At 41.3% G+C, this 238,231-nt stretch overlaps 3 protein-coding genes across 10 annotated transcripts; 2 read left to right on the forward strand and 1 right to left on the reverse strand.

Moving 5' to 3' along the window:
• Nucleotides 1-25,120: 25,120 nt before the first annotated feature.
• Nucleotides 25,121-94,728, forward strand: HIPK3 (homeodomain interacting protein kinase 3). Of its 8 annotated transcripts, XM_085579633.1 has the most exons (18): nt 26,207-26,474; nt 39,187-39,304; nt 42,046-42,215; nt 42,313-43,141; nt 73,497-73,620; nt 76,673-76,792; nt 78,463-78,549; nt 79,410-79,594; nt 80,367-80,526; nt 80,937-81,060; nt 83,306-83,427; nt 83,587-83,714; nt 83,820-83,981; nt 84,924-85,208; nt 86,894-87,034; nt 88,468-88,703; nt 88,972-89,096; nt 90,743-94,728. In XM_085579633.1, exons 4-18 carry the CDS (start codon nt 42,465-42,467, stop codon nt 91,199-91,201), a joined length of 3,135 nt encoding a protein of 1,044 aa, XP_085435759.1. In that variant the 5' UTR covers nt 26,207-26,474; nt 39,187-39,304; nt 42,046-42,215; nt 42,313-42,464; the 3' UTR covers nt 91,202-94,728. The 8 variants fall into 8 exon arrangements, with proteins under 8 accessions (XP_085435755.1, XP_085435754.1, XP_085435759.1 ...); XM_085579628.1 differs by having other exon boundaries at nt 26,206-26,474; nt 42,046-43,141; XM_021527592.4 differs by having other exon boundaries at nt 42,046-43,141; nt 83,590-83,714.
• A 4,191-nt stretch (nt 94,729-98,919) lies between these two features.
• On the forward strand, nt 98,920-228,568 carry KIAA1549L (KIAA1549 like). The gene is made up of 21 exons (XM_085582356.1): nt 98,920-99,097; nt 156,480-156,812; nt 159,576-160,193; nt 161,499-161,611; nt 164,063-164,282; nt 166,238-166,371; nt 168,603-168,765; nt 171,520-171,579; nt 173,090-173,241; nt 174,613-174,784; nt 177,943-178,106; nt 183,692-183,882; nt 188,021-188,148; nt 196,662-196,840; nt 198,401-198,618; nt 203,147-203,276; nt 209,117-209,464; nt 216,932-217,029; nt 217,804-217,949; nt 221,706-221,854; nt 224,928-228,568. The coding sequence occupies exons 1-21, from the start codon at nt 98,920-98,922 to the stop codon at nt 225,207-225,209; spliced, it is 4,176 nt and encodes a 1,391-aa protein (XP_085438482.1). The 3' UTR covers nt 225,210-228,568.
• Nucleotides 228,569-235,725: 7,157 nt separating this feature from the next.
• C5H11orf91 (chromosome 5 C11orf91 homolog) lies at nt 235,726-237,502 on the reverse strand. The gene is made up of 2 exons (XM_031505079.3): nt 237,154-237,502; nt 235,726-235,934 (listed from the first exon to the last, which is right to left on the reverse strand). The coding sequence occupies exons 1-2, from the start codon at nt 237,500-237,502 to the stop codon at nt 235,867-235,869; spliced, it is 417 nt and encodes a 138-aa protein (XP_031360939.1). The 3' UTR covers nt 235,726-235,866.
• Nucleotides 237,503-238,231: the final 729 nt, after the last annotated feature.

The following is a 238,231-nucleotide window of genomic DNA, read 5'->3' on the forward strand; positions in this document are numbered from 1 at the left end:
GAGACTGGGGACAATTAAGCAGCAGTTGTTCTCACAGAGTGGGAGAAACAAGACTCTGGGATGCTGAAAGGATCAGGGCACTCTCTATGGAAAGCTCTGGACCCACCGTGGCTCTGGCTCCCAGGTGTGCTCCCATTCCTGGGGAGCAGAACGGGGGCAGTCCGTGGGCTGTGCCAGTGCACTCTGACAAAGTTGCTGCTGATGCTTTTGTGCAGTTTCTGAAACTCCTGTTGCTGTCTCCTCTCAGAAATGCTGCGTGTCTAAAGCGTGTCTCCCTTCTAATTACAGAGAACATCCGTTTCTATGTGACAACTTTGCCACTAGTAAGAAATTCTTTTCAGGACCTTCCTTTATTTCCTGATCCCCGAGATGAATAAAGAAGTTATTCCTTAATTTCTTGAGGGTGCACTCAAGAAAGAACCGTCTGCTAGAGTCTCATGTGAGCAGGAATTCTTGGAATACAGAGGTGGGCTGCTGTTGGTGTGTGTGCTGGTGAGATCGGGGCCATGGCAGCAGCGTGGAAAGCAGCACCAATAGTGTGGTGTTATCGAGGGATGTTCGAGTGGTGGTGAAAAACGGGCTATTTACTCCTTGGTTCACATCATGAAGACAATGTATGATAAGTGAGAGGATGACTGGGCTTATGTGATAGACTGAAAGATAGAATCTTTCCAACCATTCCATATCTATACATAAAACCACACAACAATTACAAAAAAAAAAAAAATACCAAACTCAAAATGAAAAAAAATTTAAATAATCTGTTTAGTTAACTAAACCTTACACCATTATAAAAAAAAAAAAAAAACTTTAAAAAATAAACCATAATTATCATAATATTTTTACCTTATCTACTTCAATTTACTGCTTGGTTGAGATAATGAAGACAACGTTAAGGCAGTATGATAAGTGAGCTGAGGACTGTGCGTGTGTGTGATAGACTGGAGGATGGCACTGTGGCAGTGTCTTGTGAGTTATTTGCTCATCAAAGGATGCAATTGTGTTTAGAAACGGAAAGGCAGCAGGTTTGGCTGGTTGTGTGCAGTACTTACAGGACTGAGTGCATTGTGTGAGTTATCTAGCTTAATGTGCTTTTCTCAAGCCATATCTCTGTCCTCTCTCTGCCTTTTGTTTCAGCCTTTGCTGTGTGACTCATCTTCATAATACGCATTTGTTACAATTATCTGCTGGGTTTCGTAATGAATCCCACTCCTTCCTTTTGCTGCTTTTCTTTTCAGGCTTGCTTTGAGAATTCATCTTTATAAACTCATGAGCTTTTTTTGTTTTGTTTTGTTTTTTTTATTATTTTTCTCACAGGAGGTACTAGTTACCAGCGTTGAAGAACCACGCCTAAACTATGTGCAAAATCATGGCATAGCTTATTTTCTGAACAAATTCAAGTCTGTAAGGAAAAGCACTGCTGTATGCACCAGAAAAGAGAGAACACTGTGAGAAATGTTAATACTGAACAATAATGAAGAAAAATGCTGCTGTTTAAAATACAGTGCTAAATGACCCTTACAACTATGATAAATTTCCAACCCATATCTGCTCACATTTTCAAAGGCTTCAGAAGAATACTGTGGATTAAAAACTCTTAATGATTGCTTTATCCCTCTCTTTTGTACTTAAAAACAGGAGCAGCTGTCACCAGCACTCACACAGAACCACTGCTATCTGAAAGAATTAACTGCTTAGATGCTTAGACATTTAAAGTGTCTCTACAGATTTTCAAAATGCCTATGTCTGTGTGCATATATTAAATTGAGTAAACAATTTCTCTTTCCCAGCTGAATTTCATTTGCTCTGAGTTTTGCCTTTAACTCCTCTTAAAAAGGAGGAGACCCAGCACATGATGGTAACAGCATGGACAAAGGCATTTATAAACCCCAGACATAAGGTGTCTGTGTGGAAAGGAAATTTCAGCTTTGCATCTGGAAGTTCTAATTTTTTTCTTCTAAATAAATTTAAAATATTTCATATTATTAAAATACATTTTAGCTAAGAATGGCCTTAGGAGCTAATTTTTTTTGGTGTTCTTTCTTCTGTATACTCAGGGTATTGCTTGTACAATTTTCTCATATCTTGTGTGCTTGGCATAGGGTTCTAGAACATGAACTGAATTGTTAACAAATATGGGCAAAAAACTACATTTGGGGTGATAGAGTCTGAGAGCCATCTGACAGAGCTTTCTGGTAGCACTGCCATTTATTTCAGTAAAACATCCCAGTGACAGAACAACAAATGACTGAGAAACTCCAGCATTGTAAGAAAGGGGAATGAAAAACAAGAGACTATCTTGAGACAAACTACTTTTATTTTTGTGGATTCAGAAAAAAATGTTATTCCTAATTATTATCAGAATATATAGGATTAAATGCAATTAATTTGTTTCATATTTTAGATATATTTTGAATAAATAGAGTTTCCCATTGTAGGCTGAGAATAAAAGGGCAAGTAAATACTTTAGGCACTTGCAAAATAACAAAATTCAGAGAAGCATTTGTGTTACTATTTTGTGATCATGTTTGAAACAATATTTAGAATGCAGTGTCAAAATATATAAGAATTAAGCCTGTCATGGCCTAAAACAGATACTCAGAGCTGGAGTGGGATAGACTAAGAGAAATGTAGTAGCCCTTTGCTTTCTCTTCAGCCAATTTTGTAAACAAAAAATTGTAAGATACAAAGCTAAAATCTTCAGTGTGCCAAAGCCTATAAAATTTATCTCTTTCAAATCCTAGGCACCCTTGAATCAGCAGTGAAATTTACTGTCAAGTGCATCTCCAAGGAGTAATAAATGCTTAATATTGGAGTGCATTTTGAAAAATACTATAAAAATAAACAAAAAAAGACCTGGTTTCATCATTACTAAAGGAAGAACAAGACCAAACATGCTGTCTGAAGAGTTTGTACTTTCCACATGACTATCCTGGATCTTTATTTCTTCACTTTAGATTGTCCTTGTCTTTGGATTAAATTCTGATCCTAGAGAAGTTAGTTGTAAAACTCATAAAGATCTTACTATCTTACTCTAAAGAATCATCACTTGTTGGAATTTGCAAAGCTTCAGCTCAAAATGGGGTTACAGCATATTTGAGGTGGCCATCTCTTTTCCAAGTGCAATGCTGTTTTCTGCACATCAGCTGTGTCAGATCCTGTAGGCTGTTGCATTTGTCCCCTAATTGCAAGAATAATGTCTTGTCCCTAGCAATTACTATAAAAATGTGAAGAGGTGCTGTAGTTCCAGAGCAAATAGTTTCCTTGACACCTATTGACCCTTCAAATCCTTTTAGGAACTGGCTATCTTTGAAAAAAACAAAATCACAAAAATCCTATTGAATTTGCCCTCTGGCCTCTGTCTTTGCTCTCTGCCTGTTTCCTGACCAGAAAAGCAAAAAGGTATTTAAAAAAAAAAGGCATTAAAAAGAGGGGAGTTCCCTCTGGACTGGTCTGGCAGCTCTAGGCTCTTTGAGTAGGGGAAAAGTAAACAGCTCTTATAAGAAAGATTGCAATTGCAAAGAGTAAAAAGGTAAAGCCAGAAGAAGACATATTAGCTTTATTTGCTCACCTCTTAAACTTTCCCTACCATCTTTTGAGAATCCTGTCACATCCAGCTTGCTATTCATAAAGCATCTCTGCTGCTTTTTTCATTGCAGTTTCTGTTACCAATGGTGTGCTCTCAGCTCATCAGTTCTCCTTTACTATAGGCTAGCTCCCCTACAAAGGCAGCATGTGAAATCCAGAACAGGGTTTGGGTACTGTAAAACATCACTAATCTAGTGGGCTCTGAGCTGGAATGTTTTCCTTACAGGATCCAGGATCTTCCCTATTCCACCTCAAGGCCAACACTGGGTTGGGTTTTTTTCCCTTTCATTTAATTTTTTGTCTCTTCTTTCTTACAGAATATTAGACTTAGTAAATTGCATTCAGACAGGGTTTTGAAAAAGGTAGAAGACATTTAAGAGAAGGCTGCAAACCCAATATATTTTGGTCATTTCTCTGGAATAATTTGTGCCAGTAACTGTGTCACATCACTCTGTACAGCACTGGGATTTGTCCATGTGTCATGGATGACACAGTCTACTTCAAATTCTCTTTGAAAATGGGAAGGTGAGGAACAAACAGGCTCCTCCCAGACAGCGCTGAAGTAGCTTTAGGACTGCAGAGTACATGCCATGGAACTCATTAAGTTGTGCCCTGTTTTCCTCAAGTGTCCCAGTGTAGGAGTTGTTACTGAGGCAACACAGGGACTGCTGTGCAACTCCTGTGAAAACAAGTCACTGGGGCGTGCCAGGCATCTACATGTACATACACAGGGCTCTGCATTAACATTTACCTGCTTTTTCTTTTTTTTTTTTTTTAATTTAAGCAACTGAGAAAAGCAAATGGGCATGGAAATTGTAATTTAAACAGAATACTAGGAGGATCTTCCAATACCTTTATTTTATTTTACTTTTCTGTGTTCAGCTTTGGGTAGGAGAGAACAGAAATGCTGCTTGTTAGCTGACCTCAGTCTTCATGAGACAGATGGGTGGGTGGCTTTACCAAATGGCAGTCATCTTCTCTGTCGAGTCTGATACTGAAGGTTGAGCAGAATCATTCCAGGTTGGACTGGGGAAGAGTAATTTCTCCATTTGATATGGAGAACTTTCTCCATGGGGTGTTTTGTCCACCGTGGCCACACAAAGGTGCAGACTAACCCAGTGAAGGATATGATTGTGGTGGTTGGAGTGCTGTGCTGCAGTCACAGCTTTTCCATTGGGCTGGAAATAGAAGGGAAGCAGTAACCTGTCCACTAAGCTCCAAATGGAAGAACAGACCCTAGAGCCAGGCAGCAGACACAGTTCTCTCACATTAAGTCACAAGTTGTATATAGTCATTTGTCTAACCTTTTTGGCCTTTTGTGTCTGTAGAGCAGATGTTAATGCACCTGAAAATAACAAGTCTGAAATTTATTTATTCATCCTGATTTCCTCTTTGAAAGCTCATGTGTATATTTATATAGGTATGTATAAAAATATGTATACAAATACATCTGATAGGAGCCTTTCATGGTAATCCCATGATTTGCATCATGCATAGCTGGCTCCCACAGATCTGCTGTGCTCTCCAGAGCCCATCCAGCACAGGAGCATCCACACTGCTTTTGCTGTTAGGGTGAACACAGACTGTTACTGCAATTACAAGGCACTGACAGGCTTCCTGCATATGCCATCCCTTGGAATAAAACCCCTGTTTATTCCCTTCCTCCCCTGAAGCAGAATATGTATAGATACTGGTCTCCGGTGGCCCTTTGAAAATCCTTTGAAAATCTTTGTTGAAGTATAAAAGGCAGGCAAGCCTTCCAAGTGGTTGCCTAATACAGGTGTAGCTCCAGATGTGTTTTCTGCTCAAATCCTGCATTCTAGGGCATCTTTTTCTTTATAATAATAATGAGGAGAATCTCAGACAGGTAGTGTGAGAATGTCATGTAGTGGTGCTTGTTGGGTTAGCTAATTTCAAAATTGCTTGCTTTGGCAAGCTGCTCGATGTTGCCTAACTCCTGTTCCACAGCTGCCACAAACAGATCCCAGAAATGAAAGATTCCTTTGAAATGCACCCAGGGTTTTGTTAGGAGTTAGAGGAATTTTGGAGTAGCTCAGTTTGTTGTAGTGATGAAGTATAAGGGCATCTCTGAATTTAAGACTGGCTTGACAGACCTGGGAGGAAGCATGTTTTAATAAGTGCTTTATAGGCCCATCCTGGGTGACTTTTCCACCTGCTGCTGGATTTCCTTGATGGTTTAGTCAGGCAATTCATTTCACACATGTAGCCAGATGATAGGATGGCATATAGAAACTGTGATTGTAAACCATGAATACGTTTTTTTTTAAAAGGGGGTGAAGTGCTAGAAAGTGCTAGAAGGAGAAATCACTCTAAAGGCTGAACTACTGATGGTCTTAAGATTAATTAGGCTGAAAATTACTTTCATGATCCTAAATGCTTAAAATACTGAGACCAAAAGAGTGTCAGGATATTGACACATGTTGGCAGCATCCATGTGTTTGGAAAGGTTAGGCAGAAACAAAATGTACTCTACTCAGGGGAAAAGGAGTACAAATTAGGGCCTTATCTTAGTGGGGTGTTCAAGGTAAGTCTCTGCATCTGCTGAATTTTTCTGCATGGGTTGCCACATCCATTGATTTCTATGCACAGGTTTTATTGTACCAGCATGGAGGTACTGGGGAAAGAGTAGCTCTGAAAAGAAAGTTTTAAAATAATTGCTTTAGAGCAATTTTGAAACATGTTTTTTATTTTCTTCAACCATGAAATGGAAGTGTCCTGCTGATGGCTCCAGCATATTTTTTAATTGAATAATTAGCATGGATAATAGGCATTCAACAGCGTTTTTGTTGATAATCACTGGATTTACTAATCTCCCAGAAGGTGGGATGATTCAGAATCTTTTAATGCCCCAAAATAGAAGATAATTAAAACCCTACACACACAACTTGAAATAGAAATGAGTACAAATGGTGAAGAGAAATTAGAAAATGAGCTTGAGGGAAAAGGATGGTGGTGGTGGGGATAAGAGTCCTAAGAATAGTCAGGACACTTATGAATTGACACTTTTAGTACTTAGAGTTTTCCTTGCTGTGCCACACTTTGCTCTCACCTACTCTGGGTGGGGCTCAGCGGGGGCTCAGTGGTCACACGTTCACAGGAGTGGGTGTTTGTCTTGGTTTGAAAAGACAGGTGTCTGCTAAGGAAGGCAGGAGCCTCCCCTGAAATGGAAAATGTAAACCCCTTCTCTCTGAGTCATTATAATTTTGAAATTAGGGGACTCTCAGGCAAAGATATGGGAATAGTTCTTTACTAGGAAAATGAAAATTAAAAATAGAAATGCAATAGTACAAAAAAGAAAACAAACCAGTGCCAGAGTCAGAGCAGGCCCTGTCCCCTGTGGGTCAGGGAGGTGGCTCAGTCCCATCCCAGGGTGGCTCAGCCCTCCTGCAGTGCCAGCTGTGCTTCTGCTGGAGCAGGATCCTGCACAAGGGGGGAGTTTTCCTTGGAGCTCCAGGGCTGGGAGAGATGGGCCTGGGCTCCTCTGGGAATGCAGGGGGAAGAAAGCTGCTCCTCTGGGAATGCAGGGGGAAGAAAGCTGCTCCTCTGGGAATGCAGTGGGCAAAGGCTGCTGTGCTGTTCCCAGGTCAGATTGGATCCAGGTAGGAATGTTTGGCTCCTCCCCTGGGCAGAGCATCTCCCCATGGGATGATGGAATTTTCTCAGTCACGCAGGGACACTCACTGGCCATGAACAGAAGATAATTAATAATTAATGGTCCATGAACAGCAGAGATCTCTGGGAGGGGGATTGGCTGTGGGAGAGATAAAGAAAACTGTGCCATGATCAGCAGAGAACTGCCCCAGCTCTGACATGGTGATAGAACACACATTCCAGCCTAAGACAGTGTTGTGCCAGTCAGCTGCTGAAAATTGCATGTGCAGAATCTCTGGTGAGCTGGCCAGGGTGAGAGGAATCTGCAAGGGTTTTGTGGGGAGGGTTAGCTCAAATAATCACTGATACATCATTCCCAAAGAAAGTCCAGTGGGGAAGTGCCTGCCCTGCCTGGACTGTGTCGTGCCTCTGTGGGTGGGGGTCAGAGCTGGAGCCCCAGAGGTGCAGAGTGAACATGCAGAGTTGCAGGTTTAGGTTCAGCTTGGTGTAACACATTTCCTTGCACTAACACTGCTGTGGGTGTAGCCCACTGCTCCTGTTCCATGTATCACTTACCACTTATCACTTACAGTCACTTGACAACAGAGGGGCTGCTGTGTGCTCTTTGAATTAATTCTCACAGGAACGAAGAATTGACACAAAGTGGACCACTTCTTCTCTTGCATGTGCAAAAGGTATTAATTTGAGATTAACTTTTCCTCTTCTGGAAGAGGTGGAAAAAACCCTGCAGTCACAAATCTGCTATTTTACTTGAGTGGATGGAGACAGTCATGCTGTGGGCATGGGATGGAATCCAAATAGAATAAGCAGTTACTAATCTTATTTCCAGTGTCCATAAAACAAGGCTATTAATTAACCTCTTTAATAAGTACTGTTTTTACAGAGGCACAATGGATACTTGAGACTTCACTATTCTCTTTAAAGAACGAGTGATCAAGTTCATGTTGGCACAAGCAGGGCAGGGCTGGATTTCTCTCCATTGTGCTTCTCTGCCAAATTCTGCCTATTAAAATACATGAGTGTGTGTTTGAAACATCAATTTCCAGCTTTGGAAAAAAGATGCCGTTCAAAGGCAAACATTTTTTTCTAATTTGGAGACTCCCTTTGGTTTGTGGCAAACATCTGTCATGAAATCTCTAGAGGGGTCTGGCCTGCTCCATTCAAAAATTTCTGCTCCAGAAATTTTTACAGTCCAAAAGACTGACACATGGGTGGAAGAGAGAAAAGAGCACAGCAGTGGGCAGGGCATTCCAGTGTAACCTTAAATTGCTCTGACTCTTCCCAGGCCGTGACTCCTTCCCAGTTAAGACTCAGACAATTGTTGCTCCAGGAGCAGTGAAAACTGAAGTATCCTCCTGCCACTAACCAGTTCCACATTAGATAAGACAATGGATTTAATGGAGTAACCCTGGTGCAATAGAAGGATGTTTACATTATTGTGCAGTGTGGCAAAGCAGCCTGCATGGGAGCTGTTTTGGTCACAAACCCACATCACTGTACCAGGATAATCTGGCAGCCTTTCTGTGAGTCAGTAGTGCTGTGCATTGGCAGAACTTGGAGGAAAAATCAGGCTGTGTCCTTGGAATCCTGCTTTCCTCTAGCAAATAGCATTGTTTTCTGTCGTGTACCAGGACCCTGCTGCAGACAGATGAACACCAAAATAAAGCAGATTTGGAGCATTGCTTTCGATGAAAGGGCAGACTCTGCCTGGGTTTTGTGCATCAGGCAGTGTAAGAGCTACCGAGAGCGTTGTGTACCCTTCACACAGCAAGTAAGCAAGAAAAAATGTGCTAATTTCTCCAGCTAGGTATGTCCACCTGGGGACAAATGGTGCCAGGAAGGGAATAGCCAAGAGAACCAAGATGATTTAATTCCCCATTAAATCTCTACAAGACACAGAAGGGAGGAGCTGCAATGCCTTCTATTCAAGTGGCAGGTCTTAGGAGTCTCTCCTCATTTCAGTGTTGCTGGTTTGGTTTTTGTTTTGGTTTTTCTCTAAAGTCTGTCTGGTCTTGAAAAATAAGTTCAGTTAATATAGATTTTCTTGAGCAATTGTTTTAGAAAACAAAAACAAAGTAGTGAGCTTTAAAAACACAAAGACTGGAATTTAAATTTACCCAGTATTTATTGTTATTTTGAGGTCTTTAAGATGTCTGACTTTAGTTTATAGGTCTATATCATGCTTTTACACACATTATTGTACCAACTCTCTCTGGGAGTGCAGATCATTGTAGAAGCACAACTTTTGCCCCAAAACCCCATGGGGTAGTATAGTACTTTAGCACTGCAATGCCAAGGGGGTCTGGGTTGGCATTTTCTTGAGTACAGTATTCATTAAATACTTAAGAAAGCTTTGCTACTGCAAACTTAATCCCAGAAGATTATGTGGGGAATTATTAGGCAGTGATTATTCACATAACTAACAATTGTTCATGTAAAAACATTTTTTACAGTAATAAAATCATGCAGCCTAAATGTTGTAAGTTATTTGACAGTTATTTGTTGTTCTGAATTAAAACTGGGCTTTGTTGATAGAATACAGTTATAATCGCTGCTGAGCCTTCCTACAATGTCATTTATAAATTTCCCCCTCCTGTCTTTTCCTTCTTTCAAAAGCCAAAATCCTGGAATAGATGGTTTTGAAACTGAATTTTAAATTTCAGGTTTGTATTAACTAAGTGGTAGAGCCTTTAAACATTTGGGTTGTTCGGTGCTCCAAAATTTCATTCATTTACTATTTTGAAGTACAACTGGGATGAGAGAACACATTGTCAATGTCAATGAAATCAAGAGACCTCAGCATTATCCATCCAGTTTTGAAATAGAGAAGGGCTGGTGCCTGTATTACTTCACATGATCAAAAGAATAGTCAATGATTAGTAATTAAAATTTCCATTCAGTATATACAAAACAATGGAAATGTCAAACATTTCCAAGATGCTTGTAATATACTTATTGTTTGTCCGTGTGCTGGTAGAATTTTTGGGAATTCAAATCTGTGCTGGTGTACTAGAGTTCACTTTTTGTTGTAATCACAAGACATTTTTTTATGGATGACAATCTTTGCAATATTTTTTTAGCTAGGTATTAATGTTTTGAGCAGCTTGGGATTTAAGAAAACATTTTGTTTAATGTACATTGAATCTGTTTTGATTTTCAGAAGGCTGCTTGTCCCTTGCATGGCTTACTATAGTCTTGATTGATTGAATGACATTGAATTGTCATCTGCTGTCTGAGCTGGCCTTACTACTCCAATAGCTCACCACTTAAGCCTCCTGAAATTTGGAGTGAAGGTTTCATTAAAAGACAATGCAGTCCTCTCATTTGCATATGCCAAACATGCTGCTTAATTTCTCTCTGTGTTCATCCCAAGAGAGAGCATGGCCCAGTCTGTGAGGAAGGGAAAGGAGGTTGTGCCTTGCATTGTCCCATCTTCCAGCTCCTCTGGCAAAGTGAAAGAAGGAAGGTGGTGGGAATTTTCCTCTTCTCTTGTCCTGTGATTGGAGGAAAATGTAGATTAACCTTTAAATTTCTTTGGGAAGTAGTGTGCTAAGCAGCATTTCCCTGTGGTTTGTTAAAGAGTTCCTGATTTTAAAGAGAGGGAACGTGGTGGGGACCTGACTCTAACCCTCCCTGTTACCATTGCTGGGAACTTTGTAGTGATGCTGCTTATTTTTTTTACTTTTTTTTTTTTTTTTCTTTATGAATTATTGCTTTGGTCAATATGCATTATTTTGTGCTACTGGCCAGTACTGGTAAAAATAATTAGCATATAAGAATAATAAATAACTTATGCACATCAGGTACAACTTAAATTGCCTATATTATCCAAAGAAAAGTGTGAGTACAAGACTTTGCTTGCTGATAACTTTAAGTATCTCCTTCCACTTTCAAATATTACAATTCAGGCTAAGAAAACCAGTATTAAAGGTTTCCTTTTGTTTAGTTGCCCTGGTTAGTTTTGTGTTTTTCTGTAAGTTGTATATAAAGAAAAATCTATTTTAAAAGCTTTTTGAGAAGTCTTTGTCTTCCATCTGGCATGAAGAGCATTTCTGGAGGGGAGGGGAAAGAAACAGAGTACTGTCTGAGGTAAATTTGATAGTAGAAGATGAGATAAAACAAGAAGCACTTAGACTAATTTAATTAATGCCACGGTGGACTTAAGAATATGCTGTTCTCTACAGGCATAAACATAGATCAGTAGCTGAATTAAGGAAGCAGTATTAGACTGCACCTGTTGGGTTTCAAACTGAATTCAGACCTTGTTTCAGGATTGCAGTTGGGACTGGCAGTTGCTGAAGGGATTAAATTATTTAAAGCCTTCAGCTGGCTAGTGTAGGCTAGCAGTAGCTTATAAAACACTTAATCTATTTTTTTAATCTCTTCATATGTTTGCTTTACTTAGACAGTAAAACTATACATGACACACACCTGCCACATTCTGAAGCGTCTCTGTCTGACATTTTACATTTATCAATTGGAGCAGCCTTGGAACTGTAGCCATTTGGGTTTCACTGACAATACTCTTCTTGTTAGCCTGCACATTTTCTTCGTTGAACTCAAACCCAAACATGAAGTATGCAGACATAAAGTCCTTTTTCCACAATTTCTTCTAAAAAAGATGTTCCCTTCTAAAGGCAAATGCTGCTCTCCAAATAACTAATGCTTACTGTTACCTTTGCCATTTAAAAAAGAAACAAACAGTTTGGAGCTCTGGAACTATTTTTGCAGTGCATTAGTTAACTGCTTACAGGGTAGTACAGTAAAGCAGTTCAAAAATAGGTGATGCTGTTTAGCTTGTTATGTGATATGTCTCTTGTTTCTAGAAAGCCAAGAGTAAGTAATGAATAGCAACAATATGGATTGGACAGAAAAGCCATTCGGATAGCTGTGCAACACAGGATTAATTAGGCAAATCCTCTTAGGTTTGATAAGCCATTGCTTAGATCTACAGTTTATTCTGTCATTGGTTGCTCCTATTAATGTCTTCTTTCTGTCAGAGTTTATTACTCTGATTTCAGTTTTGAATCACCTTTTTGTATCAAAGTGAAGTGTCACTTCCAACCTTGTAAGTGCAACTTACAACCTTACAAACAATAAAAAAAGCCTGGAGTCAATTCAAATTGACATCCTGGCATCCTCTTAAGAGTCTTTTAAATGATGAACTTTTTATGTGGATAATTTCTGTTCAGCAACTGGTGTATGACATCTTTTTAATTTGGCCTTCAATGTTAAGCTACAGGACAAGCAGGCATAGGAGTCTGTTAATGAGGATGAGCAAATGCTAATTCATGGAGACGAGATGGTTTCTGCGGTATGCTCTTCATAAAAAGCATATGTTTTTGATATTTCTGGGCAACCTTTTAATTTTTTTTTCTACTTTATGGCATTGCAAAGCCATAATTTTATTTCTGTAAAAGAGGTTTTTTCTAGTACCATCATTACAGAATTACTTTGTTGCTTGATCTCCACTAGGTTGGGTTTTTTTTTTTTTTGATAATGTGTAAAATATACTTGAAAAATATAAAGTACATATGTTGAAGTCATTTTACTAATTAGTGTTCACACTCTGTCTCAAACTTTTTTTTTTTTAACTAGAGAATGCGCCATTTTTTCAGAAATAAGAAAAGAAAAAAAACAGAGGAGAAATAAAAAAATAAAAAGTCTTAACCCCCTGCTCAAGAGACAGAGACTAATAAGCAGACACCTCGGGACTGCAGCAGCATGGCTGAGCCAGCTGGGTTGGGGGGAAATATGCAAAAAGGCACGGGAAGAATTGGGCATTTCCGTGGGTGGTAATCGGAGTTTCATCAGCACTGGGATTTCATTTTGTGAGACAACGCTTTGTACGTGTCAGGGCTCGCGGCTGCCGTGTGCACAGAGCACAAAATGTGGGAGAACACTGTTCCCAGCACTCCTTGTTAGTCAGAATTTTATTGCAAGTCTTTGTTCAGCAGTCACCTGAGTACTGTTTTTTGTTTTTTTTTTTTTCTGTAAGAGGGTATTACATCTGAAATTCTGTTTCACCTTGAATGACCTGGGAAACTTCTCATGTATGATTCATCTGACGTGATCTGTCAATTGGGTTAACCTCTGTCATGTCCCCAGACCAAACCAAAATAAATCTGAATTACAGCAGAAATTCAGCTGTGAGAATACAATGCCCTGTAATAGAAAATCAATTGAATATCACAGCTGCTTGTAAAACCTGCAGGAAAAGACAAAGCAGAACGCTGGCTGAAAGAGAATAGTGGGGAATGCACAGGACTGAGTGGTACCTTTGGGTTGTGTCTGTGAAAGATGAGAACAGGATAAAAAATTTACTGAAAACAGTGAAATTTAATAATATTAAATTTATGTAATGTTTGTAACATTTAATACCATCTCATTCAAAGAAAATTAACGCCTTGCTGACACGACAGCTGATTTTGTACTTCTCACAAACCACTACAGAGCACTACGATTTCCCTCAGCGGGAAAGCCAATTTCCTGGAAAGTTTTGTGATGGCAAAAGAAGCATAATCTGATTTTAGCACCGTTTCTCTTTGATTCTTTGGCTGGATTTCAGTCCTGTCTCGTGTCCCTGGGCCCATCAGGGGCATGAAGTGACACCACGGATGCTGTGGACACATCCATGGGTGGTTTAGCTCTGGATCAGGGAGAGGAAATCCTGTAGGGATGTCCCAGGGCCTCAGGAGACAAACTCATCTCAAGAACTTTAAAAATAAGGAAGTGATGATCAGTGGAAGAGGAGACAGCTTAGCAACTTAAAAAATATTTTTTTTTTAAAGCAAACAACACAATTTGCAATTGTATATTCCCAGTGCCAGGATGGGATTATATTTGTAAGGTTTTCTTAAAAACCAAAATATTCAGCGAATTTTCTTTGAATTAATATCTAGATTAAGTTCAGCAATTTCGCAGTGTTAACCATTCTTTCCTGGGAAATACTGATTAAACCTGGAGCTCTACTGAGAAAGACTGATTCGACTCAATTGGAAGATTTCATGAAAGTGTAATGATTTTGTAGATACCTTGTAATTTTGTACATTATTTTGTAGATATCTGTAATAAATAATGTCAACGTTGCAATGTAATCAAACTGTTGAATTTAAATCATGATTTTCTTCCAATGTACTTCAGCTCAATTCCTTCTGTGGGTTGTCTTGGTGTGAACCTTTCTACATGTGTCAAGGCAAACATTTTAGGGGATGTGTTATCCATCTTATTTTACATACTCATTAGGACCAATTAAGCAAGAATAGTATACAGAGAAGGATTATGAAGAGACAAAAGTATTTTAAGGTGTCTGGGCAAAAAAACCCATGTATTTCTCATTCTGATTTGTGGAAATGAATTATTTTTAGGCAGCATTAGTAATATTCCCTGCAAAAGGTTACTTTTAATGGTATAATATATTCTCTCTGGCTCAGACAGAATAATCTTCTGAGCTAATATTGATTTAGGATTAGAGTGAAAAATAGATCTCACTTTCCCATGTTAAACTAATTCCAAATTAAGATTTGAATTAAAAGGTTAGAAAGAGGTCTCAAAAATAAATCACTTTGGAAGCCTCGCAACTCCATTATTGTTTGTCTAATAAACATCAAGCTTTAAAAATTATACTCTGAATAGAAACTAAATGAAAATTATGATTCAGAAAAGGGCTTTGCCAAAGATGTTTTAATGAGGAAGTTTGATTCCACAGACACTTAGTGAGTGTAATAAGGTACAAAAGGCAATGTAAAGTTGCTGTAAATAACATAAATGCAAATGCTATTAGAAATAACAGAACTGAGTCTGCTGGAGCAGAAGGCTTTTTGGAGGCTACTGTGGAAAATAAGAGATAACACTCACTTGAAATGAAAGGAGGAAAGGATAAATGCCCAGGTTGTCGCTATCAAAATACTCCCCCACTGATCAGAAATAAAGCCAGGAGATGCACTTTTTTCTTAGGTATAAAGTTTAATTTAAGGAACATGAGTTAACCAGCTCATTTTTAGGTATGACTTAGTGCAAAAGCTAGAGACAGTGATTAAATTAATTTTAAGTGCCTTACACTAAGAAGTACATTGTTAAAGAACAAGATAACTAGGCAATTTCCTATTGTGTTTTTAATTAAAGGTAATGTTTTGTGCTTGGAAATGAAACACAGGGAAGTTAATTATTGAATTAAACTAGAGCTTTTCAGTATTGTCTGCAGAGTGGAATGTTATTCTGCCTTAAAAGCCTCATATAAAGCAGCTAAAGCAATCTTTCACACATGTAACAGATACAAATATTTAAAAAAAATGAATGAGAATCTACTCATACCCTGCTGTGAAATAGTTATTAGTTTTTGCTATAATACATGAATTTGCTTCTCCTGAAGAAATGCATTTAAATGGCAAAGAACAGTTGATGTCTGATTGTTACATTTCATGTGTTAAACCAAAAATATTTATGCTGCTTTTAAGTTCGGGAGTCAAATAGCAGTCATCATGCTGGGCTATAAAAAGCTGATTTCCATGTCTTTATGATGGAATGTAATGATGAGTGGAACCACACTAACAATCCAGGTTTGTTTGGGGTTTTTTTAATACTTCTTCTCATTCAATTGTCATCTCCAAAGGCTCACTTTTGAGGGGAGATGAATACATGTCTAAACAGTACTTGAAAAAATTGAAAATAGCTGAGAGAAATCTTCATCCCACCCATGCTACTGGTGTACTTTTTGAAGATTTCAGTGGGACTTGCATTATATTTTTTGGGCTTTACACGACACACACGTTTTTGTCTTTCGGGAGGAAAAAAAGTGTTGGCAGTCCTACAATAATGAATAAAAACTGGCACTGGCAAAATTCCTTCCTTCAGGAAATAAGGACTCCTGAGGCAGGTGGGCAGCTGGTGCACTGATATGATTCTCCCTAGAGTGCTGGCCAAGGTTGTCTCCTCTTCCCTTGCACACTCCTCTTTTTCTCTCTGAATCCATCTGTCATCTCTTGTCTGATACTTGGATAGCAAGCTCTGGAAGATTTCATTTGGAAGCCATCTTTGTGCTTTATATTTATTATATTACGGACTCCCGACCATGAAATTCTGGTCCATAATTTAGGCTACTTTGTTGCTACTGCTGTCTCTATATCTATTAACATTAATACTGATATTCTGGGCATTTTCCCTAAATGCTCATTAGTGGTTTAATATAAGCATTGTGAGATTTTGATTGGTTTTGATGGAGTAGTTACAACACATGAAGCATCAGGAGATATTTCAATAAAAATGGAACTTCTACTATTATTCCAGCGTTGATTTTATACATAAGAAAATAAATAAAATACTCAGTGTGCAAATTTTCTTCTTGAGTATTCAGTAATTTCCTCCTGGGTTTCTCCAAGGAATGACACCACTCCCACATTCTGGGATGCTGCTTCCTATGCACGTCCTTTCCCTGTTCTGTAATCTCTGCTGAAGCATAAGTCATAAACAAGCAAATAAGAAGAGTTATAAAACTGCTGCACCTATGTACACAAAGTAGTGCTCAAAAATAAACACCTTAAAACACAATCAGTGTTGTAAAAGAAATGATGTAGCTTCTCCTCTGCACACAGGCTGCTTGAAAAGCCCATCCTCCTTGATTAAGTAATGCTTTTTCTTTCCTTAATTTTGAGGTGTTTCAGCCTGTGCCCTAACACTTGCCCATTTAGCCATTACCTTCAACTGCTTCTTGGTATTTTTGTGAAATATTTTTGTGAAGTATTTTTCAGTGACAGGTGATATATTTCCTCACAGGACGCACTTCTATCACATTTTGAGGATTATCCAGAATAAGAACTATTGATTACAGTCTCCCACATGTATGTAATTAAATAATAAATAAAATTTATTAATAAAGCATATTTTTAATGAAAATGCGTGTACTCTCAGATTTATATTTTTTGTTTTAAAATTATTTTATTGCATGCATATAGAAAAATAATTAAGTCTATACAGATGCTTTTTAACAGATGCTCAGCCCTTCCTATTGAGGTAGGAAAAGGATAAAGTAATTTGGACATATTAAATTGTTTTTGTCAGGAATAGGTGTACAAATTTCCTTTATAAGATATGGCACAAGAGGTATGGATGGAAGTGCTTCAATCTCTGACAAATGTACTGTTTATCTAACATGTACCACTTCATTATCTTATTCTGAGATCTGCAGTTTGTATTTAAAAAAGAAAAATAAAAGTGAAAATGACCTGGAGGTTCAGTGCATATATAAGAACTGTGGAAACTGTGTTTTTTAAGTCACAAGTAGCATTGACAAAAAGAAATTAGTTCTAGAGGGATCTCCAGTTTTCTTGAGACCTTCAGTTGAAGTGGCATCTGAGACTGGAGCCATGGGCCCTCCCTTGTGCCTCTGTGTCCTGATGGCAATTCACCCATTCCTTGTGCTCCTCTCCAAGGGAAAATCCAGCAAAATCCTGGCAGTGCGGCTGCCAAACTCTGAGTGTGCCGTGGGGATCTTTGCATCGGGTTCACACACCGAGTTCAGTCTCCCCACGCTCGGTCCTCTCGGGGTATTGGCAGCATTTTGTGCTCTGCAGTTTCTGTCCTTTCATTTTCTCACCTGTTGGATCTCATTGCTGCTCATTGTGGTGTTGAGCATGACACGATGTTTATGACCATTTTTAAATTGATGATCATGTATTTTATTTTAGTATTTATCCCATTTTTTTCAACATCAGATCACAAATGTATAAGGCTGTATACCCTGCTTCAGTAGCAGAGAGTGGTAATTGTATCAAAATATGAGAAAGTCATAAAACCCAGCTGATTTCCTGTCTACCTTCCCACAAAATCGAATTAAAATGTCACATGAGTAGATGTGATATTTTTTGTGTATTGACACTAAAACATTTTAAAATTAAATTTGTTTAATCAAAACGGTCTGTAAGTCAGAAAACAACATGAGCTTTACGTCTAACTAGCAAGGAGGTGGTTAAAAAGTGAATAAAAATATTTATAAATATAAAAATTAAATAGTAAAGAAATAGAAAATAGAAATATATATAAAATGTAAAACTATATAAAATATAAAATACCTATATACATATACACATGTACATATATATATATATATATATATATATATATATATATATATATATATATACTTACTATAAAAATGCACATAAACTGAAAATGCTACCAGTTAAAGCACCACCTCCAGTACCAAGTGCTCATGCAGTTAGCTCAGAAGTGTTACCTGATCTTCCCCTGCATTGTCTGGGGAGAGACTGCTCAGAGGTGATGGGGCTTTGTGGCCCTGGTGACAGCCTGCTGCCATTGTTTCTGCCATGTGACACTTTCTGCCGAGTGTCTCATTACCAGGAGGGGACACGGTGTATTTCACTGGGTCAGAACAATTCATTAAACGACTGCCGAGCATCATCTTTTCCTTTGGAACGGATTTGGGCTGTTACTGGTTTGGAACGAAAAAATAAAATAATAAGCACGAGTTTTGTAACTTTTGTAAGAATTCTATAAGAATGTTTGCACCTCTGAATAAACACATTTATAGGAAAATATGTTCTTTACTAAAGAAGAAAATGTTTTTTTTTCTTTATAATGGTTTGATCTGCTTTCATAACTTAGGTAATGAATGTGCTTTTTCTGTTGTTCTTTTCTTTTTTCTTTATAATGGTTTGATCTGCCTTCATAACTCATGTAATTAATGTGACTTTTCTGTTGATTCTAGGAGGAGAGTCTCTAATCTGGTAATTTAAACCTTTAGAAGATATTCTTAACTGTTTTTTCATTAAGGGTGTCTCATGGGGGAGGGGAAAAAGAAGGATATCTGCTTTTAAAAGGTAGGAGAACCCATGGAGAAGTTGCTGATGTATTAAACTGTTAAAGGAAGGGTGCAGGTGAACATTTTCAAGCCACGTGCACATGGGCTCGGGTAAAACTGCTTCTCAGGAGGGATTTGTGCCGCTGACAGATTAGTGACAGGGCCTTACACCAGCGCCACAAAAGGGGCTTTTTGTGCACTTTGGGTTTTGTTTTTAGCTGCTGATAGCAAAGCCTTGGCTCAGACCTCAAGTGCTTTCACAGTGAGGTTGGAGAGATGCAGGTAACGAGGTCATCTTCCATTTCATTCCGAACCAGGCTTGGCTGTGGTGCAGTGCCTGCCAGAGGTACAGCAGGCTCCACTCGTGCAGGAGGCAACACATCCTGCAGGAAGATAAAACTTCTCTTTGCCACGGGAAAACATCAGCCTGGACCAGCAGCCAGCTGATCAGACTATTTACTTTGGAATACGCTGCAAAAGCACAGCCCCAGAAACCTTTATTTTCTGCCAGTGTTTTCCCTGCAGTCAGTAGGCATTGCTGCTAATAAGCACCAACTCACTGGAGTAATGCAGGATTATGTTTTAATTCTGTAATTCGACTGCCTGTTGGTGTTTAGTGACATTTATTTGAAGGAATGATGTGTTTTGGAAAGTGAGGTCAGCTGGAACATTTGTTGTGCTCTTCATCTGTCTGCAGCCCTTGATCTTGCAATGGATCAGTCAGAAGTCATTATTTACCTGTAAAAATGAAATTATTGTAGCATTAGTGGATGGTACCCTATGGATATTCTTAAATGTCAGGTGCTTATTGATGCTTATTTCAAAATAAAATGGCAATATTTGCTACCAAAGATTTTTAAAATTAGCCCAATGTCATTGGAATTTAAATTTTAAATATGCTTTTTATTTTAAAAGGTAATTTTTCTCCTCCATAGAAAAAGGGTTTCAGTGTTTTTTCAACTTTTATGTAAACATTTTTCCAATGTTTGGCTATCATTAAATTTGGATTGGATTATATCACTTTTTGCTGATTGCCCTGAATATTATCATTCTCGGTTTATATCAGATTCTCTCTATTTTATGTTGTAATAGTCAGATATTGCAAAATATATTTGTCCTTGCCAAACAACTCAAAAATAGAAACATACTGTATTTTTGTACACATTTAACATTCGTTAACCCTAACAATCACTTTCAATTCTTTTCCTGCTAGAGAGAGTGAGCATAAAAAGGTAATTATTAAATACACTTATGTGAAAGACACCCAGACACCACAAAGGTGAATGGCTACATGAAAATAGTAAAGAAAATGCAAGAAAATTGACAGTGTCAGACTAGAAATGTACATTATTGTGACACATTTCCTGAAGACAGACCCTTTCCTTGTGGATCTCCTAAGGAACATGAATGAGGAATGATCTACTTCCATGGCTCTAGCAGAAAGGAAAATCGGACTGAAAATGAAAATACAGTCTGAAAAATATTATGATACCTTAGCATGATACCTTAGCATTTACATGATCCAGTAAAGATATTTCAACCACCCCACAAAATATTGCATTTCTTTAACTCTTTGTTAAAGAAAATATGTTAATATGAACAAGATCTTTGCACAGTTTAAAACACAGCAATGAAGCATCTGTCAAATCTACACCTACTGATGTAATAGGAACACAAGCAGAGAAATAAATATCTCACAGTGTCCCTGAACAAAATCATCTGTGACAATTAGCAGGGTGCCGTATTTTTAAATTATAGTTGTCCCAGTTAGTTCTTTCAACAACTATGGCACTGAAAAGGACAAGAAGATTGAAAAGAAACAAGGAAAAAAAAAAAAAGAGAGAGAGAGAGAAAAGTTCTGTAAAACCTAAATTGAACTAGTAGGTATTTATGTAATTTTAAGAGAAATTAATTGTATTTTTCTACTTACATTTTTTTCCTTTTGCCTTGTACATAAATATCACTCTTCTATTAAAGTTTGGCTTGATAATCTTGGAAGTCTTTTCCAATCTTAATGATTCTACAGTGCAGTTATTCTGCCTTTTTGTGATGTGAAAAATTAGGGGATTAGTGTTTTAGTTTGGATGAGGAGTGCATTTCATCTCAAGTTAGCCGCCTTTTATCCACATGATAACCAAAAAGATTTTAGATTCCTTCTCGCATTTTCTAAAAATTACCATTTTAGCCACCCTGCCTTCTACATTTTCTAAGAATTACCATTTTAGTCACCTTTAGATACCAGGAAAATTTATTTCCTAAGAGCAAATTCTACCATTACCTGGCAGAATTTGAAATAGCAATGTCAGGATGGTGCAGGAGGTTTCTTGGAACTGAGTTTTAAAGGCTGAGGAAGGAACAAGTAGAAAGACAGGCAATCTGAAGAATGCTTTAATCTGATTTTCTTCTTTGGAAGAGCCCCAGTGGATGGATGGCTCCTCATGCATCCCTTGGGGGATGCACAGGGACCTGTGCAATGTGAATTTCTGAAATGAACATTGGCACAAGCAGGCACAAAGCCCCAGAAACCACCATGAGCCCACAGAAAGCATTTTCTGTCCCTAGCAGCTTTTAAATCTTTCCAGAGGAGCCAGAACGTTGAATTTGTAAGTTAAACAACAAACAATAAACAAAGACTTTCACCAACCTCCACCCCATCTATTTTTTTTCTTCCTAGTCCTGCATTAAATCTGCAAAAAAATGAAGTGGAAGGTGAAATTTGTGCTTATTTTTGCAAATGTCTCAGTGGAAAATGCATAGAGAAATCCGTGTGTTTTTAGTTGAGAAAACACAGTGCTTCTCAACTGACCTTCTAGTTGTTGCAAAAGGAACAAAGTGCATGTTTGCTTTAAATTTGGAAGTAATTTTCCATTTACACCCAGCAAAGTTGGATTTTGGATGTATCTAGCAAACATGTCTATGGGGAGGGGAAATGGGGAACTTTGAACTATGATTATCTGAATATGATAGTTATCAGTGGGAAGTGTACATTTAAATTTTTATATTTTAAAAGAGCACATTTTATCAGTTTAACTCTGACCCCTTTACAAGTTTCCACAGGAATTTGGATCTTGAAACATTTTGATCCAAATGCAGAATATTGAATGCTTGTTTCTCATAATGCAAGTCATACTTAGTTGACAGTAGCACCAGTTAAAAACTGCTTTAGACAAGAAATTGTGAGGAAAAAACAATACTTAATTTTGTCCAGTCATATCTGATTGGGAAGGATAAATACGTAAGCATAAAATATTTCAGCCAATGTGAAAACCAGTAAATACTGTCATTTCAAATCCTATAATTTGAATCCCTGAATTAATTCCCTGCTTAATGAATTACTAAATACTATAGGAAAGACTAAAGACGGTGGCCTGCAAGTTTTAGAAAAAGGAAAATTTAAGTGGAATCTTTGCTTGTTCCACCCATGAAGGGCCGGACACCTGCAGGGGTCACAACAACACATTGCCAAGCAGCTTGTGGGTTGTTTGGATTTCATAATTTCTGCCGAGGAAACTCAGCTCTCCCATCCAGGTGCCAAGGAAAAACTCTGCCTTCCTCTTTGTGTCAGCTCTGACAGTCCCTGAGTGTTTTCCTGAGCCAAAGAGAGCCTTTTCTGCCGGGTGAGCTGAATCTGCTGAACAGGATGCTCAGTGCCAGCAGTGGAGAGGCATCACTGGGAAAATTTCACTGCTCAGGAGAATTGTGAGAGGCCAGTTCTGTCCCTTTGCACTGGGACTGTGCCTCGCTGTTCCATGCAATTGCATCTATGTTATTGGTGTAATTCTGAGCCTTCTGGATGGAATTACAGCCCTGTGGTCTTGCCTTCTCCTGTCCTTACCTCTGATGGCAGAGTCTCATTCAGGTCTCAAGCTTGTTCCAAAATTAAGAGTCTAGCTGATACGGGCAACTACTAAGTTGATATGAACAACTCACACTGGCTGTAAAAAGTGTTCTGATGATATAGGTTATAGCAGTTTGAGGAGTGAAACAAATTGTTCTAGCCAAAGCATTTTCAGTCTGCATCTACACTTGGGATTTTGGTAACAAAAACAGCACAAAGTGTCATTAGTAGGTGTTCTGCCAAAAGCTTCTAGCCTGTGTTTGTCCTCAGATTATTTCTTTCTGCTGTATAATAGATTACATCTGTTGGAACTATCTTCTTCTTCTAACTTCTGGGTTTTATTTTCCACTCAGAGCATTCACACCTAACTAGTGCTTATCCTCTGCAAAGGCTTGGAGACGAGGAGGAACAGGAGCCCACGGGGTGGGTGTGTTTCAGTGCTGAACTTCATAAATGAATCTAAATGACACGGGGCCTCCTTCCACTGAGTTACTTAAGAACTTTGAAACAAAACCCTCCCCTCCAAAAGGTATCGGGAGCCCACAGCACTTACAGGTGTAACAGGAGTTTCCACATGCTTACCAGCACAAACGGACCCACCAAGAGAAAATTAGGACAGGGAAGTGTTTGCTGTTTCCAAGGTGACAAAAAAAAAGTTATGTGAGGGCTTCTCAGACACAGTCACATTTAACCTGTGATAAAAAAGGCTCATTTGAGTGTTTGAAGCTTGCTGATACATCTAATGTTGTGTTACTGCGCTTTGTGGGCACTTCAAGACTATTTTGTGGCCAAAGTAATCCCTAGGAGTCACTGACAGAGGAGGTTCATCACTCCAGCTCACAGTGGCTCTGGCCAGCCCCCAATCCCAAGGATGAGGAAACGTGCAGTGGATGAGGAAACCTTTAATTGAAACAGCTCCCAAAGAAGGGAGCTGCTTGAGGGAGCTTGTAAGGAAACAAGGACAAACAATGGACCTGCAGAGGGGTGCTGTGCTCCACAAAAGCAACCGAAGGAGTTTCAAAGAGATTTGAGAGTTTGATTACACGCTGGTGATACTCCTGTTGCAAGGTGAGTGGAAGTGTAGCTTGATCTAATTAGCAAAAACTGGAACATGAGGACAGAACTGACAGTGCCAGGATGTTTCAGGAAGTGCTGTCATTTAGCAAGCGTGACCAGCCCAAAACTCCAGTGAGAGAACAGTATGATAAGAGAGGTTAATGAGCCCAAAGTCACCCCCTTCTTTTCTAAATCCAAATTAAAATCTATTTCTGAAAGTTGGTGAATATTGTGCATATGTATCTGTGGAGCACTGGATTCATCATTTTGTCTGTTAGCAGAGTATTAGTATAATTCAAATTTACAACGGTATTTGGATTGTTTTGGTTATCAAACTGTAAGAAGGTGCAGGGTGAAACATGAGAAATTTGCTAGAAACAGATTCTAAAAAGCAACTGGAAAAATTATGTTGAGACTCATCAGTGGATCACAATTTGGGGTGATATACACCAATTTAAGTTTGCAGATGAAGTATGGATTGAATCAGCAGACCGGGCTGATATTTATTAATTAATTAAATATTTTATATTTAATGTGCTTTTTAAAAAGCCATTTTAGACTTTGTATGGTTAAGTAATCAACAAGAATGTTTATCAACATTTACTGTCTATTTATATGGTAATAAAAAGTGTAGAAATAACTCTGTAGGATGTTATTTTTTAGGAGCTTGATTAATATTTATAAAATTAGTAAGCAATAGATGCTATGAGCAGCTCTTGAGTGCTATAATTTACTACCATTGACACCCACCTATTTCTTCCCCAGCCCTAAATTATATGGCTCATTACTTACAAGAAAATTGGTGGTGTTGTGGTAGTAAATCCAATGTTAGGTTTCAGCACTTCCCTACAATGCCTGGCTTCTCCAATTAATTAATTCAAATTCTGACTTCACATCCTAACAATCTTTATTACAAGGATTAGTCCTAAATAAAGGTTAAAATCAAGCAGACACGTGTTGAAAATACTGGAACAAGTAGTGAGAAAAAAATAGCAGAGTATGTGTAGTTGTGCAAGTAAATAAAGAAATTCTTTGTTATTTTTGGCAAGAGGTGGAGAAGCATGTGATGTCCAGTTGTAGCTGTAGCCAAGGATTTATCTTGGGGCTAAATACTTTATAGGCCAACAGCAATTCCTTTTTCACCCCACATCAGCTGAACACTATTTCGGGTCAAGAATGCTGTTTGCAGAAGCTGACCAGTCCTACAAACCACTAATATTTAAGTGATGTGCAATATTAGGGACATGTTGTTACTGGGGGTGTATCCTGTTGTTTTGTGAAGAGTTGAGCAAGGCAAAATGCTGGACTGTAATGCAGGATGAAAACTGGTCAATACATTTGCTCTGTCCTGTTACCTCTTATAGCTGCTGGTGTGTCTGATGGGCTCGGGCTAGCGTGGCAAGGACTGCTCGCCAGGGAAGGATGCCAGACCAGATCTGGAAGGTTGGTGCTTCACAGTTGTTTTCAGGGCTGGCTGGGGAAGTCTCTTTGTCTTACAAGGCCACAACACTCATTTAAATGAATTGGGAGATCACATGTTCATTCTCACCTTGTCATCTTCTAAGCTCCAGGTCCTGAGAGAGTCAGGCCTTTGTCCTGGCACCGGTTTGCTCATGGTTATGCACGCTCTGTGTCTGGGAATGAGTGTTTCTGTGTCTGGGAATGAGTGTTACGGGAGCTGGCAGCTAAGAGGTGGGAGGGAGAGCTCATCGCTTGGGCTGTGCTGACTGGGACGGCCAGCACCGGAGGATTGATTATTGGGGGTTTTACAGGTGCTCCTCGGAGATCCCCGACAAAGCACGAGTTTGCTTTCCCTAGGTAGTGACAGACCGGGGCGGGCAGAGAGTTCGCGGTAGGAGCATCTCCAGGACTTCCCGGGGGGACGGTCAGCTGGCGTTGAGCAGGGGAAAGGAGCGCAGGGGATGGGAGGCAGGGGGAGAGGAGCGCAGGGGGAGAGGAGCAGAGGAGAGGGAGCGCGGAGCGGGGCGGGCGCGGAGCGCGCTCCGAGCGCCGCGGGCGGGCGCGGGGCGGCGGCGGCTGCGCTGCGCGGCGGGGCCGGGCGGGGGCGCTGCCGCCGGGCCGGGCGGAGCGGGCGGGCGGCGGGAGCGCCCCGCAGGCTGCGCCCCGCGGGCTGGGCGGGGGCCGGGGCGCGCCGGAGCGGGGCTCGGCCGGCGCCCCCTCCGCAGCGCTCGGCGGGGCCGCGGCCCGCCGCTCGGGGCGATGGGCGGTGGCGGACGCCGCTAGGCCGCCGCGGGCAGGGCGGAGGCGGGAGGAGGCGGAGGCGGAGGAGGCGGCGGCCGGGGGCGGGTTGGGTCCCTCCCCGGGAAGATGAGGCGGAGGCCCGGTCTGTCGAGCGGGCTGAGCTGGGGCTCTTCCCTCGCAGCCGCCAGGACAAGATGGCAGCGGCCGAGGCGGCGGCGGCAGCAGCGGCGGGGCTGAGCGGCTGAGCCCGGCCGGAGCGGCGCTTCCCGGAGCGCTCCCGGACATGCCCAGGGCGGCGGCGGCAGCTCCAGCGCGGACGCCAGCGCGGCCCGACCCGTGAAGGTGAGCGGCGGGCGGCGAGCGGGGCCGGCCCCGGCGGGCGGAGCGCGGCGCCGCCTGTGCCTCCGCCGGCGGCGTTCCGCCCCGCCCGCGCCGGGCTCCGCGGCACAGCCGAGCCCCCTGCCCGGGCAGCGCCGCCGGCCTGGCCGAGCGCGGCGGCGGGGAGCGGGCAGCGCCGCTTCCCCTTCCCCCTGCCCCGCCGCGTCCCCGAAGTTTCCCGTTCCCCGGCGGGGCGCCCGCCCCGAGCCGCCCGGCTGCCGGGCGAGGCCGCCGCCGCCCGGCGGGGAGGTGTGGCCGCCCCTCGCCCGCGGCCGGCGGCAGCGCTGGCGCTGCCCCGCTCCCCTCCGGGCGCGCCGCCTCCTCCTGCGCCTTGTAGGGCGCGCCGGGGGGCCCGGGGCGGCGCCCGGGCGCGGCCGCGGCTCCTCCCGCTCCGCGTCCTGCTCGGCCGCCGCCGCGGGCGCTCCTGCAGTCCCGGCGGGACGCGACCCTCGCCCCTGACCCCCGAGCCGAGAGCCGCGCTGGGGGGAAGCCCGGGCGGCAAATGGTGCCCAGGGCCGGTATCACTAACAGCAACTGGGAAGGAAGTGGACGCTTTAAAATTTGGTCAGTTCCCAAGAGCGAGCTCTGTGAAAACAGAGGGGTTGGTTTGCCGGAGGCTTTGCCGTAATGGTTGCGGCAGGGATTGTGCGGGGTTTGTTCTGGATTAGTCGTGGTATCAATTGTAAAGCTGGCAGGTGCCTTTACGTGTGTTTAACGCTGTAGGAAATAGTGATGAGTTTGTAAAAATTATTTTTATTTAGATCAAGCCCTCAATCGTCAGTGCTATGTGCTTACACGTATATAATGAAGAGCTTTCTTTTGAGGCTATTCTTTTGTTACTAACTGTTGCATCTGACTTAAAATGTCAGAAACTGCGATTGTTTCCTTCTTTGTTAACATAGTTTTTGGGACTCCAGGGCTATAGTTCCCAGAAATTAAGTGGCGCCCTGATGTTTTTGCATCTTCCTGCTTGTGTATTTCTCGTCTTCTTACTTGTGTATCTTCTCGTTTGTTTCAGTTATTTTAGTGTCTTTAAATTGTGGGAAAGTATGTTACTATGAGAGATGATTACATTAGGTAGAGCTGTAGTTGTTGATATCAATGCATGTTTCTGTGGTTATTTATTTTCTGCCCAGCATTACCTCCTATGCCATCGTTTGCAAAAAGTTCTGATTGATGTATTAAGTAGGAAAGCTGGGATGGACTGCGAGGTCCTACTTTCTGACATAATAATTCCGTAACAGACCTAATTTGCTAGAGCTTTCTATAAACTAAGTTTAAAATACGCCCAGCAGCTCTCTAACAAGCGTGGCAGCCAGCAGAGAGATTAATTAAGCACCTGGAAAATAGGTCAATACTGTATTACGAAGCGGCGTGGTGAGATGGCAAATAAATAGAGCAAAGTGTTAACGCGGACTTAGCGGGGAAAACTGATCCGGCGGAGCGGCGGGGACGGCTTTATCTGCGCTGCCGCGGACCTTTTATGGTAGCGCATGTGGAGAGCCCTTGGACTTCTCGCTCCCTCCACTTATTCCTGGGGGCTTCTCTTGGAGTTGCTCTCTCAGGGTGTGGCACCGCTCGTGCTTGTGCATTAATTTTTTTCATGGATAAATTTGGCTGTGTGTTCCAATTCCCGGTGCGCTGGTGGTGCGTGGCTCTCCGGGCTTGGGGGCGGTTTGGAATTGGACGGATGCCATGAGCTGGAATAAAGTTTCATTGAAAAATTGCTCGGGGAGCTGCCCGTGCCCTGGGGTCTCTGCGGCACTTGTGATTTTTCTTTGTTTCAGGGTTTTTTTTTGTTTGCGCGTTTCCTCCCTCCTCTCTTTCAAACAACTACCTATGGAAACAGGGAAATGAGACCGGCTCCTGCATAACGAGATAGCAGAGACAAAGACAGGGTGTGGGGAGGAAGACTGAGCTTGCAACTCATCTTTCAGAACTAACTGATAGAAATGCTGGAATTTGCATGTGCTGCTTTTCTCCTTGTGCCCTCCAGTTTGCAGCAGTTGCTTCAAAACAAACGCTGTTTTGGAGGTGATTTTTCCAAAAGCATCTGCGGGATTGATGGCATCTGTTAAAGAGGATAGGGAGGCTGAGCAGCACTTTCAGGGGCAGAGGGTTGGTTAGCTCACCAGCCCCTGGGTGGAACAGAATTAACTCCACTAAATTCTTGTGAAAGCCCCAATCCAAAGGTGTAGGAATGTCAGGCTGTGTTTTTCCAAGCTCACGTGTTGAGGTGTAGAGACCCCTCTTTGAAAGCATTGTACACTTCCTGTTTTTGGAGTAGTTTTCTTTTTACCTCTATAGGATCTCTTTCCTGTATTTTCCCTTTTGCCAGTGTGCTGATCGTGGCAACAAAGGCCCTTTTGACAAAGCGGCACGTTTTGAAACGGGAATTTTGTAGTTGGCTTTCTTGTATGTGAGGGGGGAGAAAAGCAGCGTTGGTAACAGGAGCAGCACTGTCATTTGAGGTTGAATATGTATTTTGGAGGAATGTTAAATGCAGAAGGAGAAACTGCTTTTAGTGCAGCTAAATTTCGCTGTTGCAGCGTGGGGTGTCGTGGCACATGAGTGCAGTGCACCTACAGAACAGTTTCTGCAGGCAGTGTTTCTTTCTGCCCAGAATTTTGGGGAGTAAAGCAGAGGACAGAGAGGCCTTCTTACATTGTTTTGTTAGATCAGCCTCGACTTTTCTGAATATATAAAATGATTTCATGTGATATGTAGAAGCATTACAGGTGAATTAAACTGCTGTGACTGACAGAAGTACAAGTTGGGTAGAGCAGGCCTGATAAACACCTGGTGATCCTTGATTTGAGGGAAGAAGAAATGTGAAATTGTCACAGTGGTGCTACCAACATTCCTCTGTCACAGGAGTTTGCTGTTGAATTTTGTGGAATAGTATCCACCTTTCAGACTTCAGAAAAGCTTGTTTGTACCATTTTGTGTTTCCCAAGTTCCTAAGTCACTGAAATATTCTATTTCTTGAGATCCCTTCACTGACAATCAGAGGTGGAGTAGAAAATAATGAATTACCTTTAGCAGATCTTGAAAGAAAAGCTCGTTATTTTGGGTAGGTATAGGATAGGACTTCAGGTGTCTGAAACTGTATTTCAGAACTGTGGCTGAGCTGAGCACAACCCCAAACATGGGGAGAGGAGCGAGGATGAGCACTGAGCATGTTCCAGACACTGCTGTGTGTGCAGTGCACCTGAAGTGACCACGTAACTCTATTTAAAGCAGCCTAAAATAACTGATGCTGTGATATGGGTTAGTAATGGGTTACCTTTTCTGACTTCTGTAGGCAGTGAGCACGCTCTGCTTAACCTGAAATAACCTATAATGAAGGATAAAGCCTGGAAAATCCTGTTACCTGGTCTTGGCTTCCCCCGCCCCCCTTTAGAGACTGTTTTAGTTAAGAGCCTCTACCTCTTTCACAGAATTTTAGAGAAATTGTGACTTTGCTTTTCTTCAGAGTCACTGAGCTTTGAGTGACAGGTGAGCAGGGGAACAGCATGTAATTGTGAAAATGGATTTTAGTTGGTGACTTTATTTGATAATGTAGTATTTCCTTCAGGCTAGGTTCTTCCCCCCAGTTCTTCAGTTGTTTAATTTCAATATAGTGAATGTTGAAAAAGATGGCAGGAGTTGTTTTGAGTCTTGGTTTTAGGTGCAGTTTGGGGATAATCTTTGTAAAGTTTTGTAGTATTTTTTCCATGGTATGTCACTTTTTTTTCCATAGAGCATTTTAACACTCCTTTTTTAATAGTGGGTAACTTTCTGACAAAAGGGAGTTAATCTCTGGTGTAGCAATTGGGCTTGGAAAAGGAAGAAGAGCCAAATAACTGAACTGTTTTTTAAACAAGTAGACTCAAGTAGTTTAGTTCTGGTTTTTTCCCTTATGCTGAGACTTGGAGTCAGTGTAATTCCAAAATTCCTTTCCCAATTTTAACATTACGTATTTATTAGTTCCAGCATTATGTAAACTTTTTGTGCAGTATGTTATGCTTTTAGAAGAAGGTTAGGAAATTATCAATTTTTGTAAGTAAGGAATATAGTTCTTTTTTCCCTCCTTTTATTCAGCTCTTTTAAGCTCTACAGTATTTGGGTGTAACAGGAGAATGCTAAGTTCAAGTTCCAAAACAGAGCAATGAAAGAAGATGCAGTCAAACATCCAAAGACAAAATAGACATAAGAAATATTTTCCTATCTTTTAGGACGATCAAAGCTACAACAACTCCCAATATTAAAAAAGTAATTGGCTTCTTACATACAGAGAACTTTTTTTGCATGTTAGGAGGGGCACTTCCATCAAAAAAGCAATCTTTAAAATCAGTAATCTTAAACTTATGCTTTCCATTCTTGCTGAAATAATGTAACAGTTCCAGAAATCTTTTTAGTGCTTTTTAAAGCACATTACAAATGAAGTACAAATAACATTTCTAATGTAAAAAATCGGTTATTGCCAAATGGATATTTGTTTTTATTTGTATGAGCATCGCTTGCTGGATACATATGGTGCTGTGGTAACCACCCATTTAGAATGTGCTGGAAAACTTATGGGCAAGAAAACCCAGGTCCTGATACTGAGTCTCATAAACACCCTGAAAAGAGGAGCTTTTGGAGATGACTGGAGATGCCCATGGCCACTTCTCCAGGCCTGTTGGGTTTCATAATCCACTGGTCTGAGTGTCTTGTGCTCTGTTCTGTTCTGGAGGCTGAGCTGCTCTGGGTCGTCTCGCTCCACTGTCCTGCAGCTGCTCTTTGTGTCACCAGGACACCAAACTTCCAAGGAACTTAATTTACTGGGTGAGGCAAGATTTTTATCACAGAGTTTGGCTTGTCTAGCAGCTTGCCTTGGGGCAAGCAGCCACCAGTACCTGAGAAAACCTGCTTTGGGTTATTTTAGGAGTTTTCTTTTGTTTTACTTGAACTGTGAGATGGAAGTTGGTCTCCTTGCCTTGTGCTGACCTCATCTTGCAGTGGCTGAAGTGAGATGGCAAAACTGGTGCCTGGGCAGGAAAAAGTGCCAGGAGAGCAACTTCAGCTGGGATTGCAATAAGCACAGCTGGTGCAGCTGTGCTTTGTGTGGGGCTGGGGTGTTCTCATTGCTGAGATGGTTGCTGCTTTTATAGCGTGACCAGGTCCCTGCAGGCCTGCTCCCTGGGTCTCTGGGTGTCAGCTGCCACCTGAACCTCTCCCTGTTCCTGCTGGAATGGACTGAAACAAGTGCCTGCCTGCGCTGGATGGGACCTAGTGCAAGCTCAGGGGCTGCATGAAGAAACTCGCCTATAAAGGCAAAAATGCAGAGGGAAAATTACTTCATTACCAATAATCATTAGAAAGTTTGTAAGGGAGGAAAAGAAGTTTTTCTTACTGATATGGGTAACCACTAGTATCGGGTATCCATAAAAAGTATTTATATACCCATTTTTTTCTAAAGCTTTATTAATTTACTTTTGCAAAAGTAGTTTACTTTTTCATATGTAGATAGACTAAACATTTCATCTCTTGTGTTTCCACAGTCTCAACATGTCTGCAGCTTTGTTTTGGTCCTTTGTATGCATTTAAAAAAAATGCTATTTTAACTTTTACCAAATTCCACTAGTTTAAGTAAAATATATTGATTTTTTTCTCCCCTTTCCTATGGTGCAGTTTTTTTCTGTGTTGGCACAATTGATGGAACTAAACAATTTCCAGGAAGATTTTTAGTAGTTTCTTGTAAGATGCCTTTCTGCCTTTTTGAATGAAGCTGTTCATGTGCATCATTATTTTGTCAACAACTTCATTGAGTTTTTCCTAGAAACTTTGGTCATCTGCTACTTCTTACCCCTTTCCTTTCAATTCTCCCTTTTTTTTTTTTTTTTTTTTTTTTTTTGTTTTTTGTTTTTTGTTTTTTTTTTGGTTTTGTTTGAACTATTGGACTTGGTTGCTTGTCTACAGTCTGTTTGTTCCAGTTGAGAAGTTTTTTCCACAGCTTCTTTTTGAAGATTTCTAGGGATTGTATGTGGGTAGAAGAGGTACTCAGATAAACTTTGTTTTTCAGCATTTGAATCTGTTAAGTGTGGGAATTTGAGATGTTGTGAAGCCCTTCAGAAGGAACCAGATTTATTCCTAAGAGGAGAAAAAAGCTCTTTGTCTCCTTTTTCCTTTTAATGCCAACTTATTTTGTGATTCACAGAAATAGTTTGTATTCACCCTAATAGGAGTGGATTGCTTTCTTGAGATGCTAAAGATTGATTTTAATAACTTTTCTTTATGGCTTTTGTAATGATGTTGTGGGCTGGCTTCTTCCTTTGGACTGTGTCAGCTCTTAGCCCAGCAAGAGGACATGGTGGGGAATTTTCCCAAGAAATGCTTTGGAAGCTCTTTGTGGCAAATAATGTTTGAGACTAGATGTGTTTTTAAAACTATGTCACAGCGGTGTCTAAACATTTTTCTGAAGATTAAAACAAGATTGGCTGTTACAAGTTTATTTATGCTACAAGTGGAAAGATTATTAAACATGAAGGAAATACAATAGAGACAAAATGTATGCACATTAATCAGTATTATTATAGCCCCCAGGTAGTGGGTTATATGCTGCATATAATCTTTCTTTTCACATGCTTTCTGTGTAGTTAAATTGAAAAGTTTCTTTGCATAGGGGAGGGGGGGGGACATTTCTTGCCCTAGTGGCTTTGGGAAGCATTATAATACGGGTTATTACAGTTATTGATTTGGTAGGAGACAGAAGGCTGATCCTTCTGTGAGAGAGAATGGATTTCTAATGGACTGATACTTACCTGCAGGAAATACTGCTTCTCTACATCCTTGGAAAGCTGAAAGAAGTGGTAAAAACCTTTTCCCTCTATTTTTTCTTTACTGTTGTACAGTAAATGCCATGCCCAATTATACAGCTGTTTTCAGCAAGCAACCAATGCTATTTTCATGATGGTGTTGCTTCCAAGGAAAGAAAAACCTGTTATGTAATAGCAGAATATTCAAACCACTTTTAAATAATGGATTTTTATGATGGAAAAAATACTGGGGCTTCACAGAGGTTTTTTTCTGTGTATGTGTAAAAATGCCTTCCAAACATGTGCTTACTCTGTGTGTGTTACCTCAGTCTGTATATGTTTGAAAGTTGTTACTGGATGTAGCTGGGGCAACTGGCCTGAAAACTGCAGCAGAAAAAGATCAATCAAGATAAGTGTAAGGGATTAGATGCCTTAATTATTTTACAGTTAAGTCAGTTTTAAAACAAATAAAGGCTAACGTTCCTATTTACTCTGACATTTTTGTTGCAGAGGAAGTTGAATAGGTGTGCTGTCTTGACAACTCATTAACCACTTGATAATGACATTCTGGTTGGTCTTCTTGGAAGAGGGCCTGATTTTTCTATGTATTTGGGCAAAGTTTGAACTCAAATATTGCTTACTACCAGGTGGTTCTCAATGTGTAGGAAAGTTTTATTCACCTCCTTGGTACAGGAGAGCCTGATTTGCAAATTTTTGCATTGCAGGTCAGACTCAATGAACTCAACAGGTTTTTTGTGTGTGTGCTGCTGGCAGACTTAATGTGCAGGTCCTGTAGGGAAGACAGGAATTTTGTGTTGTGGTTGGGTTTTTTTCATTTGTTTGGTTTTTGTTTGTTTTGGTTTTAATTGCTTGTTGGTTTGCTTTGTCCAGGTGAAAATGTTTTTTAGTGAGAGGGAGGAAGATAATTTTGGATGAGTTTCCTCCTCATATTGAGTAGTTGAGAGGACTTGTTGGACTCTATGTAAGTAGGATCCCTTCATGTGCATGCAGATGTTCTGCCTTACATTCTGTGAAGAGGAAACAAACATCTAGATGTATATTCTTACAGGAGCTGCTTTTGGTATTGTCTAGAGCTATTCTAAAATGAAATTTCAAAGTAAGTTGCTTGGATGGGTTGATCTATTTCTAGTTGTAACAAAAGCCCAGCATTCTAAAAAATACAAAATTAAGCAATTGCATAAAAAGAAAATTACTGGAAATAAGAAAGGACTAAGAAGGATTTTTTTTAAATGCAGTGGATTTTGAACATGTGATATACCAACAGGCAGTTTGGGCTAATCCCCTCTATCAAATTTTAGTTCTGCTTTAGGGAAGGTGGCAAAATATTCTGGAAATACTTAGGGCAATGGAAAAAGTGCCCTGCCTCTCTGCTTGCCTTGGTCCCTCCTGCTGCATTGAAGGGTGGCAGACAGTAGGAGTGAATTGAATGGATCCTTCAGCACTTCTGTCCTGCAGAAGGTGTGGGCTCTCCTAAACTCCACTGTTAGAGACTTTTATTTGAGAGTGCCTGCTGTTCCCAGGTTCAAAAAGAATTAGTCTTTAAAAGAAGAGATTAGGCTGGTGAAGCCCTGGCTTGTGGAAATGTGCTGTTTATGTTGATGGTGGCACATTCTGATTTGGAGGGCATGTTCTCACTGGGGGCTGCTGGCTTGCTTTCCAGCTTGCCCAGAAGGAAAAGAAATGCTTTGAGTACTGTTTCATTTATCTTTTTAGCTATGATTGCAGTCATATTGGTATCACAAGATTGAGCTTTTGATATTCGTGGAAAATGTGAATAAAGCAATTGTGTTCTTGAGTACTGCTGCTGGTGCTATGGCAGCGTTGAGTCACAGCAGTTCACTCTGATATTTTATGTAAAATATGTTTGTGCTCAGTGTATGGCGTCAGTTCTGTTTCCAAGGATCGAGACAATGGTGCAATTGAGACTGGTTTGTATCACACTTAAACCAACTGATATTTTCAAATTCTGCTATCAGAGCAACATTGGTGGTGTCTGATTAAAAATATCTCCACTGTTGCACTGACCTAAACCAGTCTGTAACATCTTTTATTTTTGGGGGGTTTAGTAACTATGTTCTGCAAGGACAGAATTGGATCATTGTATCCTTTGCTTCCCACAAACTCTCTCAAACTTGGAGCTGATCTTTGGCCTTTCAGCCTGGACCTGTGCAGGACTGAGGTTTCATGTTGGGCAAAGGCTGTGTTAGCTCAGCTGAATTCTCCTGGTGAATGATGGGCCAAAATCCCTGAGCTCTGAAACATGAGTTTTAGTCAAGAATGGTAATGATTCTTTTTGTCATTAAACTGCATCTCTGGTTGCTGCCCCAGAACTGGGTGCTGGTTTTTGGTGAGGTATCATCAGCTGCTCCTGCATCTCCTGGCTCTCTGTGTGTGCCGGTGCAGTTTGTGTCCAGAATTGCCTCTGTCCTTGTGTGAGGAAACCATTTATAGAGCACAAGTTACCTGGAACACCTCGGTGCTTTCTCCTTTGCTCTGCTCTCTCCCTTCTGTGGGTCACAAGTCTTCTCAGAGCTGGTTTTGAGGTGGCCAGAGGGAGGGAATCCCTGGTTTGTATTTGTGGGCACTTCACACTCTCTGTGGATATGTTTTCCTTTATAAATTGCATGAAACCCCAATTGCCAGTGCTTTGTTTTTAATTGTCCAGCTGGCGTGAGGGAATTCCTCAGGGTGAACAGGCCATGGGGGTATGAAAGTACTTGCATCAGTACAGCTTGTTCAGCTACTCATTCAAAATAAACAATAACGTAGAGGTGCTGCTACTGCTGGTAATGAACTGCTGGTAATGCTGGTAATCTGTGTGGAAAGAGAGGGCAACTAATTCAGCTTTGTATTTGCTGAATAACTTGAGAAGTTGGGTGGCACTTAAGATGAAAAGAACAATTGTTTTACCTGGAAAAATAATAGTTAGCATCCTTATAGCGTTTCCAAAGTGATGCATAATGTAAACAAAACATTCCATAAGTGCCACTGCTCAAGTTGTGCATTTGCTGGAAGTTACTGGGTGTTTAGAAAGCCTCCCTGGATGCCCAGCTGTACTGCGAGGGGGTTCTGAGAGCTCTGGAGGTGGCTTTTGAAAGCAGTTGGAAAACAAGTTTTCTTGGATTACAGTTTAACTCTGTTATGAGGTGGCTGCCTGTGGCTGGGAATTCACTACAGCAGGAGCAGCAGGGTGACTGCGCTGCTGGGGCAGGGAGAAGGAGCTGTGCGTCCTGCAGACAAATTAAGGGAGCAGTGTGGCAATTTCCCCCGAGCTCCCCTGCAGTGGCCTTATTAACCAGTTACATTGCCACGCACCCCCCACTCAGTCATGTGGAAATGTCCCTGTACAGTTAATTATTAATGGTGCTCAGGCCCGGGGCAGCCTGTGCTGCTGCAGGTTGTCACAGTCTGCCAAGTCGGTGGTGTTGCTGAGTTTGCCTAGCCCGAGAAGGCTGGAGATGTAATTTTGAGAAGTAGAGAGCATTGTTCCACTTAGTTGTTGTAACTCAAAATGTCTCTCAGACATTTTTAGAGGTTCCAGGCCTTGGTCAGAAGCATTTTAGACCCTGACAGGCAGCTGGAAACAGCTGTGATTTTGAGTTTGAGCCATGGAATGAGTTACCAACTTTGGAGGTGGAACAAGCAGTCACAAAGGGTTAGATAGTATAGTAAAAGTAGTTACAAAACAGAGGGGAGATTTTTTTTGTATTGTACAGGGGGGTTTTAGCACTTGTACGGGGGGTTTTTACTTTGTACATGGGGGTCAGAAGTTTTAAGATGGAGGAAAGTGGGCTGATCCTGTTCTTCCTCCTTCTTCTTCCTTGCCTCCATGTTCTTGGTGATGTTGGCACTCACAGATTGGTTTAGAGTAGAAAAGCACTTTGTAACATAGGTAGTAGGTATTGGGGGAAAACTATAAACATGTAATACGTAATATATCAGCCCTGGGTGGGTAGAGAGAAGAAGAAGACACCAGACAGAGAGGATGTCTGGGTGTGTGTGTGCCTCTGCCCGGGCCGCTGACCAAGCAGCTCGAGAAGAAAATCTTTTCGATAACTCACAATAAACTGCCTTGAGACTGAACAGCAAGAGCCTGCGCAGTTTTTCTTTGGAAGCATGGGTTGGAGGAGGAATTTCACCACCACATGGGACCCCAGAGTAAGGCTGGGGTTCCCACAACTTAGGTGAACGTTAGCAAGGTATTAACCAGAGGTGCCTCATTTTGCTGAGACACATCCATGTGGTTCCCTGCTCAGTTTCTCTAGAGGGAACCTTGGCTATGGGGCAACAAACTGAAGTGCCTCCTGTCCACTGACATTGCTTTTTGAAAAGATATTAGTTAATTTATTTAAAGGAATAAACAATGAATTTACTCAGTTGAAATATGTTTGCTTCGCTACTTTGTTCATACTTTTTTCAGGAGTTCAGAACTCACAGCCTTAACTCGGCTCAGAAGTCACATGTTTTGTATGGTTTCATGTTTAATAAGCCAAGTTTTCCCAGTTCTCTCTTGATTCAAACCAAGCAGACTGGTTCTTTCAAAGAAAGCCTTTCTAGAGGTGCTAACAGTAGGTGTTTTGGGACAGCCTTTCTTGTGCACATTCCCTGCAGCATTCACTGGCAGTGAGGTGGGATGCAGCGACCTCCAACTGGAGAATACAAGCTGGGGAACTCCAGAGCCAAATTCAGCTTGTGTGTACCACTACCCAGGAGCATGTGCTGTGCTGGAGTGAGGTTGCCACAAATGTGGGGCAACTTCTCTGAGGCCAAAACTGAAGTAGGAAGATACTCCGAGACTGCCTGTAGTACAGTCACCTGGAAATTGCACTTTTCAGTCTTGCTTACTGTGCTTTGCTTTGCATCCTGGAGGGCTCTTGTAGTGCATACATTTATTTTATTTTTTTATTTGAAATTAAATTTTATTTTATTTTAAAATTATTTTTATTATTTTATAATATAAAATAATATTTCTTTATTATTTTATTATTATTTTATTATTATTTTATCATTAATTAATTAATTTATAAATTAAATTTATCTGGAAAATGTGTTCAGGGTCAACTAACCTCCCTGAAATGAGCACAGAAGATTTTTTCTTTCCTGTAGCACTGGTTGTTTGGCTGTACACATCCCTCTCTTGGGTCTGCTGCTGTGTCTGTTAATGTGGCTGTAGTCTGACCAGCTTCAGTTTGTATGAGGAAGCAGGAGCAGTCTCATTACAAGTATGAAGAAGGATGTATGAACTCAGTGAAATGTTTTGTGACAGGGGAAAATAAAGATCCACTCTCTGCTAGGTGAAAATTCTTTTGCTTGAAGTCCTGGTTTAAAAAAAATGGGCAACAAAAAAGCTGCAACACAATAACTCTATTCTTTCAGGTGTAGCTATCCATAGGATTGTATTGTAATCCAAATACCTGAAAATACTTTAAAAAAAAAGCTTCCAAACCCCACAAAAAAATCCATCCAGTAAGAAAAACAGAACCAAAATCCAAACCATCCCCAACCACAAAAATACCCACAGCCCCAAATCACCAAAAAACCCTTTACAACACAGCAGTGCTGTTACATTAGAGGTTTGTGGTATTTTCTCTTTTTCTTCAAGGTTTTTTGTGAAGCTCTGCTGTGTGGGGGGGTTTGTTTTCATCTGGGTGGGGAGAAATAAGTTCTGTTTATCAACTCAGGTTGTCAAAGCAAAGGCCTCCAACAGCTGGATGTATTGGATAGTTCCATGCTGTTCAGATGAATTTCATTGCATAGATGTTGGATAGAGTGTGCTTCTGTCTGAAATGCCTTCTGAGCACTGTGAATGTGTGGCAGAGGTCTTTAAGCAACCTCAGGTGTAAGATGCTGCAGGGTTTTATGTGCCTGTTTCACAGGATTCACTGGTTACGTGAAGATACTGTGGCTACTCCAAGTGACATTGGCATCTAGAAGTGTATTTTTAGAAAAAGACAAACAAAATCATGGGAGTGATGAAGAAGTGTTTAGGGGAAGGTAAGAAACTAGGTGATTATACAAGTCTATTTTTATTTGTGGGGAGTAAAATTTTATTTTATTAGTTCAGTCTGTAATGATTGTATCAAAGGTTGTTCTTCCAGCGTATGTTATCTCTTCTATTTAATGGTCAATTTTCTTTTTTTTTAAGTTTTTTTTTTTTTTAGTTGCTAAAATGTTCTTGTAATACCTCAGTAAACACTTCTTATCTGCAAACAGAGCTGTTACTTTGGTCGGAGTTCAGTGTTGTGGAGTTAGGCCTGTAAGAAACACACTAACCCTAAAAGGGGCTAGTCTAGTTTTTCTTATCCAGCTGAAATTAATGTTGAAGAGGAAGCTTGGGACTGTGTTCCTCTAGACCTTCTGGACTAGTTTGAACAGCATGAGCTCTAGAAAATTTACACATTTTTGAATGCCAGTGGTCCTTATGGGCTCAGGTGAGGATTTGAGCGGGCCTCTGGTCCCTCTGGCTCTCCTCATGCTGGACTGTCCTGTCTTCCAAAAACATCCTTAATTTCAGTGTATTTTTTTCAAAATAGTTATCACCATCATCTAGTGCCCTCAGCTTTGAAGAGACAAGCTTACACAGGGAAATATCTTCTCTAGAAGTTCAAGGGAGCAGGAGTTTTGCTATTAGGTCATGGGAGATCCAGGGCAAATGGACCTGCTGGGGATGCTGCAGCTTGGCCAGATTGTCACCTGTGGGGCCAGGTGTCCCCACTCCCTCCTGCCTGGAGGTGCATGGGACCTCTTCCTGCCCAGGGGTTTCATGGGGTGCCTGTGAGTCAGGAAAGTGATTCTGGTCATCTGAACCCCCCTGTCAGCAAACTGGGATAACACACTAGTGTGTCCTTGAGAAGTTTCTTTGCTTTTCAAGTGTACATGCTTTTTGAGTTTGAATATCTTACTTGTTTCATGCAGGTGTGTCAGAAAGTGAGGGGATTGTGATGAACAAGCAAGCAGAGTATTTTTTAGTAGGAACCTCAGAAAGATTTCAAGAAGAAAACACTCAAACATTATTTTGATATTTTAGTGTCTTTGGCAGATGTGGTATTTGAGACATCCCAGAACTGGAGGAATAGTAAGGTGCTGATAGGTTTGGCTCAGCCTGCACTCTGCAGGTGCCACTGGAAGCTCCAGGGGGGCTTGGATGTATGTGTTCTCTGAGGCAGTCAGTGAGGGCTGATTTTTGCATATCTAACTAATATAATCAGGATAAGTAATTTATTTAAATATAGTTACAATAGAAAAGGCAGTAAGATCTCTTAGTCAATAATAATGCTTATATACCTTGTAATGGGGTGGGTTATTTAGGGGAGAAGTCAAGAGCTTGGGGAATTTTTTCCTGTGTTTTGAGCTTAGTAATTAATGTTAAATCCTTGGTGTGGAACAGGAGGCCAGTGGCAGTCCCATCATGTTTGGTGGCAGGAGAGCCCAGCTGTTTCCTGGCTGTCCCCAGCTTTTTACATCTTTTGGTTCTGAGAAAACAGCTTTGGAAAGGAGAGGGCTTTGAAGTTTTCTTCTGCAGCTGGGACAAAACCCACTAGGGGATTCTAAACTGAGTTGTTGGTATGATTATTTTAATTGCTCTTAAGATATCTAAATGTTCATTTGCATAAATGAAATCACAGCTTCAGAATAATTATGCTGTGCTTTTGGTTAGTTTTCATTTGATCAGAATCACTGCAATGTCTAGCTCAAGTTTTATGTGACTCATCTGTAATTTAAATACCTATTACCAGAATTTTCATGTGCTTGGTATGATTAAGTGATCTAATTAAGGTATTGTATTGAATTTGTCTTTGGGAGCTGATCAGACTGGTATAAACCATAACTTCCCTGAAACTTTGTAGTTACACTTTGGTCCATGCAGAGCCTTTTTCTTAGTATTTAGCTTAACTATGTGACAGACGAGTTGAAGGCTGCTGTTGGACAGGTCTGGAAGGGGACACTGGGTCAGTGCATAGAGGACACCTGGAAGGTAAAGTCAGTGTCTCTACCCCCATGGCTCTGTCACTGACACACGAATTTCTGCAGTGGGGTGGAACAGAACTCGGGGAAAGCACCTGCCTTCCGTGGCTGGATTAGGTTACTGTACATCGTAGGTTACTGGAACCTTGTCGTTGTTTATGTGTACATACCCATGCCCCCTGAGTTATTTTGGGCCCCATCACATGGCTTGATCACTTTCATTTTCATCCCAGTGAGATTCTTTGATCTGTGGCAGTTGTGACGTTCGTCTGTTCTCGGCAGGCTGCTGGTGTTTACAGTGAATAGGTTGGATACCTTGTGTAACAGGTAGCATTGACTCACAATTAAGAACTTCTGAATTATTGCTAAACATTCGAATTGAGTTTTCAGTTGTGTTACTGAACACTGTGCTACTTTTGTGTGTAGAAATGGTGGGAGGTTTTAAATGAAAGTTGAGTTCAGTAGCACAAAGGTAGGACCCCATTTGAAAAATGCCATGTAGTGCTCTGCTGCAGCCTGTCTCAGTCCTGTGCAACCAGCTGAAGCACTTAACTGCAGTAACCTGCTGCTGCTAAAGTCCTACTGTGGGCACTGGTAAAGCATGAGGGCTTTGTTCTGCCACAAGAAAGGAAGTATAAAACAACTTTAGACCAGCTCATTTGGAGAACATAATTGTGTCGTGATTTTTCTTTTAGAAGTAGCAGCTGCTTGGAAAGCTTGGGAAAGTGCACAATTTTCACTTGTTTTTTCTTTTCCTCTCCCCCTTGTAGGTATGGCCTCACAAGTCTTGGTCTATCCACCATATGTTTATCAAACCCAGTCAAGTGCCTTTTGTAGTGTGAAGAAACTCAAACTAGAACCAAGCAGTTGCGTGTACCACGAAAGAACCTACCCGCAAATCTATGTGAATGGTAAAAACTTTGGAATTTCTCCCCACAGGGTTAGTACTTTCTTTCAGACTAAAAACCCACTTGATAGACCTCGAGGACAGAGCTTTTGGTTGCAGTCAAATGCTGTTGCTTTAAAAAATACTGCAGGTGCTACAAAAGCGTTGGCGGTGTGGGCGCAGCAGCCTCAGCTGGAGGCCCCTCGGGCCGGGACGCAGGGAAGCTGGTCGGATATCCTGGAAGGAGCCCGGCGATGCGGATTGAAGCGTAAGAGCGAGGAGCTGGAGAGGCAGAGCAGCGCGATGCAGATCGTTGACGAGCTGTCCATCCTGCCTGCAATGCTGCAGGGCGGCGTGGCCAACCCGGTGACGGTGGTGGCCACGGCCGCGGCGTCCAAGCAGGGAGGTGCCGGCGGGGACGGGGATTACCAGCTGGTGCAGCACGAGGTGCTGTGCTCGGTGAAAAACACCTACGAGGTTCTTGATTTCCTGGGACGAGGGACCTTTGGACAAGTAGTCAAGTGCTGGAAAAGGGGGACGAATGAGATTGTGGCGATCAAAATCTTGAAGAATCATCCTTCGTACGTGCGCCAAGGGCAGATAGAAGTGAGCATCCTAGCGAGGCTAAGCACTGAAAACGCTGATGAATTTAACTTTGTGAGAGCCTATGAATGCTTTCAGCATCGCAACCATACTTGTCTGGTTTTTGAGATGTTGGAACAGAATTTGTATGACTTCCTGAAACAAAACAAGTTCAGCCCTCTGCAACTGAAAGTAATAAGGCCTATTCTGCAACAGGTGGCCACTGCACTGAAAAAACTAAAAAGTCTGGGTTTAATCCATGCTGACCTCAAACCAGAGAACATTATGTTGGTGGATCCTGTTCGGCAGCCTTACCGGGTCAAAGTCATAGACTTTGGGTCTGCCAGCCACGTATCAAAGACTATTTGTTCAACTTATTTACAATCTCGGTATTACAGGTAGGTGTCTTTTACTTTGGTTTTCTTACCTGTTACAGAACAAGGTTTTAGCATTTCTTAATGGCTTAAATAATTGCTCCTCCAGGTAACTAGTAAGAATAATTTGGAAAGGATAAAGCCATCTAGGAATGTGAAAATTCTGTAGTCGGTTGCCATTTTGAATGTGAATACTTCTTTTGAATGTTTTTATAGTGTTGTCTTTTTCCTGGCGGTATATTTTGTGTTGCTCTCTGAAGTCATCACTTACTGTTATTTTGAGACCTCTGACACTGTTCAAAAGGAAAAGGAAAAAAACTATCTTTCAGTTGCTTGTTTAGGATGTCTTTCCAGCCTTCCTAACATGATGGATTTTTTTTTCCTGTAAGCAGCTGGACAGTGTCCTAGAAGTGCCATGTTTCTATATCCTGTTGCCAAAGATTATGTAAATGCCTCTGTTTTTCTCCAGCACTTGTAAATATTTTCCCTAGTTCTTAGAAACTCCATTCTGACTGAGTGCCTTCAGCAGCTGTGGAGTTCAGTAAACTTCTGGAGCTAGGGAGTGATAGGATGCTTAAATGTTCAGGGTGATACCAGAAGGATGTTTAAAGTGATTTTGGTATATGGTTACATTCTACTTTTGCCTGAAAATGGATATATGTTTTTGATAGTTTTGTCTTTTTTTTTTTTTTTAACTTTCTTTGAATAGTTACCCAATCTGCCTAACATTAAAAAATTATCAATATTTAGTCCTTTTGTTTTCTTATAAACTAAACTTGTCTTGATTGAAGATCTTTTTCAGTTCTGCTTTGCACCATTGGCACTAGTATGTGCTGTGTATTGCCTGTCTGCTGATTGAGTAAGAATCTAGTAAACTAGGACAATGAGTACTTGGAAGAAGAAAATTTTAAATATTTTACAGCTATTCATGCTGGAAATGAAAACTTGTGCCCTGCAATTCTAGGCTTGATGAAATTAGTGACTGGAGTTCATGCCAGAGGAATCTATTTTTTGCCTGTAGCTTGTAAACAAGAATGCTTCATGTACAGTGCTCACATAAAATATTCTGATTCATCACCTGAATTCTCTATTACTTAATTGCAAACTGCAGCAGAGGATTTAAAAACTTCATGAAATTCATCAACAGAAAACTAAATTGGGAAACATTATGGATTGATGCGTGTTCACATTATACAAAAATATATATGAGCGGGAATAAAAAGTAAAGTACCTTGGGAGTTCATTTTGGTGTAAAAGCTGTACACCACTTAGTTCACTGTGGTTTTGGGCCTCTCAGGACAAATCAGGCTTGCAAAGGTGGCAGGAGTTTGAGAGGCTATAGACCAGTGTTTTACCTTAAGCTGGTTTGTGTAGAATTATAATCCAGCAGATACTTGAGGTGCATGGTCTGAGAATGTTTCCCTACCTATTTTGGCTTTTTTATTTATTGAGGCAGTTATAGATGATTGTGAACTATTGCCATTTTTCACTCTTTCTCCCCAAGAACTGACAGAGGGAAGGCTGTGGACAGCGAGGCTGGGTAGTCCTATTGTAGTACTTTAGCCTCAGATAACTGCTTCCAGCATTTTTTTCCTGTTTCAGATGACTCAATAGACAAGATACTGTTCTTTTTTAGTTGCCTACATAAAAGTACAGTAGCTGTAGTTGTGTTTTACTTGCCTTGATGTTGCTTTGCAGCTCTCAATAGAATTCTGGCATGCTTATGGGTTTGGGCAGGTCCATTGCTGGCAGAATCAGTGTGCAACTCCTTGGCATTTACATGCTTGTATTGCACTCAGATGTGAGTAAGTGGGGTTCCCTGAGGGTGTTTATTCAAAATAAATAGCATCCCCCAAGAATAAGATAAGATTCGTAGGTGCATGTCCTTGTCTTGTCTCAATGATGTTGAATGATATGGACTCATGGCATCTGCACCTAAAATTTCCTAGTTAGTAAGTTATGCTTAAGTGCTTTGTAAATTTTCAGGTTTCAGTAGATGATAGTCTTTGTTTTATATAATAATACATAATATTGTATATTAATATCACATAAAATTTGTGTAATAATAGGATTTGTTTTGTATTAATATTAAAGTAGCATCTAAGTCAGAAATGTTTGAAAATAAAAAGGCAAAAAAAGAAAAATGGTTAGGGTCCATCTGCTTAAATTTTTTTTTAATATATTACGTATTAGTTGAGATAATTTTGAAGAAAAAACCCTAACAACTATACTTCAAAATTACTTTCAACAGAAGCTTTTACTTCTGAACTGGTTTTCAGCATGCTGGATTTCATCACGGATGCATAGTGCTCTACCAGTTGTGTGATTAAAACTAACTTTGTGTAGACTGTCAATTCCTCAACATTTCTTTTTGTTCCATTGAAAGCACCAGACTTGTGTAAATAATAGCAGAAAAGAGGGATTTGATTGAAAAGGTTTTAAAATAGATGATGCTGGGGAAATTTGAAGGGAAAAGTTTTACAGAAGAATGAGAAGGGCCTTCAGAGAGTATCTTGTGTTAAGATGGCATTTATTTTAAGAGAGATGGTCCTTTTGGTCAGTCAAATAAGGAGCAGTTATATATAAAATATAACTGTACTTAAATGTTTTTATGTATTTGAAGAGCCTGGGAGTGGTAGTGCAGGTTTGACCTGTTTGACTATGACATGTTGAAACAAGTTTTATAAAACTGAATAAAGAGAAAAGGTTGTTTGTTGGTGATGGTTTTTGGTTTTGTTTTGCTATTTTTTTTTCCTCCAGTCTGATCATTGCTTCTTTTATTTTATTCCATAGGGAACTGATGATCATGATAATGGAGAATGCTCTGAAGTCTGGTGTTAGGGTGTTTATTTTGAATTCTAGTGTCACTATTTTGATTCTGTAAGAGGATGTGAGTAATGAGTTGGAAAAATGAGTAATAAGAGGATTAGGACTTAAGGAGAGGAACATTATTTAGCCAGGTGAATGGATAATGGGCTGGCTTACCTTGGCCTATAGCAGGAGGAGAGGTGACCTGATGATGACTGTTGGAGATATTGGGGCACTTTTGTATGAGGAGAGGTCCTAAACAAATGAAACTAACTGAATTTTAAAAGGGCATAAGCAAGTAGAGAAATGGGGATAGGCTGTATGGAGTGATAATGATTTGATGTTTTCCTGTTTCTGTTTCAGCTTTGTCAAGCAAAGAGAAAATAAGAAACTGGTTAAAAGAAGTGTGAAAAATAGATTTTGACATTTTGTTGCCTTTTAGAAGATCCTGCTTGTTACATTGTTAGAAATTGTTGAGTATGGCTGTGAATAAATACTAGCTACTATATGCTGTCTGAAGTCAGAGATGATTTTTTTATTTGTTTTAAAGATCAGATGTTATTCTCAACACTCTTTCCCTGAAAGGCAGTGTCTGTGCTTACATGCTCTTTTTATGCTGGTCTGGATTTTAATAGCTGTGGACTAGAGAGATCTGGTATTTGAAGCCCTTTTCTGCTTCTGGCCTCACACGTTAAGACTGCTGACCTTTTATGAGTGATCTAAGTAGGTAAATAACGAAGCAGTGTGTACATTTTCAAAAGAAAATACCCTTACGTACAGCGTAGGTGATGAAGCTTTTGTCATTTATGGAAATGGTATGAGAAGCGTGTTGCTGTCCTTTTGGTCAACTGTGCCCCAAATCATGAGAAGGGGAGTGTTGCATCCCAAATGGAAAATGCAGTGCAGGCTGTGGAGGAGGAGAATCAAAACATCTCTTTCTAAGCCTGGTCTCTTGTGCTCATCTGGCAAGGCAGAAAGTTTTCCCAGGGCATGGTGTTCCTCTCTCTGGAAGTCATTTTCTTTTGTTTTGCCTCTTTCCTGAGGTGAGATGCATTTGGGAAAGCAGGTGTGAGAAGAGAGGTTCAGGATGGCTGCCTGCAATTAGCAGTAGCTTCCAGGAGTGCAGTGGGCAGGGTGGTGCTGCCCATCTGCCTCAGGGAGCCAGGTTACCTTCCTTTCTGTTGCCATGGGAAGCAGTGCCCTTCTCAGTGCATGGCACTCAGAGGTGACTCTTCAGGGAATTACTGCTCAGTTGTTTTTTTCCAAGGGGAATCACCTTCATATTGATTTAATTTGGGTTGTCTTCCTGAGGGGATTTTGAGAATGAATCTTCAGTAAAGCTTACCAAACTCATCATTCATAAAATCCCTGTAAATACTGTGGATCTGCCAGGAGCCATTGCAGGCGTAGGAGTGAGTGTGCTGCTTCACTGCAGGCTCCTGCAGCACAGCCCCCAAAGGGGGTTCAACAGTGGCTCATCATCAGCCCCTGTAGCTGCCTCCATGGTTATTTCACCTTCTGTCTCCAAGGAAAACATCATCACCCTTGTGCTGTGTCAGATTATATTGCTGGTAGAATGCAGCTGGAAGCTTGACTGAAAATGTGTTTTGAGGATAAGTGATGCCTTCTGAAGCTGAGCTTGAACAGAGGCTAGACAGAGCTAAAGAATAAAGTAGGTATTTATTAGGATTTCTCCATGGATCCACCTTGGGCAGTATAAGAACCCAGCCAGGCCTACACCCCAGGTGAACCCAAAATGGTCACAGAATGTCTGTCCGATCATGAGATCTCACTTTTTTTAAGTTTTGGTCCATTTGTATATTGGAGTTCATTGTCCCATTCCAGCTTTAGCCCATGCAGTCCCATCCTGCTTGTTTTTCCCTCTTCAGCCCACATTGTTTGTGCTCTTGGGCCTGAGATTTGGGTCATTTGTCCTTGGTCTCCAGCTGGAGAAGGAATTGTTTTGTCTCCCTGCTCTGTGCAGAGCTCACCATCCCCTAATGTGAGGCCCAGACCCACCCACTAAAGCAGCACAGAATGTGAGAAATAGGAAAGCTAAAACCTGAGGCATCATAAGCCCTTGGTTTCCCATCCAAAGGATGTTTCTTTTGGCATTCAGGGATCTGCAGGCAAACTGTTATTTAGCAAAGCCAGATTCATTGGGAAATAAAAGGGAGTGGGAAGCAATATAAGTGATTCCAGATTAAACTGGGCACCAGCTGGACCACATAGGCTGTTGGGCAGCTGCAGTGGTGTGGCAGAGTGGAAGGTGTCTGGTTAGTAAGAGATGCTCGTAGCTCAGAAATGTTCTTCTGTTCCACTGGTGACAGCAGTAAAATACGATCCTGGGTATTCAGCAGTGCACTCATAAGGAAAAGCAAGTGATGTGAGTAGATGCACTCAGTGCAGTCACCCCATTCCAGAGCTGGACAGTGATATTCTCCCTCCAGCCTTCCAACTAAGGGTAGTGGCTAATCAACAGACTCGTTCCAGACAAAATGCCAAATGTCAATAGTGTTGCAACGGAGCTCAGAGAGATGGAAAAAATTGCTGTTGGATGTGTTCCTGGTGGCTGAGAGCAGGCTTTTCCTCCTCTTCTTCTCTTACCCTCCTCTCCCATGGAGATCAGAGGGGACAGAGGAAAAGTGATAATTGTGTTCTGTGGTCACAACACTGTTTTCACTTGCCCAGTCAGTTCTGCTGCAACTCAAAGAGCGATTTGGTCTGATATGGGCTCTTCTGTTTTAAAGGGCTTTGGAAGGAGAATAAAGTAGTTGAGCTGTGTGGTTTAATTACTACCCCTGAGCTGGGCTCAGTGAGGGCTCTGTGTGTGCTCTGATGCTGTTGCAGCAGGACAGCTTTTTATTTATGACTTTTGCAGATTCATGCTTAGTTTCAGAATAAACTATCATCAGCTTATGCTGGTTTCCTCCCCCCTCAAATTTATGCAATTTACTTCACCCCTTGTTCTCCTTTCTTACATGCATTCTTTCAGAATTAGAAAAAAAACATTCTCATGGCCATGAATTCCCAGACAGGCTTGTTTTCTCCCGGGCCTTTGTAACTTGGTTAGACATGGTCCTTGTCACTCCAGGGACTCGTGAGAACAGTGACAGTGACTTTCCCTGAAGTGGCTTTTGGGAATTGAATGTTTTCTCTCTGCAGGTTGGGCTTGTCAGCAGGATGGGTTGTTATGACTCAGTTTGCATCCGAGTAGACGATTCTCTTCCCCTAATACCAGATCAGCACACAGCTTCTGTATGTTTCAGATAGCAGTTAAAAACCAGTATGCAAATAAACATCTCCCTTAAAGCAGCTTTTCTTTAAAGTAGTGGGCAAGGGGAGAAGTTGTACAAACCTGACATCTCGGGAAGCAGCTGCCTTTTCAAGTTCACCCATTGCTGTGGCATACTTGAAGCTTCTAAATCAGCTTTATCTAGAGTGGGGTCTCTTGGGTTTTTTTCTCCTTTCACAATACCTAAAATTCTTGCTCAGTGTTTATTAAATTTGGGCTTGATATGTTTAAATGAGAAGCAAAGCTCTGTTAATCAATTGATTTTTTTTTGTCAGTTTGGGAAATGTGGTGCGAGAACAAGCTAAAAGCGCCTCTGTAAACAACTTCCACTTCAACATGCTAGCAGATGTTATTCTATCACTTTGAACTGTGCATCACTGAAGTGTATTGGGATATCTTAAAATAGTCAGGGGTGGTGGCCAGGAACGGTAGACTTCTATAGATGGTGAGGCTGTTTCGCCGCTGCAGTGAAATAAGCCAGAAGTACATGCTGCTGAGGTCGTTGGCTTGCTCAAGGTCAGCCTGTTCAAAGTCAGCTGCTCTGCTGTGAGCATGGTTACTGTCAGGGGTATATATAGGAGAGTCCTGATAATGTAAGGAATTGCTGTTACAAGTGAATTGGGACACTTCACCATTTTTTTTCCCCTCTTTAAAGTCGCAGAGCCGCGGCTGCTGGTTTATTTCCTTATCGGAGCAAACGGAACTTAATGTCAAGATAAACCTTTGTGGCTTGTGTCTGTGAACAAATTGTTTTATTGATTTGGCAAGACTTTGTTTGTACTTTTTGCATACTGTTCATTAATTGTTTTATTGAATTCCCCCTTTAAACTTCTGTTTCTTCTATGATTAATAGGGCAGAACAAAAACCATTACGAGTATCATCCAGGAGTGGCAATCTTAGCTCATCATGACCTCATGGTTATGAAGCTATTTGATAACAAATGTATTTTCAATTCTCTCATTATTTTCTAGTCAACATAACGTGGTCTTTAATAGCTTATTATTCTCTGTTCATAGAAGCAGAAAACAAGAGCAGATTTTTTAATGGTTTGGGATTTTGGTTTCATGATTGGGATTTTTTTTTAAATTCTGTAGAAAACAGTGTCAAGGTTACTGTAATTTTGCAAGTTTTTGTTTGTTTTTTTAAAATCATTTCTGAAGAACCACAGGAGAATCATGGGGATGGGAATGGATGAAATGTCATCCTGCCTTCATGTTGGGTTTTTTCCTGAGCTAGAGATTTTCTGAGTAACCTGGGATAACACATGAAGCATTTGAAGGTGTCATGTACCTGCTGGAGATTCTAGTAATGCCAGCCCAGATTTCAAGTTAATCATGATGGCTGGAGCAACAATGTAAATCAGAGTTCAGATGAGGGTTCTCTTAGTCTTTAGGTTGCTTCAGTTTAACAGAAAGGAAATTCTTTCATGATTTTCAAGGCAAAAGAGCTCTTGGTTCTTGCAAATTTCATTTTTGCTGAGGTTGAATGATAGACCTGTTTGCCATGGCTGAAGTTTTGGGAAACAGCTTTTATTTTTCACACATTGAAATAGATCTACTGAAATGTGATCCTTTTTTTTTTTTTTTTTCACTGCACTGATATTTAAGTCGCGAAGATCTGTTCCTCGTACATCTGTGAGTACATGAGCATGGCTGTATCAGATATCTCACTCACAGAAAATATCAGTGGTAGCTGCAGTGCTACCATTTGTAAATGATAATATTTGTAAATATTGTGACAAATTGATCCCACTGGGCCTCTTGTGAGAATATGGCTTTCCTGGTGGAAGAGCAGGTAGTACAAGATGTGAATCGAGGTGGTGGAAAGCCAAGCCCCTACGCCAGTCCATCTCTTCCACCTGGTGTCCTTGGCTTCAGGGGAGAGGTGTTCTGTGGGTGAAGGCTCCTTCTGCATCCTTCTGCATCCTTCTGCATCCTTCTGCATCCTTCTGCATCCTTCTGCATCCTTCTGCATCCTTCTGCATCCATGGCTTCCACCAGGAGCGAAGAGGATGGAGCAGCCATGTTGGAAGTCTGTTGGCTGGAAAGTCAAGCAGGTTGAGCAAGTGCAGATGGATATGTGAGTGTGTTTAGGGCACTAAACACTCACCTGGAGTCAGACCAAAACCAGCAATAAAATACTAGGGAATTAAAAAACAAAACACTGTCAAGAGAAGAAACCTCTTGTGAATTCGGGCATTGATTGGAAAGTTGTATTGGTGTCCAGGATAAAAATAACTGTTCGGGATGTAATCAAATAGAATTCAAGTTTATATGACTATAAATTACCTGAAATGTCTGGGCTGTTAAATTTTATACTGTATATTTGAAGGTCCTTGGTCCTATGGTGCTAGCTAATGTTTTGAAGTGTTTTTTTTTTTTTTTTTTTTTTTTTTTTTTTTTTTTACTGTAAATAAAACAGCTTCTAGCAAGTGAAATGGGATTAGAGGGCTGGGATAAACAAGCCAAAAGCCAAAAGCATTTCACAGATAAGATGTTCAAGCAGTTGCATTTTGAGACTATGATGTTACCTTAAGAATATTTCCCCCTTTGTAAATACCAAGGATATTTCAGTTGTCTCAGGACAGTGCAGCAGTCTCTTGCAAAATATCATCTCTTTAGGTGGTTACCTTTTTTCAGAATTACACTCTTGAATTTTCATTAGTATTTTGAATGCCTTCCTGGATTTTTTTGAGAATGATGGGGTCTTGCCCTTGTAGTGATTCTATAAGTATTCAAAATGTTTAAACCACCTAATACTTCACGACAAATTTTTTCACAAGAGTGCACTTCATTGTTTCAAGTGTAGTGCACAAAAGCTTTTTTAATGTTGAAGATTCAAAATTAATGTGAATTTAAAATGTATTTTAATTGCTGCAAATGGATTCTAGGGATTTAAATGAAATAGATTTTATCATTGTTTTTGTTACTTTCTCTCAATAAAACTTAATTCCCTGATAACTTTCAAACATGTGCATTTCATGGCTTCTTTGAAAAACAGTAGGCATCCCCTCACTCGTGTACAGGGCTCTTGTATAAATATAACACTATATGAAGCGTTTAAACTGCATATTACTGTTGTTTTATCAGCTGAAAAACTGTTAGGGTGTGCTGTAGGTCATAGATCAGTACTAGCACTTGATACTTGCCAAAAAGATATGTTGGCAAAAGCCATGTTCACACTAATAGTAATTGGACATTATTCTTCGTGCCTTTTTTTCAAACCCCAGTTAATATTTAAATTTTTGAGCTCCTGATTTTCTCATTTTTTTCACTGCTTGCCATCCAGTCAAGATCTATTTTTAAAATATAAATTAAGCTGTCTGTCTACACATGTTTTGTTGAGTGTTTTTAATATCTTGACATATTCTTCAAGAATACGAAGAATACAATGTCTCTCTCCCCTGAACCTCTTCTCCAGGCCAAACACCCCCAGGCTCTCTCAGCTGCTCCTCACAGGATTTATGTTCCAGGTCCTTCACCAGCTTTGCTGCCTTTCTCTGGACACACTCCATTGCCATGCTGGCTCAGCACTGTATGGAGATGCAGCTGGTTTTGGACACTTCACCTCCCTGGAAAATTAGCTAGAAGTAGAGCAGAGGGCCTCAGCATTTTTGGTAACAAGAGCTGGAAAGCAGAACAGGAGGATGTAATTTGTAGATTATATGGTATGGCTGCTGACTGCTTTGGTTTTCATATAGCCTTGAATTATTTCAACAATTTCCAGTAAGAAAGTATTCTTAAATTGAAAGTTTTCCTGTGCACACAGAGTAGCTGGGACAGCTGTGTAGTTATGTCTGTCTTACTGTGCTGTGTAACTTCTGCAGAGAGAGGCACTAAAAATCAAGGAGTGTTTCACTGATTCCCAAGTTTATTTCTGCTGGTTTTTAACTGGTCTCTTGGCCCTGCCATGACCTGTGAGTCTGCTCTTACTGAGTTGACAGTGACCTGTTTTTTTTCTGACCAACACCACTTGCGTCCCTAGTGTTTTTTTGCTTTATGTAATTTTCCTATTTGATGTAGCGTTTAATATAGACAGCAGTTGTTAAGCTGCTAAAAGCCTACCAAAAAAAAGTTTAGGAAACTAACTGATATTTAACAAGGGAAAAACCCTGCAACCCTGCAGGGTATTACATAGCAGGATAATTAGGAATTAGCTTGTGTCATTAGTGCCCCAGTACTCCACCCTGCCTATAGAATGACTGTCCCACAGGGCTGGTTGCTTGTGGAATGGTGCCATGTGTCATTTGGGATATTCAATTTGTAGTAGTTGCCTTCCTGAAAGAGCTACTTCGGGATTGCCTAAGACAAATTAGCACTAATTTTGTTCCACTTAATCTCTCTACACGTCACTTCTTCTGAGGTTAGGATTATTAAGCATCTACATAATAGAAAACACCTTTTCTCCTTCATGTGTCTGTTCATAGAATCATTATTAGACTTTGTACAAATATCATCAAATGACTCCCCGCTGACTCTGTTCTAACATAGAGGTATCTGCTATAAAATTAAAGGAGAAATGTTGGAATCTGAAATGCAAGGAATTCTTAGAACTTTGAGCTTGTAAAACAAAGCTTAGAATTAAACACAGGATTTTATTTGAGACCTTGGAAAAGGCTTCTAAACGTAGTTGTTAGAAGCCAGAATGCAAATTTATAGTTTGAAGTAGAGATATATGTTGTTAAATGGGGGAAAGTTTAGAGTTTTAGAGTTTAAAATAAAAGTAGTTACAAAGGTAAACAAGGAGTTTAGAATGCAGCACTGTGAGTTTGTGTGCCATAACACAATTGGCTAAGAGAGCTTATATTGTACTATGGGTCTGTAAGGTGAAATATTGAAGGATTGGGTCAAAACCATAAATATCCTTGTTGGCAGTGTTTTATTAGTCAATAAATCCTTAAAATGTCTTGTAACTAGGGGTCTTGTGACTTTCTGAACCATGTATGAGATGTGAGCCAAACTCACCCTTCCTGCCTGTGTAGAAGATAAGAAAATAAACCCCATCATCTAAAAACTCAGAGGTCCCATCTCTAACTCATTCAAAACTTTCAAAAATCCCCATAGAGAAACCCCCGAACTTAGTCTGATATTTAATTTACTAGGTTGGATGGGGGTCATGCTCATACGTGGTTTCCTGTTCTAATAGTATTTATTAACACTTCAGCATTTTCATTCTGTGTATCCAGAGGACTGAGCTTTTGTGAGAGCACTGACTCTCTCCTGCAGGCTTGTCTGAAATAATGCCAGTGAAATACCCCTTCAACCACTTCCTTAACCAATGTGTGTAGGTCACACTCCCCCAGGATACAGAATCTGCATCAATGTCACCATTTCAAAGAAGGTGGTGTTACATGAATGTGGAATGCCAAATGCATAACAGCAACCTCAGCCCTTCCCTCTCCTTTACTGACAGAACAAAAATTCTAATAGAAGTCGATCACTTCATAATTAGTGCTCTTCTCTCTCCAGACACAGGAGACCTGCAATTTCCTAGTTTCAACATGGTTTTTGTTTTGGGTTTCCATGTGTTTCTGATGGTGAGGGCCAGGCTGAGGGTGCTCAGGGGAGCCAGAGACTGTGTGACAAAATGTGTACCTCTTGGAAATCTGTGTTCATTTGTGGCTGCTGAAGTATGGCAGAAAGCTGCTTTACATGGTGGTGGTTTATTTGTACATCCCACCGCTGAGTATTGCACACATGCATGCTCTCTGTCCTTCTTGGTCATGAGTTGCATGGCTTTTGTATTTTAAATGTGCATGAAATTGGATGTAACAACTCGTTTTTCTGTGCTGTTGTGCTTTGATTTTAGCTGTGCTTTCTAAGGTTAGAAAGATATTGTCAAACATTTTTCCCTTTTTGTTTTTTTTTTTTTTAAGCTTGTGGCTGTGCCTTAAGAGACGGCTCTTTCCTTTGTGAGACAAACTTAACATTTTGTCAAGCATGTGATTTACATGCTTTGAGGTGAAAGGCAGTACACAGGTCAGTGTGTTTTAGCAAATCAAAAGTGTGAGTGGTTTAATGGCAGTCATTGGAGTGGATTCATTCTGCAATTTTTAAGTTACAGTGATGTAGCTGAATTTTTCTTCCGCATGAGACAGTGTCCATTTAGATCCTCTTAAAGATTCCTCAAATGTTTTGAGCTTTTCATGAGAGAATAGTGAGAGATAAATTTCTGAAATTTCTCTGTGTGTTGCACCTCTAACTTTCCAGTGGTTGACCTGTGGGGATGGGCAGGAACACCTGTTTTGAAAATGGGCTGTGATCAGCTTGTTGGAGGGGGCTCTCGGTGACCTGCACTTGCACTTCTGAAATGGGAAGTGCAAGAAACTCCTGCAGTAAGAAATCTGATGTTTGCTGGATGGGTATAATCTAGTGGGGATTTTTGGAAAAACTTGAGAGCTGACCTCTGAGCTTTTTTTGTCTGACTGATTAACGTGCATAAAGTGTGCCTTTGTCCCAGTACCACTGAACCTTGGAGTACTTCAGCCCAAATCTGACAGGAGATGAAAATCCCCAAGGTGGCAGTGCCAGAGGTAGGAACAGCAGCTGCAGAGTAGAGACAGGATTCAAAGTGACTCCTGGAGGGTGAAAAGGAAGGAGATGGTAGGTAGTTGTCCTTGCTGTTTTGCAGTAGCTATTTGGCAAGTCAGTGTGTGCATAGCTCTGGACTAACTCAATAACACTTGTGTTGCCTTTGTATGCTATAGAAAACAAAACAGAGACTGAGGGTTGTTCATTGTTGTCTGGGAAGAGCAGTAGTGCAAATTTGAAGAAACAGCCACAGCGAATCTAATTAAGTCCAGTGGTTGTTGATAGGTTTGTTTACATTTGAGTGGCATGACAGCAGAATGTGGCACAAGTGCGAAAAGCTTCCTGACTTCTGGAGTGGAAATAGTTTCCTGATGTTGACTAAGAGCCTGTGTTCTTAGTTCTCTCTCCAGCTCATTGCTCAACGCTTGCTTCTCATGGCACTGCCACTGCAAGAGGAACAAAAAACCCTGCAGACAGGTCAGGGAACTTTATTGAAAAAAACAAGACAAAGCAGCCATATCCTTGCAAATGCAAACAAAAAACCCTCCACCCAGCAACCAAACCAACCAAGAAAAAAGCCACAACCCCCCAAAAGCAAAAGATATCCCCACCCAAAAAATGTATTGGGGAATGGGAAGGGAGTGCATGCTCAGAGATAACTGTAGCTGTATATACCTGTACTTAAAGGATTGCCTTCTCAGAGCAGTGTGCTGCTGTGTTTAATTTTTATTCTGTTTAGATCCTTTGGTTGGGTTTTTAATCATCCCCTGCAGAAACAAATACTTTATAATGTGTTGCTTGCTTTAACTAGTATGTAGAATCTTGTGCCAAACTTCTGTAGGTCTGAGCCTATGAGTAAATAGCTGAAAAATTAAAATAAGCCCAGATTGTTCTGAAATACGCTTCAATGCTTAACATCTGAAATAATGTAATGTGGGATTCTTCACGTATTTCTCCTAAGCACTGTCCTGTAGCTTGAGCAGGAAGGAAAAGTGCTTTCTGACTGTAAATTAACTTCAGTGGGAGTCACATTTACCTTGTTGATGTAGCACGATTAGTTCTGTGCTTGGGGGGTTGTTCCATCACTTGGAATGCTGTGGCTCTAGCAGGAGTGGAGGTCAGTCCTGTTCTGCCTCCTGCTAAACACCCAGGGGTCAGCATCTCCCAGCTCGGCCCCTGGGGCAGGGAATGCACCTGGAGAGGGTTTGCTGGAACAGCTCCCTGCTCCCAGCTCGGCAGCGCTGGGGCTGCAGTGGCTGCCTAATCTGTGCAATTATTTTGAGTATTTAAGTATCTGCAGTTAAGCAGCCAGGCTTTGCTGCCTTAATAACATCTTATGCAATGGGACCCTTCCCACGCTCCTGGGCACGCTGGAATTTTGGTGTGCAGGAGGGGTGGGAGTCACTGGAAAGGGGCTGTGTGCAATTAACAGTATTTTCTTTTACAAGTTAATATATATATATTTTTCTCTTCAATCTCTTGTACAAGTTATTCTTTTTTTTTTTTTAATATACATTGAATTAACTGTTATATGTTACTAGAGGAGTGGTAGCTGAAAGGGATTAATACCCTAGGTGTTAATTTATGATGTGGTTTAACACAGCTTTTTAAATTTTTTTGTCGAACTTAGCTTTTAATTTAAACTGGATTTTAAGGGAAATATTTTAAGTTTTGTACTTTCCATTTAAAATCAGACTAAGTTTCCAATTTGTTTTTTTAAAATTTTTAAAATTTTTTATTAGCTATGGTCTTTTTTGCTTTATTGGACTCAGGTGTGGTTTGTCTAAGAAAACTGCAAAAAATTTGTCGTGCTTTGAAACCTGATTTGTATAATTTGCATGTGACAACACATGCTTTGGTTTGTAATGGGTAATGTTTTAGATACATTTAAAAATAATAGAAATAAGTACCTGATGCACATTTCTATGATCAACAAATTTATCTCAAGTAGACCTAGATGTTGTTACAATATGGTTTCCTTTGTAAAGGGGGAATTTTCCTATGCTCAGTCTCATTATTTCTCCTGCATCAAACATAACCCATTCAGGAAAAGATGGGATGAGGCAGAGGGCTGTCTCTAATAACTTAGTGAAGAATGTAAACTCAAAGATGCAGTCAGTGTCCAGTCTCCGTAGCACATTAAAGGTAGCTTTTTTTTATTTTTAAATTTTTTTTAATTAATGACATACTGCACTTCTGGCCAGTCCAGTTCAGTTTTATGGAATAGGCTCTGTGTTTGTTGTGTGAAAAGGTCCTGATGAGGCGCTGCTGTGTGGTGCAACAGGCAATTTTATTGCATGAGTGACCAGTGCTTTGAAATGTGACCGGTGGCTGCTGACGTTGCTGAGCTGGACAAGAGCCCAGGAGAAAAGGAAAATGGTGTTGGAAGGATGGGTGACATTTTCCAAGCAGCCTCGTGTCACTGCGGTGGGGTGGCCCTTCCTGCCAGTGCAGAATGAGGAGACTGTAAGCTGCTTTCCCAGTCCTCCGTGCAGGCAGCACCACGTAACAAACATGTTTTCTTTGGATTGTGTTCCCTGTGTTCTTTGACCTTTTTGGTTATTCCTCTTTGGCCCTGCCAGGGGTGTTTTGGGGCCCTTCATTAGGAAGGCTGTGCTGTCTCCCACCCGGCATTATCAACATCAGGAAACAGCGTTGTTGGGAGACGAGGAAGGAAGTTAGACTCCAAAATTCCCCAGTTTGCAACCAGTTAGGTTTTTTTATCGTTTTTGTTCCTGTTGCTGAGCCCAACTTTAAAAGAAATTCCCTTTATGTGAAGTACAGTAGCAACAAACGATGACGCCACTTTCAGGGATTTTTTTCGGTTTCTTTTTGATTTTGGTTAGATGCTGCAAATGGAAAAGAGATTTTAAAAAATGAGGATTCTACTTGTGCTGACATGGTTCTTGACGATTCCATGAAAGCAGAGAGGTCAGAAGTTGCTTTTCCTTGTTTACCTCTGTGTTAGCATCCCACAGAAATGTGAGGGTGAGGGCTCTACACAGGATGGGGCACATTTTCCAGTGGCATTACCCTGATTGCAACTTCGTGCAGGAAAGGTTATCTTGAAGAAGGTTAATTCTGTTCTTTCCTATCTCACATCTCTGTGTAAAACCTGTGTATTGTGTGTGCTAAGAAATGGGTGGAGAAAGTGAGTGCACATATTTGTGGGTTGCTTTTGATAAGAAAAATGTAAACATTTTCATGAGAAGTATTTGCTGAGAATGCAGAGCTGGATTTGCTTTCCCTTGAAAACATCTGAGAGGTGAGTTCCAGGCAATAGTCAATTTTCACAGCATCAAAATGGAACAGTCTTTAAACTAAAAAAAAACCAAAACAACAAAAAACCAAAAAAAGTTTAAAATCAGTTGTTAGGCTCTTGGTTGGCTGCTAAACTTATTTAGCCTTCCAACCTGTGACTGATGTGTGGTCTAATTTCATTAGAACAGGTAATCCTGTGTCATGCATCTCTTGAATGTTCTTTGCAGCAGTTTTTTTTTAGAGCACTTTGGGAACAAATTCATGATGAGCTTGGTGTAATAGTTGCACACAGGATAAAGAAAATAGCTTATGGGTTTGTTCTGGAAATGATGACTTGACAGTAGCCTCTGGCAGTGGAATTTAGCTATCAATAGTGTGTTAATCCAGTTAAGTAGAGAGCCTTTCATAGGGAAATAAGTCATGTGTTCTAGCTAAATAATTATCTTTAAAGTAATCATGCAACTTGTAAACATTGCCTTGATATTTTTGTGATTTCTTTTTTTGACACAGTTATGACACAGCAATAACTTCTTATTGAAGCAGTGGCACATGCAGTAGCTTTGGATGCTGTTTATTTCAGAACATTCTTATCTAAAGCCGTGTTGATATGTGTGGGCACTGACTTCATCAGCTCGTTTTTGTCTGTTCCTGTTTGCTGTTTAGAAAATACCAAGCGTGTGACAATTGTAATGAAGCTTGTGTTTATAAAACAGTTCTAAATCATAGCAAGCTTGCATGGAGACACACTGATGATTTGGAGGAGCTCATGAAGCCTGCTTTACCTGGTTAGTAGGTGTTCCCAGGGGTCAGTTTTCACCCTAGAGATCCCCCTGGATCCTCTTCCTCCTCAGGAGGTTGGGTGATGAAATCGCCTAGGAGGAAGAAGAGCCAGTTAAATGCATGATGACTCCCTTCAGTTAACTCCTGGTGGAACTTTAATCTCTCAATTAACAGATTTTTAACATATTTTTCTTTTCTGTGCTGAACAGTGAAACAAAAACCACTATGATTTCACTTGTCTCTCATTTCAGTGGGTATACTGGCACCAGTGGGGCATAAGAAATACACAGCACAGTGAGGTATGTGCTTATTCTGTAGAACAAAACCTGTTTTTGGTAGTCCTCTTCAATTTGGTAGGCTTGTTTTTGTTTTCTTTTTCTGCTGATGAAACTGTGATCACTGAATATTGAACAGCCTTTCCCCCTGCCCTTGGCAGATAAAGTCTGGTGATGCTTGTTGGGTTGGTTGGTTGGTGTTCCTGGTAGTTTACCATGCTGCTTTGAGATTGGAAAGGTGATGGAATCTAGTGAGTGGCAACCTGTCATCTGTATCCTGTCATCCACAGTTCATATGAACATAAAATGATATCGGGGATATGCATTTGAGTCTGCTTTCATCGGGTTTAAAATCATAAAATTGATTTAGAAACAGGTCTGGCATCTTTGAGAAACCTTCACACCTAATCAGTCGACCTGTTTACATCAGGTTTAACTGCTACAGCTGCATGAATATGTTATGTAGTTATGGTTTTAAATTGCAAAAATGATCATTCCTTATTCTTGGAGCTGTAACCACCTTGGGGAAAGCACTTAGTAATCATAATGCGCTTTATTGCTGCATGGTAGTTAATAAGCCTTAAAGTGAACCATGTAATATTACATTGGCCATCCTTAGAGGATCTGAAAAGATAGCAGAATGTAATCTCTATTTTGTAACAGGGCCATCTTGCCTTTTATTGTTTCAGGTCGCCCAGGTAAAGGCCTATTTTCTTGCCACCTCACCAAAGCAGCTTTCTGTCTTTAGGTACTTACAGTACCCTACAAGGCCTGATAAGTCAGTGACATATTTTTTGTACAGTCTAGTGATTTCCATCTTTGGATGAAAATTTATTTCAAAAATGCATCTTTGGGGATTTTTAGGATGTCTGCTGGATTTTATCTCTTTCTCAGTTGGTTATTTTTATTTATGTTGTAAAATTCTGTAATCTTAAATCATAGTACAAGCTGATTTGCCCTAAGGCCATTTCCAGCATCAGAGGCAGAAAATAATAATAAGAATAAAGAGTTTGGCTAGTTCTGAAATGACTAAAATACCTGCATTTATCATTATGCTCTAATGGACTCTTCCTCATAAGGTTATGTTACCAGGCTCTGATTCTCTTCTATTTTGATTTTGATGTAGATCTGATACTGTTCTTGTTTCCAGCTATTTATTCTCAAGAGGCTATTTCTGTAGAAGGCTTCAAGTATTCCAGCATCTCCACAATTGTCTGATAATGGATAATTTTGCTGCTCCTTTCCCAGCAGCATCATTCATGTATATGTTGTTTACAGAGCCATGGCAAGGCTGGGTGACAGCACTTCTTCCTGGGTAATTGTAAACAAATTTGTAAGCCTGTCTTGGCAGTAGGATTACTGCCAAGGATTTATTTAGTATATTGGCCTGCTTGTGGTGGTTTGTGCTACCCTATTAATGGATAATAGAAGTTCTTATATGGTCAATACTCTTTACTGATGACAATCTTAAAATTGCCATTTTGTGAGGAAGACATTCAGGAAAACTGATTATGGGGCAAATCATGTTACACAAAAGTCCCATTGAGCTGATACAGCAATCCTGTCAGATTTCACCTATAAACTTTGGTCACTGTCAGGGACTCAAAAGAACTATAGCACCTTGATGAATCTAGAAGAAAACCACCAAGATTTCCCCTACCAATTGAAGTGTGTGTAGGGACTGCTCAGACTGCAAGCAGCAAAGTAGGACATTGCTGAAATGGAGCTGGAGGTGGCTGCTTTTGGGGGTTGTTTTTTCTTTTAATAAGACTTTTTTTTTTCCCCTCCCAATTTTAGCATCTGCAGGTTACACTTATTTTTGTAAGTTGACTTCTTCCTAAATGTGAAAAGCACAATGTAAAACTGTCAGAAAACTTTATGAACTTGACTCCAAAGGAAATGTCTCTTAGCAAAGACACAAAGACCAGTGTTAGGAACTTTACTAAAAAGCAATGGCATAATTCAGGCCTGGCCTTTGACAGTTTGTCCTATCAATTTGTGGTGTGACAACATAACCTAAAAATAGTTTCTGGCACTAAGGAAAAGTAGCGCATTGATTTGAGGATTTGTTTTTCCCCATGGAAAACTCGTATATGCTGGAAACAAACCAATGTGGAATTTTACACATATCCAATGAAATCACAAATACCTTTTTAGTGGAGATTTGTTAACTGGACTTCAGTTTTCATCTTTTCAAGGAGCAGGAGTTCCTGGTAAATACTCCCACTGTGCAGGCTCTCATAATCCCATAGCCTTTAGGGCAGTGTTCAGGGTTTGCCCATCACATGCAACATAGTCTAACTTCACAATTATTTTATTTTTGCAATTTTTGTTAGTTATTAATGCTTTGAATAAATTTTTAGTTGGCATTGTCTTGGTTTTGTATTTTTGTACAAGTCATTTGAAAGCTGAACCCAGAATATCTTCCTGGCCTAGTATGGTACTTAGATGGATTATGGGCTTTATGTAGTGTGTATTTTTATTCTCTATTGAGGACATATTTGAGATACTTGACATATTGATATTATCTTAATACATGTGTAATAGTTCAAATGAAATGACAGTTGTGTTCTTGAAATAACTATTGCTGTTACTTTTTAAAGTCCAGGAAATGTTTATTGCTCCTCACACTTTTCCAACAGAACCTTGTGGGGGCCTTGTGAAATTCTGTATAATTCTTTCTCTGCACTCTGTGAAGAGCAGGCAGTGAAGATAACTTCCCTTTCATTTTCCTCTTGGAGACAAAAGTTTTTCAGCCCCAGCTCATGGCACTGAGCAGTCCGTGTGCTTCAGTCCAGTTTGAGCAGTAGCCCTTCTGTAAATGAGGGGAAAGTTCCCTGTCTATTTGATCCTTGTTGCTTCTGTTATTATTGTCAACAAGTGTGCCTTTTCCTAGCATGAGTGTCTGGCTATACTGGGAACAGAATGAAGTTTTTAACCATAACTAATGAGCTACTTGCAATTATTAGTGTCCTGGACCAGTCTCAAAGGGTTCACTCAGATGAAAGGCTCCCATTATTATCTAGTTATTATCTAGATCTCAGTTTTTTTTTTTTTTTTTTTTTTTTTTTTTTAATTTAAATTGCACTACCTGTTTTTAACTTCTGTTTGCTCACAGCAGCATTTTAACATTCAGCATGATTGAAAAGAATTCCCATCTGGTTACTCTGATTTTTTTCCTCTAGTGTGGCAGTAGAGGACTGGGGTTTAGTATTAGATATCAGGCTTTAAAAATATCACCATTTATGTAGTGAGAAGAAATGGAAAAAAAGTCCCTACCCGATGTTTTAATGTTTGGGTAGATGCATTTTTGAATGTGAGTTTACTTCAAAAATCTTTTGCAAAGCAGGGCTTGCAGAAATGCTGGGGCTCTTGGCTGTAGTCGCGTTCCTGTTGTAGCACGTTGTCAGGTCTGATGTGACATCAGTTCTGAATGTAATAGATACATAGTTAAGCAGTTTATTTTAGGATCCAAAACTCTTCTAAGAATAGACAGGCTCTCCTTTCAACGGGAAAGGACAAATAAACTAACGTGGAATAATAGGGAAGGAAGAATAGGGAAAAAAGCAGAGAGGAAAAAGCATATGAAGAGAACAATAAAAGAGGGTTCTATTGGGGTTCAAGCCTGGGGTGAAACATCTGGAGGGACCATTGCATCTGGATTCTTTCAGCAGACTGTGGTGTGATGGGATGGGCTGGAAGGCTGAGGTCTTAACAGTCTAACCTACCAAAATAGACTTGTGTAGATTTCCTATTAGCAGTCCATAGGTTAAATTCATCAGGTAGGGAAAAAAAAACAAAACTCTAAATCTTCTAAAATAATTTCTTAGCTCTGCCAGAACATTAGCAGGTGGTTTTCTGTTGTGCCCCAAAGCTGAGGTGCTGCTGTGTTTCCCCATGGATGTGTCAGTGGGATTGCTAAGCCATGGGTAAGGATGAGACTTGTTCTGGTGGTGTCATATTTACACCACGGGTCTAATCATAGAAATTTGTATGGGAAAAACTCGCCAAGTCAGACAGTCAGTTCACTTGCCAGAGCATAAATAACTGCAGCAGTATTCAAATGAGAATGAAGGTTGTTATGTGTTGGTATGTACTCAGTGTTGGGTGTGTTTTTCTGCAGTGCTCTGTGGAAGTTACAGATTCCCACAGGACATTGAGCCAGACATGTATGGGTAATAATCTAACAGAATATTTAGTAACTAGAAACATTTAAAAATATTTCTATTCACCGAAAGGTCTCTACTAGTGTAACCTTGAGAAAGCTGATTTAATTTCATGTGTGTTAATTCATCTGCCCCAGTTGTTGCTCTGTAAGTTTTCTGTAATAACTTTCTTTTTTCTCACTGTTCTTTCTAATTCTTTGTGTTTCACTTTACAGCTGGCATAGGTACTAAGTGTCTAGATAACACTTTGTGTAGGGGAGTATTCAAAGTGAAATGGATTCTGGTGTTCCATTTATTTAGTGAACAGGACATGAATCTCCAGTGTAGCATCAATACATGACATTTTGCAAGACACTACTGTTTAAACTTTATCTGCTTTGAATATTTGAATTCTAAGTGATCATGTTGTTAATAGACACTTCTAAAAAAATACTAGATTCTCCTACAAGTCTGTTGCTTGTTTGTCTTTCAAAATTAAACAGCTTTAACAAACCTACTGTTTCTTTTTATTCTGATGTCATGTTGTCAGTGTTGAATCTTGATTTGACAATGTTTTTATAATCTAGTGTCACTACATAAATTATCTGTAATCTGTAATGAAAAAATATGGATTTTTTTTTTTTTCCAAGATTACAAACTTGTAAAGTTTTTTTTTTCTCTTATTTTTTGGTGAGCTTTCTATAATTCAAGCAATGTCATTTGAAGTCGAAATTTATCAGTCTGAGTTGCAAAATTTCACAAGAACATGACTTTGCATCACCCAGATGGGCAGGTATCAGCAGTTTAAAAAATCCTTTTTACAATGGATGAGGGTGTGAGCAGATTTTGTTACTCTCTGCAGTATTTGTGGGGCATGTTCATCTCCAGTGCAGAATTGCAACATAAAGCAACAGCTTTATGCTGGAAAATTATTTCAAATACTTCAGAAGTTTCATGGTTTCTTGAACTCTTGGGCTGAGCTGCCGACCTGCAGCAGGCAGGTGTCTTGTTGCCCTGTGTTGGAGGGCAAAGTTTTTTTACAAGTTTTGCTGAAGAATCAAATAAACTTTCCTTTGTGTTTTCAGCTTAGATTTTTCTTTGGTATTGGGGATATTTTTGTGTGTAAGGTTTTTTTTTGTTTGTTGGTTTGGTTTGTTTTTTTAAGTAGTTGGTTAAAATACAGCAGCATGTTACATGATACACTTGACTTCTTGACATAACAGCAACATCCTTATATATTCTTTTTTTACATGAACTATGCCAGTAACAGAGGCCCTCATGCTAATCAGTCATATTAAAAAATTATTTCTTTCCACTGCCTTGTGTCTGCTGGGTTTTTTTACAGTAGGATCTGTCTGCTTATTTCTTTGGCACCACCATACCTTTGTACCCTGAGCCCAGTTGTAGGACTGTTGTCATCAAGGGTTAAAACACAAAAAGCCTTTGCAGAAAACTCATTTACAAGGCATTGGCATTCTTGATAAGGATGCTAAAAGCAAATAGTGCTGTGCTTTTTACTCTTTTTGTAGAAACTCTATCTGTTCTTCAGCTGAAGTGTTTGGGCTCTGCAAATCCATGTAGACCCTTGTAGAGTTGGAAATTGTTATTCCCACAGAATCAACCATAACAAAGTAAAGCAGGGAGGGAATTAAGTTCTGATGTGTCTGAGCTGTGAGGCCTTGAAACATCCCACGCTGTGCTCTTCTCCTGTCCTCCTCCAGAGCTGGAAATGAGTGTTTGATCCTCTCCTTGGGTGGAGGTCAGCTCATGGTTGCCAGCAGCCCCACTGCCTGCCCTTCCACAGTGCTTGCCTGTTCCAAGCAAAATCATTTCAAGTCTGGTTTTCTTCAGAAATAATCTGGACAATTCAGCAGCTCATCTCAAGGGTTTGTTTTGTACCAAACCTCTGTATGAGATTTTGGATGTTCTCCTTTTCTGGGCAGAGGCAATGTCTGTGTGACCATCTCTTGCAGCCTTCGGCCAGGGAAGGATAAAGCACTGCAGGGTGGTCCCACAGTTAGAGTAAATCCTAAAGCACACAAAGGGTATTGTCCAAATTCAGTTATTGGTAAGTAACCTCGTTTGACACTTAAAAATATCAACATTTTGCTATCCAAAATGTAAATGTATTAAATAGCAGGCTTTATTTATCAATAAAACATCTGAAGAGTTTATATGACACCATTTTGTTCATTCTGTTGCTGCATAAGTATCAACTTTGCTTAATTTTCATGTAATTCAAAAACTGCTTAACCTATCAAGTGTATAAATAAATCACTCTGTAAGTCTTTTCAAGGAAAATCAAAATCATGTAAAGGCAGAAGCATAAACATCTGGTTTTAATAAAATCAACTTCTCCTTTCATGAGAGATAGTGGATAATTAGAAAAGAGTCTGCTGAAATATCTTGTTTTATTAGTTTCATCTGAATAAATGAAAGAGGAATAACTAAATTATTATCTTCAATATTTTTGGTAAATGGTTAGAGAAAATATATTAGCTTAAAATTTGTGCTCATGCTTTCCAAACAGAATTGTTTTTCAGTATCAGGAAAAAGATCTAGGATAACTTGTGATTTTTTATTATTTTTTTATTATTTGAGGAAATTACCTAGGATTTAATTTTTTGTCTCATTTAATTTCTTGGTGAATTTTCCCCATTCAGTTATGAGCTATAAGTTCTAAAGTATTTTTTGCAGTGATTGCTTCTTTTTTAAGTAGTCACGTATGTGGGCCACATTCTATATAAGATTTTTAAATCCTTCTCTAGGGCAGATCAGGGTTCAAAGTTAAACTGGCAGCTGCATGTCAGTCTTGTATGTTATATATATATCTATCACTGGGAGGCTCTGAGAGGAATTAGGTCTTTTCTAGCTGTTGAGTGTGCATAGTCCTATGAAAATGTTTTATTAGGCAAAAATGAGGTTTCAATTTTGTAAAAAAAAACATCCTGTGGCCATAGGATTTTACAGGAGATACAGAGACTGATTTCCCTGTGTCTTCACTACCACTTCCCATGCACCAAACTCCTTCAGAGGAGGAATGAGACTAGGAATGAGGGGGTAACTTCCTATATCAACTTGAACATAAGTATTCTCACTATATTTTAAGGTAGATGGTGACATAGCCTTGAATTGCAGAGAGTGGTGGAATTGAGTCTTTCCTGCTACCTCAAAGATGCCCCTATCCAGCTTAGCTAATATTTACTGAGTCTGTGTCTGAGCACTTATATTTTTGATTTCCAAGTCCTCTTACATTCTTAGAGTTTAAAGAAATACCACCCATCAGAATCTGCTGCTTGCGTACTTCCCAATGCCTAATCATGAAAGAGTTAAAAGAACCCTAGAAAACTACAAAAGCCAGGAGTATGAATGTAAATCTAGAATTCAGTTTTTCGTTATTGATTTGCAGCAGTGTTCCTTCCAAAGAATAGGGAGGAAGGCTTGTTGTCTGGCATTGTGTATCATACTTGCATTTCTGAGATCAAATGTATGTTATCACATGACACTGCCAGTCTGCCTCTGACATCTCAATGCACTTAAAAGCAAGAGACAATAAATTCAGCTGTAAAAGTGTTCTTAGGAAGTGCAATTGAGTGATTTTTTTTTAATATGTAACCCAACTATTTTAAAGACACCTATAAATTTTCTCGATAGAATTCTTATTTGAACAAAATGACATTACAAGTAACAATTACTCTGACCATGAGGAAGACTGTAGAGATTAGAAGATTGTACAGAAGGTTGTAGTTTGTGTCAAGGGATTTTCTTGGATAACTCGTATATTTGTGCAAGAATAGTGATTTTAATACATAGGAAATAAGATACGTGTATGTTCTCAGATCAGCAGTCTATGTATCCTGGTCTTTTGTTGCTGCAGAAAATTTACTGTTGCACGAGGTTGCACCTCAGTGTCTTCTGATGGAATTTTCTTACAGCTCTACACAATTGATGGCTGTTTTTGTTCTACATGGATTCAACCCTTACTTGTGGATATTTTCCTGTCTATCCATTCTTAAATACTCCTAATACTTTTTATCTCAACAGTGACTTGTGATTCTGAGAGTAATTGTAATTCTGGCTTTAAAAATCCACTTTTATGTTTACATCAGTCTTTATCTCAAAGTGGGTGGGGGATTCCTTGGTCTTCTAGTGTGAGGCAGGGCATTAGAAACACCTATCTGCTTCTCTTCCCTTATTTATTATATAATTTGAATAATGTTACTGATCATTCATTCTTTCCTGAAGCTTTATAGTTCTAACAAGGGTTTCTTCTTGTACCCGAATCTCTTCAAGTCTTTAATTTGTATTGTTCTTTTCTGCGTCTTTTCTATTTGATGTATCCTTTTTCAGATGGGGGTGACCAAAACTGAACACAGAATTCAAAAGTGAACACACACTATTCAAGGTGAGGGAATATCACTAGTTTTATATAAGGCATAATATTTTTTACATGTCTTTGTCCTTTAAAAATAAATACTGATGTCCTGATTATTTTTGCTCCCAATTGTAAAATATTTTTCTTGAGTAATCTGTAAAATTGTCTAGATTTTTCATTGAAAAGTTGGTTAATTTATAACATAATTTTCTTCTGGATAATTAATTAATGAATATGGTACATTAATTTTCAATATGGTTTACTAATACACCATGTATGCTCTACTTCCTGTTGTTGTGTTGGTTTAATTGCATTTTTGAAATTCCTTCTGAAGACCATCATGAATCCACTACAGAGCCAACTGATCTTTATATCCTTCATCATTTCCAGGTTTTGTCATTACATGGTTCCTTCCCATTTCATCCTTCAGATTACTGAAGTGTACTTGCCTGGGAGTTTTTTTCTGGGTGCTGCCAGCTTGATTTTGATCCCTCCAGCCAAGAGTCTTTCCCGTGTTCTTGCAGATCTTGAAGAAAGGTTTGCATTCCTTCATGTGTGGTAAAGACTGGTAGTTGAAGAGAATTAATTGTTCATGAGACAACTCATCAGAATACCCATTGCCATCTCATTAACTTACTGCATCTGCTTCTTCTTTTAGGCCTCGTTTCTTTAGGAGAAGAATTATGCATCTCACAACCCATGTGTGGTTATTCCTCAGCCTTTGCAGGGGCAAAGACTGGTTTTACTCAGGCTGGTAATCTGGTTTGACTTTAACTCACACAAAGTGGATTCATTTACATGAGTGGTCCGTACCAGGGCTTTCAACAGGTCATTAATAAAAAAAAATAAACATCCTACCCTTTTGATGGCTTCCTTGTATTAGTATTTCTTATCATGGTGGCATTGTGTTGTATCCAGAGTAGGTAATCAATAGGCATTGTCAGCACAGTGGTAAATAGAGGTAGTAAAGTTTGAGGGGAAGAAAACTATTTCTAAACTCCCCAGTCTGGAGAGCAGCAGGTAAATAAAGCAGTGCTGTGATACACTGGCAGGGAAATTGAAATAAAAATGGCTCAATCTTTAGCCTCACTTCCTTGATCTGTGAGGGGGTATGTGTAGTGTGACTGTGGGACCTTCAATGGGAACATATTTGAGAAATTATTCCTGCATTCAACTGATTTTTTCATGAAAGTACAGTTCTGGGAAGCTGCTGTTCTTATTGTTTTGTGCTGTTCTTCAGTTGTTACTTTGTACAACGACTGTTGGGTTTTAGCTTTTTCATGTAACTTCTGTTCTAAATTGGACTTCTGACCAATGGTTTCTAGGTAGTAATCATCTGAAATGGTTTGACTTCTTAAGAATTTTTTTTATGACTTATTTTTGTAGTATGGGTAATTCTTGCTCTTTATTCTCTGTTCCCCCAGTGTAAGGTTTGGAAGTAGTTTTCTGTTACTATGCTGCAGTTTTGATTTTTTTTTTTTTTTTTAAGATTTTGCTTGAGGTTTGGCTTTTTGTTATTTTTTTTAATCTTCCATCAAGGACTGATCTAATTTTTCTGTAAATTTGTTTGTTTTGTTGCTTTATTTCAAGCTGGCTAACATGCTGAAGCTAAACTATTTTATGAAATATTTTGGTCTTTGAACAACTTAATGGAACAAATTGTGTAATTTCTTTTCTCATAAGCTTACAGAAAGTTATAGGATAGGATATGTATTTGTGGTCTGTGATGTAATAAATAGAAATGTGACTATCCAAACAAGCAGCTGAAACAAGTATTCATTTGTGTCTTTCATTTTTTTAGACCTTTCTAAGTATAAAGTCTAAGCTGTGCTGTTTTATGATAATGTTTTAAATTAATGTTGAATTAACACTAATGAGAATGAATAGATGCTTTCTCTCTAAAACCTTGCTTTTAATTTAAGTACATTTAAGTAATATTCAGTGACCTTAAGAAATTTGGAAAATTCTGGTGTTCTCCTTGTTGATGTCTTGGTATGGGATAACAGGTTGCTGTTTGCTGAAGTTTGCAGAAGACTGTGATATCTTCTGGTGCACTGCACATCTCGTGATCTGCAGTAAAAACCAAGCAGGAGTCTCTGTGTGTGTGCGTGGTGCTGTTTTGAGAGAGAGAAATACGAAGTTACGCTGTTTTTTGAGTAATCTGATGTTAAAGTGACTGTTGGGACATCTGCAGTTCCTACTACTCTCCTGTCTATGCTGTGTAGTTAGGAAAAGAGTATCATCCTTTTGAGGTGCATGTTGAAATATTCCTTATAGGAGAAAACAGCTGTGGGTCATCTTAAAAACAAAAATTGAAGAATGATTCTGTCCGCTTCAACACTTTTCTCTCCAGCTCTCCAGACAGATTTTTAATGAGAGCTTTAAAAGAAGGAGAAACAGAAGCAGGTGTTTTTGAGCATGACATTAACAAACTTTCATTTAACAAAAATATTTGAGCTGGTTAAGGCCACTCCAAACATAATCAAACTCAGTTACAGTTCTCCTGCAACTTAAAGTGCCGTGAGAAAGTTGCCCCATTTTAAGGACTGACATGAGACGTGGTGGGTGACGTTGGCCCTGAAAGAGCAGCAGTTTTTCATGTTCCTCTCTTCAAGCTGGCCTGAAAATATGTTTTGTTCCCTGTGCTGTGGAATGGTGCAGGTAGCTGTGCTCAGGAGCACATTTATTTCCTCTTCTTTCTGGATGGCAGGTCTGGTGTTGGCAAGCGAGGAACACTTCACCTCTCCTGAAACACCTCTCTTTTCCTTCAACTTACTTATTAGTGCTTTTCTTTGTGGGGAAACTACCAGATTACTGTATTTTGAAACACAGCAAGCATTCTCTCTTTTTTTTTTTTTTTGGCATTTGTATCTACCCTCATCCTTCTCTCCTTTGGGATCCTGTCTCTCCACAGGGACAGACAGACCGACGGACTGCGGCTATTTTTGCACTGCACACATATTAACCATCGAGTAAACCTAAGAGGTTTTACAGAGCTTATTTTAGCAGAAGCATTTGCTAAAGCCCCTGTATCCATAGGCTGTGTATATTCATTAACTATTCAGGGCTGTAACATAATGCAACAAAAGGAAGTGTATTTTAACAGAGATCTGTAACAACCATAGGCAGACTGGCACCCAGCCAGCGGGGAAAGGCAGACGCTTCTCACTGCTATTTCTGTCTTGTGGCATCCAGAGATGTTGCATTGATTTCTTGGATAACAAAACTAGCTAAGACTTACTGCAGTGTCAGGATCCTGCCTTGTAAAAGTATGTATGTTTGATCCTCAGAAGTTTAGTGCAGTCAAATCTTTGGAGGCAGTGGAAAACTGAGCCTCTCCAGTTTCACTGCCAGTGTGACAAGATTTAGCCTTCATATAATCACATCCAAAATGGTTTGTAGCAAGGATGGGGAGAACTGAAGTACCAGCATGAATGGAAAGTACATAATTAACAGCATATCCTGTCCTATAGATTTTTTCATCTGAAAGGTGTTGGGTTTTCCCTGTGGCAACAGCCCGAATGGCTTCACTGGTCGGAGATGGGGCAGAGAATTGGGAGTCCTTTCCCTGGTGGTGAGCGTGTATCCCTGGAGCTTGAAATATGTCTATGTAGAGCTTCTGCCAACTTCCCCTTGTGAAAAGGGATGGGGATGCTTGAGCTCCTGGGCTGCTCTACAGCTACAAGATAGCTTCTTTGTCCCAACGTAGCATAAAAATAGGAATTTGTTCCTAATCCAGCACATGTCAGTAATTTAAAGACTATTTTGATAAAGGTAGATGTCAGAGGAGAACGAGATATGTAGGTATTTACTATGATCAGAGCCTGTTTTGTGTGTGGAATGTCAATAGACTACTCCAGGATATGCTGAAGTGTAATATTTGTGAGCTTTTCCCCAGGTGAGAGATCCCACGTTTCCTGGTCAGTTGGATGCTCCCATTCTGCCCAGCTGCATTGGGATTACCGTCTTTGTTTTAACCCCCTTCCTGCTGTTCTGTGGCATGCTAAGCAAACAAAAGATTGTCTGCTTTAAAAGTGGATCCCTTCATAGTGTGATGCTTGAAATAATATTTTACATCTCCAGCCGTCTTTCCGTGTTAGAATGCAGACACAAATTAATTCTTTTTCCTTTTGTTAATAACTTGAATGAGCTGGGAGGGAAGGTTTTAAAAGGACAAATACAATGAAAATGGATACTTGTGAAATACTTGAGTTCCATTCCACGTGAACAGAGGTGTTAAAAGCCCCTTTAGCAGCTGTGTCAATACCAATTTTTCTGGTTCTTGAGTGCAGACATAAATTCAGATGGTGTTGGTTAAATAATTCACATTTGTTTTAGGTGAAAAATAACACCTGTTCTGTTTAGCGAATGCAGTGCTTTCATTTAAGCGATTTAAAAATTGATCACATTCAGCCTTTGATTGGAGTACATTAATTTGCAGTTACATAATTAAATTGATATTTTAAATAGCTTTAACTGTACTGTACAGTTGAGAAGTGTGTAAGTGGATTTTCAGATAAAACTTCTAGTTGGGTGCTTTTTTTTGAGATAAAAGACTGTTGTGTTTGGAATATAGTTACAGATATATGATATTGAGTAGACAACTCATTTGAGACATACTGGAGGAAAGGCAAAAGTTCTGAATCAGGGACATTCTGTTTTCCAGGCATATTAGTTATTTTCATGTGCATAGCAAACTGGTACTTGTAGTAAAAAAGCATCTTGGAGCTGCAATATATTGGCACAGGCTACTTGGAAAAATAAAAATGCAATTTCTGATGCTGTGATTTTATTGAAATAATTATCAAGAAACAGATTTTGGTTTCTTATTTTTTGTTTGTCATGTTGGATTGTTGAATGACCTTTCTTCCCCAAGGAAAAAACTTCAGTAACCGTGTTTGATTTGCAGAGCACCAGAGATCATACTGGGATTGCCGTTTTGTGAAGCCATAGACATGTGGTCGTTAGGGTGTGTGATTGCAGAGCTGTTTCTTGGATGGCCACTGTACCCAGGAGCACTGGAATATGACCAGGTAGTAGAATAAATTTCACAAGCATATCTGCACTTTCTGCAACTTAAGACTTTCAGATCATTAAATCCAGACTTTTAAATGCTAATAATTTCCCCTATTATGTAGTGTTTATTCAAGTCTGTTCAATGTTTTTAGTTTAGCCTTATTGATTGTCCTGGGAACATAAATCCTGGTTCTGACCCAGACTGTATATTGTGCTGCTTTTTTTTGAATTAAGTTTCCATTTGTCCTCCCCACTCCATCTTATGAAATGGATGTTGGTATTAAAGCTGCTGTTTCTGATGGAAAGCAAAGTTTGCAGCTACCATCACTGCATTATAATCTCTCTTTCATTTGCCATGAACAGGGTTGACTCTGGAATGTCTATTCAGATGTCAGGATTAATTGTGCTCTGAATACTTTCTGCTGCTTTCTGGAAATCCAGCAAAGTTCAAGGATTCGAGAGCCTGTACTTCACGAGGAACAAGAATGAGCTGTCACAATCATACTGTAGCTAGGCAGGGGTAAAGCTTGGAGCTCTTCAAGCTCTGCCCTTGCTTTGTTGGAGTTTTCAGTACTGACACCGTCAGCACTAGTGAGCAAACTTAATAAAACCCTGCATTGTTTCTAATGAAAGATGTAGAACATTTTTATTTTCAACACTTAGAAAATAATGTGGAATTTAGGAGGAATATAATCAGCATTCTGAGTGTGCCCACCTGGTTTTGAACTTGGCAAGTGAAGCAATCTCTTGAAAACCCCACAAGAGCAGCACTGGCTTCTTGCTAAGTTCTGATCTTTGATTTAGCATTTAGTTCAGAGGATGCTCTTTAGGTTATTCAAGTCCTGCTCATGGAGTGGGCTTTTGGCTTTCTGCACTGACAGATCAGACCTACTTCTCTGAAAATTTGTTTGCTAGAACTATTTTCAGGAGATATATTAATTTTGTGTTGATGTTGGTAGTGTTTTGTATTTCAGTTTCCTTCATTTACACAAAATGCAGTGTTTCACATGGGGAAGTGAGCTATGAATGGAATGTGGGTTGATGCTATGATGCACTTAGACATTTCTGCAGACTTGCTGTTAAAATGGAAAATAAAAGAGGAAACATCTCACAAACCATATAATTCACTGTCCTTTTTAAGCATAAAGGGAAGGTTTTTTTTTTTTTTTTTGAAAGAATCTATAATGCTCTCTCAAAAATTTCCAAGAATGCAGCAAATTTATTGACCTTTTAGATATCAGTCAAGTTTGCTGGAAGCCTCATCTAGCAACTTGCCTGATCCTCATGTTGGAGAAGTTGTGGTGGAAGAGGGCCTGCAACCTCCTCTGCACCAGGAGCAGGAATTATCTTGCTTTAACCAGGCTTGTAACTGTGCACCAACAGCTCTGCAAAACTTGCTTTGGAGAAATTAGATTCAGGGCTTTTCTCAGTATCCAGAAGTTCAGCAGGAGCAGGAGAAGGCTTCCAAGGGAATTCCCATCCTCCTGCTATGTGGTGTGTGTCACTGAGTAAACAAACAGGCTTTGTGCTGCATTTCCCCCCTGTCCCCCTGGTTGTGGCAGCCAGCGCACTGGCCCTTGAAAGGGAGCTCTTAGTTCTTACATCCATTTGTGGTTAGAAGCAGTAACAGCTGTATTTCTCAGTGGAAAACAGCCCTGTCTTCTGAGCTTTAATACTCATTAGAAACGGGCACAGGTGCTTAACTGCTGAATTTTTCAATTAATGCACTGGCTTTTCCCCTCTACTTTTTAAGACTCTTTGTTTTCTGGACATTATAAATGATCTGGAAACATTCCTGGTCAGAGTAGGATTCTCCTTTCTCCCTGAGGCAGGAAATTATGGAGAATACTAAACCCCAGAAGTGGGCAGCATTGTGTTTAATTCCTCCCCACCTGGAACTGTCACTTACTTTTCAGCAGAAGCCTCTCATGTTCCTTGTACTCTCTACTGCCCATCAGTTTTTCTCCTCTCAGGTACTCTCAGCTCTGAAGTCCTCTCTCTTTCATTGACTTTGTCTTCTCATCTCTCAATTTCTGATTTGGTGCATTTGGCCACTCTCTCCTTTTGATTTTTCCCTTTCTTCTCTCTTATTCCCTGGCTGCTCCTCCTTTTCCAGCCCTTCTGTGGCGTGGGACCCTGGCCCTTAGCAGTTCAGCCCTGGCTGCTGGAATCTGTACCCTCTCCATCCCAACCTGCAACAAACTTGGTTTTCAATTATTGCCGATTATAGTTCCAATTCCAAAGTGGTTTTTAATTTTTGAAAGCAATACTGCCTCTGGGATGACTCCCCCCTTGTAGAGTGAGTTGACATTGCATGCACAGTAGTTAAAACACGTCATGTTTCAACAGATTTCTGTTGAAGCCTTGAAACTTAACTTTTCTAGGTAATCCACTGATCACCAACTATGATACGTAATGCAGAATGCATAGTAAATCATCTAAAATAAATGCATCTTGATCATTTTAGAGCAAAGTTTCTTTCAGGCATAAAGCAAATCCATTCCCACCACACTCAGCAGCAGAGTTTTCTTGCACAACAACACTACCTTTTGCTGCCTGGAGCTTGTACAGGCACTCCCTTTCCACATGGAATGTTTCCTTGAAATGCAGGTGTGTCAGATGTGTAAAGACTGATACACTGGAAACAGCAAATGGGAAGGATTTTAATCAAGTTACATAATGAGAACAGGCCAAAAAAAAAAAAAAGAATCATCCAAGTTCTTTAAGCAAACAGAGTACTCCTACCAATTTTCCTGTTTAGAATAAAAAAAATACATTTAGGATTTGAGTGGGTTGAGGGGGTAATGACAGCCACTCTTCCCAGCTCCTTGTTCCTGTGAACCAACCTAAAAATCCTGCTTATATAGGTCACTTGAGAGGTTTGTTTGTGTGGCTTTCTCTAGAGATGGAGAGAGCACTGCTCCCTTCTGTAAGATGTAGCTGTCGAACTCTGAGCTCCGTTCATTTTGTCATTTTTCAAATGAAATTAAAAGTTTTTAACTGTGTGGGGATCACGTTTTGAAAACAAGAGGTAACTTACTTACTTTCCCTGTTGTGTTTTTTCCTCAGATTCGTTACATTTCACAGACTCAAGGTTTGCCAGGAGAGCAGTTGTTAAGCATGGGAACGAAAACTGCAAGATTTTTCTGTAGAGAAACGGATGCACCATATTCTAGTTGGAGATTAAAGGTAAACAGGAGAATGTAGTAGAAAACAGCACAATATGCTATGAGCAGAGAAGCCAAGATTCACTCCAAGACCATTATGTCCCTGGTGCATCTCCTGTGGTTTTTACCAGCTCCTGCTCTTTATCCCTTCCATTTTTTCTGGTCCCCAAGGTGCAGCTGCCAGGCTGTGCTGTGGCCACTTTGTGGCTGCCAGGTGGGGAATTCAAATTAAGCCTTGTATCTCCAGAGGTGCTAAATGAATATGTTTGTTTTGTTCTCTTTTTTGCTTGGTTACTGCTTTTTGCTTCATGTGAGAAATTTGTCTCTGTGGCCCACTGCTGCTCTGACAACATTTGTCCAGAACTGGCTGCAGAAGTTCCTAGGAGAAAAGGGAGATTAAGAAATAACGTGGCTGTGTACAGCTCATTTCTTTTAGATCTCTTGCTAAAACAACCTTTGTTGGCTGAAAGGTGCAATACAGTGAATGCAGTCAAAGTTAAAATGTACTTTAATGTTCTGCACACCTTGCTTCTCTCTAAGCAGCATTATTGAACTCTGGCCATGAGCAGAGCTTTTGCTTCCTACCCAAATAATTTACTTTTTTAAAAATTGTGTTGCTTCATGGCCCAACTTCCCTGGGTTTACAGAGGGCTCAGGCAGCACTTGGGGCTGACAGGGATCTCTGCAGTAATAAACAGCTGCCAGCTCCCAGCAGGGGTTGCATAAGTCCCCCCAGCAAGTTGGTAAATCCGGGGCTGCACTGGGGTTATGTAACATTTCTGCAATTACACCCACACCTGGTTAATCCCTCCCTCTGCTTTCTCAAGCACTTGGGCTTTAGGTGGCACTTTACATCTGGCTTCTCCGTGTCAGAGCCCGTTCTTGGTGCAGACAGCCCTCCCCAGTTCCAGGAGCTCTTTGTTACCTTGCAGAGATTAATTAGGAGTTTTGATATGGGCTGTTGCTCATTACTTGTAATTTTTGTCCAAGTTCATTTTGGAAGCTTTTCTGCAATCTGTGTGTTAAAAGTTTTTCTCTGAAGTCCCACCTTGCCTCTTGCACCACCAGCCTACTGGTGCTGTCTGTGTTGAAGAAGGAAAATGGTAACAGGAGGTACTATACCAACTCATAAACCATCCATTTTCGAGGATGTTTTTGTTTCATACTGAAGTATTTAAAATATTTGCACCACTTGTGTATGTGGAGGAATAAAAGTATCATAATAAAGAGAAAGAAAAGAGAAAACAAGTTGAACAGATACCACCTGTTTTTTTGTTTATTTCTTTTACAGTGATGTGATATTGCTGCTGCTTGGGGTTTTAGGTCTTGAGTTTGAGAAAATTGGTAAAATACAATAATAGAAAAGCTGTGATATATAAAAATATAAGAGTTTCATTAAACTGCTCTTTGCTAGGCTTTCAGCACTTCCTGTGTGATTCATAAACTATCTGTTGTAATCCAGTATTGTGATTTGTCAGATGGAAAACATTGTAGTTAGTGTCTTTTGATTTAGAAAATGAAATTAGCCAGTTAAACAGCATACGAATATATAACTGATACAGTAATTATTTGGGAAAAAAATAGTGTTTTCTAGTGTTTTCTTTATGTCAATAAATACATAAAGTTACTTTGTAGTTATAGGTGACCTTTTTTGACAGATTTTAAACTCAGCTTTCCTTTTCTTTTGTTGAGACATTGGAAGAACATGAGGCAGAAACAGGTATGAAGTCTAAAGAGGCCAGAAAGTATATTTTCAACAGTTTGGATGATATAGTGCACGTGAGTATTAGTCTCCTTCCTTTGCAAAGGAATATGTGAGAATGACTGGTGATTTTAAAACATTTTACTGGTTTGGAAAGAAATGCCTCTTAGAATATTATTTCTTGTGTCTCAGTCATATTCATTCTTCTCTACTGCTCCGAGAAAAATGTCTAGCTGTGTCAGCCCTTTGAGGTTTTAATAAAGATCTTTCTTTTCCATTGCTTGTGTTAAACAGTGGAACTTGTCCTTGTGGTGGGGGAACCCTTGAGTTTTGTGTAAAATGTATATTTTCCCTTCTACCTTATCTGCCACTGTGGCAAAGAATACATATGGAACCTGCTTTGTTTATTGTTTGATTTCCAGTATAATTCTATTACTGTAACAATGTAATTCTAAGTGTAGTTTTTTAAATTTTGCTTTAAAAAACATAACTATTTCCTCACTTTTCTTTAGCCTTATACCTTTCTAGTCAATAAGAAAAGGCAATTTTTTGTTGTCTTTCACATCCTGAAAAAAGGATCAAATCTTGTTGCAAGGTTAGCATTAATATGTGCTTGAAATTGTTTTTTTGAGGATCAACTCTGTAGTTTGAATTAGACCATAAAAAGATCTTTATTTGAAATCTTACTTCTTAAATTCCAAGTCCCAGACTGGAATAAAGCCTTCAGCAATTTTTAACAGGGGAGGTTGCAAGGGGGAGTAGTGTGCATGCCTAAAAAAAGTCACAAACTCCAAGCCAGCTGTTTTGGGTTAAGACAAATCCACCATGCCCCATGTGATAAAAGTGCTGAATATTAGTATTTTATAGCAGAAAACAATACCAGAAAGAGTTAAACTAATGTGCATATCTTCTATCTGACTGTTTTGTTTGGTGCCAGGTGAACATGGTGATGGATTTGGAAGGAAGTGACCTGTTGGCAGAGAAGGCAGATAGGAGGGAATTTGTCAGTCTGTTGAAGAAAATGTTGCTTATCGATGCTGATTTAAGAATCACTCCAGCTGAGACCCTGAACCATTCTTTTGTTACCATGAAGCACCTTCTCGATTTTCCTCATAGCAACCAGTATGTAGCATAGAAATCTCTGTTGTTGCAATTCATTTGTATAAAAGTGTTGTTTCTTCTGGTATCAGAGAGAAAAAAAAAACTTTCATCATTTTTGCAGTGTCTTAGAAAATTCTTTCAAGTGCTTGCAGTATTAGATACATCTATTGGGTCAAGGAAACTGCTTGAATAATTATGTTTTTCTCTGAAAGTAACAGAGCAATAGATTTCTAAGTTGTTTTTATGCATGATTGTTAAAATTCCAACAGTGCAGAAACTTGGGTGTGATTTTTGGAAGTAATGAGGAGCCCTAGTTCCTGTCAGTCATTGAGGGCTAGAGTAGGCATTTCCTCTTGAGGTTAACATCTCAGATACTTCCTTTCATGTATTGATTAATGTGGAATATATTGAAAGTTTTCTTGCAGTTCTGGAGTTGTATATTTCACCGTGGATTTCCTAAAGTTGCAAGCATTTCACTGAAAGAGCAAGCTTTTTCCATCTATTTAATTTCCTTCTTTTCTGTTTGTACACAGCTGTTAGAAAATGGTGTCACATGGAAAGAGAAAGAGACAGCAGTATTTTTCTTGAATTTAAAATACGCATCAGAGAGGCTTGATGTGGCCATAGTAACAGCAGTGTTTTTGTTTTTCTACCTGTGTGCATGATCCCATTCTGTGAAACTGGGAAACGTGGGGTCTGAACTAATTTTTTTTCCCTTATTTTGGGGAATTGTTTTTTTACCTTTAATGACATGAAATAGTGATTAAAGCAACTTATTTTCTGGTTCTGATAGAGTGAAGTCCTGCTTTCATATAATGGATATTTGCAAATGCCGATCAAACCTGTATGACTTAAGCAATTGCAATAAATCATCACTTATGAGATCAGTTGCCTCAGGCAGTGCTGCCAACCTGACTGCAAGCTTTGCCAAGATTGGTCCAGTAAGAAGTCAGGTAAAAACAATGGTTCATGTTTTTCTTGGTTTGGCTTGGTTTTGTTTTATTTTGTTTTGTTTTTACTGTGAGTTCAGCTAATGTTGTTTTTCTGAGTTATTTAATAATTGAAAAAATTGCATCTGTTAAATGGCAAAATCTTGTGTCTTGTACTCTCATTTTTTCCCTAATGTTTTCTTAAACGAGTCATTTTGAATAAGTTTCAAATTAAGTTACAAGCTGGGGTTGCCAGTGCTGTATTCTGGTGCCCTCCAGTGGCCCAGTGTGATGGCTTCCTGTGCAATGGCTTTGAAATGTTCATTTTTATAATTTGTTTTCGTTATTTACTATATAAAGTGGTGGAACAAGTGTGTGAGAGATGTAGATTCCCAGTTACTATAACCTTGCCTGTGTTGAATTTGTTCCCTTAGGCATTAACTGCATCTGCCCACTCAGTTCTGCACCAAGGAATTCCACTGCAGGCAGGAACTGCTCAGTTTGGTTGCAGTGATGTTTTCCAGCAAGCATTGATTATATGTCCTCCAGCTATTCAAGGTATATTTATCTGTAATTGTCACAGTTCTTAAAATAGGAGTGTTACTGCCTGGCTGTTAGCAATATTTGAGTTTTCTGTTATATCCACTTAAGGTCTATATTTAAGCCAACTTAATTATGTCATTAAAAATCAGCGTGTGAGTCAGATGCAGATACACTGCACCTTTCTGAATGAAACAGCAAATCAGCACCTGCAGAAAATGATTTAAGCAATGCAGAGCCCATCTTCATATACTACACACACAGAGATAAATTTATGTCTTGGATAAAATAGGAGAAAAAAATGTGAAAGGAGAAGCAATGAGGATGTTCTGAAATAAAATTGGAGAGGAAACAGGATAGATGGAATATTAGTGTCTTATTTATGCAATTATGGAATTATGGAAATGGGAAGGCAGTTTATGTTGTTTACTTATTAACTTAGCTTGATTATAGTCTTTGTTCCAAAGATGTAGTTTATTTATCTTGGTGATGTTCAGCTTTGTGTTGAGATCAGGTCTCGAAGTTACAGAATTTATAGGGAGTAGGTTTTTTTAAGAATGGCCTCAGTTTTCCCTCTGCATTTTAAAGTTTTGGAATTCACACTAGATGGCACTCTGAAATGAAACAAACCAGAAATATTCAACCTAAACTTAAAGCCTAGGAAGTCTTAATCTCTGTAGATAAAGATAGATACAGCAGACTTTATCAGTAATATTATTTGTAGCAGCTGCATCTACCTTAGGTTCCAGAAATTCAAGAAAGGTCTGACTATTCACAGGCTGCTTCACAGAGATTTCCTTCTGAACAGTTAATTATTTAAATGATGTATGTTCTTTACACAATGGCATACTCCAAAATGACTATTGTTTTCATTATTCCCAGATGAATAAGGTGATTTATAGAAAAGGAAACAGCACAGGCAGACACTTTATCTGTGATTTTTATACTGTATTCTTAATATGATGATAACTTTCCAAATTTAATTTTTGCTACAGCTGAAGTGGAGGGGATATATTGTTTTCATCACATAGGTGACGAGTTGCTGGCACAGATGAAAAGGGATATTAATGGCATCTGGCACTGCTTCAAAGTTTCCCAGCTTGGCTGCTCTGTGGAGTATCTGAAGTGCTAAAACTCTCTACTTCTGTCAGACTTAAGATGCTGCTCTTCTAGATGGCTGTGGGGAAAAAAATCAGTCAAGTGCATTTCAAAATTAAAAGCTTTGAAGTGCGTGGTTCTAACTTAGTATTGTGTTATGACATGAGAGAATCACATCAGATGAAAACTTTGTTTCATTCTGTACTGTAAAGATTAAAAAAAAACTCAGCCAGAGCACTTATAAACTTCAGTGTAGTAATTCTTTAGTGGTTACCTGTGAACACTCATGTTTAATCTTTGATTAAAGCACAAGGCATGAAGTGCAGTTAGAAAATGAGATCAGGGATATCTTTTCCTAGCCAGTATTTTCTTCAAGCATGGCTGTTCTGTTGCAATGTCTGTTTAGAAAAATTCCTCTTTCATTATAGTTTTATGTAAATTATGTAAAAATTGTTATTGCAGTAAGCATTGCAGTATTGCTGTACGTGTGTTAGTTTCCTGTGACAATAATGAAATCTATACAAGGCATGAGATGCATCTTTTTTGTATTATACTCTGGTGAGCAGTGCTGTAGTTTGCATTATTTTGAGGAAGACAGGAATGGGGTTATGGATTTACTGCAGGTATTTGATGAAGTAAAAGGTTTTACATTGTTTCCCACCAAAGAGATGGTAACAAAGAGGGACATTATACATGTGGCACTGCCAGCTATAAAAGCTGAGAGAAATGTGTTTCAGCCTGCTGGAAATACAGAGCATGAGGTGTGCAGGAGTCCATTCTGAGAAGCTTTGACGTTCAGTTCTGCTTACTTTTGCCTGCTTCCTTTCAAATTCTTTTAATGTAGTTTGTGATAAAGAGTAAATGCTTAGCTCTGCAGAACTTTCTGCCAAAGTCATTCCTCTTTCTAGTAGTCTGTTTCCAACTAGTAGCTATTGGCAGTTCTTTCTGGAAACCACAGCTCAAATATTTGTGCAGATAAGTTACAGCACAAAAATCTTTTAGGTGTTAATTTGTTTGGCTTGAAAGTCTAAATTATGGAATTAGATCATAAACACATTTTAAAAAATGGTGAAATGTTTTAAAATTTTTCTCTGTGTTTGCTCAGAAAATACATGCAAGACTGCTGTTTGCCTAAAGCTTGGGTGTGTGTTTTTTTCCCTTCAAGGAATTCCTACAAGCCACAGCAAACCCACCAGTTTCTCCCTGAGGGTGGATAATGCAGTTCCACTGGTGACCCAAGCCCATGCAATTCAGCCACTACAGATTCGAGCAGGAATCCTTTCTCAGGTTGGTCTACTTGAAAGCAAAACTCTTACTTATTTAAGTAGTGAATGTTTTGAAATGCAGAGTTCTGTCGCAGTCCCTGTCCTGGTCTGTGCTGAACTCCAAGCAGTGAGTGTAACTCCAGGGAATTGCCTTTGCCATAAAACCTCCTGTGCTTCCCAGCAGGCGTGGTCCAACCAGACACAGCAGATCCTGGTTCCTGCATGGCAGCAGGTAGCACCAGTGGCAGCTCCAGCCACATCTCTGGCCTCTGATCCTGTGGCTGGCCCACAGAGGCTTGGAGACTGGGGGTGAGTCCTGCTTTTGTGCCACACCTCAGGGGCTGTGATTTCACAAGGGCTGGGGGTGCTGCAGAGAGCGACCTGCAGTATAAACCTGCCTTTCCTTTTCCTCAGGAAGATGATTACCCAGGGCACCCACTACAGCTCAATGATACCACAGCCTCTTTTAACACATCAGATAACCTTGTCTGCCCCTCAGCCAATTAGTGTGGGCATTGCACACGTTGTCTGGCCTCAGCCTGCAGCTACCAAGAGGAACAAACTGTGCCAGAACAGGTGGGTAGAATATTTCTGAGACGGAACACTCAAAGACAGCATAGCTGTTATTGTTGTTTTGTGGGCAAGGAAACAACTTGCAGAAGTGACATCTTTGTTGGACACAATTCCTCTCAGACATTCTTTTAGAAGAATGTGTCCTTTCTCTTTAGGTTTTCAATGTTATTTTGATAGTAGACTAGATGGAGCAATACTTGCAATACTAACTAGTTTTAATTCTTTTTTTATTAGTCTGCGCCTGTCATGGCAGAATGTTGTCTTTACAGGCTTTGAAAGGTATAAGAATGTCCTGAGGTAGCTTTAATGAGATATTCCTAAGTTTATGTGAGGGAGGATATATCAGGTTTAGACAACTGAAAATAAAGAGAGGCTGTATAACAGGGTTGCTGTGTGCCTTGCAGTCATCTTTCACTGATAGCCAAAAATACTTCAGCTGCTTGCTGAAGAAAATATGCCCCAGTGCCATGCAAAGTAGTGGCAAAGGTGTGGGATGCTCCTTAAGGGGGAAAGTATGGGTTGTGTGGGCAGTGTCATCAGTCTTATATTAAGCAAGGGTTCATCTGGAGGCTACCAACTTTTGTTTTAAAGAAGAATATTTGCAGGAAATCTGTCTGGATTTTGTTTGCTTGTTTTTCACCAAAATGGGATTTTCATTTGTTTTTACCTTTATGAGAACATGGGATTTTCAGTATACTGTATTTGATGTTGATGTCTTTGATATTACATACTTGGTATCTTTTTTTTCTGAAACTATCCATGCCAAGTATTTTTGCTTGTGTTTACTGTACTGTGTTTTTCTAAATTGGTGGCTTAGCCTACATTGCCTGCTTGTTTTCTAAATTGGTGGTTTAGGCTACATTGCTTGCTTTGGTTTTGTTGAAAACACCACAGTTTTCACAGGTGGAGATTCACTAAACTCCGAACGATGCGTTTCCTCCACAGGAGCAACATGCTACAAAACACCAATATCCAAAATTCAGCCTTTATCTCTCCAAAGATCCTCAACCTGAAGGCTGTCAAGAGAATAAGCTGTATAGAAGCACAGGACAATCTCAACTCGGAGGGGCGGGAGGGCGGCTGCTGCGAGGCCTCGGTCAGGCTGGCCCCTGGCCCCGGCAGCCCCCGGGCGCTGCTCCTGGCCGGCTCCCCCAGCCCCGCCGTCAGCGTCATCACCATCAGCAGTGACACCGACGAGGACGACGTGGCACGGACACACTCGCTGAGGGAGTGAGCATCTGCCTTGGTTCTTGTTGGGCTGTGCTTAAATACAGCTGGCTTAGCCATGCCTCAGGTTTAGCTTTTCTGCTTTTCGCATTCTGTGCTGCTTTAGTGGGTGGGTCTGGCGTCACATGAGGGGATGCTGAGCTCCCTGCACAGAGCAGGGACACAAAACAATTCCTGCTCCAGCTGGAGACCAAGGACAAATGATCCAAATCTCAGCCCAGGAGCACAAACACCGTGGGCTGGAGAGAGAAAAACAAGCAGGATGGGGCTGCCTGGGCTGAAGCTGGAATGGGACAATGAACTCCAAGGTGCCAATGGAGCAGAACTGATCCCAGGGAGAGCCCCGGGAGCGCTCGTGCATTTTGGGACATTTTGGGTCATTTGGGTGCAGCCCTGGCTGGGCTCTGGTGCTGCCCAAGGTGGATCCATGGAGGAGATCCTTTGAATAAATCCCTGCTTTATTCCTTAGCTCTGTCCAGCCTCTGCTCTAGCTCAGCCTTCACAAGGCATCATGAGCACCCATGCCTTCAGGTTTGGATTTCATAGTTTCCAGATTTGGTAACTCTGAACTTCATATGGAGTGTTAGCGAGTTCTCTTCACAGTCTGGTCAGACAGAACAATCCTTTCCAACCCAAGGACACCATTGCAGCTTCAGGCCCAAAAAGTGTAAACAGCAGTGAATTGAGGAGAGCAGATTGAGAGGATTGGACTTCATAACCTGAAGCAGTAATTGGAGAATTAACCCCAGTATGGAAATTGACCAAAACTTACAAAAATGTGAAAACTCCTGACCAGTCATCCATCCTGGGTCCATATTGGGTGTAGCCCTGGCTGGGCTCTTGTGCTGCCCAAGGTGGATCCTGTGAAGGCCTTTCAATAGATCCCTACTTTATTCTTTAACTCTGTCTAGCCTCTGTTCCAGGTAGCCTCTGTAGGCATCAGCACAGTTAATGAATCTGAGTTTAAAAACGACAAACATTGTGCTCCTAATCAAATTTTAGCAGGAAGTTAACTCTGTACCACTGTTATTGAAAGGGAACAGCACTGTCAAAAATCTACCTCATCAATCTGTGTGTGTGTTATGCCTTTTAAAACCATAGGTTTTTTAGGGTTTTTAAAATAATGTCATGCCCTTTTTATTTGTTGAAGAACAATATTCTTGCTGTATTTACTCAATGTTACCATTCTAGCAGTAGCATCCAGTAGATGCTATTACATACCTGTGGGTAGAAAATACTTCCCTAACAGTGTGAAAAGGTGAACCTTTGGGTGCAAAAGCAGGTGCTGGGTGTTGTCCCCCATTGGAGTTTTCTTTCACAGAGCCATCACTGATGCATGCAAGGCTTAAAAGTTTAATGTTTGGACTTCATTTTTACTTGTAATAGTTCTGAGCTGGAGTAGCATGTATTTTAAATCTAAGCTTTGTCAAAAGTTTCAGGGCTCTGAACTGCTGTAGTAGAACACTTTAATCTACTTGTTTTAGTATTGATTCAGTAAAAAAAAATCCATTTAGTAGGTTTCAAAAAAGAACACCATAAAGGTTTAAAACCTGATGTAAAAGAAGCAAGGAATTGGATGTTAATTTACATTTAAGGGGCCTTTTGTAATAAGGGACCCTTTTTTATCCCACAGTTGCACCTAGATGAGTGGTGAATGGTGTGTTTGCTGACTGTGTTTTTGTGTGCAGGTGTAAAGGGAGCTTGGAGTGTGAGGCCTGCCAGAACACCCTGAACATTGACCGTGTGTGCTCCCTGAGCAGCCCCGACAGCACGCTCAGCACCAGCTCCTCGGAGCAGTCCAGCCCCTCTCCTTGCAAGAGATCCAGCAGGTGAAAACTCAGGCTCTTGCAGCAAAAAGAAAGATATTAGTATACAGCAGGCCCCATTGATACTAAAAAATGCACAAGTTTTGTTACGTTGCCAGCTGGTGAGGGTAAATGATCTGTTTAAAAATTGATTTACTGGCCTACAGTTGCACAGCACAGGCTGCTCTGTTCTCATTCCTAACAGATCTGTCTTGCTGCAGTGGAAGCTTTCAGAATACTGAATGAATGGTGCTCACACAGAAAATATAAGCACGTTGCATGCAGCTTCTTTGGAATAAAAATCTCGAGTTGCAAGATTAAATAAGCCTAAGTAGTATGTGGCAGATTTGGTTACCACATATTTTTTAATGTTTTCAGCCTTTGGTTTTCCCATTGTGTATCTTATAATCGTTAATGATATTGATGCCTTTTTTCTTCTATTAAATGTAAGGCTCACTTAGGTGAACAGTGTTGCTTTGAACAGATTTTAAATATTTTTATCTTTACTGTCGCATGTCTGGCTTGAGCTGTCAGCAGTTTCATTGTGCAAAATGAATTCTAATTAAGGTCATAACGGAAAAAAATATTTGTTTAAAATAATTAAAGATTCTATCAGAGCATATATTGGCAAGGAGGTGGAACATTGGGTCTGCACCAGACTTGTCAGTCTGCATCAGTCTTACTGGTTGGTAGTTAACATTGTCAGTCCTTTGATATTCTGTAATATCAAAACACTCAAAAATTCAGATAAGTTTTTATAAAGACCTACTTGATTTTATATTTTCTTTGAATTGTAAGCAGCTGACCTGTAGTTTGATTCCTGTTGGTAATTCAACTTTGTCAATAGCAGAGGAGTGTGTTGGATTCTGGTTTCAGTAGCATTCTACTTATATTAAGTCAATATAATTAGCAACTTGAATCAAAAGTTAATAATACAGAAGTACAATTAATTGCTCAGGAGATGTCACATTATCACTGTTTGTTACTTGAAAAACCTACTCGTAATTACCCAATTCTGTTGGTTAAATCTGCAGACTTTTGTGCTGGCCCTCCTAATGTCAAAGTACTTTTCACAAAAAAGTTAATTTTCTTAAGTAGTTTTATTTGTATTGTCCTATTTTAAACAACATGCAATAAGGACATGTTACGTGAGCTGTAAAAATCACTAAAGGACTTGACCATATCTTCAGGCATTAGTAAACTCACTGCTGTTTCTTGTATGCTTTAAGTTAAGCATGTATTCCATCAATTTTAAATATTAAGAAGCTATCTCTTTTCTTTGAGCCTTGCAATTTATGGGTAGGATGAATTTGAATATATGTGCTTATCTAATTACAATCATTTTTATCCACATTTGAGTAATTTCACTTCTATAAATTTAATGTGTTCATTTAATAAAATATACCTCTATCATAAAAATCTCTTTGCTTCATTGCAATACTTTTATTTTGTGACAGTATGTCAGATGAAGAGCAGGAAAGTGGATGTGATACGGTGGATGGTTCCCCAAGCTCAGACTCCTCAGGACACGACAGCCCCTTTGTGGAAAATGGCTTTGTAGACAATAACAATAAAAATAAGGAAGCAAGAGCCTCAGTTAACCCTGAAACCAAATCAACTGTTTGCACAGTAGTGGTACCACCCATTAGACTTGAAAACAGGTTACATCTTGAGGAACAGATGGTGAATACAGGTAAGTTAGTTCAGGTGTTTTTCTGTGCCAGTAGATGAGAACAGAAGTTTCAGTATTTATTCAATATATATGCATGAAGATTTTGACCTACCCATACAACTGCTGATCTGTAGTAACCACTCCTAAACAGTGCTAGGGTTTGACTTTAATTGGTGTATTGTATTATTATTTCTCCCTGCATGCTTAAGCAAATGAAGCCTTGTCTAACTTTTGCCAGAAGAGAATTGTGACAACAGAAGCATAACATTGTTTGTTTTTTTCTTGGAAGATGCTCCGTGCCAGCCACTGAGAAAGGGTCGGTCTGTCCTGGGGAGAATAAACCAGTCTGTGGTGGGGAGCCGTCAGCAGAAACTGACATCAGCATTCCATCAGCACCATGGAAACTTCAGTCAGGTACGTGCACTCACCTCCAACGAGCTCCAAATGCGGAGTTGGAGAAGTTGAGTTCCAAACTGAATGCTCACAGTCTCAGTTGCAGTCTGTGGCAGCTGCAGGTTTTCAGCAGCTTGATTAAAGAAGTGTTCAAATATTGAAAAACAGATTTCGACTTACGAAGTCGTAAGTGTCTTTCATTTTGGGTCATTTTTGTAAAACAGCTGACTCTATTTTAAAAAAATAACAGAAAAGCCACACTGGGAAAATTGTCAATGCATGCACAATATCAAAATGCGAGACAAAAAGAAAAATATGTTAGCATTTATTATTCCTACATCCAAATGCTAAACTACTCATAGTGTGCAGTTAAAATCTGCAGCTGTATCTCAGTGTTGTTCTGTCAGTAGTGTGCATGAAAATCTTTTAGTTTGAGTAGCCAGAGGTGAGATAGAGCTCAGCGAATCCAACTATTTCATCTGTTTCTTACATTTACTGCCAGGTAATGAAGCTAGAGGGGAGATGAGACTGTGATTGTAGTTCCATCCAATGTTAGAAGATACCTAAAGCTAATTTAAAAGCTACTTTTATCATTGCCCAACAACACAGCAAATGTGTCTGCTGTGGCTGAGGACTGAAGTGGACACATGACATCAAGCTTAAGCCCCTTTTAATTAATTAATCTTGGAGCTGTAGCTGCAATGAGCTTTTGGTTAGATAGCTGGAGGTGCATTAATGTTACAGCAGTACCTGTTTGTCTAAGTCTTACGGAGAGACTGTGAATATTGTCAGTTAAATGCTAAATGAAAGCATGCTATATGTAGATAAGAGGATTTAGCAATAATGAGTTGAATAGTTTAGATTGAAAGAAACATTTGGGTGGGTGACACGGTCTCCCTTTCTGCATGATTATGCAAAAGGATTGGTTTAATTAATTCTAAGCAAACCTTAATGTGATCAGCATGGTATTAATTTTTAATCTCTTCAGTGTCTGCAGCTCCTCAGCCTCTTGGCAGAAAGTGTAGAATGTTATTTTCATTACAAAAATTTATGCTGATCATTCCTTCCTTGGTAGATGCCCTGTGTAGTTTGAAGTCTGCATCATTTAATGGGAGTAATTGATTTTTAGTCTTTGCTCTTTATAACTGTTAATGATTGCCACATCTTCCTGTGATCATAGACCTAGACTTCTGTTTGCCTAGTTGTCTCAGATATTTTTCAATCCGTTTATTATTTTTTCTGCTCTCCTCTAAAATTTCTCTCCTATTTGTCCTCTTTGTGCCTCATTATGGTGCCCAAACTGAATGCAGCACTTCCAATTGATGCCAAGCCAGTGCTGAGTAGAGTGGAATAAGCACCTTGCTCATGTGATACATGGTATTTCTGTTAAAACAGCCCAGCATGGCATTTTATCCTTTTTTTTTCCCCCCCCTTTGCAAGAACATTAAAATAACTTGTGTTCCGTTTTCCATCTCTTATTGTCTGTGCTGCTACCTAAATAGCTAATGTATCTCTTTTTTTGTTCTGTCGAAGCATTTAACAGTCCCTGTCTCTATATTCCTCCCGATTTTAAGTTGACTAGTTTTAGTGCATTCTCCTCCATTTTTCCCACTCTCTTTGCTCGGGGGATCGCTAAGCCCTGCCCGTTTCTGTGTGTGTGTGGCCAGGTCCAGCACTTGGAGTGGAACGGGAACTTCGCCCCGCGCAGGCAGCAGCATCAGCAGCATCAGCATCAGCATCAGCAGCAGCAGCAGCCTTTCCTCGCGGGCCCCGCGTTCTCCCTGCCGCAGGGCAGCCCCAGCCACCTGCCGGGGGGCTCGCAGCTGGGCGGGCAGCCCGCCATCCTGCCCTTCGCCTCGCCGGCGCCGCCCGTGCCGCACCTGCTGGCCTCGCCCTGCGCCTCCAGAGCTCTGCTGCAGCGCCCGGCCTTCGGCCTGGGCCCCGCCGGCGGCGTGGTGCGCCAGCTGCCCGTGGGCATCGACCCCCGCCTGCTGCCCTCCCCCTGCGTGCACCAGACTCAGTACAAAGCCCTCTTCCCGCCCCACTCGTACGTCGCCGCCTCGCCCGCCGCCTACGCGGGCTTCCCGCTGAGCCCCAGCAAACTCAGCCAGTTCCCCTTCATGTGAGAGCGCGCCGCGCACGGCGCGGGGGCTCGCTCCCAGGGGAAACGTGGCGTTGGTTGCGTATTAGCCATGGCACAACAGGAAAATTATTTTTTTGAATCGTGTAGACTTGGGTGCAATTTAAACAACTCTGAGCTTTAAAAAAAAAAAAAACAAACTCACTTTTAATGTGTTTTGCACATTTGGTATAACTTGTCTTTGGTCATGTTATCTTCTTATATAGTAACTTTAGACAGGTGACTATGGGAGCAGAAATCTGGTTTTGCTCCTGCTATTTTTTATAAAATTGCCTTCTAACTAGTGCAAGACACGTCTACATTTGGGAAGCCATTCAGTGTACAGAACTAGAGCAACAGATGCACATGTGTCAGCAGTATGGTGTAGGAGTAACTCGTTTGTGTTGCGTATCTCGGTGTTTAAATGTTGAGTCACTTATCTAAGAGTTGAGCTGTTGTTCTTCACATTGCATGTGTCTTTTGCATGGGCAAAGAAAAGGCCTAAACATTGCTCTTAAATGTTGTTGTCCTAATAATCTCAGCTGCATTGTAAACTGTTCCCACACATAGTGCCTTAAATATTTGAGGTTGTTAATGTTATTACTTATATATAAATGTTGAGGACTGCAGCACTTAAAAATTCAGATCTGCTGATTTTTTGATAGTGTAATGCTCATTTTGGGTTTTGTGTGGTATTATTTTAGTATTTGGGTGTATTTTCCTGATTGAGAAGGCAGCATGTTTTGCTGTAGCTGAATTTTGCTGTCTTTTTTTTTCCCCCCCAGAATGACCTAGCTTCAAGACAGGACTTTAGTAGTACTTAAGGAAAGTTGATTCAGTAGCTATTGAGTAGTGACACGCGAGACAGTATTTCATACTGGCAAATGGAACTGCAATACGACCTAAGTAGTTTATTTAAAAGTGTTTGTCTAATTGGATATAATAAAATGTTTAGAGGTGAGGTAGGCATGACTGACTAGCTAATGAAAGGAGAAGCCAAGTGCTCATTGATCCATGATATGGTTTAATCTTAGCTTGAGCAAACCATGCAGTATTTAATAACTAGTAGCAGAATATTTACTGTTGAAGCTTGAAAAAGATGTGAGTTCTTTGTGTGCAATCTTTCATTTATGCATGGGAGAGATTTTAGTCTTTTTACATGAATAGTATTTGTTTTAGCCTGTTGTGGGTGTTTGCTTATTTAATACATTCCGTCAGGGACGTAAATTACATGCTTTTTGCATTTTTTTTTTTTTTCTCCTTAGGAAGTGTGTCTTTTCGTTTTTTGTTTTGTTCAAATGAAGTTGCTTTTGCAGCACCAAAGACTTAATCATCCATTTCCTATAAAAGGTAGCTACTTTTTCATAGACCTCAAGTATACTGTAGTGTAGAGATGGGATTTATGGAAGGTATTAAGCTGAGGCTGTGTTTTAGCTTATGGGCAAGTAATAAATTGTATCATTTATCTTGAATGTATCATAGATAAGCTGCTATATAATGATTGCCACTTCAGATAGCTGTGAAATTAGGTGATTAACTAGTTCTTTCTTAGCCTTCTAATTTCTGTACAAGTCTAATTACATGAAATAGAAGCTGGGTTTTGGGTTTGGTTTTTTTTTTAATTTTTATTTTGTTTTCATGTTTGAAGTGTTGTAACTACTATACTGTAAATGATGGAAGATGATTGCATATGTTTTTTTGGGGTGTGTTATTTGCATCAGTATTTTATCTCCATTAACTTTGAGCTCATCACTGCATATAAGTGGATGTATTAATGTAACTTAATTTTTTTATGTTTTCATATTGGCATTGTGTAGACACTTAAGAAGCTGCATCTTGCGGGCTTGACTTAACTTTTTTAAAAACAAAATCTGGAATACAATCCTTGCAATGTTGACTGGAATAAGAGTGCAAAGCATTTGAGTTTTAACTCTGTCAATAAGCTAATAACTGGTAATCTTTTTCTTTACTCCACTAACACAAGCAGTGTTTTATTTAATGAATGTCTGAATGAAATAAATGTGCCTGCATTTGATTTATTTTTTAAGTAATAACTAATATACAACAGTATTAGAACATAAAAAAAAATACCAGCAGTACATTTTTAATCACACTGAAAATGAAGAAACCTAACTTTTCCCAAAAGTTTCAATGTTTTTAGTAATCTATGCATTTTGTACAAATGTGTGTGTATATAAAGTATACATTAGCAACTAGGAGTATCCTGATGAATTTGAAATCTTACCAACACGCTTGTAAAGCCTAAACATGGGGAGTCAAATTGGATGTCCACCTTTACCACTTCAAACTCATGCTGTTTTCTGTCCCTTTTTTGGTGCTCACTCCATTGCAGGCAATGGACACACCAAGAACCACCAATGCAAACGGAGCACATCGACTTTTGTATTGTGGCAACAACAACAATAACAACCAAAAAAACAAAAACCTGCTTTTTTTTTTTCCTTTTTTTTTCTTTTTTTTTTCTTTTTCTCCTGGGGCCATGGGGATCATCATGGGTCTGATGTATTTTCTGTAATTTCTTTTTCCTGTGCTTAAGGTTTGGAGCTGACGTGCTTGTTCAATTGGCATGGTTCTCTGTGTATCACCACAGTACCCTGCCCTATGCAGGGAAGGGTTGCTGGAAATGTGCCCCAAATTAGATCTGCTGCTCTTTCTTTTGTATTGTAATCTTAGAAATGTCTGCATTTCAAAGAATGAAATATTTGGGATCCTGTCACAGCTTAAATTCAACACACCAGGTGACTTTTCCCCCTCCTCCTGCAATATACTCAGAGAGAACAGACTCTTGTCCCTGCAAGTGTCTGGGGCCCATCTGCAGAAGAAAAAGCTTTCAGGGTGAGGGCCTTTTCTGTGAAAAAAGTCATCCTCTGATAAGCATTTTTACACAATACCGTTTTAATGCCTTTTTTAAATAAAACACTGCATGACTACGGAATTGCATATCTGCATATTACTTTAATTTGCAAGGTTTTATATGAATTTCTTGTGTTCAGTTTTTAACTTCAGGGTGTTTTATTGGTCAAATATGCTACTGTATTAACTCCTGTTTTTGTTTTGTTTTAATTTTTAAATTTTCTGTTTTTACTGCTAATTAACGTGGTTTGTGTTAAGTAAAAGTTAAATCACACTGCAAGCTGTAGGAAGACTTGTTCTAGAAACACCCAGTGATAGAGACTTGATGAATAAGGTTGAACTGTTACTGTTTAACAATTTGTAGACTTGTGGCTTTTTTTTTGCTTTGGATTTCTCTGCTACACTAGTTCGCCATGTAGCAATTGCACTGTGCAATATTACAATATGAGGACTGGGAAAATTTTTTATGGATGTAATGTCTCTTACAGTTTGCGATAGTATTTCTTTCTAGTTCTCAGTGATTTAAATGTGACCAAGCCTTCTGTACTTTGTCACAAAAAGCGGGTTTTCCAGGTGACTATTTTGGTGAGTGTCAAAATAAGAATTTATGGTGTATTACTGTCAAGATTCACTTTGAATTAAAATATATATTGCAGCAGATGATTTCTGGTGGCTTTTATTTTTTGCTGTGTTACATGAAGGCAAAGATGGTGAAAATTCACTGAGCGGGCTCTAAATTCTGATGTAATCATTCAACTGAGCTTCTTTCTGAAATTTTAAATTTTGCTAGCTTTCAAGGCTTGCTTCAGAGGGTCTTGAGAAGCTATCTTTAGTGCAGCCACAGCTCGAAGGCTCTTTGTTCTGGATGTCCCACTTTTACAACCTCAGAGGAAGGTGATCTGGCCCAGACAGCAGCAGACACCTCGCTGCTGCTGAGCTTTGTGCCAAGCTGGTGGCAACTGCAGCCTGGCCAGCAGGAAGGTGCTGCTGCTGCTGCCACAGATGGCCCCACATGGTCAGTGGCACCAGATGGCCACCTGCTATGGACCAAGCATCCATGGAAGGCACATTTGGCCGTGCTTTTGTCAGCCAAATGTGCTCACTCTGCCATGGGTTTGCAGTGCTGACTAAACCTGGTGGTTGGGTGCACGCAGGTGTTTGTGGGGGGGATGGTTTCTGTGCCTAGCTCTGCGTTTTAGGGTCAGTCTGAAAAGAAATCTAAAAGGCTGACAGGACAGTGCAGTAAATTTTTGATACCACAATATTTCCGAGTTGACAGAAAGCTTTAAATTGCTAAATGGAAGGATCAGATCCTGGTAAAGTCTGATAAGGATCAGATCTGTCGCTGTGCTTGCTCTGCAGTGCAATTGGTCACAGTGTCTGCAAAGCTTTTCCTGCAGCTCTGTGCCTCAGGTGATGTGTAAACACCTCTGTCCAAATTCTGCAGACACCTGTGGCTTCGAAAGCTCCTTCCTTTCCCTTCTTTATGGCTAGCTTTGTGTATTGTTGACTTTTAAATGCATATTGGTATCTAGATCCCATTTTTCCCATAGCAAATAGGGCCACTGGCTCGGTGCATTTCACACTCTCACTTTGGCAACATCTAACAAACAAGGAAAGGCAGCCTGAGCCTTTCCAAGTGAATACTCTGCCTGTGAAGTATTTTCTGTTCTTGCTTTCTGTTAGTAATGCTGTACAACTGTCCCCTATGTTTTTTCCCATCCTCTGGACAGGCAGATACTTGTAAGTCATCTTGCTCTTTTATTGTCTTTAGGATGACAAACAGTGGTTTAAAATTTGGTATTTTCCCTGTCACTAAATGCAAAGTACAGGTTGGTACTGCAATTAAGGTGGCAAATTCATTCAAGGAAAGGCTTCCAGAATCAATGGGGCTGTCACATGCTGCAGATCTGCAGCAGGACAAAGGGGCTCAGGGTGAAGCTGTGTTGTCTCAGGGAATTAGCCTGGGTTTTCAGCTGGACAGATGATCAGTCTCTGGGAGGCAATGGAGAAGCTGCTGTTTGGTACAGCTCACAAAGCAGTGCTGGTGATGGTGGTGGAGTCGCACTCATCCCTGCAGCTCATGCACACTGAGCCCAGCTCCTGCCGGGGACAGAGGCAGCACTTTTGGGTGGGACTTTTGGGAGGGCTGTGGGCAGTGCTGCTCCCCACTAGAGAGCTGCAGCTTCCCTGCAGGCCCTTGGTGTTCAGCAGGTGCTGTCTGGAGCAGTGCAGGGCTCTGGAAGCACCCGGGAAAGGCTGCAGCCCCTCCTGCCTCTCCCCACACTGTGACTGTGACTGTCCTGCTGTGCAGGAAGGCTTATTAAGTCACGGGTAAGGTTTGACGGTGATTAATGTTAATTATATCTTCCTGCCTTCCACCTGTAGGAAGGAAGTTGCATTTTCTCTCTCAGGAGGGGTGGGTTTCTGTTCTAAGCGAGTTCAGATAATTCTACCTGCCCTTGTCCTGGGGAACAGCACTGAGTATTCTTCGTTAGAGTGATGAAGCTCTGTGCTGATGAAGCTTTATGCAAATACGCATTTGGATGTATTCTTCTCCTTAGACCCTGAAATGGCAGGTTGGGAGCACCTACAGCCTGGTGGCAGAGGTGCCTGGTGGCTGGACTCCATTCTGTGGTTGTGTTTGGGGAGTGAGATTTTCATGAAAATGAGAAACACCAACTGTTCTGCTGCAAAGAAGTACCATGACTTGTCACCAGCTTCACACAGAAGTCACTGCCTGGCCACAGTCACTTCTCATCCATGAATTAAATCCTCATCTTATGGGTTCCCTCATAAAAAGAAGACTCGGGGTAGGTCTACTGCAAGCAAAGCAGTTTTGGATCTGGTAAAAAAAGAAACAAACAACCCAACCCAAACAGGACTAGAAAAGCTAAGTTTAGGACGTAGCTAACTACAGTTGTTTGGTAAGACCCCAGTGATTTTTCACTAGCTGTAAAAGATCCAATCCTCATTCTGGAAAATACACGTTTTTAAAATCCTTTGAAATAACAAGTCAATCTGCTCATTGTATTTTCTACATAATACATGCATACACACTGTAATGGAAAATTAAGAGAAAACCATAATGCTTAAGAGCTAGACTGAAAAAAGTGCTGTCCAGATTAACTTATTGATGGCTGTATTACAAAGTCGAGTTATGTCAAAACCCAGAAAAATAGGAAAACGATGAAATGAGGTTTGTGCGGGGCTCCCTGAAGGTGCCAGCAGAGGGCCCCGCACTAAACGTGCTGGCCCTGGATTAAGCAGAGTGATAAGCAAGCTCCATTTCGCTATAATAATAATCATAAACTGCCATCTTTGCTCTGGCTAATCGCTAGCACTCATCAAGGGGAAGCTAATTTTGCACGGAATGAATTAGTGATTTGGGAGAAAAGTAAAACGGTGGAAATGGGACAGCGTAATTGCGTTGGTGACACCAGGAGCGTGCTGAAGCAGTCGGATAAATGTGTAATTATGGGTTGTCAGGGCTCTGGATGCTGCCAGCAGCTGAGTACCAGGGTGTCAGGCTGTGGCTGGCCCATGCTGAGGCTTGCTCCACCTCAAACCTGACTTCTAAGAATTTCTCAGCACGACAACTTTCATCAGAGCAGAATTTCTGGGAGGCTGGCACAGCTTTCCCGCATGTAAGCAACGCTGCAGCCTTTCAGGATCAGCTCTCGGGGTCCTGGAGCGTGTTGTGCTCCAAAGCCACCTTTGCACCGCTCCTCCTCCCAGCATCACTGCCTGTTGCCCGCAGGCATGGTCTGGGACTGAAAGAATTCATGGATGCAGTTCAGGAAAGAGACGATACCAGAATAAAGAATTCGCGCTGCTTCTGATGCAGATAGGACATGGAGAAAACACTAAATGGACTGCCCCAGTGCTGGGTGTGACCGTGACCCAGGCAGCAGCTGGGGCTGACCCCTCTGCTGTCCAGAACACATCTCGTGCGCTGCGTGTTGATCTCCCGCTGTACCTTAAAGCAAAACAGAGAGGATCCTCTGTCTTGGAGCTTCCCTTTGAGTCTGGATGTCTGAGCCCCATCCCAGCCAGGGAGGGAGTGATGGAGCGAGCACAGGAGAGGGGTGACCAGAGAAAACCTCTGCTGTGTTGGCACAGCGGGTGGCTGAGGACACGGCTGCCGCTTTGGTCACCTCCTGCGGTACACTCGAGCTCCTTTATTCTCAGAGCTGCTTCTGCGCTTGCAGAAATGCTGCCGGCGGTGCTTGGCGCTGTGGTAGGGCTCGGGCTGCTTTGCCGGGAGGAGGTGCTGGCTGGTCCCTGGGATAACGAGGGACATCTTTGGAGATGTCCCGGCTCGGCGGCTCCCAGCTCGGAGCACAGAGAGGGACTTCCAGCCTCGCCGCGTCGCAGCGCCGCTGCGAGCGGACGCACCTCCGCTTACGCCCCGAGGTGGTGCCGGGCTCCGGAGCACGGGGCGGTGACACATCCCCAGAGCCGCTGTCCCGGCGGGCGGGGGCCGAGCCCGGCGCCCCCGCGGCCGCTCCCGCCCGGCCCCGCGGAGCGCGGGGGGCGGCGGAGGGGTCCCCGCGGCCCCGGCGGCGCCGCCCCCGCTCCCGCCTCCCCGCGCTCGGAGGGCGGGGAGCGGGGCCGGCGCGGGTGGCGCCCAGAGCCCTTTGTGGGTGCAGCCGCGTTCGGCGGCGCCGGAGCCCGAGGGGCCGAGCAGCCGCGGCCCCGCGTCCCGCGGCGTGCGGGCAGAGCCGCGGGCGGCATGCGGGGCCCCCGCTCCGCCCCCTCCGCCGCCGCCCGCCTGCGGAGCCGCCGCTCCAGAGCCCGGCCGGCGATGGGCAGCGCTGCCCGCTGAGCGCGGCCGTGCGAGGCGCGGGGATGCGGCGGGCGGCGGGCGGGCGGAGCGGGGCGCGCCCCGCGGGGCCCGAGGCAGCGCCCGGCCCCGCGGCCCCGCGCCGCGCCCGGCCCGCGGGCGGCGCAGCGGGCCCGGCCGCGGCCGCCCTGCTGCTGCTGGCCCTCATCGCGGCCGTCCTGCCCAGCGCCCGCGCCGAGCCGGGTAAGCAGCGCCGCGGGAGTTGCGCGGGGCCGTCGCCGCCCTGGCCGCGGAGCCCCGCGGGGCGCGCCCCGCGCCGAGCAGCCTCAGCCGCCGCGGCCGCGCTGCGCTCCGCGGGGACGCGGCGAGGAGGGGAAGCGTGCCCGGTGCCCGGCGCCGCCGGGAGCGGGGGGCGCCGGGCGCTTCTCTTTGTCTGCCGCATCCCTTTTAGCGCTCGCGGAACGGAGGCTTCGCTGTGCGCAGGGGATGCTCGGGTTTTGTGCCTTTCGCCGAGCAGCCAGCGCTGCCGCCGCCCGCGGGCTGCCTGCCTGGCACATCTCCTGTGGGACGGGATAGTTGGGTTAGGTCTTGTTCCTTGCAGAGAAAGGGACGGGCAGAGGCTTTTGTTAAACCGGAGGATCGATTCTAGGGATTCTGTGTGTGTGTATGTTGTGGGGAGGAGGGGGAGATAAGGAGGGGTTAGGAGAGGGCAAGCTCTGCTGAGATCTGAGCTAAAATCTCAAATGCCGCCGAAAGCTCCGACGATTTCTGGGTTATATTTTTCCCATTCTCCTGGACTTTTTGAGTCGGGCAGCGTCCTGTGCTCTCCAGACTTCTCACAGCAGTGGAGATGCTCGGTGACCTCGATGCAGAAACGGTTACTGTTGCTGGCAGTTATTGTATGTGCCAGATAGAGATGCCAAATATAATTCCGAGGCTATGCTAAAAGAGGCTAAAATTGATATAGAGCTAGATAATTCCTCTGGATTTAAGAAAGGACCAGGGATGTGAGTCCGCATTTTGAAGCTGTTAACATATATGTTCAGTGATTGTATACAATTGCTGTCAGTTTTACAGCCATAACATAATAAGGTTTGTCGTCTGCAGGTTGTAGGTTGGTGGAACAGTGCCTCTTACTGCATTACTTGTGCTGGGCATGTAAATACCACAGCCTGATTTACCTCTGTAACACAAATGGACCCATGATCAGAGGAATAGCTAATTTTTTAGCCATTTGCTTGTGAAGTCAGTCTGGATGTCCCAGGTGCTCTCTCACCACACCGAATTATGCGTTCCTTCACTTGGAGGTAGCCAGGCTCTCAGAGCTCAGCTGCCAAAGCTGAGGTATTTCTGACAATGCAACAAGACACCTCTTCACGCTCCGGGATGAGATTCAAGAGCAGGATGAAAAGTGTTAAAATTCTGTTTCTTCCTTTGTGGTCTGCAAGCATTTATGGCACAGCCATGATCTCATTTGTTAAGTGAAGAAATCCAATAGAGTTCAAAAACTCTATATTTGTAGGTATCTCATAGCCAACAGCTTGGAAAAGATAAAAAGAGGTGAGAAGCAACAACAGCACCAAGCCAAAGTACATAATCACAGTGTACACTGCCCACACAGTGGAAAATACTGTCGCTGATAGGCTTGGTCTGGGAATTCTGGATTATTGGGTAGTTACGTTAAGATGCTAAACATAATTTGTTGTACTTGATAGCTTTGAGCTTTCCAGCTGAAATTGCAAATAAAACTTTACTACTCCTGTGCCGTGTTGATCGCTAGATATGATTGCTGAGGTGCATAAATTGGATGTCAATTAACCTTGAAAGCTCTGCCTTCCAGAGGCGTAGAGCACATGCAGTGCTGCCTCCCATTGAAGTCAGGAGCAAAACGTGGTAAGGCCAAATTTTCAGTCAAGAACATAGTTTGTGTCTAAGAATGTTTATAAAGAGCAGTCTAGGCCTGGGTTTCTTTTAAGCAAAGGTGCTTTTACTTATTTTGGTGATTACTATAGGGATGTGTGTGATTAATAGAGCTGATCTACTGCCATGGAGTCCAAGTGGTGATGCAGGATGCAGTAAACACTGAGAACAGCACTTGTCATGCACCATTTTTACTACAGCTTTCTCCACTGGGCAATATTTGCCTCTTTGGGTAAATTATATGTGTACAGATGCACACACTCATGGATAAGTGCTCCAGTCTTCTTTTGGATTTCTGTGCAGCACGTGGCATCCCAGTGTGTGAAGTCAAAGCAGGGAACCAGGAGCATGGAGGGAAAAACTTTTTACTCTCGTTTTACTCTGGTGCTGCTGCTTCAGAAGATAACTCATATTTTTCCTGATCCCTGAGATCAACCATATTCCCTTAGACTTCCACAGAAATTCAACACAAAGGGCAACAATCTCCTTGAAGAGAGATCCTGGCAGGGTGAGCATTTGGTTTCTAGCTGTTGGTCTCAGAGGGATTGGTTATCTCTGTGTGAGGGGCTCAGAGCCAGACCTAGGTGCTGGTCAGTGCCCTGGGACACTTTCACCATGGACTACAGAGTGATCAGGTTTCAAACATCAGATGAGAAGTTTCATTTGTAGTTTTACAGGTATTTTATGCTCCTTTAGCTGGGTGCAGACGATACTGCCCAGTGACAACCAGAGTTAATAATTAATTTCCACAGTATGTCACCCCCAGGACCACTCCTTGAAAACAAGGTTACATTGCCCACATAATCAGGATTACAGAATGGCCAGTGGAAAAATTAGGTCAAACTGAACATATCTGTGAAGAAAGAAAAAAGTAAAGCACCAGAAATCAAAGGAGGGAATCTGAGGGCTTGGGTTGACTCCTACCATGCTCCAACCAGGCAGAGCCCCCTTGTGACGCAGAAGTGTGAGCTGTGGGCAACCGTTTCCCCTGGGAGAAGAAGGAGGACCCAGGTTTGAAAGGCAGCTGTTGAAAGCTGATCTGGTGCTGGTGGAGCATCTCTCAGCCTGTCAATACCTGTGTCACCATGGTTTGGGTAAGACAGAGGGAAAGGCACATTGATCACGGTTGTGTTGCTCATGAGATTAAACAGCTAATCAGAGGGACTGCAGTGGAGGGCCTCTGGAAATAAAATACACCTATTCAGAAACAATAAAATACACCTTTTACGTTTTGAACCATCCTTTATGCCTTGCTCATGGAGGCTGTTTGAAGGATAAACTTGTCAGGGAAAGGTCCATTTCTCCCTGTGTTGGCTGAGCACCAGCACAGTGAGCTCTCACCTTAATTAACAATGATTTCACAAACAATAAGGACACCTCCAGCGCCGTGGCTGCTTCTCACAGCTGGAGCTTTGGTTGAACAACTCGGAGAGCGCTCCGTGCCAGCTGCTAAATTGCCAGTGCCACCTCCCATGGACCGTGCCTCCCGATGGATGGCAGCTTCCTGAGCCCTGACTCGGTGCCTCCCAGCTCCTGAAACTCCCCAAAAAAGTACCAGAATTGGTGCACCTGGAAGTGTATGGGTTGGTGTTCTCACTGCCAAAGGAGCTGCTGCAGGGGGGAGGGTTCTGAACACATGGGGCACGAGTCCTTCCCTGGATCCATCACTATGGAAAGGGATGAAGACATAGGAAAAGGCACCCTCCGTCTCCTGTGGTTGCTCTCCACAATTCCCAGCCCAGCATTTTGGAAGATCAGTAGTTACAGATTGATCATGTTGCTCTTTCAATGTTCTGATCACCCCAACAGAGCAAAAGGCGTGCAGACACCTCAGGTACCCTGTGAAAGAGCAGTGAAAAGTTCCAGTTCTGCCTCATTTTAGTCAAATCATGACTACAGCAGGGAGCCACAGCGAGGGCTGAAAGAATGGGCTAGCAGGGGCACTCAGGAAGGTGCTTCTTTGGCAGGATTCGAGGTTTTCATGGACATGCTTGGCACAAATCCTCCAGCCGTGTGTTACCTTCTCCCACTGCATTCCCAGAGCTGAGCTGATAATAAATAATTAGCCAACACTAAATAAGTTGGGTTTAGTATCCATATAGATAGAGAATGCTATAAATTCATATTTACTGAAACCATTCTGATGAAGCTGTTCTCTGTAGATTAAGACAACCAAGTAGCTCAGAGTAGATTGAGGGGTATCCATCTTTTTTCTGCAGGGAATGCTGACTGGCTGTTTAAGGCCCATAGTAAAGGAACTTTTAATTCTTATTTTCTGACATGTTCACTCACCCAATAGTGTATTTCATCCTCCTAGTATTTGCTGGGCTGATTTTTTAAAGTATTTCACACTTGCTTGAGGTCAGGCCGATGAACAAGGGGAAGGGGACTCTGAGTAATTTTCTGTTTATGGTATTAGTCATGTGGGAAAGGTTGTTTCTGCTGCAGTAAATACTGATAATGTTTGCAGATGAATTTAGGCTTCAATGTCCAAACATGTCAACATTTCATTAAAAAAGAAATAAGCATTTTGCTGGTTATTTACTGTTATCACTCCCTTCTGCTGGGTCCAGTGGAAGAACTACTGGACTTCCTGAACTGACCTGCCTTTTACTGCTAAACCAGCAAGGTGGGATAGCACTGAGGGGCTTTGGACAGGGCATTTCTCAGCTCAAAGAGCACACAGAAAAACTCCCAGTGAGAGTAATTAATGAAAAGTTAATAGCTATTAATCTAGGATATATTATTAATTGCACACAATATATTGTTTTATATTATTATGTAACATTATATAGCATATAATGAATATGAATAATATATTTAAATAATAATTACTTTTAAGATGTATATACAGCATGTATAGCAAAATGTAACACACATATTTCTACTTGATCTGGAGGTTGAGTCAGAAGAAACACCTTTCTGCATTCTGGGAGCAGGAGGAAAGAAGGAAAAATGAAAAAACCTTCAAAGATGAAAACGATTAAAAACCCAGACTCATAAGACAGTGCCCTTTCCATATTTTCCCCACCGTGCATTGCTGTAGATAAGAAACTTTCTATAGCACTTTATCTGTCATTTTATCACCTGTTAGCAACCTTTTTAGGGAAATTCTCCAGCTGATTCCTACTGGCTTTGAATGGGAGGAGTAGGTGGGAGAAATTAAAGCAAAATCTGTGTAAGGCTGAAAACATACAGCTCAAGTCTGGGCCTCTCATTTTCAGGTATTATCATCAGGTTTGGTGCGTCAGCAGGGGAGCAGCTGTAGCTCTTCTTTTGAAATTTCTCCTGAATTGCCCTCATGTGTCTGCATTTTCCTCATTATGGCTGGAAAGCCTCTGTGTTGACTGCAGAGATTTTGGCTGCTCTCTAGGAAAGCCTTTGTGCCTGAGATACCCACTGGGGTGTGCTTTCCTCAGTGCTCCTGCAGATGGGTGGTGATAAAAACCTTCCTGGAGGGAGCTGATATAAATTGCAATCCATCTGTATGCCAGGTAATAAAAAAACAGCAGAACTCTCCTGCAGCACTTTGCTGCTCGGTGCTGTGATGATCTCACTGCAGTGTCTTCAGCTGAAAACATGGGAAAGGTCTTTAAGCAAATTGGTGCCCTGCGTTCGAGAGGTATGGATTTTGTAAATTAAACCTGCTGTAATTCCTAGCTAGGCTAACACAAGATTGGTCCATAAATGCACATCATTCACAAGGCTAAGAGACTGATTTTTACCTGTTACCAAGACAAGAAAAAGGCTAAGCATTTAAATGCACAGATATTAAAATGTCAAAAAAAACCCCAGATTCCAAAGGAATGGGAAACAAAGATGTGTTGGTTTTCTGTGCTGTTTCTTAAACAGTGAAATGACTGACACCAGCAAAATATTTTGGCAACTGATGTGAAAATGGTAAGAAAAGAGGTGAAATATCTTTTCTTACCAGATAGTTGTTCCTTTGTTTTGAAACTAATGAAAATGATTTTGCTTATGTGATGTTCTTTGTCACTCAAGTTCTGAAAAACTGATTCAAAAGAAACCATTACAGACTTGACAAGTTCTTCCTTTGTGTAGTTTTCCTTTAATCTGATGAATGTGTCAGTAGTGAAAATTTGGATTTTTATGGGGTCATGACTAATCAGGGCAGTTTTCTGTCATTGTCTTCAATGAGAGGTCTCGAAGCTGAAATTTTTAGGGGAAGTTTTAAAAAATTCTTAAAACTGATGGTTTTGGTTTTATTTAGCATATTCTGGTCTGGCTTTCTATGATACTGTAACTTTAAGAGTATTTCTGTGATCTTGTGGTCTTGGCTGAATGTTTTTAAGACTGCTGCAGGCTTGGTTGTTGTAGCTGTCCAGTCTTCTCTGACAGGTTTGTCTGAATTTCCTGGTGCTCACCAGTTCTGAAAATCTCTGATGTGTGCTTTTCTTTGTTTATTTGGTTGGTTTTGTTGGGGTTTCTTTTAAATTTTTTTTTTCTGTTTATTTTTTTCACTGAGTGTAGCTGCTGAATTAGATATGCATAAAAGCAGATTTGAAAAAAACCTGTGTGCTGTTGGCTGTCAGTCCAGAAACAGACAAGAGCTGTCATAGTGGACATTACAGGGATGCTTTCAAAGCTGCAGCCTCCTGAATTTATCAGTGTATTTCCCTGTGCAAGATTTGGTATCTCATATTTGGTATATGTTGCTATTTAAAAACAAATGTTTGACTTTATTGGACTAATAGTGCTTGACCTCTAAATTGTCTACAGGCAGTGATCTCTTGCTAAGTAAGTGGGAGTGTTGATTAGACATTTTATGAGGTGTTCTTTGTGGCTCTCCTGCTATTAAAAAAAAGCACTCTTTTCTATGTGTACCTTTCTTTAGGCCATTGAAACACCACAAAAAGATTATGAGCTCCTGTCATGTAATTAACATGAAGTTATTTGGTTATTTTCAAAAGGAATTTCACCAGATTATCACCTACCAAGAGGTCTTTGTGTTGTACTGCGTGAAATAAAATCTTTGTTTTACTGAGAATACAAAAATATTGTTGATCAGCTGGGGTTACTCCTGAGCACATGGAGCTTTTCCTCCAGGATTCCCACATCCAAAAGAATAAAGAAGTGCACGCTGGGGAAGGTACTGGTTGTCCATAAGAAGGAGTACAGAACATGGGAAAACATTTTCTGGTAGAACATTTCCAGGCATTTAAGTCACAAAGGGGCCACTGGGGTCAAATTTGCCTTCTGAATCATGTGAGCCACAAGTTTTCTCTTTGTTTTTGTGACTGATGTGGCACAGCTGCTTTGGCACTGTGACCAAGCCATGCCTGTTGCCTTGAGTTCTCAGAGGGTTCCATCAAAGGTGTGTTTCCCACACCTTCCATCATTCTGGTGACTCCTCTTGGAGGTGTTTTCAGTCTGGGGTCCCTCTGAAACCTCCAAGGTCTGCTGTTCCTGCTTTGTCAGCAGTGGGCATCAGCAGCAGCATCAGATGTAACTCAAGCTTTTGTTGTAGTGCTGATCTTCTCAAATATAAAAGTTGAATTAAGGTTACTTCTGTAGTGGTGCCCATTGATGGTGGTTATTCATCTCTGCTCTCTGCTTCCAAGACTTGCTTTTTTTTTTTTTTTTGGAACTAGTCTACTCTGCAGGCTTTGGTGTAATTGAGAGAAGCAAGATTAATGACCCTGCAGCTCAAAAGTGCTTCTCCTTCTCCACAGCCCTCCATCACAGCTGCCCTCACAGACACTCTTACCCCGTAAAATTGGTCTCCAGTCCTTGTTTCCAGATGTGTGGTCAGGTGCTTGACTGCATCTGCTGAACTCTACTATTCCTCACCCCCCCATTTGTCATCTGAGAGCTTTTATCAGATAGTTTTGACTTCCTCCTCACAAGAATGTTGGCTGCAAGGCTGTGAATCAGTCCCCACGTGAGTCTATTAAAAGCACTGCTGCTCAATTTAATCATTTAAAGTCTATTGCATAGGCACAGTATCAATTTTATGTTTTATTAATCGAAATGAGAGATATAAAGTCAAATGCCTCGCTGAAATTTAAGAATACTAGATCAAAAATTTAGTTTGAGAGAAATATAACATGAATTCAAAGTGGCTCGTCCATAAAAATTCAGTCTTGGGCATTAATTATTCCATCTTCTTTTTGTTCCATCATCAGTCAAATCCTTTCTCTGATAATCCAGTCTATCATCACCATCAATATCAAAATTTCTGACAGTTTGCACTTAGCCTGTTTAAATGTCACAATATTAGAGAACAAAGATAAATACTGTTCTTTGTTTGCTTTGTCTCCTAGCACTAGCAGTAAGGAGACAATCAACAATTGAGGAAAAAACCCAACAAACCCTTGTTCCAAACCAGTCAGTGATGCTTCACTCTCCCTCTGGCTGTAGGACTCTTCCTTTTGTGATAGATTTTTTTTTTTTTCTCTGTTTTGCAGCATGGGCCTTGGTGCCCTGGGTAGGAGACCAATGGCATTTGGAAATTAATCTCCTTTTTGTCCTCCAGAAGGCCCCAAGTCAGCCTCTGCAATTAATGAGACCTTGGAATGCTGGAAGGGAAGCACGTCTAATGCTTATCTAAAATTACACTCCAGTCCTCCAACGTGCTGCAGAACACTCATCCCTGCTGGATGGGCTCTGTGGATTCTCTAAAAAATCAGTGGTGAATCAAAAGTAACAGATAATGGGAACAGAACTGAGATAATAGTGTGTGGAATATTCCAGGTTTATCAGGTATTTCAATGTAGCCAATATTTTCAGTTTAATGCAGATAATTAAAGTCACCCCAAAGAGATAATCTTACAGGAGTGTGTTCTCAGAATTCACTGTGTTATCAACAATATTAACTCGAGGCTACAATAATGTAGCATATTGTGCAGAGTCTGTGTAGGAGAGATTTCTGCAGCTGTTATTGCAACTGTCCAATCAAAGAAATCTCTCTGTATAATTTCTACAATTATTTGACTGCTAATTTGGTTCTAAAATTGTCTTTCTAGGCAATTATTGCTGAAATCAATGCCATCTACTCATGCACACAGAGCAAAATTCTTAACATAGTAGCCAGCCTAGATTCTCTGAATTGATGTTGAATTGCTTAAGGTACTTGGGTGTTTAATGACTAATTAGGTCTAACCAGGGGTGTCTTGACTGTGGTGTCTGGGCTGGCCAGGGAAGGGATGGGAGGAATCCTGGGGACATCAGTGGGTGGGGAACCGAGTCTCTGAGCAGTGGGCTGGCTCTGAATTATGGGCTGTTCCTCCTGGGATGTGCCACTAGGTTTGTAGGGATCCAGCTAGGAGAGGTTTTCAGAGGTGTTCAAGATTTTTCTTGTTTGTTCTGCAATAATGATGAAGGAAAAAGGTGGAACTGGTGTGGAGAGCATCAAGTGTAGAAGATGACACTGATGCTCTCCTGAAGTGCAGGCTGGAACAAACTGAAGTGGGCATTTTGAGGTGCCCAGCAAGTTGTACTGCTTATCTCTTGAGCCCTTCAGTCTTGAGGCAATGTAAATAAACACAGTGAAGATTTATCTGGGAAATAAATAGCTGCAGTGTGGTATTTGAGTTATCCGTGCCTTCTTAAAATTTGTTTTCCCCCTTCAATAAAGGGCAGGTCTTTTCAGTAGATACAATTGTTATCCAGACAACAGAGTGTGAACTTACCTGCCTTAGTTAAACTGGTGTAGTGCTGAGACACCTCTGCCTCTGCTCTGTGTGTGTGACATTTTCAGGAATGCTGTGAACTTTATTCCAGTCCAGAGTGGTGCACAGTTGTTGTTTGGATACTGTTGATTTCTCTTTCCAGAAAGAAGAAAGAAATGCAATGATTTGTGTATAAGTCTTCTCACTCATTTTTTTTGTTGTTGTTTTTACATCCAAATACATTTTGGTTGAGAGTAAAGACAAGTATATTGATTCATCCTTCCCTTTTTCTAAAAGGTTTGGTCCCCTTTTTTTCCTTTGCTTTTGTAGAATCTAATTTGGGAGTAATTAACTTGAAAAGTACATAGTTCTTACATCACCCACCAGTAAACTACCTGTTAAAGAGTAAGTCAAATTGTGTGCTTGAAAGCTGCTGAGAGCAGCAAATTCCACCTTTTCAGTATCTTTGTTTATATCTGGGTGTTTCAGCACATCTTGATAGAAATAACATGGTTTTGCCTCTTAAGCACTCATTGTGTGCCTCTGCAAAGATTTATTATTTACAGAGCACCTTCCTCTTTCTGTGGAGTTTTTCATGTCAGAATAATGTAATTGCTTCTCTTCAATACTATCTAAACATGTGAAAAGTCATTAAAAAGTGATAGCAATTACATAATAAAAAGTTAGGTCTTTTATTTCTATATTTCTGTATGAAGTAAGCCCTGCCTGAGTAACACTTAGAATTCTTTTGCTGTATCAGTACTTTTCCCAGTGATAATATTGGCATTTGTTCTTGTAAATAACTGAAGGATTGCTAGTTTAGCTGATGCCACTGTCTCCTTAGGGAAACAACTTTTTATGACTATTAACACTGTGCCTTTGATTTTCATGTCTAAAAGGGGAACTTAATCTCAACTTGGATCACAGGAAGGCTTTCTGTTTAATACCAGCGGGTTCGTATGATTGAAGTGGCAGTATGATTTGGGAAACTTAAATAAATGGAGTTTTATGCAAGTAGTAATATTTTTATTCCTAAAATGTATACTGACAGTGTTGATAGAGTGGCATTTAGATGGAGTTTCTGGTGTATACTTTTGCCAGTGGGGTGCAATAGGGATTATTTCTAAATGCTTGCCAACCTGTACATATCCCATTGTGTGCTAAAAATTGTTCCTAGGAGTATTTTTAGGCTCACTGGGTAGGCTGTCTTTGCTGGATGCAGTATTCAGGAGGAGAGAGATAGTGAAGTCACTTGAGGAAATGTCTCCTGTGGGTGCCCTAGCACTTGTGAGGAGTTTGTGTTCCTGTTTTGTGTTCCCTCAGCTGGAAAACCAGGGGAAGTTCTTCATCTGCTGGAGGAATCGGGGTTCACACCCTGCAGCCTGCAGCGAGCCGGTCCCCAGCAGGCAGTGCCTGTGGTGCAGGGATCCTTGGCTTCATCTGGAGATTTTCTCTGGGGTTTCCATGCTGGAAATTGTGCTCTGTGTGCTGTGCTTTTAGTTTTGTGGGGCTTCTTGTGATGCCTTGTGCAGGCTGAGCTAGAGCAGAGGCTGGACAGAGGTAAAGAATAAAGCAGGGATTGATTCAAAGGATCTCCTCCATGGATCCACCTTGGGCAGCACCAGAGCCCAGCCAGGGCTGCACCCAAATGACCCAAAATGGTCCCAAAATGCACGAGCGCTCCCGGGGGCTCTCCCTGGGATCAGTTCTGCTCCATTGGCACCTTGGAGTTCATTGTCCCATTCCAGCTTCAGCCCAGGCAGCCCCATCCTGCTTGTTTTTCTCTCTCCAGCCCACGGTGTTTGTGCTCCTGGGCTGAGATTTGGATCATTTGTCCTTGGTCTCCAGCTGGAGCAGGAATTGTTTTGTGTCCCTGCTCTATGCAGAGAGCTCAGCATCCCCTGATGGGAAACTCAGGAGTGCACACTAAAGCAGCACAGAATGTGAAAAATAGAAAAGCTAAACCTGAGGCATCATGGCAGCAGGAACTTCCTGCACTGACCCAAGCTCGCTGTTCCTCGAGGCCAGCGTGGGCATGAGTGCAACACCTCTGCTCCTCCCTGAGGTGTGCAGGTGTCTGAAGGGCTTTGGTGAAGCTCTGCCCGGGCCTGGCTGCACGGCTCCTGCTGGCAGAGATGACATTATGTACATTTTGTACACTTGTGCATCCCTGTGCTCGCCCCGCCAACAGCAGTATTTGCATCCAGTGGGCTCAGGCTTCTGCAATCCACACTATTGCACATTTTGCTTCCAAAATGTCACCAATTGCAGGAGCATCACCAATGCAGAGTCACTGACACGCTCATGGATCTTGCTGTATTAAACCCCATGGCTTTATGTATTTCTTGGGAAACTGTTGCAGAATTTCTGAGAGAGGGAGAGTTGGCATGATTTGTGTCTGGAGTGAGAATTGAGCTACCCCTCAGACCGGGCCCCTGATAAGTGGCTTTGATGGGGCCTAGGAGCCTTTGACACAGTAAGAAATTAGTTGTGGGGCAGTTAGAAATTATGTTAAGGTAACATAATGTTAAGGTAACATTATGTTAAGTAATGAGCTATCTGAGTGTTAATTAGGGTAAAGCTGCAGTATGAAAAGCCTGACCACCTTAAGGCAAAGGTAAACAATGTTAGCTTGCCAATGAGAGTGCCTTTGTAAACTGTGAACTATATAGAAGTGTATGTAAGCTGCTATCTTCTCTCTATTAAATGGAGAACGTAGCATTAACCATTGGTTGGATGTGTGTTCTGTCCTGTCCAGCTTTCCCGTTTTCTGAGGTCCCTGGTTGCAGGAAACAGTGGTCACGGCCAATAGTTCCTCTCTCTAAATCCAGAGGAGAGGGAGGGCCCCAATCCATTTTACTGGGATGTATTTCCTTACCTGTGGTTGCTTTTGCTGAGTTAATCTCAGCATAAACCGTCAAATTTTCGTCTTCACTTTTTTCTGTTGGCTTGGGTTGACTCAGATCAGACAATCTGCCTGGTCCCAGTGCTGTATCCCTGCTCCAAGTTTACAGTGTTTGCCATCCCAGTGTGGCAGTGCTCTTTTGGGAGGATTTGCAGCAAAGAGGCAATATAGATCTGTATGTATTTCTCCTCAGAGCCACCTGCCAGCCCTGATGCTCCCTGAAGGCAGCAGGCCACCAGCATGGTGGTGTCAAACACCTCCATAACACCCCGAGAGGCTGCTCCTTTCCTGGCATCACAGGCCTCCATTTTATCTTTGTGTTTGTTCTTTGGCTCAGGCAGAAACCTGCTGTGCATTTCTAAATTGATGTTTTTATCTAATTGTTTTTAATGGCTGTTTCTTTCAGGCCAGAGGATTCGTACACTTTCCTGAGCATTTAATTTGGTTTCTACATTAATTCCATATCAGGGAGTAATTAGAATAGACAAAGAAAGAATAAGTAGGACCGAAGTTATGAAACGAAACTGCCATGTGAATTTATTGCCTGTGGTTCTTCGGGACCCAGTCATCTGCTACAACTTCTTTTAATAGCTCCTTCTGACTTTAATGTGATCAAAACAAATGTAGCATTTTGTTCTTGAGTTACATTTGGATTCTGCTGCTTAGTGGTTGGCACAGAACCCGGGGAAAGGGTGGGAGCACTGACCCTGAAGCTTGGAATACCCAAAGCACGGGGATGTAGTGCAGAGCCTGCCTGGAGCCCTGGGGTACACACTTCTCCTCTCTCAGGCAGCTCCCTGCCTGATGGTGCTGGCAGAAACCTTTTGCAAAAACGTTTGACTTCTCTGGGATTTTGCAAACACATTGATTATTCAGTACAGTTTGATAGTGCAAGAAGTACGAGGTTACATTTTGAAATATTTTGGTTGCTTTCCTAGGGAAACAAAACTTAAGCCATGGATTTTACCTTTCTCTTCCCAGTCCATTAGAACGATTGACAAAGTACAACCTTTCTCAGTAACTTTTTAATCCTTTGGCCAGTTTCCATCACGTTTGTCAGAGATAGAGTTGTCTGCTGTCTCACTTTCCTCCCGCTTTCATATAATTCCGTGCCTGCAGAGATGGAGGAGGGCTGATAACAAATGCTGGGCTGTTATCTGCCATTTCCTGGTGCTCCCAAGCAGCACAAGCTGTGATGGAGCTGTGATGTCTCTGTGTCAGACAGAGAGCCTGGGATGCAGTGTGGGGATGCTGGCATGGGGGGGACACAGGCAAGAAGAGGGGAAGGGGCTTTGGAGGGTGAGGGTGAGCTGGGTTCCTCTGCTGGGGATGAATTCCCCATCAATTCCTGATTTATTGTGGCAGAGGGGCACTGGCCTGTGCCTGACCCTGGCAAACAAACTCAAATTTGGCCACAATGCTGCGTGGGGTGCCAGGAGCCACTTCTGGGTGTAGGGACAGAGAAGGATGACAAGCATCCAAATATCACCTCGTGCTTCTTGCATTATCAAATTGCATCCAAAATCAATGTATTTGCAAAACCCCAGAGAAATCAGAAATGTTGTGGTAAAAGATTTCTTTGTCCTCACTTCCCAAGAATCAACCACCACGAGTGCAGCTGCAAAGACATTACTGGCACAGTTGTTTCGTTCCTCCAGCACATGGTACCAAGAAATACAAATTATCTCTTAAAAGGTCTGACCTATTTCTCCAGGCTTTTCTTATTTGAAACAACACTCCTGTCAGCACTTGGTCCTGTTTACACAAACACATGTACATGTGCAATAGTCCTCTTTTATTCCATGAGCATCATCCTGCTGAGTGTTCCTTTGCAGCTCTGGGTCCTGCATTTATCACTGTGGCAGAAATTTAAACTTTTCAGCAGTTTTCCACAGCGCAATTATCAAAAACCCGCCAAAAACCAACCAACCACCCCAAACTCCCTCAGTGCACATTTCAAAGATACAAAATTAGATTTTGTCTTCCAAGTTATCTTGCATTTAAATTATCAAGTGTCAGACACTCAACAACTTTATCAAAATAAGCTTTTCTTTTCCTCTGAGAGATCATTCAAAAATTGTTAACTAAATGGTATTGAGTTTTTGGGTAATTCCGTGAAGAGGTGATGCAAATTTCTTTGGGGAGAGGAAATAAGGAGGACATGCTGCAGTGGGGAGTTTTCAGATCAGTGATTTACATTATCACAAAGTGTGATTTAAGCTTTTATGGTAAAACAAGATGAAATTAACATAAACTTTGGTGCAAAAATAGCAGTATGTTCCAGTTGGAGCTTTCAGAAAATGCTTAGAAGTAAATAGCAACTTGGGCTCTTGGAAGCTTCTCTTTTCCCTGCTCATCCTTGGAATGAGACTAAAACCTTCTCATCACTCCTGGCTAGCTGGGTCAGGGCTTGTCAAGGTGCTCCCATGGTTACAGGAGTAAAAAGGGAGGATCCCAGTAGGAAGTCATCCCTATTTTGAGTTTGCTGAACTCTGCCTGTAATTCTCTGGATGTGACAACCTACTGCAGCATCCCGTATGGCTCCTCCCTGGCTCCTGATATTCAGTGTTTTAGCTGTTGGAGCGCTACTCCTCATTAGTGGCTGCAACATTACAGCCAAGATTTACATCAAGGCTTTAGTGAGCCACAAGCCGAGCTTTTACCATATCCTATTTCTTGTTATTTTTGCCCTTTTGTCAAAGGAAATAGAAACCATTCTAAGTGGTCGGGGGTTTCTAAAGGCTCAGTTTTCAGCACCATGGGTAGTTCGGGCAGCAGGGCGCAGTAATTTTCAGTGAGTCAGTAGTACCAGAGCTGCTGAGAGTTACAGAGGCGTTTGGGTGCCTGCAAGATCACTGGAGGAATTGAGGAATTGCACTGCCTCTTCAAGGGGCTGGTGGCTTCTCAAGTGAGTAGGTGTTAGCTGGCAGCTCCTCCAAGTCTTACGAGGCCCTTACATGCCTCATTTGTAAATCTGCCCCTGAGGCATCTGTGAGGAATTGTTCCAAGCTCTGTATTGGTTTCGTGTGTGTTTTGCCATCCGTGCCGGCTCTGGTTTGTTTGCAAGGTTACGTATTGCAGGTCATTCTTTCAGCAGCTTTCACTCGGCTCCAAGTCTCTTTACTTGCCTTTGGTGTTAAACATAAAACACCAGCCCTTCGTGTTGCTAGTACTTAAGGAATTAAAAATAGCTGGCACACAGCAGCGTTAATTTAGCAGCAGTTAAGCAGAGTTGATGCAAGGTGCTTGGGCTGTTCAGTGCTGCCTGTGATCTGACTGCTGCTTACTTCTGGCTCTGACTTATGGCTCTCAAGAGGCACGAATGCCCTCTTAAAGGTGAAAGAATCTTTGCCCTGTGCATGTGTTTCATGCTCTTTTATATGACAAGGAACGTTTTGGTGGCTGTGCTAGACTGGAATATTAAGTACATGTATTTGTATGTGAATGTATGGCTTGTGTGGAAGTGTATGTGCTTTCCCCCTTGTTTCTGTGAGGCCAGCATCTGTTTATCTGAAGGTGATATCTTTAGAGTTGCTGTTTTCATGAATATTTGATCTGATATAGGGTGCCCAGCTCTATGATTTATGTTAATGAATCGACAATCGCTGCAATTTCAGAATATATGAAAGAAATGGAAACTAGCTCTCTCCCTATATTTATTTCCTCAAATTTGTATTCACTCCTGATTTGCATTTGACTCGAGAGCCACCCACACTGCTTCACACAGGTTGGTGTAGCTGGGGAGGCTCTGCAGCAGAGCAGCCTCCTCCTCACTCTGGGGGTGCACAGCTGCCTTCCCCCTGCACTGGGGTGCAAGGCTGTGCCCAGCTGGGCCAGGGCATGCCACAAGGGTTGCACCCAACAGGCTGCAGGATTTTTTCATGTTTTTGGGACGTTTAACCTCCCACTGCTTCTTTGCCTTTGCACACTTTGTCTTCCTTCCATTCTACCCTTCTGCTCCTCCACACACAGCTGCATCAGGCAGCTGCCCAGTGAGAAGTGGGCAGAATGCTGGAAATAATCACACCAGAGAGCCCTTTCACAAAATTGTCATGAGAGCTGGGAAGAATTGAGCAAGCCTTCCAGCCTCTGCTCCCTGCAGCACACGTTGCATGCCCAGAGCTGCTGGAATAAGCAGCAGCACTGCAGCTGCTGCAGCATTTCCCACCAAAGGTGCCACACGCACTCTGCACGTGTGCTTTGAGCTGTGCCATGGCCACAGAAGGGATGTACACATTTCCAGGGTGGTTCCTGTGCCTCCTATCACTGCTCTCCTTGCTGCTCAGCAGGGGAATTAATGTGACAGGAACATGGGAAGGGTGACATGTTTGTTAGAGGAGATGGACGAACATTTCTGTTTATGCTGTCTGCCCAGCTTGCTGCGTGTCTCCATCACTGCCATCTTTGGCCTTTGCTTCATGAGGATGGAGCATAATAAAATTCCGCGGCCTAAAACAGATGGAGATTTTTGCAATCATGAATTACCGTTCATGGAAGTGATCAAAGCAGTGAATAGAGACTCACTGCTGGCTCTTTTCATTTATTTGTATTTATTTGCTACATATCTCTGTGAACCTGGGCTTCTTGCCACTAACTGCTGTACAAAAGGCAGGCTCAAAAGTTACCTTCCCCCAGCAGCTCCTAATGCTTCTGTGTCCTGTTCAGCCCACTGCTGATGGGCAAAGCCTTCTGTACTGCTCTGGAGTAGTTTTCCTCTTCCATTCAACTTCCCAAATTACTCTGTGTGTGTTTTGTCCCATACAGACAACACAGTTCCTAGATCAGGTGCTCAGGAAAGCAACGTGAACATCTTCTGGCACCGCAAAACTGGATTTTACTCCCTTTCCCAGACGTGCATTCTTTGCTGATGAAAGCATTTTCAAGTGAGAAAATGTCTGTCTTCCACTGTTCCTAGCTGAAAGTACAGCCAATTTACTTCAGGGAGCTACATGGGGCATTTTTTAATTAATCCTTTCCGTGAATGTTGACATTGCATTACATGATTGGGATAATGGGTACTAAACTCAGTGGCTCAGGGTTGTTTTCCAATTATCATTTTGCAAAGATAAAGGAGAGGGAGTGCAGTGAGGTTCTCCGAAAAATACCTTCTATTATGCCAAGGTAATATTTTTCAATCAAACCTCTCCCATAAACCTTCTTCCATTACCTTCTTTTCTGGCATTTCTGATTCTTGGGAAACTATTGAATTCTACACGGTTATTGTAAAACATGACATTAAGGCAGGCTGCTACAGATGCTTAAATCTGCTGGATTAGGGTTTGTGGGGCTTTCAAACTATATGAAGATAGTTTAAATCTGGATAGTGAACAAGGTGCACTGAGGAGAGTGGCTCTGTCAGCAGCGAAGTGGAGTCAGCATTTTATTACATAGAGCACTGAAAGTAATTCAATGGAATTAACAGGAAAAACCAATTATATCAAATTGCTATGGCAGATATTTGGACTGAAAGTGCAGCGTAATAAACTCATATTCATATCAAAATGGCAAATCATATGCAGTGTAGGGCTAATCATTATTTTTTTTGCATGTTTAATAAGCTCATTTTTAAATGAATGCAGTGATTTCATGTCAGTGTTGATTTTCCTCACCTGCAGTGCACTCACTGAGTTATTAATGTCATTTATGAGCAGTATTGCACTAATGCCTCAAGGTGTACACTGGCTGTGTTCCTGTTATTAATGGTTTAGTGCATCAGAAAGCCTGGCATTGATACACACCTGGTAATTTTTTGTCACAACACAGGATACCTGTATTTGTACTCTCATCTTTGAACCTCTCATCTAATTTCTCCTCTGAAGGGGCTCAGTGTGTGGAGGTAGGATGTGGAATGAGGCACCTGAAGCATCTCCATGCAACTTCTCTTCAGCTAGAGTTTGCTCATGATGGGGAGTTTCTGCATTGCAAGCAGAATTCATTTGCTGTTAATTTATTGAAAATGGCTGAATATTGCTGAACAGGGTAGGAGAAGCCTCCATGTGACTGTTTTTGTTCAGTTGTTGTTGACAGCACTCCAGTGGTGCATCATGATTTACTAGCATTTATAGATTTACCTTTCCATATTTGGCAGAATTCCCTCTTACAGCAATTAAATAAGTGAACTATTATTGAGCCATATATGTTGATAATTAAGTGATGAGGTGACTGGATTTCAAGTTGCAAGTTTAACCAGCACGATTTACAGCTCACACTAAACCTCACTAGTTATAGCCAAGGAGTTTTTAATAGTTGCTTGGATAAATAATATTTTTTTCTTGCTTGGGCAGTATTGCCAAACAGCATTTCAGATTGTGGAGTGAAATAATTTAATGACCAGCCTCTTTATGGTCATATACTTGGAAAGAATCTTGCCTTAATGAGCAGTACTCAGACCTGGGAACCATTTGGAGGTGAGGAGAAGCTGGTGTTGCTGTTGGTTTTTATTAGTGTTTAACCAGAGTGAATGCACTGACACAGCAATGATGCTGCAAGGAGGGTGCAGAAGTCTGGAAACGGAAATACTGCTTTTGAATACTTACAGAAAAGTCTTTAATTTCATAGTCTCTTTTCTTATCTATTTTTTAAAGCCCTTGAAAGTTTTTATCTGTTTCAGTAAATAATGGATCAAAACCTGGGAATGAACCAGGGCTGTGAAGCAAGGGCTGTTATCAGTGACAACTCAGTCTCAGCTGTAGGATTTGGAAGATGATTTTTGCTGTGGGGAACAAATGCAGAAAGGGAAAGGTCTTGTGGGACAAGGCAGCTGCCATGGGCTTGGTGCTTTTGAATGCAAAGAGCAAGCACAAGAGGGCTTGTTCACAGTGCTAATGCAAAATGTTTCAAATCAAATTTGAGTTTACCCTTTTTCTGAGTATCTTGTTTGAGAAATCTAGGGCCTGATTTAGAATGTGTTGAGAAGAGAGAGTTTTGACAATGCTGCCAAATTCTAGCAGGTCTTTAGAATGAGTGAATTGTCATTTTTCAGAAGCTCGTAATGAGTAGATTTGGCTGGATAATGGTAGGGACAGTGAATGACACATTTCTGTATTTCACACTCCTGCTCAGAAGAATTTGTATGCTTGTATTTCTCAAAAAAATAGCTGCAGGAACTTCTGTGAGGACAGAACAGCAAATTTCATCCTGAATTTTCTTTTCTTAACCCCCCCTCCCCCCTGGCCCCGTAATCTGTTCTATTGAAAACTCACATCCCTTTATTTCCAGGGTGTGATTTTATGATCATCTCTGTACAAAGCCTCCTCTTGAATATTGCAGTTTAGGAGACAGAAGGAAGTGGAAATAGGGCCTTATGGAAGGAATTCAGCAGGCTCAGCTGCAGGAGTCCCTGTCACATGGAGAGTGCCACGACCAAAGCTGCAGATGAGATCTGGGAACTGAACTCAAGTGTTGGAGCCCTGGCTGCTGAGAATTGCAGACTTTCTGTGCTCCCAGGCACTGATCCCCAGGAGAACTCTGCATTGACCTGAGGCTGTGGAGAAGCTTCCAAAATGGAATGACAGAACTGGGATTGTGGGTGTGGAGTTTGGATAGAAGTGTGTAACATCACTGGGTGGAAAACTCAGAGTTTAAAGGTTTAGAATATAGTAATAGATATAAAGCAAGATGGAGGCATTAGGGCAGTGGCTGGTCCTTCTTCTTCACCTTCTTCTCCATGGGTTTGGGTAGTTTTGTGTAATTGGATAAAAAAGTCCACATTGCAGGGCACGGGTGGTTGGTTATTGGGTTAAAATTAAAAATAATTCAGGTGTCATTTCTTAATTGACAGTTTATCCTTAAAAGGCCTTGCAGAGAGGGAGCTACGGCTCCATTTTGTAGCTTGATGAAGTACTGTAGAACTCAGGGTTTGTGAGACTGTAGAATAAGAACTAATAAACACCTGAATCTGAAAAAGAAATACTGGTTCACCCATTTAATCCCGACCTTGGCAGAAAAAAGAAGTAAAGAATCTGCACAGTGGTGATCCTGTGTTTGGAAGGAGGCCTGTCAGGGTCGGGACCTCCCTGAAGAAACAGAGAATAATGAAAGCAGCTAGAAGCTGGAAAAATCCCTGGGGGAAGAAGGAAGAAGAATCTATGCTCAAATGTACCAGTCCAGTACATCAGCACAGAGGGATTTCTTGACTTCCCTTCTTTTGAAGTCTTCAGTGGGTTGTGATTCATGATGCTTTATTTAGAGGGTTTCACAGCATCAGCTCTGGTTTCAGAGGAAAATGCTCATTCCTCTCTAAAGGAACTTCCAAGACAGGTACCTGGTGGGATTCAGCGTGGCAAAAGCACTTCAGTCTAGAAATTATAATAAATATTTACAGCTATTTCTCCAGAGCTCCTTAGTATTGATAAAATGAACAAGTCTAATTAAGGAATGTTTGTTGAGGCTGTGATGACTCAGCCACTGGTGCAATAAGCAGAGGAACAGACACATTTTCCTTCCCTGCTTGGAAGATGCTCCTGCTGTGGTTTTGTGGCATTAGTGACTGGAGTTGGCACCATTTGGGCTGCCCCTCACCTATGGACCTCCTGTTGCATCAAAAGCTTGAATCAGCCCTTTCTGAATGTCCATTAACCTGCACCCAGAGTTAAGTGGCAATTACTTTGGTGGCTATTTTGAAAATGTCTAGTTCGTAGTGAACAATGCTCCAGTAGCAGTTTGCTGTGCTTACATTAGATCATTTTGGTTTGTTGTTGTTGAAAGCAAAACGTGACAGTCACCTGCAGTGCTTGCAGGGGTAGCACTAGCAAGGCATCTGCCCAACTGCAGAATGTGCTGTGCAGTCCCAGCCTGTTGGTCTGAGTTTGGAGTGAGTGGTACCTGAACATTGCTCCTGACCTGGATTTCTGGGATAACAAACCCCATGAGAATAGGCCTATAGCATTTTAGGTGGGTGTAACTGGTGGGTTTTATAGAAATGAGACATCTATAAAAATCTCTACAGCTCAGCAGAGAGCAATCTGTGAATTCCTGTAGGGCAATTCATGAGTTGCACAGAAATTTGTTGAATTTTGTAGTATTTAACCATAAAAAAAAAATAGTTTATAACCTCAGCTTACTCATTGTGCCATTCTCATTGGCAGAAAAACCTCTTTTACTGTGAGGTTGGTCAAATACATACAATAATATAAAACTCTGTGCTGGGACATTGCACAGAGGCTGAGGTGATTATTCACAAAGCCCCTTCAGGAAGGAGAAATTTTATCATGCAAACAGGGGTGCTCTCAGCCATGAGCACCCTACATGGTGCCAGGATCTCAGCCACAACAACGTGACTTCTGCTGCCTTGCTTGGAAGAAAGCAATAATGAAGAAACAGCTCCAAAATTATAAAGGAGAGGGAGTGCAGTGAAGTTCTCAAAAAATACCTTCTGTTACACTAAGGCAGTATTTTTTCAATCAAACCTCTCCCATAAACCTTCTTCCATTACCTTCTTTTCTGGCATTTCTAATTCTTGGGAAACTACATGGTTATTGTAAAACATGACATTAAGGCAGGCTGCTACAGATGGTCAAATCTGCTGTTTCAGGGCTTGTGGGGTTTTCAAACTGTATGAAGATAGTTTAAATCTGGATAGTGAACAAAGTGCACTGAGGAGAGTGGGTCTGTCATGAGTGGAGTCAGCATTTTATTATGTAGAGCACTGAAAGTAATTCAATGGAATTAACAGAAAGAAACGGATTATATCAAATTGCTATGGCAGATATTTGGACTGAAAGTGCAAGAAAAAACTAGGTAGCAGGAGGTAGGGGTAGCAGAGGTAGTTAGCCCATGGAGAACACAAGTTTTTGTCCAAGATGGTGAAAGGTTGCATCTGCCAGCAAGGGAGAACTGAGCTAATTTTCAGAAACTTGGACCACCTGCTCATTTTTCCTTGTCCTGCCAGGGGCTTGTCCCAGTGTGGCACAGGTGAACATTGTGCCTTCTCCAGTTGATGCACTGGCCACCACAGGTGCTGCTCTGCAGCAGAACCAAGTCCACCTTTCTGTGAAGACCTGAGATTACCAAATACATTTTTCCCCAAAAAAGATTTTCCAGGAAGATATGAGTCAAATACAAAAAGCAAGGTTTCCACTAAATGGATATACCTGTGGGAAATAGGCTTTGAAGGTGTGGCCAGATTGTGCAGGATTTTTTATAAACAGCGTTATAAATTACAATTTGAGTTTAGGTGCCTCTGTTGTAGCTGTGAGAAATCAGGAGCCTTTGGCAGAAAAAAAATCCTGAAGCACTAGATTGTTCCATTAAACTCTTTGGGCATCCTAAATTAGGCAGGTCAGCTCATTTCAGACTTAAATTTATATCAACACACCTGAAAGCTTTTGCAGGTTTGGAGGTCACCCACAAAACAAAATAACACAGAGTGTGGAAGTTAAAAATCACAGAACCAGTACAGAAGCTAAACTTGAAAACCAGGGTACCATGACAGGTATTTTGAATGTGGAGCAGGTTGGAAGGTGTGTTTTTAGAACTGCTAAAGCAAAACAGATCTGAAACGGGGCATATCTGATTTTATTGTTATGGGCTCAGCTTTTATCTGTGGTTAGACCAGACAAAGGTAGGGTTTTATAGTAAGCTCCAAACATAATCAGTGTTTGCATTCAAATTAATCCCTTCAACACCTCTCCTAATGGTTTAATTCAACTCACCTTGTGTCCTATGCAGTTCCATGGAGGTAAAATTTGGCCTTGCAGCTTCATTTTCACCATCCATGCACATATAGGAATTATTCCACAGAGTTTCTTATTTACACTGGAAGTATCCCTGTGTGGTTCAGCTAAGACCATTACAAAGAAAGGTAGTGAAAATTAAGTCTGAAATGAGCTGACCTGCTTAACTCTGAAATGTTATATTTATGATCTCTGACAATGGAACAGTTAAATAAGACACAGTTTATTGTGTCAGTCATTAATGAGCTGTTTCCTGATGACTTCAACATGGGTCATTACATAGGGTGATCCCATAAAAAAATATAAAAACTATCATCAGCAAAACTGAGCGGGGAGGGAAGTAGATGTTACTGGTGCCTTGCAGCAAAACACTTTGCAGCAAATTGGCTCTGCTCAGCACAGGCACTTTGTCATGCTGCTCACAGGATTCTGCCCACAGCTCCTTCCAGCCTGCTCTGGAAGGGCTCCAAAGGTCCTGTTTAAGGTACAGTGTGGAAATGTAACAGATTTATTGGCAGGTAAAGCACCTGTTTTTAATTTTTTTTTTGTTTTGTTTTACAGTGTCCTGAAGCCACTATTTCCAGTGGCAGTGTGACCTTACATGGTTTTTCAGTGCCACAGACTCTGTCCTGCTCTGGGTGCTCTCCACACAGCTGTGGTCTGCTTAATCAAAACCTAATCTTTACTTGTTGGAGCCTTGGTTACTGAGAATTTCAGACTTTCTGTGCTGACAGGCACTGACCCCCAGGAGAACTCTGCATTGACCTGAGGCTGTGGCAGAACTGGGATTGTGGGTGTGGAGTTTGGATAGAAGTGTGTGACATCACAGGGTGGAAAATTTAAAGTTTAAGATATAGAATTTAATATATATAAAGCAAGATGGAGCGTTTAGGGCAGTGGCTGGTCCTTCTTCACCTTCTTCTCCATAGGTTTGGGTGGTTTTGTGTAATTGGATAAAAAAGTCCTTATTGCAGACATGGGTGGTTGGATATTGGGTTAAAAGTAAAAATAATTCAGGTGTCATTTCTTAATTGGACAGCTTATCCTTAAAAAGCCTTGTAGAGAGGGAGCTACAGTTCAATTTTGTAGCTTGATAAAGTACTGTAGAACTTGGGGTTTGTGTGACTGTAACATAGATAAGAACTAATAAACATCTGAGTCCCAAGAAGAAATAAATACCGTCTTACACATTTTATCCCCACCTTGGGAGAAAAGAAGCAAAGAATGGACACTTACTGATCCAGCACACTTGGCCTGGTTGTAGGTCTGCATTTTCATTGTCCTTTTTCTTGGCTTCCATTCCTCTCTCTGTCCTGTTGCTGTCCTTTAGGATGTCAAGTGGTATCAGGGATTTTGCACCCTGCAGGCTCCAGGGGCACTGAAGGAACCTCCCTCTGGTATCTTCCTTCTTGGTTTGACTTTCCTCAAGAAGCAAATGCTTTTTAACAAGATCAAATATGTCAGCTGCAATTCTTAAATCATCTGAAACATTGAATGAGTTGGTATTCAGGAGCAAAATTACACAAATGGGCAGAAGAGCTGCAGCAGATGACAGATAGAACCCGAGATAATGTTGACCATCACATGCAATCCTGCAGCCTGATCAGAATGCCCTTTTCAAGCTGCACCAAGAACTTACCCAGCTAGACTTATTTTGAAAAGGCCTCATAATTGTGTGATGGATAAGGCAACATAGTACCTAAGAGTCATCAGGGTTTTTCGTTGTGTACACCTGAAAGGTTGCAATTCATTAGAAATAAAACTTAGCTGCTTGCCAGTGAGAGGTGATGCCATCAGTACTGGCCAGGAGTGATTACCCTGCAGCCAGGCACAGTGTGGATGTCTTGCCACAGCCTTGTCCCTCTCTATCTCTCGCAAACACATCCCTCTGCTGCCACAGCCCTGCTGTGAGTCAGACCTGGCTCTGCTGATAAATATCCCTCGGACTCCCAGCCTGAGACCATCACCATAAACTCTCCTTTTTCCCATTTTTTCCCCTCAATCTGTCAATAGCTACTGTGCTGCTTCAGTTTCAGTCAGAGCTGGCTGAGTCACACCTGTCACTTGTTCTTTGCTTCTTCCAAAGGCGACTGCTCTTGGGTGAGCTGTGAGCAGCAGGAAAACTCCCCTGGCAGGGCTGTGGGAAGGAGCATCGAAACTTTCAGAACACTCCACAAAATGTTCTCTGGCAGGACTGGTCTAACTTGTTAAGTCTTTCATACAGCTCAAAATTACATTTTCCCCAGGTGATTCACATGTTATTTCACAGTATTTGCTGACTTAAGTGTGAGTGTGGGGATGGGGGGCAAGCACTTTTTAGCTTACGTGGAGCTTGAGAAATCCTTGATGGGACTTGTCTGTCTTTGCCTAGTGGTGGAAAATCTTTTTTCACCCCAGTTGCATTTGGGTTGATATCTTCTGGGAGTGAATCAGTACAGAACCTCAAATCTCCTTCTCCAGGGTATATAAAAGTGGTGCTTCTTTCTCACTTTGTTTTTGTGAAATGTCCTACAGGCACTGTAGTCTGATTCAGTCTCAGTTACTCTGAGGATGTAGTAGTTGCTCCTTACTGACAAAGGAAATCCTGATTTAATAATTTGATATTACTCACAACATCCCTACCCATTAGTAGATACATTTATATGTTGATGTCAACCCCTTTTTGGATTTTATTGTAAGTAAAATAAATTGCAAGGAAATCTCATGCATTTAAATGAGAAATGGAAAAATATAGCACATAAATTATAGTGTCATGCTGGAAGAGTGAGGAGCTCCTAAGAAATTCAGTGCTGCAAATGCTTTACATGAAACTTAAAAAATCCAGTGCTGGAAATGGAACAGGAAAAAATGGATAAAATTTAGACCTGCAAAATGAAGCTGAACTGTGCTTAGTAATCCCACAAAATCAGACTGTAAGAACAGTGTGTTGTAATCTTAGGTTAGGTTATTTCTTCTGTTAAATACTTGTTGTACCATGGAATAGCATAGCTGTTAAGTTTCCTGGCCTTATTTTGTGTTTTATTTTATACGTGTATGTCTTTGTTTTCAGTGTGGTCTTGCTCAGTGTGTCCCAGTCCTTGGAGGCACTTGGTGAATCTGTTCAAAGCACTTCCTGAGTCCTAAGCTTTGTCTAGGTAGGAAAAAAAAATATTGCTGTGTCCTGTCTCCTGCTTTTTTGGGGGGATTAGCTTTACTAAAAATCCTGTTCCATCGGAAGAACCACCTCCAGCACTTACTCATGAAGTGACAGGAACAGTGCATCTTCTGGAGGTCAACTCAGAAGTTATCAGGAAACAACATCTGACTGGGATAGGCAGAGCCTGTTAAATCTGCCCTGCTGACACTCCACAGCATGAAAAAAATTACAGATAGTGTGTGTGGAGGGAAAAAAAAAGCAATTTGAATGTAATAGAGAGGGAGCCAGCAGAATTGCTGTAAGGTCTGGGCTGTAAAGGAAAACATGAAGCTGCAGATATATTTCTGTTTGGGCAGTATGACAAACTCACTGGATTCTCTGGACAAAAACCCTAGAGCTTCTCCTGCTGCCAACATATGATGAGAAAGGTGCATTATTATTATTATTAATTTATTTTATGTCTGAGAGGGTTATTACCTAATGCACTTGTTGCCTGTAATAGTAATTTTGATAATGTAGAGAGGTAGAAAGAACAAATTGGTGTTTGGTGACAGAACAAGCATTTTATTTATTGCTCCTAACTCCTGAGCCCTTCCACAGCTCACTTTCATCTTACAGATGCATCTTCTGTGCTGTGACTAACAGGTTTCTCCATCCCACTGTGGATATGTGCCAGTGCACCACAGAATGCAGATTTCTGACTGGATGGTGATTATGTTCTAGCCTGGGGACAGAAACACAGCTATAAGTCCTTTGGGGAAGGCTGACAAAATGTAACCAACATCTAATCTTTGCAGTACACAGCTGCTGATGGAGCTCTAGTGACACATCCACCAACTCACTCGCTGTTGCCTATTAGGCAACTTCCCACTCAGCAGCTACCCTAGGTGTTAATCTGTGCTCCTGGGAAGCAGTAAAGTCTCTGTTAGCACAACTTTTTGCCTTTAATGCCTTCTCTTGCTGCAGATATATTTTTTTTTCCTGCACAGAATAGATAAATACAAATTTGATCCACCTATTACCATGATACTGTTTGTGATGTACATACAGTTGGTAATTTTCAGACAATATTTGCCAACAGGGAGCCTTTATGAGTGGAAGGGCAGCCAAAACCAGCTCAGAGGTGTAATAAAACTTCCATTAATCCATGGACTAGGATTCACTGGCTTTGCTTCCTTACTCACCCCTTTGAAATAATGCCTTGCAATTATTTCAGTGGCAGAATGGTTGGAAGTAGAGGTGAATTATGGTTCCTTCTCTGTCTGAACAGGAGAATCCTGCTGCACAACTGGTCTTAGGGTTGGTGGTGTCCAGACTAATTTCATTTTGGTGCCATCTGCAAGGCTGGCTTGTGCTGAAAGGGATGAAAATTCAAAGCTCTTCCCTCAGAATGGCCTAAAATATTTAAAAAATATTTTTATGGCTATAAAAGTATTTCCTTAGCCATGGGATGAAGACATGAAGACCTGCATCTTCTTGACAGAGATGTTGACTCCATCCCTTGGTAGCAGCAACTCAGTAAAATGTAACAATTCAGTAAAAATGGCATTACAAGAAAGCCCCCAAAATAGCCATTTCAGAGTTGCTTTGAAAATGAAATCTAAAAAGGGTTTGTTTTCTTTACTTATTCAATATTTATTTCTTTAAGGCCATAAAATAAATTATTGCAATGCTGGTTGGATCTTGCATGCTGCAAAATGAATCCTTTTGTGTCTTCCAATAGTACATTATTACTCCCTTTCATCCAGAGCATGGAATAATGTTGCCTCAGTCACAGCATCAAGAGTTCAACTAAAAACTGATTTTTACAATTTCTGTGTGTTGCAGTTTCTATAGCCTTTGGTTAAAAACCAATGAGGTTTGTTATAGGAAGACCACTTCAAAGACCAAATTTACATTTTTTGAGAGCAGAAGTGTTCTGAGCACAGACCTAGGCTGTTAATCCCATCAGGACAGACCTCCTATAACCTCCTGCAAATTTTGGATGCTCTGGGCAGATTCACTTTTGGCTGATGGGAGCTTTGACTGTTTGCAGTGGATTTATAACAGCAGCTCTAAAGCTTTGTGTGCTGAGAGTGGATTTCCTATATGATGTGTTTACTTTGTGCCCTATTCATTACCATGAGCTGTTTTCCAGGGAACTGCATGGAAGTGTTTGCTATACTAACTGATCATCTGGGTCACTCTGCTAAACAGAAGCCTTCTGCAATGAACAGATCACTAGCTGAGTTTTGTGCTGCTGAATTTTTATACATCAGTGTTTCTACAGTAACTTTGAGAACTAATTATTTTACAGATTAAGGGTTTTCTTTTTTTTTTGCCTCTTTCTCATTTGGGGTGTCTCCCTATCACAGCCTGGGTTGGATCCCTCTCCTAATAAACGCCCAGTCCTCTCAGAAATAACTCTCTCTTCTACCTGAGGTACAGGTTTGCCATGAGGATGTGTGCAAACCCCTTTATTCATCCCTGTATTCAAGAATTTCACTGAACTTCTGTAAATATTAAAATCATTCAAAGGAGACTGTTGCTCTCACATGATCACTCTTTACACCTACTGCAAGGGGGGCACAAAAACATGAAGAGGTTAAACACTGTCCAGGGGCTCACACAGGGAATTGTTGTCCAAAGCTGAACCCTGGAGTCCAAAATCCATTTCAGATTTTCAGAAATCTCTCACGCAATTCCCTTGGGTGATGGGAATACAGGATACACAAAATGAAAGTACCTTTGATCTCTTGATTTAACTACTACACACTTAATTAAAGCCTGTTTGTATTTCATAGAAAAGGTATCAGAGTTTTGATTTATGAGTCCCAGATTTGTAGGAGCTGATGTAACAGGACAAGGTTTTATATTTGCAGAGGCTGTTGCAGTACTGGAGCCTTCTGTGACTTTGATGCAGGAAAGTGAATTTCTAAGACAGTTAAAAAAACACCTTTTGAAGTGGAATATAATTGCAGCATGTGCACTTTTAGCTGGCAGCATGTAGGTGAATATCTGCTTGCTCTGACTAGCAAAGTGCATGCCAAGCTGCTGCCCTGAAAATCTTCATCTCACAGCCTGGGATGAAAATCTGAGTCTCTTCACATTCTGATTTAGCTTGGATGTCTCTAATGAATATTTTAATAGTTTTGGGGTTTTTTTGGTATTATGTCTGTGCATTTTGTGAAAATGTCTACTTCCCTCTAGAAAGACTAGGAGTTTTTTAAAGACTTTCTCACGTGCTCTGTCACCTGCTTTTTTAAGGTGCATTCAATCCATTCCTTTCCATTAATAACAAATCATCACCCAGTGCCAGGGAGCACTCTAGTTGTTTTTCAGCTTGCCAGTTTAAGTCTAAATCCTCCTTCTTATTCCACTGTTCACCCAGTGAGGTTGGTTTTAGGGCTTTCCTCTCATGGTGCATGCAGGAAGGGTGACTCCAGCTTGTGCTCGGGAACGATTTGGATAAAACGTGTGGGTGCATAATTTCTGATCCCACTGCACCAGTTCTTTTCTGACACTCTCCCTGCCTGCACACACCACCCATGTGCTCCCCCATCTCCTTCTTGCCTGCCTGGCCCACCTGCTTTCCCCCTGCCTTGGCTCAGGAGAACTCCCTTTTCCTGGGCACAGCCTCCTTCCCTGGGAACAGGAAAGGGACTGCAACCTCACTGGCTATGCCATCAGTGCTGCTCAAGTCCTACAGGCAGGATTGGCTCCAAAGGAAACCCTCCTTGCTCTTTTTTTAAACATTTAAATAAATTCCAAAGAGAAATCACAAATTCTTCTCTTAAAATGAATGCTTTCCAGGCAAGTAATAAGCGATCACAAATAACAGCATATTAAAGGGCTAATTAATTGCAGCAGAACACAGTGCCCTTGCTTCCATGAAGAATATCTACTTCTTTAAGTGATTATGAAACAATATTGAAATGGACAGGTGTTTTCTTGGCATGCTTTGACCATCAGTGGATTTACACTGATTTATGAGAGATAAAATCTGGCCACTTTTATCTAATGGGAGTGACTAATACAGCAGCTTTGATCCTACCTCTCCTGATTTCTGTGTGTGAAGCAGAGGTAGCTCTACATTCAATTAAAAAATTAAAATCTCATCTGGTGGCTTTGAGACAATTACAAACAAATAAAATTGGGTACATTGATTAAAATGAAATTAATGGAAATATAACATATTAGTAAGTTTGAATAGCTTCTCACATTCTCGTGTATTCCAAATAAGCTGTTGGCTTGCATTACACCTGTTTACTTCATAAACACTTTGTGTTGATACTGAAATGAAAGAATTGCTTGGACACGTGAAAGTCTTTTGAAGGGAGGGATACCAATCATGCCTCCTGGTTTAAGGCTGAGTGGTATGAAAAATGAAGCACACACATCAAGTCAGACTCCTTTGGAAAGCACTGATTTCTGTAACTGTGGGCAAGCCAGAAATGTGGCTATTCAGAGGCACATCAAAACCCACTCTGGAAATTAATAGCATTTCCTAAAAATATGCCATTTGTCTCACTTTCTTTTGCAAAGAAATCATCTCTCACCCATGAATATTTCTGCTAAATGAGATATTTGTTGCATTCAACAGGAACAAAGGGAAATACAAATACTAATGGTTTTTTAATCACTTGACTTAGTTATTTTTAACCCTGGCAATCAATAGCTGACTTTTCTCTAATTCAGCAGAAATGTTTACAACTTTCCCATGTAGCACCAACTTCACTGCAAATAGCTGTGGAGGATATTGCTCTCCATATTTACAATTTTAGGGTTTTTTTTTAAGGACGCAAATCCTAGCATCATTTTCAATATGACTTTGGTGTTTTGTAATTCACAGACCAAGAGTGAAAATATTTTTCTTTGCTGTTTGTACAGATTTGGATAAGTGTGAGTTTGGGTATCCCTTCCCTGTGCCTTTTTCTTATTAGGGTTTGTACATGTTCTGCTGATGCTTTTGTCCATAAAATGTATGCAAAACCTCTGATGGAGGAAAAAAGATCATCTCACAGACTCTTTTGTTTCTGTGCAATGATCTTTGTGCTTTTTAAACTCCCCTTGTTGGTGGCACTACTGCAATGGGGATGGTGTAGGGTTTTAAGCAGGACAATGTTTGAAGATGAGATGTTTTTTTTGGGAACAACTTGCAGAGCTGACAGAATTCCTGTTTCAGATGCACGAGCCTTTCTGCATCTTTTAGATCTGAAAGAAGAGCAGCAGCTTGCAAAGCTAAATGCATGAATACATGTGCTCAGAGTATAGTCAGACAGGTATGAATTAGAACAACTTTCAGGACATAATGAGACAAAGAGGTGGATTGCTCCTTAAGACATGAGAAATGTACAGGGTTTGAGTCCTTTCAGTTTCCTGATGCCATGTACTTATCGCAGTTACATTTCTAGTTACATTTTCCTGTCTTAGAAAAGACAGGAAAAAAACATTTTCTATATTGTCTTTAAAAGACAATGCAGAAAATGAATGTTTAGTGTCTGTTTTGGACTCTGACACCCCCAAGAGCAATAGACTTGGAAAAATCAGTTTCTTGGAATTCCAGCTTTATGTCCAAAAGCAGTGAAGAGAGGATTAATTTTGGCATTCATTTTCCTGTACCTCAGATTCTTGATGTGAAAACTCCATTTTTATTTTTTTTTTCATTTAGGGAATGACTGAGACAATTTTGCTAGGGACAGCATCCTCGGTGATAAACAGGAAATAGAAACTCATGACTGAAACATGGTTCAGGCAGCAAATATGGCAAATGTATGGTGTTAAGGGGGTGATTTAAAAAAAAAAAAAAAAACATGAACTGGCATCTTAATTCCTGATTGCTATCCAGTTCCTCTGCTGAGTGAGGCAAGGATTTGGAGGAAAGGGTCTGCAATCAAAGGCTGTTGTAAGAGGAACATTTTCTAATTTTGGAACACTCGACTTTCCAATTTGAGTAACATTTAAAACATCAGGTTTCAGTTTTTGATTACATGTGATATTCAGCACTATTGTACAAAATCTTCATGTCACGTCATCAGAAATACCAGAAAGGGAAAGCATGGCATTGAGCTGCTCAGACCCAGGGCTCTGAGTGAAGACCCAGCCTTAGGTGTTGCATATGTTGTGCCCTGTCGTGCTGTGAGACCCTTGAGAAGTCACCCTGCCAGCTGGGCCAGATCTGCACCCCCAAAGAACAGAACTTTGGAATGGTGGTTCATATTTTGAAATAACAACTTTATTAAAGGATCAGCATGGTCTTGCATATAGAGGAATACATTACTGGATTAACATCTGCTTCATTTTGCTTCATTTTGCACACAACATGATGGTTGAATTCACCACTTGATGATTTTCTTCGTGAATTTTCATTACAGGATGTGTAAAAAACAAAGGAACATTTATGTATGAAGTGTGGAACCATTTATATAAGGATAATGAATTTTCACTCATTTTTTTACGTACCTTGAATGTCACTGGTTTTGTTGTTTATGAGGATCACAATATATTTTTGCTGTATTCACCAGTGAATTTTTTTTTAAATTTTGGAACTAAGTCTGTTGCTGCTGTGTTCTAAAGCTGGGTTTACAAGTTCAGTGTTTGACTGGAGAGGTTCCATTGCCACTGAGTGCTTTGCTCTCCTTCAGGCTTCCTATATATTAAAATTATTTCCAGCGAACATCAGATGTATTGTTGTGAGAAGCTATTCAGACTTACTAATACTTTATCTTTCCATTACTTTCATTTTAATCAATGTACCCATATTATTTGTTTATAATTGTCTTGAAGCTACCATATGAAATTTAAAATCCATTTTTGATCAGTGAGGAGAAGGCTGTTGTCAGCAATCTGTTGTGTTTCAGAGTCTCGGGTTTTCCACAGAAAACCTGCTTTTGTGTGGCCTCTGAATCTGGCAGGCTAGTAAATAAGTGGTAATTGAGGAAAATCTCTGAAGTTCATCTTGTTTTGACCTATGGCAGTCCATTTATAAGATAACTGGGGAAGGATGATGTTATAATAGATTACTCTTGAGTTGCTCACTCACCATCAGGATTCCTTCATGCTGATCTCACTGACCATTGTAGGTGAGACACTATTGGGAATGATGAGAGAGATGGGGAGACTGTGAGATGGTCAAAAGAATTCAAATTTATTGTGGAAAACCTATGTTTATATACTATTTTAGGAAGGCTAGTAATGTTTTATTACAATGATTGGATTGATCATCACATAAACTTAGACATTTTAAACATCTCTTGCTTGCAGAGTTTGATGTAATTATCTTTTTCCGGTAGGTCAGTCTGATTTAATCTTCTTGCAATCTTGATTTAATCCTCAAAGTTCTGTTTGCTCTTGCCAAGGCATCCTGTTATCAAATCTCTTTTGCTAACCAAGTCCAAAGTCCATCATCTGTCTTGTGTATCCCAATAAAACACCTCCTAGAAAGCTCCCACTTCTCTGGCATTTCCTTGCCTTACCAGGATTTGTGCTGGAAAAAGCACCGAGCGAGCTTGAGAGAAATGTGTTATGGAATATTGTGTAATGGCTTTCACAGTGCAAACTGTAAATCTGGATGTTTTCATGGTGCTCTGTTACAGGGAGGGCTGGTGAGGTTGGTGTGAGAGTGGGGGTGTCTGGGGGCAGAAGGGATGGCAGAAAAAAGGGGCTGGAATGAAACACATCTCAGGACATGGCAGTGAGGAGGGATTCACCCAGACTGAAACAAAGGACATACTGCAAACAGGGAGCTGTAGGTCTCAGGTTCAGTCAAAGAGAGAAACGGAGGTTTCTATTCAGGCAGAAGCCTGGGAAAGAGTTGGAAAAGAATGTAAATAATTCTTTATCTCTCTTGTTGTTCATTGTTTATAGTTAAGTTCCATCACTGTGTGTCAAGCAGTCTGCACCAATGGTTTGGGTTGTTTTCACTTCAGGACCAATGGAGTTGGTCCTCATGAAGCTCTGTATAAAAGAGCAGGGTATTTTGAATAAATTGGAGTTTTCCTCTCAGCAGCTTCTGAGTCAGTCTTCTCATTCCCGTCCTGCCTCAACAGTGACAGGCAGTCACTGACTCCTCATCAAAAAGTCTTCATCACACTCCTCTGGGGACTCATGGGTGTTGAGTTTTATCTTCTTTTTCTGCCTTGGTCAGGGTTGGGATTAAGTCGTGAGACAGTATTTTGTGTTTATCGGTTTATCAGGACTCTGGTGTTTATCAGTTCTTATCTATGTTACAGTCACACAAACCCTGAGTTCTGCGGCCCTTCACTCTAACAAACTAAAAATTGAGTCCTGTCTCCCTCTCTGCAAGGTCTTTTAAGGATGAACGGTCCAATTAAGAAATTACACCTAAATTATTTTTACTTTTAACCCAATAACCAACCACCCATGGCCCACAAATGCGGACTGTCCAGTTGCACAAAACTACCCAAACCCATGGCGAAGAAGGTGAAGAAGCAAGACCAGCCACTGCCCTAAAACTTTCATCTTGCCTTATATATATTACTATATTCTGAATCCTTAAACTCTGAGTTTTCCACCCAGTGATGTTACACACTTCTATCCAAACTCCACACCCACAATCCCAGTTCTGTCATTCCATTTTGGAAGCTTCTCCACGGCCTCAGGTCAATGCAGAGTTCTCCTGGGGGTCAGTGCCTGGGAGCACAGAAAATCTCAAATTCTCAGTGGCCAGGGCTCCAACATGTGGGCTGGAGGATGTGAGTGAGTGAGGGGAGTTTTGTTTTTGGATGAAAGCCCCTTGCACTCGGGCTGCCCTGCAGCCTCGTGGGCAGCTGTGCCAGGCTGTGCTGCTGAGCCTGGTCCCTGCCTTTGCTGCGCCGTGACCTTGCGGCGTCCCCGAGGTGCTGGCGTGGCTGGGAGAGCACAGCCTTTGTCACATCTGGGGCTGTGTCCTGGAGAAAGAATTAGTGGGAGTGGGTCAGATGTGTGAGGGAGTGTTCCAAAGGTTTGGCAGGGGTTCAGCAGTGGGTGTGAATCACTGTTCCAGCATTTTTTAAGTACTCTTAGGTTTACGCCTTATCTTTTCTCATTCTACGACAAAGAAACGCACTCAGCACCAGCTGTCCCTTTTGCCTTCAGCAGAGCTGCTCTGGAGAGGTGGAGTGTCAGGAATGGGACCTGTTTGGTTTCCATGTTTGGGAGAGGAGGAGGGCAGTGACCACTCCTCAGCCCCTGAACAGTTCTATGGTTCCTTTGTCCTGCTCAGAAAAACCTTTGAGATCTTTCCCACCTCTCTCCAACCATTAAGTGGAAATGTGAGGTGCAGCTGCTGAAGGACCAAGCTGTGGTTCCTCCAGAATTCCTGGGAGTCAGGCTGGAGGAACCAGCCTGAAAAGAGCTGGTGTGGTCCGTGAAGGAGAATCGGAGCAAACTCCAGCATCACAGAGATTTAAGAATTTTCATCCTCTTCTCTCCAGATGGACAGGATGCTCTGTTCAAGTGTAGCCCAGGAATAAAAAGGTTATAATAATAACCCAGGGTTATCCTGAAGTAAAATCACCATTCCACCTCACCTTACTTCTGAAGTTTTTATGTTGCTATAACTACAAATAAAAATTTGAAGAAATAATATTTAAAAGAGTAAACCCTGGTTTTGTATATTTAGCTCAGTCAAGCGTGATATAGACCATCCCTGCACCCCAAAGTATGTTTAGTGCCATGACTGAGAGCCTCAGGCTGTCTGCCTGGGGTGATACTGCTACACTTTAAACTTCCAGTGACGTTTGAGCACCTCTAGGATCATTGGTCTAAGCACAGAAAATATTTGAATTTCCCATTTTTCTTTGGATTAGTACAGTGAAAACTCTTCCTAGCATTGTAAAAAACACTTGTGCCCTGCTGCAGAGTTGCTCTAGAGGCAAAAGGCAGAGGGGATGCTCTTGTAATGCTGACAGCTCAGATTTGTGCAGCCCCCTCTACCTCAGGGCTTTGTGGGTTAGTTTGGCCTTAGGTTGCTGAGAAAAATGTAAACCATGGCCAAGATGTATTTGTGCATCAGGGAGGAATGTTCCTAGGCCTTTGAGTGCCACTCACTGTGTCCAAAATGAAATGACTTCTTTCCAGAAAAGCAGTTTCTGAAGTATTTCCTACATTTTTGTACCTTGCCAATACAAGTGGCAGATGATTTTTTAAATTGCATTTAATTTGCTAAGGAATCATGAAGATGTATTAAGGATGGTGGGAAAACAATCTTACTTCTGGCTAATGAGTTTGTGGACCTAATGACTGGTAAACTGAAAAGAAAGAAGCAAGTTTTAGCAATTTTCCTTTCAATTTTTCATATGCTTTACTTATTTTACTGATTTTTGGAGAAATTTGAGTTTTTTTTTCTCAGGACATATCAATCTGCAGTTGTCTGTGGATCCAGAGTAAGATATGCAAGAAATGTGTGGATTACGTTTGTTTTTGAATAAGTTACAAAAATATGGTACTGCCATTTAGGAGAAAATACAGTATTGTAATTGGTATTACTTTGTTCTTTGATACAAGCAACACCCAGCTTTTGATGAGCAAGCAAGGAATGGCAGGTGATAAATATAAATGTATTTTACTTTCTCAGCACCTAGAGGTTAGACCTGTGAATTTTCTTTGTCTTGAATAAGAGCAAAATTGGGCTTCTGGCTCTTCCAGTTGCCTTTTTTGATGTAATTTTGGTGTGCTTGCTCTGTGGCACTCTGCTGTGGGGTGTTCTGTAGAAGCAGGTGTGTGAGCATAAATGTGTCATTGAATGCAGATTTTTATCATCCTCTGGCTACTTAGGCAGCTTGAAAAATAAAATAATGGTTATTAACTAATTGGAAAAGTGTGTTTTCTCTGTGCCCTGGGAGCGCGGATTATAAAGAAAATCCCTCACACAGAAAATCTTTTTAATAATAACCTGCTAAACCTATTAGTGAGCTTCATTGAGGCAAGAAGGTGAGTTGCCCCCTGAGAAGGATTCACCTGCAGCTTATCCAGTGCCATCATTAGCTGCCTTGCTGTCAAGGTTTGCCATGGAATTGTTGAGGGCAGGGCTGTAAATGAGGAGAGGCAGGAGCTGTGCCTGCTTTTCCAAGGTGACAGCAGCACTGCTCAGAGCTGCTGGGCTGGGAATGGCTGGGCAGAAACTCCTCCCTGGGCCCCAAAAGAAATGACCTGGTGATGGAACTTAGGCTTGGTTTAGGGGTTTTGTGTGGTGGAAAAGTTTTTTTTTTTTTTTAACTTGTGATTTTAAAGAAAAACTTAGTAGTTTTTTGTTGTTTGGTTTTAAGGTAGTTTATTATAAGCTATTTAAAAGATTGTTTTTTTTGGCTACTATGGTTTGGTTAGCAGCTTAGGTAGAGGTACATATACTCTTGACAATTTTTTTGTTTCTTGACTTTTTTTTTTCTCTCTGCTTTTGGTTGTTGCTATTTTTTATATTGTATATTATGTGATAAATGTTTATAGTTTTTTTTAATATTCATTACTTATATTAAATGGTGTTTTTACTTTAAACTAATTTATGAGTGCTAACATTATTAAGAACGTGGAGATAAGGAAGAAGAAAGAGGAGGAATAGGACTGGCTTGTATTTTTTATTTTAAACTTTTTGATTCTTATGTATAGAACAAAAAACTTTTTTGTAAAGGTGTTAAAACTCCTTTGTATAATATTAATTTGTTTATTTTATAACTATTTTTATTATAATATTTAAACTTTTGTGACTTTTTGTTGGGTTTTTTTTTTGTAAAGTTGGTAAATCATTCCATGGATTAAACTTAAAATTACAGCTGTTTTCAGCTGCCTGCTAGGGTTTCAAATGCTTTTGACTGGGGCCTGGAACTTCAAAAAATGTCTGAGGGACATTTTGAGTTTCAACAACCTGGTTTTAGAAGAGGCTGGATTTTCTGCTGGGTTGAAGAGATCAGGTAGTGTGGATCAGAGCTGGAGTAAAGGCGAGGTTTTATTGGTGTGACCTGGTTTTCCTCACGTTTTTCTCTCCAGGCTGATTGACTCCTGCTGGGGCTGTGGGACCCGTAGGTTTTGGCCACTGAAGGACTTCTGTGCCTGCTTTAGGAGCATATGGAACATCTCAGGCTGGAAAAGTGTCTGTCCTAGAGGAGAAGTTTGTTTTGCAGCATGAACGAGCAGGGAAGGAATGGTCATTGCAGGGTGAAGCAGATGCTGTGGCGAGGCTGGGCTGCACAGGGATGAGGGAAAAGTGCTCCAAAATGTTTCTCTCTAGAGCCATGTGAATTGTCCAGCTGTTGTCAGCATTCAGGAACACACATAATCACAGGATATTATGATTATCTGCAGGTGCTTTTATTGAGAGCTCTGGAATCAGGGGTACAGACCCAAATCTGACTCCAACATGGCTTTCAAGCTGAATGTATTTTATATTCTATCGTTATATAACTTACATATTAATTATTAAACTTATATTGTTCTATTGTATACATTGACATGAGATTCTCATGATCTTTCTTAGGCCCTTGACCACAGTTTCTCATGATTGTTCCTATGATTAAACAGTAATTATATTTAATTACTAAACAATTGTCACATCTAACAATTATATCATTTATCTTGTACTAGCTACACAGGTGCAGTTCTAGTAAGGTACAAAGTCTTCCTGTACTTAGGGTATTGATTTTCTTTTCAAGGTCTACTAAGCTTAATTTTCCTTTTAACCTGAAATCCCCATGATTTTAAACCCTTTTGCTATCACTGTGACTTCGCTCATGGCAGGGCATTGGTTTTAATGTTAATCAAAACCTGCACTGGGGAGCAGACAGATGAGATCACACACAGAAAACAAGCAGAAACTCTCTTTAAAGCTGGCAGAATGAGCAGAGCTGATTGCTGCAGGGGTGCAGGGCTGTGTAAAGGTGTGCTTGGGCTCCTTCTGGGAAACATTCCAGAGGGCTGGACGTGCATGCAGGGCTCTCTCCTCATATAAAGAAGACAATATTTTTTGCCCCACGTGGTCCTGGGTAAAATAATGTTATTATTAAGTTAGAAAAAATATAAGTTTTTGGATAGGTAAGTAGTGTTTGGATAGAATTGTCCCCCTTCCCCTGCTGAATGGCCAGAAGCTTGGCCATGGCCACTGAAACCAGCTCAGGACTCCAAATCCAAGCCAAGGATCCAGGATGATGCAAGGGCATGCGGGGACAGCAGAGTGAGAAGCAATCCTGTTTGTGTTCCAGCTGTAACTCCTTTTCTCTTGAGTGAGATCCTGAGAGGCATTTCTTCATCTTGCTGGCATTTGAAGAATTTAGGAAAATGTGTCTTTTATGCCCTCTCCATTAGTGCTGTGGTATTTTAATGAGCAGCCCCTGGGAATTGGTACTGTGACATTAGTTCTGGGTGAGCACTTGGTAAGATCTTGCCCCTCTGTGTGTGGAAAAGGTTGTTCTCGGTCTCATTGGAAATGCAGCAAATTTGTTACATTACTGACAGAAATAAAAATATTTGTTTTCTCTCAGCCTTTTGAAGAATTATCTGCTTTTATTTCTGGTGTACAAGCGCATCTGTTTTCATGGTTTGTGGTTTTTTAATAAATTGTATCTGAAATGAGCATCCCAGTCAGAGAGTTTAGATATAGAAATAAGTGTTTGCCCTTCTGTGAGGGAAGGGAAAGTGTTTCTAAAGATTTTTCTACTTCTCATTATCCTGCTCTGCTTTTGTCAGTAATAATGCAGTTAATACCTCTAATTCTAGGTTTTGCCTGTGATATTTTGTGAGTGATCTCCCCCAGACCTTATCTCAACCTTTTGTTAGAGTTTCTCTCTCCTCTGTAGCTGTGGAGTGGTAGAGGGGCTTTAGTGGGTGCCTGCCCACATTCCTTGGCAGTTCCACCTCTCTGGGTGACATTCATTATTTACATTAAGATAACTTACTCTATAAACAGGTCTAAGAAAATAATGTTTTATTGGAAAATGAAAATTTGAAGTACTCTACTTTTAGCAATATTTTCTGGTAATTTTTTTCTTTTAAATCAGAATGCTCTAATGGCTTAGGTAATTTGCTTGCCTTTTATTTAATTATAAATAGTTCTATTTAAAAAGCTTTCCTGTTTTCTTCATCTGGATTGGAATAATTCTCTGGGTTTTTTTCTGCCCTTATTTTAATTCTAGTAGCATTTACACCAGTATATGCTTGAAAATCAAGTGTATTTATTTCCATGAACTGTCACTCAGTGTTAAATTTCACCTTTCTTAAAAATACTCTTATCTACTGAAAGCAGCAATGTACACAAGACATTAAAAAAAAAACAAAACTATAAAATCACCTCAAAAAGAAGAGCACAATACATAAATTTTTATACCTAAAATTTATTTTGAATTTATTCTTAATGTTTGAGAGGGCAGATCACAAAGGGCAGATGTCCAGACTCTGCATGAAAATGTTGATTGCTGTGGGCCTGGCAGCTTGAAAATGCCAAGTGCTTATTAGATGTTTATGAAATTATTTTCAGGCACTTTAGCTGATGAGTAGCTTGCAAACTGAGCCTCTTTTTTGAAAAATATATATATATATGTGTGTGTGTGTGTGTGTGTATGTGCATTTATAAAACCCCAAAATAACTTCCAAAGCTCCTAGAACTGTGACAAATCTCTGAGGATCCTTCATATTGTGTTAAAGTGTTTATGTGTTTCAGAAGATTAAGACCAAGCTACCATATAAATTTTTAATGCATAGAATTTTAAATGACTGTTTAGTGAACTCATTGTAGAGGGATGGTGAGAAGAAACCCCACAGGAATGCAATATTGTTAATTTTAGCTTCCTCTCCTTATATTTTCATTTCCTTAGAATTTAATGTGTCTCTGTTCAGCAACAAATATGCTTTAGGCCAAATAGGTGAAATGCATGTATTTGGGGGTCTTGTCTGGGGACAGGAATCACAAATTTATCTGTCTTTGGTAATGATTCTTGTAATTTTTGGTCACTGGGTAATGAGCAGATACACAGCTCAGGAAAACAGGTTGCTCTGTTTTGGTGACTGAGTCTGGAATTTAGTCCACCAAGTTTTTCAATGTTGCTATAAATAAATAAAACTGCAGAAGGGGCAGGCTTTGGGCAGTTTCTCTCTGACACATCACACAACACTGTCACTCTGTGTCCCTGCTTGGTCCCTACAAGCCTTGGGTATATGGGAGGAAGGGAGGGAGGCTGGCTGGGCACAGAATTCAGTGATGCTTCTGTACAACCTCCTCCTTCCCACGGAGAGAATAAATATCTTTATGGAAAATACTGCACAGGCCTGCACATCCTTTCTGAGGGAATGTGCCCATGAGTCAGGAATTGTGGGTGAGCGTGGAGATGGGACCTGCCCCAGCAGGGAAATGATTTGCAGCAAGAGTGGGTTTGGTACAAGAGTCCAAACCAATGCTCCAAACTTGTGCCTTGGTGAGGTTTGTGGTTCAGAGTAGCTTCTCTTGGATGCCTGGATCTGAAACCCTTCTGGAGAGAGCAGAGAAGGTAAAAAGGGAAAATCAGAGGCCACAGGAAAGTAATGTTTGGGTGCTCAGTTAAGAAGATAGTTGATATTTCAGATAGAAACTTCTTGATGGTGCTTTGACTCACCCGGATGTTGATGAGGTTGCATTGCAGTTTACCTAAGCAACTCTTTCTCTATTATTCAATATATAATAAAAAAATCAAAATAAACATTATTAATTATCTACCTAAAATGCAATGGTGTTTTTTCCCTCATTTAAAAAAAAAGAAATGGCTTGTCTGCAGAGAATCCTGCTTGCTAAATCGTGAGGTAGTTTGTAACCAAGCAGCAGGTCATTGAGCACTGAACACAGATTCTTCCTCTGCCTGTTTTTCCAAGGGAGTGGTATTATCTTAAGGATATTTGTCTCAATGGTGTGCTTTTTTTTGGCATTATATCTTGCAAGCAGGGAGCAACATAATTCCCAGCATTGATGCAAACCTTACCCCAAGATTTATTTGTCTCTGCTTAAAGAGACCACATTTTCCTGGAGAAGCAGTGGGCCAGCAAGGACTAATTTTGTAGTTAAATCACTGGTGGCTCTTCCTCCAAACCCCTCAGTTCAGCTCAGAGGCTGAATCAGTGCAGCATGCCTGAGCTCTTCCAGAAAAGTAACTATACCAATATATTTTTAACCTTGGAGCACTCTGCCACGCTGAGGGGAACCACTGGAAGGTATTTTTTACCTCCCAAATGTTGTTTTCACTTTGCTGGCTGTGGTAGTTCTTGGATAACTGGAATGCAATACCTCGAGGCACATTGCGTGGCACCGAGTGCAGTGTGACAGTGTGACTAATGTGCATCCACAATTAAATAAAGTTCCTGGAGATTTATGTTTTCATATGATAGTGCCAAGAGATTTCGAAGACTTTGATGCTGACAGTTGCAGAAATTGTACTGCATCCATTCTGGTGTTCTGGTAAATTAGATTTCCTGAATTTGCCTTAGCAGAGGTGAAACCTCCTGTTTTTACCTGTTGTCTGTAACCTACTCAGTTTTGATCTGCTGAGTATGAGATTTAAAGTGTGGATTGTTTTTTCTGACTAGATTACTTGCAGGTATATAGTACACTTCGTTACTGATTCTTCACATATCTCACATACCTGAGAATGAAGGTACAGAATAGCTTACAAAAAGAGGAAAAAAGAAGGTACCAAGGGGAATTTAAATGAAAATCAATTTATTTCTCATTGGAATTCAGAAAGTAAGACTTGTCTGTAGGACCTTTGCTTTTACACCTGTTCTGTCTGAGTGTGCTGCTGAGTTATTTCCCAGAAATCTTATTTGTGCTATTTTTTTCTCAATAACCTTGAGTCCCTGGGAAAGCTGGGGACCAAAACTAAGGAGAAAAAAATACAAGAAAAAGGATAAAAAGAATAATAAAATAGAAATAATTGATGATTTCTGGCATGTTTTTATGGGGTTTTAAAAAAACCACCCCAACTTTTCCAGAGCTCTCTGGATCTGAGTGCTGAAGCAGCAGGTGTGATTCATCCCTGCCCTGCTGCTCTTGCAGCTGTTTGCAGCTGTGAAAAGCAAGATCAAAATGCTGCCAGGAGAACAGATGGGCCTTTATTCTTAGAAGGGATAGGTTTTAAAAACAGGAGCCAAGATATTTTAGCACTTCCAGTCCCCTCCTTGGATGAGATGGTATTAAGTCACCTCAGTTAAGATGAGCTTTACTAAAACTCAAGTGGTTCAGTAGGTTCAGGGCAGTGGGGATTAGATTTAGCACGTTTGCAGCAGGTTGGAATGTATTTATGTAAATAACTAAAAGAAGCCCAAAAAGTTGACTGAGGAGAAAGTTGACTGTATTTCCATTTAAAGAGCTCTCTCCTAAACAAATGGAACTGATGTTTGTGCAAATGCTGCTGTGCAAGGCCTTACTGAGAAGATAAGAGAATTGTGCTTTCATGGTGGAACACAACAAGTCACACGGAGGGAGGCAGAGTTTAATCCCATCCTGGCTCACCCTGCAGTGTAGCTCCCTTTCCAATCCCCTGGTGTAGCATTGTTTCTTTGTCATGGGGATAAATGCGTGGCATTAATTGTTTAGCTTCTAGCTAAATTTTGCACTGCCAGTGAACCATCTTATTTCGTAACAGTGCAGCCTCTTTGTGATAGCTGCCAACCGAGGTGCTGTGATTGATGCTGTAAAGTCATGTAATATACTGCCTTCTGTTGTCAAAATGTATTTTTGTTATTGTCAGCATCTTAATGTTTCCAGGCAGAGTTTTAAATAACTGATGTATTTAAAAGAAGCTTTTGGTTGGTGCCCCATGGTTTGCAGGAAGGGAATGTGACTGAAACATATTTATGACTTTGAAGTGACAACTTCTGAGATGACAAATCTTTGCAGAAAATTGTTCTTATTTAGTTTTTTAATTGGAATTCTGGGAACATTCCTCCTACTCTTTTAAGCATCACCTGCTAAGAAAAAAGCAGTAGCCAGTGAAGAATGAAATTAATTGTTAGTGTTTTCTTAAGATTCAGATCACTTTTGGTAAAACCATGAGAAAGAAATTAATGGGAAAGCCAACAAGACAAATCTCTAGACTATGACTAGAATTTACAATCTCATTTCTGCCCTTTCCTGCAAATCAAGCATTTGGTTCCAGCTTCAGGTAATTCAGAATAGCACCTGTCTTTGAGCCCAGATGTCGAGGTAGGGAGTTTTGTGTGTCCCTCTCCTCGTGGGGCCAGAAGAGCTTCCAGCAGGGCGAGCTGGAAAAGTGATGTTCACCGTGTTACAGAGGTGCAGAGGAGCATTTTGGGCTTTCCTTCTGCTCAGCTCTGATCTGGTACTGCTCATAGCTAGTTGTGAAACCAGAAGCTGTCTTGGTGTTTCAGCTTTTTTCCCCTGCACCCCTCAGCTGCTTTGCTTTGCTCTTTCAAGGCAGCCCTGTTGGCCCTGTGCAAACCAGACTTTCTCTGTGGTTAACTTTGCCCCAGGGAACTCAAATTCTTTGTAAACTTGCAGGGAAGGAAAGCACCCTGGAGGAAAAGGTGGCAAAGAATCATCCTTCGTTGGGAGAATTTTGAAAATCATGAGGTAGATGCACGTGAGGCAAATAAATATTTGAAAAAAATAATTTAGATACTTTTTCTTTTTTTCTGTTGGTGAAATTTTCATGAGCGTCTTCTGATCCTTTCACGTTCTGCATCCACATTGTAACTATTTACTGTACTCACAGCTTTAGTTCATGGCTCACCCATGAAGTCACCAGCTTTCTGTGCCAGTGTCTTGATTGATAACAGAAAGGCAGCAACCTTTGGATGGAAATTTCTTCTCATGAGTGTGGCGTGTCACCTCTGTGTTTGCACTCATGGTTTCTGAGAGGTGTTCCTGACATCCAGGCCAGTAAATCTCAATGGTGAGGAAGAGCATGTGTTGAAAGAGTACCTGGAGTGCCATAAATCTGACTCGAGAAATTCTCTGATGCTCTGCCCTGGTTTGTGCAATATGTCACATGTCAGGAAGGTTACGGGAAGAAGCTTTCACCTTCTGGAGCAAAGCTTTGGATTTGGTCAGGGTTGCTTTTTTGTAGTATCAGGTACTTGGATCTTAATGGTGATCCTTTGACTTATTAAACTTTTAACTGAGTAAAATGAGTAATAAATGGCTGCATGACCTGAAAGTTTTAGCATCTTCCTTCGTGCCTTTTCTCTTGGTATATCTCTATTTAATTTTAAAGAAATATCCCGTTCTCATTAGTGTCCCCTGGTTATCCCTATCTCATTTGAATTAGCTCATTTGAATAACAATACCAGCATAGAGCAGATTAATGGAAAACCTTCTTAAATACTATATGGTGCATGTGTTTGACAGTGTAGCAGTAAAGCTCCTAAAATCCTGGTTAGGCTGAGGACTTTAAAATCCAGATATTCAGCTATACTGACATGAATGCAAAATGTTTCCACAGTGTGTGTACAAAGGGAAAGCCTGTCTGAGTATGGCATCATCTCTCTCTTTTTGTAAGAAGTGACTATGCATGTCCCTAAAGATTAACTGAGTGGCTGGAAAGAAATTAGGTTCTGCTTTTGTTTGAGGCTGTTTTTAGAAATAGCTCCCAGAAATTTTTGGAGAACAGAATCTTCTGAAACTTTAGCAAAAAGAGCAGCAACCCAGTGACGAGAAATATCGTGGCAGTACCCGAGGTGGGTCACAGAGATGGCCTTTTTGGGGGTTTAGTTCTGAGTTTAGCTAGAAGTTAGAAGGATGGGGTTCAGCTGGGGATTCGGGGGGAGGATTTTCAGTTTCTGTCCTACCAGAGCTGTGTTTGCCATTCAGTGAGGTGCAGTGTGATGGAGCATGTGAGTTCTGTGAGCAAGCACAGCAGAGGACAGCCAAGAAAATCCTTTTACTGTAGAGGGAAAAATGCATCTTATTTGGCCTTGCTTTGAGCTTTTCAGAGGGAACCTTTTACTTACTGTCTATTCAAAAGCCCCAGATCTTTCTCCTGTACCTTGGAGATTTAAATTAGGAGATCCAGCAACTTGTGCAGTGCTTCTCACCATCTGGAAATGGCATAATCTTTTCTTTCTAATAATGCCCTTTCTTCCAGGCAGTGTCTTATTTTTGAGAGAGCAGCTGGTCACTTTGTAATCGTTAACCATTTACAATTAAAAGTGACTTCAGCTATTAGTAGAATATTGTTGGCCCTGCAGCAGGGATCCTGCTTTTTTAAATGATTTTTTTTTAGGGCTCCTGTCATTTCACAGGGAAGATGTTGTCTAATGATGTGACAGAAGATGCTAATGCCTTTATCTCAGGGAGAAGAATCAACTTTTTCACACCACATCACAGATTAGTTGTGACATTTTTTGTGCTTAGGCAGCCAATGCAAGCACAGAGCTACTGCCTTTGGGTGCATCCACCTGCTTTATCCCTGTGTTTGGGTCTTCCTGACTTTTGGGTTTGCTGCTTGGATACCTGGATATTAAAATCCCAAACGATTCAGACAGATCCATCACTTTTGCAGGAAAATAGGTGAGGAGCAGGTGCAGGCAGCTTGTCCTGGTGGTGGTTTGAGTGTTCATTGCTCCCAGGGGAGTTCCCTGGAGCTGGGCTGGGAGCTAAAGTAATTCTGCAGCATTTTTGGGAACCCAACCGTTTGCCAGTGTTCCCAATAATTTTTCAGATTTAGAAGCACTTCTCAAATATATTTGCATCTGTACCATGTTTCTTCTGGATTTTGGACTGAAAAGGAAGATTTGACTGGGCGGTTTTGTAACATTTTCGCCACCAGTGCTCAGGCTCCCCCTTGCTGCTTTCAGCCTCTTGTCCTCTGTCCATGAAGGTGGCTGATTTTTTTTGTTTTGGGCAGTACAGATACATTTTTGCATTTCTTTCCAAGAGGTGAGAAAGGGGAATGAGGCATCATATTGTTATAAACCTGAGCTGTTGGCACTTTTATGCAGCAAAGAAAACACCGTGAAAATAAAGATTAATGGGCTGTGCACAGTGAAAGTCATAGCAAATAGAAATAACTTTTAAACAGCTTCACAATAGTTTCTAGCCTGAGCCAAGTCTTTGCTTACTGTAGAACAGACAAGGAGCTTAAGAATTAATTACCTAGTTGATATGCATAGTTCATTAATGTGTAATGGATATTGCACTTTGTGTGGAATAACCATAGCAGGTCACAGCAAAGTTGCAGGTTGATTTGTTGTTCAGGAGAATTTAATTGCTGCCTGTCATCCTGACTTGACCTCAGGATGTTCTCTGATTGCTTCCTGGAAGCTGAAAGTTTGCTCCACAAGAAAGTGTTTTTCCCTTTTTGAGACTGCCTTTGCTACATTTGTAAAAGGTAGGAACCACAGGGCCATATTGAACTAAAAAAACCAGAAACTAGAATTTTTTTTTAAAAGGGGTTGCTATAAAACGAATAATTTCCAAAAAGTCTATATAGAAGGGAGAACAAGGCGTTGTATGTAAGACTTTTCCCCTAGTTTCTGTCCTTTTTAAGTTGGGAAAGAGGAAAATCACAAAGCCTTATAAAGCAGCTTTCTGTGCTGTCCCTTACCTTCAGTGCTGTCTATCCTGCTCCAGAATATAGTTTTTCTGCATTTTATGTGGACTCTTTCCCAGCAACACCTTATGTTTGTAGTCCCATTCATGGTCATAAGGAGGATTCCCCTCCAAAGAAAAATGTCCCAAAATTTCAAAATTTCAACTCAATATTTGTCTATTGGCTCATTCTTATTTTCAATATTTTAACCTTTCTGCATTCTGGGGCTCTGTAATAGACTGTACTTTTTTGGGTTGAGAAACTACATTGTATATCCAGATGGATAAACACTGGCTATTTGGGGCAAATCTTGAAGAGAAAATAGAACTCACTATTTAGTTGCATTAAAAAAAAAAAAAGGTATGTCATTTGCTCTTTTCTCACCCTCTCTTCAGGATGACCTGACAGCTTTCTAATCTAAAAATCAATTTAATTTTTATTTATTTATTTTTTTTTTAAGATTAGAGATTTTGTACTTTGAAAGCATTAATAAGAATGAGGCTGCTGAAGGTGCTGGTGCTGCCAGCCTGTTTGTCACCTCCTCTCTGCTGAGCTGTGGCCCCTCTGGCACCCCAGGCACATGAGGAACACACCTGCACATCCTTACTTTGGTGTCCTGGTTTAGCCTCCTGCTGCTGCAGCCCCAGTTTGGCTCTCCCTTTTTGGGGGGAGGTGTTGGCTGAGCTCCACCTGGTCCAGAGGGTCTTCTCTGCTCCTGGGCTGTGGCCTCAAATGATCCCTTGAAGATGTGCTTGGGTTGGTGGGCAGAAAGCTTTTTGGCTCAAGGGAACATTCACAATTGCTCAACAAGCATGTCAGAATATATTGTATTATGTAACCTGGCCCACGATTCAACCTTCTGGAAGCACTGATGTTTCTTTAGGAAAGTTCTGCAAACAATAGTTTTGGTATTTTTTTTTCCCCCCCCCCCCCTCTTTGGAGAATAATCTGAATGGTTTTTAGCAGCTCTCTGCTGTCGGCTCTTGTGCTGATTTTGGTGGGGAGTTTAAACTCTGAAAGCTTTATTGAAGGAGTAGCTTCTAGTTAAGAAAATATATATTTTTGTTGCAAATAATAATAAAACTGTACTACTATTATTATTATTGGCTGCTAAGTTACTGGCAGTAGCAAAACTGCCACAGACTTCCTGTATTTTGCTGCCTAACTCCAGGTCTAAGAAAATCAACATTTGCAACCCAAACTCTTCTCACTCTTTTTCAGAGTTTGGTGCCACCCTTTCAGTCTATCCTAGCTCTGGAAGTTTAAAATAAGTAAATAAATGTAACCAGTTATGTGAAAATGCCATGTGCTTAAAAATAATGTAATTTAAAAACAGTTTCATTTTCTTTTTCCTCACAATGTCAAGAATTCAGAATTTTCATGTAAAAATGAAAAATCAACTGCAAATACAGTGTGTTTTACTCAGGATTTTTGGGGTGTTCTTTTGTTTGTCTCATGAAAAGCATCTCAAATATTGTAAAACTTAAGGTAAAAGCATGAGAACTGGCAGCTTTGCTGTTTTATGTTCTCAAATGACCTTGAATTTTTTTGCCACATTGTTCATTAAATCATTTATGCTGATGCTAGCAGTGTCTACAGAAACTTTCCTGAATAAACACTATTCCTTTGCAAAGGCCTGTGCAAATATCTGTTTACAAATAAATAGGTAAGTGGCGTGCTAAAGCAGGCTGTCAGGCTCACAAGGGAATTGATCCTGAAAGTGTTGCTGAAAAAGCACGAAAATATAATTAAAATAATAACAAATACATAAAATAATGACAAATACATGAATAGATATGTCATTTATTCACTTGAATCCTGTGAAAAACCAGATCATCTCAGGCAGAAATGGTCACAGGGATGTTCAGCAGGCTCAAGGGCAGATCCCCAGATCAGGTTCTTGCAGGAAATCAGGACTCCTGGACAGCTAACCAAAATGATTAAGCAGAAGCCATTTATTGTTTACATTATGCACTATTTATACATTCTAGAACTATTGCACACACTAATCACACATTTCTTGATTGGTGCCTCTGTCTTGTCCACACGTTCTGCATGTATTTCTCAGGATATGTGATTGGTTACAGTCCAGGTGCTTCACTGCCCTCTTTTATTCAGTTCTTGTGGTCTTGGCATTCTGTTTCTCAGCCTCTTCTTTCTTCATTTAGCTCAGTTTATGTCTTAGTAACCTCGATGAATTCTGGAGGACTCTGACAGGAATAGCTACAAGTAGTTTGCCAGGGGCACACCGCGGCCCGAGTCGTTCAAACACATTGCTACAGGTTCTGGTTTCTGTGTGATTATGAGCAATCATATTATCCCGTGGCACAGCGTGGTGATGAATCCTCCTCTCTCATTTCCTGAGGATCCAGATGAGCATCTGCCCTGAATCCAACATGCAGATGATGCCACTGGCAGGGCTGTCACCCCCGCCACCAGAGCGTGGCTTTCTCGCCCTGCCTGACCCATTGTCTCTCGCACTGCTCTCCACCTCCCTCCCGCTGCTGGAGCGCATTAAAACCTCCCAGCAGAGCTGCCTGGGTGGCACAGGGGACACTTTGGAGCCCCAGGCCAGGCTGGCACTCAGGACAAGTCACACCAGCCTGTGGCTTTGCAGAGCAGCGCTGGTGATGACAGCTGTGGAGCTCCCGAATCCCAGCAGCTGAATTTGGGCTGGGCAAGCCAGCAAGGCAGGCCATGCCAAAAGCATTTTGGCAAAAAGACCATCTTCCTGCAGCCCTGGATTTTAATTGATGGCCAAGAGGTTGTCCCTGATGTGGCGAGCTCTGCTGCTGGAGTGTTGGGACCCAAAGGGAATTAACTCTGTGAGAGCAAGGAAAAGTCACCACCACCCCAAACGCAAGTTTGCTGCTTTGGTCTTCACATGAGAAAACACATGGCAGTGCAATTGAAATAACCAAATATTGTGCCCAAATGTTTTTCTATTATTTGTTATAAAGTCCAAACTTTTGCTTATTGAGCAGGAAACCTTGTGCTATGTGGTACCTCCTCACAGATGTTTTCACTCACAGTAAAAATGTTTCATTTCAACAGAATTCTGATGGTATCAGGACAAAATATTTTTTCCTGATTGTAAAAAAAAAATAATAATAGTTTTCAGTTATAATTTTCTAAGATCACTGGAAAAAGGGCTTTTTTTGCATGTAATGGTGGGTTTTTTATTGTCTGGCTCTTGTAGACATTGACTGATAAACAGAGGCTAGGATGTAAACAATCTCAGCTGTTGGTAAAATAATCTGGGTTTAAATCCATCAGGACAGAATTTTGGGTTTTGAAGGTCAAGATCTAATCTGGGAAAAGTTACAGCTGAAGCAAATGTGAGAAGGTGTCTGTTGAACCACTTAACTTTTCCTAGAATCTGCCTGAAAAAATGTATATTAATGAGATACCCGTGGAGAATAGGATTTCGTTTTCTGGTTTCTTTACCTTTGCTCTTTCGCAGTTTCCTCCGTCATCCTTTCCTGATGTAGTAGCTGTAGGTTTGGCAGCTGCCAAAACCACCTTTGTTCTCCCTTCCAGTATGATCCTGGTGGTCCCTCCAGGCAGACTTTTTGGAGGATGAGCACAAAGCACACTGACCAGAAAAGCAGGAATGGTTCAGTGCTCAGGACAGGTGTCTCCCTAGGCTGGCTAGTTGTCAGGGCTAAAAAACACTTATATGTTAATTGTTTTGTAAAAGTTGTGTCATTAAGCTGCAAATGCCTGTGGAATGATGCCAAAGTGAGATGTATGGGATACATAGGTTGGGAGATAATGATCTCATCAATGTATAATTGTGATAACATATAATGGAGGCATAGTTTTTGCCATTCTGCACAGTGAGCAAGATTTTGACATGCTACATAGTTATTTTTATAAATGCTTTGCTGAGCATTTATATTTTCATTGGTAGTGTATTTCACATACTTTGGCTCATGAAATCTGTATTTTTGTGCCATTTCTCAAATTGTAAACTCTTAATGAATAATGAAAAAAAATGATAGCATTAGAAAAACTCTGAAGTGGTGCTATACAGTTTAGGCTTAATGCTCTTCAATGGAAGTAAATTTCAGAACCCTGTGATTAGGGTGTGCATTTTTTCACTGGTGTAACAGAGATTACTGTTAATTTCTGTTAATTCTGTTAATTTTCTCATTGTATCCCCTACCAGTCATATCTGACCTTTGGTCACTCACTTGTGGTAAAACAATAATAAGCAGGAAGCATCATACTTTTGAGAAGACAAAAAGTGGTTTTTCTGGTATGTTAGTGATATTGTTTTAAAGAGGAGGTGCAGCCCTAGGGTAGCCCTATCTGGTACTGGATAGGGTGGGGTAAAGTGCTGAAGGATCTCTCAGCAATACTTGTAGGTGGGTGGTTGTTTTTCTAGAATCCTAGAATTATGAAGGTTGGAAAAGACCTCTGAGATCATCAAGTCCAACCTTTGGCCAAACATCACCATGCCAACTAAACCACAGCACTAATTGCCTCACCGAGTCATTTCTTGAACACTTCCAGGGATGGTGAGCCTGCCACCTCCCTGGGCAGCCCTTTCCAATGCTTAACAATCCTTTCTGTGAAGCAATTCCTCCTGATGTCCAACCCGAACATCCCCTGATGCAGCTTCAGGCTGTGTCCTCTCATCCTGTCACCGGTAGCCTGGGAGGAGAGGCTGATCCCCACCTTGCCCCAGCCTCCTGTCAGGCAGCTCAGAGAGTGGTCAGGTCTCCCCGAGCCTCTTTTCTCCAGGCTGAATGCCCCCAGCTCCCTCAACTGCTTCTCACAGGGCTTTTACCCTCCAGAACCTCCCAGCTCCATTGCCCTTCTCAGAACCTGCTCCAGCCCCTCAGTGTCCTTCCAGATCTGAGGGGCCCAGACCAGGACACAGCACCTGAGGCGTGGCCTCAGCAGTGCCCAGCACAGCCTGGAGAAGAGGAGGCTTATGGGTGACCTTATTGCTCTCCACAACTCCCTGAAGGGAGGTTGTGCACAGGTGGGGTTGGTCTCTTCCACTGGGCAGCACTGACAAAACAAGAGGACACAGTCTCAAGCTATGTCAGGGAAGGGTTAGCTTGGATACTAGGAGAAAATTTTTCACAGAAAGAATAATGAAGTACTGGAATTGTCTTCCCAGGGAAGTGGTGGAATCACCATCTCTGGATGTGTTTAAAAGAAGACTGGACTTGGCACTGGGTGCTATAGTCTAGTTGTGGTGTTAGGGCATAGGCTGGACTTGATGATCTCAGAGGTCTCTTCCAACCTCATTATTCTGCGATTCTGTGACAGGGGGACAGCCACTGCCCTGGTCCTGCTGGATATTTCTGATCCACACCAGGTGCCATTGGTCTCCTTGCCCACCTGGGCACCCCCTGGCTCATGTTCAGCTGCTGTTGACCAGCATCCCCCAGGTGCTTTTCCCTGGGCCACTTTCCAGTCAGTCCAAGGGGTTGTTGTGACTCAAGTGCAGGACCTGGCACTTCGCCTTTCTGAACCTCATCCTGTTGGCCTTGTCTCATCCCTCCAGCGTGTCCAGATCATGCAGGGACCCTGCAGGTCCCTCTGCAGGAGCCTCCTAAACTTCAGGAGCTCAACATTCCAGCCCAGCTTAATGTTGCCTGTGAACATCTCGAGGATACCCTTGATCCCCTCACCCAGATCATCAATAAAGATATTAAACAGGGTTGGCCCTAACACTGATCCCTAATGACTGTCCCCAGCTGGATGTGGCAGCATCCCCACCACTCTCTGGGCCCAGCCATCCAGCCAGTTCTTAACCAGCAAAGAGTGCACATGTCCAAGGCATGGGCTGCCAGCTTCTCCAGGAGAATGTTTGGGAGGCATTTTCAAAGGCTTGGCTGAAGTGTTTGCTTGCAAGTAATTGTATTTCTCACAATCTGGAATTTTTATAAGGTATCTTTGGAGTTAATGTCCCTTAGGGCTGATTGATTTAGAGCTGTATAAAATGCATATTGCTTATGTAATATAATGTTTGGATTTCTGCTGTGCCTTATATGGCTACAATTAGTCTTATATAGGTATTGTTTTATTCATAAAATTTAGCCTTTACAGTACTTAATAGCAGTTGGGGATTTTTTTTTTTTTTTGGTAATATTTTGTCTCACAAATGAATAATTAAAGCAACTTGATTGGAAAACTGAAGTTCTGTCTTCACTAAGCTGAAGATTATGGAAAGATACATACTTGATATATTATGGGGAAGATGTCTTTGTCAGTCATGCAATAAGATTTCTGAACATGCTCTTTATCAGCTTCACTTTTAAATGTTATTAATTCAGGTGATCTGTAAGTAATGCAACCAAAGTTGAGACAACAAAAACTTTCTGTTGTTGAAGATGCCTTTGAGTTGATATTTTGTATTGACTCAGAAGTGGCAGAAGGACATTATTAGAGTGATGAAGGGTGATGAAAGTGATGAAAAACCTTGAGGGCAAGACGTGGAGGAAGCAACTGAAGTCTCTTGGCTTGCTCAGCTTGGAGAAGAGAAGGTGAGGGGTGCCCTCATGGCAGCCTACACCTTCCTCATGGGGACACTCACTTTATTAAAGGGGAGAGGTCAGGGTCTTTATCACACCTTTAGGTGTGCACAAAAGTGCTCAGAAATGTAGAAAACGTGGTTTTCTCCAAACTGGACTGATTTTTAACTTACTGCTCTGGCATATTGGAAATGTTCCTCATTACTGCTAAAGGAAAGGTCCCTCATCAGTGATGGCTGTGGTAGTGAGGTTACTGCTAGATGGATTTTGGGGTTGTTGGAGGGGGTGGTTCATCAATAGGCTGAAATGTGAGAGAATAACAGGTAATCTAGAGGCAGGAGGAGCAGCTACTGGTGTGTACCAGCAGTGGTTCAGAGCACAATGCATGCTGTGGGGAGATCTTATTGTGGCTTTCCTGTTGATTTGGATTGGTTGTCTCCTCCTTCATCAAGTGTGTTCAGCTGTCGATAGATGTAGAAGTGAAATGTTTTCCTGCCTGCCTTTGTTTCCATGATGCAGTCTTGGTTTGAAGAGTTTTTGATAGGGAGCTGTAGCAGTTGATGCCATCCTAACAATTCTCAAGCACAGAGCATGTCCTTCAATTTAAACTCCATGTATTGTGTCTGGTTACTACCAGGATGCTGAATTTATGGCAGTTTGAAACAGATGCTGACAGTCAACATCTCTCCATAGGCATAGAGAAAATCTGCTGCATTGGAATGCATCACACATAGGTTGCAGAATATTGTATAATTTTCTTAATGCTTCAGTAACTTGAGAGCTTGACTTTAACAGAGAAATTGGCAGCTGGTAGGGAAAAGAAGGATCAAAAACTGAAGGACAGGAATAAGGAAGTGGCTAGAGGATATTTTTATTCAGTGTGTTATCTTCTTTGCAATATTTGAACTTTTTTTCACTTCTTGTCAATATGAGGTAACAGCAATGCTTTTTTCCAGGTTTATGTTGTCTCTCTGCTCATAATCATTCTCATTAAACCGATGTGTGAAGAAATGCATGAGAAATAGTGCAGTCTGTGAGAGGACTGATGCTGACAGGTTTTGCTGTTTTAGAAAAGTGGAACATTGAATTTCTTAAGACCCTTTAGGACTTGTGCTAGAGTAGTTCTAGGACTAAGTGCTAAAAAAAAATCCCACACCAGGACTTTGCAGTCATTTTTCAGTTCTGAGATGAAACAAGACAGAGGTGCAACAGGTTGGGTAATGATGACTTCACCAGCAGAGATATTTAAGCTGGAGATTGCCTAAAGTCTGGTTTTGCAAAGCACATCACCTAGTTATTAATTTCAGCATGTTTGAATCCATTCTAGCTGAGCAAAATTAATCTTGTCTTCTTTCCTACCTTCTGTTAAAAACCTGCCAGACTCACAAGGATGGAAAAGCCAGCAAAACACAATGTGCCTTCCAGCATAGGGTGGAGAATATCAGAAACCAGGCCACACCAGTCTCCAGTCCCCTGACGACACATCAGCAGCCAAGGCCCAAAAACAAAAGCGTCCCTTCTGTGCTGCAAATCTCTCCTGGTGGGTCAAATTCCCTGGTGGACTCTGCAGCCTCCTATCCAGCCTGCTGACCTTCTGGAGCAGCTCCATAAGAGTGGATTGGGCTCCTTGTTCCCCTGCTTGTCTCTCATTGCCATAGGTGGCTCTGTGGCTGCCTCCCTTTGCTTTTCTCCAGATCACTAGTGAGTAAGTTAACCTGTGCCAGGTGAAAGGTCTGGGGACTTCTTTGGTTGCTTGGAGGGCAGAGCTCTGTTCTGTTGCCCATCCTGGAGCTGCTTCCCTAAACCAAATTTATAGTCTCCAAATTCTGGAGAATATAATTATTCTTGCATCTCAGTGAAGGAGGTAGTAGTGGCTGTTTTTCACCATGGCTTAATAAAACTCTTAAATACAGGGATAAATGGAAGATCTCTCATGGGTTTGGGTTTTCTTTTTTGGTTTTCTTGGTGGGGTTTTTTTGTGCGTGTGTATTTTTTTTCTTTTTAGAGAGAGAAAATGCTGAATAATTCCAGCACATTCCTGTGGAATGCACACAGGAGCCTGAAGGAGCTGGTCTGGTAACCTACTGTGGCCTGTGGATATGGAGGATGGGTGGTGTAGAAACTTAGGAGGAAAGAAAACTGTAGAAAGAAAGAAACTTAGCTTTAAATAGGTGCAGTGTGACCCATTCTCCCTTGTGCTGTAAGGTCTCCTGCTGCTGGCTCCTGTCTGTGTGGGCTGATCCCAGTTGGTGCTGTTGGCTCTGCTGACCCCTGGGTTCATGAGTGGCTGGAGCCAGTGTCCAGCCCATTTTATGTCTCTCAAGACCTGCTCTGCTTGCCCTGCCTCCCCATTATGCTGGGTTATTCACGGGGCTGTGGAGAAGGTTGTCATCCCCTGTGTCTGATCCAGATGTGCTGCAGCTGGAGGGCAGGATTTAGCTCCATGTTTTCCCTCTGCTTGGCTATGCAAGGGGACAGAGATTGGCATGGTACCAAGTGCCAGGACTGAGGTTTGATCTATTGTCTTGACGTGGGGGAAGGAATTAAAAACCAAAACCACCACCTTAAATTTTCCTCTTGAGTGAATCTTAATCTTTAAATTAGTACAAATGTGAGTGTTCCCATTCTGTGATTTTAGGATAACTGTAATCATTTCAAGAAAACAAAGCCTAGGAACATTATAGTGTTGAATGCAGAGTAAACTGGTGTTTGAAATGATGTGTTGTGCATCTGCACATGTCAAAAAAAGAGTTTAATGTCCTAATTTGTTTTGGATCTTGCCCCCCTCTCCTCTTGTTCGTCCCTGTTTTATTTTCTTCCCTTTGTGCCTGTAATTGCGTGTGTTATTAGAGCTGGCAGGATGAGCACCTCCAGATGCATCTGACAGGAACGCAGCCAGTGCTGACTCGATTCCCATGTCAGACTGCATGCCAAGGCAGTGAAGCTTGCTTGTCAAAACCCATACCCTTTCTGCACTGCTTCTAAACCCATCTTCTCACACAGTGCTTTGACACAGGGTGACTCATGATGACCTCAAGAATTGTCCCAGGCTTAAGAATGTGTCTTTTAGTGTGTTGAGACATCCTTGGTAAAAGTAGGATTTTGGAATAGCATGGCCAAGGCAGCTTTCCTTATTCTTCTGTCACATGAAATGAGTTGAGGGGTTTAAAATCTGTTGTGTTGAACCTTTCACTAGGTTTCATGTTTTGGGGTTTTTTTTTTTTTTTCTTGGTAAAATTTCTCTGAATTTTTATGCACTCTGAAAACAACAAAAAAAATTTCACTTGTTTTACCAAACTTAATGCATTTTTGTGTTGTGATTTGTAGCAACAAGATAACAAATCTTCATTTTGGGGAAGAATATACTCATTTTCCTTATTTTTTTTACAGGTGTCAGGCAACAGCATATCAATGATGCTCCTTCTACAGGACCTTTTCCTAATTGGAGATCTATACTATCACCAACACGGCCTTCCACAGAAACTAAGACTCCCTCAGTAGCTGACCTTTCTCTGGGACAGACTTTGGAGAACGCAGACCTGCTTCAGATGATAAAAACAACGCTGACTGGCGCTCGTACCAGGACTTTGGATCAGATGCACCTGGCACCCTCCCTCTACCAAGGCAGTGGGAGCAGCGCGCCCCAGGAACCCGCCGAGGTTTCAGCCGAGTCGCCCCTGCGGCCGTCGTCTCAAGATGCAGATGACACAGCTGCTCTAACAGGTTTGCCTCAGCTTGGTATGTTTGCCACACTGCCCACCACACCACCAGTGACACATTTGAGTGCAGCTGTGCCATCCCAGCCAGTGCCACTAGAAAACACCCTCCATTTCCAAAGAAAGCACATCAGGATCAGACATGCTTGCCGCTGTTTCATCACCATCATTCTCCTCATTGGTAATCCACTCACCTCATGCCATTAACTTTTCTGAGCCAACTGTACTGCCCATCCAAGTGCCTTTGTCTGCAGATCCTGAAGGTGTCTTCAGCACAGATTCAGCTAGCTCACAGGTTAGTGAAAGCAGGAATAGTGCTCTAAGCATGGTGCATTCCAGTGTGGTGAATCACAGAAGGGGTCCCAACTTGTTCATGGGGGCCATGCTTTTCATTGGATCAACAACAGTGCATTTCACAGAGTTAGTGGGAAAAGGGTTTCCTTCGGAAAGGACCTCTTTGTCATCTGTAAATTCTGATATTCCTAGGTCAAAAATGCATCAGTCTCTCCTGACAGTAATTTTCAAAAATTTGTCATGGTTCCTTGACGAGAATATGTATAATGTGTCTTCTACTGGAACCATTTAGGGAAGTCCTGACTGGCAGAATTAGTGGTACCACTCTTCTGTCATCATCAGTTTTTCAGGATAAAGCAGCGGTTCCTACATCAGTCTTCCATGCTGCAGGTACTCCACATCTAATACCGCCAATGAGTCACCCTCAGTCTTTCCCAGCACTGACTAATTGCACTACAGCCTCTCATCCTGCACCTTTCATGTCACCAGCCTCCAAGAGCTCAGCTGAGGTCTCCAGCTCAGCACAGAGCACATCCTCCCTTTCACTGCCAATATCACTTTTTCCAGATGCAAAGCACGCTCGCAGTGCAGCGCTGCCAGTAGGAGAATTTAGAAGCAAAACAGATTTTCTCTTTAGAAATGCAGCACGCTTGTCTCCAGCAAGCCCAAGGTCTCCCTTGCTAACGGAGACAAACGAGGTGTTTGCTGGGGCAGCACGCACAGCCGGTCCCAGGGCGGCAGCAGCCAACCAGGACAGGCTGCAGATCCCTCCCGCTGCTGCCTCGGAATCAGAATTTTGCAGAAGGCCTGACTGATGGAACTTAGCAGACAAATAGCACGAGACTCCCAGCTGGTTCGGCCCTGCTCTCCCAAATCCTGGTGGCTTTCCTGTGGCAAGGACAGCTCAACAGCCTTTCACAAGAGGAGTGACAGCAAAGATTTCCATGGACTTTAACGCTAATAATGTTCTGCATTATGGAACTCAGCTTTCCAAAGTTTCTCCAGGTATCCAAACCTGTACACTCCTCATAGGAGCAAGGGTACTAGGGAGTGTTTTGGAGATGGCCATGATGACTCTGTCTTGATCTAGCTGCAGTGCCATTAATTGCTTCCACTGTATGCCTTTCCAAACCTGAACCTGCTACCACAAATGCTTCTGCCACTACTGCTTTTGTGACTGCACATCTTCCACCTGGAGATGCAGAAAGTTCAGATGTAACTGTAAATGAAGACAGAAAGATGGGAGTACCCACTCTTGTGACCCCCCTCATGCAGAATATTCATCTCCAAGAGCTTTAAATCATTTAACCTTTGGTCAGACTTTGCATTCAGTTGATAAAAAGCCACTCGCCTCTGTCATGCCTCCAGCACGGGGTATGCTGCCATCATTTGTTTCCATGACAACAGTGATGGACAGCCACAGTTCTGGCTCTTCCAGGATTTTGAATGCAGGCTGTGAAAGCAATTTAGATCCTGTCAGCCTTCCTGAAGTTGTAACTCAGTTTCTACGTGGACCAATAAAGCATTGCTGGCATTAGTATTCCTTCAGTAAAAACTTCAGTCCAAAAAAAGGGAAGTTGCTCCAAGTACTTTCCCACTGGAAGATGAGTACTATGCACCACAGTTGGTAGTGTCAAATCTGCAAAACAAAATTAATACAAATCAGAAGCGACTCTTTTCCACCCCTTCAGCAAACTATACATATACATCCTATACTCAAAACATTTCAAATTTACCCTTTCCTGAAAAGAATAGCTTTTCAGAATTTTATGTAGATGCCCTTGCACTGAAAACATCTCCTGTTCAGTATTCATCCATTGGTACTGCATTGACAATGCCTGACTCTCTGCAAAAAAAACATGGAAACAGGGCTGAAAACATTGCTGATTTCTTCCGTGTTGGAGGTGTTCCTATCAGTATACATGAGAAAGCACCTCTCCATTTACATATGGTCCTGTTAATGCTGCAGGTGCTCTCCCTAGCTCTCTAGGATCCCAAACAAGTGATGCTGTAAAGATTACTGACCAAAGCACTGGTGTTGGCTTTTCAGCTTACTGACAGCTTGACTACTTCAGCCCCAAACAGAAGCAGTGTCACCCTCAGCAAGCTGCCAGCCCAGTCCCCCTTCCCTGTCACCAATGCTTCTGGCTCAACTCTCTTGAATAGCTTTATCTGAGAAGACATTGGTTCTGGGAATTTTCCAGAATTAGCAGCAACCAGATGAGTCCCCTGGTTATTTTGTTATGGTTGATAAATATCCAGCCGCATGCAGTGAGGAGGAGCGGGACACAGGTGCTACAAGTCATAGTCTAGCTCCCAGTAACATATCTAATAAAGTTACCGAGGGCATCCCATTGCAAACCCCTACCACCAGTGCTCTGCAGTCAAGTCATCATAACTTCTGTCCATGCATCACCAACACAGATAGAGTCTCCTTTTTTGTCAACAACCAACTTTACCCATTCTGTTCTTACAGTGTTATCTGGAGTATCTTCTGGTGCAATACCTACAGTAGAAACTTCAGAAGCAAAACCACTAACAAGAAAATCATCTCCAGCTTCACCAGTGCCAGCTTCTTCCTTCTTTTCTCTAGGCACTGAAAACACACCTTCGCCATCCGTGATGGCTTTAAGCACACCGATCCTGACACTAACAAAAAATAACACTGCCACAAAACTGACACCGGATCTAAGCTCAGTAGGAACATGGGCAGATTTTCCTTTTGCAACGAGAAACACGACTGCCTCACCTCTGGACATGCCAGCTCTGCTCACAACCCCCAAGAGCAGCACGGTCACAGCTTCCACACTCGCACCCACAGCCCACGCACCAAGGCAGATAGAAACAACAACAGTCACTGACACCCAGAAGCTCCCGAGCTCAGACATCACCAAAACGCCAACCCCATACCCACTGACAATGACAGCAGCTTTGACATCTATTACAGCATCAGCGAAAACAACTAGGCTTCCCCCTCCTGCCGTGGAACTCAGCCCCGCTCCTCCCGGCACCACGGCAGCAGCCGCTTTCGCTAACATGACGGCAGCTCCCTCCCTGGATTGCCGGCTCTCTGCCAACATGATGGTGAAAACAGGTACGTGCAGCATCTGGGTTTGCTGAAGGTGAGAAACACACCCCGGTGTCCAGAGACGTGGGGCAGTAGTGATTAATCAGTGCTGATAAATAAGATGGGTACGGGCAGGGTCATTAGTTGGAAATGGCGTTGGTTTTACTCGTGGCTTGGGTTTTAACACAAATGTGTCAAATGAGGTGGTGAGATCAGGTGCTGTGGTGTTCAGGGGTCACTGCAGGACCACCTGTGTGGAGGGACAGCCCTGTAAACCAGGATGGTTTGGTGCCTGCTTTGCAGTGAGGAGTCTGTGTTACTGGAGAGGACCCTGCAGTGACCTGCCTTGGTCCTCAGCCCTGTTTGCACACAAAAATTTAATTCTGTTCTAATATGAACACCTAATTCTACCATTACAGATCCATTTGAAAGTTATGTTTAGCGTTTAGAGTTGCACACTTCAAAGTGGGAAGATTTTGAGTTTTGTAGGTGATAGTGCCACTTCTGGCTCTGGCTGTCTTTTCACGGGCAGCTTCTCCTTATCTGTAAGAACTCTAAACTAAAGGGGCCTGGAGAGGTACCTTGCCCAGGCTTCTCATGGACTCTTTGTGGCAACACAGCACCAGAAGACGTGTGTGTCTTGGAGATCTCAGCAAAGAATAGGTACAGAAAAGAGATACAGGCTGCATTGAAATAAGCAGCTTTTGGACCTAATGTGTGTTTGCTGCTAAATATCCCCATCAGTAGCATGTGAGTACAACAGCTATTTCTAAAGATAAAAGTAGCTTGTGTACAGTACATGATTGAAAGTACTCAAGCACAGCTATAAAACCCTTCCTGAAAATTATAAGAGAAAAATAAGAAGATAGTGATAGATTTATTAAAGAAAATGTACAGATGCTTTCTAAATAGAAAATAATTGTAACACTAGAGCAGCAGATTTCTTTTATGTAACTGAGGCCATGAAGATGTGAAGCTTGCCTGTGCAGCTCTGGCTCAGTCCCCTGGGAATGCTGTGCCAGTCTGTCCTCAGGCAGTGAGTGGCCTTGTGCCTCCTTGGAGAGGCAGCATGGCAAAGACTTGTTGTTGCTGCTAATGAAATTGCATTTGTTAGACCTTGCTCTGGAAACACGGAAACAATAGGCTATTGCCATGGGATGAATAGGGAGCTCAGGAGCTGCTGAGCCCCTGCAGTTCTTGTCTTTGGAGCTGCTGCTAATCCAAGCTGTTTTGGTGATCCCTGCACAGCCAGCCCAATGTAAAACAATTAAAGAAAGCAAACAAGAGCGTGGTGATGTCTCAAACCACCCTGTGGCTTTTGTTGCTCCACAGTTCTCTTTCTGAACACAAGGAGGATGATGATCAGCAATGCCTTCAGGGAGAGTGTGAGAAAAGGCCTCAACCAAGTGCTGAGACAAGCTTTCAACCAGAATGTCAGTGCTCAGGTAAGTGTCCTTGGCTTCCCCTGCTTGATTTCACCAAAACAGCTCTCCCACCAAAGAACCACAGCTGCCTGCAGCTTCAGAGATGTCTCTGGATGCAGGAAGCCTCTTGGAGGGGAGCACTGAGATTTTCCTATGGGGAGCACTGAGATTTTCCTATGGGGAGCAGGCAGAGGTGGCACCCACTCTGGTCTCTAAAAATATAATGAATTTTCTCCAAAGCTTTTAGCGGCATATTTAATGAGGAAGAAGAGAGAAATGCAAACTTCTTTTTAGTGTGCTCGGGGAAATGACTACTGACAGCAGTTTTCTCTTCCCCCTGCAGCTCAGGAGTGACTTCTGCTCAGGGGCAGCCGGGTGCTGCCGTGCTCAGCCTGGATCAATGGCAAGAGCATGGCTGGTAAATGGGATGTCACTGCTGTCAGTCCACTCCCTGCTTTGAAAACCCAGTACCTGACAGGTGCAATTTCCCAGGAACAAGAATCCTGAGCAGGGAGAAAGCATGTTGTATTGAAAATAAATGGAAGTGATGTGTTCATCACTTTGCAGCTAAATTGCATGAACCTCTGCACTGCTGTGTGTGGGAGCAGGCTCAGGTGGGCTGCCAGGGCCCTTTTCCTTGGACACTGCTTCCTGTGCACTCAGGCTGGGGTCAGTGTGGGGTCTAAGGCTGTTAGGAGCCACACTCACCAAGCCTCTGGGAAAGAAAAAAGTAATTTTTCTCAAAACAGAGGTCATCAGGTTGTCTTTAGTCCTCACGCTTTATTGCTTTATTGCTGTAAGTGTGGAGGATGTCATTTGCTTTGGGAATTGTGTGTTCCATGGCAGCAGCAATAAAAATTGCCAGGTTTAGTTCCCTACCTTTTTACAAACTTGGGAGGAGCTGCCTGCTTCTAACAGAGGACAACAGCTAAAACTTAGTGAGGAGAGCCAGTTCCAGGGCTAAAACCTTTTGGGAAATACAGAATTTTGATATAAGACTCAGCTCATGTTTTGACTCACAGTGTGTCCATTCTTGTGGTTTGGCATTTCCACTTGTATAGGTCGACTCATAGATTTAACCCTGTAGTTAACAGTACAGGAGAACAGGAGACAAGAGACAGCCCAATCAAATATTGGAAAATTTTGTCTTTCAAAAATCTGTCTGCAAACCTGCAATCACAGAAATATGCATAAAGTCAGTGAACTTCAGACACAGAGGATGAGCTGGAAGCTCTCTGTGTTTTTTCATGCATATATGAAATGTCCCAGTATCTGTGCATAGATGAAGGCCCAGCCTAACCTGGAGCTTTGCAGCTGTGGTAGCAGTTCTGCACTCCTCCAATTTGGAGCCCAAGCTGCATGGGCTGAGCCTAAAACTCTCTGAGCAGCTCTGCTAATACCATGTTTGTCGCTATTGTACTGAGGACGGATGAATAAGGTCACACATAGACTCCAAAGTCTTAGAAGGCAAAATGCTATTTTATTAAAAATGACACACCTTTTATAGACAGTTACAGTGCAGGTGGACCTGATTGGTCCTCAATCAACATCCCTCCATTGGCTAATTAGGCACACCACCCTCTTGTAAATATCTTATGAGAAAACAACACCAGCTGCAAAGATGAAGAATTGTTTTAATTCCTTCACTGAACTTTCCCAAAGGTTCACAGAGAAGTGTCTGCTCACGTTTATCTGACTTTGTTCTCTGACCAGTTCTCAGCATCCATACCATGTCTGATATGACACTAACTGATCCCAGTTTATAGGGTTTATAGGGGATTGCAGGATAAAAACCCTGCAAGGAGCACACATTCAGGGTGAGAAACCCCATCGAACAGCGGCTGAACTGCAAGCAAAAAAAATAAAATCTGTGGGATTCCTTAAAAGCAGAGGGTTTTGGGCACGTTGCAAAAGGCAGACCTCAGAGACAGCAGGATGGTGATTAGAGCTAAGCAGTAGCTGTAAGATTTGTCAGCAGAAAAATTATACAAGAAGTAGAAAGAAAGGACAAATAGAACACTAGTCTGTGTATTAACACTTGGGTAGAATAACTCCCTAAGTTGCAGAAAAGTATCTCTGGTGAAATATTAGGAAGGTCTAAGCTTAATAATGGAGCTCTGTGCATTGTATTTTAAGGTTTACAAGCAGGTATTGTATTCGAAATAAGCAAGCATTGTTTTAACCAAAGGTACGTATGCTTACAGTGATTGGATACAACTACTATATGCTTTTGCTTTGTGTGACTGGTCAAAAAGCTTATGAAGTAAGTTGGAACATTAAGTCCTTGGTCTGTTACCTGGATATGAGCTGCTGGCATCTTCCCATTATCATAACCATGTAATGAGAGTGATGCTAAAACATAAACGGCTTGAAATGCGTTCTACAGCAGTCCCGTCCCGTTCATGACTTGTACACAGCCCCTGGCCAGCGATATAAAACAATGAAAAAAACACATTGGCTTGTGTGATTTAGGTTGAAATCCTGGAGCAGTCGAGCAACCTGACCGTGGGTTACTACGTCACGCGGGGTCGGCTGGTTTTCACTCCGGCTGCCGTGGCGGAGAAGCTGCTCGCCTACGGCCTCGGCAACGCCACGGCGGACATGCAGCAGCACGTGCCACACCTGCAGGCCCTGGTGGCCCTGGCCCTGCCCTGGCAGCCCCTGCCCGCCTACCACCTGCAGCTGAAGACGGGTGAGCGAGGGTCCGTGGGGCAGGGTGGGCGTGTGTCCGTGGGGTGGGGTGTGTGTGTCCATCGGGTGGGGTGGGTGTGTGTCCATGGAGCGGGGTGGGTGTGTGTCCATGGAGCGGGGTGGGTGTGTGTCCATGGAGCAGGGTGGGTGTGTGTCCATGGAGCGGGGTGGGTGTGTGTCCGTGGGGTGGGTGTGTGTCCATGGAGCAGGGTAGGTGTGTGTCCATGGAGCGTGGTGGGTGTGTGTCCATGGAGCGGGGCGGGTGTGTGTCCATGGAGCGGGGCGGGTGTGTGTCCATGGAGCGGGGCGGGTGTGTGTCCATGGAGCGGGGTGGGTGTGTGTCCATGGAGCGGGGTGGGTGTGTGTCCATGGAGCGGGTTGGGTGTGTGTCCATGGAGCGGGGTGGGTGTGTGTCCATGGAGCATGGTGGGTGTGTGTCCATGGAGCGGGGTGGGTGTGTGTCCATCGGGTGGGGTGGGTGTGTGTCCATGGAGCAGGGTGGGTGTGTGTCCATGGAGCAGGGTGGGTGTGTGTCCATGGAGCGGGTTGGGTGTGTGTCCATGGAGCGGGATGGGTCTGTGTCCGTGGGGTGGGTGTGTGTGTGTCCATGGGGTGGGGTGGGTGTGTGTCTGTAAGGCAGGTGTGTGTCCGTGGGGCATGCCCAGGGCTCGCTGGGGCAGTGGGGTGGCAGCAGGACAGGCTCTGCTGGGGTTCAGGTGTCCTCTGGGCATCCCTGTGCTCTGCTGACAGGGCCATGTGAACTGCTGTGGGAGTGATGCCTCAGGGTTTTAGCTTTTATATTTTTCGTAGATTTGTAGCCCTGCAATTCTTTAGTGTATAACTCAACTCCACACGCAGTGTGAGCTGCTGTTCTCCCAGTTTGGGCAGACAAAACAATTCCTCTCCAGACCTGGCAGTCAAAGACACCTCACTGCCTCAGGCCCTGAGACATGGAAACAAAAGTGAGCTGGGGAGAAGCAAACTGGGGGTAAACTACTTCATTACCTGAAGCTGTAATTGGAAGACCAACCCCCAATATGCAAATGAACTAAACTTATAAAAGTATGAAACCCATGACGCATCGTCCAATTTTTTGGGTGGAGCCCCTGGGAGGGCTTTTGAAACCCCTACCCCCCACAGCCCCCCACGCTACCAGGCTAGCCCAGCTCTGCGAGGATTTGGGGGAAAGTGTTTCAGGAGCAAGGCAAAGATTCCAAAAGAGGCTCCAACCCCCGATGTGGTCTCTGGGGGGTCTCTGGGGAGGGAAAAAACATTCCTCAGAGCAATACAACAGGCTTTGTCTGCCTGAAATGTACCTGAAGGCCCTTCAATAAATATAACTGCATTTTTTTGCCCTTAATTTTGTCTGGCCTCTGTTTTTAGGTAGCCCAGCAAGGCATCAAGGGGATGTGACAGCAAACATCAGTGCAGAGTAATTGTGGGGCACTATAAGATTAGGAGAGGGTAGAGTGCTCTGAAATGATGGATTAAATGATAAAAAATATTTCTCACATGTGTGCTTACAATGTTTGTACACACATACTTATGGCAGTTACAGTTAAGTACATTTTTCCTAGAGTGCAAATAAAACAGAATGAGAATCAATATCATGATTGATTATATTTTGCAGGACCAAATGACCTGCAAGATTTAAGATTATTACTTGTCTTTTAGAATGACTTTGCTTACTGCCTGGCTCTGAGCAAGTGTATGCACAGTGGACAGACCCTACCATCTTATATATCATTGCAGAAGCAATCTCCATTTGTTTGTGGAGAGTATCAGCTCTAATAATGCAATTTAATTCTTACATTTTGTCTTAATTAAGGCTAATTTAGTGCAGTTCCTGAAGTGGCATTATCTTCACCTGCTTAATGTGTAAATTGAGCATTTTGTTCTTGGTGCTGCAACTGAGAATACTTTATGCACATGCTAATAATGCCTTCCTTTTTCCAGAGCTGCAGTTTGTGGGTCAAACAGATAATATTCAGTCATGCAAATTTGTTCAGACCATGGAACAGCGGCTCCAGAGAGCATTTCAGGATGCTGAAAGAAAGGTCCTAAACACCAGCAACAACTTAACTGTGCAGGTACAGTGTTGGGTGCTTTGTCAGTGCCTGTTGCCAACCCCTCCTGGTTATTCTTTGCCATGTGTATGTTTTTATTCCAACACAGTGCCTTTGCTGGCCACTGTGAAAGGAAGTTTATGTTTTTATCTCCAATAAGATAGTTTATGCATTGCAGGAAAACTTACAAATGCATGATTTATACAAGGCTCTTGCTTTTCATGAGTTTGAGTTTTATTGCTTGCAGTTTAGTCATAGAAATGAAATTCCATATATAAAAACACAGTCTTCCAAATTTATGTTTTTAGTGAACATGTTACTCTGACACATCAGTTGCTTTCAGTGAGACTATTCAGATATAAAGATGGCGCTAGGCACAGTTATTTTTAAGATCTGAAATAATGGGATAGATTACTTTCTCTTGGTATGCATTTCAGTTTCAAACTCATGGGCACAAATTCACCATAAATTTTTACACACCTTTATATGTAGAGTGGGCCAACACTCTTACATTCTGTGCCATACTTCAGGACTGAGGAAATGATCCTCTGGGCAATATTACAATATGTTTCTGATTTTGGATAAAACTCTGTGTATGGACTGTGCTCCTCAGAAGGAGAAAACTTGCCATCAACGCTCTGCTGATTATTTTGGTGCTGTTTCTTGTGAGCTTGTGCTCAGGCTGGAGGAGCTCAGAGAGGTAGCAAAGCACAGGACAAGAGAGGGACTGCCACAGTAGGTAAAGTGATTAATTATCAGACTTTTCAATAGCTGGACCTGTGGCATTGTGGGGAACTTCATGGTGCCTAAGTTACTTGTGGTGGAAGTGGCAGATCTCACAAAGCACCTAAGCAATTTTGGAAAGAGCCCTAGGTGAATGTAGGGCTGTTTTTTGTGGGTATTGCCAATTTAAGGAGAGATAGGATGGAGGTCCTGAAGGCAACATATAAGCTGGGAAGTAAGAGGCTCAAGGGTGTGATCTTCATGTTACATTTTTTTAAGTTATTCCAGTATCATGCAAAAGATTAAGTCCATGCAACAAAATGCTGTATGAGGGCTTTAGATTAATTGAAAACTGGGGAACAGTTCTGGAGAAGCAAAGCCAGTTCAGAAAAGGCATTGCTGCCCTAGGAGAGAGGAGGGAAGGTGGGTAAAAGACATGAAGCATCTTCCATGCAAGGAGAAATGAAATTAGTGAATCAGGAGTGGTCACTTGGAGTTTCCTAAAACAGAACTACTCAAATTTAAATAAAAAGAAGCATCCTTTCCCACACTGTGTGATAAAGATGTCCAGATGTAACTGGAAAAAATAAAAGGAAATTACAAAAAACATTTGGCCGTAGATATAGAATAAAAAGTCATCAATCCTTTTTAAACCCAGGCATATGACTTATGGCTCTGAAATTGCTGTGGGATTGCTTACACTGTTGAGAGACATTTATTCCTCTTGTCCTGGGCTAATTCTCCAACCCTCTTCTCCAGCCATTTTTAAGTGGACATAGGCTAGGCAGACTTTTGGTCTGATCTTGGGCTCTTCTGATGCTTTTTTTATACCATGGTTTTTCTTTTAACTTGGTGATCCAACCCATAAAAATGGAGTATTTAAATAACATTAATGAATGACATCGAGCCTGCCTATCAGTAGTCAAATAACCCCATCCCTCTTACCCTTGGGAATAAGTTTTTCAAGAAAACGTGGGTTTTGTTCTTGGTGTTTGAGAATCTCATCCAGTACTTGCTGAATAGAATTGGTCCTCAAAATGCAGTAATCAGATTTGGGCTTAGCAAGAGACTGGCACTGGGCTAGAGTGGGGAGGAGAACAGGGATTCATTTGATGTCAGGAACAGAAGGCCATGATATCCCTTAATTTCATAGGGAAAATGTATGGGTCTAGAAACCAGCAGTAGGAAGGCAGCAAAGACAGCAAGATAAACAGGACAATTTCTCTGCATCAAGCACTGGATGGTTTTTCTGATAAGCATCCTCTCCCTCATCCCACATTTCCTGATAAAAACAGGGGAAAACATTTTCAGTCCTGACTGCACCTTTTCTGCCTGCTGCTGTCCTCCAGAAATCCTGCAAGTGCCAAAGCAGAGATTAAATTATCACACAAGTAAATTTGGATGAGATGTAGTTAATCCATTCTTCAGGTTAATGTTTCCCCAGTTTCTTTGCAATGCCTTGGTAGTTTTTGAATTTTTTTTTTAAACGAGCTGAACCATAGCAACACATTATTTTTTTGCCTCTGTTTCAGATTTTGAACACCTCCAATGTCTCCCAAGCTGTCACTCTGTTTTATGTAGTGAAAAATCAAAGCACAACTCTAAATGGCACTGTTTCCAGCAACCTTCTTAATCAGCTGTCAGCTGAGCTGGTGGGTTTCTACCTCACCTACCCACCTCTCACCATTGCTGAATGTAAGTATGTGCTTCCCAGCATCAAGATTAGCCAACACCAGAATCTGGCTTTGTTGTCAAGCTCAGGGATTATAGGTAGTTTTTCTGGTTAGTTTTTAAACTATATTTTGTTAAAAAAAAGGGAAGGGGGGGAATTAGATGATTATTTTTTTCCCCTGGGCTTAGTGTTTATTTTGGCTGCTAGCAACACTGGCTAAAAACTAAGGCAAAACATATATACTCTGTCATTAATTAAAAAAAAAAAAAATCCTGTGCTAGGTTTCAAACAAAATAAAATTGTAGTTTTGTGAAAAAAAAAAGCATAAAAAGTCCCAAAATCTTCATTTCAGGAGTGCTTAGCACAGCACTGAATGAGCTTTAGCTTCAGCATAGCCCTTGGCTTCAGTGGAATCCTCAGTCCCAGTGGTTGCTCCAGGGGCTGGGCTGGGATCAGGCTGGGAGTGTGTGTTGGGGTAGTGGGGTGAGCTCCACCTGTGCTTCTGTTTTAGGAAGTTGTTGGTGCATTTTCTGAGAGCTGCATCCTCATTTTACACGTGGTCTGAGCACTTTGGCATCAATGGCTTTGTGGCACTGCGGTTGCTGTGAAGGCTCTGAGGTGCAGAGAGTGGGACACAACTGTGTGGGCAGCCCATGTGCTGGATGTGCTCTCTGACTCTGCCTGATGATTTCTATAAAATGATTAAAGGGACAAGACACTTGATTATGGGGATTTCTGTTTAATCTGCTTGTTAATAGGATGTGTGAAATTAAGCTTGCTGCAGACTGGAGTTCTGTGTTCACTGGGAGTGAGAAGACACAGGGACATGCTGGGTACATGCAGAAGCTGACTGTTGGAAAGTGAGCCCTGAGGAAAACACAAATTACCTTTTTTTTTTTTTTTTTTTTTTGTCAGTTCATTTTGTTTGCAAACAGCCCAACAGCAGAGAAATTACATGGTGCAATTCCCCAGTGACTGGCACCATGAGCTTTCTGTGGGATAAGTGGTTTCTCTCTGCTGTGAGGCAGTCAGGAATCACAGCTAACTTAGGCAGCTGTGCAAATCTTTGGGAAAGGAAGTTTGTATGTCGTTCTCGAGGCATTACCTATCAAATTATGATGTTTGGAAACAAGTAGGTGAAACTGCCCTGTAAATTCTTGCATTGTGTTGGTGCACTTTTAAATCTGAGTTTCCATCGTCAGGTAAGAGACATATCTCAAGGTGGGCATGTGTTTTCATAAAGCCTTTCCACAGGCAAGGGGAGGCAGAGAGAAAGAGGCTGTTGATAAAGGGTGTGGTCATGGACATAGATGGGATGTCCCCCATTCCTCCTTAGAGAGGCTCCTTTGTGATGGCTGGTGGAATCCCTGTGTTCAGGACAGGTCTTCATGGGCCGTCCAGGAGCACAATGAGAAAGCTGGAGGAAGTTTTGATGCTAGCTGTGCTCAGTTTACTTGTTTGGCCTCCAAAATAGGCCTGCTGCATAGGAAGAGGATTGTGGTGCTTCTCACAGAAGCAATACAAGCATATGCTTGGTAGTCAGGAGCTGTGCAAGCCATTTGTCACACAGCAAGTCTTGTGTGGTACTGCAGTTGTCTGCTGATGCCCACACATGATGAACAGACTGATAAAGTCTTTAGCTAGTGTTTCTTTAACAACTAATGGCTTATATTTCATTTTGGAGCTCTTGGGTTTATTCCCAGTGCAGCAGCTGTACTGCAAACTCATGAACTTAATGCACGCGCAGTGTTTACGGCTCCAGACTGATAGCGTGTCTGGAAAATGTTTCCTTTGAAGAGTGTTTGATGCTAATTCATGTGGAAGTGTAGTTGTCTCACTTTATCAAACAAATATTGAGGTTGTTCTCTGAGCATGTTATTTCCCAGTCAGCTCCAGTGGCTCCTCCAGAGCCTTTGCAGTCTGTCCTGGAAATGCACAGCTCAGGGCACGCTGTGAAATCCTCCTCAAAAGCAGCTACTGTGTGTAATCAAATCCTTTACAATGTTTACTATTCTGGGCCACTTTGGGGTTTAAAAATCAAGGTGACTCAGTAGCAGCCTATCAAGGTGCAGAGCATGGATGTTTTCTGAATTAAGTTCCCAGTATTCATCTCTGGAACGAACGCTGAGCTGTGGAATGAATGAGCAGCATATTGAGCTTTGCAGCCTAGTGCACTTTGGAGATGGGGGAGCTAACAAAAAAAGCATCACAACAGCAAATATCAGTTTCTCCCAGATGCAGACACATATGGCAGTAATGCCTCAAACGGTGCACAGTGAGAGAGCACCACACTCCAAGGTGTGCTCACAGTTTTGTTAGTCTCGTTTGCAGTCCATATGGAGTCTGATCCTGGTATATTTTCATGTTATTTTAGGCTAAAACTATGGTCTGGGCTACATAAGGAATAATCACAGAATCATAATGGAATCTCATCTACAGGGTTTCTGCAGGGGAGAAAGCAGCAGAGATGAATACAAGGCCTATTACCTATCCTTCTTGGTTCTGGGCATTCCTGGGCTTCATCCCAGCCTCTGTCCCAGCCAGTATTTTGGCAACAGGAGATATATGCTCTACTTTGTATGGCAGTGCTTCTTCTGTTTACACTTGGTGCTCTTTTTCAGACAGAAAAGAAATTGTAACTCTGAAGATTATGCTCTAAATCTCCTCTTGGGCCATAGTTCAATTTTATTTGTTACTGCCAGGGTAGCCAATTTTGGGATGCATAATGTGTAGGATGTTGGAATATTATGACATAATTTAATCTTCTATTTTTAAAGCTTTGGAGTACCCAAACCTTGATGTCTCGGAATCAACTAGGGACTACTGGGTGATAACAGGTACTTTCTAATGTCCTTCCCTCCTCCAGGCATTCCAGGTAATAATTTTTAGTGCTCATTTATATGAACACAGCAGTGCAGTAATTTTACCCAGAAATAAATGGCTGCTCACTGAACCTGCCTTCAGCTGGGCAAATGCATTTACAGTCACTCTGTGGCATAAGTGCTAGATCGCCTGGAACAGTGACATCTCCAGCAACCAACACCCACTTCAGAATTTATAGCACTTTGGCTGAAACAATTCTGAGAGCAGCATTATCTTCTGAGAATTTTGAGGCACAAATAGACCATTTATTTATTTATTTATTTATTTATTTATTTATACCCTGGGACATGGATTTAAATCTGAAATCAAAAGAGACACGTATACGTAACCCAGAAACAAAGGTGAAGCTGTCACACCAAGGAACTTTATGATTTGCTGACTATCTGGGCACAGGGATTTTTGCATCTTTCACTTGAAGCTCTTAGGCTTCAAAACACTTCTTTTATCAAGCCATTTCACAGGTGTCACATTCTCATGCACAATCATTTTGACTTCACAAATGATAACTGGGCAAGAAAGAGACCTTTTCCCTCAGACATTTTTGAGTGATACCAAAGCCTTTCTAGTTGATGTGTCTGTACCTGGAATTCTTTAATGCTCAGGAGAGCAAGAGGAAAGGTCTCTGACATGAAATAGACTTGGGTATCAGTTCCATCTTTTCATAAATTTGAAATAAAACATAAGTTTACGCAGAGACAATGATCCTCTGAAGGGAGTGGTGCAGCTTCTCCCAGTATGGATCCTGTGAACCTGATACTCCATTTCTTGCCTCTGGGCACTTGCTATGATGGATTATTATTGACATTACAAGGGAAACTCTATTTTCAAAAAGATCGTGGTGGTCCCAGAAGGCTTTTTTGAAATAATACTGAAAAAACCATACATATGTATGAATTGAATCAGCATGTCATATCACTTTTCTTGAACTTTAGAATTCAGTGTCTTTTAAATCTTGCATTGATTTATACTTCAGATGCCTTCATTTATACTTCAGAAATGTTTATTAAGGTTTCAGTGCTCTCAAACAGGGTATTTTGTTTGAGACTGTACAAAATCCAAACTTCAGAGTTCAAATCCTCAGGATAGAAACTGGTTAATAGGAGCATCTGGCAGTAAGCATAAACCCAGCAGCTCTCAAATAGGTTTGAACCTAATTTTTACATTGAAGATCATAGAATAGATGCTCCTCTGAGCCATTTTAGTAAGCTGAAGGTCTAGAAATGGTATTTCGAGATTTTTACTCTGTGAAGCATCATTGATATTATCTGAGATGAGCAGTGTAGGGACTAAAACAGAAGTGTGTTATATCCCCACAGGGAATTACTAAGAGGGGATAACAGTGCCCAGGTCTTTAATTTCTAGACTAGTCTGCACCTCCCTGTCCCAAACTGTCCCACAGACCGCGTGTTACTTGACCTGTTGGTGCATGAAGTGCTGATCTTTGTTTTTCCTCTGTTCCCACAGTCATCCAGGGGGTTGATATTGCTTTGCTGGGGCTGAACAACCAGAGCTTTGCCAGGCTGATGGAGCAGCGCTTGGCCCCGCTGTTCATGATGTCCCACCAGCAGGGACGGCGGTTCCGGCGCGCCACCACCGTGGGCAGCTACACTGTGCAGGTGCTCAGTGTGTTCCAAGAATGCTTTGCCTGCACGTGTCCTGCTTCAGTTCCTGTAAAAGACATGTCTAGCTGAATTTCTAGGCTGAAATTTCCTGTATTTCTCATGGGTATCAAAGCAGTGAGGGTGGAATGCCTGGCACCGCTGAGCGTGCCTTTTTCTGCAGCCAGTCATGTTGGCACGCCTGTCATCCTCCAGAAATCATCATTAGCTAATCAGTGTTCATAAATATTTTCTCTCTGGTTGCTATGAGGATTGGTACAAAGTACATATTTTAGTGTATTCAGCATAATGAAGAGTTCCAAGTTTTTTCTTCTTGATAAAAGTTTCCTAGGTAATTCAAAGCTAGAAATTATTTTTTTCTCTTTTTGCAAAAAAAATATAAGAAGCAGCTTTTATTTATATAGGGTTAGTCATCAAATCATGTGGCCCCAGATCATGTTATGAAGTAGAGACTTGAGACCTGAGTAATTTATTAATCATCTTTCTCTTATTTACAGCATTTTTCATTCAGTATTTTGAACTGATCATATTTTGTTTTCTCACCAATTAAGGCAAATGATGCTTTGGGCAATTAAAAGATTTCTTCTTCAATCTTCAAAAATGAGTTCTTTTAAAAAAAAATTAATTTAATTGTTTTTCAAGATTTGTTTGTTGTAAGGTATAAACCCAAGTAATTGCATTTCCCATTTGCCCACGCAATTCTTTGTATTGTTCCACTGAAAGAATTGAAAAGAAGGAACACCTTTTACTTGCCAGAAGTCTGAACCTTTGTAAAATTTTAGTCCATAACATAATGGAGAAGAATCACAAAACTCCTTTTTCTTCTCATCATTAGAAATGTTTGACGTTTTCTCCACTCTCAGGAAAGGAAAAATTCTGCCAGTGTTCTGCAGAATAAAATAGGAAAAGCATGATTCCTTTGTTATCAACCTGGGACAAAAAAATAATGAGTGTAGAAGGAAAATGTGAGGCTGTTTTTCAACTGCAATATGTCACTAAAGTAGAGTTTTCAGTATTAGAACAGATGATAAGAATTCCCCCTCTACAGAGGACTGTAATGTCCAAAAACATGATCCTTTCCTCTTTATTACATGCTTTTAGTATAGGGTTTTACCTCAGGATTATGTTTAAATTATTTTCAAGAAAAATTTTAGTCATTTCTCTGACTGACTGATTTAAAGCCTGGGCTCTGAAGAGGAGAAGCTCTGATTCTATGAGAATATTTGCATGGAGCTTATACTTGTACAGGTCCTGAAGGACACTGCCTCCAAATAGCTCCTGGCAAGTTTTGCAGTGGTATAACACAAACACAGTTTATTTCTCTTTCTCTCCTTGTTTATTTATTTATTAATTTTATTTCCCTTAAAGATGGTAAAAATTCAGCGTATTCCAGGACCCAAGGAGCCAGCTGAACTGACATATTACACTTTATACAACGGGAAGCCTTTGCTGGGCACAGCAGCTGCCAAAATTTTGAGCACAGTTGACTCCCAGAGGATGGCCTTGACCCTGGGCTATGTCATCCAAGTTCAAGCTGATCGTAAGAGTCCTTTCAAATATTCCATACTTAATCATTGTTTTATTCCATGAACTGAACACTATGGAAAGCCAGAATTAATTCTGATGCTGATAAAGCCATGACACCACAGGCTGATGATGACTGGGACAAAGTTGCCATTCATATCACTCGGCCAAAGAAAGTAAAATGTGGCTATTAAGATGTCCATTATTTTTGACTTGGTCAAAATAGTGTAGATTCTTTCTATCTCAAAGGGATTATTATTTTTTAATAAGAATTTTCACCAAGAAAATGACCTGGTTGTTAAAGATAGAGTTCAAACACAAATCAGAAAAGTGAGGTTGAAAAGAGCTACTTGTGCATACTGGCATTTTTCAGATTCAAGATATGATAGTATAATTCAGAATAATGTGGCCAAAATACTCATTATTGAAAAGTAAAGTGTTTTCAAATTTCTCTTTCAAGACCTTCATCAGTTACTGAGTGATTGTGAACATAGGTTTCTTTAAGTTTTTTTTTTAGATATTCCTATATACTTGGCCCATAGTCATAAACCTGTTGTGAAGCTTGGAGTGTTTTTTCCTGCAGTTAACATAATGTATAATTATGTGTCATGCAGTGTACAAATCCATGCCTTTTGCTAACTGGATTTCTCCACTTTTCCAAAGAGTTTCTTTAGAAGGAATCAAAATTATGCAGTGGACTTCTGCACTGGATCTCCTCACTGGTGAAACAGCACATAAAATGGGAATCCTTGGTGCAATTATATCTGCCTGGAGGAGTGGTGGTACTGAAATAATTATGTGAAATGGTGACAGGAAAAGAAGAGACCACTGTAATAAGTAACTTATATATAATCCATAAACATAGGATTGAGTAAGAAGACTGACATATGATGAGAATGCAGAGAATGCACCATTTACTGTATCTGATCCTTGATTTGATCATGATCTGCTACTGACTTTAATTGAGCTGATCACGAGGATCTCCATTCCATAAATTTCAGCATTAAAATTCCAAGTATTTTTGTTTTTCCATGAGAGTATTTCTTTAATGTGTTTTTCCTAAAGAAGATACAGCAGTTTCCTAGCTCTTTGTGCGGTGATATGATTTAAATTTATATGGCTGTTTAGGCAATTATGGAATCTACTGCTCATCATCTAACTTTGTATTTCCATGGTCTGATAAGGCAGCCTTATTCATCTGTAGATTTTCATACCAGCCAGGTATGCATAGAACACTGTAAAAATAGAATAGACAAAAACTGAAATTGTGACCTGAGGTACCTGAGATTCTGAAGGTAGAGTATTTGAAATGTAGGAAGTAATTCCATCTTTATACCTTATTATGGAAAAACCACAATTTTTTTACTTTTGGACACGGTTATTTGTAGTCTGTATTGCCACAGAAAATACTTTGTGTAGATTTCATTTTTGCTCATTATCATTTTTTTCCTAGCAGAATGAAAAGTTCTGCCCCAAAACACTGTAAGAAAAGACACATACCCTCAGGAGCTCATAGCTGGGTTAGATGAGACAGAGGAATAATAACACAAAAAAATGGATGTTCCTGTGTTATGAGCCAGAGACTGAGTTACAACAGAATGAAAGGCTTGTTTCAAATTCCACTGAAGTCTTACTGAGTTGAATAAACCATGGGTTGACTTTAGGTCACACTGGAGTCTGGTAACTGAATTAAAGATGTAAATTAGTACTCCTAAATGTCTATCCTATTAGCCATAAGGTCATAATCTCCTCTGCTTCCCTTAGAAGGAATAAATATAATTTTTCAACCATTGTTTGCTGCTTCCACATCAGCAGTCTATAATTAAAGTATCTGTTATTTGTTAAAATTCAAATTCCGTTTCCTTCCCCACAGCCCTTACATCCCCAAACTAAATGTCAAAGTCAATAATTAAGAATTCTATGAGTCTGTTGAAAAGTGAACCTTGAAAGTCTCCAGCCTGGCCTTTTTGCAGTCTTGTGCTGAAGCTCTGAGCTTAAAGGTGCTGCTCCTCCGTCACCCAACAAACTCCACCGGCTTTGCAGAAAGCTGCAAATCTGCAAAGAAAGCAGGCTCAGGCTCCAGCCAGGCTTTCGGCTGGAGAGCTGCAAAGTTCCCAATGCCTGCTGCAGAACAAGCTGGTTTGCATTCACAGTCTGATCCTGGGAGATGCTGAGTGCCTCTGACAGCTCATAAGCTCAATGACATTTGAAGGCGCCGGTCCGCCAGGAAATGGGAACGGCTGCTTTGTGCTGGTGTTCTCACAATTGCCTGCCACACCAGCAACCAGTGCACAGCAAAATAAACGGGGAAGTCCACTAAATATTTCACTACAGCAAAGTTCAGCATTATAAAGAGGTTGTCTGTCTTTCCAAAAAGAAATGAAATTAAATGAGAGAACAGGGAATGTGTCACAGGAGTGTGAACAAGTTGAAGGTTCATACTCAGAGAGATTATTCTGATGAAATGGAGTCTAAGATGTTTTTGCATTGCTGCGTTTCTGAAATGTACCCTTTTCCTGGTGCCATCATTAATATATCTGCAAGCAGCTCTTTGCAACCTCATTATTTCTACTCCAGAAATTATAAATTCTTTTTGACCTTAACTATGATAAGTTATTTCTATAGCACAGGAGAAGCATCTTCTTATTGCCTTATTGGTATTGATAACAACTATTTGAGCTTGTTTCATTGTTTTTTAAAAGCTCTGCCAGTTTGCTCCTGTGGGGCCAATCAGTCTTTGACACCATGTATAGACTCCATGTGTGTTCTTTTAAACATGCTATGTTACTTTGGTCTAAGCTGGGTTTGTGTTTGAAAAATAGTTAAGAATGCATTACTTGCACCTTTTATTTGTTTGTTTATTGTGTGAATGAACTGCTGAAGTGATATCTTATATGGTATCTATCTTGTCTTTGGAGTAGATGTCTGCTTTTGCATATAACCAGGTAATATAAAACTAAGAGAAGAGAGCCCAGGGATTGGTGAATTCCAGTGTTGCTGATTTTTCCCTTTTTTTCCCCTAGTAATGTAATACTAAAGGTGTCCCCCTGTATAGAAAGTTAGATCAACTACAGTGCTTTCATACCAATTTCTACATGGAGGCAATTGAAGGCTGGAAACAGCAGGAACCTTGCCCAGTGAAGCTTACCAATGCTGGTTTGCCTTTTTCTGCAGCTGTGGTGAAGAACCCCCCAAACAACCTGTGGATCATTGCAGCCGTGCTGGCTCCCATTGCAGTGGTCACCGTCATCATCATCATCATCACCGCGGTGCTGTGCAGGAAGAACAAGAACGACTTCAAACCAGACACCGTGATGAACCTGCCTCAGAGAGCCAAGGTCAGTGACCTAGCTCCAGAGCCAAAAGTCCATTTTCCTGCTGGGGCTGTGACTCTTGGGTAGATGCAGCTGAAGGGTGGTTGGGATGGAAAGGGTTGTTACTCACAGCTTGGATCAGCACATCTCCTGTAGGACCTCAAAACCCATGGCCTGAGCTGTTCCTGCCTGTTGAAGTTTGGTAGCAATTCAGACCTGGCCCTAACCAAAGTTCTCCTCCCAAACTGCTAATCCAGAATAGACATTCTTTGAATTTTTTTTCCTCCTACTATTTTTTTAGGTGTTTTGGATTTTCTAATTTATTTGTGTCTATTTCTGGTTGAGTTCAAGCAATTATATTTTTCTTAAAGATATTAATCCATATCCATTCTTTTTTCCAAATCAAATGCAGTTCCAGTTTGATCCTCTGACAGAAAAATGTCACAGAATACTGTTTTATCTCCATAGTGAAAAAGCCTGCCCTCTCAATGCTGCTATTCAATGGTTCTTGATGAGGTCCACCCAAAGATAGGAGTTTTTAGCCTATGGGGCCTGTGTGTGAGTCAGACTGTTCCTTTGCCCTTTTAGATGGCTTTATTCTTCTCCACTGGTGTGGGATTGAGATGATGAATTTTTTCTTTGGTTTCTTAATGCTACAGACAGCAGGATTATTGAGATTTCAGCTCTGTTGCTTCTGCTGAAAAATGTAGATTGGAAAAAGATTTGAAGGAAGGCATGAGGCATTTGACAGCTCATTTCTACTTATCTTAGGTTTGTTGCAGATGGGTGCAGCTGGTGCCAGTAGGAAACCAGACACTTGTATCAAAAATGATGTAGACAAGACATTTCCCTTTTGGTTCCAGTGTGCTCATCTGTTTATCCACTATTATACATCCAGTGTTAAGACTAGATCTACAAAAGTGCAACACACAGTATCACAAACACAGACAGGAATTAATATCATTGCAGTACTATTTTATACCCCATTGAAGCCCCTGAAATGCAAATTATGCTTTATTAGGGGCTGTTCCCAATGCTATGCACCATTTGATTCTTTTTAAGTGTAATCTTGGTCCCAGCTAAAGGAAAAAAAAAAAAAAAAATTCTTGTTCATGTGAACTGCCCATCAATATGGGATGCTTACCAGCAGAAGAAAGTTGCTATGTAAAAAAAAACAAAACAAATCCCAAACATCCTACTGCTGGTTGAAATTATAGCACAGGAGAAACTTGAAAGTATTTTTGTATTTTAATCCATTGTTTTCATTCCAAAAAGAAAGACAGAATTGGATTTTTACCGTTCCTGAGAAGTCAGATGTAATTGGGCTGTAAAGTACACACTCAGGTTAAAGCCTGTTCAGTCAGGTTACATTTGCATCAGCTTTCAATGCATCAGATGGGAGCTGGATCTGCAATTGCTGCAACAAAACAGTTGGTGCTGAGCTCCCAGCACCCACACCAGAGTCCTTTCAGGAGCTTCTCCTGCAGGTTTGCTCTCGTTGCAGCTGGAGTGCAGAAGGTCCCCTTCCAGTGTGCATTTTCCCTTTCTGGTTTATTTTGAGACTCCATAAAATTTAATTTAATTCATTATCTGAGAAGTGGTGCATTTCTAAATGAAAGCTAAATTGTTTTCCATCTACTTTCACAATGATGGTTCCATCAGAAAGGTTCTGCCTGCCCTAGTTTAGAGTTTATGCTGGTATGTGGACTGTGGAAGATAAATCTTGCAGTGGGACTGAGAACGGACTGGTTTGGGCATTCCTGATTTCAGCATCTTTAATTAAAATAAGGCTAAGAAACATATCTTGTGAAGATAATGAAAGAAGGTACTTTTGAAAAGAAGAGTTTTAGTTTGATTTTTAATGCCAGTGTTAAAAAGGCTAGTGGTAATTGCATGAACTGTTACTGCCACATTTCATACAGTTTGGGAGTACAAATCAGCACATATCCATCTCACATCTAAAATGAGTCTGCTGCGTTCCATGGCTGAGGAAAGTGCCCAAGATTGCTGATTAATGCTGACTCTGCTCGAAGTGGAGTCAGAGTGGAGCGATTTGTAGTTTTAGCAGCCGTTTTTGGGTTTTGCCTCTGTTCATCCGAGACTGGCTGTGGCACCAGCGGAGCACTTCTGTGGTACCTGGCGCACACGCGGCAGCCGGCGCGGGAGGAAGGAGGATGCGCTGCGGTGATGCCTGCGTGCCGGCATCCCAGGTGCGCGCTGGGCAGCCCGGCTCCAGGGACGGGCAGGGCAGGGCTGCAGGTGCTGCAGGGGCTGCAGGTGCTGCAGTCCTGCCGGAGGGAGGCTGCGGGTCCTGCCGGAGCGGAGCACCACATCCCCGTTCCCGCAGGGCAATGGCACATCCAGCGTGAAACCCCCGCGGGAGGCGGTGAGGGGATGGAGCACGGCAGCGGGGCTGCTGCCTGAGCCTGCCAGCTGAGGCGTGACTTCTGCGTTGTGGCAGGCTGAAGGGTAAATAAAGGAAGTTTACAGAATGACCTCTGAGCTCTCTTGGGAATTGTGGTGCTGTTCCGTCTGAATTGCCTCAGCAGTCAGGGACATCTGGATGCAGTTGCAGGGAAAACGAAAATTGAAAAAGATAATTTTTTTCCCAATTTTCTCTCTAGCTGCAAGATGAAAGAAGTATAAATTCAAATTGGTGAAAATCTGATGGGATTTTATGATTTTATTTTAATGTTTTTATTTCGATGCTGTTTTTAAGTAACTGTTTTTGCTTTGAGGTTTTGGATTAATGTTAACTTTTGCCTCCCTTGCTTTCTAACTAACAGCATGCTTTTTAAAGTCTAGAATCTCATTTGTCCTCTCACCTGTGGTGGTGTGTTTTTTTTTTTTTTTTTTTTTTTTTTAGATCATGCAAGAATAAGTTTGCAGGTAAAGTGAGATAAGACATGTAGTATAAGACCCACAGAGACCCACAGGCAAAAGCAGGTGCTGCAGGCCATGGGAAAATAAGCCTTATCAGTTTGATAAAGGGCACAGAGAAAAAAAGTCAGTGATAGTATACCAATACTGGGTATATCAATAGAGGGGAGGGGCTGATCCCTTCCCTTCCCTTCCCTTCCCTTCCCTTCCCTTCCCTTCCCTTCCCTTCCCTTCCCTTCCCTTCCCTTCCCTTCCCTTCCCTTCCCTTCCCTTCCCTTCCCTTCCCTTCCCTTCCCTTCCCTTCCCTTCCCTTCCCTTCCCTTCCCTTCCCTTCCCTTCCCTTCCCTTCCCTTCCCTTCCCTTCCCTTCCCTTCCCTTCCCTTCCCTTCCCTTCCCTTTTTTCTTTCTCTCCCTTCCTCCCTCCTTTCCTTCCCTTTTTTGACTTTAAAAAAAATATCTTTAGTGTCTTTTTCACAATCATTACAAGGAAAAAGAGTCCCAGAAACATTTGCCAGGCAGTGTAATCTTGTGGTCTCTCTCTATCCATTTAATATTTCAAAGGCAATATTAGAATCTCAGTCCTTCAGTCTTTGTCAGTATTTTGGATGTATTGGACATCTACATTTGCAGTGCTTCAGCTGTGCCTGATCGTGATTTAGCCTTGCCAGTTCCCTCCAGGGGTGGCAGAACCATCTGCTCCTGTGGGCTTTTACAGAGCAGGGATCCAAGAACAAATTTTATTTAATGCAATATGTCTGCTGATGAGGATGACTTTCTCAGCTCTCCTTTTATTGCAGTTTGTTACTGGACATGGTGGTAAGTAGAACTCTGATTAAAACAATCTTTCATTTTCTTCCTGTGGTAGATCTGAGCTGGGACACTGCCGAATTCTTTAGTAATTCTCATGTCCTGCAGCTTCTGGTTTGGTTTGTTTTTTGTTTGAAGAGGGGTTTTTTGTTTGTTTGTTTTTAAAATAAGACATGAAGTTGAAACTTAAATTTGACTCTTCAAAGGGCATGGAGGGAGACATAACTGATTTAATCACCTCTCTTGTTACCTTTTCTCAGAATATCTAGGACTGTCTTAACTGACACTTAATATTTATAATGAGGTTGAAAACTAATATTTTAATTAACATTTTTACTGTGTAGGATGTTGTGCAGTATTACTTCCTAACTGTCCTTCACACGGCTTCTGCTTCCCTTTCCTCATTTGCTGCTTCTGTAGCTATTTGATGGCTGTTTTGTGATACCCTGCTTGCCATGGAGGGGTGATGGTGAATTAGCATTTCTCTGATATATTGCAAATTCCATGGGGGTGATTTGTGGAGTTGTCTGCTCTCCCTTATCAGCATTAGCCTGCTTCTTAATGCACTGAAGCTTCTTATCAGAGGAATGCTGAAGTATGAAAACACATTAGGAACCATTAGCCTCAGTCTGAGCAGGAGTTTGAGAATGCCATGCAGGTCCACACAAAGAAAAAGCATTTTTTATGTTTTAAAAAGTGAAAAACAGCCCCATTCTTTTCAGACTGAGATCACCTGGGAAATGTATCAGAATTTAGATCTGCAGCTCAGATTTAGTAAGGGACACAACAAGAGAAAATGCTTTACAGAGCTTGTCCTTTTTCTGTTCCAACAGCAATTTTTTTTTTTTCTCATGATGATTTTCTTTTGAAACTAAAATATTCAATGATGACATAACAGGAACCTGGACTAATCAGTCATGAACTAATTCCAAAGTATGTGTGAGGTTTAAAATCACCATTTTCTCAACTTTGAAGTGTTTTGTGGTCCTTTCTTAGCATTTTGTCAATAGTCTTTTTACTTCAGGAAGAGCAACCTTCCCACTCTTGTAAGCTAGTTTTACTTAGTGTAGCAAGAACACATTTTCCAGAGGTGGTCAGGAATTTCTTTGAGTGATTTATTTTCTTTTTGATTTTTTTTTTTTCCCCCAGCGCAGGTTGGTTTGGGGTTGTTTTTTTTTTTTTTTTTTTTCTTCCCCTTCTTTTTTTCTTCCAATTGAAAATGCAGTTTGGAATGTCAAGTTTTGTCTCAATGTTTTAACTTTTCCATTGAGAGAATCCACCTTTCCTTGGCTGCTTTGCTCAGAAGGCATGTGTTAATTCTGCTGGGCAAGAACTGCCTTGCTCCAAGGCTCTGATGAAATGCCACTTCCCAAGAGAAAAAACTGAAGTCAGTAATATCCTTACCAGTAGGCAACTGGCAAGCCAGTGGAAATCTAATTTCACTGATCTGAAAAAGATTATTTTCTGGAAAATGTTGCCCACAAAACTTTCTGATGTGTGCCTTTTTTACTTTGGCTTGACTGGGGATAAATTACTCCCACCCTCTTTGGAAACACAAGGGTTTTGTCAAAGAAGGTTTTCTGTAGGGTTTTATATTTTTTTTACTCCTAGGTTTTTCTTCCAAAACCTTGTTTTCCCACTATCTGTCAAAGTAATTTCTGGGGGTGTTACAGCAGGGTAAGAAAGGTTAGCCAAGATCAATTTTATACTAACTAGCCATGTTTAAAATGTGTGGAATGGAGATATCAGAAAATAGGTTTCCTGTTGGGCATTCACATTGTAATCTATGTATTTTTACCTGTCACTTATGTAATTAAAAAAGTTAAGGAGCAGTGAAAAATTCTACATTGAATTTGAAAATTTATATCAAATCTAATACACCCTGGAAATTTCTGTTATTTCTCCTGTTTTTTTTTTTGCAGCCAGTACAAGGCTTTGACTATGCCAAGCAACACTTGGGCCAGCAGGGAGCAGAGGATGAGGTTTTACCTGTGACTCAGGAGACTGTCATCCTTCCACTTCCAGTCAGAGATGCTCCTGCCTCCCAGGAGAGAGAAACTACCCAGGATGGGAGCACCATCAAAACTGCCAAATCCAATGAAACCAGGAAAAGGTATGGGCTAGCAGCTGGTGCCTTTCCACAGAGAAAGTGCCCAGTTATGTGTGTTAGAGGACTGTAATATGGATAAATCAGCCGACAGAGGTACTGGTAGTTTCTGAGATGGGTTTGTGAGAGAATGTGGAAGAGAAGAACAGGATATTAGCAGTTCTGCCCATCATTTATCAGGCCAAACATCATTCAGGGAGAAGCAAATGGCTGAACCACTCAGAGAAGTAAAGCAGCCCACAGTGCAACCCTTCCTTTCAGCAGCTCCTCACTAAATGAAGCCAATTAAATTGATGTAGGTTGTTTTTCAACCTTTTAAGTGCTTGGTCTTGCAACCTTCCCATTAACATCTTTGGAAGAGTGTGAGTGCTTGTTTGTTTTTTTAGAGAAAAAGGTGTGATTTGCTATCAATTCTCAATGAAGCGTATGACTCCCCAACTTCTGGGTTAAGAAGTTGTGTAGTTGAGCTCAGAGGGTTTAATAGATATGTGCTGTTGGTTGCTCTAAGGTTTGGCACCGGGCTCTGTGTGTGGCAGGTGGCTCCTCTCCGTGATGTATCCTTGGCATAACACTGGTGCTGGTGTGTGAGGCTGCTGCAAAATATGAGACAAAACCAAGTGAAGTCTTATGAGGAGGTGAAGTGGCTTTTTATGCATGCGTTGGTGCTGCACAAGAGATGAGCCCAAATTAAACATGGGAGCTGTAGCATGGGCACTGGTAATTTTAATTTCTCAAGGAAACAAAAGACAGGTCCTCAGCCACTGTAAATTGCTGTCACTCCACTGGCAGCCGCTGCCACTCCAGAACTGGACCCAATGCCTTCAATAGCAGAAGAGGAAACCCTAAACACCCACTAAATTATGGAAGATCAAAGCATTTACTGCAGGACAAAACTTCAGAAGTGTAAGAATAGACTAGATAATGTCTAGGGTAAAGAGTCCCAGGTTTGCACTCTCTTCATATGAAGTCTCTAGGCGTGTAGGATCATGGATTCAAGATCCCTAGGAAGCTATATGGCTCCTCTTCTCTGCTGCAGGGTCCAACACCCCCCTATCTCAACTTTATGTACCTTATTTTAAAGTCTTCCACTGGTGGGATGATCACAACCTCCTCCAGCAATCTGTTCTCTCCTGCCTTTCTTGTTAGGAAGTTTTACCTCATGTCTGCCCTCAACCATCAACAGAATAGCTGAATATTCCTTGTCTTGCTCCTTGCAGGCAAGGAGAGCAGATTATTCCTTTTTCCCAGCTGTTTTGCATGCTTTGAGGCTAGTTTTTTCTTGACCCCCTCTCCTTGGTATTGAATGAGAGTGGAGCTGAGGATGGATACTGAAGGGAAGAGAGGAAAACAAACCTGTTAGGTAAACAGCCTGAAAAGAGGTAGCTGTTGTGTAGCTCACAGGCATTGCATGGGTCTGGCCTCTTAAAGGGATTTGATAACATACAAGAAAAGCAGCTGATTAATGCAGAGAAATTCTAGAGAAGACCAAGCCTTCCTAGCTGAGTCACCTCATCTTGTCCAATATTTCCCCCTTTGCAATAATGGGAAAACTTGGAATACTCAGCACAGTGTTGCCACACACTGTGACAGGAACATGCTGGAAGGGGAGGGTGTCAGCCAGCATGGTGTGGGGCTGGAGGACAGCAGGGCTGGGTAGACATCCCCAGTGGTCATCAGCTGAGGTTTTCCCTGCAGAAAAACAGACAGAAGGATCCCTGAGCTTGTGCCTGGTTTGTCATGCTCCTTTGGCTGTGCAGTAAATCCTGGAATGTGGGAAGAGCTGTCTGCAGGGCATACCAGTAGAGAAGAGCAAGCCAGCTGCAACTGGATATAAAGTGTTATCCTGCCATTTAATGCCAGGCAGGTGTTCAGGCTACAAGTGGTTGAAATGAGAGGGTTAGATCGTACAGTCCAGTGAACCTGTCCCTTCCAAAGTCTTCCATCCTTAGAAGAAATGACAACTGGAAGATGACCATGACACCTGCAGCAGCTGCTGGTGCTGGGCAGGTCAAGTCTTTGCAGGAATTATTCTTTAAAACATTTTGAAGCCTCTCCAAAGCCATGTGTAAATACACATAAAGAATGTAAACCAGCCCTGTTAATTAATCCTCTAACCAAAGTGATTAAACACTTCACTCAGTCCTTGGAGTGAGTGCAGAATTCTCCCACTTAATCTGCACCATTTTAAACAAATGCTGATAAGCAAACTTGATCTAGGAAAGTTATTCCCATTATAAAATGTGCTGAACCTTGGTACCCTTCTAAGCAAATAACTAAGTTAGTTTTCCCTCCTTCAGGGTGATTACTTGAGTAAGTAAGAACATGGGGAAATTCAGTATTTTTGATTTCCAGGAGCTGTGTCTGGGAATGGAATTTAATGGTTGCTGAAGATGAAGAAATACTTCTTGCCCTTTATGTATTTGCTCTTTCATTCAGGGTACTTTACAGCCTAGAAAGGTCAATTCAAACCAGACAGCCATGAAGTGGCTGATAATTGATCAGAGTATCTTTGCTATCACCACTGAAAGAAACTTCTCAGTTAATAATATGATGGCCACTTAAAAAGGATAAATACTTGGATTAGTGTCACCACAGAAATGGTTGTGCAAGCTATCCATACTCACTTCTTTTCTGTGTTCCCAAGTCGAGCAGATTTTCTTCTGATGTTGGTCTGTCCCTGGAAGGATTTTTTTTTGCTGGGCTGGGATTATCCATTTAGCAGTGACAGACAGGTTTATAGGGAGGAATCCTGCTTCTCAAGAATACTTACTTTCAATAGAATTTCACAAGGAAACCCTCAGGCTGAACTGAGTGGGGTTGCATGCTGAGTTTTCCTGGAGCCCTTTAGCTGGGAAGAGCTTGTCTCAAATTATACATATTTCCACTTTGGCTATCTTCAAAAGGGAATCCCCAAGAATTGCTTTTCTCATATTTGTCCATTGCTGTTCTGACCACAGTAAATACTTTCTACTTACACCAGGCAGGGTGGTGAGGCCTGGAGGTAAATGAATGTTTCAAGCTGATGATACAGTATTGGCAATGATTTACAGGATGGTTTTGACAGTTGTTTTGTTTTAGTACCATTTTCTGGTTATAAAACCATTGTGACAGCAATAGAATCTGATTTGATTCTTTTTCTCTGCAAATGGAAGCCTCTGTGCCTAGGCCCATTTGTTTTCTCTAATGTAACCTCTTTACATCACCCTGTCACTGCCCATGACAACTCAGTGGTAGATTGCAGATAGATTTGTGAATAACTGCACAGGTCCTGTGGAGAGTTTCATTCCCTTTGTGGCAGTTTCACACGTAAAAAAAATTAAAAAATGACTGTGTCTGGATGCGGACTAGCACCAAATGTACCATTATCTACTGTGGCCTGCTTTTGCCAACTTGTGCATTAGGATTTGAGTAACTTGTCCATCCCAAAAAGCAGAGGAGCTGTGGTGGGAGCTCGTTACCAGTGCAGCCCAGAGCACGCTGCTCGTTTCTGTCCCTGCTGCTCACCGGGACTGAATGCACAGTGGTCCTGCCCTGCCCTCCGTGCTCACCCTGTGCAGGGACCAGTTTCAGGACAGGGATGTGCAATGGCTGATTGAAACAAGCATTTTCTTATCTTGGGGTTTCAGCCAGTGAGGGTGCTGGTTCAGCCAGGGTATGTGCCAAAAGGAGAAATTTCTTATGTTTTGTGTGCATATGTGCAAAGTGAGTGAGCGTATCTTGCATTGTGGCTGACAACAGTTGACTGTAAATTCAGGCTGAATAATAAAGGAATCGATTTAGCCATGCATCCTAAAACAAAGGTCTACTTTATTTTCTCTGGGTTAATGACCCTGAATTGACAACGGGACTTTTTGTCCTCGGTGGTGGCGCTTTTGTCATTGTGGGGCTTATGCATGAGGAGCAGTTGCATTCCAAGCCACCGGGATGCCCATCAGCCCTGAACTAATTGGGAAAGTCGTGTTCACCTCCCATCTCTCTGCTCCTACCTTTAGAGCCTCGCAGCGTGCTGTTTCTATCCTGTCTCCTTTTGGTACCAAATCAGACTTGAAAACTCGGTGACGCAAAGCGCGCGGATGAAATAACCTTGAACCGGGGTTGAGGAGGAAGAACTCACGTCCTGCCTTGTTGCTATGGTTACTTGCAGCCGCTCCCCGAGCCAGGCCGGCTCCATCCTCAGCAATGGCTCGGGAAAGCCCAGCTCCGGCCGCAGCTCCCTGCAGAAAGTGATGGCACCGCAGAAAGCGGCCAAAGACGAGGGCAGGAAAAGGAACGGTGAGAAGGGTTCGTTGTGGTCACTCCCGCTGCCTCACCCACGCAGGCACCAGCTAAACCAACTTCTGGTACCTCAGCAGCCCCTGGGCATTTTGTGTGTGGCTCATTTGTTGGGTTTTCTCCTTCCCCTTTACTGCTTTAACTGTTTCACCAGATCCCATGAAACATCTTGGGTGTGGGCCTTTGCAGGTTTTCTTGGTTTTTTGTTTTTCCTCCTTTTTTCTTGGAATACCAGTAAACTAAGAAGACATGCTGCTTCCCCGTAGGGTTTACGCTTTTTTTTTTTGTTTTGTAGTTCCCTAAGATATTAATTTTCTCTGCTGCTGCTAAGCTGGCTGAGATCTGATGAAGATGAATTAATTAGATAAAAATTAATTTGCGAAAGTGTGAAGCACCCAGTGCTTAGTCTTTCCTCGCATCCTTGGCACACCTGTTTGTCATTAACACTTACTGTCAGCTTTTTCTGATGCACCTGGGATATCACACTGGATGTTTCTTACAAGACCTTAGTTGATAGTGGTGACCTTGTGACTCCAGGTGGATCAGTGATGATCCATGATGGATGAGAGAAGTACCCAATCACATTTCTTCCTTGTTTTTCTTCTCTTCGCTTATTTGTCCTAAGATATAGCTTTGTTCCCATAGCTATGTTTTCCTTATGAATATAAAACTGGCTAACAGGTTCTCAGTTTCAAAGAGTTAATTATTTTGTCATTATATGAAATGTAGCTCATTTTACAAGACAACAACATTTGTGTTTTCTACAGTTAAAAGCTGTAATTTATGATGGTTTTTTTCTTACCCACCTAGGAAAGCCAATATTCAAACCAATGCTAAATGCTGTTTACATGGGTAGACAAAATATTTTAGTGAAGGTATTTTGTGTTTCGTTAGGTTTTAAGTCTTCAAAGAAAATTAGTAAATCCCAGTTTTCTTTTACTTTTTTTTTTTTTTTAAGAATTGACTAACACCTAACATCCTTTCTTCTGATCTGGGCTGTAGTGCATTTCTAGAACATACACATGCTACCTAAATAAACCTCTGAATGTAATGGAAGGAAATAGTGACCTTTCATTTTAAATCTTAATTTCATGATAATTTACGAGGAACCTGTGCATGGGACACTTCATCTGCAGAGCCCTCCTGGCAGAGACTTCAGCTCCTTCTGATAGAACTCTCTTCACTCAACTGCCATGGCACTAAAAAGGGTCGCCTGGTCATCTGGCAGAGATATGAAAGGGAATAAGTACCTTTCTCCCTGGTAAAGAGTGGGGAACTTTTTAGCTGTAGTCATATCTTTTAATGTATGTTTAGGAGAGTTTCCTCAAACAACCCTTTCAGAACAGCTTCTGAGAAGGAGGACGTGGTCATGGCAGATGAAATGACCTCCCCTTGTCAGAATTAATGGAGTTGAGTTTGGAGTTGTGTGATCCCAAATGCCTATTGAAATTGAAATTAAAATCCAAAACCTCAAGGCACCCATTACTTCTCATCACAGGGCCTGCACTTTGTTCCCCTGTGCTGTGATTACAAACACCGTTGTCACCTCTGACAGTTTGTGCTTTTCTGCAGGGTTTTAGCTTTACCCAGAGTGTTTAGCATCCACAGAAGGTGGTGTCTGTTCTTCCTTCCAGTTCCAGAAGGAAGCTGCTTTCCTCCCAGTTGTTTTCCTGAGCCTGCTCCAGCTGCCCAGCCTGGCTGGTGGCTCGTGCAGGCACTTTGGCAAAAGCAGCAGCAGATTTTCTTCTCTGAGAAGCAGCATCTTCAAACTGGAATGAATCCCTTGATGGTCACATGTTGGATTTGGGGACTCCAAGTCAGAATGGCTCATTAGTTGCCATAGTTACAGACCAATTTTAGATTCTATTTCTTGCTGACATTTAGTTACAGGGAGGAATGACAGCACTGGATGTTACCTCAGTATTTAAATTCTGTATGGCTTATATCAAAATTGAATCCACATGGAGTGTGTCAGGGCTGTGTGTGAACAATGTGAAACCAGCACAGACTGACAGGCTTGGCTTCAGGACTTGATGCTTTGGAGGATCAGAACTCTTCACCTAAGCATTATTTCTACAGAAAACACAAAATATCTCCTTGAATCAAACACTGATAAGATTTTGTAAGATAATGGCATGTTTTTCCTTGAATAACACTTATTAGTATATTAATAGGAAGTTTTCTTTCTAGAAGTTGATGAGTTTTACATTGATTTGCTTTAGGCACTTAAAAAAAACCAAACATTTTTTAAAAAGTGCCCAGTTATGTATGTTAGAGGACTGTAATACAGATGAATCAGCCAACAGAGGTACTGGTAGTTTCTGAGATGGGTTTGTGAGAATGTGGAAGAGAAGAACAGGATATTAGCAGTTCTGCCCATCATTTATCAGGCCAAACATCATTCAGGAAGAAGCAAATGGCTGAACCACTCAGAGAAGTAAAGCAGCCCACAGTGCAACCCTTCCTTTCAGCAGCTCCTCACTAAATGAAACCAATTAAATTGATGTAGGTTGTTTTTCAACCTTTTAAGTGCTTGGTCTTGCAACCTTCCCATTAACATCTTTGGAAGAGTGTGAGTGCTTGTTTGTTTTTTTTAGAGAAAAAGGTGTGATTTACAATCAATTCTCAATGAAGCGTATGACTCCCCAACTTCTGGGTTAAGAAGTTGTGTAGTTGAGCTCAGGTTTATACTTAAACCTCATCACCACGAGTGGTGATTTACAAGCAACATTCCCCAAGAGTCAAACTTCTTTGTGTAAGAAACCTTCTCCAGCTGGACCAATTTCTCATTTTCCAATCATTTGTACAACATCTTTGAAAACAGATGTAACTTTTCAGGAGTCATTCAGTCAAGGGCCTCACTCCTTTTTAAAATACCCATCTTGAGGACTATAATTTCTTTTGTCCAGGCAAGAGCTGTCTACAGGAGCAAAGAGCATGCGAAAAATCTTGTCTGTATTATTGGTATAGCTAAAATCAAAGGGATTTTTGGATGTAACTCAGCCAGGCTATGATACATTGCCTCCTTTATTCTACAGAAGCGTGGGCCACTAGTTTTCACTCTGTCTGATGTGGCAGCTCAGCATCAGAGCCTGTTTTTCTGAATTTCTGAGCAGTTGTCTGTGGGGACTCAAAATAAAGTGAAATATGGCAACAGCAACGTTGTCTTGTAGCAGCTTGGACGTAGAGTTAGCTGGGGGAGCTGGTGGATCCCAGCAAACATCCAGCACCCTTCCTCTGCCTTTTTGTGCTGGGTGAAGTACAAGTCAGAATGGAAAGGGCTGCTTCCAGAGGGTCACAGCCAACTGGGGCAGATCTCTGTCCCGTCAGAGAGGAGCCCTGACAACTGTGCAGATTTGGACATGATGCCTGTGTCTTTGAAAGGCTGAGAAATCAGAGTGCTGGGAAGAATTTATGGTGTAGAGAAAGAAGCCTACTCTTTTCATCATCCTGAAGCATTACTTTAATTTGCCCCCAAAAGGTTGTTAATTGGGGATTTCATCTGATTCTTCACCACCTCACAGCAAACTCCTAGGCATTTTGGAGTAATTTGCTACATTTAACCAGAGGGGGGTAAAAATCCCAAAGAATAAACAAAATCCACCTGTTCAGCTGAAATCCTGTGCATTAGCACCAGTTGCTATTGAACTCCACAGATGCTTTACACATTGATTCCCTTTTCTCCCAAGATTTCAGCTTATGTGACACAGACTAATTCTTCTCATTACTGTTTCCATTTCTTCCATTACCCTTGTTTTTGTTGTTTATTTGCTTTAAATAGTGAGAGCAATGTGACCCTGCTAGCATCCTGCTGGTGATTATTTTCTTCAGACTTACTCAACATAATTTCTTTTTTTTTTTTTGACTCTTTTTGGTTGCTGTTCTCATGGCAAGAAAATACTGCATGCTGTGTTGCTAAGGTGCCTGTTGCAGCAGATCTCCGAGGGATCTGGGATCTGCAGGTGGTCACACAGTTAAATATTTCTTCATTCACATTTGCCTTCCCCTCTGGATGACTTTGGCTCTGCCACTAATGGAGTCTGACAGGAATTTTCTTCCAAGCAGCAGTGTAAAGAGCATGTAGATGTTCATGCCATCAGACCCAGTGGCAGTCTGGATGGCTGGGATTTTTCACTAATATGTCAGCACTGAAGAAGACAAATGTACAGTTTTATTGTGCAACTCGAAAACTGTTTTTGCAAAGGTTTTTAAAACTCCTAGGGTACCATTTTGTTAAAGAAGCTTCTGTTGTAGGCTCTCACGTCTTCCCTGTCTTTGTGTGCTCAACATCCTTGTCAGTTAAATAATTTTGTTTTAATTAGTGAACGCACCTACTTATTACAGAAGCGTCAGGTAAGAAAAAGGGCTGCTGGATTCACTGGAAACATTATGAAATGTGTGGTCTCTTTCTGAAAGGCTTTGGTATTTAGAAAGATGAGGCAGATGTGGCTGGAGAAGAAATAACCACAGAGAGAGATTCTTGTTCCTGCTGATAAGAACAGGAAACCTTCACAGAAAGGGAACCAAACAAGCAGCTAAGGGACAAATACTCACCCCGTGTACACAGTTTCATTGGAAATCTGAAAATACCACTGTGGAGATCTCAAATGACCTGCTCAGCTGGCTGCTGCTTCAGGATGCCAGGCAAAGCCAGGACTGCAACACTGCAGGCACATCACCATGCATTTAGCAGACTTCACACCCAAGGAAATACTGTCCAGAAGGAATCGTGAGCTGCTCCCATTAGTCTGTAAGCTGTCTGCTTCTGAAAATACAACATTTGTGCTGTTTGTGAGAGGTTTAGCATTGCACTGTCTCAGAGTAGGTGTAATTCTGGAAGGGTGTGTGTGTGTACCCAGGTGTGTTTTTTGTTACACTGCAATATCTTACAGAGAGCTACTTCTGTCCTGGATAGGTTCAGATACTGATGTTGGGAAAATTGTATTTTACTTATAGGCCTATAAAATCCTTCAGAAACAGATGGTTTTTTTATTGCTCAAAGCTCCTGTTTGTAGCTTTGTGGAGAGAGTCATCTGACTGATGGAATGACTTGGATGATATAGAAAAACATCTATTTGTTTTTTCTTTATATAGATATTTTCTCTATAATGAAAATTAGTTCCCCATTATTAAATCATATTCAGGAGTCAGATTTCTGTTTGAAATACTGATACCTGGGCTTTTTCCTAAGGAACTTTTTTAGATAGGTGGCACTGCTTGCTCTTTGTCAAACTGCAGGAATTTTCTGTATGTATGGTTACAATGTTTGCCTTCTCTTCATCTAAAATAAACTTTCAAAAATACTTCATTGAGTGATGTATGAAAAGGCAGGGCATGCCCACCTGCTTGCAGGTGTTTCCCAAGTCTTGGCTTTGTGTTTTTCTCTATTGATTCTCTTTTTCTGAGGGCTTCCAAAATCTTTCAAATGGTTGATTCTGAGCAGGACAGCACAAATCTTTGTTTCAGGTGCTTGGTTGGAAGATTACTTGATTCATAGACAATTTAAAGTTTTTTGGTGGTTTTTTTTTTTTAGGTGCAAGTTCTTCAGTTCTTTTTTTCTTCATTCCAGCATATTGTGATGGGTGAGAGTGGAGGAAAGACAAGGGAGAGGGAAAGAGAGAGGAGACAAGGAATCTTCTGTGGCTCTCATTGAAATATTTGGCTGCAAAAATATTTTTTTTTTTTAACTCTATATTATTAATGAGATAAAACCAGAATACATCACCTGGCCAATTATTTTTTAGAGCTGCAGTCCCAGAGCCCCTTTTCCATGGGACCAGCTGGATTAGGAGGAGTGGGCAGCAGCACCAGCTGGCACTGCAGGCTGGAACAGCTCCGAGCTGCGTGGAGCTGGGAGGGCAGCATCCCTGGGACAGACCTCGTGTTCTGATGGCTGCAGTGCTGTGGAGACAGAGCTCCAGGGATGCTGCTGCTCCTCAGGGACCCAGTGCCACCCTGCTCTTCACTGCACCTGGCACTCGACCCGCGTCAGTGATTGCTCTGGATAGATGTGCTGCAGCCACAGAAAGATTAGGAGGAGTAATGTGACCTCAGTGGATCATGTGCCATGAGATATCTAGCAGGAGATATTTCAGAGGTGAGAAATTGCTGTTAAGTAGTGATTAAGCTTGGGTTTGCCCTTTTCTGCCACTGAGCTTCTGAGTCTCACTCTGTGCTCACACAGTGCAGGCAAGAGTAGAACTCCACAATAGTGCTGGAATGCATCTGTTTGGAAACAGAAATTGAAAAACATCACTTTTAAACTATGTTGCCAACTATAATAAGCTAGGGTGATTATTGTGAGTGACTATAAAGAATTTGTGGGCAGTTTTCTGAAGTTTCCCATGCTGGCCAGTTGCTCCCCCAGCCGAGATGCTGGCTGGGTGGACTGGCCCAGGGCAGGGATACACAGCAGAAACAAACACTCTAGGACTTCTCCAACATTTCTCTGAACTTGCTTTGGTTTGTTTGTCAAAGTTTGGAGGTTGTTATGGTTCAGTCATGTCATAAATGGTTGCTGTAAATTCTCTTGGGAGGAGATGGATAGGGAGCAAAGGATGAATTTCTGAGTGCTTGCTGCAGTTCCCTGCCAATGCAGATTCAACCAGTGTGCCAGGGGCTGCAGAGCACAGGCTCTATCACCTACCAGTGAAAAAGGGGCAGTGGGAAAAAAACCTACTTTTACATTATAAATGAACAGATGCTAAGGTAAGGTGGAATTAAATTCCAATTTCTAGTCCCATTTGGCTCTCATTTCCATGCTGGTAGCACTGCAGTAGGTGCAGGAGTTGTGCTCACCTTTGAGTGAGCTGATGCTGAGAGTGCTCTGTGGTGTTAGTGATCCCCATCAGAATTAGCTGTCATCTGTGGTTTCTGATTCTTTTCACCCTTAATTTTTCTTTCTTTTAATGAGTCCTAGAGGAATTATCTTTCATTGAGAAAAACTCTTGGTTTCTGCTCCTGAAACAAGGTCTGAGGGGACACTCCATGCATCTGCAGGTTGCTGAGCTCTCTGTGGCTACTGGGTTTCAAAATCCCCCCAGAGAAGAGCATCAATACTTCACCTTTATACTCACTGTAGCATGTGTGGGCAGTGCCAGATGAGGATCCCTTCCTTCTCTGGTCCTGCTGCTGTGGTGATCTGGTGGTCCCAGGATCTGGGTCACTGTCACCGAGCCAGGCTCACGAGCTGCTCGTTCCACTGCGCACGCACATCTGGAGTGTGTGAACAACCCCAGGAGGGACAGGGGCATTCAAGCCCCACTGAAGCCTCTGTGGTGTTTGGACAGTTGTGTGGAGCTGCAGGGACAGTGTTTAATGACACAGTGATTTAACCCATCTATTGCTCAGAAGCTCAAGTGGTGCCAGCTCCAGTCACACTGAGCACAGACAGAGATAATGAGCTTACTCAGTGGCTTCATAGTTTATGTTACTGCTGTCAAATATTTTCTTACCAAAATAATTGTCTGTCTAAACTGCTGAGTTTATACAAGTCCATTGTAATTTGTGCAGTGATTAAATATTAAACCAGAGTTTATTTTCAGAGGAAATAAATTTAGAGCAGACCACTTTGTTCATAGGCAGAGGATCTCTGCTCCTGTCAGCTAGGAGATGGAGCAAGCATTCTTCCTTCTAATAGAATAATTATTCAAAAATGTTTGCAAGGATCTCTTTGCAGAATTTGTGCTCATGCTTTAGTATCATTCTTTCATTTCAAAATGTAGGTAAGATTTTGCAGATTCAACAGCTGACAAAGGGATGCGGGTTTGCAAAGAAAATTTGTAGGAAAAAGGACCCAATTGCATGTGTGAGAGTTATTAATCTGTATAGAAATCTAAAACTAAAGATGCTTTGCCATGCCATTTAATTTTAAAGATTTTTTCTAGTTCTTAAGCAATTGTAACAGTTTAACTTCACAGAGACCTGAGGTAGTGCTTGCAAAGCAAAAAAATAACATAAGATTAGATACCATCAGTTTCTTAAGCATTTTTAACACACAGCAGAAAATGCTTTTATTTTAATAAATGGCATTTTTAGCATTAAAGAATTTTGAAAAAGAAACCCACTTATTTTAGGAAATGTTGAGTATGCCTTTGCTCTTGCAGCATAAGGCAGAAAAAGAGCTGGACTCTGGGGTTTGTTCAGGTGTAGCTACTGATGCCTTGGCATGTGGCCACCTGTGTGTGTGTGTGGTGCCACATGAAACCTAGGAAAACGTCTACTTTAACTTTCCTGTCATTTTCATACCATTTCCTGTGTCGTTCTTCTCCTTTTTTCCATCTTATTAGCATGGATTGGAACCTTTTTTGGGGAAGGGACAGATAATCCTTTGAATACATAGTGTTTCCTGTGATCTAATGGGATGTTTGCCCCTGGTGTAAAGATCTCCCAGGCCTGCACCTCGAGCACGCTGAGCACATCATTAATCCAAAGTGTGTGCTTGCTGAATTTCCCCTTGAGCAGGCAGCAGAGATGTCTGTGTCTTTGTGCTGAGTGAGTTTGATGTGCTCTAGTGGCCGTGAGTGATGAAGAGGAAGGAGGGATTCTCTTTGACAATGTCGCCAAGTCTGCCATGGACCCCTTTGACACCTCCTCGGGCTCGGTGCAGCTCATCGCCATCAAACCCGTGGCCCTCCCTGCTGTCCATGCTGCTTCAGAGAGGAGCCAGGAGTCTGCCATCATCAATGGGGAGGTAAGGACTGGCTGAGAAGTGTCTCCAGGTGTTTCCTTGGCTACAGCCACACGTGGAATGATTTTCAGCCTGTTAGAGTTGAGAGCTGCTAGGAGCTTCTCACCTTAATGCTGTATAAAGTTCTGTTAGCACCGTGGGCTCGGAGACCTGAGAATTTAAGATCTGCTGTTTCACAATGCACCTGTGAGTGCCTGTGACCTTGGAAGAGGTGATTTTCTATATTCCTACCCTCCCAGTGTCCCTCTCTCCTATTTAAAAAAGTGAGTAATGAAGGCAGAAAGCAGAATAACATCTTTTCCTATGTGAATTCTGTGGCTGGGTAGGAAAATATGCATAGATCATCTGGATGCCAAGTTGATCTTTCTGTACTGAGCAGTATATCTCAGTCAGAGTGAGAAGGGGTCAGTGGGACCATGGCCTTGCTCTGCTCTCCAGCCTGTGCACAGAGGACGGGTGCAGTTGTTTTGAAGGAAAAAAGTGGGATGGCACATATGCCTGCTCCAGATTCTGGTCAAAAAGCATGCTTTGACTGCAATACTTATGCTCATGTTTTGATGTAGATTTAATCAAGACCAGTCCATTTACAAAGGACTGAGGCTTTTATGAAGTAGTTGAACATGATGGGAACAAGCCACAGAGGTGCCTTGTTTACAAACTGACATTGCAACCATCATGTAATCAGCTAAAACCAGTTTAAAATCAGCAGGGAGGGCTGCTGCCAGGGATGCTGTAAAAGAGCATAAGTCCCATGTGGGCCTGGATTATTGCAGCCTGTTGTGCTCCGTTTCATACTTGCATTTTAAGTCCTGATGTACCATGTAGCTTCCAAGCTCGGAAAAAGGCTTATTTAGTTTTCTGCTTCTCTTTTCTGTAAGGCAGCAGGATGACACTGCTGGTGCTGTGTGCACCCTTACACACACACACTTCCTGTAGTTTAGGAAGACTGTAGAATTTGACTCTGGAAGCACAAAGCTCAAGTAAATCCCTGATTTCCAAGTAGCTTGCAGTTTGAAGCGGGAGGGAAGTTTTTTCAATACTTAGGAGAAACCATGGGACTAAGCTCTACCAGAATGGACCAAACACCCTTTTTTTTTAAGATTCCTCTCTGACAGAAGCCCATAAGAAAATGCATGAACAAAATAAACATTTGATGACGTTTCACTAGAGTTCTTCCCCAGCCATCAGTGATGACTTATTTAAGGTTTTGTGTAGTCAGGGGGATGTCTCTGTACCCCAGCAGAGTTTTCACAGGTGAGCCGTGGCCCGAAGCACGCGCAGCGTTGGGTCACGGCAGTTGGCTGACACCACTCGTGTTTTTCCTCAGTGGGTGTCTCTGAGTCACTGTTGTAATGGTACACAGTTTTTTAGGCTAAAATTATTTAACCATCTGCCAAGCCATAAAAATGCAGCGGCTCTGTTCACTTGCAGTTCCTCGCTGCTTGCAGATGGCACGGTGTGCTCCAGAGGGACGACACATGCAGCGCATCGGACACGCGCTGCCGAGACCCTTTGGAGGTCGCCAGCCCACCAGCAGCCCTGAAACATCTTCTTGCCTTTCAGGTGAACAAGGCTTTGAAGCAGAAGTCTGATATAGAGCACTACCGCAACAAGCTGCGCCTGAAAGCCAAGAGGAAAGGCTACTATGATTTCCCACAGGTGGATAATAGCAAGGTGCTGACAGACAGAAAAAGGATGTATGAGAAAAACCAGAAAGAACTTGACCACATTTTGGATCCAGATGCAGATGTCTCATCACCATTTGCTGAGCCTAAGAACAGGTGAGACTTTTTATTTGCAGTTCTTCATCTGGGAGGAGAGTTCAGGTCCTGGGAGTCAGAGGGGGCATTTTAATGATCCGTTGTTTGTTGTATGGTCACTGGTCCCTTCTGCTTTATGAAGAATATTCATACAGCCCATGGAAAACAGTCTCTGGTAAAACTGTGGTGTGATTAAAAACAAACAAGTGAAAAGAAAAAGAATAAGGGAAGGGACTGTTGCAAGTTCTTGTAAGTCATTCTGAAAGATAAACAGAAAAAGTGGTAGTGTTATTGGTGATACTCAGAGCAGACTTTAGGCAGGAAGTTAGCATTTGAATTGGTTCTTTTTCAAAATGCAGTGGTGTTACTCTTTTGTCATTACTTTAATCTGAATATAACTGTTGCAGAGGGAATGAGATAACAGAACCAGTGAGTTGTCCCTGTACATCCTGCAGTGATAGCATCTGTAAGATGTTGTGTGTGCCTGTTCTCGGTGATCTTCCTGTGCCTTTAACAGAGAAATGCATAATTTCCTCATCTGTCACGTGAAGCTGGCATGTTGTATAACATTACCACTGCTTGATTAACACTTCACTGTCTCCTGAGGATGGCATAGCAGTAGCATTCAAAACCCCGTTTTAGAAATGAGGGGGCAGTGCAGGTGCTGGCTGTGCCTGAGCTGCTGCCGTGGGTGGGTGCTCTGCTGCTGGTGCTCTCTGAAACACAAACGGGCACATTGGAAAGAGGAGATCACACCAGTCCTACCCCAGGAACAGTACAGTGTGTAGATCCCTCTTCCTTGGACATTCTGGAGGCATGAAGGATGATCAGAGAGTGTGTTTGCTATTACACCTTGCACAGGAGGGCTCTTACTGTAATCGGGGACTAAAATCAGTTGATCCAAGGGAGAAAAAAGGATACTGAAGCACCTTTCCCCTAGAAATGGCCCTCACACCTGGAGGTGCAATCTTGCATCCCATCTCCAGGGAAGGTCAGACCAAAATTTTCCTATGAGCATGAATGGACTGCAGTCAAAGCATTGCTGGTGAGACAGGCATTGCACACAGTGCAACTGCAGGAATTACCCTTGGGGCACAGGCATGAAAAAGATTGTAATGGGAATTACAAAAGCATTGTTGGCTCAGAATATGGGCAAAAGCTGAGGTCAGATGTGTTTCTGTAGATCTAGAGCTCAGTGGCTGAGGGATACTGCCCTGGAAGAGCTGTTTGCCAGGGCTGCTCTGGTCACTGAAGAGAAAAGATGCTGACTCAGTTATGGGGTATGTTCTTACTGGATGTCCTGGGGCACCATTTCCTTGTGCAGTTTTCCAATTTATTGTGCACCAAGAAGGTAAGAAATGGAGCCTGTCCTTACATGGGAGCCCTGCTCTGCACACTCTGTCCAGGAGGTGCAGACAGAGCACTGGGAACCCTTGTTGAGGAATGCATTTAGTCCAGGGAGTTGGAACATTCCCTCAGCACACTGGTGTGGCTGTGACTGATTGAGGCATTAATTTGGATGCTCATGATGTGTCACCTGGCTCACAAGAAGTGTTTAAAACATTGAACTGAAGCTTTAGCACAGCCACGAGCTTTTTGTTAAATGCACTGATGTTTGCTCACGTGCCCGTGTGTGGAAGATCCCATATGCTTTTTTTTTCCTGTGTGTTTTCTAATGGGTTGTGTAAATTTGCCACAGTTTATTTGAGACAGTGATCCCTGGCTGACATAAAAATGCTGGGAGGCAGGTAAGCTCCAGTGGAGGAATGATTCCAATGATTCCAGCTGCACCATGAAAGGCTGGCTGCTGCACTTGTTAAATGTATTATCTGTATCCCCACATGAGGAGAGAGAATCACTTCTGATGCACTTTCTGTGAAGACAGAACACTTAATGAACTTTATAGGTGCTGCAGATGTTTACAAACAGAGTTCTGAATTCTGTGCTAAAATTTCCACACTAAAACCTGGAACTGAATTTGATTTGCTGCAACACACATGACAATTATTTTTCTAACAAAAATAAGATGGCTAAAATTTACACTGCTGGAGGAAAACCTTGGAAAATACTACAATGCTATGTGGGGTTTGGTTATAAATGAATCAACACAATTGCATTTCTGTAATGAAATAAAATTGCTTTAAAAGTAGTCTGGGTAAGCATATAATTAAAAAATTGATTTCTATCTTTTTCTGTTTTGAATCATTTTTACAGCAATTAAAACTTCAAAAAAATTGCAATTTTTAAAATGATAGCACTAAGAACTAAGTCAAAGATTTCAAAGTTTCTAGGGAAAAGGTCTATTCTACTCTTTTCTGTTTTGTATATATTCTTCTAACTTAAATCACATCGTTAGAGCACTTCCAAAACATATCAGAAAATAGGGATGCAGTTGATTACTCAAGATTACATTTATATTTTGAATTAATTTTAAATTGTATTTAAAAGTGATTTACAAAGCATTGCTGCTAAATGATTTAATTTTTTTCTGAACAAAGAGTTTGTGCTCTAGGTACCTTTCAGTCCTCATGTTTTAAAGCATTCCAGCTGTGTTCCCAGAAGGCACTTCCTAACCCATTTGAATGCCAGTTGTTCCTGTTCATACCTCCTTTCTCATTAGTAAAACTCTCTTCCATGAGGTAATTGGCAATCTCAAGGTAATTTTTAAGAGCCTACTGATGATATGCACTATTCTTGGATTTTCTTTAATAGTTTGTAATCAGGTCAAGAATCTGCATGTTTTACAGAGCTATATGTTTGAATCCCTTAGAAAATATATCACAACTGCCTCAACTAAGTATTTTTTGACTTATTGTAAAACACATGAACTTTTGGAGACCTTTGATGTAAGAAGATGATGATTGTCAGATCTGATTACCCTGTGCATAACCCTGTTTTCTGGTAATATCAATGGTATAGTCAGAGAAAAACCATATAGGAAGAAAGAATTTATTCAGTTTTATTTTTGTGGGGGCAACTTATTCCGAAAGCTCTGCTTGCCTTCTGCTTTAACAGTGTATTTGGGACTTTCAAACATGAGCATGGTGATTTGTGATCAAAGGTCACACAGAAGTTTTGGAAAGTTGCCTTAAAACTAAATACATGCCTGAGTAATTTATTTAATCAGAAGCGTGAAATTGTTTTTTTTTGTCCTACCTTTTATCCTGTCTGATCATGTAAATGTCCTACTTTCTGGATTCCTGCAAACCAGTTTCTGCTGCTCTAACCTGTCAAGGCAAAAAGTGCTGTTAACAAGATCTGGTATAACTGAAGAATTATTTATCAGTGAATTAATTTGGACTGTTTTGTCTGTTCATTTCATTGATGTTCTTGAGATGTTAAACCATGGAGTGACTTGAAAGTGTGACTTCAGACATAATAGTGCAGCTTGTCCTCACTATGAGCATTGGCAGGTCCTCTGTGTAAAATAAGCAGCACAGAGACATGTTAGATGACCTGATCTAATTTTAATATTCTGAATGGAGTAATGGCACAAGGCAGAAAAATAGCATTGCTAGGCAAAGATAACTTTGTATCAGGCTCTAGCAGTGTAATTGCTGTGTTAATAAATGAAGCTGCCATGCCATTATTTCATCTGTTACTGATCTGCTCCAGGACTGGTGCTCCTCTGGAGAGTGCAACAAAATGAGTTAATGGCCTGATACAGTATGAGAACAACTCAGAACTCTGCTGGTGTAGAAGTAGCCTTCTTAAAACATGCAGCTTGATGAAACATAAAGTTCCTGTACCACCATTTGGTAAACCCTCCTGCAGATATGTACAGATATGCTCTGTATTTCACAGAGGGATGCTGCATTTATTTTCGTATAACCAGCAACAAGCGCAGAATGGAGAGATTACTGGGTATTTTGGGTATTCAGTTTTATTCTGCCTTTCTATTCCATTTGCTTCCCCTTGGTTTGGAGCAGCCAGCAGTGGAAGCTCAGTGCCCAGGGATGAGCAGCACTTTGTCCCAGTGGAGCAGCAGGAAGCACAGCCCTCTGAGAAAGCTGTGGCCAGTTACCAAACTGGCTATTTAAAACCAGCATCTTGCAAGCAGTTTCCTCCCACTGCTGTGGCTCTTCCCTTTGCTGGGGGTTTGTTTCAGTGGAGCATTTTTCTGCTGCTGTCTCATTGCTCAGGTTCAGCAACCAAAATCTCTGCTCCCCATCTGTGTGTGTGGGAGATCCTGTTATTTTTTATATGTTTTTTTTTTTTTAATGAGTTTGAATCATATCAGCTGAAGTTAAAGGAGTCCTGATATCTTCTTTGGACATATTTCATCTGACAAGCTCCCACATACAATGTCCATGTCTTTTATGTAACTTTTATTTTCCTTAAACCATAAAAAAACTGTTAATCATCTCTTAATACAGTTATTGACTTCTAGCACTTCATATATGTAGAAAGAATAGAAAGAATATTTTGTAACAAAGTGGCATTTTTATGAACACCATAATTTTAAAATAAAGGTGAATATTGACAAGTTCTTCCTGTCTTTTTTTTTTTTAAATTTTATTTTTCTATTTTCTCATTTTGTGTTTTCTAGGCAGCCACTGAAGAACTCAGTGTACAGAAGCAGGCAGTCCCTGAACAGTCCCAGCCCAGGGGAAACTGAGATGGATCTCCTGGTGACTCGAGAAAGGCCGAGGCGTGGCATCCGGAACAGTGGATATGATGTAAGTTCATTGGCTATGGGCAGAGAAATTGCTCATCCCAGTCTGAACTTGCTCCTAAACCCAAGGAACTATTGACAAGCCACAAGACTTGAGAGTTACAGGAGTTTATGTGCACTCAGCATCCTGAAAAAAGCTCAGACTCTTTCATGTACTTTATCACTCTACATAATTTTACAGTCTGAAATGCAAACAAAATGTTTGCCCAAACCCCATTATTTACCAAAATATTAAATTTTGAATGTAGGTAGTTCTTCTAAGTGTGTGGCTACTTGACAGTGAGCTTTTTTCATTGCACTTAAAATCCTTTGTTTGTTCTGAAGAACAGCCTCTTGATTGAGAAGAATGAACAGTCAACTTCTGGGATTTTCACCTAAGTCCCAATGTCAGTGTTTTGTGGAAATCCTCTAGGGATAGGTATTTTCCTCTTGCTCCCATCAGAACTGGGAGAGTTTTGTGCAGGTAAATGTCAAACCCAGCCAGAGGGGATGTTTCTTTCTGGTCCAAGGAGCTCATGCAGCCAGCACAAGGCAGAGGAGTTGTCTTGTGCAGTCTGAACAAACACTGGGTGCAAGTTGACACCGTGTGAACCCAGAAGGAGGATTAAAAATAGCCCCACACTGGGGAAATGTTGAGTTTTTCAATCCTCTGTCACGTGTCCAAGCTGCTATAGCTCAGCCCTAAAGATCAGTCCCTAGAGAGGGTCTAAACATTCTGGAAAACAAGGAAGTTCACCTGTGGTTGCCCATCCTCTAAACATTGTAGGTGAAAAATATTTTTCTTTTTGGGGGGCGGGGGGGTGGTGGTGTTTAATTTTTAACCCTCTCTCTGCCAGGAATGTGTATTTAGCAAGGAGAAAGAAAGAAGAAAGTACCAAAGTTGGGGGAATGTGTTCAGGAAAGTTTAAACCTTCTACAAAATTCTTCAGGAGAGGTTGTAGTTGTCAGATTTCTGAAATGATTCCCTGCATTTGGACACTTCCCATCAGACTGCAGGAGTCATGTGGGGCCATGTGAGTGGGCTGACTGGTACACTGCTTTCTGAGCAATTAGGATGCCAATGCTATGCTAATAAAAGCTAGTTTTTCACAAGGGATATTTCCCTGGAAATCAGTGTTGAAAACATTCTGGGAGCAGGCACAGCAGCAGATTTTAAAAATATATTTCAATATATTGTGTATGCTATATATAAACCATATTTTAAATAAAATTTGTTAAAAACCTTGGAAGTAGATTAATGAGCTTCTGCAGATTCTGAAAGGTTCTCAGAGTAATTAGAAGCTCTGAGATGTGTGCACACAACAGAAGAAATTGCTTTTGCCTTTCCTTTGGTGCTGCAGTTGGGCGACCTGTCCCTGGCACAGTGCTTTACTAAGTTACATAAAATCCCTCTGCCCAATGCACTGCAGATTCACTGCAGTGCACCTCTTCCAGCTCTGAATGCATTTCCCATCTGAAAGCACAGAAATTCTGCTGGGAAATGGGACAGGATATTGAAATTTAGCTGCCAAGCCTGAGCCTGCAGCGTGGGCTGGTCCCCCACTCCTGCTCGAGGCTCCTTGGAGCTGTGTCTGACAGGCTCCATCTCCCAGGATACCACTGATGGCTGCATCCATGGAATTCATGGATCTCACCAGCTAAACACCTCTGGAAATCTGACCTCTGAAAATGGGTGAGAAAGGGCTGCTTTCAGTGTTGACTCTTGTGCCCTTTCTGTTTCACACAGTGACACCCAGTACCCATTTTTGACATCTGATTTGTCATGTTAAATCTTCCAGCCTTCTCAGACTGCTGCCAACCTCTTCCTCCCAGCATGTTATTTAGCAGCAAGTCCTGCCAAAGAATAGTGGAACCTGCATTTTATAAGCAGTGCCAAAGAATTCAATTTATGAATCAAATAGTTTATATTGCCTTCATGTCAGGAGACTTTTTTTACAGCATAGAACGTTGTGGGGGCAATTTGAGCTGTTACCAGTATACACAGGTTATGTTTTGAGGTTTTTCTTCCTAACAATAATAATGCTTTTATTTTTAAAGAAAAGAGATTAAGATCTCCTAGATTCTTCAAGAAAACTCCTTAAGAATTCCTCACTCATGTGCACAACCACAAGGTTTCCTTTCAATAACAAATTTCTAAATGGTTTTCTAAAATACTTCATTCATACTTTTCTAAAAATACTTCATTCTCTATAATTAATTTTTGTGATATTTCTCTGAATCATGGTTCTGTTTCTCAGAGCTAAAAACTGGTAAAGACATGAAGATAAAGATATAATATTTTACATTTGTCCATATGGAATATGTAGCTTTTAGTATTACTTTGGAGTGTACATTCTACTGCTTGATGTTCTCGGTATATTATTTGCCTATATATAATTTGCCTTAATTCTTTTATAAATGAAACATTATTGAACAATATCTAGCTTTCCATTTTAAAGAATCTCAACAGCTTTTACTATCATCACCTTCAACTAGGAACTAGATTCAGGAGACTTTATTAACATGTTTATTATTTTCAACAAGTTAATGAACAACTGTGTGTAAAGTAAATGCCATAACAAAAGACACTAGAATCTCTATACTGCTCTAATGAGATTTATACCACGCCAGAAAATATTTAGGCTGCTTTTGCCTTAAAAGGAAGAAAACTACCTTATTATACACTTCTAAGAAATCAGTATGCAAAAGAATTCATGGACAGAATTTTGTTGATATGGCTAAATTAATGCAATGCATCCCAAAGGTTATAGATTAACGTTCCCATAAAGAATTTTTCTGATAAAGTTGCAGCAGCAGAATTATTCAAGAGGTGTAGAAAGTCTGTCTCTCACTGCAGGGTTTTATTTTTTTCTTCATATACCTCTAATTCCTTCTATTGTACAGTAACTGTGTATGATGTTATGTAATGGTGGCCTCTATTTATGATAGCTACGTGTTTCAGTTGATAGGATAACAAAATAACAAATAGCACTCAGAAAGTGATAGGATGAATTGAAATAGATTTTAAAACATGAGGAAAAGAAATGATTATTACTTTTCTCCAAAATCTTCATGTCAGGTTTTATATTGATAAATCAAAGCTGCCTTAACTTTGGCTGCTAATACTAATCTTGTATACACGTGATATATTTTAAATATTCTGTGGGGGTCTAATGGCTTCACCAGTAAGTTGTAGCAGATAACCTGATTTATTTCAGCATTGGGCACTAATAGGTCTATGTGGATTTCCACTCACATTTTTGTAAGCATGAGCAAATAGAAGAGCCATGGTTATTAATCATCCAGTCAGGACATTATGATTTTAGGGGCTCTTTGGCTGCACTTACACAAACTACCATTGCATTTTATAGTCAGCTTTCTAAAACGTGTCTGATTTTTATTTATTGTAGCAACACAAACACCAGTGGAATCAAAATGAAAGAATGAAATTATGGAAGAATTTTTAGTTGAAGATTTCCTACAAAGTTTTTCCATTTAAGATCATTTGGTGCAGTTGCATTCCCCTTCCCCCCAGTCTGATGTGTGTACCACTTGGGAAGCTTGAATTTCAGTGTGTAGTGGTTTTGAATTTAGATAATATACTGTATTACCATTACTATGTAAGTTATGGTTAAATTCTAATGTGAAAATGTTTAACTTTTATCTTAATTTTTCTCTTCTTTTTTTACTGCCATACTTTCATTCAATACAAAATATAGCTATACTTAAAATAGAGAAAGGAAATTAATGTTTTACTTAGATTTATTATCAGTTTTCACTACCAGTGTGACTCTTTTCTGAGAGGCTGACAACAGAAGAAGAACACCAGTTTGATATTTCCCTCCAAAAAGGAATAAATGTATTTTACGATTGTCCTATAGCTTGCAAAAGCTTAGGGGTGCAGTTGCTTATCTATTCAGGTGTAGAAAAGCACTATTACAGGGGGAAAAAATATGCTACACTAGGAGCTACAGAACACTGAAATGATCAGGATACTGTTGGAATTTTTAACAAGAACATCCTGCTGTATTCTTTTATTTATGGCTATTTTAAACACTAGCACAGTTTCTAACCACATGCTATATATAGAAGGAGGCACACATCCTATTGTTCATCCCAGTTATCCGTCACAGTCAATGCATTTTACAGGTATTTAAAGAATTATAAGGGATTAGTTGCTGGTTTAAAACATATGTTTTTAAAACTCTGGGCTGTAAAATTCTTCTTACAAATGGCAGATGAAGTGGAGTATTCCACTTTCAGCTTCTTGCAATGTGATGATTAATTTCTGTCATGGAGTTATAGCCAAAAAAAACCCCAAAGAATAGATTTCTGTTTGTACTTATCTGTACAGATCCTAGGAATCAGCCTAGGAGTAACCCTTCAAGCCAAACTGCCCAAGCACTTCTGCTCGTTGGAGAATGTGCTTCATTCCCTGTTCCCAAGTTAACTTTGCATAAATACCTGTAACTCCTGTTTGGGGGCTGGGTAAGACCCTGAGCTGCGCCTGCAAAGGGCAGGCTTGAACTTCTGGTGTCATGGTGGAAGTTCAGAAAAACTCCTAAACTTTAGTTCTGCAGAAATCTTAATGTGAGAGCCTGAACAAAGGAATTTCAGTCTCTCTAGCTGTAATAATCTGTCCCTTGTAAGGGGTCCTTAACAGTGATGGCACTATTTAGGGAACCATACTCTTCCTGGCACAGCTGCACTGTCATTGATAACATAACTAAGACAAGAATTCAAACATTAATTCCAATTGTTTTTTAGTGAGTCATTGACAGCTTAATCTGCTGCAGTGTCCCTGCTACTTTTCCCAGCAAACAGTGAGGAATATAAAATACTATTATACTCCCCTGCATCGCATGATTTCTTTCCAATATTTGTTGTGTGTCTATATTATTATGGCTGCTCTAATTAAAGGGATGGGACCACAGTTGGACTAAAAGTGATTTATTGCTCAGATAAACATCAGTCTCAAGGGCCGTGAGATTTATGAGAGCAAGCTGTCAGCCATAGCTCAAGTGTAGTCAAAAGTTCTTTGTTACAAGACAATATATAACTTTTTGATGCAATGGACAGTTGCCACGAAGTTTATTTTGCTTTTCTATCTTATCACCTTTACTTAATTCTACTGCAATGCAGATACTTTTATCCAATGGGCTACTATTACATGTACACACAGATGCATCTGTTATAACATCTAAACTCTCAGCTTACTCTATACAATCACACCCCTATATTGGAAACCCTTTACCTTATAAACCATCTTATTAATACAGATCTGACTTACTTAAGGCATATTTTTGCAATTATAGAAACAGAAGTTTATGATTTTTCTGCTTAACGTCTGTGTCACCCTGATTCTTAAGACTTTCTAAAGCCTTCTGAGTTTACATTCTGTTGGAGAACTTTCCCACACAATTTCTGTAAACAACATATTGTTTACATTCTTTTATGGGGGTGGAGAAACTTGATGTACTAGTGGTTTGTCCAATGTCTTTGGAGAGGTGGCCCATTCACTCTCCAATCCAATGTCACCTTTGGGAAAGTATAAAAGTTGGAGTCAGAGAATAAACTTCCTTCTTTACCTTGCAAATAGCAGGTGGCTCGCGTCGTGCTTTCATGTGTCCTATAGCGACACGTCTGTGTATTTTATTTTTATATCAATGCAGGCTTCTTCCAAGGTTGCACATCAAACCCTCCTGTGGAAGGTATCTGTGGAAGTTTCTCTTTTTCCATTTCCCACACATCCCCATTGTCACAATTCCCGATTTGTGTGTGTTACATCTGTGTTTACGAATGTCGAAGCGGCACGAGCGCCGTCTTGCCAAGCCTTTGACGCACACTTTTCTTCCCCCCCACCAGACCGAGCCCGAAATTATAGAAGAAACAAACGTTGACCGCGTCAACGAGCCGCGGAACTACGGCAGGGCCCGGCAGGCCAAGGGCCACTCGGAGACGTCGACGCTGAGCTCGCAGCCGTCCATCGACGAGGTGCGGCAGCAGATGCACATGCTGCTGGAGGAGGCCTTCAGCCTGGCCTCTGCTGGCCACGGCGGCCAGCCCCGGCAGGACGCCTACGGCTCGGCCCCACACCTGCCCTACTCCGAGGTGGTGACCAGTGCCCCCGGCACCATGAGCCGGCCGCGGGCGGGCGTGCAGTGGGTGCCCACCTACCGGCCAGAGATGTACCAGTACAGCTTGCCAAGGCCCGTAAGTGCAGCTTCCCCTCGCCGCGCTGTAGCGCCACAAAGGTGCTTTGTGGGAGTCCAGGGCTTCCCTCTGGCTGCCCTGGCAGGTCTGGGACCCTGGCAGGGGTCAGGAACCCCCCTGGACAGAGCCCCCAGAGACACTGGCTGTGATCTCTGTCCATGGAAAAGAGTTTTCAATCTTACAGGGTGAATTACCAGCTCTGAGTGTTTGATATAAGTAATAATTAGTGTGGCACGGGTGCAAAAGTAAAATTTTAGGATTCTAGATTAGGGGTCCAAAGGGGACAAGATGGAGGAAATTGGGTGTGTCTTGTCCTTTTTCTCCTTCTTCATGCCCTCCATGTTTCACTGTGGTGTTGGCATTTTTCTGTTGGTTCAGGCTGGGGACACACTGTCCAACGTAGGTGACAGATATTGGCACGTTCTTGTAAATGCAGCCCAGGGAGTTTCTGGTATTTAATGTTTGTCACATCCCACTGAGGGCAGAGCCCCACACGCTGCCCTGCAGGACAGAGCTGGGCAGGGCAGCAGAACAGAGATAAACAGAATAAACAACCTGGAAACCAGCACAGACCAATTATGGCTTCTGCTTTGGCAGCGGGGCTGAGAGACAGAGACTTTCTACAATCTCGGGATCATTTAAATACCACAGATTCCATCAGTGCTTTGGTTCTGAGCCATGTGGGTTTTTTTTAAAGTAGTCCCATTTAGGTGCTTAAAACCAGATGCTTACAGAGAATAAGTATGTGTAGGGTGATGTGTATCTATATATATACACACATATGTGCTTGCCTAGACACCAGCCTAGACTTTGCATTTGGGAGGATGAGTGAGCCACACACATACAGCATGAAAGACTCGGTATCTGTTTTAGCAAGGTTGTCCTTTCTAATTTGTACTAAGATTTAAAAGAACAGGCTACATGCTGTTCAACAGATCCGAAATTGTTGGAACCCTGGCTGCTGAGAATTTTAGGCTTTCTGTGCTGACAGGCACTGACCCCTAAGAGAATGCTGCATTTGTCCTGAGGTCATAGAGAAAGCCTCCAGAATTAAATAATAGAATAAGATTATTAGTGTGTGGTTTGAATAGAAGTGTGTAATATCACATAGTAGAAAACTTAGAGCTTAAAATTTTAGAATATAGTAGCATATTTAAAATAAGATAGAAGTTTGAAGACAGAAGCTAGTCCTTCTTCACTTTCTTCTTCATTTAAGTAGCATTATGTAATTAGGTAAAGACATCCACATTATGAACCACAGGTAGTTAGTTATTAAGTTAAAAGTAAAAATAATTTAGGTATTATTTCTTAATTGGACTGTTTATCCTTAAAAAGCCTTGTAGAGAGAGAAATATGACTCCATTTTTAGTTTGTTAGAGTGAAGTACTGTAGAACTCACACAAAACGTGTTTGCACATCTCCTTCTGCTCAGGTAATGCATATTAGGAAGCAATGTGGTTTTATGGATTTACTGTGGTGACATCTGGGTAGGGAACAGCAGCTCTTCTGCATCACTGGAGAGGTTCACCACTGAAGAGCAGCATGAAATGTGGGCTGTTATTGGTAGTCTTGCACTTACAGCTAATGGCTTGGGTCTCTAGAGAAGAAATCTAGAGAAGATTTAATTCCACAGGTCTCTTAGTTGACCTTATAACTGACTTTATCCTTCATTCCTAGCCTCAAGCAGCAGCTAACACGTCCTCACCTCACAGAAGTAATACGTGAATTAGGAACTTAAACCCAAGGGTGGAAATTGTTAATGGAATTTTGTAGGTGTCTAGACAGCAGAGACACTAGCACTGTGCACTCCCTCACGTGGGGAACTGCCCCTGAATTCCCACACATGGTAATATGAAACTCAACAATATATTTTCTTTTATGTCAGATACAAATCTAAACCAGAGTGATTGCTTTCAGATAAGCAATAGCCTGTCTAACAATACCAATGTGATAAATTGTTCATTTTAAGCTTTTGTTGGTCAGATTTTTTTTTTTTTTTTGGAGTCCCTAACTCTGGCTAGAATAAGAAGAAAATGCAGAAAATTGTCCTTAATTCAAAACAACAATTACCATGAATTCATTCTAATACAATAAAAAATACATTAAGGGATGATGCTTTTGAACTATTCTGAACATAGCTGAAAGCCAGTGGCACTGCCTGCAAAGACTCAGGTTGGTGCTATTTAAATCATGCTAAGGTTATTTCTGGCACTTTGAAATTGGTCCGATGAAATTGGTACAGCATATAATCATATTTTATGGTCAGAATTCGATTTAAAACTTAAGAGACAGCTAATGGGGAGTCAAATGACCTCAACACTTCAAAGAATCTTTCTAAAATGAAATTTAAAATATTATATGGTGAGAGGTTTTTGAAAAAAATATAATAGCCATTCTTCTCATGGTGAATGATTCACTGTTGTCTTTCTAAGACTTATTACTCTCCTAAATCATCTGCCTGTTAGGGACCTTTTGCTTATCTTTCTGGCAATCTGAAGACAGAGTTAAATTCCCTGGAGATAGTTGATTGCCACAGATGAAGATAGGCACAGACTGCTGGGCTTTGCATAAGGGCTGGTAATTTATAGTTTTCCGCATATAAGTTTCACAAATATGCACTGTGCTTCAACCACCCCATTTTCTGGTTTGTTCTCATGGGAATAGAGGGTTGGAATTGAAAATATCCCCAGCTTTGGAGATGAGAGGTACCTGTGCACTGGCATGTTTGTTACCTCTGTAAACCAAGAATTAGTAATATTTTCCCTTTCTTAAAATTCAATTCTTAGTGGCAATTAGAAGTCAACATCAACAATGCTGTTACAATTCAAAGTACTGTGCATTTTGAAAATGAAAATTTCATCTTTGAAAATTCAAGGGCATTTTGTCATCTTAGATGCAACAAGTGCAGAGGGGTCCAGAGCCACTCTTTAATTCTGTGTTGCTTCAGGTGTCCTCCAAATCGTGGATCTTTAATTTTTTGTAGTCAACTTTGTGGCTATTCCCACCATTAAACATTTGTGTATCTCTCCAGAGTGTGCCCACTTTTTTTTTCCTTTTCCATTTTCTTCTCCCTTTTGATATCTTCTCTGTGTTTTTTATTTGTTTGGTTGGGGTTTTCTATACATGCTGCCATTAATACTGAAATTATCTGTAGCTCTGGTGAGGGAATGCCTGTTTACCAACCTGCCCCTTGGGGGACCTGTGAAAAGAGGATTCCTCCACATGGAGCTCATGCCTTCTCCTGGCAAAGGAAAGCCAGTGAAATGCAAACTCTCCCTGTTGTTCTGGAGCTTTCAAGACATGATGAGTAACACTTGGCTGAGTCCTTGGCACCCAGCTGATGTGCTATGACTGGAGGATGGAGTTAAAGGGTTGAATGTGTGATACCAGCCGGACTGCCAGCTCCGTGTCTTGGTTGATCATGTTTGGAAGTTTGCTTTGGAAATTTGCTCAGCTGAGTCAAGTGAGAGCTGGGACCAGAGAAGAAAACCCTCTCCATCACAAGGCTGGACCAGCACCCATCTCTCCTCTTTAGTACTCTGGAAAGAGGAGTCAGAATAAGAGAGCTCTGGGTCCCAAGGTGAGACCCAGCACCACAAACAGGCACTGATGCCCAGCACTTACAGCCTGAGTGGCTGGTAAAGTATTCCTGCCTCCGAGCTCCCCTTCATTTAGCAGGGGATTCAGGTGTTTAATAATTCATTCAAAATTCAGCTACTTTCAATAACAGCTGCTTAGTATGAAACAGGACAGCTATAAAGGCAAAGCCAAATCAATGAATTTGCATTATTCCTGGATGAATAAACAAGATAAATCATTCAATGAGTTAACAAGGATGCTGGTCTTGTAATTCCTATGAGATGTAAGAAGATGGATATTTCTATAATTAGAAGGCAACATAGAATACTTCCACCCAGGACCAATCTGTAAGTGGAAGGCAGTAAAAATATTTAAATATTTGAACTAGGGAAATGTAGTCTTAAAACTAATTGCAAGGTTTCTTCTTTGGCCTATGAACACAGGCTGAGAGACTTGGGATTGTTCAGCCTGGAGAAGAGACAACTCCAGGGAGGCCTTAGAGCACCTTCCAGCACCTAAAGGAGCTACAAGAGAGCTAGAGAGGGGCTTTTTACAAGGCTATGGAGTGATAGGACAAGTGGGAATGACTTTGAGCTGACAGAGGACAGGGTTAGATTAGGTATGGGCAAGGCATTCTGTACTGTGAGGGTGGTGAGGTACTGGAGTAGGCTCCCCAAAAAGCTGTGTATGGCTCATCATGGAAGTATTCAAGGCCAGGCTTGATGGGGCTTTGAACAACCTGGTCTAGTGGAAGGAGTTCCTGCCTGTTGGAAGGGGCTGGGGCCTAGATAACCTTTAAGGTCTCTTCCAAACCATTCTAGGATTTTTCTTTCCTGTATCCTGACAGGTGGTACCTTGGGCTGTCGTGGGTTGTGGCAGACAATGGTGCAGGTTTCTCCTGGTTGGCTGGACTTTATCCTCCAGAGAATTTATGGTCCTTGGCCCAATGGCTGTTAAAATGCAATTCCTACTTTTTAAAATTAATTTTTTTCTATTTGCTTTTTCAATTGTCAGTGTTCTAGCCACAGAAGACTCCTTCATTGGCATTCTTACTGAAAGGGTGGCATGGGATCTGCATTCTGCTACCTCTGCAGTCTGTCCTGGATCTTAAGTGGGATTACTTCTGCCTGATTGTTATAGCCTTTTTATTACACACATTGTCCTTTTTCAAAAAATAGATTTTGGAACCCATGCAGGATGTTTTCCTTCTTAAGATTTTTGTCTTTTGTTCTCTTTGGGCTTTTCATTCATTTGTTTGTTTTTGTCTGGTTGGTTTTTTTTTTTTTTTTTTTTTTTTTGCTAAAATCCAAGAGGTCATTTAAAAAAGATAAATATATTTTAAAGAGTAAAATTAGGCAAATCTGTGAAATCAGCTGGGTTGTGGTTTTTGTTTGTTGTTTTCCTCTCTGACTCGTTTCACAGTGGTGAAGTGACTTTAATTCTACAATCATGCTGGTTGGCCAAGAGCCTAAAGGCTCATAAAAATCTTTAATAGGCATCTGTGGTAAAAATTTGATTTCATTTTGCTTCTGAACTCTTTTTTCCCATTCATATGTTTCCTGCAGGAAAACACTAATGCCCCAAACCATTAGAGAATCTCTGGAAATTTCACTGAAATTCCCTCCCACAACCATGTTGGTGTATGTGGCAGCTCAGGACAACGAGGGTGACTCCTGTCCCCTCTGGACAAACATTTCCTCAGCGTGGTGGAGCAGATCTTTTTACAGGATTTTTCACTTTAACAAGATTCTCTCTGCCCAGCCATTAGCAAAATATTGCCACTCACTCAAAATTGTTCATCTCCCGTGTAAGCAGCAAAATAAAGGCTTAGGTTTTCTATTTTACTTTTTTCCCCAAAATTTCCAGTGCAAGTTGCAGCATATTTGTAAACTGTGATCCCTTGAAATACCTAATACCTCCTTTGATGTGCATATTCCAAAGCACAACACGCGAGAGGAAACCCAAAGCTACCTCTGAGTCTCTGCCTACCCTGCTAAACAGTGTCTGGAGTCACTTTCCACCCTGGAACATTACCTCATGTGCTGTTCCTTTAAAATAGGGGGAATAAAAAGGATTTCATGCTTGGCACAAATGCATGCTGAGAGCAAGATGTGGGATGAAAGGCTCGTGGAGCCAGAAGGGAGAGTTCAGTCAGCCTGTGAGGGCACTGCCAGAGTTTGAGATGCAGAAGAGGCACTGCAGACCATTCCACATCCAGCACTATCAGGAGAAATATAACTGAGGTTTTCTCTGATGAGAATAACATTTGTTTTTTCCACACAGTTCTTTCATTAAAAATCACTAGTTCCTACCCTTGGCTAAGAAATGAAGCAGTGTCTTTTTAGACTTTTTTGTTTCCCCACTTAAATGCAGAAATGCTTTAAATATCATGGTGGCATGGTGAAAGTAAATATTAGGAGAATTTGTAGGTGTCATGCAAGAAAAAATTCTTTTCGGAGACATGCCTTTGAGGGTTTCTAACCTGCTTTAAAGGAGTAGCAGTGAAAGGACAGAGAAAGATGCTGGGTATATACTGCTTTTCCCTAGGAGACACATAAAAAATCAGTTTGATAAGTTACTTTTTTGTTGACCTAGTTTTGCAGGTATTTGAGAATGAAGGCATTTGGAATGTGGTCTAAATGTGTAATTTTACAAGATGATTACAGAAAGACAGTGTTTTCTGATATATAGTGTGGGATTTATATTGCCAAATTCGAATCTAAATGTAGGTGGTAAGTCTGAAATAATCATGTAAATCCTGTGGGCTCTTGCTCTGGGCAGGAGATAGAGTGTGACTCATTCCACTTTTAATGTGCTTTTAACTTTCACTGCTGTTTATGGAGGAGCTTCTCTGGGTAAACCAGATACTTCTTTTTTAGGGGGCCAAAGTCCCACCATTGAACTCCATTTTTTTTTGTCAAAATGCCAGTGTCTTGATAGTGGTTAGCCTTTCCAAAATTTGTTATTTGTTATTCCTCTGATTTTATCTTTATTCCCGTGCATTGTTCTGAAGCATTGTCATGCCAACCACAACTGAGAAAAAAAATCACAACTAAATCATAAAACAAAAACCAATAGGAAAACAAAACCCTCACCCATGATGCAGTGCAGCGTCTAGTGAGATATCATTCCTCTAAGTGTATTTGGAAAAATCCTCTAATCTGTAGTAGTGCAAACAATTTAGGAGGAAAATTTTGTCCTTCATGTTATTTCTTGGGTACTGTGGGTTTCATGCACGTAATTACTCCTCCTTCACATGTATTGGAGATGAAATTCAGAATTACTGCAGGCAAGCTGCTTGATTTTGTGATTTTGTGGGTTGGGCCTGGCGTTCCTCTGGATCAGTCTGCCTTTCCAGAACTGTTTGGAGCCCTTGCTGCTGTTTTGGAAAGTTACAGAACTTGGGGCTTTTTGTGGAAAATTTTCTTTTCATCTCTTGAAGACTGAAAGGAAGAGGTTGAAATACTTGATTGCTCACAGGCAGCTTCACTGCAGTACACACTGCTCTGAGGGTTCTTTCTGAATCTTTGAAATACTTTTTTTTCATGGAAAAAGTGAAAATACTCAGGTCTTTTCCCCATAATCCAAAGCATTTGTTGAGTCCCACATAATCACAACAGATCTGCTTTGCCAGCAGGTTGCAAATGTCACAATGTTTAATATGTTTTATTTTAATTAGACTTCATCTTGTCTCTGAGCTAATTTTCAGGTTTTCTTCCACATTCAAAAGTCAGCAAAGGACTGTAAATTCCAATTATTGTTCACAAAAAGTTAGCTTCCAGTTGACTGGCACAAAGAGCAAGCATTTAATTTCTGATTTTGGTTTGTTTTTCAATTTGATTGAGATCTACTGGTGTTTCAGAAAATATTTATTTTTCTCTGTTGCAGGCTTATAGATTTTCTCAGCTTCCTGAGATGGTAATGGGTTCTCCTCCCCCTCCTGTCCCTCCCAGAACGGGTCCTGTGGCTGTTGCCTCTCTCAGGAGGTATTTATGTGTTATTTTACTTTAGGCATGGTCTTTAAAACCCACTGTCATAATAAGAACCAGGGCAAAACGTGAAGGGGCACTTATAAGGCACATAAAATATGCATTCATGAAATTAGAAACATATTGGTTTTATTTAATTTTAACACAAAACGAAATTAAAATGAATTTTCTGTTAGCCAGTCTGTGTCAATAAAATCAGGAACCACAGGCTCTAGTTTCTTTTAAAGCATTCTTTGCCTCAGCTCTCACAATGGTGTGCTGAGACAGATAATTCACACTATCATTCTCCTGCTTTCCTGGATTTGCAACGTTTCCAAAGTCCTTGGCACTTCCCCAGTGCAGTAATGTTATTTACCACAGTGGTCTCCTGTTGTATGATACCATGTACACTGCAGAGTGTGTTGGTGAATGATGGTGAAGCTCTGGTGAATGATGGTGAAGCTCTGGTGAATGATGGTGAAGCTCTGGTTTTAGTGTTGTATTTCACAGGCATTTGTTCAAAGCAGCAAGCAAAGGCCCTACAGGATGGTAATAACATATTTTGGTAGAAACAGCAACCAGGCTAAAAGGGTTGTTTTCAAACTTCTCCAGACTTCTCCAAATTCCTGTCGTGCAGTTTTCTCCAAACTTCTGTCCTGCCAGAGCGAAGTTGGACAGGTTGCTCCTCGCTGGCTGGTCCTGCTGTAGCTGATAGGTGTGTATGTGGCTACAAATCCCATCTGTAGGTCAGAATGACAAAAATTTGTATTTTTTTTCTTTCTTAACACACAGGTCTACATCAGATATTGGCAGCAAAGTGAGAATACCTGAGTCCAGTGGAGCAGACCAGGCCCAGCATCATGACCAGACACCTTTTGCAGCGGGTTCCAGAGCTCCCATGTCTGTTGGCCCACTCGATCAGTCAGCTTTTCACTCAGGTGACAAAATAGTGCAGATTTAACTTGGAGCTTTGAGAGCCTTATAAGTGATTTTGGATACAAATGAAAGTATGGGATATAGCAAAAAAGCATGATTATTTGGGGAAAGACTGTATTAGGTGGGGCAGCTGAAGGAGCCCTCCAGAGGATGGCCTGTCCCTTTGTAAGTGCAGCATCAGCTGCATCCCAAAATACTCATCCTGCAGCAGCACCAGGAAATGGCCTTTTCTGAAGGTAGGATCCAGCAGTAATGTCCCAGATGTTCTCTGACCAAATATGGCATTCTTCTGGCACACTAATCAGGACTCTGAATTGTTAAAACCCAATAAAACTGTTCCTCTGTACAGCAAAAGGCAGTAGAACTTTTAGGGAGGGTATAGAGGGTGTTGGTGGCAAAATCAGTTGCAGTATTGGGAGTGCTGTGTGACTTGTTTGTGTTGCACTTTGTACTAACCAAGCAAAGTGGGAGAGACAGGCAATGGGGGAGAAATGAGGGGAGAAATAGTCCAATATTTTTTCAGCCAAGAATATTGATCCAAGTGCTTGATCCCTGTTTCCACTTGAGAAGTTTAACTCCTACTCTTGTCACAACAGTGGGCTACTGAGGAAGGCAAATTGAAGGTACATGGCCCCTTCCCTTCAAAACACAAGGCAGTGGTGCTATTGCACAGTTAAAGGTAATCTGTTAGCTCTCCACCCCTCCTGTTCTGGAGAATATAGTTTCTGGAGAACTTGTTTTGGGTCTATAAGTCCTAGTTATAAAGGCCTAGTAAGTTCCTGGTCCTTTGATAAGAGTTATATTTATAAATTATTGATTTAATCATGAGATGAAGCTGATAGACTGTTTTTTGTGGTGTCTGGATAAAATTTAGCTGGAAAAAAATATTTCATATGTTTTCTTATTAGCAAAATGTATTTTCTTGAAGAGTTATGGAAAAGAGCTTACAATACTCAAAAGAATTTTCTATTAGTTCAAAGCTTTGAAATTAGTAGTTTGTTAGATATTGCTCTGTTAATTTGCCAGAAAAAAATTATTTCTTAGCTTCCTCAGAAGTAATAGAGAGTTATCTGCACTGTCTTTGACATCACTGACTGAAAATCATAAGCAAATGAGCTGTCAATTAATTTAATACAGTAGCTTGAAGGATCCATTCTGCTCTCACTTACTGTCATGCCTTCTGCAAATGGTGCAGTACCTGAAAGGAGCAGATGCTCACCCTCCCATTTCAAAACATTTCAAGCTGTGAAATATGCCACACTACCTAAACCCCTTCTTTATGTGTGCAGTGGTGGGATCTCAGGGATACACCTTTTGATTTGATCCAGTGATGGGGAGATCTTATTGCTGTGTGTTGCTGAAGGGTGGATGCAGTTCAGAAGAGACAAAATGACCTTCCTGTATGTTGTGGAGTTTGCCAGAATAATTCTGGGAGTAACTGAAGGAAACTTTCATATATGTCAGGTGCTACAAAAGGCTGTAATACAAGCCAGCAAAGACAAGGACAATTGTGAGAAATGTGCAATTGTAATACAAGGGTTTGAACATTCTGACATGAAAATAAGTTTTTATAGCCTCAATACATGAAGAATCATTGCTGCAGGTGCTGATTTGGGATGTTAATGCCTAATGTCACTCTCAAGCAGCCCAACATCAGCTCTAAGATAAGGACTTTGTAATAATAATTTAGGATGAGGTATGACATCAACCAATTGAATATTCATTTTGAGCTGTAACTCCTTTTGCTGTGGTTAAATTAAAAGAATGTTCTGGTGTAGAAGCCATGTGTCATGTACAGGAGCAGCACTTCTCTGTACATGTGTAAAGAATGCTCATTTTCAGCCTTGCTAACTCATTTTAAAAAGCAACCCTTGTGCTCTTTATGACCTGGAAGGGCAAATGGTTGACCACACCTCTTCTCTTAGCCCACCCTCTTCCAAACCATGGGGCTGGAGGAATTGGGATAGAGGTCGTGTGTTTCTGCTCTGGAGAAAAATGTGCTACAAACCATATTTTACTCCTCTTCTCATGCCCTTACTGTATCCATAGCAATTCTGGCCTGGAACTCTGTGGGAAGTCATTGAGAAACTGTAAATATCTGGGTTTATGGAGACTGCTTTGGGGATGGATGTCACTGGTGGGGTCTTTCTATCTCTGTGCACCTGCCCATGCAATGTCCCAGCATCTGTCAGAGTAGGCAACATAACCCTCCTGCAGATTGTTCAGGAGCAAAAAATGTGCCAGGGCTGTAAATGAGATTCTAGGGGATGGATATTTGAGGCAGCCAGTAATTGATGCTAATTCAATTATACTCCATATGAATTTCATGGGCCTTCCCATGTCTTTGTGATTTTGTCAGCATAGTGGTATCATAGCTACTGAGAGCAATTAGTAGCAATATTCAAATGATGTGCAGTTGGAAGGGGGAGAAATTTTATTTTCTCTGCATTAATTCTAGTACAGAGAATCTGCCCAGCAGTATAATGTTACTGTGCTTCCATTCCTCAGTGAAAATGTTGGAGTTATACTTTGCTGTGTTTTTAAAGGGTTTACTGCTTTCATGTAAATGATGTTATTTTTGCTATATTCTGTGAATCTGAAAAGTAAAATACATGTCCATGTAGTACAACTGAATAAACTGAAAACCTAGTAACTGATGAAGATGATATGCAGCTGTCCCATTGAGGATTTAGGGATGAGGATTTCATACCCTCAGTGTGATGTTGGTGATTCACTGCTGGAGTCTGTCTTTGCATGTAAATAGACACAAGAGGAAGCAAGACTTAACTGGGCAAGAAAGTGGTTTGTAGTCTATTTTTAACTAGGCAAATACATGGAGTTATGATAGCAAAGGGAATATTTCAAGGGAAATATGCACATTAGGATGCAGGTCTTCCAGACAGCCCAGTTACAGCCTGTGGATAATCTCTGTACCAAATTGTTCTCTGCATCTCTGTGGGACACAGGAATAAACCTTCCCTAGAAGCAGATGTGACCATACCCAGAGATTTGGCTGAAACTTTGGCTCCTTCCACACAAACTGTAATGTGATAGTGGGATTTTAATCCAGGAGGCTTCCTGGATATTCCTATGCATGCATCTTCTTCAAGAGGAGATAAGCAAATTTGGAATCAACAAATATTAATGTGAGTTTTAGCTGCGTAGTTTATGGCAGTCATAGAACGTTCTTGGGTAGAACCTTGCTATGTTTTACAGAAGCATTGAAGTTTTATGATGGAATTTTTGAGAGTACAGCCTGTTAAACATATCAGTCACTAATTTTTGTAGTTTTTTTTACCTACAAATAATATTGAGATAATATAATAATGTAATATAGATAATGTAGATATTAAAAAATACTAGGTAAACAGTGCAAATAGAGGTGCATTACACTGAAACCCATGGTAACAACAGCTGAAAATTGAATACAAGAAAGCAAACTTAAGGGGAAAAAAGCCTTTTCTCTAATGAATCAAAGTTTGGACGAAGATCATTTGTTACAAGGATCAAGTCCTAGGGACTCTTTACCTGAAGGCTGTATGTGGTTATGAGGACAACTTCAAGTCTTGCCTTCTCCAGTATTTCCCAGCATTATGAAGTTGCTCTAGTCAGAGGTGGGACAAAAATACCCCACCCAAAACTCCAAACAAAAAACCTCAACAAACAAACATGAAGTCTATATTTCATAAGCACTGTCTTCTGATTTACAACTGAAAATCTCAGCTATTTACAGTGCCTACTCTTTTTTTATTTGACAGGAAACACAGTACCAGCAGTGTTCGCCATTCCAGCAAACCGCCCTGGCTTCACGGGCTATTTCATCCCAACTCCTTCCACTGCCTACAGGAACCAAGCCTGGATGCCCTATGCTGGAGAGAATGAGTTGCCAGGGCAGTGGGCAGACTCTGTAAGCATCCTTGCTTTTCTAACCACCCGTGTTTTCTGTGGTTTGCACAGGAGGGGTTTTCAGCAATTCTTCACTGGTCTGCAAAGAAGCCAAAAAGGATAGTTTTTTCCTTGAGTGGGAATAACCTCTAGCAGTGAAAAGCTGTAAGAGATGGCTTAGACATAGATACTTCAGGTGTTCAAACCATAAACTGTGAGCTTTAGAGGGTGGAATCATTCACTAGCCTGGCACATGCTTAAATTTGGTGTGTTAGATATAATTTTTCTTTCCTGAGAAAGGTTAAATTTTTAGATAGACACATGTCAGGAGAAGGTGATGCTGCCTCTCAAGGCAGCCTTGGAGCTGTTTGAAAGTTGGGGAAGCATCTTCAGGCTTCTCTCAAGACAACCTGGCTCCCAAATCTTACCTCCCAGCGCTGTTGCAGCCCTGCTGTGCACTGTTTCAAATCCTCCCGAAGGCTGCAGTGACAGATCATAAATTAAATAATTAATTGCACAATCCCAGACTGGAACAGATGTAATTTTTAGCCCAAAGTAAACCTACATTTCAAAGAATTGAAGTTGAAACATCCTAAAATGAATTGCAGTAGTTTATCATGTTTGAAACAATTTCTCAAATGTAGGGTTTTTTTTTTATACAAGGGAAAAAAAGATAAATTCTTCTGCTTGAGCTCACATCTGGTATTTATGCAGAACCACTCTGGCTAAAAAACCTGGGAGACAGATTCAATTTCCTTGTGCAAATCATCAACAGAACATTTTAATGAATTGCAGTTGAAATCTAAGTTGGCTTTGAGCAGCTGAGCAGGAGACAACAGAGTCATATAAATGTTCCTGGGGGCAGCTTTTTTTGTTGTTCACTCTTTATTACTGCTCCCGAGGCCTGTGAGGAAAAGAATTCAATATGACTTTGAGCTGCAAGTCTGATTTGAAGGCTGAACTATCAGGAAAAAAAAGCTGTTCATTTGTAAGCTGAGCACACCTGCTGATGTGCTCCTGACCTGGGAGGCTTGTGATGCCCTGGTATGAATTTCCTTCTCAGAGCTGCCTTTTAAAGCATGAAAAGCTTTATTTTCCCTTGTTGTTTTGGTGTTTGTTTTTATTTATTTATTTGGCCCTTCTGACATCTTAAATCCAGGAAGCCCATTTTATCTTAGAAATTATTTTAAACTTTTTCTCTAAGAAGGAAAAAAAGCCATGAAACAAATAAGGAAATTTTACTTGTCTCCCATTCATTCTCCCTTTTGTATCCCTACTCTTGATTGCAGTCCTGTGGAAAAAGAGTCAGGTATCACTCGTCAAAAGTGGAGACTGGAACAAATGGGTCAAAAACTGCAAACCAAGTGTCCAGCCTCCAGCTCCTTCCTCTGGAAGGAGAAAAGTATAACCCTGTTGTGGTTTTCCTTGTCTTCAGGGAAAGAGGAATGGACAGGGATATAAGAATCTGTCTGAAAAATAACCATGGCAATTTAGAATTCAAAGGAAACAAATGTCCCTTTTCACTTACCCATGGCAGAGCTTTAACAATTCCTTGCTACTTAGATTTTCAATCCTCCAGTGGCTTTGCAGAAGATGTGAAAATATAGAAACTACTGCAGTTTCTACAACGAATTTGCAAATCTGTCAAGAAATTGTCATTATTTGAAAATCATTACTAGGGAGCTAGTAATAGCATTAGGAATATAGCACAGTCAGAAAGCCTGAATAAAAGTAAATAATATAAAGATCTGATGTAATACTCAGGGCTTGAATTTCTGCATGTGTCCTGGTTTCTGAGCCTCTGGATTATTGCTTGATCACATTTCCAAGATTTTCTTACAGTTATTGAGAACAGAGACTTAATATCTATAAGATTCTTTATTTTTCACAAATTTCTGCTAGGCTAGACTGTAAGCAAGGGAGTAGAGGAAACAGGAGATATGACCTCTTTTATAAACAAAATTACTGTGATATATTATTCTCTGACACAAATGGTAAGTATTGAAACACTAATTTTTGTGGGACGAGGCAGCTGTATCCACAAAACACTTTTTTCCCCAACTGCTGGATGCTGCTTAGTGAAAATAGTAACTTGGTGGCCTCTAGTGGCGTGATCACATGTTGTTCCAGTAAATTCACCTTTGGAAGAGCCTGCTGTAAGCTAAACAGAGGTGCTTACATCTAATGATCACTTTCATATCATACCTTCTTCCTACATTTGTCTTGTCACACCAGAGTGAATGTTTGACATACTCTTCAGCATTTGATGGATACCCAAGGCTGTATAGAGGACGTATAAATCCTAATGGTCAGGCTTCAGGCATGAAGCCTTCTTCTAAATTAAGGCCTGCAGATTCCTGTTTTTATAGACTTTGGGAAATCATAAATACTATTTTTTATTTGATGCATTAAAATCTTCTGAGTTCCAAAAAGACTGGTATTGTGGTTCATGGATTTGTGAAAGAAATTTAATCTTTCACTCTGACTAAAGGGCCTACATTATTGTTTTAGTTTTAGCTAACATGGGACTGAAATCTGTGGAGTTACAAAAATTATGAATCCCTCATGTAATTCTGTTAGACATGGCCAGAAATCTTGACACTTCTGAGCAGTCAAACATCCCTTTGAGTTTCCAAGCTGGCGCACCTGAGCTTATTCCTGTTGTTTGGATCTAGTGAGTTTCTGTGAGGACCAGTGAGGCCAGACACTTGGCTGGATTGGATTAGATAGAAATCAGAAAACTGCTTTTCTCTTTTAGGCTTTTTGGGGTACTAAAATCATGCTGATTGTTTAAAACTGAAGTGTTTGCTAAGCAGAGAGCACACTTCCAGAAAAACCTTTTCCCTTCGGACTTTTGGAGGTGATGATAAATGAGGACAAGCAGATGTTTTTTGCTACCACAGCTGGGACGTGCATAAATGGCACGTGCCAGGACAGGTGTTTGTAGGCAGAAGCTGGGAATTCTGAGGTTTGCATTCCCTTCCTTTGGTGCTCTCTGTCACACCTGACAGTGCCCCGGGGAGGTCTGCGGTCCCTGGTGGGCGGCACCGCGGATCGACCGTCGCGTAATCCCGTGCAATTCCCATTCCCCGCAGGTCCCCCTTCCTGGCTACATCGAGGCTTACCCGAGGCCCCGCTACCAGCACAACTCGCCCTCCCGGCTGCCCAGGCAGTACAGCCAGCAGGGCAGCCTGCACCCCAGCCTGGAGCAGGCTCCGCTGGCCTCCGCCGCCGCCTCCCAGCAGAGCCTGGCCGACAACGACCCCTCCGACGCGCCGCTCACCAACATCTCCACGGCCGCCCTCGTCAAGGCAATAAGAGAAGAAGTGGCCAAGCTGGCCAAGAAGCAAACAGATATGTTCGAGTTCCAGGTCTAATATATCTTCTGTGCACGGTGTTTGTGTCTTGCGACCTGGGGTAGCCAAGAAAGCAACTCCTTTAATTTTCGGCTACAAACTTCCTGTGAGTTGTGCCAAAGCGACGGCATTTTAATCTGTCTGAAAAGTCAACACTATGAAATGAAGTTATGCAAAGCAGAGCAACGGGACTCTGAAGACACGAAATTCCGCTTTCCAGCTAAGGAAAAGCTGCCAGAAACTGTTTCATACTGATGAGATCAACCATATGCAATTGTTTGTCACTTCGTTCTCGTATTATGACCCATCGTCACTAAAGATGCTGCTGAACATGTCCGTGCCACAAGAAGTTTCATTTGCAGGCCCAGAGGCAGAGCTGCTGAAAATAACTTCTGCATGCCAAAACTTTGATTCAAGAAGAAAAAGCCCACAGAACAGGGTTTGCTGGAGGCCACGGCTGGCATGGCAGTGGCCGTGGTAATTGTTTGCTGTAGGACATTGTACAAGTGGTGCTGATTTCAGCAATGCAGAGTCATTTCAGCCTTTTCATCCCAGAGACTGTATTCAAGCCAAAAGATTCAACATGATTAAGTAATACAAATAAAAGGCCTGTAAATAGCTCTGAGTCTCTTCATCCTATTAACAGTGCAAAGAAGTGAAAGAAGAGAGGACTGTGAAGAAGGTGAATGACATTTCCATAATTGGTGGCTACCTTGTCCCTCAGTGCCACTGATGAGTTATGGAGGAGATTTTATTTTCAGTGTGAGAGAATACAATGCATGAAGAGCCAGAAAAGGATATTGGTGCTAAACGCTTCCCAGAGAAATGAAAAAAGGTTATTCTTGTTTTCTCTATAATCGGGCTTTTCACTCTGAATGCATGTGAAGCTGGTAAACCTGAGACCTTTAAATCCTTCCAACCTGGAAAAATGAATACACCTGCTTGGACAAGGAAACCATTGTTCAACACAGTGCTTTTTTTATCTCTTTCTTTAACAATGCTATCTACTAAAGTGATGCCAGAAAGTGCTACCTGAAGCTGCAGTTGATTTTGATTGCCCTGGCACGGTGAATGCACACCCAGGAAGTTCTGAATGTAGAGGACCTAATTACTATATTAACATGTAAATAAGTTAACAGCTACATGGATTAACAAAAAATATGAATGTTCTGTGAAAAAGAGAGCATTGCTGGAAATTATGCTGACTTTACATTGTGCAAGATAAAGGTCACTGATTGTTACAGTGCGTTGTGGTAGGAGTCCAATCCCAAAAGAAAATCAAACCTCTTGGGACGAGACAGTAGTTAATATTTTGCAGTTGTACAAACTAGTTGAAGGTCATGAACAGTTGTTTTCAGTTCCTTCAGCAATTAGCTTCAGGAATTGAAGTCGCAGAATTTGTTGTGTTGGGCGTGTTTGATGTCAACTGGAGTTAAGGCAATGTCCTCCATTTCGGTGGGTTATTTAGTTATCCTCAATTCCTATTTTGTCTGATCATTTCATTTCCCTGAGTTTCTTTGGTCTTAGCTGGTGTGAGAAAGGGAACTTGGTTTAGCTTTTTGGCCATCGGTAAACTGAGAGAAGGAGAGAGACTAGAATAGGGGATAGAAGAAGAAATTGATGAAGCACAAACTTTTAAGGCAGAGCTATTTTCCCCCCTAATAATCATATTATAAACACTGAGACTGTGATGCGTAATTATCCCAGAATATACAGACATCCTCTGCTCCAATACCTTGAATATTGCAGAAGTGTTTGGAATGCTAGTTAATCTTTCAATAAATGTGAAATTTCATTTTTATTATTTCAAATCAGATATAAATAAAATGTATTTTTGTAATTTCTATGTATATATGTGCTGTATATTTATATAAGTGACTAGTCTGCTATAGTCAGAAAATTTCCATAAACTAAGTGGAAAAAAAAAAAAGAAAGAAAGAATAAACCCCTGATAATTTTACTGATCAATATAAACGTGCTATGTCTGGAGTACACAAATATACAATTGGGTGACTTGGATACTAAACAACCAAAGAAACTCAATTTTTCTTATAAATACAAGTCTAGCAAAGGCTGACTGCTGTCTCAGTTACCTGTCAGCCAGGTAATACTGATATTATCACTGTAATACAACATAGCCAAATTGGGTCAAATTAATAGCTGGCTAAGAGCATCACACTTTAGAATAACAGCTGAAAAATAGTGGGTCAAACTCAGTGTGCCACAGAAAGGTTCTGGTTGGCTTCAGTGGGAATTGCACTCACTGAGAGCAAGACTCTATTGGGCTTTGTCTATAAAAGCAAATTTCAGTAGACCCCTTGAAGAGAATTCTGTTTATTTTTCTGTCATTTGGATCCCTGTTACATAAGTACAGATATAATGGAAGAGCAGCTGACTTTCATTTAGCCTGAGCTGGTTCTCAGCTGGCTTGAGCTAACCTGGGAAGTAAAACCTACACCAGGTCATGTCAGCCACATTCTGCATCAGCTTTACTATCGCAGTTTTTGAATGATTCTTCTATGTAGCCCAGTGAAATTTTGCCAGTAAATGGGCCCTTCTAAGCAATGGGGGTGAAATGTGCTGTGTAATAAATTTCTCTAGCTTAGACTCCAGTTTTGCATGGTTATTCTGAGGCTGGAATTATGCAAGCAGCCACAATCCCATGGATGGGCACACTGAAGCCATAGAGGTGGGAAGGGTAATGTAACAATATATTCCCAAAAAAGTCACAGGAAGCAGGGCATTCCAAATTAAAACAACATCTTTTGGATACTTAGCTCTTTGTAAGTCTGTTCCCATTCTTAAATGGTGGCAATTTAATAGTTCTATTAAAAATGTGTGAGGGTAAAGTCTCAGATATCTTACACAATGAATCTTGTGTCTTGCCATACTAGAAACTAAAAATTTTGGAAAATATAGAGATGTCCAGGGTAGAAAATGGCAAACCCCCAAACAAAGGCAGTTAAATAGCCTTCTAGAAAGAAAAAACATTTCAGTAGAGTTAAACAAAGTACTCTTCATACTTCTGACAAAGACCTGTTAAAGATTAAAAATTAATTTTGTTTGGTATTATTATGGATGATGTGCAGTCTATTTAATATTTCCTGAACCATCACTCTGAAACCATTGTGGTGCACTTTATTCAGAAAACCATCTTGCATTCTTCATTCATTATGCCTTTTTATCCTGTTTGTAATATGTTCCTGTAATTTTTTTTTAAGTATAAAGTAAGATTATATCAAGACAGTTAGGACATTCCTGGGAAAGAAAAATCATGCTGTGATATTTATACTGTCTGAGCACAAAGCAATGATAAAGTGAAAATATAGTGTACAAATAATTTGTAATATAATAAACATTTTGTATGGCTACAAATACAATATGGTTTTTCAATACTGATTTCAAAGAAGAAAGTATTTGTGTTTAAAGTTATATAACCTGGTCAAGATATAGCCATGCCATTTTTTACAGAGAAAAAAGTAGTAATTTTGCTTTTTCTACTCAATGCCCCATTTTTCTTTAAAGATATGTTAAATGTTTAGGTGAAAGTACTGTTTACTGTGTACGCAAAATGTTGATGTTCTGACCACTACCTGTCTTCAGATTTGTAAATCATCAGTAGGAACATTTGCAAATGAAACAACAAAAAATTCCTTCTTGGTATGTTTGTTCTGACCACTTTCACTTGGAAAACCATGTGTGACATTTTTTAGTATCAGTAGAACAGTAACTTTAAAAGGATAAAAGGGAACTTGTTGGCAGTCATTTCTTGACATATATTATTGGAGAGACACTCCAGCACTCAGTCTGGAAATATGAGTAATATTTGTATGTCATAATACTATGGGTAGAACTTGATAGAGGTGTATGCAAACCCTATATATAGAAATGAGGATATTATCTTCAACACTGATAATTTCTTTTTCAGACTCTCCTTGAAAGATGAGACATGTAAGAAGTGTAAGATAAAAATGAGAGGCAGGTGGAAAATGCAACATTGTGTAGAGTGGCAGAATTACTTTTTTTAAGGCTGATATATCCCAAGCTGACCACAGTTTCCATTATATTTCAAGACGTCCGACTGTTAAAGAATTAATCACATTTTAATTAATGTTTTTTAGCCCTGCATTGCCAATATAGAATCTGACTGCCAGCTTCTAGAAATCTGAGGGAGCTTGAAAGCACAAGGTGTACTGAGCTCACAGAAGCCACTGCATTTTGCTGCCCCTCTTGTCCTGTGCACATCCCAGCAGCTCCAAACCCTGTGTCCAACCAGATTTTGTCCTGCTCTTGCATTTCTTACACATTAACAAATCCCAGTGGCTTCCCAGCCCTCACTGACACGAAATGACAGAGGGACAGGGATCTTGCATGTCACTCATACCTACTAGAAAATGCAGCTTTCTCTTCATGGGTTAATTCTTAACTCCAGGAATGAGCAACAGATTTCTTTTTTGTTTATCAAAATAATTTTAAATGTTTTTTTTTTTTTCATATTTTAAGGAGAAGAGTGCTCTTTGAGAATGCTTTTTTGAACTTTTGCCTTTCTCTCGGGAATAAATAATGCAAGACTCAATTTGTGGAAGTGAGATTTATATATAGGTCAGTAAAGAAATGACATACTGACTTGCTCTTTAAAAATCTTTCAAGGTGGCCAAGTCATGAAGGCAAAGCTGTCAATACTGCAGAATCTCTCCTGAGAATAACTGCATTGAACAAGGTTGTTTAGGTAGGCCCTGATTTTAAAAGTAGTTGAAATACCCCCAAATTACATAGTATTTCATGTTTTTAAAATCACCTTAAGACCATATTCTTATGAATATTGTATCATATTCATGTGTATCTATATATGAGTGTGTCAAAAATAATTTTTCAAACCTGGTTCTATTTGTCCATCAATTTGTCCCCGTCCATTTCAGGTTCCTTAAGGGGTACAGAGGCAGAAATTAAGAGATAAATCTCAGAGTTGTTCTCTTATGAAGCTCATAACAGGTGAGAAATGGGCTTTAAATAGTTAGGTGCTCAAATGTATAGTAGATGTCTTGAAAATAATTACAAGTATCATGGAGAGGTGTCTCAGGAATTTGTTTTTATTTTTTTTTGTTTGTTTGTTTGTTTGGTTTTTTTTGTGTTTTTTTTTTTTCTTTTTTTGCATTTGTTAAAAATAATTCTTGTTTTAAAAAGTCTGACTTCATGAATTTTCCACAGTCAGTTCATACCCAAGGAGTAAGTCGTTACTATATTGCATACTGTAAAGAATTCTGTCACTTTAGAAACGGACACTTACCCACTGGGCAATAATGGGTGCAAAGGACTGTAAATCACAAAGAAAGGTGATTCCACTGAGTGCAATATTTAGAGAGCAGGTGAATTTCTCTCCCAGAGTATTCCCTCCTCACTGGAGCTCAGAGCATTTCTGTGCTCTGTAAACCAGTCCAAACACCATAACAAACTGTGGCACCAGTTCAGGCCTTGTGTATCTGACAAGGAGATCTGGATGTAGGTGAACTTGAAGTTTATTCTTTATCCCTGTATTTATCTCCATGATGAAATAAGGAAAAAACCTGAATACTTTATTTTACACCAAACAAATTTTAGTATTTCCTTCCATGACAAAGAGACTGGGAAGGCCATCTCATCTTGCTGTTGATTTCTTCTTGCAAGCTGTAGTCAACATCAGGCTTGATAGAAAAAAAAAAAAAAGAGTGATGCCAAGGATTTTGGAAAATATGATAGAACCCTAAAAGCTGAGGCCTATTTGATGCAGGATCTACCAACCCAACAGAAACAGCTCAGGCCTAACAAAAGGGTCAGTTCTGGGCAGTTCTCGGTCTCATCAGAAAGCATGTTTGTCCAGCACAGATACTCCTATGCTTTTTGACTTTTTATCTTCATTTAATGTCTTTCCTGCCATCACTGTGCATTCTGAATTTGAGTTTCACATTGTGTGCACAAAGAAATGCACTCTTTACCTCACTGACACTTGGTGTGACAGGAGCAGGAACCAACACAGGACAGAATTTTAAATAGCCATGGCACTGCATGGCTTCAGCCCACGGTGTGCTTTGTTTTCTCCTATTAGGTAACATTTTCCACTGCAATTACTGGCAAAACACCTGCTCCCTTCAAGGAGAACGGGGCTGAGCTAGTGACCCCCCAATAAATTAGCCATCAAGTGTCTTAAAACTGTGCCAAGAGAGGAAGGATGCTGTGAGTTTATGGGTGGCTGGAAACTGGGAGATGGAAGCTCAGTTTGCTCTTCTTGAGGATTTTGGAGTGGTCCAAAATGTGCCTCAGTGTCCATCTGTAGGGCAGAGTGAAGGGGCTGCCTCTCCTCACTGCTCTGCTGAAACTCAAACCCTGGGCTGCAGTGGATACTTTAGTAAGAAGCACCATTTATTACTGCATTGAGCTTTGGGAATTGTTCAGGACTATAAGGTAGCTATTCCTATGGTAGCATTTCAATAAATGTGAATTTAGAAGGGAAAAAAAACACCTCTTGAAAATATTTCAGTATATTCTAGGAAGCCTTTCCAATAAGAATCTCTACACTTTTTTACAGAGATTTACAGAATTTATATCAATAAACTGTCTCACTTCCCAGGCAACAGATCTCACTTTCCAAGGAAATGAACTTTTCTTACATCTTTGAATTATGGAAAGGACTAGCTCTGCATGATTACAAATATCCATGTTGTCTTTGGTGTTCACAGCTTGATTCAATTGAATTGTAATGGCTGTGTCTGTAAAACTTGCTCAAAATTTACGAGTGGTTCAACTGTAAGTGGGAAAATTAATTTTCTGAAGCTGCAAAATTGAGAGCAAATTTAAAGCTGAGTCTAGGGATTAAATCGAGAGAATAAGAAAATAAATAATTAAAATTTTATACTATGCAAATTTCCAAGACCTGTTATTTAAAATTACATGCTGATGTAGAGTTTTACATATGACTGAAAAGGAGAGTTTTAAAATGTTCTGGGTCATTACCAAATTCCTGTGTTTTTACTCTGAGCCATAGGGTGATTCTAGAAATACAGCTTACGAGTACATAGAGTAGTTCCTTTCTTGTTAGTGGCTATAGCTTAGCTGAAGTTGTACCCGTGTTTTCCTTGGCAACTTTGCACATGAAATAAAATATGTCTTAAAATCTGTGCTACTACTTATTGGTTGTTCCTGCCGTGTCCTCCTCTTCAGATCCAGTTTTTGTGGTTTTTAATATCATTTACTCACATCTAAGTTTTGTGCTGAAGTAAAAGGAAGAGGAAAATGCAGCTTCTGACAGGGCTGCTTTTGTATAATTTGTGATGCAAGAAATTTGGAATAAAAAGGTCCTTTACTACTAATTAGTAGTTTCAGAAGACAAAAGAGGCAGGAAATGATCTTACAAAAATAACAGATAAATGAACTTCCTGGGGTAAGCATCACTACTAAGGTTCTAGACAGATGGCCTAGTTAAGATATAATTTTTGAATGTAAATATGTATTTATATATTTTATATACCTGCTGTGATTTTGAGTACTTAAACTGCCTCAAGGGGTTGTTCTGGCTTTGCTCAAGATACACCAAAATCTGAGCCTATTTCACAAATGTATGTATTTAGTGTGTAGAAGAACTCAACTGACTCATGTTATTAATAATGATATGTTTCCTTGGAAAAGAAAAATGCAACATTTAGGGAATGCTTCCTGATTGGCAACTCCTTGATTCATTATCTAGATGTCAGCGACCTTAAAAAAACTCTACGTGCCAAAGAAACAAAAGAGGACAAGTTTCCCAGAGTTAGGTGCTGCTTCACTTCCGTTGAGATATTAGCCCTGAATTTCCAGGGCAGGTGAATCTAAAATGCAGCAGACGCTGCTAAAAACAGAAAAATCATTTCATGATGGCTTACTGCTTTTGAGTTTCCTTTCTAATCTATCCCTGGACTAATTAAGGCAGCTTGACTTGAAGATTAATTTAAATTCTAATGATCCATTGTAATAAGGCTGAATATCTGTTTGGAGAATTTTAATGCGGCAAACTCAAACACAGCAGTCTGAAATTTAATGGACCCAACTGTTTGGTATAAAATAATTTAAAGTTGAAATGCATTCTGGTTTTTGAATAGCTTTGTATCTCATTTTGCCCACCATAAAGCTGCCAGGGCCATTTGAGGTTCTGGAAATGGGACCCGAGGGAGCACCTGGGTGTCACTGCAGGTGCAGATGTGGCTCTCTCACTGCCCAGCCCCCAGGCTGTGTGACACTCTGCTTTTTGAGAGCCTTGCTTCGTTTAGGATTGGAAATGGGAGCAACCCAACTCTGCCTATGAATCAAATTTGTAGCCTCAAATTTCTGTCTTGAATGCAATAGGGATAGATTTGTTGAGTCACAAGGCAGCTACATGAAAGAGATCTGAACTATGCCAGCATCCAAATGTCAGGTTAAGCCTCCCCTGAGCAATTTAAGAGAACAGAGACAATTAAAAAAATGAATGACACATTCTTTGTGAATAAGAAAAAATGTGGTAGGAATGCTGTTCTATTTTGTCTAATACATGGCTTAATTTTTACAAAAGAAACGATAAACAGATCAGCTTTGAGATAAGCCCTCACATGAGGACAAATTACTGGATTTAACAAGATCAGGTGGAAACAGAGCAGAAAAGTAAAGGTAAGTGAAATGTTTAGGGGCAAATGAAAAGCAGCCTATGTGCCATTATGTATCAATAGCCTGTTTTTTCTAGAGGAAGGGTTTTGACCAAAGCATCCTGATGCAGGGATGCTGTGGGTGGCACTGGACAAGTGTGACCATTCTGCTCAGTGCCATGATCCAGATGATTTTTTCAGGAGATGTGTGACCCCTGGCAACTCTAATTTAGATTCCACATTAACTGATGTTATTCCTTGCGTTATCACCCCATAATTAAACACCAAGTGTTGTTTCAACAGAAAGGCCATATGAAAACCAGAACAACAGATGGAAAATATTTCAACTGTGTGCCATGGAAAGCAGCTCTGTTTAAGCCAAGAAAACAAAGGAATAAAGAAAACAAGTGAATAATGGCTGATGAGAGCTGGATGTAGAGTGAAAGAGTTGTTAAAAGCTGAGAAGTAATTGTTAGGAAGCAGCAATTCCATGCAATGGAAACCTTTGAAAGTCCTTGCAATAACCTTGGAAAATTTAGGGTGGTTTAGGAATGAAATTGATCTGGAGATTGGGAGAATGAAGATAGTTACCTAACTTGATTTTAAAGCTCTCACTTCTCCACAAAGCCTCTGAAGGCCTCTGTGTATTGGCCCTTTTTGTCCAATCCAAATTTGTTTTCCAGTATTTAGTTTGGGTACTAACACAGTTCTCATTTTCATAGTAACCAACAATTTCAGCTTAACCATTCACATTTTCACAGCAATTAACCATTTCTGCTTAAGCCTCAAAACACTTTGAAAGACTCGTTATCCTCTTTCTGCAGAGGGAGCAGTGAAACACTGCAGCCCAGATTTCCAAAGTGTTCTGGTGTTTATTTGTAATCACATTAAAATATGATTGCTGTAGTTTGATGATTGACAAATGGGAGTTATAAACTAGATTTTTGTTTTTGTTTTTGTTTTTTTTTTTTAGTATAAACTCTGTGTACAGTAGATCAAAATCTGGCTGGAAAGATTGAGACATTATAAGGATGAATGCTGCAATAAACAGTTAAGAGGAAATAAAATTTTGATATTGTGTTATGTTAAAGCATTTCACAGCTGAGCAATTTGAACACAGTTTAAAAAAACAGAGATTAAAATATTCCTCTTAAAAATAAAGCTCTTTGCCAAAATATTGCAGCTTCAGGGTCAGGAACTTTATTATTTCATGCTGCCACCTACTGCTCTGGAAATGGAATAGGAAAAAGTAATTTGGCTTTTTTTTATATCAGTCTGATGAGCCTATTTGCTACTTTGCGATGTTCTTAATGTGTGACATTATTTTTGAATGCTAAATGCTGTCCAGATCCTGCCTCTGTCCATCTTCACTTGTGAAAGGATGTGCCTTCCAAACATAAGGATGCTGTCACTTCCAAAACTGCCCCAGGCTTTAGCCTAAGCACTGTTATCCCTGAAATCATAGATAAATGTCAGCTAACAGCCAATGTTGTGTGACTGCTCTGCTAAAAACCAACTCAAGCCCCAGCCTCTGTAATTTTATGGTACACTAAAGACAGTAAAGGAATACACTGTGATTGTAACAAAGATTTTTATGCTAATGTGAAAATAGTTTTTAAACTGGTTTATAGGCTTAGGACTTTTGGCCATACTAATTTTCTCAAAATTTCACTTCATTTCCTTATAACTAACACAAAGCAAAACCCAACCATATTTTATATTGTCATTTCTGTGTTTCCCAGCTGCAGATATGGACTGCTGGGAATCCTGACAAAAACAGTGTTAATTTCTCAGTGTTTTTGAAGAAAATATTATATACTTCCTTCATAAAGTAATTGGAGAGGGAGAAAAAAGGTTCAAATACACAGTAGTGTTATCAGTATCAGACAAATAATACACACACAAAAAAGTCAACAATATGCCATATTTTTAATTTGGCAAGAGAACAGCAAATAACGAGTAGAAACCCAATATTGAAGACCCATTAAAACTGTCCACAGTGACAGTGGCAAAATATCCAGCTGAAATAATCCTCAATATGTTTGTGGACATTACTTCAGGTTCTGCATTGCTTTCATGCTTTGTATCTTCTTTTCTTCCAGCACCTTCAGGATTTTATCTAAACAGGAATTAAACATAATTCCTCATTAATGATTTCATTAATAAATTACCATAGTTTTAAGTAAATCCAATAATGTATTAAGCAAACTAATAATCCTTACAATGCCTTGGCTAGCAAATATTTGAAATGAGTTTCGCAAAACAGGAGGTATTAAGAATGGAAAGTGGTGTGTATTGCTAGAAGGAAAGAAAAAAAAATGCAAACTACCAATCTGAATTTCTTTTGAGATCTTCCTTTGAATGCAGATACCTGATGGAACGTTTTCTATGTTCTTGTAACCTTTGCACTCCTGAAAGTTTCCTGACTGGCAGCCCGTGACCTCGCAGGAAACAATGAGCATTAAATCCTTATAGTTGTTGGCCTCGCCACCTGAACTCTCAGTGCCATCGTCATCTGCTGAACTATTTTATTTCCTGTGTTCTCTGCATGGCCAGCAAGTTGCAAAATTAAGATACCAAGCTCACTTATAATTTAACTGGAGGTGGTTTCGTTTGGTGTGGGTTGAGTTTTTTTGGGGGGTGGGTGTGTTGTGGTTTGGGGATTTTTTTATGTCTCCAACTATCCCTGGCCTTTTTTTTTTTTACATCAAAGCTGATGCACAACCTCAGGGTCTCATTACTACTCGATCCATTTTGCATGTACCCGTTGTATTGCTCTGGGAAATGGTTTTTCCCTCCCCAGAGACCCCTGTAGCTGTAACCATGTTAATTTAACCCTTCCTTTCTTGACCTAATTGGCTGAGAGCCAATTATCTTTTCCTGAGCAGGAGTCTAGATAAGGCTCTGCTCTTCCCTGTTAGCTCTTTCCCTCTTTCCCCTGGGATAAACTTCTTGGACTACGTCGGGGATTGGAGCCTCTTTTTGGAATCTTTTGCCAATGCCCCTGAAATATTTCCCCCAAAGCCCTCTCCGTTCTGGGCTAGTCCAGTAACTCCGGGGGGCTGCATGGGTAGGTATTTCATGTGCCAACTCCCTTGACTGATGCCTGCGCTGCTTTTTTTTGCTGTCCCTTGACGACTTCGGGAGTTTTGTTTCTTTCTGCGGCCATCACCACACCCGTAGTTGGTGTGACTCCTCCAACCCGTGAGCGGGGAGGCTGACCCGGCACGAAGGCAGCGCTGCGGGGCGGAGAACCCCAAACCGCCCCACGCCCATCCCGCTTCGGGGCTGCCTGCCGGGGCCGCGGCCGGGCAGCTCCGCCCGGGCCGCGCACGCACACTGCCTGGCGTCGAAGCCGTCGCCGATGAGCGCCGCCAGCTCCAGCTCCTTGAGGCGGATCCCCAGCTCGCACATCTCCTCCTGCAGCTGCAGCCGGGCCAGCTCCGGGGCCCGCCGCGCCGGCTCCCCGGCCCGCGGCGCTGCGGGCGGGCAGCAGAGGCGCGGCGGCTCGGGCACCGCGGGGGCGGGCAGCGCGGCGTAGCGCGGCGGCCCGGCCGGCAGCGGCTGCCGCGGCCAGCACAGCGCGGCCAGCGGGGCCCAGGCGCCGCCGGGCTGCCGCGGCACGGGCTCCGAGCCGTGGAAGTGCGGGAAGTACAGCGGCGGCCACGGCGGCCGCTGCACGGTCATGGCGCAGCGTCAGCGCCGCCGCCGCCGGCCGTTGTCCCCGCGATGCCCGCTCCGCCCGGGGACACCGGCGGTTGTGCCCGCGGCGTCCCGGGACAGCCCCGCGGGTGTCCCCGGGACAGCCCCGCGGGTGTGCTCCCGGCGTCCCGGAACGGCCCCGCGGGTGTCCCCGAGGTTGTCTCCGGGACAGCCCCGCCGTTGTCCCCGGGACAGCCCCGCGGGTGTCCCCGAGGTTGTCCCCGGGACGGCCCCGCCGTTGTCCCCGGGACAGCCCCGCCGTTGTACCCGCGGCGTCCCGGGACAGCCCCGCGGATGTCCCCGGGACAGCCCCGCGGGTGTCCCCGCGGCTCCTCGGGACAGCCCCGCGGGTGTCCCCGAGGTTGTCCCCGGGACAGCCCCGCGGGTGTCCCCGAGGTTGTCCCCGGGACAGCCCCGCAGTGTCCCCGCCGCGCCCCGGCCGCGGGAGCCGCCCAGGCTGGGCTCGGTCTCGGCACGCTCCCCTCCGGCCGGAGGTTGCCCCGTTCCTTTCCATCCCTTGTTGCTTCTCTCCCCAGCGTCTTCCCAGTTTTCCTGCGGTAGGGCAGGAATGGAGCCGGCCGAGGGTTAGCGCGGGTTAGGGGAGTCACACCAACGAGGGGTGTAGTCACTGTCGCACAAGGGAACAAAACCCCCAAAGTCGTTAAGTGACAACAAAAAAACTGTGAGCCAATGCTGATGTGAATGTTTTGAAAC

Source organism: Lonchura striata, chromosome 5, assembly GCF_050655825.1.
Source record: "Lonchura striata isolate lonStrDom1 chromosome 5, ASM5065582v1, whole genome shotgun sequence".
In the NCBI taxonomy this organism is placed as follows: Eukaryota; Metazoa; Chordata; class Aves; order Passeriformes; family Estrildidae; genus Lonchura; species Lonchura striata.

Excerpts from the sequence above, each read along its gene's own strand:
- HIPK3 (XM_085579628.1), top strand. The coding sequence starts at position 39,274 with ATGGGAGTGATGAAGAAGTGTTTAGGGGAAG. Across the intron at positions 83,428-83,586 it reads GAGCAGGAATCCTTTCTCAG|CAGGCGTGGTCCAACCAGAC; the intron begins GTTGGTCTACTT and ends TGTGCTTCCCAG. Across the intron at positions 85,209-86,893 it reads CGGACACACTCGCTGAGGGA|GTGTAAAGGGAGCTTGGAGT; the intron begins GTGAGCATCTGC and ends TTTTGTGTGCAG.
- C5H11orf91 (XM_031505079.3), bottom strand. The coding sequence starts at position 237,502 with ATGACCGTGCAGCGGCCGCCGTGGCCGCCGCTGTACTTCCCGCACTTC. Across the intron at positions 235,935-237,153 it reads CGGCTTCGACGCCAGGCAGT|ATAAAATCCTGAAGGTGCTG; the intron begins GTGCGTGCGCGG and ends ATTCCTGTTTAG.
- KIAA1549L (XM_085582356.1), top strand. The coding sequence starts at position 98,920 with ATGCGGCGGGCGGCGGGCGGGCGGAGCGGGGCGCGCCCCGCGGGGCCC. Across the intron at positions 164,283-166,237 it reads CCACCTGCAGCTGAAGACGG|AGCTGCAGTTTGTGGGTCAA; the intron begins GTGAGCGAGGGT and ends TCCTTTTTCCAG. Across the intron at positions 196,841-198,400 it reads CTGCCATCATCAATGGGGAG|GTGAACAAGGCTTTGAAGCA; the intron begins GTAAGGACTGGC and ends CTTGCCTTTCAG.